At 41.2% G+C, this 286289-nt stretch overlaps 22 protein-coding genes and 1 long non-coding RNA gene across 31 annotated transcripts; 13 read left to right on the plus strand and 10 right to left on the minus strand.

The window, feature by feature from the left end:
- Nucleotides 1-8644: 8644 nt before the first annotated feature.
- LOC119719788 (tubulin gamma-1 chain) lies at nt 8645-18725 on the minus strand. The gene is made up of 12 exons (XM_038189278.1): nt 18515-18725; nt 16935-17047; nt 16130-16297; nt 15726-15794; nt 15244-15323; nt 13986-14112; nt 13432-13518; nt 12533-12688; nt 11900-12055; nt 11081-11242; nt 10759-10950; nt 8645-9908 (listed from the first exon to the last, which is right to left on the minus strand). The coding sequence occupies exons 1-12, from the start codon at nt 18561-18563 to the stop codon at nt 9885-9887; spliced, it is 1383 nt and encodes a 460-aa protein (XP_038045206.1). The 5' UTR covers nt 18564-18725; the 3' UTR covers nt 8645-9884.
- A 2571-nt stretch (nt 18726-21296) lies between these two features.
- Nucleotides 21297-23464, minus strand: LOC119719789. Its single transcript, XM_038189279.1, has 2 exons — nt 23382-23464; nt 21297-22928 (listed from the first exon to the last, which is right to left on the minus strand). The coding sequence occupies exon 2, from the start codon at nt 22904-22906 to the stop codon at nt 22253-22255; it is 654 nt and encodes a 217-aa protein (XP_038045207.1). The 5' UTR covers nt 22907-22928; nt 23382-23464; the 3' UTR covers nt 21297-22252.
- A 740-nt stretch (nt 23465-24204) lies between these two features.
- LOC119719670 (glycoprotein-N-acetylgalactosamine 3-beta-galactosyltransferase 1-like) lies at nt 24205-26918 on the minus strand. Its single transcript, XM_038189167.1, has 3 exons — nt 25537-26918; nt 24639-25315; nt 24205-24421 (listed from the first exon to the last, which is right to left on the minus strand). The coding sequence occupies exons 1-3, from the start codon at nt 25775-25777 to the stop codon at nt 24308-24310; spliced, it is 1032 nt and encodes a 343-aa protein (XP_038045095.1). The 5' UTR covers nt 25778-26918; the 3' UTR covers nt 24205-24307.
- Nucleotides 26919-28011: 1093 nt separating this feature from the next.
- Nucleotides 28012-32448, plus strand: LOC119719793 (monocarboxylate transporter 13-like). Of its 2 annotated transcripts, XM_038189282.1 has the most exons (4): nt 28013-28689; nt 29148-29291; nt 29588-30400; nt 30773-32448. In XM_038189282.1, exons 1-4 carry the CDS (start codon nt 28503-28505, stop codon nt 30991-30993), a joined length of 1365 nt encoding a protein of 454 aa, XP_038045210.1. In that variant the 5' UTR covers nt 28013-28502; the 3' UTR covers nt 30994-32448. The 2 variants fall into 2 exon arrangements, with proteins under 2 accessions (XP_038045211.1, XP_038045210.1); XM_038189283.1 differs by lacking the exon at nt 29148-29291 and having other exon boundaries at nt 28012-28689.
- On the minus strand, nt 31333-47256 carry LOC119719790 (integrin alpha-8-like). The gene is made up of 28 exons (XM_038189280.1): nt 46323-47256; nt 44777-44895; nt 44280-44377; nt 43701-43842; nt 43245-43312; nt 42466-42511; nt 41837-42006; nt 41292-41404; nt 40928-41030; nt 40427-40529; nt 40036-40133; nt 39641-39731; nt 39480-39525; nt 39192-39296; nt 38648-38703; nt 38190-38344; nt 37696-37848; nt 37305-37369; nt 36680-36827; nt 36262-36345; nt 35864-35943; nt 35234-35323; nt 34556-34664; nt 34013-34174; nt 33585-33854; nt 33227-33334; nt 32742-32885; nt 31333-32574 (listed from the first exon to the last, which is right to left on the minus strand). Exons 1-28 carry the CDS (start codon nt 46496-46498, stop codon nt 32473-32475), a joined length of 3204 nt encoding a protein of 1067 aa, XP_038045208.1. The 5' UTR covers nt 46499-47256; the 3' UTR covers nt 31333-32472.
- Nucleotides 47257-47373: 117 nt separating this feature from the next.
- LOC119719794 (2-amino-3-ketobutyrate coenzyme A ligase, mitochondrial-like) lies at nt 47374-54942 on the minus strand. Its single transcript, XM_038189284.1, has 11 exons — nt 54841-54942; nt 53656-53789; nt 53130-53242; nt 52845-52934; nt 52301-52520; nt 51904-52000; nt 51475-51644; nt 51104-51213; nt 50694-50795; nt 49998-50121; nt 47374-49653 (listed from the first exon to the last, which is right to left on the minus strand). Exons 2-11 carry the CDS (start codon nt 53786-53788, stop codon nt 49547-49549), a joined length of 1266 nt encoding a protein of 421 aa, XP_038045212.1. The 5' UTR covers nt 53789; nt 54841-54942; the 3' UTR covers nt 47374-49546.
- A 516-nt stretch (nt 54943-55458) lies between these two features.
- LOC119719792 lies at nt 55459-65736 on the minus strand. The gene is made up of 6 exons (XM_038189281.1): nt 65675-65736; nt 59481-60179; nt 58927-59098; nt 58442-58520; nt 57324-58136; nt 55459-57064 (listed from the first exon to the last, which is right to left on the minus strand). Exons 1-6 carry the CDS (start codon nt 65722-65724, stop codon nt 56940-56942), a joined length of 1938 nt encoding a protein of 645 aa, XP_038045209.1. The 5' UTR covers nt 65725-65736; the 3' UTR covers nt 55459-56939.
- Nucleotides 65737-71895: 6159 nt separating this feature from the next.
- LOC119719623 (probable hydrolase PNKD) lies at nt 71896-76690 on the plus strand. The gene is made up of 10 exons (XM_038189124.1): nt 71896-72055; nt 72865-72980; nt 73159-73271; nt 73728-73786; nt 74073-74165; nt 74379-74542; nt 75042-75128; nt 75299-75366; nt 75528-75575; nt 75751-76690. The coding sequence occupies exons 1-10, from the start codon at nt 71937-71939 to the stop codon at nt 75925-75927; spliced, it is 1044 nt and encodes a 347-aa protein (XP_038045052.1). The 5' UTR covers nt 71896-71936; the 3' UTR covers nt 75928-76690.
- Nucleotides 76691-77817: 1127 nt separating this feature from the next.
- On the plus strand, nt 77818-85585 carry LOC119719230 (serine/threonine-protein kinase OSR1-like). The gene is made up of 13 exons (XM_038188602.1): nt 77818-77981; nt 78794-78906; nt 79419-79527; nt 79718-79859; nt 80141-80306; nt 80557-80658; nt 80922-81055; nt 81232-81346; nt 81552-81731; nt 82146-82324; nt 82705-82826; nt 82957-83018; nt 83328-85585. Exons 1-13 carry the CDS (start codon nt 77864-77866, stop codon nt 83391-83393), a joined length of 1608 nt encoding a protein of 535 aa, XP_038044530.1. The 5' UTR covers nt 77818-77863; the 3' UTR covers nt 83394-85585.
- On the minus strand, nt 84423-87998 carry LOC119719231 (linear gramicidin dehydrogenase LgrE-like). Its single transcript, XM_038188603.1, has 5 exons — nt 87682-87998; nt 87175-87274; nt 86608-86789; nt 86328-86407; nt 84423-86211 (listed from the first exon to the last, which is right to left on the minus strand). The coding sequence occupies exons 1-5, from the start codon at nt 87831-87833 to the stop codon at nt 86090-86092; spliced, it is 636 nt and encodes a 211-aa protein (XP_038044531.1). The 5' UTR covers nt 87834-87998; the 3' UTR covers nt 84423-86089.
- A 151-nt stretch (nt 87999-88149) lies between these two features.
- On the minus strand, nt 88150-92656 carry LOC119719233 (cytochrome P450 4F1-like). Its single transcript, XM_038188605.1, has 4 exons — nt 91637-92656; nt 91011-91229; nt 90125-90381; nt 88150-89785 (listed from the first exon to the last, which is right to left on the minus strand). Exons 1-4 carry the CDS (start codon nt 92219-92221, stop codon nt 89323-89325), a joined length of 1524 nt encoding a protein of 507 aa, XP_038044533.1. The 5' UTR covers nt 92222-92656; the 3' UTR covers nt 88150-89322.
- An 863-nt stretch (nt 92657-93519) lies between these two features.
- On the plus strand, nt 93520-103133 carry LOC119719232 (polypeptide N-acetylgalactosaminyltransferase 1-like). Its single transcript, XM_038188604.1, has 12 exons — nt 93520-93912; nt 95969-97071; nt 98100-98308; nt 98751-98917; nt 99120-99375; nt 99545-99658; nt 99923-100040; nt 100228-100328; nt 100444-100666; nt 100994-101083; nt 101339-101467; nt 102124-103133. Exons 2-12 carry the CDS (start codon nt 96415-96417, stop codon nt 102250-102252), a joined length of 2193 nt encoding a protein of 730 aa, XP_038044532.1. The 5' UTR covers nt 93520-93912; nt 95969-96414; the 3' UTR covers nt 102253-103133.
- Nucleotides 103134-104357: 1224 nt separating this feature from the next.
- LOC119719267 (monocarboxylate transporter 13-like) lies at nt 104358-107307 on the plus strand. Its single transcript, XM_038188652.1, has 4 exons — nt 104358-105258; nt 105509-105652; nt 105857-106672; nt 106963-107307. Exons 1-4 carry the CDS (start codon nt 105003-105005, stop codon nt 107109-107111), a joined length of 1365 nt encoding a protein of 454 aa, XP_038044580.1. The 5' UTR covers nt 104358-105002; the 3' UTR covers nt 107112-107307.
- Nucleotides 107308-107591: 284 nt separating this feature from the next.
- On the minus strand, nt 107592-127823 carry LOC119719671. Its single transcript, XM_038189169.1, has 26 exons — nt 127509-127823; nt 121070-121267; nt 120770-120814; nt 120309-120434; nt 119847-119944; nt 119373-119505; nt 118435-118530; nt 118083-118297; nt 117546-117805; nt 117141-117232; nt 116548-116724; nt 115905-116068; nt 115357-115468; nt 113404-113826; nt 112870-113067; nt 112597-112641; nt 112362-112487; nt 112038-112135; nt 111589-111721; nt 111212-111307; nt 110861-111075; nt 110377-110636; nt 110000-110091; nt 109533-109709; nt 109101-109264; nt 107592-108454 (listed from the first exon to the last, which is right to left on the minus strand). Exons 1-26 carry the CDS (start codon nt 127806-127808, stop codon nt 108340-108342), a joined length of 4158 nt encoding a protein of 1385 aa, XP_038045097.1. The 5' UTR covers nt 127809-127823; the 3' UTR covers nt 107592-108339.
- A 2640-nt stretch (nt 127824-130463) lies between these two features.
- LOC119719268 (thyrotropin-releasing hormone receptor-like) lies at nt 130464-145216 on the plus strand. The gene is made up of 4 exons (XM_038188653.1): nt 130464-131520; nt 131907-133241; nt 141720-141912; nt 142263-145216. The coding sequence occupies exons 2-4, from the start codon at nt 132363-132365 to the stop codon at nt 142433-142435; spliced, it is 1245 nt and encodes a 414-aa protein (XP_038044581.1). The 5' UTR covers nt 130464-131520; nt 131907-132362; the 3' UTR covers nt 142436-145216.
- On the minus strand, nt 135230-156636 carry LOC119719270. Its single transcript, XR_005269892.1, has 3 exons — nt 156481-156636; nt 150207-150324; nt 135230-135302 (listed from the first exon to the last, which is right to left on the minus strand). It is a non-coding gene; the product is annotated as an uncharacterized LOC119719270 (long non-coding RNA).
- Nucleotides 148705-150226, plus strand: LOC119719269 (histamine H2 receptor-like). Its single transcript, XM_038188654.1, has one exon. It carries the CDS (start codon nt 148980-148982, stop codon nt 149988-149990), a length of 1011 nt encoding a protein of 336 aa, XP_038044582.1. The 5' UTR covers nt 148705-148979; the 3' UTR covers nt 149991-150226.
- Nucleotides 156637-156705: 69 nt separating the features above from the next.
- LOC119719782 (aldo-keto reductase IolS-like) lies at nt 156706-162104 on the plus strand. 2 transcript variants are annotated; one of them, XM_038189271.1, is made up of 9 exons: nt 156706-156790; nt 158982-159104; nt 159269-159331; nt 159576-159713; nt 159838-159891; nt 159986-160144; nt 160520-160750; nt 161115-161276; nt 161421-162104. In XM_038189271.1, exons 2-9 carry the CDS (start codon nt 158991-158993, stop codon nt 161514-161516), a joined length of 1017 nt encoding a protein of 338 aa, XP_038045199.1. In that variant the 5' UTR covers nt 156706-156790; nt 158982-158990; the 3' UTR covers nt 161517-162104. The 2 variants fall into 2 exon arrangements, with proteins under 2 accessions (XP_038045199.1, XP_038045200.1); XM_038189272.1 differs by having other exon boundaries at nt 156745-156827.
- A 607-nt stretch (nt 162105-162711) lies between these two features.
- Nucleotides 162712-173091, plus strand: LOC119719419 (cilia- and flagella-associated protein 69-like). Its single transcript, XM_038188859.1, has 23 exons — nt 162712-163075; nt 163324-163386; nt 163969-164034; nt 164251-164360; nt 164488-164564; nt 165195-165367; nt 165758-165918; nt 166060-166155; nt 166397-166462; nt 166625-166685; nt 166825-166917; nt 167137-167214; nt 167608-167827; nt 168138-168302; nt 168559-168674; nt 169064-169264; nt 169701-169893; nt 170236-170522; nt 170713-170838; nt 171074-171160; nt 171281-171345; nt 171580-171622; nt 171899-173091. The coding sequence occupies exons 1-23, from the start codon at nt 162995-162997 to the stop codon at nt 172037-172039; spliced, it is 2769 nt and encodes a 922-aa protein (XP_038044787.1). The 5' UTR covers nt 162712-162994; the 3' UTR covers nt 172040-173091.
- Nucleotides 173092-173432: 341 nt separating this feature from the next.
- LOC119719283 (mitotic-spindle organizing protein 1B-like) lies at nt 173433-175326 on the plus strand. Its single transcript, XM_038188681.1, has 3 exons — nt 173433-173581; nt 174155-174300; nt 174575-175326. Exons 1-3 carry the CDS (start codon nt 173524-173526, stop codon nt 174599-174601), a joined length of 231 nt encoding a protein of 76 aa, XP_038044609.1. The 5' UTR covers nt 173433-173523; the 3' UTR covers nt 174602-175326.
- Nucleotides 175327-180003: 4677 nt separating this feature from the next.
- On the plus strand, nt 180004-208165 carry LOC119719281 (mucin-2-like). 7 transcript variants are annotated; one of them, XM_038188676.1, is made up of 44 exons: nt 180004-180160; nt 180447-180678; nt 180951-181089; nt 181404-181700; nt 181844-182252; nt 182506-182743; nt 183074-183263; nt 183504-183601; nt 183826-183872; nt 184039-184380; nt 184471-184673; nt 185117-185244; nt 185537-185646; nt 185846-185989; nt 186355-186448; nt 186576-186622; nt 186786-186896; nt 187010-187123; nt 187263-187385; nt 187574-187639; nt 188017-188157; nt 188334-193028; nt 193207-193532; nt 193815-193962; nt 194313-194492; nt 194761-196406; nt 196695-199722; nt 199881-200009; nt 200350-200517; nt 200867-201034; nt 201262-201505; nt 201692-201817; nt 202103-202264; nt 202536-202747; nt 203108-203278; nt 203528-203695; nt 204025-204152; nt 204475-204653; nt 204810-204856; nt 205098-205271; nt 205467-205786; nt 206037-206094; nt 206416-206697; nt 206966-208165. In XM_038188676.1, the coding sequence occupies exons 1-44, from the start codon at nt 180070-180072 to the stop codon at nt 206989-206991; spliced, it is 16149 nt and encodes a 5382-aa protein (XP_038044604.1). In that variant the 5' UTR covers nt 180004-180069; the 3' UTR covers nt 206992-208165. The 7 variants fall into 7 exon arrangements, with proteins under 7 accessions (XP_038044604.1, XP_038044605.1, XP_038044603.1 ...); XM_038188677.1 differs by having other exon boundaries at nt 194761-195686; nt 196047-199722; XM_038188675.1 differs by having other exon boundaries at nt 194761-195590; nt 195711-199722.
- A 668-nt stretch (nt 208166-208833) lies between these two features.
- LOC119719672 (melatonin receptor type 1B-B-like) lies at nt 208834-209856 on the plus strand. The gene has a single exon (XM_038189170.1). The coding sequence runs from the start codon at nt 208834-208836 to the stop codon at nt 209854-209856; it is 1023 nt and encodes a 340-aa protein (XP_038045098.1).
- A 1824-nt stretch (nt 209857-211680) lies between these two features.
- Nucleotides 211681-213238, plus strand: LOC119719198 (melatonin receptor type 1B-B-like). The gene has a single exon (XM_038188558.1). The coding sequence runs from the start codon at nt 211827-211829 to the stop codon at nt 212856-212858; it is 1032 nt and encodes a 343-aa protein (XP_038044486.1). The 5' UTR covers nt 211681-211826; the 3' UTR covers nt 212859-213238.
- The last annotated feature ends 73051 nt before the right edge of the window (nt 213239-286289 follow it).

Here is a 286289-nt window from a genome sequence, read left to right on the forward strand (position 1 = left end):
TCGGTAATTTTTGCCCAAATCATCAATATTTTAAGTGTTTGAAGGTGGGTTGATTTTCGTCTTGCATCCAAAGACATTCCTGAGTTGTTTGGAGAAAAGTCATTTTTTGGCCAAATTTGATCAAAAAGTAAGGCTAACCCCTTACAATTTTTTCAATTTTGGCTGAAAAATGAAATTGCTTGAAACTTGCTGGGAAGATGCCTGAGGGTCCCTAGAGCACAATTAAGCTGGAATTTGGGACAGATTCGGATTAAAAAAAAAGATTGCGTCGATAATTTGGGTCAAAATGAGTGAAAATTATTAATTTTGGTGTCAATAAATCGGTAATTTTTGTCCAAATCATCAATATTTTAAGTGTTTGAAGGTGGATTGATGTTCCTCTTGCATCCAAAGACATTTCTGAGTTGTTTGGAGAAAAGTCATTTTTTGGCCAAATTTGATCAAAAAGTAAGGCTAACCCCTTACAATTTTTTTCAATTTTGGCCGAAAAATGAAATTGCTTAAAACTTGCTGGGAAGATACCTGAGGGTCCCTAGAGCACAATTGAACTGGAATTTGGGACAGATTTGGCATTTTAAAGAAAGATTGAGTCGATAATTTGGGTCAAAATGAGTGAAAATTATTAATTTTGGTGTCAATAAATCGGTAATTTTTGCCCAAATCATCAATATTTTAAGTGTTTGAAGGTGGATTGATCTTCCTCTTGCAGCCAAAGACAATTCTGAGTTGTTTGGAGAAAAGTCAATTTTTGGCCAAATTTGATCAAAAAGTAAGGCTTACCCCTTACAATTTTTTTCAATTTTGGCCGAAAAATGAAATTGATTGAAACTTGCTGGGAAGATGCCTGAGGGTCCCTAGAGCACAATTGAACTGGAATTTGGAACAGATTTGTATTAAAAAAAAAAGATTGCGTCGATAATTTGGGTCAAAATGAGTGAAAATTATTAATTTTGGTGTCAATATATCGGTAATTTTTGCCCAAATCATCAATATTTTAAGTATTTGAAGGCGGATTGATGTTCCTCTTGCATCCAAAGACATTTCTGAGTTGTTTGGAGAAAAGTCAATTTTTGGCCAAATTTGATCAAAAAGTAAGGCTAACCCCTTACATTTTTTTTCAATTTTGGCCGAAAAATGAAATTGCTTGAAACTTGCTGGGAAGATGCCTGAGGGTCCCTAGAGCACAATTGAACTGGAATTTGGGACAGATTTGGCATTTTAAAGAAAGATTGCGTCGATATTTTGGGTCAAAATGAGTGAAAATTATTAATTTTGGTGTCAATAAATCAGTAATTTTTGCTCAAATCATCAATATTTTAAGTGTTTGAAGGTGGATTGATGTTCCTCTTGCATCCAAAGACATTTCTGAGTTGTTTGGAGAAAAGTCATTTTTTGGCCAAATTTGATCAAAAAGTAAGGCTAACCCCTTACATTTTTTTTCAATTTTGGCCGAAAAATGAAATTGCTTGAAACTTGCTGGGAAGATGCCTGAGGGTCCCTAGAGCACAATTAAACTGGAATTTGGGACAGATTTGGCATTTTAAAGAAAGATTGCGTCGATATTTTGGGTCAAAATGAGTGAAAATTATTAATTTTGGTGTCAATAAATCAGTAATTTTTGCTCAAATCATCAATATTTTAAGTGTTTGAAGGTGGATTGATGTTCCTCTTGCATCCAAAGACATTTCTGAGTTGTTTGGAGAAAAGTCATTTTTTGGCCAAATTTGATCAAAAAGTAAGGCTAACCCCTTACAATTTTTTTCAATTTTGGCCGAAAAATGAAATTGCTTGAAACTTGCTGGGAAGATGCCTGAGGGTCCCTAGAGCACAATTTAACTGGAATTTGGGACAGATTCGGATTTTAAAAAAAGATTGCGTCGATAATTTGGGTCAAAATGAGTGAAAATTATTAATTTTGGTGTCAATAAATCGGTAATTTTTGCCCAAATCATCAATATTTTAAGTGTTTGAAGGTGGGTTGATTTTCGTCTTGCATCCAAAGACATTCCTGAGTTGTTTGGAGAAAAGTCATTTTTTGGCCAAATTTGATCAAAAAGTAAGGCTAACCCCTTACAATTTTTTTCAATTTTGGCCGAAAAATGAATTTGCTTGAAACTTGCAGGGAAGATGCCTGAGGGTCCCTAGAGCACAATTAAACTGGAATTGGGACAGATTCGGATTAAAAAAAAAGATTGCGTCGATAAGTTGGGTCAAAATGAGTGAAAATTATTAATTTTGGTGTCAATAAATCGGTAATTTTTGTCCAAATCATCAATATTTTAAGTGTTTGAAGGTGGATTGATGTTCCTCTTGCATCCAAAGACATTTCTGAGTTGTTTGGAGAAAAGTCAATTTTTGGCCAAATTTGATCAAAAAGTAAGGCTAACCCCTTACAATTTTTTTCAATTTTGGCCGAAAAATGAAATTGCTTAAAACTTGCTGGGAAGATACCTGAGGGTCCCTAGAGCAAAATTGAACTGGAATTTGGGACAGATTTGGCATTTTAAAGAAAGATTGCGTCGATAATTTGGGTCAAAATGAGTGAAAATTATTAATTTTGGTGTCAATAAATCGGTAATTTTTGCCCAAATCATCAATATTTTAAGTGTTTGAAGGTGGATTGATCTTCCTCTTGCAGCCAAAGACAATTCTGAGTTGTTTGGAGAAAAGTCAATTTTTGGCCAAATTTGATCAAAAAGTAAGGCTTACCCCTTACAATTTTTTTCAATTTTTGCCGAAAAATGAAATTGATTGAAACTTGCTGGGAAGATGCCTGAGGGTCCCTAGAGCACAATTGAACTGGAATTTGGAACAGATTTGTATTAAAAAAAAAAGATTGCGTCGATAATTTGGGTCAAAATGAGTGAAAATTATTAATTTTGGTGTCAATATATCGGTAATTTTTGCCCAAATCATCAATATTTTAGGTGTTTGAAGGTGGATTGATGTTCCTCTTGCATCCAAAGACATTTCTGAGTTGTTTGGAGAAAAGTCAATTTTTGGCCAAATTTGATCAAAAAGTAAGGCTAACCCCTTACATTTTTTTTCAATTTTGGCCGAAAAATGAAATTGCTTGAAACTTGCTGGGAAGATGCCTGAGGGTCCCTAGTGCACAATTGAACTGGAATTTGGGACAGATTTGGCATTTTAAAGAAAGATTGCGTCGATATTTTGGGTCAAAATGAGTGAAAATTATTAATTTTGGTGTCAATAAATCGGTAATTTTTGCCCAAATCATCAATATTTTAAGTGTTTGAAGGTGGGTTGATTTTCGTCTTGCATCCAAAGACATTCCTGAGTTGTTTGGAGAAAAGTCATTTTTTGGCCAAATTTGATCAAAAAGTAAGGCTAACCCCTTACAATTTTTTTCAATTTTGGCCGAAAAATGAAATTGCTTAAAACTTGCTGGGAAGATACCTGAGGGTCCCTAGAGCACAATTAAACTGGAATTGGGACAGATTCGGATTAAAAAAAAAGATTGCGTCGATAAGTTGGGTCAAAATGAGTGAAAATTATTAATTTTGGTGTCAATAAATCGGTAATTTTTGTCCAAATCATCAATATTTTAAGTGTTTGAAGGTGGATTGATGTTCCTCTTGCATCCAAAGACATTTCTGAGTTGTTTGGAGAAAAGTCAATTTTTGGCCAAATTTGATCAAAAAGTAAGGCTAACCCCTTACAATTTTTTTCAATTTTGGCCGAAAAATGAAATTGCTTAAAACTTGCTGGGAAGATACCTGAGGGTCCCTAGAGCAAAATTGAACTGGAATTTGGGACAGATTTGGCATTTTAAAGAAAGATTGCGTCGATAATTTGGGTCAAAATGAGTGAAAATTATTAATTTTGGTGTCAATAAATCGGTAATTTTTGCCCAAATCATCAATATTTTAAGTGTTTGAAGGTGGATTGATCTTCCTCTTGCAGCCAAAGACAATTCTGAGTTGTTTGGAGAAAAGTCAATTTTTGGCCAAATTTGATCAAAAAGTAAGGCTTACCCCTTACAATTTTTTTCAATTTTTGCCGAAAAATGAAATTGATTGAAACTTGCTGGGAAGATGCCTGAGGGTCCCTAGAGCACAATTGAACTGGAATTTGGAACAGATTTGTATTAAAAAAAAAAGATTGCGTCGATAATTTGGGTCAAAATGAGTGAAAATTATTAATTTTGGTGTCAATATATCGGTAATTTTTGCCCAAATCATCAATATTTTAGGTGTTTGAAGGTGGATTGATGTTCCTCTTGCATCCAAAGACATTTCTGAGTTGTTTGGAGAAAAGTCAATTTTTGGCCAAATTTGATCAAAAAGTAAGGCTAACCCCTTACATTTTTTTTCAATTTTGGCCGAAAAATGAAATTGCTTGAAACTTGCTGGGAAGATGCCTGAGGGTCCCTAGTGCACAATTGAACTGGAATTTGGGACAGATTTGGCATTTTAAAGAAAGATTGCGTCGATATTTTGGGTCAAAATGAGTGAAAATTATTAATTTTGGTGTCAATAAATCGGTAATTTTTGCCCAAATCATCAATATTTTAAGTGTTTGAAGGTGGGTTGATTTTCGTCTTGCATCCAAAGACATTCCTGAGTTGTTTGGAGAAAAGTCATTTTTTGGCCAAATTTGATCAAAAAGTAAGGCTAACCCCTTACAATTTTTTTCAATTTTGGCCGAAAAATGAATTTGCTTGAAACTTGCAGGGAAGATGCCTGAGGGTCCCTAGAGCACAATTAAACTGGAATTGGGACAGATTCGGATTAAAAAAAAAAATTGCGTCGATAAGTTGGGTCAAAATGAGTGAAAATTATTAATTTTGGTGTCAATAAATCGGTAATTTTTGTCCAAATCATCAATATTTTAAGTGTTTGAAGGTGGATTGATGTTCCTCTTGCATCCAAAGACATTTCTGAGTTGTTTGGAGAAAAGTCAATTTTTGGCCAAATTTGATCAAAAAGTAAGGCTAACCCCTTACAATTTTTTTCAATTTTGGCCGAAAAATGAAATTGCTTAAAACTTGCTGGGAAGATGCCTGAGGGTCCCTAGAGCACAATTGAACTGGAATTTGGGACAGATTTGTATTAAAAAAAAAAGATTGGGTCGATAATTTGGGTCAAAATGAGTGAAAATTATTAATTTTGGTGTCAATAAATCAGTAATTTTTGCTCAAATCATCAATATTTTAGGTGTTTGAAGGTGGATTGATCTTCCTCTTGCATCCAAAGACAATTCTGAGTTGTTTGGAGAAAAGTCAATTTTTGGCCAAATTTGATCAAAAAGTAAGGCTTACCCCTTACAATTTTTTTCAATTTTGGCCGAAAAATGACATTGCTTGAAACTTGCTGGGAAGATGCCTGAGGGTCCCTAAAGCACAATTGAACTGGAATTTGGGACAGATTTGGCATTTTAAAGAAAGATTGCGTCGATATTTTGGGTCAAAATGAGTGAAAATTATTAATTTTGGTGTCAATAAATCAGAAATTTTTGCCCAAATCATCAATATTTTAAGTGTTTGAAGGTGGATTGATGTTCCTCTTGCATCCAAAGACATTTCTGAGTTGTTTGGAGAAAAGTCATTTTTTGGCCAAATTTGATCAAAAAGTAAGGCTAACCCCTTACAATTTTTTCAAATTTGGCCGAAAAATGAAATTGCTTGAAACTTGCTGGGAAGATGCCTGAGGGTCCCTAGAGCACAATTAAACTGGAATTTGGGACAGATTTGGCATTTTAAAGAAAGATTGCGTCGATATTTTGGGTCAAAATGAGTGAAAATTATTAATTTTGGTGTCAATAAATCGGTAATTTTTGCCCAAATCATCAATATTTTAAGTGTTTGAAGGTGGATTGATCTTCCTCTTGCAGCCAAAAACAATTCTGAGTTGTTTGGAGAAGTCAATTTTTGGCCAAATTTGATCAAAAAGTAAGGCTTACCCCTTACAATTTTTTTCAATTTTGGCCGAAAAATGAAATTGCTTGAAACTTGCTGGGAAGATGCCTGAGGGTCCCTAGAGCACAATTAAACTGGAATTTGGGACAGATTCGGATTAAAAAAAAGATTGCGTCGATAATTTGGGTCAAAATGAGTGAAAATTATTAATTTTGGTGTCAATAAATCGGTAATTTTTGCCCAAATCATCAATATTTTAAGTGTTTGAAGGTGGATTGATGTTCCTCTTGCATCCAAAGACATTTCTGAGTTGTTTGGAGAAAAGTCAATTTTTGGCCAAATTTGATCAAAAAGTAAGGCTAACCCCTTACATTTTTTTTCAATTTTGGCCGAAAAATGAAATTGCTTGAAACTTGCTGGGAAGATGCCTGAGGGTCCCTAGAGCACAATCAAACTGGAATTTGGGACAGATTCGGATTAAAAAAAAAGATTGCGTCGATAATTTGGGTCAAAATATGTGAAAATTATTAATTTTGGTGTCAATAAATCGGTAATTTTTGCCCAAATCATCAATATTTTAAGTGTTTGAAGGTGGATTGATGTTCCTCTTGCATCCAAAGACATTTCTGAGTTGTTTGGAGAAAAGTCAATTTTTGGCCAAATTTGATCAAAAAGTAAGGCTAACCCCTTACAATTTTTTTTCAATTTTGGCCGAAAAATGAAATTGCTTGAAACTTGCTGGGAAGATGCCTGAGGGTCCCTAGAGCACAATTTAACTGGAATTTGGGACAGATTCGGATTTTAAAAAAAGATTGCGTCGATAATTTGGGTCAAAATGAGTGAAAATTATTAATTTTGGTGTCAATAAATCGGTAATTTTGCTCCAATCATCAATATTTTAGGTGTTTGAAGGTGGATTGATCTTCCTCTTGCAGCCAAAAACAATTCTGAGTTGTTTGGAGAAAAGTCAATTTTTGACCAAATTTGATCAAAAAGTAAGGCTTACCCCTTACAATTTTTTTCAATTTTGGCCGAAAAATGAAATTGCTTGAAACTTGCTGGGAAGATGCCTGAGGGTCCCTAAAGCACAATTGAACTGGAATTTGGGACAGATTTGGCATTTTAAAGAAAGATTGCGTCGATATTTTGGGTCAAAATGAGTGAAAATTATTAATTTTGGTGTCAATAAATCAGAAATTTTTGCCCAAATCATCAATATTTTAAGTGTTTGAAGGTGGATTGATGTTCCTCTTGCATCCAAAGACATTGCTGAGTTGTTTGGAGAAAAGTCAATTTTTGGCCAAATTTGATCAAAAAGTAAGGCTAACCCCTTACAATTTTTTCAAATTTGGCCGAAAAATGAAATTGCTTGAAACTTGCTGGGAAGATGCCTGAGGGTCCCTAGAGCACAATTAAACTGGAATTTGGGACAGATTTGGCATTTTAAAGAAAGATTGCGTCTATATTTTGGGTCAAAATGAGTGAAAATTATTAATTTTGGTGTCAATAAATCGGTAATTTTTGCCCAAATCATCAATATTTTAAGTGTTTGAAGGTGGATTGATCTTCCTCTTGCAGCCAAAAACAATTCTGAGTTGTTTGGAGAAAAGTCAATTTTTGGCCAAATTTGATCAAAAAGTAAGGCTTACCCCTTACAATTTTTTTCAATTTTGGCCGAAAAATGAAATTGCTTGAAACTTGCTGGGAAGATGCCTGAGGGTCCCTAAAGCACAATTGAACTGGAATTTGGGACAGATTTGGCATTTTAAAGAAAGATTGCGTCGATATTTTGGGTCAAAATGAGTGAAAATTATTAATTTTGGTGTCAATAAATCAGAAATTTTTGCCCAAATCATCAATATTTTAAGTGTTTGAAGGTGGATTGATGTTCCTCTTGCATCCAAAGACATTTCTGAGTTGTTTGGAGAAAAGTCATTTTTTGGCCAAATTTGATCAAAAAGTAAGGCTAACCCCTTACATTTTTTTTCAATTTTGGCCGAAAAATTAAATTGCTTGAAACTTGCTGGGAAGATGCCTGAGGGTCCCTAGAGCACAATTAAACTGGAATTTGGGACAGATTCGGATTTAAAAAAAAGATTGCGTCGATAATTTGGGTCAAAATGAGTGAAAATTATTAATTTTGGTGTCAATAAATCGGTAATTTTGCTCAAATCATCAATATTTTAAGTGTTTGAAGGTGGATTGATGTTCCTCTTGCAGCCAAAGACAATTCTGAGTTGTTTGGATAAAAGTCAATTTTTGGCCAAATTTGATCAAAAAGTAAGGCTAACCCCTTACAATTTTTTTCAATATTGGCCGAAAAATGAAATTGCTTGAAACTTGCTGGGAAGATGCCTGAGGGTCCCTAGAGCACAATTAAACTGGAATTTGGGACAGATTTGGCATTTTAAAGAAAGATTGCGCCGATAATTTGGGTCAAAATGAGTGAAAATTATTAATTTTGGTGTCAATAAATCAGTAATTTTTGCCCAAATCATCAATACTTATTTAAGTGTTTGAAGGTGGATTGATGTTCCTCTTTAAAGACATTTCTGAGTTGTTTGGAGAAAAGTCAATTTTTGGCCAAATTTGATCAGTCTGTATTTTGTCCCTTTTAACGCTTCCGCAGGTTCACTTTGCAATTGAAAATAAAATCGCCATGTTGGGTGCCGCACCACGTTAGGGTACATCAACAATCTATCACAAGGATGTGCGTTAATTATTTTTCAATTGCATACAGGAGAAAAGAGACTAAAAGTGGAAATGTGTAGGTATCAAAAACTACATTTTATTTCAACACATCCAACACCATTTATTTGAAAAAAATGCAATGGTGACGAAACATATTTACAAGTTCAGTCTCTGCAAAGCGTACATAATTTACAATTTGTTTCTACATTTTGTACATGGCTCTTGCAAATCATCTTTAAAGTGTGACATGGTTTGCCTTCTAAGGAATTCACATTATTCCATTTTTTTTCGGATTTTTTTCCCAATAAGCCATCAAACCAAACCATCTTTTGAAATTTTCCAAAAAAATCAACATAATTTTCCCAACCTCATCAAATTACATATGCTGCATAGCACATAAATTCGAAGAAGGTAGTACAGGCCTTTAAAACGTGGAACACTTTTTATGAAATTGAACGGAACTATAAAGCAAAACTATGGGACAAAGTGAAAAAAAATTGTCTACAGTTTTACAGATGACTTATGCATGCACATCAGCAATTTGGACCTCGTTATTTTTTCTAATACGAAGCTTTCCTTCCACTAGTCTATGGAATATCCCATTGCACAGCAAGGGTCTATGATATGTGCGTAGATTCGGCAATAAATTATGCAAAACAAGACTGTGTCTTGACCTCGAGATTCTGACCATTCAGCAGGCGCCTTCTGTCAGGTCTTCCGTTACCGGTCGATGTATTTCAAACTAAAACATGGCATCCAAATCGACCAACCCACAGCTTAGTCCATATTTCTGATGGAAATGACATCAGAGTTTCTAAAGATCACTCTGATTGGCTGGCAAGCGAGGTCATATCAAATTTGCATGCTAGCCAGGGGTGTGAGTGACCACTGATAAAAATAGCTGAAAACAGCTGAAAAAAGTGTAAAAAAGCTGAATGTTGGAGATCTCTTATACTTTTGTACCCAGCAAGTGAGGGAAAAAGCTGAAAAAAAGGGTGAAATCCAACACACTTAAAAGCTGAAATCAGCTTTAAAGCTGAGATTTCCTACCCCTGCTTATATCAGACGCTCAGCCGTGGCTCTGCCCACGTGAATCACTGATCCTCAGATTATCCTTCCACCAGGATTATTATACATTTTGTTCATGTAATTTTTTTCAAGCCACAAAAATACAAAAAGCAGGTCTCTCCTCATTGAAGGGACCGGGTTAAAACATGTTTAGGTTTGAACCTGTCCCAGTAACCTCTGATGCAAATTCTGTTTCCACAGCGTAGTATGTACAGATCTTTATTGAGCTTGGCGCAGCCATTCCACTTTATGACTTGCCTCCCTCTGCAGCCTGCAAAGAAGAGAAAAATAATATGAGCATTTGATAGAAACAGTGTCACTGTACTGATTTGTCACCACTTGTCACCAGCAGGCAAAGAAGTTTATTTAACAAAAGCAAACCAGAGCACTCCCATTCAAAATATCTTATGACCTGAGAAAGAAAAGCACCAAGGCAAACACAAAATAGGGTTCTCAAAAAATCTTAAAATGAAATTCCATGACTTTTCAATGACTTTTCCAAGATATAATTAGGGCTTTCCACGACCAATCCCTACACTGTTTTGGCATCTTAGGAGCCTATTTACAATGCAAAGGGCAGTCATCACACTGAGGCAAAGGATGCCATTCCCTTTCACATTCAAGGTTTGACACAACTCCACTGAGCACCACAAATGCATCACAATGATGCACTGACCATGCTACATGATACATGCGTCTAAGAGCAAGTACATGTGTATACTGGAAAGCAAGCTGCAAGACTGCCATAACCAAGTTTTACGCATTATATGGGTTGGACAGGATTCCATGATTTTTTTCTTGGAATATCAACTTTCCATGAATTCCATGAAATTAGGCTCATGTCACTGTGTCCCTACCCTGTTCCCCCTCCCCCTACCCTGCTGCCCCTCCCCCTACCCTGTTCCCCCTCCCCTACCCTGTTCCCCCTCCCCTCCTCCCCCACCCTGTTCGCCCTCCCCCTACCCTGTTCCCCCTCCCCTCCTCCCCCACCCTGTTCCCCCTCCACGTACCCTGCTCCCCCTACCCTGTTCCCCCTCCCCTACCCTGTTCCCCCTCCCCCTACCCTGCTCCCCTACCCTGCTCCCCCTCCCCCTACCCTGCTCCTTTCCCCCTATCCTTACCTGTTGTGTACCCCAGGAGATGTAGTCTGGCTTGGTAGCAGCATGATATTCATCTATCAGTTGTTGGACGACCTCTCTGGAGTTATCCAACTCATCCAAATTGTCTTTGAAGATGGCTTGCTTACGGAACTGTTCCAGGAAAGCCTCTCGCTTGCGTAGCTTGTCATACTGCTGGCACGTCCTCTCAAACAGCTGTGGGGAACCAGTGACGGTTCATGAACACCAGTGATTTTTACAATACATTAAGGTTGCGCATACACTAAGGTTTGCAAGTATCCAACTGTCAGGCAACAAGCCTAGACAGGGTTTCTAGCGAACTCACCGTAGTAATGCTGGTATGATTGGCCAGCATTAAGCCACTGACTCTATTAGCTGTCTGGACGTATGGTGACTTGCGTGACAAGGCAACCTGGATACTTGCTGGCCCCCAGGGGATGAACTGAGCTAGCTTACGCTCACGGATTCGCTGAAGACTCTTGTGCACCTAGGAAAAGTTACACGAGACAGAGCAGGTAGTGAAAGTTAAATGTAGAGAAATATAAATCTAAAGCAAAAAAAGTCAGATACAGTACTGCACACACATTGAATAATTGTGTTGGTTTTTAATTAAAAGTATGTGTTATGTCTCACCACAGATCAAATCTAGAAAGGCATATTGGTCAAAATCTAATTTGGATGGCAAAAGCTCTTTTGGTTTCGATTAAGGGCCCGTCTCACTTCATATCTGGGATGAGTTCTGGACCAGTTGCGGGTAGAATCATTCACTTTGTTCGGAACAAGCTCTGCATTTGTCCTGGACACGTTCCGGAGTATATTTTCATTAGCAACTGCTTGACCCACCAATACTGATAACTTCATTGTGGGAAGATTGCAGCGAAGTTGTTCAGAATCCTGCAACTTTTACCCGATACATAACTTTTTTCGCCTCCGATATGAAATAAGACAGGCCGTAACCAAAACTCATTTAGGTTTTCAGGTACCCTTGCTGATTGCTGAATCCAGCAACACCCCAAAATTAAAGACATTTGCAAAATGCAAGTAAATACAGATGCTATGCAATGTTTTACTCTTAGCATCTCCACAAAATATGGCCCTAGACTCCACACAAGACTCCATAAACAGAAGCTGCTGATGCTATTACCTGCGTTGGGTCCACTTCTCCTTGGATGATGTTCAAGATGGAGATGTAGCAATGGTTGCTCTGTCTGTCACGCAGTGTGGTAGACACCATGATGTTCTTGGGTTGTAGCAGACGTCGCATCACGTCTAATACTGTGGTCTTGCGGACACTCTTGGACTGGGAGGGAGAGAGATCGGGCAATTAGAATGTGGTAATAATGCCTCAGGAATGTTATTATTATTATTATTATTTATTTTTGGTAGTGAAACCAAGGAGTCCTGAAAAGTGCCCTAGGTACTATAGCTCACAAGCCTGAAGAAACCTGTAGGGAGAAGAAAATGAGAAGAAATTACAGTTTTAGAGGAAAACCCAAGAAGAATATTTTGGGGGAAACTCACGGAATCAGGTAGGGACTAAAAACCCAATCTACATGTTGGCCCACACGGGATTGAACCTGGGTCACAGCGGCGGAAGGCAAGGAAAGAACCGCTACGCCAACCTGACTCCCCTATTGAGTGTGTTCGATAACTTCCCCCAGCTTACTCGCGCCTGGCTCCTCGCGTGATGACAGACATGCGCAGTAGAGCTAAATAAATGAACGGTTTCGGGTAAAGTTTGGTGTAAGAGCTGGAAAGTTGAACTTTAACAGCTTACCTTGAGATCTGAGCTGACTGTGAGTGGCGTGTATCCAGTCATTAGGAAGTGTAGTCTAGGGGTAGGGATTAGAGATGCTATCAGTCCTATCAGGTCATTATTCATGTAGCCAGGATAACGAAGTGTGGTGGTACTTGTAGACATGATTGTTGATACCTGGAAAAAAGGTGAGAAAGTGACACAGCACCCAAATCATACTATTAATACTACTATTGTTATCGCTACGAAAATATGAAATGATTTGGTTTCAGTGTTCAGCACTGCCTTTTTCATGAGGTGTTAGAGTCCACCCTTTTTGGCTTGTCATGTTCAAGCCTAGTACTGTACAACACCAGCTTGGTAATCACATTGAAAAATGTTAACAAATAATGACCGTTTGTGAGTGCAATGGTAAGAATAATTTCATGAGTTGACATATGCCGAGTGGAATGGAACATTCCATTAAAAATTCCAGAATAAATCTTTATCATCTGATTGGTTGACTTTTAAGAGCCAATTTATTCAGGTTAAAAACTGTAAAAAAAAGAAGAAAGTTTGACAAGTTCATCAAATTTAATTTATGCAAACTGTTCAACAGGTTGAGAGCCATCACATTCAATTTATCTCGATTTAAAACAGCGCCACCACTGGCAGCAGTGACACCATGCAATGGAAGTTCTATTCACCGTGCAATAGAACTTCCATTGCACTGTGTGCTGCGCGCCATGCGTTGGGACGATTAATTGAATGACATGTGATCAACGATCCACCAATCAGATGACTGGGATTTATTCAGGTGTTGTACAATACCAAATACCTGATACACCAATTAATTAATCAAGTAAACAAAATATTGTGGCATTCCTGATTGGAAGACTGACGTGACCTTTCTGCTTCCACACAACTCCACATCTACGTACCATTTGGTTGATCTGTGTGAAGTCTGGGTTAGATAGATGCAAACGCTCGCTGGCTATACGATTCATAGCTGTGTTATCCAGCACAACCTGTAAACAGAACATACTAAGTTTAATATCACAACACAAAATAAAACAGAAAGCAGAGCCAGTGACATCCTGCAGCATTGGGGAGGATTTTAAGTACAATCTAGGGCTAAATGTATTCACGGCTGAGCATAAACAACACAAGGTCTGCCCTAAGACATTGACAAAGTGCATCCTCCAAAATCAGCCACACATTTTCGCCATGTAGCCTCATTCCTGCAAAATCCTCCATTTTGCAAAATCCTCCGTTTTGCAAGGAGTATTTTGGAGGATTTGGGAAGGTTAGGATTAAAGAATGACCCATATGCTAATAACCAAACAAGAACTGTACCAAATTTTGAGCATATCATAGGTTAGTGGATTCACCCAGCAGGCTATGCTGTGTATGATAGCTCTCCAGTAACTTTACAAAGCTCGATGCACTGCTCTAACAAGTTACCCGTGTACAGTATTAAGACTCTGTAACTCACCACACAGTCTGCATTCTGTGTCAGTCTCTTGAGTGTTAGCATGGAGTTATATGGCTGCACCACTACGTCACTGATCTCCTGCTGGTTGGGAAAGACTGAGTAGGTCTGGATTAACTTCTTGGGAAATCTAGGATGGAAAGCAAAGCATAATATAATGATGGTAATGTTAGGCGAAACATTTACCATAGTGCACGCACTACTTTGAGAGACAATTAGTCCAATGGATGCAAGCTCAGAAGTTGAACTGAATCTTTGGATTGGAAATGTATATGGATTGGAAATTATTCCACATGTCACATTAACCCTCTGTCTCTTTGGCTGGCAATTTCAAGAAGGCCAGCCCAGCATTAAAATTAAATCAAGTGACTGTTTTTAACAGTTTAGTGCTCCCTGCCTTCATAAAGCAGGATTGACTGGCTGTGACTGTTTATGTAATTTGATACAGCTTTGCTTTGGCTGTAGGAGATTGACAAGCCAGCTGTACCTTTCAGTTATTTGATTTTGTCTGTTGATGGCATTTGACTAGTCACAATGCCTACAAGAAACATGATCTGACTGTTGGTGACTAGCATGTGTATAGACATGGCAGGGGAACAGGATTGAATTTTTGACTGTCTGTGACTGATCAAACAAAAGGAGGGTCTCAAGACAAGTGCACCATTCAACCAAACAGCTCCACAAAAAAAGTGGCATTATCATCTTCTTTTTTCAACAACTGCCAGTGAAATCTATAATTTAGGCTCTCTTTGCCATCCTCAAGATAACCATCATGATTTTTAAAGCATTGCATTTTGTACAACTAAATCTGAAACCACCGAAAATTGTGCAACATATGGCTTTTACTAGTTTCAGTCATGGTAGTCGAACTCCACGTGCAAAAGCCCTGAAGCTCTTTACAAATTATGTGAGGGGTTAATGCTTAAACTTATTTCCAGCTGTTAAAAAAAAACTACTCCAATCCGGGCTTACTTACCGGTACATGTTTGTGCCTCTACGATACAATCTTTGCATTAACGACTGGAGGAACAGATTAAAATTGCACTCGCAATACAGATGTCACAGTGCCGTATTCATGAATTTCATTTAAATCTAATTTTAAAATTCAGACTTTGCAGGGAAAAGATTGTTAGAAAATCAGAATTTTGGAAATAAATTTGAAAAAGTCAGATTTTTGATAAAAAATTGGGAAAGTTTTATCTCTGATTACAACAGGTGATGGTGTATACTTCTTCATTTTTCCTAGCTGTCTTGTACTGACCTGTCGTTGAGTCTTTCCAGCAGGTACGATCCCATGCCCGACCCTGTACCCCCGGCGATAGAATGACACAGTACAAAACCCTGCAATCAACACAAATGAAGTAAGACGTAACATCACTCTAAAGTAGCCAAGAGTTGTAAGAAGTGTTCTGTGATGGACATTTCTTCCAAGATTCTATCAGGTCACAACTTGGTGCAATGGAACGTAATGTATAGACTAATTCAGCGACTGTCGCTTTCTGCGGTGGCGCAAGGCTCACATGAGTCGTGCTCAGGTAGTACGCACGCACTCCGCGCTCCTTCGACCAGTGAGGGTAGGAAACAGATTGTGCTTATTTCGAGCTGCTGCAGAGAACTGGTTTTACGGCGTGATGAACAGGGGTAATAATTGAGAAGTGCTTTGAAACTTCGGCATAAACTACTACAATAAATGTATATCAGCACCATATTATTGTAATTGTTATTATTATTATTTCAACCGACCTCTAGACTGTCACTACCATCAGCCTCCCTGTCAATGATGTCAAATACTTCCTCATACAAACGATCTCCCTGAACATGAAAACAAATAGTGAATGTCATAACAAGTTAGAACATGATCCCATATAGTTGTATATATCCATTACCACTGGGGCCAAAAAAGTCAGATTCACCCCGTTGTCCATAATGCAATGTAACCTTAACCTTTTAGCGACAGTTCTACATTGCATTACATGGTACATGCAATTCCTGTTGAATCCATCAAACTGTACAGTGCTGCTAGGTGGATTCAAGCAATACATGGAGTAACAGGCAGGACTGTTTGGCGCAGTACATGCACACGTCACATGTGACCTTTTAAAATGTTAAAAATGTAAAATTGGCAAGAAGTTGGGGGTTGATTGTACCTGTTCATATCCTGATGCCCAGTTATTACCGGCTCCCCCACCGTGTTTGGACAGGTAGATGTTCTCTGGGTTGAACAGATTGGCATAGGAAGAATTCAGAATGCTGTGGATGACACGGGGCTCCAAGTCTAGCAGCACAGCGCGGGGAATGTAATGCTCATCATCTGCCTGTATGCATGACAAAGGAAGGGATTGTTGTAAAGTGTCCTGCTTAGGGACATCAGCAGGATTCATAGCTACATTCTTAGGCATCTTTGAACTGCTACATGTATCATAAGTCAACCCTGATTATATGAAATGGATGTGGGTTGCCTTTCTGTCTTTATAGATCAAACTGTATTGGTGTTCTCATACTGAAATGTTGAAACTAGTCACAGACTGTACAATATAATCTTTCCGACTTCCATCCGAGATCCATCGAGCTTTTAACATTTCATGTACATGTAATCCCTGATCGATCCTTACCAAACCAGAGTAGGTTTTAATCCAGTAAGAATGCCTTTTTGCTAAGTTCATTTTAAGTGTTGCAAGTGCAACCAAGCTAAAAATCTTGGGCTTGACTCAGATCCAACCCTGAGAATGTACATGTTGTGAAAAAAAAAACATGAATAATGATATCGATGAAATAGATATGTTAACCCTGATCTGCACATAATCTTAAAAAATCCAAGCGGTTTTGCAGGATTGTGTATGACTAAAGATGGTAAAACGCAGCAATATTTACTGCATACAGGGTTGATGTCTTCACTTGAGTCTTGTGAGCTGCCAACACAAAAGTTCCCTTAAAATGTCCAACAGTGCCTACCTGGTAAAAGAAGACATCTTTGCGATCAGTGTCATTGGTAGCGAAGTCCTCCAGTATTCCTTCTGGGCTGATGCCATGCTCTGAGCACAGCTGCTTCCAAAACTCAAAGCCAACTGCACAGTGTAAATAGGAAATAGCAGACTTGTTATTGTGTTGAGATAATTAAGGGCAAGATAGTTGGCTGGCAATATGTTATGCAGGTTTTCTTTTTACAAATGTATCTTTTAAGTAGTTCATCACTCCAAAACGACGTCTGCAACCCAAATCAAACTTTTTATATGTATTACATTATAAATACACAAGTTTACACGATCACCGTTCTAGTAGGAGTACTATGGAGGTAGGAATTCCGGCGATCGTGTAATGTAGGGCCCGGTTCCTAGTATAAGGGAACAAAATCCACTTTAAAATTATTGGACCTACCAAACTAGTTGCAAGTTGGCAAGTAGTAGAGGGCAGGGTTTTGATTTTTTGAGGGAAATTTGGGGGTAAAATGACGATGACAGTGCGGTGACAACATGCGACCCGAAAATAAAGATGGCGATCACCACGCGATGTACCGTGCATGAGCACGCACGGCGCTCTGAATCACAAGGCACAAACCGCGCAGGAAAATCGTGATTTCTACCCCACGAATCTGTTCAAAATTGCAAAATGGGCATCATTAGAATTAGATTCAGAAAAGTCTGCTTTTGATTGTAAAGGTGATTTTTGAGCAATAAAAGACATTTTTGACCCTAATTTGATCAAAACAAAACAGGGGCCCTACACTTCACGATCGCCGGAATTCCTTCCTCCATGCTAGCCTAGGACTTAGGAGGAGGCTAACGGAGAAAGCCTTCTAATTCTAGAAGTAGATCATCATGATCACTGGACATGCTGGATATGTCAGCATACGTCTAGAATTAGAAGGCACCCGCCGTGTGCCTGGGTATGTCATTGTCAGCAGAACAAAGGTGTGGTGGCGCATTTGAACTTTAAAGGGAAAATACAACATTTGCAAACATCAAAAATAAAACTACCAAATCATTTTGAAATACCTTGCTGGACTGTTAGTGAATGACAGTGTAAAGCATCCTGTAAAATCATGGCACCTGGTATAGGCCTACTGTCATTTTCAAGAAAAGTGGTATTTTTGTATCAATTTCCAACGCTGATTGGCCGATCAGCGTTGGAAACAACTGGCTTTTTTTCAAATACTGGCCCCAATTGACCATCGCACATCAATTACAAACCAATGAACGGGAACAAGCCAGCTACACTGGTTCCCTGACCTTACAATTCCCCAATGTATGTAAACTGCTCTGTTCTTCTTATATGGAGTCAGGGAACCAGACTACAGGAAAATGATCGTTTTTCTTGGTTTTATAGCATTTTCGAACCCAAAACCTCAAAAAAGTCAGTGTAACTATATTTGCTATATATTTCCAACCCCCCAATTCCATCCATTTCTGAAAATTACAGCAAAAGCAAATGATGTATATTCCCTTTAATTGAGAAAATAGGCAAGTAACATAACACAAAATGAATTACACGTCAACGAGTAAACGACCCTACCCAAAATTTAACGTGAGACTTACTTTGGTTACCACACTGCCCAAGTTGAAGAGTAATTATTTCACGAGGCATGGTTGCTCTTGTGGTAGTTAACGCTGCAGAGAAAATCTTTCAACAACTGAATGTAGACCTGGTGATTGTGTCTGTGACACTGTAGAAAATGTCCAGAACAAAATCGTTTTGTGGCGCCATTAAAGTCCGTATCGGTTGGTCGTGATAGCGCCCTCTCGCGGCGGCGTGTTATCACGGCCGCGGGTTATTATCGCGTATTAAACATTGATATGGAGATCAATGGTATCAAATAACAACGTCTAGCCCCTAGACTAACGTATTGACATACATGTATGACGTCATCGTAGGTTATCACGTGATCTCCAAATTATGAATGAAAACTGGCTTAAGTATTCCCAGTCTGCATTCGGCTCGGCGCGGCGCACCTTTCTTTTTCATTTGTATATTTTTTGGGGTCAATACTGGGTCACAATATAATCGGTAAAACGAAACGATTGAATGGCTTCATGATGAGTGCCTTCTATACACATTGGTTTGTGTACTTTGAGAATATTTATATTGGTGGGTGTTTTTCGAAGGAGGTGGGCGAAGTACGATTGGGAAAGAATTATAATGTTGCAACTGACGCTACTTTAGCGCCGTTGTGTACCGAGTTAATGGAGTCAAGAAAATGTTCGTAGTACAGTATTTCCTAACAAAATTGGAAATGTTTCTCAGTCCCAGATTCGTATATTATCATTTTCGCAACGACTGCACTGACCTTCACTGAGATGATATATGAAGAAAAAAGCAGCGTCAGGTCGCAACATTCTCAGTTTCTACGATTGACCTCTCGCGGTAGCCTGAGAATCGCGTCAACGCAGCTTGTGAAATATTGTCCAATTCAATGATAGTTGATACTTGAATAAAGAGGAGTAAGAGCACATAATCCATGCTGAGAACTAACATGGGGACGGGTTTGTGTTGCCGCGTGCAGTATATAGCCTTTGGTAACTGACCAAAAAAATGGGCAAATTATTGATCTGTCACAGCTAGTACCTCGTCCTGGTTCGCATTGTCAGCGATTTATTTTCCTTTTGTATAGAATTGGGTCGCAGTCATCCAAATGGTAATGTTGGCATAGCAACCGTTATCATCAGATCGATGGTTTTGTGCTGCAATGTAGCGTCGGAGTTGCAAGGTAGCAGCGCGGGAAAATGGCAAGAAATGAAGGCCGATATTATGCCAATATCACTGCACAAGGCTGTGTAATAATTGGCCTACCATCAGCGTTTGAAGACAAGACACGGGCGTGACTATAATCTGCACACGATGAAGCAGCGTCACGGCACGCCGACGTTTTCGGACTGCTTAGGGTTGCCATGGTAACGAACGACTCGCGTCTGTGTTGGCTTGCCACGTGTACGGCGAGACATGATGCCTGAGATGAAGCGAGGACAGCAACAAGTGTCAGAGCTCCAGACCGAACACCGATTCATGAAAAACAAATATGCATGCATGCCGCCGTTTTGCTCGCCTGTATCACAGTTAGATAGGCATGGTTAAATTTTGTCATTTTAATCCTGGGCATGTTCCTATACTCAGACGAAAGCGAAGTCTTCTTTTGTTCCTTTTACAGTATCTGACATTGTTGTTAGGTCGGGACGAGATGTATGGGAGGCTGCAAGATACAAAGCATGTAACTATGAGAGTTATTTTTTTTTGCTCAGAATATCATTTCCCTTTCGATGTTCATCCATTCATTCATCTGCAATCATAAAAAAATATTAAGGTATCTTGATAACACAAACTAAAAACAATATTATTCTTGTACCATACATAATAATAAAGTGCGAACATTTATTGAAACATGAACAAGCGTGCTCTTTCGGCCGTTATACTAAATATGAAACTGGTAGCGAATTTTTGAAATGAATTTCACAGGCTTATAGTTGAGAATTACAGAAGTGGAATAAAATATCTGCCCGTCACTACTTAGAATTTCAAATCGGAACACACGATTTTACTACCTAATGGGGAATGACCTTTACACATCACTAGGCACAAATTTTTGAATAAAATATGATGCAGGTCAAATTGTACAACCAAATTTCATCATTTCTACAGTGTGTTAGCCACCGTTCGGTCACATTGTCACCATCGATAGAGACAAATTAGCGGGAGCCTTTGCACTTCATCAAGTAATTTATATCGGACTTGCGACCATAGCAATGTTGTTAGTGTTTAATTGACAATGCCTGCGACTGCAGTCGACGCCGAGGCTGTAAAATTATACTTGAACGATACACTATGAAATTATGATGGCAGTAGAATGGGCAATTATAATGCCTCCCTGGCTAACATCAATAATTTGTCTAAATTTAATAGTCTCTCATGTAAATTACAATCCAACGGGAGGCAATTTTTTTTTTATTTAGACAAGCACTCCAAGAGATGGCGCTGGCTGGCAGGGGTTAATCATTAATTAATGAACCAAGGTTGAGGTGCTGTAGGACTATATTAAAGGGGCTGTGAAATTTGTTTGAACGAATCCGAAAAACTTGTCTTTTAATGTTTGGTTTAAAATTAAAATTAAGGGTTAAAGTGGATCTGAGTTTAACCAGTGCTTTGTATACCTATGGAAAGAAACATATAAACTCGAGTTCAATACACGTTTCCTTCACAATCAAGCCGAATGGCAATCATTTGTGCGAGTAATCCATTGAATTGAACCGAGTTAACCGTTTTTTAATGGCATGGAGTGTAAAACAGGGTTAAGTGAAAGAATTAAATGAACTGGGGTCAGTTTAAAAAAAAAAGCGAAAACAAGCCGAGCCAAATCCACATGCAATCACAAACAACGGTATTATAATATTATCAATAGGCCAATAGAGTAGCTTCAACTCGAATGTGTATCATGTTCTCCATAGGCTACACGAAGCAGGTTCTTGAAAGTTCGATTCTGTTCACAATTAAAACACTGAATTAAATACAAATACATGTACAATTGTTACTATTCAAGCCCTTATGTGCTATCATTCAATGTGCATCCTCTCGACTGACACAAAACTCGAACATTGTGAAGCAGCCCGCAACAGCCATTCACACACACATACCCATGTGAAAAAAAAATCTTATGACCAATCCCAGCAGGTGTATGTAGCGTAAATATCCGACTCCATGCAATACGGATTCATTGGTAGTATTGCCCATGCGTAAGTACGATAATCATATGCTATTTTTAGGGTCACATATACGAGAAAGACCTGTCACGTGCAAGATATTAACCAATAATAGGGAAAATTTGTCCGATTTTTATAGGAGTCAGATTTTCATATGACACCGGCAATGCAAACCAAGCAGCCGGCCTCGCTCTAAAAGTCTAAGGAACGCGCGTATTGGCCGCCCTCGCGGCCAAACGTTCTTTAATTAAACTGGCCGTTATGTTTAAGGGCGACATTTTTGTGGAATCTTTCCACGATCAAGCACACAAAGGCCATCATTTTCTTCACACATCGAAAGTAAAACTATAAACCAATGATCACAAAAATGTCATAGGTGATATGTCCTTTCCAATGATGGTTGGACCAAATGTATGTTTTTTTTTTTGGAGATGATTGTGAAAGATGGCTATCCAAGTTTTGTTGTTGCAAACGATTCATCGATGTCCAAGTTATCTTTTATGGCAGTGATAATTGAGAAAGTTCAGTTGAGGGATAAGTGAACTGTAGCCAATCAGATTGCTGTGATCATTGGATGCCTTTCAAATTCTAAAAATAGCCAGCCAGAGCAATCACAGCCGGCAAAACCAACGCCCATACGGCCACGCCCTGTGCCACGCCCTTACTGCACACATTGCGGGTATCATTCCCCACGAAGCAAGGTATAGCCACGCCCTCTCTGCATTCAGCCTCCGGACGGCCCTGAATACTCGCGTAGATGCCACGATGTACAGCCTCAAATTGCCCATCACTCGGTTCCTCAATGGCGCCAGATTCTTCATTCACGTCGAACACCACGTACATGCCTCCTTCATATTTCTTCAAGAACAGGATGTACTCTTTGCCCATCTTCAGATCATTTTTGACGCAGTCCGCCGCCTCCTCCCTCACGGTGATGTTTTGCAGTCCCATGTCGTCTTGATTGGTGGAGTTGGTCTCCGCACCATCGCCGGTGATAGCTGACTCGTGGTCGCGTTTGAGCCAGCATAACGGCTCCAACTTCACCTCGTACTCCACGTCGATGGATTTATTGGTTATAGTCTTCATCTTGTCAGAGATAACGGTACCGTAGATGATATAATCCGGTACTTTGGCTCTCTCTTCCAGGGATTGGGAATCGCTAGCTTCGGGTGGTTGGCAGGCAAGAGTCAGGCCTACCATCACTAACATGAACGACAAGAACTGTAACACTGCCATCGCCATGGTGACTTAAGTGGGATGTGTTCTAAAGACAAAAAAGAAAAACCCCACTAAGAATCTATTTCCGGAGGATGGATTAAACATAAATTGCTCTCCATAAAATTCTCAAACTAAAAACAGCGCAAGATCTAGGATGCTTTTCCAATCCCTTTGATTTTCTACGTGAAGCCTTTAGTTCTGTCAGAACAAAATGATCGACATTTCTGGAAAACTGTGATGTAAAAGTCCCGCATGGAGCGAGTGTAAATTTTAGTCCCAGGCCATCACAATTGCATTCACGGAAAAAGTCTTATGTTTAACATCCCCAAAGAAGAAACAATAAAGTACACTGATAATCACTTAGAAAAGCGGTTATGCATGAAAAAGAAAAAAAATGATCACCGAAAAACTCACAAAACCGAAAAATTACTTCGATTTGACTTGAGAAATTTGAATTGATTTAGACCCATTCCCAAAAACCGGTACTCCATCGACTTACCTAGTTATCGAGTGAAGCGCTCTAGTCGTCAACAGGTCCAGTAATTCTCAGTACTCCGGTGTGCTATCTAACAGTCAACAAACGAGCCGTAGTATACGGATGCAGAAGCAGAAATGAACGATGCGAGCTAGACAGTTATAAGCGCCCCTCACTATACTATCACTCACCAACGCCACAGCTTGGTATGGGCGACGCCCAACTTATCATCAGCAACAAAATATGACAATAACCGTGAACGACAGCGCCCATTTGCGGGCGTCATGATGTCACCTTAATTGGAAAGTGAAATGATGCGGAAGATTTCGATTGCACAGGTATCGTAGTTTTCACGTACTCAAAACATTGCCTCATAGTACCTTGGAAAATCCCCTGTAACGTCACGCAAAATGATACGGCTATGACGCCAAGTGGTCAAACCAAAAAGCGCCCTCAGTATATCACTGATCAGGAACGACGACGATGAGAAAAATGGCGCCCTCATTTTGCATTTTTTTATAACACGAGAAATCCCTTATGAATTTCCCTGCAGCAAATCCAGTTTAATCATAAGGCAATATGCCTAGGATGTATTTTACATGTCCCCGTATATATTCCGCTTTCCGAAAATACCATATCACACTCAAATCCACCAAATCCATACTTAATTCACTTCTACATAAATGCGGTCCACTATTATTATACAGATTGCGAACTTTTGGGCCTATATTTATTATGGTTACATTCTCAATCGGTAAGTTTGGTTTACTGCCAAATTACAACCAACTATACGGAGTCATTTTAGCTACATGTATATCTATAAAACTAAACACAGCTGTCCCTTGTTCACCACTGTTGTTTACTTTTCCGTATTATACTCGTTATAAGTTGGATACTTGACAATTATTATAATTAATATATACGTGTCTCGATCAGTTTAAATAATCAGGTCATCCTGAGGTCTTGACTTGTATTCCGTGTATGTAGAAGTCCAACAGCATCATTGACATTCGATCCTTGACGTAATGAATAGTAATGAGACTATCAGAACAGCAGCCAAGCCCCTAAGATAGAGAGAAAACAACACTTAGACGTGGTATGATGTATAAGGATGCACTGGAAAGGCAATGGAAATTGATCTCTTTAATAATTATGACAAGTTAGTGTTATACTTATCATCATGGATATTTAAGCTGTCCAGATTTTAGACAAAACTATGATCACACTGACGTCACATTGGTAATAAATTTGGACCGTATGTCTACCGTCCCGTACACTCACCTTTGCCACTCGGTATTTAGCAAATTTAAAGTACCAATCGGGAAGGTTGTTCTTGAAGAACGTTTCCAGGTCGAATGGCAGGAATCGACTTCTGTTCAGCTCATCCCTAGAATCTCCTGCCAATACACCTGCTTTCATCATACACTGCCCTACAGTTAAATCCTCAGCCAGGGTCATTGGCTTAGGTGCTCCACAGTTGTCTTCCATCCGTAGCTGACCTACAAGTCTCACTAAAGCTTCTTTGCTCATCAAATAGCCAGCTCCACCACTCATGTACCCCTGTTCGATGTACCACTGGAAGTGATGTCCATAATAGACTGGCGCGCAGCTGTCCTTGTCCCGTAGAAAGTGCCTGAGGTTGTCCACGATGACGTAAGTGTCGTCATCAGCCTTCATGAACCAATCAGCGTCGTTGAAATGGTGTTGGTAGATGTACAAGAATGAAGCCTTGGTCTTGCTCCAGAGGGCGTCTCGACCCTCGGCTACATCAAGGCCAACCGCGGGGAAATCCGGATCCGATTGAGAGCTCATGTATAGCGTGACGTCACAACGTGGACCCCAGGTATCTCGCACGCTACTGGCTCTGGTGTGCAGAGTTTTGGGTGACGTCATGACCCAACAGAGAATTCTGACTGGATTGGATGCTTTGACAAGATAAGCCAAATTACGAATACTTGTAAAATCAATATTAATAATGAACATAATGCAATGTCGAACAATCATCAAACTGTATTTTCATGAAACTATAGGTAGAAAGTTGAATGGCTTGCAAAATTATTGGCAAATATTAGGCAGTATATGTAATTAATTCTGACTACAAGCTGTTGCTTCTTAGTGATCAGTTTATAGGTGTAAATATCTGCACGAGATTCAACTGAGTGATTTTAAGTATTCTCACCATTTGTTGAGTGTTTGGTCGCTTCATGTTCCCGCCTTGAAGATGGACCATGCTGTGTCGTTGTTTGGATTTTCTGAGATGCATCTGATGAGATGAGTGCTTGATGTTCCATGTCGAATATTTTTGCTAGCTTTTGGGACCGACTCTCCGGAATTGAGTACAACGTTAGCGTCCACGTGAAGAAACTCCCACTGGCAAAGGCTAGCAACGTGATAAAAACGCCCCTGATGTTACGCGCCATTATTTAACGGGTGATGAAAATCACTGTCAATATCACACCCTCCAGGTATAGATTTGATCAGAAACACGAGCACAATTAGGGTGCAAACAGCACTAGCTGTGCTCGAATGACAACTATATGCCAATGTACACGCCTATAAAATAGTCATCAATTAATATATCACACATGGGATTATTATTTTTAAGACACCAGCATGCACCAGGCAATAGTAAGCGGAATGAGATCAATATCAATGTATCCACCGCCGCAGCAATGGCACATGGTTACACTACCAACAGCAACAGCTGTTACCGTTACATTTTTGTTTCAATTTAATTACTCGAGTGCGTGATAACGAAACGTTTCTTCAAATCAAAAGTAAACAATATGAAATAGAAACCAATTTACAAAAAGCAATCAATTGGAGAGGACATATAATAAATATATAGGCGTAGGCCTATATGTAACTTTTAGACGAAAAACCACCTTAAAGTTACCCCCCAAACCAACATAATTTTGCAAATGTTTAAGCTTTCATTTTGCCCTTCAACGATGTCATCTTATTAATTTTTTTTTCAAAGTCATCTTTGCTCATTTCAAGCCCCGACCTCGCACTTGTGTGATTTCATTAGTTGATTTGCTATTCTGTAGTCTGACAGCCATGCTTAACATCATGAAGGGCAGTCGCGGCACACAACTTAGAGCGCATTACAATGTATTTTAAATCATCGATTAACAAGAAGTTGTAGGGCCCTTAGTGCTAAAAACTGCGCACTTTTTGTATTTTTCATTAGCGTACTTGAAGTGGGGCGAATTGGAATAGTTCGACAAGCATGAACGTTTTACCGTTTTAGCCCTTGCAGTTTTATATTGCTGTGTAGCCAAATCGCCACCATAAGGCAAGGTAATATGACACAAGGTTCGCTTCAGGAAGGTACTTTACAATGTGTGGGTAGTATTACACAAAAAAATTGGAAGAAAAAACCCATGGAGTATGCCATTGCAATGACACCAAATAAATTATGACTATTATACCGGTAATAATGACCGCCTGTGCACAACATTTAGATTAAGCCAGTTGGGGTATATAATACGTGTGTATTTTGTTCACTATTCTGTAATAATAGTATTCATGATCGTCGGACTTGAACAGCGCTCCCATTGAAAGTATGGTTCCAGCCCCCCCCCCCCCGCCCCCACTAACCTATTGATTTTACGGAGGCCAAGTGCCCGGAGGAAAAACAACCTGCCTACATTTTCAGCAATTATTTGCTGATACCCCCCCCCCCAGCGCACATTCCTGGATCCGCCCCTGCATTGAAGGCGGTTGCTGTCACGGTGACCGGGTACTATACCTGTCTGTTATGTACTTTCAAAGTTCAACGGCATATTAAATGAACCATATCGTGCACAATGAGAAGAGCAGATGCGCATCCCACGCAGGTACGGTATGCGAGGCTACACCTCTATGTTCCGACACCCCTATGTTTCGACTGCACATAGGCCTATTCCTATTCCTAACCCTAACCCTAACCCTAACCGGGAGTAACACAATCTATGTTGTCGGAACATAGGGGTGTCGGAACATAGAGCAGTCACCGTATGGGATATGATGATGGTTACAAATTAACAAACTAGTGGTTCGCGTTTGTTAAGTTACAAACGCAGAGTGGTCGGCCAGACAACTATTTCATTAAACGCTGCTCAGTCAAGGTAAGAATACTAATTATTTTGTTAAACAACTTCTTCTAGGGTATGATACATTTCAATATACATGTTATTATGAACACGTTCACGTTTTTTTCTGGCTTGATGAAGTTATCAGTAAAAAGGGGGAGTGACTACTGATTTAGTTCGGAGAAGATACACGTTCATTGTGAAGTTAAAATATCGCATGAAAATATGGAAAATATACGTGTAGTATTAATAACACGTAACTTCCGGTTTGATGACGTCACAGAATAAGGGATCCATCTAAAGGTCGAACATTTTTCGCTACGCAGCAACCCGTGGTCCGATTTTTATGTTTTTGGTAGCAAAAGATGCGCAAAGCTCGGGTCACGAAATTTTTTTTTAGAGGCTATCGCGGAAAATGTTGAGGGGGTGGGGGCGGATTCCGCCCCCCGGCTCCTTTAGGATTAAACCAACAATAATATGCAAATAAGGCCCCTGGTTTTCCCACAATAAGTGTAGATTCGTACAATCTATTCAACTAATCCTTGCCCCCCGTGCTCTGAACTTGATCCTATTGTTAACCATTCAGAAGGGTGCACGCCAGTCAGGTATGTCATGTTCCATTCATCACGTTCGACAGGCCACGCGGCGCGTATATCCCCCACACGTACGTACGTACACCCACACGCAGAACATAGTAGGCCTACATTTACTGCCTTATTACACCATGTGTACAGTCCGTACTCACGTGTTTGTGCTTGCTGGTTGTACGTGTTAGTACCAAACCGGTCGTACGGACAATGGTCGGTGGTACGGTACACGCACGGACAAGGGTCGGTGGTACACGCACGTAGCCGCGTTGATTGTGGGTGCAGGGCCCGATTATCTCCCTTCGACAAAAAGCCGAGAGACCGCATTGAACAAGGCTATTATGTTACAGCTACGGGATTATACTGGATTCTGAAATCTACAGTCCTCTCACGTTCTTTGATTTAAACAGTTTTAGGTCAAGCACGCAACAAGCAGTTGCCAGCACTTTGTTCATTCTCCTGCTTGGATTCCAGTTCATGACATGTCGACGCAGGAGCCTCTTTGGGGTTGGCTGGTTGTGGCCAGCGTGCATATCGCCTTCCTTTTATGGGGCGGAGTCATCAAATCTGTCGGTGTCCTGTTACCAGCGTTAAGTGACATGTACGCCTGCGATGTCTGGATACTAGGCTGGATCATAGCAGCAATGTGTTCTGCAAACAACATAGCAGGTAGGCTGGTGCCTTGTTAGATTTGTATATGGGGTCCATTGCACGACAGTGGGGCGTTTCGGCGTGAGCTACAGAACATCGACCCGAATAATAAACTTAGATTACGTTTATTAAGGCCGTCACTCCTCGGGGAGTAAATCCCGTGGGGTGGGGAGGATTATGACGTCACTCGATGGGGCAGGATTCCCCCGAATATGCCGCGCCTCTCAATACACAAGGCCTATACCCATATTAAAGTTTTATTTAAGCTAAAAAATAACCACTGAGTGAACTAAAGGCAATGCTCTCTACCCAAACGAGCCATCCGCCCGCCCCCGGTTGTTGACTGCATGCATGCTTTACACACTAAGAAATGAGGTTGTCGTCTCGTTTCCTCGTTGCGTTTTATTAATACATCCCACGTTAAAAGAGGAGTAAAAATACAACATTTTGTTAATTTTTTTTGGTCTATACTATAGCTGTGTTGGCCAATGTGCTTAATAATCTGATAGGCGGACGCCTGACTGCCGTTCTTAGCGGTGTGTTAGCAGTGAGTGGTCTGGTTTTGGCCTCCCTCTCTTCTGGTGTATTGCAGTTTGGCCTATCCATGATTTTACTGACAGGTGAGCATAAATTTGGCACTGCCGTTGCAACACCAATTTGTATGGTGTATTGTTATGACATCATTTTGACGCAAAGTGAACGCTAATGAATCTGACGCTAGGCGGTGCCTTTCAAGGTGTCTCTTTAGCCTTCAGTTACACTTTTTTTCTGCTAAGGATATTTTGACGACGACAACGATGACAAAACTTAAAACCTTTTCCTAGCGAGGCCCTTAAACACGATGCAAACACATGCTTTATCACTGTATGTTGGGGCTCACAAGTTGTACTTTCTCTTTATGGGTATCTCTCCCTAGGTCCTGGCTTTGGTGCTTTTGGTTGCATCTGCAAAATCACTCTGGGAATTTACTTCAATGAGAGACTCACTTTGGCAACAAGTATTGCCTTGATGGGTCAGCCAGAAAGTTTGATCGTTTTCTCCATGTTCGCACAGTTCCTACTAGAGACTTTTGGTCCCCGTGGGAACTTACTTATCTTAGGAGCTCTCACAATGCATCTGGTACCCTGCGCAATGTTACTCCGCCCACGGCAAGTTAGCGGCCATCGACAATATCCCCGCCGTTGCTACTCGGCGATTGACAGCACCACCTCTATGAAAGACTCGCCGGTAAGCCAGGAACCGGTGGCGCTCATCGGCCGACTACTGGACGTCAACCTGTTAACCAAACTAGACACGTGGGTGCTCATACTCTCCTTTACGCTGTTCAGCTTTGTCAATGACGCCTGGATGACTTTCATGGTCTCCAACGCCATCTCGAAAGGTTTTGATGGTTACGTTGCAACTTCATTCAGCTTGATCGCCGGATGCAGCGCCATAGTCACTAGTTTCCTTCAAGGCGTGATGCTCTCAAAGGGTGTGGTCAGTAACCGTCTTCTGTCGGCGGTAGCTGCAGGAATGGGTAGCATTGCCCTCCTCATCAACCCAGTACACAAAGCGTTTTGGTCCATGAGTATATCCGTTGTACTTTACGGTATAACACTGGCAGTGCTCATGACCACTATACTCTGTCTGGCCATCGAGATTCTTGGAAGAGACAGAATCGCTGGTGCCCTCGGATGGATGGGACTGGTGTCCGGCAGCTTCAGAATCCTCTTGGGATTTTGCACTGGTATGCATAGATGCAACAGAATTCATCCTTTAAATGTGTTCATTTGCTTAGAATTAAACAATTGCTTTCTTCCCAAAAAATGTTTAGGGTTATAATAACTGCAAACACACACCTTGCGCGGCGTGTTGCCATGGAGCTATTATACACTGTACTGATTAATATAGCTGTATGTGTGCATTGCATCGAGTGGTCAGGTGACGTCATCAGCACGTCCTCTTTAGTTATGGACGTACATAAGTGATCAATCACCAGGCGGTTTTTGGTTGGATTAAAAACAAACAATCAAACAAAACACGTCGTCCAGTAAGTAAACATGGCACCCCATACTTGATACATGTGATCTAACTCATTTACAATGTAATTATATTTCAGGACTTCTATATGACGTCACAGGTGACTACAACGCTACCTTTGTGCTACTAGGATCAATGATTGGCCTTATTATACCGATACTGTACTCTGATACGTTGGTGTCCATGTGTCGGGAGCGGATTCGACCTTACAAAGAAAAAACAGCTCTATATCTGAAGCCCAATTGGGCGCCAGTACCCGCACAGAAACAGGTAGTACGTGTGCAGCCCCGAAACAAGTGAGTGCAACCACATCAACTTAATGTGGTTATAAGGCTTCGGCTTTTGATATCAAAATGCTGCAGTAAATATCCGTTGCCCTAGCCGCAAGAGGACGCTATAACAATGATTTGGAAGCCAGCCACGTGACTGATCACTGAACACTCACGTGACACACTTCAGTTATGCATCGTCGACCACAACCAATGGTTGTCCACAATTTCTGCAACCACATAGGGTCGCAACATTGGGGTCAGTTTGTATATGATATCAGTTAATCCATGCAATTTAGGTAATAACAACTCTGAACTTATTACAAAACTGAGAAGTCACATGATAAAATCGGCCGATGTCACCCCAAGCTTTAGAATGCACTGCCTTTATTCTTAAAGTATTTTATCTTAAAACAATTGTTTGAAATTAATATTTAATATGACTTTGGTTATCTTTTACTAATTTAGACATTCTGTTTCCTCCTTTGGTATAGAAGTTTGTTTACGTAACAAGTCTTGGAAACTTAGCCACAGGAGACATAAGCGGTGCCTCCAGCTGATGTTTTTAGTCTGGATAATTAGTTAAAACAGACAGCAGAACAGGGTTTAGTTGCGACTTAAAATCAATTACTTTTACTAAATTGTTAAAATTAACAATGCATACTATGGATATTTAAATACTTATAACAAAATTGACGTTTTAATCTGTATGCAGTTGTAAATTAATTAAAGTCATTAATAATAATTATATATTTATTTTACTGCGCAAATACACTTTAAAAGCTTTTTGAAGAATTTAAAAGTCTTTTTCAAACTGCAAGCTAAAATACTAAAATATACAACACATACAGTAACCTCTTATTAAACAAATTGTTTCGCTATACAATTGCGAAATAAAAGTTGGAACTGCAAAGTTGTTAAATTAATAAAAGTCTTTGATATAACCATTATGCCTACACTTAACAGCGCCCATTTACATCGGTATTTCGCGTGTTTAAATCAAACACACACTAAAAGCATTATCAACCTTATTTGAAGAATGTAAAAGTCTTTTTCAAACTGCGAGCTAAAATACAAAAATATACATCATGTAGAATTGGAACTGCTAAGTTGATATTAATAAGAACACTTTATTAACATTGCATAGCCCCTTATAATTATGCAGTTCAAAGTACAAGCGGAGAACCATTCAAAAGCATCTGCACTCAAAGCTGTCTATTATTTTTTTTTTTTTTTTAAACGAATGTTTGTATCATGTCTCAGTGCATTTTTTTTGTAAATTTTCGATTACTTGTAATTATATCTCGGGGCAGGGATAATACAGCTTTCATGTTCATTGAAGCGAATGCTGAGAAAGGTTGGTATGCAAGCCATTTAGGTACAAAAGCATATTGATTGTAAAAACGACGCCAAATGTGTTTCACAGAAATTCAGTGTTTATACTATTGCAATCAAGGATAAAGAAATGTGGTGTAGGGCACCTAGGCGTCACTTGTGAGATACCAGTGGTTTATTTCAGATCTTTATGCAGTACATCTTCCTCCCAGTTTTCCTGTGCAGCCAGTGCAGCCTGCTCGTTTGGTGCGATCTTCTTTCTCTGGAAAAACCCGCACTGCGAACAAATATAACAATAACATGGAAACTGAGTATTATTAACATCTTAGGAAAAATCAATGGTCTGTGCGAGTAAACTCTGCTAAGGTCATTTGGAAATGGATTGGGGTTTGCAGACAAAAGAAACTAGAATTACGGGATGAAAAATGAGTAAAATGATCATACCTTCCACAATCCCAGTATGAGCAGGAGTAATATGAGAGCGCCACCTATCGCCGCTACGATGTAAACCCACAGAGGGATGATAGTGACTTGGGTGGGCGGAGGACCAGGCGTCTCTGGGGTCTGGCCAATCACTTGAGTCGTTGCCTTGACAACCAGAACATACCCAAATATGGAAGTAAGCTTTCACCAATTTCACATCTTGACATCGAGTTCGGTACGATAGAAATGTACATCGATTGATAAATGCTCTCGTTCAGATGCGAGCTTTAGGGAATGTGTGTTGAAGTGTGGCAATTTTAACAAATAATAATTTGAATAAAGCTCATAGGCATTGTCCAACTCGTACCAGGTTTACTTCGTTCATTAAAGTCCTAATTATTTTATTTGCTAGTAACATCATGGTGGCTTTACATGTTTTTAACTAGAAACTTGGCATTGTGAAGTTGAGTAGAGTATAGTCAGCATTTGAAGCGATTGTCATTTACCTGTGCAGTAGCTATTGGGAAGGTATCTGGTAGGAGCGACTCTCTGTATGGCATTGTCAACACGGTCGCGTTAGCGGTGGAGGATATGAAGACTGCAGCGTAATCTTCCTGTGAATGAGCCCGAAAAACAATAATAGGCTTGATATACCGCCAATGCAAATTCAGTTTTATTTCAATTTAAGTATATAAGACAGAATTGGCGAAACTGTTCAGCCGTGAGTATGCCGAGTTTTGCCGATCCGTCGAACCGAGCTGAAGACAGGCTGAAGGGGCTGAAACCAGACCGCAATCAAAAAAGCGATGTTAAGACAAAATCTTGAAGGAAAAAACACCAAATAAGTATATTTCTTCCTTTTACCTCTTTCAATGTTTTGTCGTACAGCCTGGATTTGATTCGTACGAGGGCGCTGTCTATATCCTCACCACGAACCCTGGGGGCACTCATGTTACACGTGATGAGCACGCAGTGAGGTGATTGGCTGCTGCATTCTATAGTAACTCCCGTTCCAACTTGAGGAATGGCTGACATGGAGCTGTCGTCAGCTTGACGCCGTTTGCGGAACTTCTTCTCTGAGATCAACAGACTAGAAGAGTTGGAACTTTCCTCATTAACATCCTCGCCCGCAAGCTTAAAATATGCAAAATAAGACCACAGAAATTATACACTTCTTGCATAAAGAAATCAGAATTTAGTATACAATTCCACCGATGATATGAATGTTTGATTGGCAACTCATTTCAATGTGAAGTCATACGTCTCCAGTAGTTGAGCCATATGCCACATACCTCTAGATTATCCGGGTTAACCCCGCCTTGCACGTGACAATCCTCCCCCGTTCCAAGCTTGGCGCTGATTGGATACAGCAAATAGTGTCCATCAGAATCAACCAATGGCCAGGCGATTTCAATCCTCGTCAGGCCAACCTCACTCGGACCCTGATTGCGGAGCTGCAGTAAGAAATAAACAAAGATTTCCTAATCTGCAGACATGTTTTACTTCGTGCCAAAAAAAATAATGAAAGTACGCTTTCGCACTGCATTCCTAAGGGCTTTTAACTTATTCAAGTTCTTAAAGCTTCGTAACATAACCAGTCAAAATCGTGCTCAATTTCCTGATAACTGTTTTTCTTATTGAAAACGTCAGTATTGGTGATTATGCTAAATCTTACTCGAATCCCAAGCAATAAAATGATCCTGTACTACCAGCTTCAACATGAAGGGGCCAATGTTCTTTTGATATTTTCTATTCAAACCTCTATCGCCTTGTATTAAGACTCTGTGGTCTCGACCTTCTATATATGACCTTCCTTTATGACCTTTGAACCTCACCATATATAAATGCGTGACCTCTGCCCCTGCTTCCTCCTCTGTTTTGGGGTCTGGTGGCGTGAAGCTGCGGTTGGAGCGCACATAAATAACCTGCTCTGGTGTGGAAACCCTGCAAAGTACAAGTCAGTCAGTTTATATAATATTCCCCTTTTGCAATATTTACTGAGGGCGCTTTATATTACAAACAAACAACCATGTGTTTTTAAAAGAAATCTTCGCCATATTCATCTTCTAGGAGTTTCAATGTGCATATATAAAATACACATCACGTGTAATGATGCCCATGGCAATCATACTGTATATAGAAAGGATATTCATTCATTCATTTATTCATAAAAAAAACATATAGGCCTATTTCCATATTGCTGAAATTTAGTTACTGTTCATACATAAGAGTTGATTCATGAAGTATATGGATAACATAATATAATTCAAAGTACGTCAAATGTGCAAAATTTGTCCGGGATAATTTATCAGTGTAAACACTTCTTTTCTTGAATATAATTCTGAAGTCGACAAGAGAAAGTTTGGAAATCACACAATTTCTTTTTGGACGTCACCTTAATGTTCATGAAAAATCCTAAATGTAAAGACGGATGGGATGGCTTTGTCTGCAGCACAGTTTCCTCAAGAAGATTAAAGATAAAAGAATCATGGACTTGGAGAAGATGAGCCTACCCGTATAGACCAATCAGTGCTGTAGCATACACATCCACCGTCACATTGGCATAGTTGTCACCCGTTATATTCATTGCTTCGAAGTTTAAACTGAAAACGAAGATTGTTTAGAGCAAAAATTAGTTAATCATGCAAAGTCTTTTGAATTATGGCTGATGCCCATTGCTGTACAGTTAATACCTCTAGGATAATAATCAGTATACATTATGATATTCTCAAAACATTTTTTTTTGGGGGGGGGGGGCAGGGGGAGGGGAGGGGGCATAACGGATTCGTATAAGCTCTGCAAATTAACGTATACCATAGTTCTTGAGTGTTTAAACACAAATCTTGAATCTTGTTCTTTTAAAATGCACTTGGTGCCTTATTAAGACTAGTTACTAGTAACATCCGTCGGTGGACTGATGCCATATAAGCAGTGCTTTCTTCACCTTAAACCTCTCAGCGGGTTTGCATCCCTCCGCAGTGCCTAGGAACTTTGGAATCCTTGGAATCCATCATAAGAATAGAATTTGTAAAAGTAACAAAGACAAAGTAGGGGCTTTGGGGCGTGAGTGTTGAGGGTTTTATATTGTTGTCATTATTATCACACTAGATAAAAAACAACAACAGTTGACCACTTTTTCATACCTGTCAACCTTCATGCTTATAGTCAGTTCATCTTTATCATCGGTCAGACGGTCGTTTGCGAAGGTAATACCAAAACTCACCTACAGCAAAGATGAAACATAAACGTTGCCTTAATTGAGAACTCGATTGGTGTTACAATTCTTGGATGCAGGTGGCGTTCTTTCAATCAAAGAAACATCAGAAATGAGAATTTGACGTTGATATTCTTTTTAGCTTTCCACTAATATCTCAAATGAAGTCAGACCAATGTTTAACTGGAGTAAACCAAAATTGACTGGTCAGTACACGAATAGTAGACCTACTATATTAACAGTACTGATTAAGATACATCGTCTCCCACTTTTTTGTTTAAACCATCCATAAACGACTGACGAATTCTATAATTGTTTGCTACTCACCGTGTGTTCTTCTGGTAGAGGATTTCCAATGTCGCAAGTCAAGATATCAGTGTCTTCGTCTGAGCTACACGTCACCGACAAATCCTATTAAAACATCAAAAATGGGTTTAATGTTCACTGTTTAAGCATGGTTTTCACAAAACAACCTGACAGGAGGATCCTAAAACTGGGCTCTAATACAAGCATGTGGCTAAATCAATGAAGACGGAAAATAATAGACGTAGTAAAACACAAACTTGTCTATAGGCATAGAAAAAAGTAAACATTGTGAGGGTAAACGTTTTCGACTGGGAATCAGCCAATTTGATTAGCTGTTCTTTATTTTCTCAGAAAATAATATGTTGGCCAAAACTTCTACTCTCAAGTAACACGTACTCCTTACAGCAATATTTTCTGCTATCAAGAAGTTCGACCTTACCGTCGAGGTTCTTTCTACCCGCACGAAGGTCATTCCCTCCGGGACGAATGCCTCAAATGTCGCTTCGTATGCATCCTCGCCATTGTTAGTCACTGTCACAAGCAGACCAAGCTCCCAGTCGTCTCCTAACGCAACTCGCTGGGTATCTCTGGGCCAGAAAAGCCAACAGAAGATACGTTTACAATTTAGGATTTGAGGCTTTGCATAGTGGAGTATCAGTATCGTTTCGGTTTGTTTGCGGCAACACCATGTGGTAATACCTACTTTAGTTCAGTATATAGTTTCAGTTCTTATAAGAACTTGTTCTGCTTAGTTCTAAAAGATCTTGTTTCACAATTATGAAGTCAACAACGTTACATGCAAACATCAGTGATGCCGGCAGCACAATCTTGAACCAATCACAAAATGGCGTAAAATTCATCAATAATATTGATGATATTATATTTATACCGCTCGAAATGGACAATTATTTCATAATCCGCTTACTTCTAAACTTCTGCAAAGGTTATCGGTGGACAAAAAAGAATTAGAAAAAGATTATTCAAAGTAAATGTAATACCTCTATATTAGAAATGTTTTTTCGCTAATTGTTAAAGAAATACTGAATCCTCGCGGCTTGACTTACGTCGTAGCGGTCAGCATCAGGTCTGGGGTACACAGATAATTCTTGCAAGTGTTTCTGATTAGAAGCTGTAACATAAGAAGCAAATGAATGCAGTGTAATGTCGTTTTATGCAATTCTCTTGAAGATGTCACATCAACCATTCAACAAGGCAGGAAAGTTGTGTTCCTTTCAAAAGTGATTTGGCTAATCAGTAAAAAAAAGATATTTGTTTTAATAAAAAAGGAATCGAGCAAGAGCCAAAAGGCAGAATTCTGTATCAATAAAGGTGGCCTAAATTTATCTGGTAAAGGTTGTTCATATTTACTGTTTAAAATAAGCTCAGATCATATGCTATGAAGACAAATATCACACTGTTGTATGGTAGCTAAATCTTCGAAGCAATACATCTTACCGATTGACGCAGGAAAGGTTCAGGGGTCGTGTTCAGAATGGGCGGTACAGGTGTGGAAGCCGAAGATGGTCCCTGGGCAGTAGTGGTTTCTTTAGGGGCGAGCTCGTAGCTAAGATGGACTGCGATGGGAAGGTTCTTCTCCAAAATCACGAGCTGAGGTTTTTTTTTTCAATAAAAAAACTGACTAAACGTTCGTAACATTTTACAGAAAATTTTAAGTAATCATTTCATAAATGATTGAAAAGTGGTATGATGTGGATTTTGAAGATGGATATTTCTTTTATGAACCTTAGCTGCCTGTCAATAAAACTTTGCGAATTGACCAATTAGATTACAGCTTTGGTCATGACCTCGATAGCTTGGCCGAACTCGCTAATAAACACCGTGTCACATGTACATGTACATGGCCCAAACAGAAACGATCCAGTTATTTTTTTAATTTCAAATGAAAACAAGGATTTGACTCCAAGCTTTCCACGAATCTAGAGACACACCTTCACATAGACCAGGTCTTTCTGACACATCTCTTCATCTTTAGTCAGCTGGATTCTTCTTGTCAACTCTGACTGATCCTGACTCGAGTCCAGCACAAATGCTGCACGGGACGTGGACGATAACGCTGCATCCAACTGCACACTATACTTCACATCTTGAAACAAAATATTCAAGATTAGAACCAACCAAAGAGAAAGTGGAATATTCTTTTAAATCAGTTATTACATAAATTGGCACTTATTTAGGGAAAAGTATATTTGAACAAAAATATTAGAATCAACCTGTAAGCGACGATGGAATAATATTTTAAAAATAAGTTTTTACCTAAATTTGCAATTATTGAAGGGATTTCGAAAGCAAACGCGATAGGAAAATTCTCACGATCAACCTTTAAACAATTTAACACTGCAAGTAAAATACAAGAATCAGGCTTTCAGAAATGGATTTTCTATTGTACCGATGGTAGTTGGGATGTCGGAGCCTTTTGCCGTGAGACACGTTGTGACGTTGAAGCTGGAATTGAAAAAAAAATTAACTGTATTTTCCCAAACATTTAGATTTTCAATCATTCCTAAAAAGAAAAAGAAAAAAAAAAAGAATGTTAACACAGGTGTAAATTTGAAGTCATGCTCCAATAAGTCATCGGGTTGGCGTAGCGGTACTTTCCTCGCCTATCCAGTTCGTTAGTGTGGGCCAATGTGGATTGGGTTTTCAGTCCCTATACCTAATTCCGTGGGTTTTCCTCCCACATCCAAATGTGATTTCTTCACAATGCCTTCTCTCTGGGCCCACTGGGAGACCAGTGGATTCCACTGAGTTAAAATAATAACTAAATATTAAGGACATTAAGTGTGCGCAATATTTCAACTTTTCACTTTATTGCTATGTAAAATGTAAAGTTATCAATATATAGTAAACAGTTTGCTATGCTCAGACCAATTCGAAAAAAAACCTATTGAGATCAAGTTTGCATGAAATATAACTGTGGCCAGTGACCTTACCTAGACACTTCCTGCCCAGATGGTAGCTGGTAGTCCCTCACATCAAGGTTGACAAACTCAGGTTCAAAGGTCAAGGACTTCTGTATCTTAACAACAGGTCTCGCCCTGCAAATTGATTAATAATGCATTAATGTTTCTCATCATAATTAGGTTAACATGTACCGGTATAAGCACGGGCGTCGCCAGGATTTTTTTCCGGGGGGGGGGGGGGGCAAAGCAAACTTTACCCCAAATTGTCTTAACTTTTTCAACATATTTTGGTTCACATCATGATGGTTCTCCACTCACCTTACAAGAACAGAAGTTGCCGACATGTACGCACCAACAAGCATATCTATGAAAAAAGAGACAAAAACTAAGAAAAACGCAGCAGACTCATTAAAATATTTGATATTTTAAAGAATTAAGTAATAAACAAAACAATTAGTTGTTTTTTTGTATCTTCTTACCGCTGTAATTGTTTCCGTCCATATCTAGTCCACCCGATAGAGCGGTTCCAAATGACACGATGTTCAAACCAAAATCTGCTGGTCGAAGCACCTGCAAACAAATGAAGATCAAATTTGATATAGGCCTAATTGCGGACCCCATAGAGTAGTATGGTGTAACTTTTATGGTGTGTAACTGGAAGAGTTTAATATTCTTATGTGGACCCACTGCCAGAGTATGGGGCTGTGACTATTATTACCCACCACCTGTATATGTTGACCATGGAAGTAGCAAAATTATACTTCTGAAAACTGAACTTTTAATCATATCTTTCCATGTATGGAAGTCACAAAGCTGTCCGATTATTCCAAAGGTATGCTATCGGTTAATGTTTGACATTGGTAATGTGGTCTACCTGAGATGCAGTCTGTTTAACGCCTCGCCTTCGCCCTAGATAAATGTACACAATACCGGAACCATCCTCGCCGGCAAATGGGGCGCCCACAGCAATATCTGGTCACCAAAAAACACACTTTAATATCAAACAAATTTTTCAAAACTATTTGGTAATTTTTGAAAAAAAATATAAGTTTTAGGAAACTCTGATAATGTTGATATTATGGGAACATGAAAAAAAAATTGGTGGAATCATAAGCTACAAAGGTATGCCCATTGTGCAGTTACATCTATCGATTTTGCCCCTCAAATAAACTCAAGGATATTCCAAATCGTACGATTAAAAGTTCAACATTCTTGTTTAAGTTTCTAAGTATTTTGCAAGTAAAGGTCTTTAATGGTAGACTTACCATTAAAGTCGTCTTTATTGACATCTCCAATGGCAGCCACAGCAAAGCCAAACTGTCCACCCGGGTATGTGCCCGTCAGCACGTCACTTTGCGTGAAACCTCCCTGAAAAAGTTTGAGAAGAAAAAACAATGAAGACTCAAATCATCGATCAAAAATAGCAGAAGAATAACCGGATCTGAAAGCCGAAGAGCGCACACGGACATCAAAACACGGGAAAAATTTAAGAAAATAACAACATTTCGATTTCTAAGGCCCAATACCCCATTAGCATCGCAGCTTTTTTTATCGATTTCAAAATAGGTATGAGCAATCCACCTAAAAAGTGCTTGCTTCTAATGACAGACACCAATTCAAACATTGCTTTTGAAAAGGTAAAACATCTCCATAAAAACGTAGTTGTAGTCTTTTACTCCTTATAGGTTTTGGGGCCTTCTGAGCTACAGTGCCTAGTTGTGCTTGTTTTCTTGCAGAAGATTCCAACATAATTGCCTGATACTCACATCAGAGAGCTGAAGATAGACGTACACTCGACCGACTTCCCACCTGTCGATCAAACTGTCTGGATCGACATACATTGGTGCCCCAACAATGATGTCGTCAAGACTGTCGAACCAAAATGAAATAGAATTCAAATGAGCAGAATTCAGTTCATTAAAAAAAATGAAATTTGAAAAAACATCGCATCACGTTACGTTAAGTCACTATACTGTAACGAAAACAAAAATAATTCATTTCATTATTACTTCATCATAAATATTTACTCGCATTGCAATTACGGGTAAAATGTGATTATACAAACAAGGATGCACAATAAAGGTGAACAGAAATAACTAAAAACAGCAAATAATCATGTTGTCGACGTACCCGTCAACATTCACATCTGTAATGGCCAAAGAATAACCAAAGAACGTTGCAGGTTGTTCTCGATCTCCATCAATGTTATATACTGAGTTAAAACTTTCATTCAAAATAGACACCTGCAAAAAGACACAAATTGGTAAAACAGGTTTGAGTCTAATTTTGGAAACTATATCTTCATATATAGTGCCTAAAACTAGGGGCTTCAGGTGAAAACGCTTTAAAATATAGAATTGAACTCCATTCACGAATAAAGGTAAGAGGCAGAGGCCGCTTAGTATTATTTCGAAAACCTTCACGAACTGTATTTAAACTCACATTTCACAATATTTTCCCTTTAATTGGAATTTGTGCAAACGGCCATAATACGTAATTTGTTTTTGTCTTTTTTGGTGTTTTTAATTTTCATATTTGTATATATATATTTTTTATTATTATTCTTATAATTTTTTGTTTGTTTGTTTGGTTTTTTTTTTGGGGGGGGGAGGGGAGTTCTCTGTCCAGCAATACGCATGCACGAGAAAGCAGCCAATTAAAAACCCTTGTCTCACCGTTCCGACAAAGGCGCTGGCGTGAGGTTCACTGACTGCATAGACGCCGCCATTGCCGAAGCGCCCTCTTTTGACCATAAAGCCCCGGTAGAAGTTATCAAAGCTGAGATGTCGTTCTTCGCTGTGCGTGGACGCCAAGGCATTGTTGAGGTCAACTGAGAAGAGTTGACCTTGAAAAAAAAAACGAAAAGAAATATTCAAAAAAAAGAAGAGAAAATATAAGTTTGTTCAGCAGATAAAACAACCGAAAAGAGCTCGGTAGGTCTCTCTTCGCCTTACGTGATGGCCGGGTTCGAATCCCGCCAAACCAACTTACGGTTCAGTCTACCTAATTCTGTGGGCTTCCCCCTCCCCACCTCAAACTCATATTGTTTTTCCTCCTCAAAGTATCTTAATCCAATATCCTAACCACATTGCATGTGTACTTTTAAAGAACTCTGGCACTAAAGAATAAATAAATACAATAAATAGAAAGGAAAAACATTTGAAAAACTATAGTGATGTGAGTAAACAAAATGTTTGAATCATGGTGCCTTCAAACATAATCATGAGAATCCCAAACAGCCATATCGTCTGGACTGTATTCCAAGATTTCAGCCGTTAATTATATGAGGAATGAATGTCCATACCTTGCCAGTAGAAACTTCCTGGTGCACCTAGCAGCAACCTTGCATCCTAGACAAAACGAACGGAAGGAAACAATTGAGACGAAACAAGAAAGTTAGTGTTTTTATGATCGCTTTGGGGGTATAAAGATAAAAGACAAAAAAAAAAACCCAAACCCAGCAGAAGAGGTTTTGTTTTTCCAAAAAAAAGGCTTTTGAAAACATTTCTAAATTTCATTTTCGCTTTATTGTCTTTCCGTTGTGTTTATTTGTCGAAACTGACATTGGGCAGCCAGGAGAGGGCGGGATTTTAAAAGGTAACAAAATGGCGTTTAGTCGTCTTCAAGAACAAACACTTATTTGAAGATAACAATATAAATGCTCACAGCCAAACATTATCAGCATCCAGACTCCATCTTGTCTTAAACAAAGTGTTTGATACCGGCCAAGCACATATTTATTCCCATTGATAAATACCTTTTCAGTAAAATAAAATTTAAAAAAATCCAAATTTTTCGGTCCAAAAGTCAATTTTTTTTAAATTTTCAACGATTTTGTTCAACAATTTTACTTTGTTTTTCGATACACCGCTCTGGCTATGGTCCTCTCGCGAGTAGTCGTAAACAACTCCTTACATGGAGATTGGCGCGCGCGTTGCGCGTACTGTGTGATGTGGCGCAGAACGAAGTCAGTAGGCCTATAGTGTGAATTTAGGACTATGAAATACTGACTCACCGGTATAGTATTGCGCATGCATGCCTACGTGAGGATTGTGAACGTTCAACTAATAAAACGGTACAAACCTGTGTAACGGATGCACTGAATCCAGCCTGGCAGTAAGATTCGAATTTTATGCCGAGCCGGTCTGGTTCTGATGACGTCATCGAAGGGAGAACAAATGGAAGAAATGGACAGATAAGATTATTTACACAAAAATCCACATTAATGTAACTTAGCACTATCTGTATTGCATGAAAGGTCCCCATTTTCTCACAGCTAATTCAGTCCAGTCACCCCAGTGGCGCATTTCACACATAACACACCGATCTATTAATATTACTGAGCCCCGCCTCTTTGATGTTGTTGCACGGTGCGCAGTTGTATAACTATTGTGTTAATTAAGCAGGTTAATTAAGACCGGTCGAAATGTCACGTGATACACGAACAACCACGTCCGGTTCTCTGTTTCTAAACGTCCCTAAAGTAAAGATGTTTCTCGGCCTAGTATCCGTGAAATAGACCCGGATCTGAGACAGTACCTGCGCCTGGTTTTTCGCATGGGGCGACCTCTTTGATGTCAGAGTAGTTACCGCTAGCAATGTAGCAGGTACCTGTGACATAGCGCTTGGTGTTAGTGGCGTTGTATTCCTCAATTGTCCATATTCTGCGTGGCGCACATGCCTGTAATACCAACAAAATAAAGAAAATTAATTATATATCAAAAAAAATATGTAAAAAACATGATACGCGTCCTGACCAGTTCTTAGAATTAACATTTTAATTTTTTTTCGGTATTGAAACCAAGGATTCCTCAAAATTTCCCATGGCGCTGTAGCTCGCAAGCCTGAAGAAACCCGTATAGAGGAAGACAATCAAGAATCGCTCTGTTTTTGATCAAACGGATGGGAGGGAAACCCTATGGATGAATAGGGAGACACTGATCCATGGCCTTAGAGGATTGGAACCCGGGTGGTACAGGTGGAAGGCGAGGGGGAAATATCACTGTGCCAGCTGGATTCCCCGCTACCAATCAAATAAACTCGATACTCCATTTCCTTATTTTTGGAAAAATTAATATCTGAAAAAAAAAAGAACAGAAAAGATGGGTGTTGCCTTACCACGATCGGGCCATCTGGTCCGGCGCTCTGCAATGTAGCACCAAAGAACTGGTTGGATTTACTGCCGATCTGATCACCATCGTCATTGTATCGTTGCCCTGTGGTACATACCAAAATTTTGACAGGAGGTCTAGAGGCAATTAATTGAGCACTTCAGTTGTCTAACGTTAATCTCCCGGACTGATTGGGCAGCACTCAGCACCAGAACCAACAAGAACAATGATTGACATTTAAATAAAATGTTATATTATAGTATTGATTAGGTTATTGGCTAACAATTCCCCATAATGCTGTACCGAATACTCTCGCATACTTTGTAATTTATTCTGCAAAGTTGCGAATCGACAATAAACTGATTGCATAGAGCGTTCCCACTGAGAACGTTTATTAAAATTCATTGGCAAAGGAAATACATACTATACGAAACGTCTGCGCAGAGGAATATAGGCCTATAGTTGTAGTTGAGGGCGCCCTGTACAAAGGGCATTATTACCAACCGGTTGAATCAAAGTCGATTTGTTGGCAGTCCTCTGCAGTGACGGGACAACGAAACACAGCGCCCCCTCTATCCACGCCAGGCTGAGCGGTCTGTGCACGAGGAGCTCCCACTAACAACCTTCAGACAAAGCAAAGGACTGGGTCAAGTTTAAGGTCACCCATGTTTTATCTCAGAATAAGCACAATTATTGTGTCAACCTCAGAATAAAATGCTGTGGCTGTTTTGACGCCACGTAGGCTAGGCTTACAACACTACTAATAATTGTTCCAATTAGTGATGTGTGTTTGGAAATAATACGATTAGGAAGTTATAAGCTTTCAGTAGGCCTACATGGCAAAGATATATTAAAATCTTAAGTATACATAAATCGACAGAATCCAAAAACATATACCATTTCAAGGATTAAAGGCTTTACCGGGGCAGTATTACGTAGAGCCACCCATTTTAAATCTATATGTAGATAATGATGCACTATTTATATTGGCTAAAAATGCAGCTGACAGATTCGGAACTTTTCCTGGTGAAAACATGTCAAGGAAGCTACAACGTAATAAAAGCAATTGCACAGAAAACTATTTTACCCGTGATAGTCGAGCAGGAAATGACTGTTTTTTTAAATTTAGTTTTGCTTTCTTTTTGCCAAATGCATATCAAGCCATAATCATGCACAACTGAAACGGTACATACTGTATGAAAAAAAAATGATAATAATTTGTTTCTCCTTTAAAATTATCTTATTTAATGAACGGGGAACATAGTATACAACCTGAAAATAAACAACAGACAAACAAATTATTATCTAAAGCAATATTCATTTTTTTAAACGGGCAAACAGTAACGGATGTATCCTGATGATAGGCATTTCCCGTTGAAATTATTTATAATAACAGGAAGTATGAAGATCTTATTGCAACCACTGCAGCAGTGGGCCAATCACTCCCACGGTCCAGATATGCCTATCTCATGAATAGTAAAACCAGTCCAACCCTAAATTTACTATAGAAAAGAATACAATATGCCACTTTTTAAAGTGAACATGATTTTATTCCAATGTAAATATTTTCATGTCCATTCTAAATACTGATAACCATTTTCTTTTGCTTAACAAACTTCAGCACTTTATTATAAATATTTATTTTTTAAATTCAAGTTCCCATGAAGAGCAGATCTCAACTCCATTTCCTTATAGAAAAAAAAACACTCTGCATAATACTCAAAGTAACAAAGACTTAACTAACATACTATTTTAAATACATGCAATGTACATAGCATTTGCTCTGTAGTTCAAAATAACACTCCAACAAGAGAAAAAATGAATCAGGTTCATGCCACCATTTGACGTATACATGTACTGTCAAAATTCAGACCATTGAAACAAACAGGCCTATATAATTCCTCACAAAAGCTTACGTCACATTTAGACCTAAAATATCATCATTGAAATTCAGAAAAGTCACTATAGACCTAACTTTTATTAGCATATGCAACAAGTGTAGGCCTTTGGTCAAGACTTAAAATTTAAGGAGAAATTTCTGTGAACTTACACGTTCGAGTCATCCTCTCGATGCAGAGCCACCGCATAACCGAACAGGCTATCCGCCGTGCCGTACCGTATGATAGGGCTTCTGGTATCCAAATTAAAGGCACTGGTCTCACGTCCAATAATAACTACCACCAAAGACAAAACAACCCAGAGGTCTGGGAGTTTTAGACGGCACATTGTGTGATGAATCGTGGAGGTAGAATTAGGCAGCAACTGGTAGAAATAAGCGCCGTGATGCCACTTCTCTGTCCAATTACTAGTTTGTATTGGTGCGTGTTTTTTTCTTCCACTTCGGTATCAATGACAGAGTTATGATGAAAACAACATAAGGCAAACATATTAAATACACACGGGAGAGCGCTTGTAGTGTCGCTTGTCAGTAAGCTTCATCTATCATGACCCGATGAGGAAACAACCTTTTGTCCTTGGCACGTTCTTCTCTGTGCTGCAATTGTATTCAAACGAATACGCATGCGTCTCTAAGCCCACAACCCATTTTTGGAACTCTTGACGATGACCGCGCATGACCACGCATGCGCATATAATGTATAGGTAAACTCAGCACTGGTTAATAACATCAGGAACTCGGGAGGATCTGAGAGGAAATCGAATTGTGGCACATGCCCCGAGCTTGAAATTTGAGTGACAACCATGAAAGGAAATACATGTAACTGCAAAGTACAGTGCAAGCCCCCGCTACGCAGCGGTGTTTATGCGGATGGGCCTTGGTAATCTAGGCCGGAAACGAGGTGGATTTCGGGACAGTTGGGTTTATGTCGTCACTTCCGGAAGGATGGTAACACTCACTAACAGTGCGGTGTTCGAACCGCCTACGGCTTATCCAATAACAGACAAACTAAACCGCCTTTTTGTCTGGATTGTTTTGTATGGAGTTTGTAAATATATTATCGACACCTAGAGAGTATTTCAACCCATAGGCCTATCTAGATGTATACGACTGAATTAGGTTTAATCGAAGTCAAATCAACCACATTCGATACTCAAACTAACAAATTTTTTTTCTTGAAAGCATATAGGTTCAAAACTCCATCCAAAATACAACAGTCGTTCTTTTAATGAAACGATAATCTCTATTTTCTTTATTAGATACAATCAGGTTCAAAACAGCAGTCATTCAATCAAGCTAACATCTTAGAAGACAAAAATCACAGGGGATCTTCATGATGTCAAACAGCACGAGAGCAAACAGATGAGGAAAGTTAAGATTGTGCCCTTTCGCAGTGTTGGACATAACTGTGATTGTGAAAGTCAACTCAACAGGAAAAAACAAAGGCTCACATAACAACATTTTTTTTGAACGCAAAATAAAAACCTTGAAATGCACACAAATAAAATTGCAATGAACAAACTCAGCTGTCAATGGTATGAGCTGACAAAATAAATGAACGCATGTCATAAAAGACACGATTCTGACTTTGAATACCTTGTGTGAACAGAAAGCTTAACAAAAACACCAAAAGTGCGGTAAAATAAATATTCAATCCAAGACAATGTAAAATATACCAATGTGCTTAACAGGTGTATAAAAATATCTCAAACAAATTAAACCATTTGTTAATAAAAAGAAAAATACTGACCCAAAACACAGGTGCATATATTTTTAACAAAAAAAGCAAAACAGGAATACTGATACATTATGTATAGGAAAATAGAAAACATAAATAAATTAATTACTGACAGATATATACGAATGTGGAGGACAGCACGACTAACAATCCAATAGAAAACTAACTTAATTCCACTTTGTTGTGCATCTTTCATTACTTCAACCTTTTTTCAGTGATCGATCTTCCTTTTGTCCAGTGTCAGAACGACACTATTTCAGTTTGGTTAATGTCATTCCAGTCTTTTGACCAAACTATTTCCCCATAGGTTTTCTTTTATTTCTATTTCCTTATATCACCCTGCCTTTTTGGTGAAACCCTTTTTGACCAATTCTTTACAACCGAGAACATATACTACAACTAAAATTTATAACCAAAGTAAGTGACCAATAATGGTCAATACCAAAAAATAAACTGGTACATGTAGTGGTATGCAGTTTTACAATATCTGTAAAACTCACCAATCTTGACCCTTGGTTAGGTCATCAGGACAGAAACGCGCGAACCGTTGTCCTACTCCATTCTTAACTGACCGTGAAGCGTTATATGTTAGCTAATTACGCACGTAGCTAGGTCAAACCATGTAGAATCTTGCGTTACTCGCGTTACATTATTAGTGAGCTTTAATAAATTGCTCAAGATTCCCATGTATGATATTACAAAAATAGATAGCAAACTAAACAAACATAGCAGATACACACATAGAAAAGCAAGCTTGGCAAGAGAAACAAACAATGCATTGTTAGTTAGACCCTGTCTACATAATATAAATGCTCTACAATGGTAAAATGCAACAAAAGTAAAACTATAACCAACAAAAATATATAAAGCACATAGTGTCAAACACCTACATATATATACTCATTTATAGCTAAGCTACTTATCTACTAGATAAATACCGATATACTTGTCAAAATACTTGTCAAAATACTTTCACTGTATTATTCCTGTGCTGAAAACAATTATCGCAGGGAATTTACAATTGGATACGGAAGCTAGGCCTGCTGAATTATCTTCTGTGTAATATCAATGATTTCAACTTTCCAGCTTGAATTTGCGGAAGACAGGCAGAGAAAAGGCATTTTTTATCTTTGAAGATTAATCAACAAATATTATTTCTTTTCCAGATCTCCTCCACATGATAGAAATGCACAGCCCTTCAATTCCCTTCCTGGAAAATTTAACCTCAAAAATACATACAATGTAGTTCCATTTTCCCCCCGTTTTTTTATGTGTACATTTTTCAAATATCAATTTCAATGATTTATTGTATTGTGAGCAGGGGATTCGAACCCAGGTCGTCAAGATAGAAGGCAAGGCAAGTATTAATGTTTGAACATGCATAGGAAGTTTTCAGTGATATTTTTCAGTTTTGTATTTTGTGTCAGGCATGCCCTAATATCAGACCATGCTTTTATCTCACACCATGAGTTACTGTGTCCCATGGATATTTGATATTTTGCTTTTGATGGATACAAATATTTCTGAAATGAAATGAGAAGAAAACATTGCTAAACAATAACAGGTGGTTGTTCGAAAGAGAGACCTACTTTATCAGTTGCCATGATTGAACCTGTTGTCATTGATCCTGGCATCCAGCTCAGATGACTTTCAAGTTTTTACGGACGTCGATGAAGGCTTGGATGCATCTCTCAATCTCCTCTTCAGAATGAGCGGCAGAGATCTGCACTCGGATTCTTGCTTTACCTGGAGTTGCAAAAATTATCAGACTTGATACAGATTCCGACGCTATTTCTGAATGGTCCCATCAGCAGATTCTGATCCAAATGCCCCCACACAATATATTTGGCTTTAAAAAATGTGGTTCTGAGAATAAAATGCAAAACTTGTTTTTGTTTTGGAGGGGTCGTTTGGACCTCATTCCATAATAGGGCCAAACTTTTTTCCAGTGGCTTTTCTTGCTTCTTTATTATTGAAGGTTCCGTGTGAACATGGTTCACAAATACTCATTCAACACAGACAAAGAAAGAGCATATACTGGACACAGTTAAATGGTCGTGTTTCAGAGCAAGCGATCATTTCCAACTCACCAATTGGGACAACAGGGAAGCTGAAACCAATGACGTAGATGCCTCGATTCAACATCTCCTCAGCAAAGCGACCAGCTAGACTAGCCTCACCAAGCATGATGGGACATATTGGATGATCTGTACCCTATAAATGCAATCACACAATCGGTGCTTTACAAATACATGTACACAATCACAAGTAAGGCATGACTTTGTTGGAAACACGGATTTGACTGTGCATGCACAGCAGTTGGCGCCATTTGACAACCAGTGCCCAGCGGACAAAACGCAACGTGAACTGGTTCATACATGTCGCCTTGGTCGCTTGAGGTGTTTGGTGGTGGTGTCTGATGATCATGGCCGCTAACACAGTCTGCAGCTGCATGCTATGAACTCACATGTACTTACTGTACATGTAGGCTAGGCTACAATATGCAAATCCGCTGATGCTGAATGAATGCCTTAGAACAACCAGAGCGATGGCTCTGCTAACTGGTTAATGTATGGCACTTAGTACATACGACAACTTATATTCTGAATATGCACAAATATATAGCGCAAGAATCAGGTGTAATCGGCAATGCATTTGAATGTCCCTCCCAGTGGTCTCCCCTAACTCTCCCTTTGTAACCGTTGAGGGGGTGCTTGTGCAAGGAGTCTGTAGCCAGTCATTTGACTTCAAGGTGGATTACCTATGATTAGATACTGTGTACTCACCCACAGTGAGAATCCAGCCTGTGTCATTTTCTCCCTGAATAATTTGGTGTTACTGGCAAGCTTTAATGTCAAAGATGGATCATCTGAGATCATGTCCAGGACCTGAGATGCAAACAGTTTCAGAATATTTGAATATGAGTATTACAATATTAAAATATTAACATGCTAGAATACTACTGGAAATCTGGATTACAGTATTACTGAAATGATGAGAATATTAGACATCCCTTACTATCATAATGGGTTTCAGAATTTAAAAAAAAAATGTCGGCAGGTACTAGCTCTAACTACTACATGGTCATACAAAAATTGAACAGAACAAATTAAGAAAATGTCCAGCTTGCCGATATCATCGCAAAGCACCAAGAAATGTGTTGCTTCCATCTGATGCAAGAATGTAATCTCTTTACCTTGGATGCGGTGGCAACAACAGGAGGAGGGAGAGTGTTGGAGAAAAGATATGGGCGAGACTTCTGTCTGAGCATGTCAATCAGAGACTTGGGTCCAGCGGTGTAGCCACCTGTCCAAATGGAACGGTTTCTTAGAGTTAGAGTTGTACATAAACAAGCATTCTCTTATGTGGTTGGGTTTACATGGGGATTGTACTTTACACATTCAACAATGTATTTCTTGATTGTGAGAATGGATGCTGCAAATCTAGAGTCTTCACGTCACCACATGTATATCAGCTTGGTATTGGTTGGTTGGGTGCTGGGCATGAAGTCACACATGAGGGAGGGGGGGGGGGAGAGGGGGGGGGGAGAGCTCTTGTCAGTCTTACCTGAGGCACCGCCTAATGCTTTGCCCAGGGTGGAATTAATGATGTCACATGACCCATCAATGCCCAGATGTTCCTCTGTACCCCTGCCGGTCTTTCCCAGAAACCCTGTGGCATGACACTCATCAATAAACAGGAGAGCTTCATACGCGTTGGCTAACTCCACAATCTCCCTGGAAGATGAGATCAAAATACTTGAACGGATCTTCATAATTGTGCAATATGTCGCACAAGTCTTGGATCTTTCAATAGTGCCGCAAGGCCATGTCCTGATTATTTGGGTATGGTCGGCAGTAGCACACATATTTATAGGAAGAGGATTGACTGCATCTATAGCTCATGTGCAATCACCAGGTGTAGCCTAAAAGTTCGGATGTGGCTTAACTGTCATTCACAACAAGAGAGGCAGACTAACAAAGTCTTCTTTATTACCCGAGTGGTGTGATATCTCCATCCATGCTAAAGACGCCATCCGTGACGATCATGCGCATGCGACAGTGCTGCGTTTTCTTTAGAATGGACTCCAGATCTGTGCCAGAAATGTAGACAATCATTTAAGTTGGTGTGCCTACTTGCTTATGGTTTTGGCAAAATGTAAGAAAATGTGATGAGTCAGAAGAATGCTTCTGTTTACATTTGTCACTTCTCTGCACTATTCTCCTGAAAAATAGATCCATTGCGTAGCAGCTATCTTTGGGGTGTGTGTTTTTGCTCCAGAAGGGTACACATTCTCGATTATTGAATGAAAATAGCAACAACAAAAAATCTTAAATATGACTTCTACATGCAAGAGGTCTTTTGGCCTCAATATCACAAACCCTAAACCTACCCTCCATATTCATGTGTTTGTATCGATAGCGTTCAGCTTTGCAGAGTCGGATGCCGTCGATGATAGATGCATGGTTGAGCTCATCTGAGATGACGGCATCGTCTGGCGTCAGGAGGGCCTCAAAGATGCCAGCGTTGGCATCGAAGCAACTGGCATACAGGATGGCATCTTCTCTTTGATGGAAGCTCGCAATCTTCTCCTCCAGATTCTTATGAATGTTCTGTGGATTTTGTAAAGAAATTGTCTCAGTCCAACACAACAACTGTGTTGCTTCAAAAAGTCAGACTACTGTAATAGAGTCTTTGTATTACTTCCTATTAATATATTATCAGGATTTTTTGTTCTATTCCATAGTCAGAATTTGTGGACCTTCAAATTACCACTTCAATTTACTTGCGGTAAATACCGAAAATGAAAAGTGTACGAGGATAATCAGATCCAACAGTTTGGGTGTTGAGCTACCATACTTGGAATTTGCAAGAGTGAGGAAGGTTCCTAGTAAATCACTAAGGAGTTAGGGTTAATGAGATCTTTGCCTCCTTACCTGGGTGCCGCAGATGAATCTTGTTGAGCTGAGACCAGCACCGTAATCATCCAGTGCTGCCTTAGCAGCCTCCACGACCTCAGGGTGACTCTGCAGATGAGAAAAAGATAGAAGACCTTCATTCTAACTGCACGGCAATTTATTGGGCCAAAAACCTCTCTAAATTGCTGCTTATTTTTGTTTGATTTTATTTCAATGGGCAACTCGAAAGAGCGACTGCAGATAGCAAGATGAGTAAGCACATAGGCAAACCCCATTATTTGAATGTCAGTTTGTTTATCTTACCGAGAGGCCAAGATAGTTGTTAGCGCAGAAATTCAGAATGTCTCGTGAGCTGCCCGCTACTCTGATGGATGCAGCTTGTCGCGTTGTGATGACTCGCTCGGGCTTATATGTTCCTTACATAAGCAAAAGGATTAGAACAGAGAACCAATGTTAGGGAATGAAATATGTAGTACTCGTAAAGGTTAAAATAACTTTGGAAATGTTGGCCAAGTGAAGTACTTGCGCTTTGATGCTGTTGCTTTATGCCCTCTATAAGTCAGGTTTGTTATTATTATTACTATTTCTGCCTAGAGTTTTTTAATACTACCATTGCAAGCGGATCATTTTAACATAATTTCCTCTCTGGCTTCAAAGCTACCAAAGAGTTGTCTGATGAGTCTTGACAGTTCCTGGCTAACCTCTTAATTTCTCCTAGTAAAGTGTTATGGTTAGCAAAGATGCTTTGGTTAGCAGAGGTACAACACTGCCCACGCTCAGCAGGGCATGCATTTCATTAAGCAAAGAGAACCGAATTTGCTCAACTGACCTGCTTCATGGATAGAGTTCATGACCTCATTCATGGCGTTGTTCATGACAGCTACAGCTGCTGTGCTGTAGCTAGAGCGCCCCCTGTTGGCCACATGATGACGGCATACTTGAAGCAGAAAAGCTCGAGCCATTCTACCATTAACATTGGATAAATGGAGAACATTCAATTTGTGAAATGAATGAAATAGGGTCTGGACTAACTATTTGATTGTGCATGTCGTTTTGATTGCAATAGTCGGAACAGGTTGGACCACGTGAAGGTTGCAATCTCCTGCCCAACCCTTTATGCAAGAACAGCCCATCAGCTGCATAAGTAAGTGGGGGGGATGACAGAGAGCCCTGCTTGTAACTGTGGATTGATGTTTTTCCCTGGCGGCATGGAAGCCATCCACACCATAACCGATGATGCCGTGGCCTGGATGTCTACCCTTGGCCTACAACACGAAAGAAGAAGGTCTAGACTAACAAGCACCTTGCTCAGACCACAGATCATTACTCTGATTGTTTTTCTCCCAACAAAATATGCAACTATTTAGTCATCTAATCAGAAAGATTCCCATATGTGGCCATCACTTGTCACCCTACTGCTGTACACAAACGCCATCAGACTGTTCTGGAATTTTTAAAGTGTTTTTCATGTTGAAATTTTGATACGCAAACCTGTGCAAATGAATCTGGAAATTTCATGAAAAATAGACATCTGAAAAAGGCAGCACTTTCTGATTAGACTAAAAGTAAAAGAGGGTGCGTTCTAAAGCAAAAAAAAAAAACCTACAAACTAAGACTAAATATGAAAATCGAAATTTGACAAAGTCATGAAAGTTCGACACGTTTTTGTACATGTTGTACATGTGGAAGTGTGGCCTATGTTTACAGAGGTAGTTCAGTAAATGGCCACATATATGGGGCTACAGTGAGGGTTGCCACAGTGAGCACTAGCACTGAGTCCAGTGAATGCCTTTCCCAGGTTCACTGCTTCATGAAGTTCATGCTTTCGCACGTTGCACATTTATTTAAGGCAGTAAGTCTAACTTTTCTATGCATGACAAAGGCCCAAATGAAATATCTAGAAAGCCCTGTTAGTGTTACCACTGTTCTTGAATCATTCATAAAAGTTGTGTTAAACATGGAAAAATACTTTAGAAGTGCAGGGTTTACAATAAAGGAAAATAAAGTGGTTTACCTGAATTCGTCTGCTGCGTTATTATTTAACAGAAAAACTTCGGAATTATATGTCTCGTCTCGTTTCTCCTTAAAAGCAGACTGTTGCCAACTTGCCACTTGAGGGCGCTATCAAAAGTTTTTTCCCTGTCCTGTATTAAAATTCCCATAATTGCTGTATGATGAATAGCCGTACTTCAATTTGTTTTTTAAAAACTCAAAACTCTTACAGGTATTTAGGCTACACAGAAGAATGATGATCCACATGTCATCTTTATGCCCCTGTACTGTGTAGTGTGAATGTAAATGGGCCTATATATTCGTAGGCCTAATACTTGTAGGACTGTGGATAAGTATAGCCATATTGATTACAAGGAATATGCAATACATTTTGAGATACATACAAGTATGCACGACTTGCACATTGGCGTATGTTTTCAACACCGGTACCCCACCCCACCCACATGACCATTTAAATATCTGAATAACGCTGCAGAATAATATCAATTATATGTTCTTAAGTCAACGGTAGACTTTGTGTATACCCGGAACTTTTGAGTCAGTTGGATTATCGGGGACCTTTGTTTCGTTATTTATTTATTTATTTATTTATTTATTTTATTTTGGATGTATTTAGATATTTATTTGGTCGGGGGATTTACTTTGTGTGATTTTGAGCCCTCTTTTTAGTTACCGAGTGAAATGAAGTTTTAATTATACATCTATCTTCAGAGAAGACTGACAATAAATCAGATCTCACTATAACTACTGCAATGTTTATTGAAAAGCATCTACAATTACTGACATTTTTTTTTACTTACTTTAGAAAATAGTACTTCTAGGGTTTCAGTACTGGTTGTGGTGAAAGGCTTTGTACATATGCTCATTCAGTACTGGACTCTGTTCCAAAGATACTTTTATCATAGTGGGAAACTTCAGCTTTTAATTGCTTCACAATTTTTAACTGCTTTCCGCACTCATAAAGTACAGTGTAGTTGGACACTGTCCGAAGGGTTTGCTTCTAATAATTAAATGGTGGTTAAAATATTTTTCATTTCATTATTCGTACACGAATAACAGCAATTATATGGATGGTGGGTATATAAAGTCATTCAGATCTGAATCATTTATAATGCTTAAAGTTAAACAAAAGTTGCTACCATAAAAAAACCAATAATCCGAATATTTCAATATACGATAATCTACACTCTAAACAATGTGTTTCGCAATTAAACACAATCTTGCTAACTATCACTTTGTAAACAAACTTAAAAGCTAAGTAATATGTGTCCGATTTCTTACGTGTTCACTCGCTAAACAATGCGTCAATATTCTAAGCATGTTAAATAATTAAACATGCTTACAAAGTGATAGCAAGAAAGTGTTTAGAAAAGTGTTTGATTGCTAAACACAGTTGTTGCAGTATATCTTTATGGTACAATCTAACTAAAGTTAAGCTATCCTACATATGGATATTACAAAGGTTATGCAGGTGTTAATAATGATTCAAACCTAAATGTACAATTTTGTTTTTAAAGAGAGAAAGAAAAAGGTAATTATACATCTCGGGATTAGTGAACACTCCTTGAATTGTTTTGAAAATCATATAGAATGTCATCAAACTCATGTAGGTTTCACCATGTTTTACGCACCTAGAAACAAATAATGTCCTGATCTCTCTCATCTTTTCATCACAGATACTTAGAGTCAGCAAGCACAAAATGTGAGAAACCGGCCAAGACTCAGAATCGTCATGAAACTCATTGCCTTCAAAATTGCCCCATCATTAACTTGTTTTCATTTTGTAATTGCGTTCAAATAATCCTTGCATTTAAAACGTGAGCAAGTATGGGATTTTAATTAAAATCAGGTAATCTATGATGTTTTAGAGGGAAAACGAATCAAACCTATAAACGTACAAACTGCATAGAGTAACTTTGAAAGGCAATTTTTGTCTTGGCAAATAATTACTTTAAAAAAAATGGAAAGCATGTTTTAATTAACCACACCAATCTCATCTGTTCATTTTTATTGAAAACATTTATCCATAAGGTACTTGTCATTTCCTTCAAATTGATCTGCCATTAAGAATAGGTTCATTTAACTGCCATATGTAATATTTTAATGATTTTGCAGTTGTTCATCATCTCCTTGGTCATGATCCTCAGGCAGAGAATTGGCCTCGTGCATTAGCTTTTCCATTTCCAATGGATCCTCTTGGCTGTGAGCTGCACGCAAGAAGTTTTCTGAAATGGAAAAAAAGTCAATAAATGCCTCCGATGAATTACCAGGGGACTTCAACCACTGTAGGTCAGACATTCCTCAGTCTGTTTCACAGTCTCTTGTTTTTTCTTGTGCATACATTTTACCAACTTGTGTTTTTTCCTAGTTTGCTGACATTTCCCCCTGTATTATGTTTTAAAGGCTAGAAAAAGATGTTTTTATTATTATAGTGTATTGTGTGTTTATACAATAGAAACGAACGTCCTCTTCAAAACTACTTACCTCTCATGTAGGCGTATAATACCCTCTCTGTCTGAGATAGGACACTCCCTTGACCTGAAGACTGTTGCCGAATCATTAGCCTGTAGTCTTCTGGTATCTCTTGGCTGGTTGGTACCTCTGGCTGGGTTTGGGAGCTGGTGTCACTGAGAGCTGAAGCATCCTCACCTCTAAGGGGCTCCGGTTGGGATGAGGATGCATCATCACGAGTGGGGAGATTTGGCTTGTCAGGAGGAACCTCTTTGTAGGTGTTGGGATGCTCTTCAGATTCCCCAAACACGGGCGTGCCAGACAGGTAGCGTGGAGGTGACCGGGACCCGGCCGTAGGGTAAGATTCTTGCGGCCGTTGGTACATTTCAGAATCTTTGTAGTCGCCAAATCTGGTATGGACCGTGGGTGAAGGGCTTCGGTGTCCATCTTGGTTGACAACCCCTAGAAGGGATGCTGTGAAGCGGCAGGCATTTTTGGCCACCGGGGGAGCGTGATTTGGCTGTTTTTTTGGCTTGCGGCCTCGAGGGCCAGAGAAGGATCCACCATCCCTACGACCATGGGACTTGACAGGTGATGCAGTGGTTGCTGGCTGGTCCCCTGCAACATGGTTGTCATCATCACCCCAAAGGTAGTATCCCGTAACACGTTGATCATCTCTCAGGTAATCCTTCACTTTGTTCTTGTTGTGAACATTCACTGGGATATTTAGAGCGCCTTCTTTCTTGGACTCATCTTCATCCTCCTGCTCTTTGTCTGCTGCTCCAGCTGCATCCGGGGGTGGCGACCTGTTCCCGCGTCGGTCGTCATCTGGTGGCTCTTCCCCACCTGAAAATGAAGACGATTGCACAATCAATTAAAGCTCCAAAACGTAAACAAAATACAACTGTATCTTGAACTTAATAGTGCGGCAGATGCATCAACAAGAAAATGTAGAAGCACAAATCATTGACCATGGGCCTGAAATGTTATACCTTGCTTTGAAATTAAAATTACTTAACAGTAACTATCTGCCCTTGCTCTTTCTTCGTTGAGTGGCAAAGTTTATCCGAGCGTTGTCTTTTGCTCTATACTCAAAAGAAAATATTTGTAAGTTGAATATTTTTGATATCTGCTGATTATTGTCCACAAACCTGTTCCACCAGATGCCCCAGTGCCTCCTGCATTCCGACTTCTAGGGCAGGAGCTAGTCACTCGAGCAGAGGTGGATGACTATTGATTGTAAGAAGACACATTGACACGTCACTTGTACATCGTTTTTCCGGTAACACTTTTCACCTTTTTCCTCTCCAAAATCCAAGTAATTATGGTATAGGGTATAAAATGGCAGCCACATTGGCATGTTATAACTGTCCATTTGTTTTGATCAATTTTGCTTCAGTACTTTTTTTAATTGTTGTTTGAGTCCATACGTGTAAGTTAACAAAGATGTCACTGTTATTGAGCAGCCATTAAAAATAATTGTTTACTCCTACACAATAAGCATGTACATGTACCGCTACACTCCAGCAAAAATAGCTGTATCGGTTGTTAAATGCGTTAAGATTAGTGTGATCCATCACGAGGCAAAGCATGGTAGTTTGAGTCATTCTTACTTGATTTTGAGACTACCACTCACCTGTTTTTTGGTGGACTCTTGACTGCTCTGTTGACCCTTGGAAGTCTGGTTAGTAGAAGACCCACCACCAGTTGCCGTGACAACCGCTGGTTTCTTCAGTTTCTCTTCTGGCCCTGCTCCAATCATCTTCCTCTTTTGCAGATTCCTGGTACTCTTCTTGGTGTTTCTCTTTCTTTTATTTGAAAAAAAAATTAAATAAGCAATAGTTTCATTCAAATCCATGTACATGCTTTTGCATCGTGCGGCCACTACTTCAAATATTATCGTATGTAGGTTTTCATACCAAGATCGCCCATCATAATCAAGGCTTATATCTAAGGGCCACACAAGGTGAGGGCTACACAAAGAAGGGATAGAAAATGAAGTCTGCGAAAAAAAGGAAAAAGTAGGCAGATAAGTATTTTAAATGTTTTTATAGGGCATATATACCGCATAAGACATTTTAGGGATACTCATCAGAAATAACACTTTTATTTTGTGTGATTTTTGATGAATTAAATTGCACTTCTTATAAATACGTATGCTTTAAAAATAGTGTTCTCTTCATATGTCACCTCTTTGTGCCTGTTTTTCCCTCAGAGGAAATTGGTGGAGTCAGGCCAGATCTACCAGATGAAGTTGGCTCACTTGAAATGATTTCCTCCTTGTGGAAAGACACACCCATGAACCCAGAGCTGAAATTCTGGAGCTGGGAAGACTGATCTTTTGAGGAATCCTCTTTCTTGACTGCCAGTGCCTGTTTCTGGAACGGTTCTTCAGTTGTGAACCAGGAACTTGAGCCAGGAACATAGATTTGGAAGGACAATGAAACAGCCATCAGCCAGGAAGTAAACGACCAGGACACCTCAACTACTGACAAGAGCGAAATCTCCAAGGAAGCCCCAACTTCCAGCACCTTAGCAACCAAGCGACATCCAACTTTGCTCTGGGATTCAGTCAAAGATAACTTGCAGCCAGGAAGAATGGGATCTGTCTTACTCTTGATGTTTTCTTTGAAGGAATCCACAGTTTCAGAGGTACAAATCTGCCGAGTACCAACAGCCTCTGTGCACGCATACTCTTTGGACTGCACAAGATCCATCCCCTCTAAAGCAGACACAGTGATGGGAGACAAATTTTCCTTCAGCCGTTGAACATGATCCTCCAAGTAGTCTTGAACGTCTTCTTCGTAAGTACTTGTAGCTTGAACTACAGGTTTTAAACTCTGCTTAAACCATGGAGTCTGGAACAGAAGCCAGATCTTCCTGATGCACCTGGAGGCAAAAATGAGAGAATAAAACTTAAAGTCACTTTTGAAACTACTGTTTTGAAACACTGTTTTCAATGGGGCTTAAATTGGTTCAGTGCACCCTCATCGGTAGTATATTATAAGCATGTTAATTTACACTGTCCTGTTCATTGGAGACCGTGGCCCAACATTATATGCAGGAAACTTGGCAAATTACCAAGACTTCTTTCGACCAATCAAAGCAGGCTTCCACATTCTGAAACTGGCTTGTCAACTTTCCCGTCACCCATTCAACAACAAAATGAGAGAATAAAACTCAAAGTCCCTTTTGAAACTACTGTTTTGAAACACTGTTTTCAATGGGGCTTAAATTGGTTCAGTGCACCCTCATCGGTAGTATATTATAAGCATGTTAATTTACACTGTCCTGTACATTGGAGACCGTGGCCCAACATTATATGCAGGAAACTTGGCAAATTACCAAGACTTCTTTCGACCATTCAAAGCAGGCTTCCACATTCCGAAACTGGCTTGTCAACTTTCCCGTCACCCATTCAACAACAAAAAAATAAGACACGCAACACAACTTTATCGTTACTTTTGTTAATGTGCCAAGAAAAAAATTCACATCAGCAAGCACTAACACACCCAGATGCCACAATTGTAACTATTAGTAACATGCCTGGATACAAGTGGCAGAGCTGGAGGAAATGTCCGAGTTAATATGACTCATAATTCAAATCAATTTTTTTTTTATTAATTTATATTCCAGCATGAGACTCTTTTTCTTGGTTTGCATATAATTAAAAATACAATAAATTCAATATTACAACAGATGGTATACAGGTTGTAACATTCAATGAAAATAAAAATAATGTAGTAATAAATGTGTTACTTGAAATACACTTAAACCTTCAAAACACACAAACTGGACTAAATTGAACGCGGGGATGCCAAGAGACGAGGGAAGGTGGGCTAAAGGACAGGGAGGGAAACATATCTGGGACATAATAACAAGGATAAAAGGAAAAGGACTCGCAAACAAAGACGTGGGGAAATAAATCAAAACGTAGGAACGTGGAAGAAAAAAAAGGAAAGTCGGACTCGTCAGGGAGAAACAATGAAGGGCAAGAATACAAAGGGTGCAGGTGAATGAAAAGGGACACAATAAGGGTACAGGGATCAGGGACAGGGGAAATAGGCATGGAAATAAAACACTGTGTATCGCCATACCGACACCTATATACAATACTTAAAACTGATTATCTGGCGAAACTGTTGTTAAAGCAAAAAACTGCATTTGGTACAAAGGACAAGCGATGGCGTTTTGTGTTTGATTTAAGTTGTCGTAATCAGCCGGAATTATTTAAAACTAAAAATGTATGCAGCGGATGGGAATTGTCAAGCAGTATTGCTTTTAGTTTTTCCGGCAGAACTGCCTCGTAGATTAATCTTGGACAGTTTCACCAATGATTTTATTGGCTGAGTTAGTGATCTTATTGATTTTATTATAAGCACTACCCCACCCAGATACCACTATTGTAGTTGCAAACTATATTTAGTAACATCTGCCTGGATACAAGTGGCAGAGTTGGTGAAACTGGTTGACTGCTTACTGAGCGGACGTCCGGGTAAATATGACTCATCCCACCGTGCACATCACAATAAACGTGCGTACAAAAGTGACCTGGATTTGTTTCTTAAAAGAATTAATCAAATATGATACACCAATGAAGTATTCTTAAAGGGCAAGCGTTTTCTGTCATCTTGAAAAAAAACCCCAAGTTACTGAAATTGATTATTGCTATCAGAAGTAATGCATGTTTTACTTTAAGAGGTTAAGACTTTTTTTTATAACTGTCACTTGAATGCCATTGGAAGCTACACCTATCTAATTGAGATTTTAATCATTCGAGTCAAAACGGAAACATTATGTTTAACGTCAGATTTTTTTGTTCTGAACATGAGAAATAAGTTAACTTTTTTTTCTGACATACTGATGGTGATTTTTGTCTTTTTTCCTTTTCAAGTTTTCGTTCATTTATGGAGGTGAGAAAATTTTTATGTTTCATTGCATTTGATGGGTATTCATGAGTTTTTAGAAAGGTACAGGTAGGGAAGGTGGGCTAAAGGACAGGGAGGGAAACATATCTGGGACATAATAACAAGGATAAAAGGAAAAGGACTCGCAAACAAAGACGTGGGGAAATAAATCAAAACGTAGGAACGTGGAAGAAAAAAAAGGAAAGTCGGACTCGTCAGGGAGAAACAATGAAGGGCAAGAATACAAAGGGTGCAGGTGAATGAAAAGGGACACAATAAGGGTACAGGGATCAGGGACAGGGGAAATAGGCATGGAAATAAAACACTGTGTATCGCCATACCGACACCTATATACAATACTTAAAACTGATTATCTGGCGAAACTGTTGTTAAAGCAAAAAACTGCATTTGGTACAAAGGACAAGCGATGGCGTTTTGTGTTTGATTTAAGTTGTCGTAATCTGCCGGAATTATTTAAAACTAAAAATGTATGCAGCGGATGGGAATTGTCAAGCAGTATTGCTTTTAGTTTTTCCGGCAGAACTGCCTCGTAGATTAATCTTGGACAGTTTCACCAATGATTTTATTGGCTGAGTTAGTGATCTTATTGATTTTATTATAAGCACTACCCCACCCAGATACCACTATTGTAGTTGCAAACTATATTTAGTAACATCTGCCTGGATACAAGTGGCAGAGTTGGTGAAACTGGTTGACTGCTTACTGAGCGGACGTCCGGGTAAATATGACTCATCCCACCGTGCACATCACAATGAACGTGCGTACAAAAGTGACCTGGATTTGTTTCTTAAAAGAATTAATCAAATATGATACACCAATGAAGTATTCTTAAAGGGCAAGCGTTTTCTGTCATCTTGAAAAAAAAACCCAAGTTACTGAAATTGATTATTGCTATCAGAAGTAATGCATGTTTTACTTTAAGAGGTTAAGACTTTTTTTTTATAACTGTCACTTGAATGCCATTGGAAGCTACACCTATCTAATTGAGATTTTAATCATTCGAGTCAAAACGGAAACATTATGTTTAACGTCAGATTTTTTTGTTCTGAACATGAGAAATAAGTTAACTTTTTTTTCTGACATACTGATGGTGATTTTTGTCTTTTTTCCTTTGCAAGTTTTCGTTCATTTATGGAGGTGAGAAAATTTTTATGTTTCATTGCATTTGATGGGTATTCATGAGTTTTTAGAAAGGTACAGGTAGGGAAGGTGGGCTAAAGGACAGGGAGGGAAACATATCTGGGACATAATAACAAGGATAAAAGGAAAAGGACTCGCAAACAAAGACGTGGGGAAATAAATCAAAACGTAGGAACGTGGAAGAAAAAAAAGGAAAGTCGGACTCGTCAGGGAGAAACAATGAAGGGCAAGAATACAAAGGGTGCAGGTGAATGAAAAGGGACACAATAAGGGTACAGGGATCAGGGACAGGGGAAATAGGCATGGAAATAAAACACTGTGTATCGCCATACCGACACCTATATACAATACTTAAAACTGATTATCTGGCGAAACTGTTGTTAAAGCAAAAAACTGCATTTGGTACAAAGGACAAGCGATGGCGTTTTGTGTTTGATTTAAGTTGTCGTAATCTGCCGGAATTATTTAAAACTAAAAATGTATGCAGCGGATGGGAATTGTCAAGCAGTATTGCTTTTAGTTTTTCCGGCAGAACTGCCTCGTAGATTAATCTTGGACAGTTTCACCAATGATTTTATTGGCTGAGTTAGTGATCTTATTGATTTTATTATAAGCACTACCCCACCCAGATACCACTATTGTAGTTGCAAACTATATTTAGTAACATCTGCCTGGATACAAGTGGCAGAGTTGGTGAAACTGGTTGACTGCTTACTGAGCGGACGTCCGGGTAAATATGACTCATCCCACCGTGCACATCACAATAAACGTGCGTACAAAAGTGACCTGGATTTGTTTCTTAAAAGAATTAATCAAATATGATACACCAATGAAGTATTCTTAAAGGGCAAGCGTTTTCTGTCATCTTGAAAAAAAAACCCAAGTTACTGAAATTGATTATTGCTATCAGAAGTAATGCATGTTTTACTTTAAGAGGTTAAGACTTTTTTTTATAACTGTCACTTGAATGCCATTGGAAGCTACACCTATCTAATTGAGATTTTAATCATTCGAGTCAAAACGGAAACATTATGTTTAACGTCAGATTTTTTGTTCTGAACATGAGAAATAAGTTAACTTTTTTTTCTGACATACTGATGGTGATTTTTGTCTTTTTTCCTTTGCAAGTTTTCGTTCATTTATGGAGGTGAGAAAATTTTTATGTTTCATTGCATTTGATGGGTATTCATGAGTTTTTAGAAAGGTACAGGTAGGCCTATACGATCAGTGGTGGACAACTGAATTTTGTGATTTTTAAAAATTAAATTAGACATAACTTGGGAATGAAATAACTTGGGAATGAAGTTACAAGTCAATAAATGTACAATTTTCCCCAATTTTCCCCAATTTTCCCCAATTTCCCCATTTAATGGGGCGCGAGCCACGTATATTATTATTAAACAAAATGTTTCTTTCACTTTCTGTTTGACTCACCTTGTATTAAAAAAGAAGAAGAAATTCTACAGTGTTCTCATAAAATCTATAAATCATTTTTTTAATAATTATAATAGCGAAGTCAATACATATTCGAATAAAATAATTATTGGATTGGGCTGATACAGGTTAGAATGCAATCTTTGAACAATCTATTTTGTGACAGTTACAAAATGCCTTTAGTTATACATGTAATTTATTTTTAACAATATATTGATTTTTAAATGCCTTCTAACAAATTTTGACTTACATCGCAGCATTTTTTGTAACCCCGTCATTTTTCTTAACTTGGCTTAATTACCAGTAAAAACAAATATCTAAACTGTAATATCCAAATCTCGCAACTTAATAGTAAAAATACTACCCTCTGCTCAAAAAATCATGAACGAAATAAAAAAGCCCACAATGGATACCAGTCACCACTTATTTACTTATTATTATTATTTAACAGCATTAATTTGTGGATCAAGGAAAAGGGGAGGGGGACACGGGGGTCACGCACCCACAGCTTGTGTTTGTAATCCGAGTGACGACACCTTTTTGATAGTTAAGACGTTGCGTATGTCCCTCGCAAGCCATCAGCTACACCTACCTTTTACTCGTTTTAATATAATACAAACAGAGCCAAAAACAAATCAGCCCTCTGGGCCCCAGACAATGTGCTTCTGGATCCCCCGTGCTTGCTTCGCAGGTTTCGTGGTAAAAATCTATTCACTTTGATCTTCAATTGGTAGTGCACCTATTTTTGTGTGCTAAAAAAAATAATAAAACTCAAAATACACAGGCCTAACACAGCTCTTAATTGAAGGACACAATGATGTTTCAAGTTCATTTTCGTACGAAAAGAATTGAATTCAATCAGAAAAAATGGTGATTTCTTACCCTAAAACAGTTGTCTTCAAGGTGGTTTGCCTCATCTTTGAAAACATCATCCTAAGACAGTTGGAAACTAGAAGGCAACAGGAAAGACATGTACATGTAGTAAAAAAAGCCACTACGCATGATTCTTAGTTGAACCGATAGACTTTTGTGTATTCAATTGTTCCGTTATTGTCCTGGTGGACGTGGGCCTGTATTCTTGCAGATATTGTTTTCTTGGAAACGTGCCAGGTATGTGTAAAACAGGAACACACACACATACTCTGAAAAAATCCCTTCCCGCTAAAATAAATGCCTCAAACAAATCAACAACCATAGACAAATGGTCCTACCAAAACCTCTGTGTTTTTTAATTTTTTTATATTTTTTTTTATAGAATTTTCATTATTTCACCCATTGGCGCAAAGCTGTAAGTTATTACAATTGATAGGCGCATTATGGTATTTGAATCGATAATTTTCAGAGATAATTTTGTCAATAAATTCCACGGTGACATTTCTGAAAGAAAAGCATACATGTATCGCAACTTCAGTCCCTTTATAAATAGAGATAATTCATAACATCCCTCGGGAGTAAAACACAGATCAGGTACAAGCCCAAATATTTTGCTTTTGCTTTTTTAAACATACCTATATACACACAACGTGGTGATAAATATTTTAATTCGTGAATTCAAAGGGCAACCGTACATACATGCACGACCAGCGCGCACACACACAGTCAGCCAATGAAACCCGGCGACTGGTATCTAAAAATAGTTTCTGGAAAACCCCATTCAACCAAACATGACGAACCACGTACACAAGTGCATAACAACTGCTATATAAATACGTGTACATGTAAATTGGTTGATACACATTTTAGATAGTTCACCTCATTATATGAAAATGAAATTTTATAGGAATAATCATAATGGAAATGGTTCCTTAAATACCATGAAACACTCTGCTTGATGGCAGTTCCCCTCACAAAATATGTAACAAAATCATGTTACTTTAACATGGACACTTTGTTCCTGAATTCCTGGCATTCCTATATATCTCTATATAGGTTGTCTAATGTGTTTTTAAAGCAACATACGCGGAAGAGTAACATGGTGCTACCGTAAAATGTATTGTTGCTGCTATCTTCACCATATGCAAACCTTCAAATGTGAAAGCTTAACATGTATGTGTTGATGATCTTGTGTATTAAAGTAATCTGGCAATGACCTTACTTTTTTTTTTTATCTAGGGGGCTCAGGTTATGTTGTGTTATTAATTAGGCTATTATATTGGTGCATGTGAGGACATAATTATACTCCAAGTTAACACAATCTGCATGAGCAGAACCAACTAATTATGTTTGCTCATGCAGTGACATTTGTGAACAGCAGACTGAATTGTCCATCCCGGGGGAGAAAACTCGCCCCTGTTGTTTCCTGAGATGTGTGTTTTAAATTAGCAAATTTTCTTCCACTAATTTCCCAATATTTATTCACAAATTCTTACCCACCCCCAAAAGATACATGAATGGCTGCAAAAGTAAATCCTACATTAAACTTGTTGAAAGGACTGTATGTTGCATCTTGATTATCTTAATAAAGATCAGTTATTGCAAAAAACACTGTGAAACTCATTTTCCATTTCGTTAGAAAATATCTTGAAATGCATGCACTCTACTCTCCATATATACTTTGCACACAACCAAAGAAGTGGTGTCTTGGTAGGCCTAGTTGGCATTCTTTCCAAACTATTAAAAAACACTTTATATATGTCAAATTTTTGTTTCAAAAGGCAGTTTTACATCCCGCTAATATAAGGCAATAATGACTTACAAATTGTAATCTGATTTTTTCCAAATTGTTTTTTGTGTGTGTAGAGTTAGTTAGCAGGCCTATGCTTTTCCCTTTAATAATCATTTTCCTTTTTTTTTTGTTGTTGTTAAGGAGGCCCCGCCCCCATCGTTCCCGCCCTCCCTGGCTCCCTGCCATACAACGGCTTACATACATGTACACTTAATTATTAAAACACAAGGTAACAATGATTATCATTATCAAAAGAAGGATTACATGTATAGCAACATAAGAACAACACATTTCAGACTGTAATCTAATTTTGATAAAGAAAAACGAAAACGAGGTACGTTATTGACCTCGCGGATATGCCAGCCACAATTAACACAAAGGAAAAGGAAATTCTCATGACGCAGTCAAAATGTCTCACGGTGAAAAAAAGAGTAACCTGGCTAAAATCTTCTAAAACTTACCGACACCAAAGTCGTATAACACTAGCAAACACTCCTCCAAAAACAGCAACAGATCAGTACGTATATGTCCGCTTCGGTCACAAGTGTCATTGATTTAACTGGGATTTATGAAATTTATGTTTATGTATCGAAATCTGACCGTGACCGAAAACGTAAAACCGCTAATAGCTTATCATCCACCAGTTAAGCACCGGCCGCTTTGCCAAGTACCAGCTAGTGTTTATAAACATGCATGGATGTATGTACATTGTACACCCCCATGGAGCTATGTATCGCACGCTCCAGCATATTTTGCGTGTCACTTGAACTTCCAAGTCACCTGCATAAAGGGCCGAGTGGTGGGCGGGCTCGAGATTTCGCGCCAATCGATTTTTATAATTGATTGGGTTGGGCCGCCGGCTACTGACTTGCGTTATTATGGCTCAATCCATTCATATGAAGATGTATTGGCTCAAACAGAAATATCGAAACCTATGTAAAAGTTGAGATGAGTTTCCTTATACTTGGAACACTGCATGATAAGGGGTTTAATCTACGAAAGCCCTGTAGTGCCATCAAGTATATATTTCGCCAAGTTCGTTTTTATGAGTTATATATTTGGCCAAGTTCGTTTTTATGAGTTATATATTTCGCCAAGTTCGTTTTTATGAGTTATATATTTGGCCAAGTTCGTTTTTATGAGTTATATATTTCGCCAAGTTCGTTTTTATGAGTTATAAATTTCGCAAGGTTCGTTTTTATGAGTTATATATTTCGCAAGGTTCGTTTTTATGAGTTATATATTTGGCCAAGTTCGTTTTTATGAGTTATATATTTGGCCAAGTTCGTTTTTATGAGTTATATATTTCGCCAAGTTCGTTTTTATGAGATACATTTTGTCGAAGTTCGTTTTTATGAGATACATTTTCTCGAAGTTCGTTTTTATGAGTTACATTTTCTCGAAGTTCGTTTTTATGAGATACATTTTGTCGAAGTTCGTTTTTATGAGATATATTTTACGGAGTTACGGAGTTTTATGAAGTTACGGAGCCCCTAAAGGGACATCCAAAATTATTTTCTTATCTCGTGCGCACGACATAATATCTCGTGCGCACGAGATAGTATGTCGTGCGCACGAGATAAAAACATAATTTTGGATGTTCCTTTAGGGGCTCCGTACCAGACACGCTGCTTTCGTTACAAACAAACTCGTCCGCTGCACGTGCAGCAAGCTCCGTTAATACTTATAATTATCTCGTGCGCACGAGATATATGTCGTGCGCACGAGATATTATGTCGTGCGCACGAGATATTATGTCGTGCGCACGTCATATATGTCGTGCGCCTGTGATAATTATCTCGTGCGCACGAGATATTATGTCGTGCGCACGAGATAAGAAAATAATTTTGGATGTCCCTTTAGGGGCTCCGTAACTTCATAAAACTCTGTAACTCCGTAAAATATATCTCATAAAAACGAACTTCGACAAAATGTATCTCATAAAAACGAACTTCGAGAAAATGTAACTCATAAAAACGAACTTCGAGAAAATGTATCTCATAAAAACGAACTTCGACAAAATGTATCTCATAAAAACGAACTTGGCGAAATATATAACTCGTGCGCACGAGATAATTATAAGCATTAACGGAGCTTGCGCATGTCGTGCGCACGAGATATATGTTGTGCGCACGAGATAGTATGTCGTGCGCACGAGATAAAAACATAATTTTGGATGTTCCTTTAGGGGCTCCGTACCAGACACGCTGCTTTCGTTACAAACAAACTCGTCCGCTGCACGTGCAGCAAGCTCCGTTAATACTTATAATTATCTCGTGCGCACGAGATATATGTCGTGCGCACGAGATATTATGTCGTGCGCACGAGATATTATGTCGTGCGCACGTCATATATGTCGTGCGCCTGTGATAATTATCTCGTGCGCACGAGATAATTATCACAGGCGCACGACATATATGACGTGCGCACGACATAATATCTCGTGCGCACGACATAATATCTCGTGCGCACGACATATATCTCGTGCGCACGAGATAATTATAAGTATTAACGGAGCTTGCTGCACGTGCAGCGGACGAGTTTGTTTGTAACGAAAGCAGCGTGTCTGGTACGGAGCCCCTAAAGGAACATCCAAAATTATGTTTTTATCTCGTGCGCACGACATACTATCTCGTGCGCACAACATATATCTCGTGCGCACGACATGCGCAAGCTCCGTTAATGCTTATAATTATCTCGTGCGCACGAGTTATATATTTCGCCAAGTTAGTTTTTATGAGATACATTTTGTCGAAGTTCGTTTTTATGAGATACATTTTCTCGAAGTTCGTTTTTATGAGTTACATTTTCTCGAAGTTCGTTTTTATGAGATACATTTTGTCGAAGTTCGTTTTTATGAGATATATTTTACGGAGTTACGGAGTTTTATGAAGTTACGGAGCCCCTAAAGGGACATCCAAAATTATTTTCTTATCTCGTGCGCACGACATAATATCTCGTGCGCACGAGATAATTATCACAGGCGCACGACATATATGACGTGCGCACGACATAATATCTCGTGCGCACGACATAATATCTCGTGCGCACGACATATATCTCGTGCGCACGAGATAATTATAAGTATTAACGGAGCTTGCTGCACGTGCAGCGGACGAGTTTGTTTGTAACGAAAGCAGCGTGTCTGGTACGGAGCCCCTAAAGGAACATCCAAAATTATGTTTTTATCTCGTGCGCACGACATACTATCTCGTGCGCACAACATATATCTCGTGCGCACGACATGCGCAAGCTCCGTTAATGCTTATAATTATCTCGTGCGCACGAGATATATGTCGTGCGCACGAGATAGTATGTCGTGCGCACGAGATAAAAACATAATATATGTTGTGCGCACGAGATATATGTCGTGCGCACGAGATATATGTCGTGCGCACGTGATAATTATCTCGTGCGCACGAGATATTATGTCGTGCGCACGTGATATATGTCGTGCGCCAGTGATAATTATCTCGTGTGCACGAGATATTATGTCGTGCGCACGAGATAAAAAAATAATTTTGGATGTCCCTTTAGGGGCTTCGTAACTTCATAAAACTCCGTAATTCCGTAAAATATATCTCATAAAAACGAACTTGGACAATATATAACTCATAAAAACGAACTTGGCCAAATATATAACTCATAAAAACGAACTTGGCGAAATATATAACTCATAAAAACGAACTTGGCCAAATATATAACTCATAAAAACGAACTTGGCCAAATATATAACTCATAAAAACGAACTTGGCCAAATATATAACTCATAAAAACGAACCTTGCGAAATATATAACTCATAAAAACGAACCTTGCGAAATATATAACTCATAAAAACGAACTTGGCGAAATATATTACTCATAAAAACGAACCTTGCGAAATATATAACTTATAAAAACGAACTTGGCGAAATATATTACTCATAAAAACGATCGAACTTGGCCAAATATATAACTCATAAAAACGAACCTTGCGAAATATATAACTCATAAAAACGAACCTTGCGAAATATATAACTCATAAAAACGAACTTGGCGAAATATATTACTCATAAAAACGAACCTTGCGAAATATATAACTTATAAAAACGAACTTGGCGAAATATATTACTCATAAAAACGATCGAACTTGGCCAAATATATAACTCATAAAAACGAAACTGGCGAAATATATAACTCATAAAAACGAACTTGGCGAAATATATAACTCATAAAAACGAACTTGGCCAAATATATAACTCATAAAAACGAACTTGGCCAAATATATACTTGATGACACTACAGGGCTTTCGTATTAATCAATAATCAAGCCTAAAACTAAAAGAGGATGCTAAATTGGACGCGGTCCAAATGACTATTTGTAGACTGTAGAGGGCGCTATATAATGTTGAATGTTTGTTACAGACAGACGTACGTGGACTAAAACAGTACCACTACCAGTGGGCCTAGATAAACTTGTTCTTGTTTTTGCCGATGTAATGATATTCCAGCTTGCTGTGTGTTTTACCGTGGGTCTGGTTATTTACTGGATAATCAGACGGAATCCTAAACTTCTCAGAAGAATGTTTAAACCAGGAAGCCCGCTGTTTGCTCTTGGGTAAGGTTTGGTGAAGCACGGGAAAATGTATTGACGCATTACGATCATGCCTAGCAGTAGCAGCCTAATTAATCATAATGAAAGAAATGCCATCAAAATTTAGGCGATCGTGAAGTTTGGGCCCGGTTTCTCTGTCTAAGAAAACAAAATCCGCTTTTAATTTGTTTCACGGAAAGATTGTTGCATCTCGACACCATTTTCTTTCATCATATGGGGTGCCTAGCCTAGCTAGGCCCCCCTACCATGCCTACCTACCCCTAGAACTATGGGTATTACTAGGTTATTACTATTAGTATTACTTGTAATACAAGTAATGGCAAGATTACCATATGCGAAGTTCACTAATTTTCCTCTGTATTGACTAACAAGCCCCCAGATAGCAATTTCATGTCATCAAAGTCATTTTGAGCAGTGAGAAAATACAAGCATTTTCTTAGAAAACACTTAGAATTTTTCAGTCCAATCTCATAAGGTTTGTTCACAGAGTGTTGAGTGAACTTCGTATATGGAAATCTTTCCAATTCTTCTTGTGCACAACCCACAAAGTGGCATCTGGATGCTACGTTCTTTCCCTAAGTAACCGGTAGTATGACCATTACCATGGTAAACTACATGCTCGTCAAAAATGGACTTACATGTATATCATGAATTAATTTTCTAAGTGTAACAAGTACTTATGTACATTTGTACTAGCAATTTTATTTAGGCTAGGCCTGCTTTGTCAAAGTGTTTTCTGCTGACCCATTTACAATGACACGGTTCTTGATAATTATACATGTATTAAATATAATATTCTTTCCCCTCATTAGATACCAGTTGTATTCCAAGACTAGCGTTGGTCACCATCTCCATCAGAAGGATTTGCGCAAAGCCAGGCAGCAGTATCCCGATGGCCATTCAGTGGTGGAAGTCACTGAATTAAACGGTGATTACATTCATAACATTTCACTCCTTGAAATGCATTGTTAGGAAATGTTAGATTGTGTACAGTGATTCAATTTTAATAAAGTGATTCCCATGACCCGCCTGTTTTTTTAAACATCTTTATCTTTAGTCCTTAGTAATACTTATCAAATTGTTGACATATTTCTCTATTGTTCCAGGTATTAGAATAAGACCCATTCCATTTCTGCAGGACAACTACGCATATCTTGTGATTGATACACCAACTAACACAGCTGTAGTTATCGACCCTGGAGACCCAGAAGTTGTACAGGTAAGAGTTTCGAATGGATTGCCTGTTCTTACTTTATCTATAATATGAGAGCAGATTTCTTCTGCAAAACAAGAATGCGTCTTGACCTCCAGATTCTTACCATTCAGTGGGCATCTTCTGTCGGGTTATAATAACTCGTATTACAAAAACGTGTCAGCCAAATTGACCAATCAACAGCTTAGTCCACATTTCTGATGGAAATATCACAATTTCTAAAGTCAAGTCCGATTAGCTGACGTACAGGGTAGCATAAAATTGGCATGCTGAGATACAATCAGATGTTGGACATGTTTGACAACAGGTGATGCCCAGACTAGTTCCACTAGCAATAAATACAAGGAAATTTGGGGTTTTTAAAAATTATTTTATCATTTACAGAAATGTGAACAAGAAATTGGCAGCATGCCTTTCTTAAAATAATTAAATGCCCATTAAAAGCATTTTGTTTTTGTGTAGTATTGGGTAGAGGAGGAAGGTGTTTCCTTGACAGCGATATTCACCACACACAAACACTGGTGAGTGGAATAAAATTGATTTAGTTCATTGTCACTTATTTGTCAAATTCTCAGATTATAGACAGACTATTTTACTGCACCCTCTAGATGCACTTATTTCACAGGGTCAAAATACTACTCTGTGATTTTCATAAATGAAGGTCATCATTGCTGGTTGTTCATTCATACTTGTTTACTTTCATCTGTTCTTCAACTAGAGCTGTTGTTTAGATCTTTGAAAAAAACAGTTTCAAAATGCCAGGATGAGCTTGAAGTATGTCAATTCTGTTTTCTGAATTTGTGTCAGGGATCACTCAGGAGGCAACAAGGCACTGAGGAAGCTGTACAAGAAGATAGCGGTGTATGGCAGCTCTACCGATTCCATACCAGGCCTTACTCAGTGAGTGATAATCATTAAGCTATGTCTTGGCCTTCCTAATTGCAGACACTGGCTCAGTTAATAGACATAGTATTAGTACTGTATCTTACTTCCGGAACGTGAGTGCATAGTGGCAGTGCCACTCGAATCAGTAGAACTTACCTTTGCATTTTCACCAGTGGGGGTGCACTATACACAAAGTCCAAAAATCTGTATTCTTTGGATTATCTGCAGCCATGTTGTTGATGGAGACAGCATAGAGATCGGTGGTCTGAGGTTCACGACCCTCTTCACTCCCGGACACACCGTGGGTCACACAGCGTTCTTGCTTCACAGTCCTGGGGGTGATATTCCTGATAGTGTCTTCACGGGAGACCTGCTGTTTCTTGGAGGATGCGGTGAGTATCTGCTCTCTGCTTAAAAAACACAGAGTGTGCTGTTTGGTGTGTTTAGAGCAACTTTGCTTCCCATCAAGGCTGGTTCATACATCACGCGAAAGCAAGTGCAAAGCAAAATTCATGTCGTCATCAATCGTGGACGCGCTTTGAATGCATTGTTGACGTCACTTCGCTTTGCTTTCACTTTCGCGCGAAGTATGAACCGGGCTTAAGTGTGAAAGTGCAAATGTTTCTAGTCAAACGATGGTCGTCAAAACTCAATTACAAAACATTTGGTCCAGGCTTCCTGCTATGCATCACAGTTAGTTGGGCTATTGGTAGCCAGTTATTTGAACAATCTCGGTAAAGTTACACCAATCACAGCGAAGTGAAAAGGTTGATATGGGATAGCATAATATATTTACTATAAATCAATATGTTTATCTGAGCAGTACTGGTAAATTGGGTCCAGATATCGATATAAGATTTTATTATTTATTTTGTATCTCCTTGTTCCCAGGGCGAATGTTTGAGGGTCCTGCATCAACCATGCTGGAAAGTCTGGACAAGATTTGTGGTCTGTCTGAGAGTACAATCATCTGGCCTGGTAGGCTTCCATATTTTATTCCAAAAGTCCACACTTTCATTAAAAAAAATGCAAAAACTTCATGGAGCAACTTCTCCATGTTTTCTTGTGTGTTGATTTTGTAGAAATTTGCCTCCTTGCTGTTTTGATTGACTTCTTCATTGTGTATTGTCTGATGTTTGGCATTTCAGGCCATGAATACGCAAAAGACAACTTGGAGTATGGAAGTTTCTTGGAACCAGAGAATCCCGACGTCTTGGTAAATATGACAACCGAAACTATAAGATTTAAACTTTAACTCTAAAGACTGCTAATAAAAAAAAAACACTTAAAAATACTTATATAGTTCCAGTACCTTTTCCCTTATTGTTGCAGTTCCTCTGGTTTTATTTTTGGTAATTGTTTTTATTATTTCAACAGACAAAGTATGACTGGGTGAAGGAAAGGAGAAAAGAAAGGCTGATAACGGTAAGGGATGAAGAATTGGGATTGTCTTGTAGCTGTAATTATATTAGAATCCTTTTATGTAGTATTATTACTTCCTGCAAATTTGGTCTTCATATTCATCTTAAATCTCGAATATTTACTGCTAGGTGTTGGTCTTTGTTGTAATAAATATCTCTTACTCTTTTACCCCTTTCAGAGTCCGTCCTCCGTATCTGAAGAGAGATCCTACAATCCATTCCTGAGGACATCCTCACCATCCTTGCTTCAAGCTCTAGGAATCGAGGACATGTCGGATGCAAACGTGGCAGCAAACAGGGCCAAAATTCTATCAGAACTACGGGCAAGAAAAGACAAATATTTCTATAAATTGTAATTATATTTCTTCTTCGTTCAGGGAATTACATGTATATAGCACAGCAGATAGGTGATGAGATTGTGCCTTTGATGATACAAGCATGGAATTCGGCACACCTATTTATGTCATGAGAAAGATATTTGGCTTTAGGGCCATCGCTTATTTGTCCGTTGAAAAATTTTGAATACCAAGCAATGGTAGCCATTTTTTTAATTTTGAAATTGCTTGTTATTCTATATATTTTGTTCAAAAGACAAATCTGCGATGGCCCTATAGCCAAATATCTTTCTCATGACATACTCTGACTGTGTGCCAAATGCCATGCTTGTATCATCAAAGGCACAATTCCCCCAAATATTTCCCCTATCTGCCCCATAGTGTTGCTGGTTTGACGTAGCAGACAGGGCAAAAGATAAGCTTGTAGTCGTAAAAGGTGCACACAATTTTCTTCATGAAATATAGAAATTTGAATACATGTTTGAGAACTTTATATCATTTCAATTATTTGACAATAGTTTTATTACAGCAAAGCTTAGACTGAACGTAGTTGTTAAAAATACAACAGAACCATTTTATTTTCTCTAGTTTGATGATAATGGTACTTTTTATGTGATTGTTGAATATGCTTTCATGTAAATTTGACTTTTTGTTATATGTTTGTGATTTTAATATTAAATTCACATTAAATGTGCTAGTGGAACATGTATGATGTATGTAATTGTAATATTACACTTGGTTTATTTTTTGTGAAACCCGTAGATGAATAAAGTATTCTGTAAAAATTATTTTGGTTTGAGTAATCAGTGTTTCTTTTGTACATGATTGTTTTTGTTTGGGTTTGAAGGGTTTGGGGGGGGGGGGGTTAGTACCTGTATAATGTTTTTATTTAGCGCACCTTTTTGGGTGATCACTGCAAGAAATAATGTAATCAAGGGCCTGTTGCAGCATTGCAGGGACTATGATGTATTCTCAATTCCCCGATATAATTTTTATTAACTACATACAGAGGAAGTAAACAATCTTATATGAGACCGCATTCCTTTAAATTAAGAAAAAAAGCTATGAGAGAAACTTGTAAACTTGTATTCACAAAAGCCAACTTCAACAAGTCGCACAAATCCAACTTAAAAATTGAAGTTCAAAAACAGTACTCGTGAAGCAAGTCTAATTCTAATTCTTCTCTTATGGGATGTATTCTAGAATCCACATGGGCAATTAAAATCCATGCTCTTAAGGGTGGCTTCGGCTGGCATGGTGCTGATACGCCCCAACTATCGTATCGGTCCCAACTATACTTGGGACTGTCCCAACTATAGTGCGGCAGTTGGGTCGGCCCAACTATAGTTGGGACTGGAGTTGCGTATCAGAGCGTGTATGGAATGTTTTATAGTCGTACAGCAGCGTAAACTATAATTGGCAAAATAAAATGATTGCCATATGGCCCAACTATAGATGGGTCCCACCAATACCTAATTTCAGTAATGGCCAAGTAAAGTCAGACGTGTATCAGAGCTGTATGGAATGTTTTATAGTTCTACATCAATGTAAACTATAGTTGGGGCCGAAAAATAAAAAGATTGGAGTGGCCAAACTATAGATTGGTCCATTCCTTCCTCAATGATTGGCCCCATCAATAGCTAATTTTAATGGTCCCAAGTCAAGTCTGACATGTATCAGAGCTGTAGGGAATGTTTTATAGTTGTACATCAATGTCAATGTAAACTATAGTTGGGACACCGCAAAATAAAAAGATTGGGGTGGCCCAACTGTGGAACTGCAGTTGGGACCGTCCTAACTATAGTTGGGACGATCCCAACTATAGTTGGGACGATCCCAACTATAGTTGGGACCGATACCATAGTTGGGGTGTACAGGGATTTTACTTACACCCGGGAAGCTTTACCAGCGCGTACGTACGTACGTACGTACGTACGTCCGCAGGTCACCATTCATCATGGCAGAAGGTGGGACCGTTTCAGAAAGTGCAGCTGCGGCGGCTTCTCCGCCTTTGCCTGCAGTTTCAGGGCCGTGGCCAAATGTAAAGGATGTCTACGTCTTGGGAGATGTATTGGGTAACTTTGTAATACAAGTATTTTATCATCGAATGATGTATTCGAGGCATTAATTTAAAAATCTTTTTTTTTTTTTGGAAAGTAATTAACGATTTCCTTCACTTGCAATGTATCATGTGGTCATCATTCATGGTCATTGACATTGGTCTGGCACCCGCTCATGTTGATTTTGATATCACTTCCACAAATATGGGTCTCAGACTAATTGATTACTAAAAATGGACTCAAAAATTTCAGTTCCCGATTTTATTTTTTAAACCTTATTTTTTTTTAAATATTTTTTTACAGGGTATAGGCCTACCACTTATTTTTAAATTTACTTTTGCCGGGGTATGATTTATGAATAATCATATTAAAACATTAGATTAGGCCCCTAGCTAGGGCCTAGGCCTACTATTTAAATTTGTTTTAAATAAATGATTAAGCTAGCCTAGTACTAAAAGTACTATAACTAAATATGACCGGCGTACTTCTGAAATCAGAAGGCTGCTCCGTAAGCTTTCTGATTTCAGAAGTAGGGCCGGCCGGCTGTTATCAATGACTAACGACACCATCGAAAACTGAACTATGTCGACGAATGTGTACTGAGCTGAGACGTCACAAGACACATTGATCGGCTATTCAGCATGAACACTTTATTTGACAGCCAAGGGGGCTAAAAACATGAAAAAGGGCAGACGTGTCACTGTTATTTTATTCCTTGTTATCATTCGGATCCCTGGCAGGGGCCGAAATCTGAGATTTCAGTAGATGGTTAAGGACTTGGCAAGTAACGTTAAATTGGGCATTTTAATATTATTTTGACTTTGCAGGGCATGGTGCCACTGCCTTTGTACAGAAAGCGTACTGCACGCCACGGAAGGAACAGTGTGCTGTCAAAAGAATCAACCTGGAAAAGTGTGACACAACCATGGAAGAACTCACAGTAGGTATATGGTCTGAGCATGGCATGTTGAGGGCGCCATTTATGTACAAAGCAATGGTTTTAATACAGATAATTGGTTTGATTAAGTTAATTGCTAGTGTTGCTCTGGCTATTTTGTTTAGTGGCCAAATATTGAAAAAAGAATTGTGGGAAGTAAAGGAGCGCCTATATTGCCCCTTTTGCCTTTCCACAGTGCTTTGCAGTTGTGCAAAAATCACCCAAGTGATACCATTATACCTTACACATGTATGTACAATGCAGTATTCTGATGACACTTGTTCATCATCAGATATCATCTCAGTTAAGGTCACTCATTGCAAAAATGTTTCAGAGACCTGATTCTGGGACTGACAAACATTTCTAATTTTGCGAGGAAAAACTTCGCACACAGCTGCTGAAGTGCAACTGGATACTACATTCTTTCCCATCAAATATTAAATATGACCACAGTGATTGTCGGACATAACAAATTTCCCCCCAACCTTAGTTAAATGTTCTTTTGACTTTTGCAGAAAGAAATCCAATCCATGGGCCAGTGCAAGCATGAGAACATCGTGAGTTACTACACGTCGTTTGTTGTCAAGGACGAGTTGTGGCTCGTCATGAAACTTCTTGCAGCAGGTAATCTTTGCTCCTTGTTATTTGATAAGAAATTTCCTTCACGGTTGCAGAGTATGGAGATTCATTTGGTAATATTTCTAATCTTGTCACCTCAAAATAAAATGGTTCCTTTTTTTGAGTTCAAAGAAAAGTAGAGAAGGAATGTTGAGCATTATACACACTGTTTTATCTGCTTTGCTTTAATGTCTAGGTTCCGTTTTGGACATCATGAAACACATCAAGAAGAGCTCCCCCGACAAGGTTTGTCGCTTGGACGAGGTCACGATTGCAACGATTCTGAGAGAAACGTTGAAAGGTCTTGAATATCTTCATGAAAACGGGCAAATTCACAGGTGAAGATGGCTTATATTTTCATGTTTTTTTTTTTTTTTTGCTGCTGTGGAGTTATTTTTAATAAAGTTATTGATTTTTATTAAAGCTTAAAGGCACATTATGCCTTTCAGGGATTCCTTTACCTAATCCTTCAAATTTCGATAGACAATTTCTCAATTCCAAAAGAATCCTAAAAAAAGTGCTGAATTCAACAGTAAGAACAAAAGGTGATTTGTCCAATGATTGGATTAATTAGATGCAGGAGAATTTGTTTTATTTTTTTTTATTTTTTTTGAGACAGGGATGTGAAAGCAGGTAACATTCTTCTCAGTGACACGGGTGTCGTCCAACTTGCTGATTTTGGCGTCAGTTCCTGGATAGCTACCGGAGGTGATATGTCCAGAGATAAAGTCCGTAACACATTTGTTGGCACGCCTTGCTGGATGGCACCTGAAGTCATGGAGCAGGTAGGCAGATTCCTAATAAAAGAAAAGAAAAAGAAAGAATACACATGTAGTTGCACATCATAGCATAATGCTGTACAAAATTATAAGGGTGCTAAGTCCTCATTTTTTTTGTATAGGACAGTTAGGATGCTCTTGTACACATCCTGGGCGCAGACTGTCAATAGTAGAACATATTGAAACTGAAAGATGAAATGGAATGCCACCTGTGTGTTGTTATCATAGAATCCATACTCATTGATTGGGATTTCAGGTGCGTGGCTACAAGTTCAATGCTGACATCTGGAGTTTTGGCATCACGGCTATTGAGCTGGCGACTGGTACCCCACCATATGCTAAGTACCCACCAATGAAGGTGAGACCAGTGAAAGGAAATTTGGCCCTGAAAGTAAAGATTCTTTGGAGATGGTGTTGGGGGGGGGGGGGGGGCCAAGTGGTCTGGAGGATTTTACAGATGTTCACTATCCTAGAAGATGAATTTGTTATCCTGCTTGAAATGGCTTATATTGCACATGACTTTGGAAAAAGTGATTTGCAGTTTGTGGTTGCAATGGTTCATTCTCTTGGTCTGATTTGATTGGTCGATCATTCTTATGGTCTGATTTGATTGGTCGATAGGTTTTGATGATGACCCTTCAGAATGACCCACCTTCCTTGGAAACGGCGATGACCAACAAAGACGATGTCAAAAAATACAGCAAAGAGTTCCGCAGAATGATCTCCAAATGTCTGCAGAAAGATCCCGATAAAAGGTTGGTTGTTTTGCCTTACTGATGGAAGTTTAGAACCAACATGTAAAATGTTGAAATAAACTGCACTTTGCATTTGAAGTTTCATTGTTACAATATAATGCTGCCACAATGTACATTACTTCTTGAAAGCGCACAAGCGAAATGGTTGAATTATTTCTTTTTCTTTCATTTCTTAGGCCATCTGCAACAGAGCTTCTGAAGAGTCAATTCTTCAAGAAGGCAAGAGAAAGTGCGTATCTCTGTGAGAAGTTGCTAGGAGGCGCTCCTACGTTGGATGATCGTGGCGAAAAGGTTTGTTAGCTGACAGTTGTTTTAGGTTGAAGTTGATTGAATTTTGTAATTGTGTTTTCACAGGAAAACTGCTGTGATCAACTGCTGATCAAGAAATGAATACACTGAGACATGCATGGATTTTACCCTGTCTCTATGATGCCAATAGCGAGCGCTACGTATTATAGCTTTAGTATATGGCTTTTCATATTTTTTTTTTTGTCAGGTGACACGAGTGCCAGGATCCAGCGGTCGCCTGCATCGCACCACAGACGGATGGGAATGGTCAGATGATGAAATGGATGAGAACAGTGAAGAAGGACGCCGAGCGAGTGTTGGACGATCGCCTCGTATCGCCTTGGATGTGAAGGCGCAGCTTGATAAACAAAGGGCAGAGCTCTCCAAGGTAACATTCAGATCAAACTTGAAATATCATGAAGGCAAACGCTGGCAGATTTCAAAAAGTTTCAAGGGTTGCTACTGTTACTGCTATCTTGACTAAGGCCATTGGTTGCAAATGTCCTGTCAAGTACTCCTAAAACGGAGACAATGGAGTTAGAAATGTCAACAGAGGGCTGGGAAGCTCAGTTGATAGAGCATTTAGTAAGTCATTCCAGGATGTAGGTTCGAATCCATGTTGAGTCAACTTTCTTTGTATAACAGATAGTTGAGATCAAGGGAATCCATTCAATTTCCCAATGTGATTTGAGTGACTGCGTATGAAGAGGAACAATGAAATTGCATCAGACATGCTTGGGATTTTTTTGTTAGTTCATCCTGGTAGTTGTCTTGAGATTTCATCTGTAATTCCTGCTTTTAGCATGGGAAAGAGAAGTCCACCGCAGAGCCAGCGGTTGTTAAAGCCAAGGATGTATCGCACCCAGTACCAGCAGTAGCAGCAGCAGCAGCAGCAGCAGCAGCAGCAGCAGCAGCAGCAGCAACAACAGCAGAAGGTGGTGCTGAACCAGGGCCAACACTGCACATGGTCCTCAGGTTAAGGTACTGATAGACTGAAACATTTCCTCATAATTAGTCCGTTATTTGGAAGGCATCTAATGATTGCTGTAGATGCTTTTCATTGCCGCCATCTTGGAGGGGCATACTTTTGTTCCTCATGGAAAAGGCACGAGTACATCTTGTCTGCATTCATTGTTACTGAATTAAAATTGAAGAAAGCCCTTAGATGACAGGATTCAAAGGGCCTACTCATTTAGGAGGTTTTCTTTTACTATCATTGTATATTTTTTTTATTCTCCAGTTTTCATCAGTTGCTCTGTATGTTAAACAAAAATGCATTTTTACTAATTGTTGTCATTTGTATGATGTAGAGTTCTTGTTAAACAATTTCTCAAAGCTCCTTGTTTGTGTTTTTTTTTCAGGAATGCAGAGCAAGAGTTGAATGATATCCGCTTTGATTACACCATCAACAAAGATAACGCTGATAATCTAGCACATGAGCTGGTCACTGCTGGTCTAGTAGATCTCAAAGATCTAGTCGTAGGTAATGTGAACTGAGTATCAACCATATACCATTTAGTTTTATGATGGCTTCATATTTCAATTAGCATTTTAAAAATTACGAAGTAACTCATTGGTAACCAGATCTTGTGCTTTGTTCTTTTCTCTTACAGTTGCAGCCAATCTTCAGAAGACAGTAGATAACCCTGAAAATAAAAATGTCCTGTTCAAATTGGTAAGTTCATCCTCCATTTTGTTTCCTTATTAATGCCAGTTGGCCTTTGCTGTCTTTATCAGTTCGTTATACTGAGCAGTGCCCTCTTTTGGATGAATTTTGTGTTTTTTTAAAGTTATTCTTATATGGTGCACTCGGTTGCAGAGTGGTCGCTCACAAATGGAAACTTTTATTTAATTTGTTAATGTTTACAACATTGCTGCCTGCAGAACTACCAGACTATAGTGTATTAAGGACAAAACAGCATAATTGCAATCTAGTGCAAAACTCTCATGGTGATATCAAAAACTGACTTTCTTTGTTATGCAGAATTCTGGGGCGAGTCCTGGAGATGAGGAGCATCTGATAGGTTTTGCCAAGTTGACCATCAGCTAGGAGCAACGAGTAGTCTCCTCTGTGTGTGATGGCATCGTGTTTCAATTCTTACTTGGGCAGCCAAACCACTGACAATACAGTTTGTAGTTGAGCATTTTTTTTATGTTACGATGATCATAAGGGGATTTATTGACAATCCAGGGTTGGTCGTTTTTTGTTTCTTATTGTTTGCCTTTTTTTGGTTCAAACTTGGGCATTGGACAATTTGAAGGGGAACTATAATCAATCCTCAGCCTTTTTTATTAAGATATCGTCACTATCAAATAATGATGGTTATTGTTGTAAAGATGGAATCGTGCCAACCCAAGCATTGAACTCTATACATGTACATCAACTTGCCGACAGTCATGTGATATTAAGACACCACCTGTAATCTTGTACATAGAACTTAATGAAAGTAATTGATTGTAAAGCATATATCATTGTATTCATTACGAAAACAAGGCAATCATGATCCCAGAGTGCACAGTTCTGTTTGAATGATTTAGAACGGCTACGCACTGAAAGTCTTTATGCATCTTGTCTACACAATGGCTGGATTTAGCCCATTCATTGGTGTTACGTGGTAATCCTTTATGTCAGTCAAACGTTGTTGCTCTGTATAGGAGGTCATTTTGGGTGGTGAGCAGTGTTCCAAGTTCCTTAGGCTACTAGCCTACTTGTATCGCTCTAAATTGGCAGGAAAATATTGGAAACAATAGAGCCTTTTGGGAACATAGATAAAAGTAACAGTTGTTCTTATTGGGAAAATATGCTTGTATTTGATGCGCTTCCTATATAGCAAAATGATATGCAGCTCACCATGTTTAATCAGTTGGTATTGAAGGATTGCTGTAAACTCACCAGTCGTTTGTGGATGAAGGAAAGTATTGAACTGTGTGATATGATTGTACATGTTGCTGAAAGTCACTGTTGAAAGCTTACTGGATGTTTCTTGCAAGGGCAAAATGTCTGGTAGAAATAATTCAATTTAACCAGATTCTAATGAATAAGTCCGATTTGGCTAATATTGCACTCGGTTTGATTTCGTTTTCCTTCTTTCAGAAACATTCTCCAGCAAAATAGTACACTCGTGTCGAGATCGTTAAAACTCAAGACAAGTATGCAAAGTTCGAACTAAAAAATGTCAGAAATGATTTGTTGAGCTTAGGAAGGTTGTCATTTTAATGTGAATAATAACTGTTCTCTGTCTGATGGGTATTGGTCATTATGGTGCTTTGCAGAAAATTGTACTTTTCAACATGTTTTTGTTTTGGTTCCAAGTTTACTATTCTTGTAGCCATTTGTTATGGGACTACTTGAAAACGGTTGGGATTCTCAAACTAAACAATTTTGAATTTTCCTTTCTTTCTGGTGTTTTTTTTATTAGGTCGGTATGCTTAGGTCAGTATTTAGTTGACAATAGAACGATCAAATCTTTGCATTTGATAATGTGGCAAAAGCAGTATTCCCTTCTTTCTCAATATCACAAATAATGTGCTAAACGTTGCCACTTTAAGCTGATCTTATGAATATTCAGTGTTTGCACTGCGTAGTAATCTCTAACGAATTGGAAACTATTAGAATTGGTGTATTGTAACTACTGTTGTTTATAGCTGAAAAAATGAAATATTGATTTATAGACATGTTTATGCATTTTTACTTTTAATATCAACGAGGATCGAATCTGTTTTGTTTCTAGGCAATGCGTTTTTGAAAGTATGTTTAGAAAAATAAATATTTGTCAAATTTATTTTAGAGTAATACTTATTTTGAAATGCCGTTTATTTAATAATATCTTATGAAGGAGATTTAATTGAAGGAGCATACTTTGTATTTTGCAACCTATTGTCGAGAAGAAATGTCGAAACGCATCTGATATGACACCCTTTTTTTTAATTGTGCGATATACCGCTGGGGTCTTTTTCAATGGAAGTATTAAATTTTGATTATGAAGCCATTTTGTTGGAATTTTGCTCTGGAAACTGTTGAAAAGTTAATATGTTCTCAGGGATGACCACTCATTCAAAGTTACTGTCAAAAAGTCGGGCTTCTTTTCTCGAGTAAGAATCGGACATTTTATTTGCAACAAGATGCATGAAAAACTTTTTAAAAAGGTTAAACGAGTGCCAGATTTGGAGCAAGAAATCAAGTTTTGTTGCCAGGTACAAGATGAGAAATTAAAAGTCATCTGAAGATTTAAAATGATAAAACAATGTAGCACCCATGTGTTGATTAAAGCGGTGTTTCTGTTATGTGAAAATGATTGTATTTGAACACAAAAAACTATCTGTCATTTAGCGTTTGTTGCGGGTTAGTTTGCTGCGTTTTCCAAATGTCGGCTCATTTTTGCGGCATCCGCTTCGTCTTATAGACTAAAGAATAATTTGGGAGGCCATAATACTCGAATAAAAAAATCCGTTAAACTGAATTGAAGTTAGAGACACCACCGGTTTTGTTTTACCCCACACTGCAAAAACTGCAGTGTTAAATTTACACTGTTGGTATCTATATAGGACCATATGGAGTTATATTTTACTGGCGTTGTCCTATATAGATACCGAATGGTGTTAAATTAACACTACACTGTTTGCAGTGCGTGTTTTCAAACCAATCCGTGTGGCTGTCCTTAATTCGATATCACTGGCTTTTTCACTGCAGTACAATACCTTGTGATTCTGATTCGGACCTCCATTGACCTTAGTTGACCTTTGACCTTAACGAAGTTTAGACTTCACGTGGTCAATAATTTTGATCTCGTTGCTTTTGTCGAGAAGAAAGAAATGACCACCGGGAAGAAACTGGGTGTTGAATTCTGCTGACGTCATCTCTCGCCAAACTATGTACAGGCAAAATAAATATCAAAAAAAAAAATGTTATACGCAGCATTTTGTGGGTTACATGTTAACACGATTTAAATGCGGGGTTAAGTACAAGAATCGGGTACATTCCAACCTTCAATGTCGTGCTTTTTATCTTGTAATCCATCGAAGAATGTGACTGGACAATCCAGCATAGGGCCATGCCCCTCAAATCTGATTGGTGGAAACAAGCAAGAACAACATCGATTTTAACAATTTATGAAGTGGTGTATGTAATTAAACATAATTATACACGTGTATAACATCCGTGGAGGAAAAATAAAATCTCAACGAATCAGAAGTCGTATCTCATCGGAAATCATTTTTTATTGGACAAATCAGAACTTTTGTTTCAGATAGTGCTGTGCACTCACCTATATTGTCCAACCAATCGGAAGTCCTGTTTCAAACTTGGTAGGAAGATATTCAGAAGAGCCTCGTTTTCGAGAAGCTCCTTGGGTGTGCCGCCATTTTGTTTCAGACTGGCTACAAATTCTTCATCAGTGGCATCCGCCAGCTTGACAAATTGGGCACGGTCGCGTTTTCTTTGGTCACCCTGATTATAACGGTCAACATTAATGTTGGTAACATTTCATTGTCATAAAAAAAGAGTTCTTGCATTAAGTGCAGTCAATGTGGTCAGGTTTTTAGAATGCGCATTAGTAGAATTTTTTTTACTGTCGTCACTTGATTTAAATAACTGGCCACAATGGGGGCGATCTGTGCAAGGGGTCTATATGAAATGATAGTCTACTGATTTTGTGCCTACGTGTATGAAAGCCCTCCAGCTAGCTTTATGGTAGATGAGTCGTAGTGTACCATACATGTACATGCATTTCACATCATTCTTCTACTACTTTTGAAACAAGTTGATCTGATTTTAACGCAAGTCTAACATCGAATTCTTTTGTGTCTACCAATTTAATGATGTAACAACTTACGTGTGGTGCAAATGTCCCGGAGAGAAACATGTGTTTTGGTCGCAATGCATGATTTTCTCTGAGATTACGAGCGATCTCAAATGCGAGCAGAGCTCCAAAACTGCAAGGAATAAAAAGGAAATTCAATGTTTTTTGGATCACTTAGCTTACTAATATAGTAACTAAAAAACCTGATTAATGAATCAGTGAAATCTATGATGTGCCAAAGGTGGAGCCTATAGACTTAATCACTACTTGTATTTTCTTTCCTTCCACATTCCATTCAAAATGAAACTTAACATCTGCTGTTTGATTTTTTTTATTTCTGGAATTTTTGAAGTATTTTTCAATTCCGAATAATTGTCGATTCTTTGTTTTAAGATATATTTGTTTTTGTTTGTTTTTCCTTTTTTTCAACTCATTTTCTCTCCCATTATAAAATTTATTTTGTAACTGCCCACATGATATAGGCAGTCGAAAGCAGACATTTGTATTTACAATTATTAATTTAAATTGACATTTGCGCACCTGTGCCCGAACAATCCAAACGGCATCTCTTTCATCTTCGGAAGTAAAGTATCAACGACGTCATTGATCATGGTTGACCAATCAGGATAAGGTCTGTCACTCATGCGCAGTTCGCGGCAGGGCATGCGTACGACACAAACTGGAATGTACATTAGAATTTGCGTTAAACTTTCTCTGTATTAAAATGTTGCCCCCAAAACAAACTTTTCTGGAAATCGATCCCAAATACATGAAGTTTCCAAACCAAGATTCGATATTGTTAATTTGATTATTTGGAAGAATAAAGGGAAACTATAACGATTGGTCAAAGTTAAAACAATATTAATTACGCCCTCAAAATGGAAAGAGTACATATTGAGAGCCGGTAGCCTTCTATGTATTCATCTATATACTAGATCAAAATCTATTTTCAACATGTTTTTTTTAACACATATCTTATAACATCAAATTGCATTATTTTAATAAAAGAAATAACTCACTAAATGTTGCCCAAAATGATTACGCTTAGGTTTACTGAAAAGTGAAAGTATTTAGTCTTTAATTCCTGATTAAGTGAGAAGAATTCTTGCTCGATATCGTACCTTCCAATGTGGGCGGTAACTGAGTACCCCATTTAGCGAAATACCCAGTGCCACCTCCTGCCCAGGGGAAGCAAAACAACCGGTAGCGAGCCGCAGGGCGGATCGGCCTCGTAACCAACATCTTGTCGATGGGTCTAAGAAGCGACATCTTGTATTGTCGGGAATTAAGGAAAAATCTGGTAAAACTGGTGGAAGTATCCAGTGACGACGATGAACAGCCGCCAAAATGTAGCTGACTTGGGTGGGTTGCGATCCAAAATGGCAAAACAAAATGAAGACTTTACTAAAGACCAATATATATCTGAATGTTATCTAGTAGCGGTCAAGATGCGGGTATGTGGTTCAATGCTGCCCATTCCCGAGATATTTGATCAAGTTGATTTGAGAGCGACTATTATCACCAAGGGTCAAAGGTCAAGCGATAAGTATATAATATACACCTAGCAAATAATTTACTCTAATGTTAGTGCAAGCATAGGCCTATTCTATAAAGGTGCACTACACAAATATAAAATTTACAATCGTATGTAAATAAATAAACACCAAATATAACACCATTCCTAAAATTATTCTTTTTACTTTTGTACCTTCCCTTTTCATTAATCTGAAAACTAACGTTGAAATATTATTATAATACAAATGGGCATTTATTAAACTGATTTGTTAAAGTGCGAAGTGGTACATTTGCTAACATGTTTTTATCTTAATTGAGTGTCGTGGCCTCGTTGTTTGCATGGAGCTTTGAATTTCTGGTCTGCAGGTAATTCTACGTGTTAATGTTATGGGTTCGGGTCCAGCCTGGGGCTATGGTGAGTGTGCCCTTGGGCAAGGCACTTTGTCACTCATTACTTCTCCCCACCCAGGAGTAGATGGGTGCCTGTGAGGGCAGAGATGGTAAGTGTGGTTGATTTTAGCTGCTTTGCTCTGAAATAATAGCATCAAATTGGACTGGCATCCTTATTTAAACAACTTTCCCGGGTGAGATTTGAGCAAGGTAAAAATAGGTAGAAATGGGTGGAAGAATAGATGCGCCAGACCGTGTGCTTTAAAATGTTCTGAGTTAGTCGTTGAAATTTCTTGGCTCAATATTCAGTCGAAGGTCGTGTAGCGGTTTGACAACAACATTCACACAGGGAACCGGCTCTGGTTCTCCCTCCACCAAACTCAGACAAAATCGTCTGAGGACCCTAGCCACAACCACCTTGACTTGATTCTGAGCAAACTGCTGTCCAATGCAATTCCTGGGCCCGGCAGAGAAGGGTAGGAACGAGAAAGGATCCATCTTGGAAAACTTGTCTGACTGGAATCGAGAGGGCTTGAAGTCCATGTGATCACGCCCCCACACGGTCGGGTTGTGATGGAGTTGGTACAAGTTAATAACTACCGTGGTTCCAATTGGTAAAGTGACGCCGTCTACATCGTATGGAGCAGTGAGTGTGCGAGACGGTAACAAGACCGGAGTGTACATCCTGATGACTTCCTTGATGACAAGGGACGTGTACTCCAGACTGTTCAGATCCTTGCTGTGAATGTGATTGGAGAACAAAATGGATGCATGCATGGATCATTTTGCTACCTTAAACTCATGAACACAAGGCTGCACGTAATGTTTGTATGATCGTGGTCAGTTAAATTCCCAACAATAATTGTACATCAAAATACATATCCACAGAAGTGTCTTGGATTGTATAACTAGGAAATCCTCTAAGGCCACGCATGCTCAGTTGTACGAAATTAACAGTCATAAACATAGGGGTACCAGAACAGTGCTTTCGCAAAATGTCAAGTTTGAAAGGTACTGGGACTCCGTGTAATGATTGTTTACGCACCATGGACACATAAAAAATAATAATCAGTCTCACCTGGTGATCCGCTCCGAGTCTCTGTTGCCTAGCACCGCATCCACCTCCTCCCTGACTTTGCTCTGGTGCTCGGGGTACTTGGCTAACGCGTACAGCACCCAAGTCAGGGTGCTAGACGTGGTGTCGTGTCCTCCAAAGAGGAAGGTGTTGACTTCGTCAATGATCTCTTGATCTGTCAAGCCGCTCCCGTCGGCATCGCGAGCCAAGAGGATGGTGTCCAGGAAATCACGAGAAGTCAGAGGATGACCACTCTCAACCTAAACAAATAATAAAGGAATCGGTGGATGATTGAGGATTTCTCAATAAGTGGCTGAGACGATTTGCAACAATATTTGGTTTAAAGATATTCCAGCCACTCCAAAAACCTGTTTTGAGGAAGAGACGGCAATGTCTCTTGATCAGCTGAAAGCAGTGTACAACTACGTGATAATTCACGTCGACATTACAAGAAAATATACTTGCGATTTGAGACTATGCTCGGATGGTGCAACTCGATATCGGGGGGTGCTTGCGGCCAGTCGTTCATGACCAACTTTAAAAGAAAAGTGTGTTTTCAAAAACGAAGGGGGGTGTGGCCTAGTACGTGGTTAGGGTTCGTGTCTTATGATCAGAGGGTCAAGGGTTCGAATCTAGCTGCTAGTCATATGTTGTGTCCTTGGGCAAGCCACTTCACCCCACTTGCGTCTTTCCACCCAGGAGTATAAATACGTACTGGCATTAGCTGGGGAGTAACCTGCGATGGACTGGCATCCCATCCAGTGGGAGTAGAAATATTCTCAGTTGTTTCATGCCAAGGAAACTGGAGATAAACGCTGGCCAAATTGGCTCGTGACAGACTAAAAACTTGTTTCTTTGAAAACGAAAGGTTTGGAAGTAGTCTGCGTACCATTTTGTTGAGGTCCTTTCTCCTCTGCTTAATCAAACCGTTAGTCACGGCCTGTATGTATCTGTTAGCTCTCTGCCATTCAGGATACAAGGAGCTGAAGCGGAAGACCAACGGGATTAAGAGGAGAGGGTTCCCAGTGGTACGTGATTGGACAATCCTCGCTAGAGTTGAATTAGCGGTAAGTAGGTTCATCTCCCCTTCTGCCGACTGATCTTTGAGCTGAATAAGAAGAAAAACAGAAAACTCACGCGTAGGTTTCGAGGTGGTGCGGTGGATTATGGCCAAAATGTTATGACAAGAATCGGCTTTTTAATTTTCAAAAATGCTTGGTCTTCAATTTCCCAAGATATTCCGCTCATTTTATTTAACACAAAAGAGTAAAGACCTATCATTCGACTTTCTTTCATAAAATGTTATTTACAAACAAACCAAAAATCCGAAATCGAGTTTACTAAAAACAAAAGATTGATAGATTTAACCACTATTTTTTTCACGCTCCAAATCATTACAGTTAGGCCTAATTATCAACACATAAGAGATTCAGATAATTAAAGAAAGAATTAGGCTTTAGACAAAGGATGTAATTCCCAAGAGAACAAAATATATAAATAGATGCATTTGTTTACCTGACAATTTGATTGATGGGAGCAAGCTGTGCGGAGAATGATATCAAAGGTGCACAAGCCGAGCTGGTGCTCAACGTTCATGGGTTTCCTTTCTGCTGCTAGACGATCCATCTTCTGAAGAAGCACCTCAACACAGTCGTTGTAGACTGGGAAGTAGGTCCGGAGGACATCAAAGTAGAATGAACCGTTCAGGAGCCGCCGATGTCTCTTCCATTTGATGCCATTGGAGATGGCAAGCCCTTCTCCTAACCAGTCCGCAAACAGACTGTATATCTTAGACTTGACTGAACCTGTTGAACTTGTCAGTAAGGGCCTGATGGTTTCTGGATGCACGAGGGTCGGTACGAACATGGGTCCAAGCCTTGTGGTGTAGATTCGTGGGAAGACTTCCACCGTGTCTAATAGCCATTTGAAGCCGGGACCTAGCGGGTCTTGTTTCTGGTGTCCCAGAAACCAATGAGCCCCAGGTGGACTCGGTAAAGTTTGGAGAACTCTGATTGATCGAACGGTTTCAAATACAAACATTGACACCTTAAAGAAACAGAGAGTCGCAATGACGAGACACAGGAATGTGGTCCACAACATATTTGGTGTACAAGCTTGGAATTTGAGCTTAACGACAAATTTGTGTCAGAGAAACTAATAAGCACGATGAACACTCGCGACACAGCTATATGCAGCTATGTAGTTACATAACTTTCGAGCTGTAGTACATATTAACGATAACAATATGTACATGTATTGTACATATTGTTATCGCATAGAGATCTTCTCTGCCCCACACAGCTAGCTGGATAAATACAATTTGAATGACAATGCTGTTATACGGCACGTGATTTGCTCTCATTATAAGTACACTGTGCATAAAAGTGTCACAACCTCGGCCCAGCTTATAGGCTTCACAATAATGTTGATAAGTAGCGGAACCTACGCGTATACATAATTAAAAGGACCACAGATCGAGCCGGATAGCTCGATATAGGGATTGCAACCGTGCAACAGTAGCCCGGTGGATCGAGTCTGAAAGGAATCCGAGCTTTGGCACAATATCCTGTTGTAATTCCATGTAATAATTTGTTAATGGTATGAATGTGCAATAAGTGTTTTTTATGCTCTCTGTTAGTTTTTATTCATACTGTATGTTTTGTGTAAAGGTTTTTTTGGTAAAGTCTTGTCTATTTTTGTAATTTTATTTTCTTTGTTTCATTCTGTTTCCATATAATTTTAATGTGAGGGCTCCTTTGGAAAGCAGGGTTTTTTTAAAACTGAAATGGACTACCCTCGTTAAAGATTACAATAAATAAAAATATTTTTTTCTTTTTTTAAAGCTCCAGTTCATAGTTATTATGTATTCAAATCAAAATGATTTGCCAATTGTGCAGCCATTTTCTTTGCCGTTTACATAATTAATTTAACTTAGTTTATGAAGTTTTCATATCGAACAAATGCATAAAAAGAAGCAACAGGACTAATTAAACTTATATTCAATAATTAATTAAGAACGTGTTGATCAATCTGGATGGGAAAATGAACATTATTCCAACACTATAGGCGGGCCGTGGCATGCACCGAATGGACGGGCATGAATCTTTCTTGTCAACAGAGGGCGGGCCTCTTGAACCATTTCTATTCGTCAGTTTAAAGGATATTTTGAACCCCTGCTCCCCCTACTTTAAAGTACTCCTTGCCCTAGGTTGACCCTATAGCTTGCCAATTTCAGTTGAGGTCCCAACTTCTATGTTCGGATTTCCATCAAATTATTTCCCGCCAGTTCAAGCAAACAGGATCAGAGTTAAGTGAAACAGGATGTATGTACTTACTATCCACTGCGCGTATTGCGCCCGAGACGAACGCTGATTGGTTAAACAATTGTCCTTATTAACATAATATGAATGACAGTCGAGCCAGCTGGCGCGACCATGAGCTGAACGCAGTTGATACAGAATTTTTTAACAATGTTCTTGAGAAAGTGTACTTACGAACATGTGAGAGACGGCCTGTGGTGCAGTACGTGGCTCCAACGTCCGTCAAAATGGAGTCTAGATGTAAAGAATCGTTTCGGATACTAACTGTGATTTTTCAGCATGTACTTGAAGTTTCAAGTTTGAAGGACTCTCAATGAACTATGCAGCGATGGTGACCGTGAGAATGGTATGCCCTCAGCTTTGATGGACCTGCCAGGGACGAAGTGGAGGAAGAGACAGATGTGGGATTTCTTTTCCTCCTTTTTCCCAACTTCGAATTCGCAAAGTCTTCGACGCGTTCTGCAAAATCAGGTACAGTAAGAACAATATTAATTTGGAGTCAGTTTATTTAATTATGAATCGTTCACCGATTCAGACATCTCGGTCGGTTAGACAGTACAGTATCGCAGCAATATTGCTTCAGACAATAATACGTTTGAATTTTTTTTTATCATATAAAGTATACGTTACTAATACATAAATGAATAGTGATTTATTTGATGTTTGCGTTCTTTTTGTTAAATCTTGTGATAAAAATCCCAATTCATTTATGATGCAGTACACTTAAGGTTAGAAATATTTTTGTCTTCTTCCAGATGAAGAAGTTAGTGTTCTCATTTCTGTAGATAAATGACTCCAAACAATCACCATTCCAGCATTCCATTCCTATAACGCAACAGGACCAGACATATGAAATGTATATTTTGATATCAATAACCATGTAGACGTTGGAGTCATTCTGTGGTCGGGAGTGGTATCAAGGCATATAGTGGGATCGATGTTGCTTGTTTGACCGTATGCGACCTCATCCCACGCGGATCGTTCGGCCAGCTGTGCATGTCTCAGGGGACCCGCATGCTAGATGCAGTCAGCTAGAAATGATGTCCTCTTGATGGAAAATAGGGGCTTAAAGCTAGATATGTAGGCTACACAGGCAACTAAATAAATATAATAATAATAAAATTATAAATCGAAAAAGTAAAACGCTGACTTACATATTGTGTACTATGCGAGTGCTCTAACCCAATTAGTAGGTGGAGTGAATTATTAGTTTCACTACTACTGAATTCATTAAGAGCCATCTCCGTTGATCGATTTGATATTATTAAGTTTTTTTCTGGGGATTTCGGGTTTAATACGTTTTCCAGATTATTTTTTATATTTGGTGTAAACATAATACAGCTATTGTCGAATCACATTCTTATTCGTCAGTGGTCTACGAATTTCCATCTTGAAATGTTATCAGACAAATTTGATAACCAGTGACCCGACACTTCCCAAACTATGCTTTCCTATTATTCCTAAGGTTATGAAACATGTCCATGTTTTCCCCTGCGTATGCTGGTTTCTTGATCACGGTAGCATATGCCGATATGGATATCATATGGCCTTGAAATGAACTCTCGATCCCCGGACGATCTCTGAATTCGACTTCATTCATATCGTCTGATTGACTGTCTGGTTTCTTTTGTGCAACAATACCCAAGAAAAGCATGAGATAAGAGAACAAGACAACTATATTAATATGAAAAAGGCATGCATACTGAGAACCCGCTTTAAGAAGTCTCATCCAAGTGATGTATCATTCAGAATGAAATTAAATTATCTTTCACTCACGTTTCCATGGATAAATATCAATTTCTATAATCCTTACGATGTCGTACGCATCTACTATTCAAACCAAATATCTTAATTGTTTTAAATAATACACAATCGGTCTTCCAGTAAAACACAGGAACGTGTGTGCACATTCGGCTGAAATTATGCCACGTCTTGATCTGGAGTTTACAACTCACAAATACAATGGCAGAAATATTATTTCTTTACAAACATTCTAGTTAGATAATATATTAGTTTTTCAAATCCTTCGTCAAATTTACTCGTTTTCATGTCGTGTGTATTTGCTCCAGCAATCGCAGCTGTTGCTCATGTATATTGATTACAAACTGCGAATCCCCAACAAACAATTATTCACTTTCATATTTCGGTAAATATGAGTTTATTTCTAATTCAAACACATGGGAACTTTCAAATTAACTTTTGTTTTGGCAAACATTAAAATATCTTGTTTGCGCATGCAACTGCCAAATTGTTACATTATTTTAGAGTAATTTAATTTTGCTTCTATACAATCATTGATTCTTGTATGCGACGGTGTTGTTGCATAGAAAATTAACCCAGCATTACAGAATAAAAATCGATAATTTTTGTTCAGCTCGCGTGGGCACGTTGCAACCTTTACTTCATTAAAATATCGACACAAACAAAGCAGCTGTCGCAGTGAACGCGAATGTTTAAGTTAAGTTCATATGGCCACGTCACCAGAAAGGTATCTGATGCATCAAAATATATGTGATTTCATTTGCAGGAATGAGGACCAGGCGTGACATGGTTCCTGCAGACCTTTGGATGGGGACAACGAGTTCCTGTAGCTTGCGGAAGCGTCTAAGGAGGACGTGACACCAGTTTAATGTGTTCCTGATCTTGAGATATCCATTAACAATCCCTTTGTGGTTTCACTCAGGATGCAAGAGCAGATAGGTTCATCTGAGGTTGGTCGGTTGGTCGTCATTCCGCTCCGGTGTTTTACAGACTTTTTGTAAGGATGTAGTTTCCGAGCGACAGGTAAATAAAGTTTTTGCCTTTGGACGTGCTATTTCCTCACTCGATAAACAAAACTGATCAATTTCAGAAGGTGAAAGCAGGAAAAGAAATTGTCAGATCACTTCCAGTCCTACAAGTTTAAAATCGAAAGTTATTTTGATACATCAATAGACTGAGATCCTGTGTGCATTTTGACTACGTTGTTCCAAGATGGCGCCTTCTAAGAAGATTATTCAGGTTATCTTCTTGACATCAATGATGTGGTTTTCCGTAGACATCATGCTTCTTATAACCTACACCACTTCACCTGACAGCAATTTTAGTCTCAAGCTCCCGTTTGGCAGCGACCAGAAGAGAGACATTGAGAGAGAAAAGGACAATGGAAGGTTTGAAATTGAAAAATTGAAACATGACCAAGTCGAGATAGGACCGCAACTACCCAGAGAAAACCCACGTGTCGGACTCGTAGATCGACAACGGTCGGGCCTGGTCAAGAAAGGAAAAGATGGCGTTGTGAATTTTCAACAGCAACACAACGTCGTTGCCATGGCAAATGACAATCCAACACATGCAGAGGAGGAATTCGACGTAAGGAGTAGACAAAAAGACCTGGAGAGTGTCAATCAAAATGACAGACAGAATGTCGCACCAAACGGACACAATTTAGATCACAACGAAAGACAGCCGATCGACGACCACCGCAAGGAAGGTGTCGATCAAATTCGAAGACACAATGTCGATCAAGGTGTCGATCATCATGAGAAGGACGGAGAAACAGACAACCAGGCTTCGGAATCGATCTCTGAGTATCTTGAAAGTACGTCCGGATCGATTGAGAAGAAGACACCACCACACTCTGCAACAAAGGTAGTTAAGTTTCAGATTGCTTCAAATGTTTCACTTTTAACCCTTTAAGCTTCTCGTTCAGAAAATTTTTTGTTCTAAATTTATCTCAGGCTGTAACCATTTTACAGGATGTTCTTGCGCATGTTATTCACAAAAGAGGCACATGTTGGGTTATTTTTTTTTCTCAACGGAAACTAGACTTAGACTCCCACGAGAACGCGAGGGAAATCAGGATATTTGTTTCATGTGGGAAAAAAGCTGTTGATGTTTGTGGGAAAAGATGCATGCTTGATTTCACCTCAACACTTTAATAATTTGTAAATTAGAAAGTTATAATAATGAAAGGAAGCACAGATGTATTTTGTGATTGTGGCTAAAAAAAATCTTTACTTAAGAGGAGACGGAAAATAAAAAACAAATAAACTAGGGTTTATTTCATATGTTTTTGTAAACGTTTAATATGAATGTACATGTACCTTGAAGCATTTGAGTGACATCTTATTGTGACATGATAAGCCTTCCCTTATTATGCCTTCTAATAAGGAACGGAAATTAAGAACTCTGCTGTCTGGGTTATCAGGCTGAGATGCTTGATATCTATAGCGAGCCGTGTAGAAATTACATAGGCAGTGGTAACTGTGAATTAATGAGGTAGGCTGCACATGATTGATGATCCGAGTGTGTGGCTTCACGCTGAGTGTAACATACTATCGCCTACATGCTTCAGACTGACAAGGAAAAAAATTACATGTATCATGCATATAGCTAAATGTTAATAAACATGGCTTTGGAGCAATTTATTTGAGCAAATATCACCTAAATATTGTAGAAAAGAAATAAAATTCGTGCTCCTGTCGATGCATGTCCAAATGATAAAAACCGAACAGCTTAAAATAAATTAACATGGCCTTGGGAAGAATACACCAAAGTATTTGAGCCAAAGAAAAGGGCAATTTGTTTTCACTGTCGACCACAAAAATCGGCATGTGCCTCCCAGGCAGGTATAGAAACCAAAAATAAACTCATAATCTCGATCTTTGTTGAACCAGAAGCCGCCCACGTATCATTATGTTCGTGACCTTGATGTTACCTCCAAACCACGTGACCCCAACGGCCCAGGAGAGATGGGTAAAGGGGTGAGGACAGAAGGGAAAGATGCCGGCAGGGTCGCCGAGGGGTTCAGACATGCTTCCTTTAATGAGTTCGTGAGTGATATGATCTCACTCGAAAGAGCTGTGCCGGAAAAAAGGCCGCAAATGTAAGTCCCGCTCTAGTCTCTTCATATGACTTCTGGTGATCATCCCGACATCCGCTTCATGTAACTTGAAAAAAAAAGTACTCAGTTTCTTTTCGGTAATGAATCGAGGGGGGTACATCCAAAGTGTACATGTTTTCCAGTTCGGAAGGATAAGGAAACCTTAAGTGAGAAGACGGTGAAGAAATTTTAGTTGAAGAGGTGGGAGGAAACCCCCTGGATGATACTCAAGGGCAAACCCACTGAATCAGGTAGGGACTGAACATCCGATCCGGAGGTCGGTCTGTGTCGAGTGGGATTGGAACCCAGGTCAGAGAAGTGAAAGGCGTGGAGAGTACCGCGACGCCAAAATGACTCCCCTAGCTTGTCGCGCAATTCCTCCAATTCGAGAGTAACTGATAAACTTTAATTCAGCACCGCCTTGTTCTTTTTATCCCCCTTGTAGGTGTAAGAGGAAGAAATACGTGGATGATCTTCCAGACACAACAATCATTATCTGCTTCACTGAGGAATCTTGGTCGACATTACTACGCACGGTACACAGTGTTCTGAACAGATCACCGCCTGAACTGGTCAAGGAGATTATACTCGTCGATGACTTCAGTCAGAGAGGTTGGTCGATACGAAATAATCAATTCCAGATGTATCGAGACCAGACGTTATCCAAAATTTGTTTCGTTTTCATCGGTCCTACACGAGTAATTAAATAATTGAGAGACTAATATGAAAACAAATCATACATGAGTCGACAGGTGTCATTCCAGTACCTGGTCGTTTAATAACCTGATAAGACTTTCTTGTCTCTCTTATTCAGAGTATTTAAAGCAGCCCCTTGATGAGTACATGTCCAAGTTTCCCAAGGTCAAGATCCTCCGTCTAGCCCAGCGCCAAGGCTTGATTCGAGCCAGACTACGTGGGGCCGAGATCGCTCAAGGAACCGTACTAACATTCCTGGATTCACACGTGGAATGTCATGTGGGTTGGTTGGAGCCGTTACTGCAGAGGATATGGGAGGAAAGGACCAGGGTGGTGTGTCCTGCACTTGATAGCATTGATGCTACCACCTTTAGGTAGGTTGGTGAATGGTAGGATATTGCAGCGCCCTCTATTGCTGATATGTGATTATTACTGTCCTTGTGAATTCTTGCCTGCAATTTTCTACTTCACGTGATTACCATTGACTATTATACTTGTTTTATAAAGTATTATTATGGTACATTATACTAATTTTATAAACAGGTATGAAGGATCTGGTGAGATCATGGGAGCGTTTGAGTGGGATCTACAGTTCCATTGGGTGGGTCTACCACGCCGGGAACTCAAGAGAAGACAAGATGAATCGTATCCTATACGGTACTTTCAAAATCTGTCTTTTCTTAATTGATATCATTTACTTTATTGTATTTACGTTTTGGCACAAAGTGAGTAGAAACAACTTTGCATCTCAACCGTCAATGTTATTTTCAAACCACACAGGGAGATGAGAATAAACGTTTCAAGTGATAACACACTTTTTTTCCTCCAAAATAATACCTCTCCTTCAACTAACAGAGAGTTGATTGGAGATGTGTTAAATATGTACTCTTATTGGAGCTGCTTTGTTGCTCATTACTGCAGGACGCCAGCTATAGCAGGTGGATTGTTTTCAATTGATCGTGACTGGTTTTACAAGCTGGGATCTTACGATAAAGGCATGGACATATGGGGAGGAGAGAACATTGAGTTGTCTCTCAGGGTAAATATCCAAACCTTTTCTCCTGTATTTTTCCGTGTTTTGTCTCTGTGTTCTTATGCTTTTGTCGATCCCTTTACAGGTTGGCTCGTTTAGTGCAGTTTTATTACAGTTTCAAGATTCGCAACAAGTTCAATTTTTTTTTTTTTGGTAAAATTAATTTTTTTGACATTATCTCCCTCTTTCGTAGACATGGATGTGCGGCGGTTCGATGGAAATTCTACCGTGTTCAAGAGTCGGTCACATATTTAGAAAAACACAACCCTATAAATTTCCAGATGGTAATGTAAAGTAAGTTTACACAAAACTCAAACAAAACAATCGTTTGTTGTCGATCTTTTCAATATATTTTCAATTTACAATTTCAGAATTCAACACCTTTCTGTTATCGTTCGTATTTGAACAGAACTTTCCTACGGAATACTCAACGTGTAGTTGAGGTCTGGCTGGATGACTTTAAACCTCTTTTCTACTCCATGAGACCCGAGTTGAAATCCAGATCGTACGGAGACGTTTCAGACAGACTGGCGCTAAAGGAACGTCTCCAGTGTAAGGATTTCAAGTGGTACTTGGATAACGTTTATCCTGAACTCGATGTACCAGACATGGATGTGCAGACGAGAGGAGAGGTAAGTTGAAGCGCCCAAATGAACAAGTCTTAAGGATTGACAGTCCCACTCGAGTGATTTCTGTTCCTAACTTTCACTCGGGAGGTAACACACTGAGTATGCAGTGTTTATATGTCGGTGAAGGGCAAAACCTAATATTGATTTACATCACCCCGACGCAAATTCCATCTCATGAATAAGATTGACACTGTTTATAAAGAAAATTCGTTTCACTGGACTTGAACTTCAACATGATGCATCGTTATATAAGAACGCAAGAGGGCGGTATTTATTAGCACTGTTGACAATTGAGTATTGCTGGAATACAATTGTTGTTATATTCTACAGATGAGAAATATCGGTGTGAACAAATGCTTAGACAGAGCATCCAACGGACCGTTGGGTTTATATCCCTGCCATGGACAAGGCGGCCATCAGGTAACATGTTTATTGAAATTATACATTTATGATTGAAATTTATAATTTCTTTTTACTTGATATTGCACAGAAAATCTTTACTTGCATACAATTGGCCCAATACAATTTTGGCAATGACAAAGTTCGCATCGCATGCCTATAAGTCCAAAACAGTCACGGTCTTGCTCTTTCTAACTCAATAAGAATAATAATATTATTGGATTGTATGATGGAAGACAACTCGGATCATTGATTTCTTGGCGATTTGATCGACAGGCCTTTTCTCTGAGCAAGAAAGGTCGCCTCCAGCACGAGAGTAAATGCGCGTTGCCGTGGAAATCGACAGAAAGAGTTGGACTGTCAAACTGCAGAGCCGTTCGCATCTTTCAGTTTCAACACGCAAAGGTATTAGTATTGTGATGATCTTGATTGGGGTGATTTGGACATGGTGTGGTTTTCACTGTGTGTCGTGCTTTAAGAAAGGTGGTGTGAGTGATAGCTGCTAGAGAAGCGTTTGGGGTTGTAATTGTTGAGAACAAAGTTGGCTATTTAACGAACTCCGTCTTTAAAATTGACAATTTAGACAAGTTAAACACTTTGGAAAACAGCGGTGTGAGTGACCACTGATAAAAGAGCTGAAAACACCTGAAAAAGGTGTAAAAAAGCTGAACTATGAAATCTCCTTTACTTTTGTACATAGCAAGTGAGGGAAAAAAGCTGAAATCCAAAACAAAAAAAGCTTAAATCAGTTTTAAAGCTGAGATTTCACACCTCTGAAAAATACGGCATCTGCAAGATAGACAATGTATGGTGATGACGGAGTTAACGATGACTATGACATCAACGACGTAACAATGTCAGCGACAATAACACGTAAGGAAAATATTACATCTTCGCGAGTGACGGTGTCTACGCTGCTGGTGACCTGATGACCTTACAGTTGACGATGACAGCGTTTGCATCAGTGACATTATAACATTCATGGTGTCAGTTCTAACATGATTCAGATGAACCATAAGCAGTGGAAGGCAGGTGCAATTTCCTTTGTTTCTTCCTTCTAGAACGGCGCAATGATTGAGGTCCAGACGAAGAAATGTCTAGGCGTGTCACGTGACAAAAACTTCGTCATTCTTCAACAATGCGACGGCAGTCAAAAACAGAAGTGGAAATGGGGCACGTATATACAGTAGGAAAACGAGATAGTTTGTAACATTATATACGGTAACATCTTTCGTATTATTTTTCAAGTTACATGAATCTCGTTCACAAAATCGCCCATTCATGGATGGATGTCTTTCATTTAGAAAATTGAGCATTGTTTTGTTTGGTTAAAGGGATTTAGGGGAAACCCAATTTCATGAAGATTAATATCTTTTAGAATATACTGCGGGTAGATTTATAATTGGCTTCACAATTGTTTTTTTTCACCATTTAGTTATGAAGGCACAGATTCTGAAATTATGTTTAATGTTTAAATTATTTCCGAACAAGGCAACGTGTCCTAACTAATTTAATGATTATTAAGTTATTAAAAGGTGGTTTAAAATGTTTTTGTTTTCTCTCTTGAAAGTACACACAAACTGTAACAATGTTTTACGTCAATTTTAGATTAAATCTGTGAATGGGGAATTAATTATAATTTATTTTGTAATGCATATACAGAGCGATTCAAAAGTATGAAGCCAAATAAAATCAACACAATGAATCTTGGTCAATGTTGCATCAAACAGGACGGCCTCCAGAAACAACTTAAGTGTCCATATCCCTTCTTAGTGTTATGTCATGCAGTGACCACTTTTAGAGTAACTTTTGCCCAACCTCGATCCATTACAAATACCTGAATCTATTCAATTGATTCAACCTTTACCAATGATACACTCCTCTCTATCCTCTATTTTATAAATGTTCTCCACGTTTAAAAGAATTCGTGCCCTCGTGTATGCTCCCAATTGGGGTTAGTTTAAATCTGATTTACGTTTTAAATAATTTATTGAAATAGATAAATACTTCAGTTCAAGCAAAATGAGATAAATAAATCATTTTTTCGCCATTTGCATTGTTTTATATTCAATTTGCATCCTGTGTGATTTATACGGTATATACGGTAGTTATACGGTGGTGTTTAACACCACCGTATAACTACCGTATATACTGTATCGTGGTTGTTGTTTCATTGGAAGTTACCTTGACCCTCTGGAGCAGCGTTTTTGACCGAGTACAATGGGCATCCAGTTTGCAAAACAATTGATCCTTAATATTCTGTGCATTCTATGCGAAAATAAGCCAACTGTCGAATATGATTTGGGCAAATTCGGTGTGCACAAAACTTTCCGAATTTGTATAAAACAACTTTTCACTAGGTTTTTTTTGTATGCGTTATGCCACATTGGAGGCCCCGAACCCCTCGCCGTAAGTTTTTGGACCCACTTTTTGGGGAACCATTTTTAACCCCCCCCCCCCGCCCTTGGAGAATGGTTACTGTACGAACTGTTTAAGGATATGGACAGGAACCAAATCGAGGAAGACCTCGATTAGAAAACGTGAGCGCAAATTTGTATCCTTGTGGAGACATTTCCACAATAGGGAACACAAGATTGTATAGGTCTCCACAGGGCAATTTCTATAGATGAATAGGTCTCCACAAGGTTTTTACGAAATAGATAGGCCCTATATGGATTTTACTCAAAAACTAGGAATTTCCAAGGTGGGTTGATTTGTCGCAAATGGAAGAGTTTTAGAAAAGGGATATTAAGTCCGAATTTCAGCCAAGGAAATTAATTCTGGTTAAAATAAGAGCATTCTGAAACTTCACTTTCAAACTCGAAAACTTTACTACACGAGAACAAAGAAATGTCTCCACAAGGATACAAATTTGAGAATGTGTGTACAAAACCAATGAGAGCTGTTGCGAAAAAGTTAGAGTTCAGAGTACAAACAAAGGAAAAGGGCAGAGGAACAAAAGAAAATCCTCGTTTTACACCATACACAAGCGTGTGGGTGTGTGGAGGGAGGGGGGGGGGCGTACGTGTGCAGGCCACTGATCTCTATTATACTTGACAGTATGCTCCATGGTATAATAGAGATCAGTGGTGCAGGCAAGCAACTTGATCGTCGAGTCTCATGTGTGCGGCGCTGTACGTGCTGTGGCAAGTACAGACCGGACGCGGTGTTTTTATCTGCAGCGCACATCGTCAATGGAGTCATGATCAGCTCATGTTCGACTAACAATGACGTCACACCATTGATATCACTCAGTCATGCATGCACATTGAAGCATTTTAAAGAAAGGCTTTCGTCGAGCTGCCACATAGTGGAGTGAACTATCGGATCGCAAGATCTGTGGTTCGAGCCAACATGCCCGTTTTTTTTCATCAAATATTTGTAATGGTTGGGATAGGTTTAATTGAAGGGAAAACACCACGAGAACCTACTTGCCTTCCATCCACACAGAGTGATAAATAATCACGTATAGGGTGATGTGATTGGTTAAAATACGATGTACACATGTATGCTGCAAAAAAAAATACGCAGACCGGACAAATCAGCCTAAGCTGTACGGTAGCGGCTGCTCGCTCGTAAGACAGCCTTGGTCACCAAAGCTATCAAGTGGAACGAAATTGTAATAGAGTATCATATTGCATTATATGTTCTACGATGCACGGAATAATGTGGATACTCAGTCATTCTACAAGTGTTAGTTACTATTATCAATTTGAATGAAAACTATCCATGTGTATAGTTACACGTCTGCACGTAATATAAGGCTAGTATTGTGTGCTGACCCGGTATATGGAGCGTTGGATTAGTCATCATAATATTATTGTTCACATCGGGCAACATTGAAACAAAATTGAAATTGCTGGCTTTTATAGCAGACACATGACCTTGTATCCATTTTCGATACGGAAACTCTCGCAACTTTCTGGATAAACCTCGCAAAATGCGCAGAAATTATGAGTCTGAGGAGAATATGGGAAGCGGCGCTACCGAGGCAGTGATGGGGGAGAAACCACGGGTGCCTGACGGCGGTTGGGGATGGCTGGTGGTGGTCGGAGGACTGATCACGTTCCTTCTATGGAGTGGATTCTTGAAAGCCATGGGAGTTTTGCTTCCGAGTTTGACGGTTGGTTTGACGCATAATACGGCACTGACTGGTGAAGTGGCCGCTATGGTTGCTGGCGTTAGGAGCTTGACAGGTACAAAACATCGATCGAATTAATTATTTTTTCTTTATTTCACCAATAATTATCATTATGTTTATCATCCACCTACATGCGGATATACTGTTTCTTTGGGCTTATTATAGGTAATAGGCGCGTTTTAAGTTAATGAATACTGCTTCGATGAAAACAAGTCCAAACATATCAGATAGGGATGAAAACTCTGCTAGTTTAAGGGCCAAAAAGTTTATGTGAAGTGTATTTGTGTGACTTTTGCTTATTTAAGGCCCTCTCGCTGGACCAATCGGTGAAAGATTTGGCTACAGACCTGTTGTCATGGTGATGAGTTTGATAGCTGCTTGTGGTATCATCTCTGCATCTTTTGCTCAGACAACGATCCAGTTCCTCTTATGTTTGTCAGTCATATCAGGTAGGCCTATTCAAACATTCTTCAACCAATTCTGTTATTAGGGCTTGTAGATTTGACTGATGTTTTGTTCACACTGACTTCGTTTCCATTTTTTTTATAAGCACTTTGATTTCTAGCCATCAGCCTCCGTTGCGGATAAATATTTCAAATTTTCATTTTAATGGATTCATGTTTTAAACTTTTATTCATGTGTTTTCAAAACAGGTGTAGGTTTCTCGGCTCCTATCATCCTGACTAAAGCCATGATTGGCCGTTACTTCGACCATCGCTTTGCTCTGGCTATGAGCCTCGCTAGTGCAGGTGACTCTCTGTCTATGATCATCATAGCGCCTACGGCGCAGGTCCTACTAGACACCTATGGATGGAGAGGCGCTCTACTCTTGTATGGTGGACTGTGTCTGCATATAATCGCTGCGGGGGCGCTGCTCAGAAACCCTCCTAGTTCAGATGAAGATAAGTCTGGTTATACCTCCATCCCAAGTGCAGATGAGATTACAGACCCCACTAAAGCCACTGATCAAGCTCCTGCAAGATCCAAATCGCTCCTTGAAACCTTCAACTTGTCAATTTTCACCAAGTTTGTCTTCTGGATGATCGGTCTAGTCATGTTAGGAACCTATTTGATTGGGATCTCCTGGTACTTGTACTTTATACCACACGCAAAGGCTAAGGGATTTGACTCCAGTCAGGCAGTGACTTTCGTCGCGGCAGCAGGCGTTGGACAAATTATCACCAAGATTGTCTGGGGTAAACTCATTGACCAGCGGGTAGTCAGCGTCAGATTCGGTCTTGTACTCTGTATAACTCTGTGTTCATTGGCACTAGCCATAGATCCGTTTCTTAATACGTTCTGGCCCATGATGATTGTGACCATAATCTTTGGTAGTTTCTTCGGGTTGGTGTACTGCTTGGTGGATGTCTTGGCGAAGGAGATAGCGGGAGAGGACGGCCTGGCGAGTGCCTTTGGATACATCGATCTGGTCGGTGGAATCGCTAGAATATTCCTGGGATCAGTGCCCGGTAAGACTCTACAACATTGGTTGGTTCTTTTGATGAATTGTATTATCCTTTCTGTTAAAAAAAATGATTAGCAAACTCCAAAATCAAACTCAAATGGAAAGCTGCATCCACATGCCGTTGCGGCGGAAAAGTGACGCAGTGTGTCATTTTTCGGCATACCTTTCCAAATGTCTATATGCCTAATATATAATTAAAACACTTCTCAATCATCCACGTCAATTTAATCGAACAGACCTTTAATTGCAAACACCTGTTGTTCAAGTTCTGCACCTTTTGTATCTTGTTGACAGGTTGGATCTATGAGCGGACAGGTAGTTATGATATTGCTTTTGTTGTGTTGGGTGGATTATATCTCATTGTTCTGATGCCTGTCATAGCTGAATGGATCATCCATAGACGTCAGGTACTGTCCAACGAAAAGCACAGTGACAAGAGCTAAGCTACATAGCTACATACAACCCTATATTCGAAGGTTCAGTGATGCTTGCTGGCCGGAAAAGAGTTCAGCCCACTGAGACAGAACAACCCTCCATTGTTATGTAAAGTGCATCTAGTCAGGCAGATTGGCGCACAATATGATGGAATTGTTCATGTGATGAAAAAAGCATGACATGTGGCACACAGTCAGAGTATAAACTGGGAATGACTTTGGCTATAGGGCCATCGCAGATTTGTCCTTTGAAAAAAAAATCATAGGATAACATGCAATTGCCGCCATTTTGAAAATTGCTTGTTAATATTATTCTATGTTAGTTTTGTTCAAAGGACAAATCTGCAATGGCCCTATAGCCAGATATCTTTCCCATGACATACTCCGACTGTGTGCCAAATTTCATGCCTTTATCATCAAATGAACAATCTTATCACCGATCTGCTGCACTACTCTGTCATCTTTTACAAATCAAGCCCTTTATACTTATTTATTTATCTCTATATTTATTTATCACCTTGTTTCATTCCTTTCTAGCATAATATTAATTGTTTACATTATTGTATTATTCTCGTATGTCTTTTATCGTTGACGGTACAGAAATAAAATGTTCTGTTGAATTGAATTGAAATTTGGGAAACTTGACTTCCGGTAAAACTTCTATCGCTAACGGAGATTTGCTAGATGAATTTTGCTTTTGATTACCAGCAAGGGTTGAACAAAATTTGTGGAATTTCAATTGTTTATTTACATGTTACGAAGGTTTCAGCTATTTTTTCTACGTGAATGTATATTTCATATTCACATTATGTTATTCTAGGAAACTTCCATTTCCAGTATTTACTTGTTAAAAACTGTTAAGTGGGTGCTAATTTACGTACAGATCCGACTACTTCACCTACGTAAAAAAGTAATACTCACGAACTTAATGACATTGTTTTATAAAATCTTGTTCAAGTATTGTAAAACATTATGTACATCAATTTATATTCATTATATGATAAACCTTCGTTTTGCATTTTTTTTTTTTTTTAAATTTTTTTTACGGTGTCTCAATTTAAAATACTCTGGTTTTAGCTAGCAGTAACTTACACGAAATGTACTGACGCCCAAATTGCCAAACTTGGCGGTTAGCGGATTCCTTCTACTTGTTTGTTGGTTTCAATTAAACATGTCAGAAATTAATTTATAGGTGTTGGGAAATGTTGAATAAACTTCAGATTGATGGATCGCGGTTTCAAATGCTGATTGCATTGGGTACTTCCTTAGGATGAAGATACAAATATGGCGATGATCGGGTTGCATTTCTCTCGTCGATGAGGGCGCCAACACGGAGTAGATCCTTCCTGAACCTGTAACAATGAACGATGTTTGTCTGTCAATGGTGAATGCTGGAGACATGGAAGATGTTTAGTAGACACAGATAGCAGACGATGTCTGAGATGTTGAAAGTAATAGGAAGTCTTGGAAAATTATCAGAGACTGCTGCATTTGAAGGAAGTGTGATGCCTGTAGTTCTTATTACCTTTTCCTTTTTGAAAGATCAAGCATTCTCGTCAACCACCAGGATATTTCGTCGAAGGTTTTTGTAAACGATGCCATTTGTCAATACAGATACATTTGAATTATTACGGCTCCGGCGCGTCGATCGCGATAGTGAAACGTTTGAACGACTACGATAGAGTCTACACTTGACAAGCCGGTATCATATTCTTACATACAGAACATAATGAGCTGCAAGTAAACAGCCGTACAGATCTGAAAACCTCACCAACATAGAACAAAATAATACTCACGAACTTAAAGATAAGTGTTTTATGAAATTTTGTTCAATTATTGTAAAACATATGTACATTTTTTTTTACGGTGTCTCAATACTAGCGTTCAAGTTCAACTTGAATACAACACTGTGTATCACTTAAGGAACCCTTTAAGTACTATCGATTCCCAAATCTTTTCGAAGGAAATTGGAAACTAATACATAAAAGTAGTACTCACGATTCTACGGCCTTCTTGCCGACAGGGTCAAACTGGTACTCGACCTCAAAGTCTCCCAGGCTGTTAGTTCCTCTATCACTCAGTATCTTGGTTACCAGCATAATACTGAGTGTCTTGTCTTTGTCTGGTAAGCAGTCAATCACGTCTTGCTCGCACCGAGGATTCTGAGCAGGATTATCACATGATGTTCAATTACAGCAGGATTTTTGACAGAGGGAATTTTTATCTATTTCCCAACTTACAAATTAAGGAACTAAATATTAAACGATTCTTAAACATTTCAAAGTATTTTTCGTGAGGGGAATAAGCACAGAAAAGTAAGGAAAACAAATGTTGAATTCTCATCAAGGATAACACTTACTACCGAATTTACTATTCCCTCTATTATACTCAGCTTAAAACAAGTTTCCTCTCAACCTTTCCCCCACATACCTTGTCCTTTGGTGGTTCAGCAACCCGCATGATTGATGGGTAGTTGGGTGGGAACGCATACTCGTCATATTGGGCGAAGTTAGCTGCCGCATGAGCCACACTACTCGTGTAGATGATGGCAGTCAGGGCTCCTATCAAGTCCTCGTTGGTTGAGAATTTACCATTACCATGAACTCCCTGTTCAAAATTGTAAAATGCAAAATACAAAAATGAGGGTATATGTGAGGGAAAAAGTCTTCACTGCATTTGATGGTAGACCTAATTGTTAATTGGAAAACTCAGTTATAGCAGGGGAGCAAAAGCTGCAAGGGGTCTATCTTCTTGTATGTTATTTTTAAGAAAATAAGGTCTGTAGATATAGATAGAACAAAATTGAATTCTAAAATACACTAGGCCCTATATCTCTTAGATGATATTAATGCAAAACTATGCCCCTCCCATCAACCACTTCTAGCCCGCCTACATACCTGCACTCCTGCACCGCCCTCACCCGGTGACTTCGTCAGAGTGTCAGCAAAGTCTTGAATCTCGTCATCTTCAGCCAACTTGGATGGATCGTCTGTGATTCCAAAAACATATAACAAGAACAGTTAGACCATCATTACCTCACGAGGTCGTCATTTCAATGACTCTGAAATTAAAGCCACTTTAACCAATCAGTGAATTTTTACTGTTGAATACCAATAATCTCAGTAATATCGTCCTCCCATGTTAGAAACCTTTGGAATAAAATTGCATCTTATACTTTTGATAATGGTCGGGTTGTTTCACTTCTGATGTAGAGTGAACTTTGACCACTTTATATCAATTTAAAAGTGAAATGCAGAACAGGCTCATGGATTACCGTAGGTTCCGTTGACAACTTCAGTCACATATTTCTGTATAGCTCCAAAGCTCAAGATAGCATCATCCCGGAAGTAATACTTAGGAAGTGCTTCCGGGTCATCAACTCCACGGTTTTCCAGATCAGCCGGTAGCGTGCCCTCAACGTCCAGTCTCCAGGAAGGTTGGGTCCTTACGATGATCTCAAACATTCCGATCCGGCCGATTCCCATGCACTGATCCACCCAGCCATCTTCAGAGACTAGTTTCCCCAATGCACGACTGTCAAAAAAAATCAAAACAATTCCGTTTAAAATTTACTTTGTTACTTCCTACTTAAAAGGTGATTGTACAGGCGGGACTCGACCCCACAACCTGCTGTTTATATACAAGTGCAATCACCACTCGATTGGCAATATTAAAGGTCAGCTCTGGTCGATTGCAGTCCCTCATTGATCATACTCTGCTTACGTATTAGGAAAGGCATCATAATTAATTATACTCACTAGTTGATTGCAATGAGGTACAGAAAGTGTGGAGCCAGGAGTCTGTAGATTGGATGTGAAGGAGATAGTGTACGGTGTGTAGCCACGGCGATAGATTCAACGATGAGATGAGTGAATCCGAGATGGGTGGCTGCTTGGTGGTAGGACGCGTCGGCGTTATTGAACCACATCTTGGCAAGAAGCCAAGTGTACTCGGGATCCGTGGGTAGAAACACCTGTAAGATAATGGCAGGTGGCTTCATCAACTTATTGACTTCTTGTCTGCCATTTCTGCATTGAAATCAACACAGAGCGCTTTGTAACTAATCCAAAGTAATGTTTTTCACCACGACTATTTTATCTACTTCTTACCGGGTTATCATCAGCAGAATCCTGGAAGAGTTGGATGGCAACAGGCATGAGATTCTTCTCCTTGTTTACGAAGAAAAGGCCAATCGGAGCACAGATCTACCAATCGGAATTAATTACACAAATTATCATATACATGTATAAAAAAACCTAAATGAATCTTCCACTTTATGTTTAAGGTGCTATTTAAAAGACTGTTCTGGATTTGGCCATAAGCTCCGACAATCTTTGATTGATGTATATTTCTGAAAGTGACTGTAACTAAAGTTTGACTGTGCAACCGTGGTACTGGTCACCTGAGAAAAGTTATGAACAAACTGGTCAATATGCTAACATTTGACTGACGGTAAAGAAGGGGCCATAATACAAACATTGCCTACCTTCCTGTCGTAACTACAGGGCAGATCCTTCAAGATCTTGTAATCCATAATGTACAATCTTTTTGCATCTATGGCTTCTTGTACAGTCAAGTCCTCCAGTAGCGGTTTCAGCATTTCATCATTGACTGCGAAGCTGTGATGACAAAATTTCAAAAGTAAATAAATACACAAAATATGGCTATGCAGATAGTTGTGCTTGTTCTTTTTTGACCGACTTGTGTACTGACTTGGCAGACTGACTGACTACCTGATTGACTTCGAATAGTCGCCGAGTATAGATAATGTCCTCAACTAAGATGTTCGGGCCCAACTCGATATTGACAAACCTAGCCTTGTTACTTCTGTACCAAGACTAGTATTTCGGGGAAAAATAGATTTGTTGACTTATTTTTCTCAACAGAAGCTGAAAGCAGGAGTACTACTTTAATAGCAAATCAAAAAACACTTACTTGTCAGGTATTTGTGTGCATCGTCTGATCTGGTTAGGATTACAGCTGACCAGTCGCTGGGAACCAAACTCAAGATCAGATCGCCAGTTATTCATTCCCTGCAAAAAGGGAAAACTGGAATTCAATCCACATTCCTCACATTCCTATGTTTTTGTCTTCATCATGATGGATAAGGCTATTCGGTGATACTCAAATAATTCGATCAAGTTTGTATTTACACATTTTATTTCTGTTTGTTTTGGACTAACACAATACAGAAACTTAAAAAAAAAGTCAAACTTAATCAAAACCCATGAAAAATATAAATAAATTTAAAAGACTCACATAAGGGACGGGAAGATGCTCGTTATAAATCTTCTCGATATCTTCCAGCGATTTCCAATCCCCAGTCTTCACGCCCATGAGTTTCGTTTGCATGAAGAGACTTGCCTTGTTCTTGACGATGTCCCACTAAAAAGAGACGACGTTAAACAAATTGGCAAAAGACAGGTCAAGAAAGTTGTTATGGAGTTATGTCTGGTATTTTTATGTCCGTTGGGGGATACCATGATGTACTCACCTTGTAGTCGTCTGAAAAGGACTCGTCAGATGGGAAGTTTTTGATCTGCAAAGACACAAAAAATGAATAAATCATGTCAGTGTGTAATGTTATGAATACATGTATCGATAGGAACATTACTTACAATCGACTAAAACCCACAGGACAGTACCACCAACTGTAACTGCGTCATCATAATACAAATTCAAAAACAGCACCAAGTGCCCCATTACAACGACAAGAACAAGACAACAAAAATAAAGACGACTACAACGACGACAAACTAATATATACCTGAGGAATAAGCCCTTCCACTTTACACTCCAACTCATACATCACTTTCTTTTCTCCGAGTTCCTCCTTCCTATCCGTCTTATTGTCATCGCATTGAGGCAAGAGACAATCGTTACAATGGAAGATGCGTTTCTTGAGTGCCTTGAGCCATCGATGGATAGGAAATATCTCATGCTCTCCGCTACTCTGATTGATTACCTACGAATTATAAGGAATAAAAGAAAACATAGTTAGTCAGCCAACTTGACGGTGAATTTGGAGCAGTTTTCAGAACATTTTTCAAAGCTTTTTTGTTCACTGTGAAAATGCATCAAAGTCGGGTCTTAAAAATATTCAAGAAAATTACACGATTGGGTCTCATAAACCACTGGATGTCATAAATCATCAGGTGAGGCTTCTTCTTCTTCACTTCACTTTATTTTCCATGTCAATGTCAATACATAGGTAAGGATGGTATACATAATATAAGGTGATGGAAGGGAGGCTTAAATAAGTTAACCGAACAGGTTTATCAATTATGACTAGTTTACCTACCTCAACCCGTTCAACGAACCAGTTATCCATAGCTCCATCTGTATCCCTCCACAGCTCAATCTTACACACCCGACCAAAGTTGGCCAAGTTAGTAACTGGGAACCGATCAATGCTCCCACGCTCCATGTCATTCTTCCATTTTGAATTTAAAGGAATGTCCCTTGATCTTGTGCCTTCCTCGTTGATCAAAGCGATGAAAACATCAGCATCTGTGCCTGCTCCTTTAAGGTCTCCTGTCTTGACAAGAATCACGAAGTCTGTAGGCGCGCTGCTGCCAGAAACGCACGCGTTACCCATGATGAAATACCAACTGTCTGGTCTTGTTGGTTTGCGTAAAATGTTCACGCGAAACCAGGATTTTGTTTGGGTTAAAATCACGGATACAACAACACAGTTCGTGTTAAATGAATACCTTAAGCAAGACTACCGTGAGCGCGTTGAGATTGTACAGTTGCAATTGTGAAGAACCAAGCACCAAGTTATCATTCCGTCATACCTTGACGTGGTTACCGTTTTGTCAATGTTGATGTACTACTGCAGACTTTCGAGGACCCAAGACGAAATGTCAACACTCGGTTTTCTTAGATTTAACCCAAATTCCCGTATAAATCACACCACTCACTGTAAAAATGATGACCTCAGTATGTACGTGTACACCACGTACTGTATAGTATTTCTGGTTGCACGGGTTATGTTTACAACGGTATCCACGTGCTATTGTGCTGACTTCACGCCCCAATGAGCAAAGGCACACTGACGACTACTATTGATAGATCCTGGATCGATTGGAATTATGTACTAATGCAGTGGCGTAGCCAGGAACCGCCCCCCCCCCCCCCCGTGGCTATGCCACTATACTAATGGGTCTATTCTGAAGAGATTAAATTTGGGACATGTTGACAAGGCCGTGTATTTGCGTAAACTATTATTGTGACCAAATATAAGTGTATCAGGAAGGTGAAGGCTGTGAAAACAGCACATCACGTATTTATTTTATAACAATTTTATTTCTTGAGCTTTTTTACGGATTAGGCGCAGCTAATAACAAAAATCACAGCAACAAGTTGTTCATCCTCTAAAAAGCAATACAAAGCAATTTCTTATAGATTAAAAAATATGGGATCAAATTTTATGATAAGTAAACCTGCTTTATGTTGATGCAAAAAAAAATATATATATAGTCATGTTCATTTGACATAGGCTAATAAGAACGCGTTTTCTGTTATACACCGCTTATTCGTGCAGGATAGAAAAACTCAAGTCCAGAATGCAACGAAAAAATATTCAAAAATATAAGTCCACGCGCTTTGCCTGCCTTATGCAGATTGTGTTCGAAATCGCAGATCATTTACCATGAATGTACATTAATTCGTGGTGACGCTGTAACGATAAAGTTAACGTAAAGATACCATAACGTAAAGAGATTATTTATGTCATTGATATTTGCCTGAATACATGTAAAATCCCATCCAAACATAATCCTAATTATTGTCACTGTTCACATTTTTGACCATTATCAATCATTTTATATACTGGACAAAATGAACAAAACAAAAGGAAACAAAATAAAATTCTACATGTTCAATATCCGTTAAGAGTACAAAACATTATAAAATATGGTATATAAGCAAAGTGATTTCAGTTAATCCTTATTGTTATTTTACATCACTAAGGGCGTTTTAACTGTAGGCCTTTTATGACGTCATATTGTAAAACTTACATAAGCTGCAAAATTAAAAACACTCGAACTTATTACCTTTATTTTTCAAACTTTAATCTCAATTTCTAAGTTATGAAGAACAGAATCAGGAAATTAAACAGCTAAATTTCATTTCACGGTTTCCAAAACTTACGACTTTCCAACTTCTTTCGGAAATTCACTGAGCTGATTGATGAGACAATGGAAGACTAGTGGCTGGAAGTGATGTCTAACCATCTGTGAGGTTTCTCCTAGATACTGATGGCATTAGGAACCTCGCTGGGATGCAGGTAGGGATACGGAGGGGCTCGCTGGGCGTTTCTCTTGTCGATGATCTTACCGATACCAACCAAGTCCTCTTTGAAACTGCAAAGAACCAACACCAGTGAGCACGTTGGTGTCATCCTCACGGTTAAACTGATATTTAACTTCCCTCCCACACCCATCGATCACAGTGGTTTTAGTAGTAAACCTCAATGACAGCTTTATTATAGTTTTCACATTGATGTTGTGCACCACGTTATTAAAACCTCATTGACAACACTTTAATGTATTACTGTCAACGCCAATGGGAACCTCATTGTGGACCTCAATTTGTCTAAGAGAGGGCCAGGCCTAACCTCATCATGTCATGAACACAACCTCAAGGACAGTTACACTTTGACAGCTTTAGTACCAATTGGAGCAAACTGGTACTTGATCTCAAGTCCGCCAGACTGTTAGTTCCTCTATCACTCAGTATCGTGGTTACCAGCGAGTCGCCCCACAAACTATAACCTCCCATAACCTCATGTGTACTTACGCTTTGACAGCTTTGGCACCGATAGGATCAAACTGGTACTCGATCTCAAAGTCCCCCAGGCATTGAGTTCCTCTATCACTCAGTATCTTGGTTACCAGCATGATACTCAACGTCATCTCCTTGTTTGGCAGACAGTTCAGCACATCCTGCTCTGTACGCGGACTCTGAAATGTGGAGATAATGTAGCACGCTAGACAGAATTTCTTCTTTTAAGCTTTGATATTGCAAAATTCCTCATGTTAAAATAGACAGACTTTAACACATTGTATAATATGGGCATCCTTGTATGTGGTCCACCTATAGGAATTGCAAGTTTGTGCCTGGAAAGGATGAGGCTCAATGAATAAATAGTTCCTTATAGTTTCACTCTCCTACTTATACACGAGGTCCGCAGTCATGATGGATATAGTAAACAGTGCATAAAAGTTACACTTTGTACTGCTGTAGCTATGGTCTGCATAGAGACCACAAAATGTACTCTATGGTTTACCTCCACACTGTTTAAAAATTAAAAAAAATAACAGCATATACTCTTTGTCGTAAAAAGGTCAGCTAATAGTTATTCAATAATTGTATCTTAATAGTCTTTTCTTTATGGAAGATGGTTACCGTTGAGAGCATTATTTCGGGTATCCTTTAATACCTTATCTTTAGGCGGTACTTCGTCGCGCATGTATGAAGGATAATTTGGCGGGAAGGCATACTCGTCATACTGGGAGAAATTGGCGGCTGCGTGAGCCACACTGCTCGTGTAGATGAAGGCAGTCAAGGCATCTATCAAATCAACGGTGTTCAAGAACACCCCTCCGCCATGAACTCCCTGTTAAAAAAATTAGGCTTATTGAATTGTGCTTCTTCGAATCAATACTCCTTAATTGATTTTGCATCTTTAAGAGTACAGTAGAAACCTATTGCTGCATGTTTTGTCGAAACCTCCAGGTGTATTATCTGAGGGTTCGGTAGGAATGCAAAATTGCTAATACCAGCTCTACATCGACATTATAGTCATCCTTAAGCCTAGCTCTCACTGTCTAAAGGCGCGGCCAAATTAAAAAATTGAGTCAAACATTCATGCATCAACAACTAATCAATTTACTAATAATACTCTGGACTATGCACATTTACAACCTTTGCTTATTTTTGAGAGGAAAAGTACTGACTACAAAAGTGCATTCATTAAAACCCTTTTCAAAATGGCGTCTTAAAGCGCCCTCTAGAGATGGGTAGACAGCATACCTTGATCCCACATCCTCCTTCGCTCTGGGGCTTTTTCAGAATCTCTGCAAATTCTTGCAGCTCGTGGTCGTCAGCTAACTTGTCGGGAGAATCTTCATTCAGAGAAAACAAATAGGAAAAGCCACAGACTGAGCAACATGCCCAATGCAATACAAAAGGGGAGGGGCTCAAATCCATTACGTACAAAACAACTTTAAATTAGATAATTTAAGAAATGTTTGACGTTTTGTGCAATGGCACAGGCCTGTATACTTTTCCACCTGGATTGTACAATATATAAAATAATTCAGCTATGATAAATAAAACTTGTCATTTAATTGATTTTCGGATGAAGTTCATCTCGGGAATCATAATACAATGTCGTGGTTGTGTTTTTGGTGCTTTTCAATATTGAATGCTTCCTACCATAATGGCCTTCCACAACTTCCGTCACGTATTTCCTAATCGCCTCATACAGCAGAAGGGCGTCATCACGGAAGTAGTACTTGGGAAGTGCTTCCGGGTCATCGACCCCGCGGTTATTGAGGTCAGCTGGAAGACTGCCCTCAACGTCAAAACGCCACTCAGGTGCCGTCCTTGCGTTGATGGCAAACATGCCAACTCGACCGATACTCATGCACTGATCTACCCAACCATCCTCACACACCAGCTTTGCCACTGCACGACTGTTTCATGTGTGAAAAACAAATATAAAACATGTATAGAAAAATCATAATATATTTAAAACACTCGTGGAATGAGTGTGTATAAAGGGGTCAGATACCCTAATAACATCATGCTCAGACTATTTGAAGCATGAGAAACCCGATTCAAACGTCTCAAACGATAAAATGAATCGTTAGTCTCAGAGGTACATATTCTGGAAGTAACTCGATTCTTACAAGATCTTGAGCACTATGGGTCACTAACATTCTAGCTCGGAACTCGTTTCACATTACCCACCTATTGATGGCTATCAGGTACAGAAAATGTGGCGCCAGGAGTCTGAACATGGGATGAGAGGGTGAGAGAGAACGATGGATTGCCAGGGCAACCGCCTCCATGATGAGATGAGTGAATCCAAGATGGGTGGCTGATTGGTGGTAGGAGGCGTCGGCATTGTTGAACCACATCTTGGCAAGGAGCCAGGTGTACTCGGGATCCGTGGGCAGAAACACCTGTGAGATAATGGCAGGTGTTTATGTTATTAACTTACTAACTTCATAATCGCCATTTGTTTATTAAAATCAACATAGGCCGCCCTGTTAATAGTTCGCAGAGAAAATCTGTCCTCCGAGATTTGTCTACTTCTTACCGGGTTATCTTGAGCAGGATCCTGGTAGAGTTGGATGGCAACAGGCATCAGATTCTTCTCCTTATTGACAAAGAAAAGCGCGATCGGTGCGCAGATCTGTAGTGTATGAAGAAAATAACAAATAATACAGCTATTTGGTAAAAATGTGATTACAAACAAAAATATGTTTTATTAGAAGAGGTCATTCAGATGCTTTAAATACATCTTACAATTTCTTGCGATAGACAATTTTCTGATGTAATTCTGGAGCACATTTGCCATATTTAGCCTTTACTTTGATTTAAAGGCTATTAAGTAAATCAAAGAAATAGTTATCTCTAACATTCAGTTCCAGGTGTCTGTTTCAATTTAGGTTCGGGGCTGGCCTCGTTCAAGTTCAAACTCCTATTATCACGATGCATCGTTCACGGATGAAACTGTTGCTAGGCAGCGGAGGACAATCTCCGTAGTGCACTGTATCAATCCATTTGCATGGCTACGGTGTGTAGACGACACAAACATACCATTGAGCGAAGTGCGAGAGATGACACGGGGGCTTTTATTATTACACCGATGTCAATTAACGGAGAGTGAGAAGTATAGGTGTTTGTATCCATCTTTACATCATAAATCGATGTACTGCCTGAAGCCGTTCGATAGCCCATTATCTGATTATGATGACCATTTTCCCCCTCTTTTTTGAGCAAAGGAACAAGTTCTAAATTGGGAATTTATAATTCACGCAACTGTCATTAACAATAATGACGCGAAAAATATGCTCCTTTTTTGTATCATAAAGGACTTGTGAGGTTACGAATTTTATTGAAAGGTTAATGGACTATCACGGTTAGAATTTCATAGAGGGGTTTTAGTACCATATTCACATCTTTCCTTTCCTTAAATTTCTGTAAATTTGTACGCAATGAAATCGATACTAAAGCTGTTAAGAGGACGTTTACCTTTCTGTCGTAGCTGCAGGGCAGATCTTTTAGGACCTTGTAGTTCATGATATAGAGCCTCTTGGAGTCTATGGCTTCTTGTGTGGTCAAATCTTCCATCAAGGGCTTCAGCATCTCATCATCAACTGCAAGACTGATAATGTACAATGAGCAAGGAAAACTTGCTTACTAGTGTACTAAGATTTACAGCTGGGAGACAATTTGTTATCTGCTGTTCTAATTACTTGGATGGAAAAGAAATTGTTTTCAACTCGTCATTTTCAAATCCTTGAACCACCATTAACTTCGATTGGAATTTGCCTTGCCTTGCTGTGGGCGACCGAGTGAGTGAATGAGTGAATTGGAATCGGTGGATAAAAATAATGTTAAGACCAGCATACTGCTTATTATATATGCGACATGTTTTATTGTTGGCCAGTATTATGGATGATAACATTTGTCTGTAACTTGGACAAAGGAAAACCAGGGACTTACTTGTCAGGTATTTGTGTGCATCGTCTGATCTGGTTAGGATTACAGCTGACCAGTCGCTGGGAACCAAACTCAACATCAGATCGCCAGTTATTCATCCCCTGCAAAATCAGTGCCAAGATTGATGAGTTCAGTATGACATGCAAAGCGACAATGACTATAAAGCCATCCATTAGATTTCATTTTATCAAAATATCTTACACGTAAAATATTTAATGCCAGTATATATTGTTTTACATGGACTATTTTTTTTAAAAAGAAATCGTGTAAAGTTAAAAAGATTGCATAAAATAATCAACTTTTCAAAAATTATTAACTTTTTAAACTTTATTTTGATCTTCAATTTAACCTCCACCTTTATGCATTGGAAAGACATTGCTGGGGTGTTTTAATGAGGACTCGACGTTTCGAAGACTGTAACGTAGTATTCTTCAATGCGATTGACAAACGGCCGGGGATACTTACGTACGGCACTGGAAGGCTTTTATTGTACAGTTTTCCAATGTCATCCAGGCACTTCCACGAGTCGGCGGTCAGACCAATTATCTTGCTCTGGATGGCCAGGTTGGCTTTGTTCTTTATGATATCCCACTGAAAAAAGATAGATTCGACTTAGGTCTATCTATCGTGGTTCTCAAAGATCATTTGTTCAGAGATCGGCATTTTGTTTCAAACAATAGTGATTGGACGGTGTTTACATCAGGTACATGCTCTCTTTCAAGTTTATCTAAACGATAATATTGACCATAAGTGCGTGGCAGAACATAAACTTTAGCCTAGAGATGAAAAAACACACGGGGTGCTGCTATAGGATATAGGATTGTAACATCTTTCAACCATGCAACAATCGAGATATTATTTTCAATCTTTCATGGACACCTGTCAAGGTATAGGTAATTGAGTTGTAATAATATTGCTTCCGTTACCTTGTAATCATCAGAGAACGATTCATCAGCAGGGACAGTCTTAATCTGATAAAAAAGGTGAACAAAATGAGAATGATAAAAGTATTAAGAACCAGGAATTCTTGTTCTGTATTGATTGGGAATAAAAACACACGTGCAGTTACTGAAGAACTGTTACATTATTTTAACATCTTTAAAATAATAAACAGACGTATGACAATTATGTTATTTATTTTAATACAAGTTGTATTCATCTTCCGATTGTACCTAAAAATGGTAACATTACAACGCCCTCTATGGTCAATTTGGCCCAATTCTTACCTGTGGTAACAAACCTGTCGCCTTACACTCCATCTCATATAGCTTCTTCTTCTCAGTCAATTCCTGTTTGCGTTGGTCCTTGTTCACATCGTGTTGCGGAAGCAGGCAGTCATACTTGGCGAATACGTGGCGAGTGTTTGCTTTGATCCAGCGGTGTATGGGGAAAACTATGGTGTCGCTGTTTGCTGAATGCACCACCTTTGGAAAAGAGCAAATATGGAAATATATGACAAATTTACTCTGATGGAAATGGCCTCTCTGGGCCTCCTTAACTTTTGAATATACTTTGGAACTGGTCAAGGCCTATGATAGAAGAGCTACGGCCTTCAAGCAGTGAACTCCGAAGAAAATTGCTTTTCTGAACCTCATTGTTATCTGATATTAGAATTAAATTATGCATACTGGAAGAGTATGAATAAGTATACTGCCTGTGTTAGTTGTGAACTCTGAAGAAACAAAATGGCATCTCTGAGCTTTCTTAACTTGTGACTTGGAAGAAACCCATAAATCACAACCATTATATCGAGCCTATTAGTGAGGTACATTAGTAACAAAAATGCTAAGGATCGTTACACAGTGGACAAAAGCACCATTTTTTTCACCAAAGCATCTCCATGGTATACCTTTTCGAAAAAAAGACGGACGCAAAAAATTGGATGATGGAAAGGGCATGTATGACGTCATTATGACGTCATCAGCTAATTATTACATGAAAAAATATAAATTAATAATAATCTTCAGACCTGCAAGCATCTCAACAACAAATTTGGTATCAAATTAAAGGGGATAACAAGATCTTTCATTTGAGTGGTATGTCATTGGGATGGAATATAGTTGAGGGTGATTTTGTGGGTCAAAGAAACCTTTTTGGTCAAAAGACCTGTTTTTCCGAAGAAAATTTATTTTACTTTTTTGTTTAGAATATACTGTTGCTCTTATGACGTTTCTACTGTACTGAAAAGTCGAAAACCCTGTATTTTTTATCTCCATTCTTTGTTCCATTTAATTCTGGACAAAAAATTGTATCATTATGCATGACATCGCACGTAAATATTATTGTTGCTAGGCTGCTTTCTTACATTTAGTAAATTCCGTCGTGTATGTTTTTTTTTTCCCGAGCCCTTACGGTGTGAGGCCACAGGGCCAGGGGCCTGCTTTAAGGCCCCTGAAAATGTTGGATTCTGGATGCACTGTGATGAAATATACTGAAGTATATACTTAAACTTATAAAACCCGAAAGGGTGTTTTTTGGTTCAAGTTAAAACAAAATGGTTCCACTGGAAGCGGGTGAATTTCTGTTCATAAAAATATTCACATAGGCCTAAACGATGTAGCTCTTGATATATTTGCAGTGTTATTTGTTTGTTACAGGGAATGGCAAATATAAAAGACTAACAGACCAAATGCATCTTTATGTTTATGATCGGTAGGTGGCAAGTTTGCGGCTAGGCAAGGATTTATCGGTCTACTGAGTTTTTATGAGGAAAAACTTGCAAAGGGTAACACATGAATAGCTTTTTTATTAAAACGAAACTACACTGGAACTAGTTTCAATGGAAGCCCGTCCCACTCCTTTTAGGTTGGGATGTGTGTGAACCTTGATATTTGTTAATGTTGAGTACAGAATGCTAGCAACGTCAATGAAACTTTTAAATGAAAAGAAAAACCTTCAGGGGAAAGGTATGAACTTTGCCCCTATTGAAAGAAAAACATCGTGGCAAGCATAATCAACTTTGCCACCATTGTCATGGAAAAGGTTATTTTTTCGGGTCAAAGCTTCCATAATGGCGGAAATATCATAGACATGTCATGATTTTAGATACATTGAGAGAAATATCGATTCTGCACTGCCTGAAAATTTAGAAAATACCTCCTCCTGATATTTTACAGTGTTACTTTGTGCTAGACGTTCGAAGCGCTAGCTAGCTAGCAACGTCAATGAAATTTTTAAATGAAAAGAAAAACCTTCAGGGGAAAGGTATGAACTTTGCCCCTATTGAAAGATCGAATGAAAAAAATCGTGACAAGCATAATCAACTTTGCCACCATTGTCATGGAAAAGGTTATTTTTTTCGGGTCAAAGCTTCCATAATGGCGGAAATATCATAGACATGTCATGATTTTAGATACATTGAGAGAAATATCGATTCTGCACTGCCTGAAAATTTAGAAAATACCTCCTCCTGATATTTTACAGTGTTACTTTGTGCTAGACGTTCGAAGCACCGCGCTAAGCCGCGGCAAAACTAGAAACGAACAAAACGAGGGAGATATTTTTAGATCAAGCACAATGTATAGCGCAGCGGCGCAATTTCAACGTCGTAGAACACTGCTGGCTGGAATACATTTTTGCCCGGGAGTAGGGGGTGCTGAAGCATATTTCAGCACCCCAATCCAAAAAGTTGGGGGTGCTGCAGCACCCACAGCACCCCCCGTTCCCGTGGGCTTGTTATTTTCGTTTCGGACTATTGAACCTTCGGACTGATTAACCTTATTCTAAATTCGGACTATCGAACCTTCGGATAAATAAACCTTCAGACTGATGAACCTTCGGATTAATGAACCTTCGGACTATTGCATCAAATGTTCGGATTAACGAACCTTATTTCATTTTCGGACTAACGAACCCCCCTCATGGAAATTTTGTGCATTTGAATTATCGAACCTTCGGACTAAAGAACCTTCGGACTATTGGACCTTCGGACTATCGAGCCCCCGTTTGTAATACATTGTTAAAAGACGTATCATCACCATTTCCGGCCACTCTGTTAATCTATTTCAGGTTACCACGTTCCTTTCTGTCTGGCTCCTAACCCATACCTCATTACCCGTAAAATACAACACATATAAGAATGTTACGTCTTCCAGCTATAGTATATGGTCAAAACAAATGGATGTGGTAAAGACCAAATTCAAGGAGCCGCACAATGTCACACAATTTATTTTCTGCGTGACAAATACCGTCATTGTAGCACTTTTGTCCATTATCAAAAATGCTTAGATTTTTCAAGAAAATTTGAAAATAGTGACGTCACTGCAACAGCAAATCAGCTCATTGTTACTTTTAAGTAACAATCAGCTGATTTGCTGTTGCAGTGACGTCACTATTTTCAAATGTCACTGATTATATCACTCTTCAATTCCCTGACCCTCAAAATGTCAAATTAATTACTTAGAATCTCATCACAACGCTTCACGACCTTATTTTCTACAATTAATTACTGTACGAACTTGGTAGTATATTGTGACGTCATTATTACGTCATAAAGTACCCTTCCTGTCATCTGATTTTTTACATCCTACCCTATTTTTGATCGTAACACATTGCCAAAGCTTTGGTGAAAAAAATGGTGCTTTTAAATACCATGTAACGATCCTTAGCATTTTTGTTACTAATGTAGTTCGCTATAAGATGCCTCACTTTTCCGCTTATCTTTGGAACAAGTTTAAACATATTTATGATACTAATAATCAATTACAAAAACTCTGGCATTGAATTTGAACTTTTCTCTCAAACTTAAAAACAACATCTCACAATACCACATACTGTTTGCATGTTTAAACAAAGTGTCAATGTGACTACCCAAAATCCATGATTTTAGCCTAAAAACATGTCTTTTGACCAAAAAAGGTTTTTTTGACCCACAAAATCACCCTTAACTATATTCCACCCCCATGATATACCACTCAAATGAAAGAACTTGCTGTCCCCTTTAATTTGATACCACATTTGTTGTTGTAATGCTTGTAGTTCTGAAGATTATTATTAATTTATATTTTTTTCATGTAATAATTAGCTGATGACGTCATAATGACGTCATACATGCTCTTCCCATCATCCAATTTTTTGCGTCCGTCTTTTTTTCGAAAAGGTATACCATGGAGATGCTTTGGTGAAAAAATGGTGCTTTTGTCCACCGTGTCACGATTTTTTCACTAAGGTACCTCACTACATAGGTCATAATCGTCATGTCGTCCGTGACATCATGCCGTCGGTCGCCCATGACCTATACGTGCAAAAGAGTAAAACTAAGTTCCTTATGTTCCACATGTTGTAATGTGAGATCCACGAGATTTCAAGTGGCATGCATGCATCTCGTGTAAAATCGAGCTGTTTCTTTTTTTCACGTGTGTACGTATACAAATTTTGCTTTCGGTCCCGTGACCCCGGCTGGGTAATTTACTCGGCGTCACGTGACCAAAGTAATCACAACTTGCAAGAAGTGTGATTTTATATTACGACTTACTTAGATTTTTGTGTGTGCATTGAGCCAGGCTTATAATATGTGGCGTCTGAGTGCCAGGTCTGTAGTTACTGTTTCCACAGCAAACCTATTTTTAACAATTTAGCTAGACCGAAGCTTAATTATCATACTGACTGATGCAACCACCGTGACGAGGGAAGGTCTGGATGCATTGAGTTTACTGGTCCCTATTATATCACACGCAATTCCCCATGCAAACGTATGACAGGTCGTTGGTCATGTGGGATTCAGAAAGACGGACATTGTTTGTATAAATAGGAATTATAAATTGCCGTGGAAATGTCATAACAATAGATTGGTACAGAAATATGGCAGGTGTCATTGTTGTGACCTTTGTACGAGAATGCTTCCGTGGTAAAAGAACAAAGTAAATAACATCATTTGTGTTACGTTTGAGTTTCGAATAACTTCATCACATATCAGTCAGTAAAGAAATACAACAGTTGCCTCTATCATATTGATCTATTCGCTGGAATACTTCTGATCGTAAACGAAAACCAAAGTTTCATTGTCTCCAAAATCTCCACAACCTTTACAGAATAGTTCAACAGGATATGAACTATTAAAATTCAGGAGTGTAACGTGAACTCTGACTTTCTGCCGTGTATACAAATAGAAACATACCAAACAAAGAGAGCTATACATGGAGCCAAACGGACTATCTGAAATCCGTACAATGAAAATGTTGTCGTTGCGAAGGACTCTCATCCCTGTAAATTTTACAGGATTTTCCACTCACGTTTCAAATTGTTACATTTTGTTGTGTCAGCATGGGTGTCAGTTTGTATTAAATTTTAATATGGAAGGTTCAATTTTCAACCTTTATTGCTTGCATTTAAGGGTCCAACTTTTATCTTACATCACACGATGGCGTGACGACGTGGTGAAAAAGACATTTCAAGAAAAGCGCACTTCGTTTTTACCATTTATGTTTTTTTCAAACGTGAGCTGTTGAAGGCTTTTTTTTGTCGCAGCGACAGATAAGCATAACAAGCAAACAGTTGTAAAGGAACAAGTTCCCCCACCGTCCCCAGCACCCCACTCTCTCCCATGCATGAAATGTGGTTTTTATTTGCCGAGGTAAACGGCCTCTCCTAAGCCTACCTCTATTTTCTCGACAAACCACTCGTCGCCACGCCCCGCGGAGTCCCTCCACAACTCAATCATTACGATCCGTCCAAAGTGGGAAAGGTTCTTAACCGGGAAACGATCGACATGTCCTCTCTCGAAGTCATCCTTCCACCAGTGGTTTAAAGTGATATCATGGGATCTGTTCCCGACATCACTGTACAAGGCAATGCGGACATTAGCGTCCGTGCCTGCTCTTTTAACGTCGCCCGTTTTGACGACGATTACGTAATCGTCGCGTGTGTTTTTCATTATTTCAATGTTTCACAGTTCCGATGCCCGCTCCAGTTATAGTGCGCGCTATACTAATAGGGAAGTTGAAAATCTACGCGAGAGACGAATGGTTGCGATAGCGCCTCCCTCCAATTATACCAGAACAGGAGAATGCCAAGCGCATTGTAAGGCCACAATCCACACAGACGTGTGCCTACCGCAAATATACAAGGAAATACATTGGATACGTATCATCACCTATGACCCAGACACCATGAAATACGGTCACGTGATTTTCTGACACAGTTCAACAACATCACGTCAACAATGGTAAGCTTTGGATATAGACTGGTAGCCTGTTCTTATTGGAATATAAACGGATAGGATATGGGTAAAACCGTTCATAGGTTAAGCAACCATTATGAAGTCAAGATAGTCTAGTGGTTTTTATTAGGTTAACTCTGTAAAAGTCGTGTCGTAGCGTCCTCCATTATAAGGCCTTAATTTGAGAGAAGTGAGGGTGTAATTTAAACTTCAGTGATTAACGTACTTCAGTAATAACTTCAGTATTTAGGGGATTTCTTGTCAGGCCATGCTCATGAGATGAGTGGACAGATGAAGATATACACACGTTCCCAGTTGAGTTGCGTTCTACTTGTTGTGCAATCAAAATGTGCAAAAACTTACTTTTTTGTCCTAGAATCCCTTTAATTAGATTCTTCGCATCAAAAAGTATGAAATTACAGGCTCAAATAGCAACGTGACGGTTTTCTCGGTCAAATGTAAAGTTCATTTGCGTACTCTGTCCGGTAATCTGAAGTATGTTGGCTTACCTCTATCTTCTCGACGAACCAATCATCCTTTAATCCCGAAGAGTCTCTCCATAACTCAATCTGGTCTATCCTTCCGAAGTTGGGCAAATTCGTAACTGGGTAGCTATCAACACTACCCCTCTCCAAATCATCCTTCCAGCGGCAATTTAAAGGAATGTCTTTGGATCTGCACTGAGAGTCGTTAATAAAGGCGATAAAGACATTTGCATCTGTGCCTGCACCTTTAACGTCACCTGTCTTGACAACGATTACGTAATCGGGAGGACACTTATTGGCACTTGCTGCACATGAGTTTCCCATGGTGTACAGTTTGAACACACTCTTCAGGTTCAAGTTAAAGCTGCGCCTAATTGAAGCAGAATATTCGATTCCGTCAGTCCGTTTACAACACTGAGGAGACCACAACAATATCGGAGCACGTCAACGTCACACCAAATAAAACTTTAAACTGGCTGACTGCGTTTTCAAGACCAAAGTGAATGACTTACTATGACACCATGCACATCAATATTATGCCACTCAACAACTACTGTCCCGTATGGTATACATTTTATGCACCTGATGTACTTGACCTCGAACGAGCAAGAGTGTTGCTATGCCGAATTGTTTGCCCACTCAACCATTGAGGATCAGTCATTTGAGGTCGCCTTGTTTACCAGTGTTTCCATAGGACCAAGGTTGACATGGTGTAGGTCAATATGTTCTTATTCTTATGGCAATACTCAATACAACGTTCTTTGATTGTCAAAAGGTGTTATATTTGTTCCGTGTGGAATAATAATTGCTTCTATGACACGCTGCACGTGGAGGGTTATCCTATAGCTGACTATGGTCCTCTGTGCTTGATGACTGATGTGTTCTATTAAACTCTGACCATGCTCTGCATAGTAATAATATGACTACTGGTCCATGGTACAACAAATTAGTGTAGTAACTTGTGTCCAACAGTAGGCATATATTAAGTCTGCAGTCGATACGCTGCGGCATTGCATAATTATAGCACTTCGTGGGTGATTTGGCAATATATTAACATGTGCTTCGCGCGATTTGTTTGAGGAAATAAAACATTCATCATAATAATTCATTTTGTGATAATTTGGTTTCGCAAAGACCGCAGAAAAACGCTTGACTCATCAACGAGGGGAAAAAACAGACCTGTTTCTTTCGGTCTTTCGAGGAGCATGAAGTAGGTCAAAATATACAATCAGGCACAATGGCCCATAGCTTAAAGTAAAGATACCAGATGAGAATATGCGGAGTTTTACAGTAAAAGAATCTAAGAAGTTTAATTTCAAGTTGGTAAAGAAATCAATTTCACTCGAAGCGTTACAACTGCGCTATGATATTCTTTGTAAAGCCTGAAGACAAAATCTCAGAGACGCACAAGAAAGAAATTAGATTATGTAATCAGAAAAAAGCAAATTAGTGGGTATTTGTATTCATACGCGCTGTGTAGACGGATGAAGCCCTAGGGTCTCCAGGTTCCTGAGTCAGCAGTGACCTGATTGAGATGTTTGTCCCCGTTAAATTGTACTTTTCCTAAGGTCGGACGTACTATGTCTCGGGGACTAATTTCTGAACGCAAGTGGGGCAAGATTGAGGCAATCTATATGCAGAGTGGCCATGCAGTTTCATCTGCTTTGGAAGAGCCTGGTGGTATAAGAAGTGGTGAAGGAGAACAACGTTTGATGGCATGGCAATGAAGAACGCGTTAAAAGTAACATCATTTGTTAAAGAGAAACCTGTTCGCACAATTATTTATAAACAATCTAAATTTAAATATGTGGGCGTGATTCCACGGATCAAAAAATGAAGTGCAGGCTACTTTTTAGAAATAAACCAAATTAGTAAACTATATTACAGTAATCTAAACGGGAAGTAACGAATGCATGTATTAGTTTTTCTGTATGTGATTGATCGAAACGATTCCCTTTTTAAATTTTACTTCCTTTAATACCACTAAAACTTTGTTTGCCGTGTTTACCTTTAATTTCAAAGTGGGGAAGTTTTGATAGTCCGCCAGCTGTAGACGATATTAATAGCATCGAGGACCTAGCTCTATGCTTATAGCTATTACCGTGTAAGAATGCTTCCATCGGTACTTGTCCCAGATCGCGTACAATTACAGACTTGATATCCTGTTCAGTCACCAACATAATACGTCAGGGGCTGCTTGCCTGCCAAATATCCAGCAGTAATAAAACCATAGGCTTTTACTTGAGAGTTAACGTTTTAATTACATCACCTCACGGCGGTAGCGAGTGTGTACATGTACACATATTGGCACAGTGTAGCGCTGGGCAGGTCAGCATGTGTTTTATTGGTCGCACAAGGCACGTTCTTCCTTCATCTCTTAAAGGCATCTTTTTATCTTGACCCGCCGTACATGCTCTACTGCCTCTCCGCTTACTTCAGTTTTCTCAGTCCATCCTTAAGACTTTCCAGTTGAGACTGAAGTGGCTGTAGGGTTAAAAAGGTCTTATTCTGGATTTCGAGTGAAATGAGGCCACTCGTTACAACTGACTCACATCTTGGTTTGGATGAGATACATAGGTTTTGAGAGACGAGTAACGTGACAAGGGTGCGTCTAAAGCATTGGCCTGTTTTGAAAAGACTTAGGCTTGTACACAAGCTCATGGAGTAAAAGATAAAATTCTGCGCATGAAACCAATTAAGTGCCAAAATATGTGTTGCCACACATTTTGCTCGATAATTGCACTTAACAGCAATGAATGTATTTAGTATTCGCCTCACTGTTGAACCCACACAACCCCTTTCCCAAGTTATGAAGTATTTATTTCCAATGTCGAAATGAAATAAACATGAACTATGTTTGGTAAATACGCCACTGATAAAACGTCTGAAAGGGGTTACTACTTTCACAAGTTTCAAAAATAGTTGAACTTTGACCTTTGACCTGGCTTACTTCGACGGGTTGCGTCATACTTCCGAGTATCATACCACGGGCACAATATCAGTTTGGCTAAGGATAATCCACTGGATACAAACAGGTTGTTCAAAGAGAGCCGCATGGCAGCTTATAGTACTCAAATCCCTGGTATGGACATTAATTATAGATAGAATACTCGAAGGCATTCTTTTCACATGTATAGTTGATGCTTCATGCGATCTTGCAAGCAAAAACGCAGTTTAGAAGATCTGAAATGCTTCCAGCGGGAATAAACCAACTCTGGATATTCGCTTTAAAGTCGTTAGTTAGAGCCAGTGCTAGTTAATAGCACAGTGAGTGACGAGTCGAAGCGTCGCTGATCATTATTTCCCTCAACGCTACCCGATCATTCATTGCAACTTACCGCTCACGTTGAGTTGAACCAGTTGTCATATATTTATATTCATATGCGCAGAAGGGCCCCTCGGTTATGCCCGTGAGCATACGGCGCCGTTCCTTGCGGATTTTGAGTGCTGTTTGTATTTGGCTCGGACTTTGAAACTGGACACCAGACACGAGTGAAGGGGGTTGGCTGCCTGCAGACTCTACATGTACATCAGCGCCTTGAATACTCAAGGGATGAGGCGAAGGAACAAGAGGATACGGGGAATGCATCAGAGATGTAAATAACTCCTTGGTTTCATCTTGAAGAGTGGAAGATGACGAGCAACGTCTCACTGGTGAAACAGCCAAGATCACGTATCAGTTTTTGATCAATGAAAGGCGACCACGTGCGCTTCAAATTGGCGTTACTGTACTCGCTGTTTGTGATTTTGCTGGTCTTCAGTTCGATGTTTGGGACAGTTGGGACGTTGCTTTGGTAAGCAAATACACCCATGGCTAGACTACAGGAAGAAGATGTGTTGAAGTACCTATCCGCCATGGAACGGTGGAAAATCGAAAATGTTTGTATTAATTCTTGCATAAAACAGTAGGTGGGTTTTACTCTGGACGGTACCGATTAATTTCGAAGATGACGGTGTCGAGAATATATCAACAACAAAGTAACTCTCGGGTTGATGAACTTAATGATGATCTTGACGAGATCAGCAACGATATCAGGTAAGACAAACAATTGTGACAGTGATTTTTGATGCCGACATACTGATATCCACTGAGATGCACAATAATGTTCCATAATTTAGTTGAATGTGATGCTGTCCTGGCAATAACCGTCTGATCCTCCTAATCAACTTGATATCAGGATCTTGAAATTCTTATTGTCTCAACTCCATATCTGTGTTCTTCTAGAAGAAGAAAGAGTGTAATGAAACTTAGCATTGATAACAACGACCACATTGGCAAAGAATCAAGCGTATCATGTACAAGAGTTATATGACTCTTGAATGTGGGGTCTCTCGAGGTAGAATCTTTGATGTTCTTGTATTTAGTAGTCACAATCCTCGGATAGCTATTAAAAGACTAACATATGTTTCCTTCATTTGCAGGTGAAGCACGACGGCCTGGCAAAAAGTTTGCATGACAGATGGACTGAATATTATTATTGGGATTAAACTCTAAAGCATTGAGCCAGCAACAACGCAAGCAAATATTAACCTACCAGCAAGAGATAAGATATTTGTTCTGATACATGGATCATGGTCGAGTCTGCGCGTTGTGGAATTTAAAGTAGCTTTATTCGATAAAGCGATTATGTCAAGAATTTATTTTCGATGTAATATCCTTGGCGGTGGCGAGGGGATATACACGCTGAAGTGGCACTTGGTGTGAACGCTAATGTGTTTGTTGGCTGCAATCACACAAGACCGATGGAGAGCCTAATGGTGTGTGATTGGTGTGACGGTATGGCTTGTAAGCTTGTGTAGTTGAAGCTGTGATGAGACAGGACAGGAGATGCAGAGGCTAGGTTTCAAGTCTTGTGTTCCTGGAAGGTCATACCAAGAATGGCATACCGTGAGGGTCAGGGTTTGGAGCAGCAGTACAGCCCAAAGAGACCCGAAACTGATCTCTCAGGTGCGTTAAGCTTGACCGTGGAAGCTGTTACTCTCATTGGGAATATCTTCCCCACTCTGGTGGCGTTTAAGCTCAAGAAGCGATCTGAACGAACTGCTACTGATCTCTTGATCGGTTCTTTAGCGGTGACTGACATATTAGCTGTTGTGATGCCGCTACCAGTGTCTTTACCGAGCTTTATAGCTCAAGATTCGTGGACTGGTGGTAAGAGTGCCTGCTTGTATTATCAATTCATGGTCTTCTGGTTGCAGAATAGCGCCATGTTGTTGGTAACGGCTATGGCTCTTGAAAGGTTCCTAGCAATCTGCCTTCCAATGCGGTATAAGAGATGGACAACAAGGACTAGAGTTAGGATAACCATAGCCTTTGTCTACACCTTCGCCTTTACAACTTCATGCCTTCCTTTCTTCGGACTAGCCCCTCCTGTTGTGCTTGTGAAGGACGACGAGAACCCTGAATCCTCCAAAGCCCTTTGTCGGTCTTGGATATCCTCGGGGCCAGACCACTGGCATCAGAGTATATTCCCAATGGTATTAATACTGGAAGGTTGGATCACAATGGTCTTGGTGTTAATCTTAAACACTTGTATCATTCGACGTCTGACACGATTCAGAAGACGATTAGAGTCCACCGAAGTGACCTATCCAATGCGGCCTAAGGATAGTCGAGCAGAGACTCCAAGTGTCGCTACAGAGCCAGCGGTACCAGGGCCATCTTCTTCTACCGTCGACCGACGCTCTTTACGGGAGTTCTCCAAGCTAGTCATCGTGGTAACTGTTCTCTTCTATTGTACCTGGCTTCCTGTCATGGTAAGTATCTGATATTTACACCGCATAGAATCACAGGTGTTAAAATGGCACCGTGTGGTATTATGATAACCAGACTTCTTCATGCGAGAATGAAGTACATGTACTTGTGTAACGAGCTAGACCTCATACCAACATAATTATGAGCATTGTTGTACAATTAGCGTGTCTCCTTTATCGTACTACCTTTAAGTGTCATCTTTTTTTGGCGCCAATTTCACCCAACTGAAAAAGTTTATAAAGGGCATTCGCAGAGTCTTATGAACATAACTTGCACAACTATCACAAAGGCTAACGATTTCATGTAAATTCGTTTAAGCAGAAACTCCTCAAACTCATTGTAGTTGTTATTACGTTAATAAACTAAATGGTAACGGTTCTAAGCACGCTCTTTAATAAAAGTTAATAATAATTATTGTTGACATGACTGCGTGAATTGCCATGTCAGCACTGGGCTTTTAATAATTGCTTGATGGCTTGGACATTTCGTATGTCATTAGTCGCATAGTAATGTAGATGCGTGGGAGAAACTGTCATCGTTTTCAGTTTGAACCTTCCTTCAGCGTTGACTCACTGAACAGGTAGACTACAAGTACCATCTGGATAGCAAACTAATGATTGATGAAGTACGTTATAGTAATAGGCGCCGTGAAGTCATGGGGATGTATCTAAAATTGCAATTTGGTATGCTATAAGGTGCCTTGCTCATGGTCTATTAGATTTGAGTATTCTTCGTTCCTAGATGATGTGATTTACCAGATAGGCGTGGAATAAGACGAACGTGTTGTTGGCTTGAGTTTCTTTATTACTGTATTTTTTTCCCGATAACATGCCTGATTGTGAATTTTACTTCAATTTTTGGAGTAACTTGATCTAGTTCAACACCAATACTGATTGGTACTGCAAAACTTGTGATAATCAAAAATGCATGCTACTTATTTTTCTTATCCATAACTTATTTACTTATAATCATAATTTCGTTTAAATATACAAAGTTTTGTTCTGCTCTTCCTTTTTTGTTTTCCTTACATCCCCTCCCTGTCATATTTATCGTCTTGTCCTATTCCCATTCATATTTATCGTCTGTAGTTCTTACTACTCTTCAGTTGTTGTTTTCTGGTGATAGTGCCGCTCATCGTTTATGCATTCACGGAACGTAACCTGGTCTTGCTACAGGTTGCAAACCTCATGTACTTATTCCCACGAGACATTGTCTAGTCCCTTAATCCATAGTAATTCTTCAGAGGAAATGAGTATCGGTACCAGGGATTCTGCTCGATATTCGTATGAATATTAAGATGCAAAACAAGCGCTTGTTTGTGGTCTTATCTTCCGCTTCTCTTAATCTGGCTATATACTATACGTGAATACTAATGTATAACATCGTACGATTGCACGGACTTGTACGATAACAATCTAGATGAAATGAGTTGGACATCAGAGATTTTACTAACAGGATTATTATTAGTACTTGATTAATGCATGAACAAATTATATAGTGTTTCCGCTGCTTGCTAAATTTGATGTAGAGAGAATGATGTTTGTTTTAAATTACTGAACATAACGGGCAACGACTAGGGAAAATGAAATACAATGTTTATTATACCACGATTATGCGCGTGTCGAACGCGTTCTTATTTTGAGGTGCGCGTGCAATTTAAAACCTAATTGGTCAAAGGGGCACAGGGTTAGCGCTCACCACCTCCGCGCGAGCGTGGTTTTACCTCAATGCTGAATAGACACCTCTCATTGACATCCATCTTCGATGGCAAAATGTTCTATAAACGCGCATATATTGCTCGAAATTTTTTCGAAAACGCCGGCGCAGCCGATGCGCGTCACGAAAACTTGACTCCAAAAATGCGGATGCACGTGACAATCTGTAGGCAATGACGTCATTAATTGAGAGAGAGAGATTTTAATTTTGCTCGTCGGATAAGTGTAATACTGAGAGATTGACAGGCGTTGACGATATTGAAAATGAGCTACCTACCTGCTTCCTTTGATATATACACGAACACAGGAAATCAATTCTTGACTCTGTACACCTTTCTGTCAACCGTTCTGTTTGCAAATCAAAACAAGAGAATGCCGTTATTAAGAAACTGGGACTATGATTATGTCAGTCTATAAATCATGTCCTCAGCTAAGAGGGGCTAGGCGGGTTTTTTTTGTAAAAGGAACCAAGATTGGCAAATTCCAAAAAAAAAAAAATATTGGGGGGGGGGCGGAGGGGTGGCCGTGTATGTCAATACGGGTATCGCCGTTGAATAATTGAGATGGATTCTTTTTCAAAACATCCCTTTTAATTTCCGATTGCTGTTATCAATCCTTGTGAATTAAGGAGCTAAATCTTCATCCCCTCGACTTTGCAAACCACTGACAGTAAAACTAAGCCTGGTTTAAGCAAAACATCTAGATGGAGAACATAAATCACCCGGATAGTGTCCCCGTTTGTCCCAATCTCCGATGCCACAACTATTCTTCATGTATAGGACCAACCGGAAATTAACAGGCGATTCATCAAATCCATAGACTGTTTATCAACATTTTCTGCAAAATTCGAGCGAAATGCTCCAGAAATGTTGATGATTATTTGTTGATAATCATTGTAAACAACTTAAGAATAACAAATGTCGAGTTTTCTCATCACAAATTGCCTTTGTATCATGCGTCTTGTGACGCCACTATTCGCATGAACGGTGGCTTAAGTGTAATTTAAGATTCAGGATATTGAGCATAGAGGACATGCATTATTATACCCAAGAGATTTATATCAATACAAAAAGCTTTGGAAGCTTGATGCCAAGTTTTTAAAACTATATTGAAACGCAGCATAGCAGGGAAAATCAAAAGAAGAACGGAAAACAAAAGACTGGGTTTTTCTTTTGGAATGAACTCTCTCGTTTATCTCTAATATAATAACACTTTGAGTTTGGTGAGAATAACGGCTAACGCTTGAAATTGTGGGCATCGTACAATTTCCAGACAATTCTAGGGTTGAAGAGGGCTAAGGTGTGGTAAGCTAAAGGGACGACTGTTTCATGGTTCCTTAATGCCACCAAAGTGCGCATGTCTGAGCGGAAAGGACACCACTTGGCTGCTCAAAACTAATCAATCATCTACGGAGAACATTTGATTTCTCCAGAGAGTAACAGGACAACGATATGACGCGCGTCGATGTCTCATTTTGTTAAGAGTGGGTCTGTAACATTACCTCAGACCCTAGTCATATCTCTACTCTGTTCCATTTGTATGATTGCAAGCTAACGTTACATCAGATATCCTAAGCTAGTTTTCACAGTTGGAACCAACGGTCAACACGTCTCACACATAAACCGGTCAAATCTCTTGATCTATTTACTCTTAGACCCTGCACTGTCTTGACAAGTCCTCCTCACAACGGACTTTGGGCTTGTCTCTCTCCCCACAGAAGCTGCTCGTCACGTCTTGTGAATAGCATCTTCTATCTTGGGAACAGTTATAGATGAGACGCGTAGGAGTGCTGTACTGTGTGGCAGCTTATCAGGCGCCAGAATGCAATAAAAACGCGAGGAAATTACAAACATTTTGAAGACTCTAATAAACGCTCAGGCACTTTCGTAATCGAAAGTGTGTTGCACGCTACTACTTAACTACACATCGGGTTATGGGTAGCAATTTGAAGATTCCATGAATGAGTATTGGAGGAGTTTCTTGTTAGTGCTGTTTTTGCTTCATAAGGTTGGGAGGAATACAAATTCATGGAGGAGCTGCGTCATACTTTTTTTAACAGAATGAAAGAAGGAACAATATAAAAACAAATAAGCTTCCCCCACCCTTTTTATGATAAACTGAACTGTCATGTTCCGATTTCTTGGAAGACTGTTTCATATACAACGAGGCTCTCGCCTTATTGACATTATAAGAAATCTATTCTGTTAACCAATACGGCATTTTTGAGTAAACTGAAGACGAACGTGTGGATTCAATTTTGCTTTTGTGATATTTATTTGTTTGAGCTGAACATTAACATGAAACGTCTGCTAGTGATTGATGACATAACGTGGGAGTTCTTTAAAACTCCAAACACGTACCTGAAAGCGATAGAAATCTAATTGTTCTCGCCGTCCACATCGGAGTGTGACCAGGCTTTAATTTAGTTTGTTTGGTCAAATCAGTATACGTTTCCGTGCATTATTATCAAACCGAAGATATCAAACGATATCCATTTCTTTAGAAACCGTGAAAAGTACTTTTTTTACGGCTCCTCTGTATTTTTTTCGTCTTGTTATGTTATCTGTTACTTCATAGGTCAAAAACGTAATTGTTAAGGAAAGACATAATAGGGCTAAATATTTGATAATTTCTTTATAATCACTAGACACACTTCAGACAACTGCTGGCTCCTATTCAGTGACTCATGAATGTATACATGAAGCAAATCGCATCCTGTCCGCAAATGTCACAGACATGCATACTTTGCCGATGTTTATTTCTATTAATATGTTACACCTGACATTTCGGTACCTGTAGGCCATAAAGAAAAAAAAATAACGTTCACCATTAGGGTGCACGATCATAACACTAACAGCTGGAAACTATTAAGACAAATTGCACAATGTTCGCTGATTGTTAGTTCTGTTGTCATAAAACACTTCAAGCTGATTCAAATCAAACCAGATTCAAACCAAATGATCCGAAGCTCACTGAAGGTGGTACTAAAGTTCAATCGAAACGACCCAAAACTACCGCCGACGGGACCGACGTAATAACTAATCAAAATCTTAGTGGATCTGAATTGCTTTGTCATTTTTCACACCTCAATCTCAATCACACCCAAAATATATATTATTCATAAAAGTGTGCAGCCTTCTTTCTAATAATGAATAATCGATGTCAGCCTTTTAAAGGCCAAAGCCTACATTCACAAGAATAAAGAACCAAAATGAACAAAAAAGGACTGCATTTTTCTGATGCAATGACGTCTCAAACCACTTGGGCCCGTTTTGTTCTATTCATAATAAACACGCATCTTTCTAGACTGCATGTGGGTATGTGTACAAGTGATTTAATAGCATGGAAACACGCGTTTATGGCAGATTCGAGTGATATTCCCAGCGTTGCTTAGAGCTATGAGTGTGTCTGGTTAGTGTTAACTGCATCATATCAACGCTATAAATTTAATTTAAAAACCTGAGCGAAGACTGTAGACATAACGCTTTAATGCTATAGGCTACTCTGTAACGCTGGTGTTGTTTTTTTTCTCCCTCGGGCTTTTTGTCTAAAAAATAATGAACGGCAAAAGCGTCACCGGCACAATTATCACGCTGCTGCTATATAGACAATATGGAAAGGTTCAGGGCTTATTCAATCGCAACAGTCATACTAAATAAACCCAAATTCCGATGAATTTTGCATGTAATTTTTTTTTGATGGAGTAGGCCTAGGCCTTCCGTGTCAATTATGGAACAGGTATGGACAATTAAATAACACATTTACAGTCACACAATACCGCAGGTGTTAATTCAATGTCCCAAATTAAAATCAATTTCCGCTACTAACTTATCAAGGCTTTCTTCATTCTGTTGAGGTGATACTATAACGTTTAATGGTGAGGTTCACCTGTCTTTGGTACATTCTCAGGTGTAAGCATGATCATCACGTTGACTGCCTTACACCTCAGATCCTGTACAATTAGTGAAATCGTACGCAGATGCTCTGGATTCAAATGACGCACGCAATTCACAACCACACTGGACAGTGCAAGCAATTATCGATAGGCAGACTACCATTACAGATTGTGATCATACACAGACGTGTTCATAACATGGAACGACCTGGTTTAACCCACATTATGGCTTGGTATGGTTTACCATCGGAGGAATGCCATAAGGCAGACATTCGGAATCTAACCCAGATTTTAATGCCGTGAACTGAGAGAGCGAGGTCTTGTTAAAATGTTGAAGAATCCATCGCTTTGTAATCCAGGCTATAGACTTACTAGACTTATTTCTTCGTCATCAAATATATAAATACACTTAAGTTTAGAAGGCGTGGGAATTGCTTTGTATATCGTAAAATGTTTTGCAAGCCTTCCTAATCTGTTGGACAGCTGTATTTTGTGTACTTGCAAGGTGTTTATTATTAAAAAAAATATTTTTAGCTTAACAGTTTGTTTTTCCTGCAGCGGACCCCACTTGTGCGAGGCTTCGCGCATGATACTTATATTGTGGCCACTACCGTGACAGTTTCGGCTCGTTTGATTTTTGCATTCCTGGCTACAAGTCACATTGATGCCTTTCACAATATGGTGTTAAAGGGTTCATTTGTGCAGTGTTTGATAAATGCATGTAATAAGTATGAGATAAAGAGCAACATTTGTTCCAAATGTGATTCCAATTTAACGAGGTTTAACCAAAATACAATTCCTTCTGTTGAGACGGAATAACACAGTATAAAATAAGCATATGAGTGTACAAACTTGATAGTTTGCATCTAGGCTATTATTCGTAATAAATAGTAACACCTTTTTGGAAGAACCAAAAAGGTAAATCAGATAATACGGAAAAACTTAAAGATACAGACAGAAATCGTGTAGAGAGTTTTCTCTAGTTACACAACATCGATTCCAATGCAAACTGAGGATTGAACATGATACTCGTCTGATAAGGTAAAACAATACACGCCCGTTTTCCCCTGCGAATTAAAATCAGAGCAATTTAGATATATTGATCAAATACCATTATATTTTTTATCTATAGTACCTGTCTATCAGATATATACCTCCGAGTTATATTCTCATAATTTAATGAACTGCCGATGGTGTTCAGCGGCATTTTAAATTAAATCGCTCAAGTGCAACAAAGGGAAACGTACGGTGTCTCCACTAAGACACGGAAGGAGGTCACCTTATAATTGCCCTCCCAACGGTTCATTTTGCTTCAATTAAGTTCCCGTATCATGTTTCTATTTTATTAGTATTGAGCGAAGCTGTCAGGTAATTAACTTTCAAACTTCTTTTTTTTTCTGACGGGTTTCATCGAGTAAGCGAAAGAGCCGATTGTGCCTGTCTAGATTGTCGAGTGATGAATGTTGAGTAATAACTAAGTTAAAGGTGTAATGTTCACTGCACATGTATAGCCTTGTATTGGGTCGGTCTTTTGAAAGTATACACACCTGAAAACTCCGGTATGAGAAACACCAAGCGCCCTCTATCTATTCCCAAAGACTAGTCGTGTCCCATTTTTTCTACGGTAAAGAATTTAGCGGTGATGACCCGGAAACCGACACAATTGGGTCAAAGTAATCGATGAAATCGTCTTCCCACATTGCAAGGTGACCCGCGTAACCGACACTTGATGTCTTTCTCGTCTTGGATTTTTTTCCAGCATGGTGGATTAATCAGTTAGATTTCAGGAATGAGACGGAAACCGCAAATGACATTTTTGCAATTAGTATAGAAAAAATGAGGCAGTCGTCTCGCCTGCCACGCGACGCTTGTTTAAAGAAAAAGAGCAACGTACGCGACTATGGAACGGCTTTACTTGAACCTTTATTAAAAAAAAAGTTCAAAATATTGGACCATATAACTGAGTAACATGTGGACGAGCTGCTAGTGAAGGTCGATGAACGCAAAAGTCGCAAGACCGAACTATGATTTCAATTTAATTTAATTATAAACACAAAGTGAGCGCTTGGCATAATATTGCAGACGATGACGGCAGGTCCATTTCATTATCATAATTCTACCTGGGCATTCTTTTAGCGGACTTTAAATGTAACCTATTAGATTAGTCAAATCACTTAAAGGCTTCAGGAAATAATTTCACGTTGAGTAACCTGCCAGCAATTCACAAATGAAATGCAGTTTTTTGCTTGGTGTCAGCGTAATCACGATAACACCTTGAAGCAATCAACAGCATACAGTGTTTGAGTTAGAGGCCTGGTAAAAGATCCTGACTTTTTTTTATTTAATCAAGTTTCAAGCTAGAGTCAGCATCCCGAGAATAAACACTGATGCCTCCAAGCTGTCTGAGCACGGGACCTAATAAATTTGGTGCCATCTTTATTCTTTTTCATAAGGATGTGAGGCAAAAATAAACAATTAACTTTACATCGCCATTCAACCGCACCAAAAGATCCAACAAAGACATTGCTCCGATCCATTTCAAAAGCAGCCGCTTCGGTATTACTTTTCAAAATGGGCATATATAGCTCTATTTCTGGTGGTCACAGTCCACAGTATTCCTAACACTATGAAAAAAATATCTTCACCCAACTTCTTCTCTTCTTGAATTCTTCCTATTCCAGTGTCAATCTTTCGGCACTGCAAATACGCCGGTGAAGGGCAAAACCCAGTATTGAATTTACATCACCCCTGATGAATATTTTGTCATCATGAGCAATCCGCGGAGAGGAAATCACTGATTATAATAACATATATTTTTTTATCCAAACTTTTTCCTTTAACCATTTGCAATATTTTGTCTCGTACATCAGGTAGTCATGACGTTGACTCAATGTGGAATGGTTGTCAGTCAACTGGTGGCGGTCTATGCAGTTATGAGCACAACACTCAACGGACTGCTCAATCCATTCGTGTATGGCGCCCTCAGTCGGCAGTATAGACAGGGATACTTCAGATTGCTCAACAGCCTCGGGACACGATGTGGTTTACATAGGATATGCAAGGGTAATGTGCCTGTATCGTCTGATGTGAACTGCGCCCTCTGTTTACATGCAGATAGTCGCAACGTGTGTTGTTTTACCGATTCAGCAAATTGTGCTAAATTGTTAACACTCTTACAATTTTGGGTCCGCACAAATAATACTAAATTTTGCCTCATCACATTACGGGTTCCATTGAGTTAAATTGTTACTGCAGTCCACAGACACACAGTAAACTGTGGCCTAATAGTTACACCCATACTGATATATAGGGAGTCGACAAATATGACTATCAATGCACTTATATATGAAAAACAAATACATCAGGATGATCTAATTAATATATTTGAAATCATTGCTTTGTATGTTTTGAAGGTTGTGTATCCTCCAACACTGCATCCGAAACTCCACAACAAAGCAACACATCAACCAAGAAACAAACCGAGCAGACCTCTTTAAAATGTATCAACATTACCGTCAACAACACGGCCGAGACTGAACAACTGAATACAACACAGGATGAACAACGAAAAGAAACATCTATATGAAAAGGTGTCTGCAGTTACAGCTAGGAACAGTTTTGGGCTGGATTGATGCATCGTAAGAGCTCAAGCTTCATTTTTGCATCCTATGAGAATGGGATCTGAAGATCAACCATAGTCACTTGAAAGGCATTGGGAGGTGCCTGTATTTGTTTTTATAAATTATAAATTTAATTATGACTTGTATTTTCATATTTTATTCGTCTTGTATGTGCGATTATGCCTTGCCTTGTTTTTTAATGTCGTGAGAAATATACATTAGTCTAACCGCGAATGGTGTCGCTTTATTACATTAAAGGATGTTTCCAATTGATTTACTGTACAAGGCACAAGGGAAATCAGAAATTTTACGATTTTCATTTTCAACGAAAACGTTATGAAGATCATCAGCGGCCGTGTGATGTGGATTGTATAAAAGCTGCTTTCCATAAATTAAGAGCCTCTTAGTGTCAGACCTTAAACATGTTTTCCAAGAAAATGTGTGCCTGGCAATGTTCTTTGTTAAAACCACCAATCTGTGTAAGGCGTTGAAGACGCGAATGTCTGCATGTATGTCATCAATGATAAAGCTTTAAATTTTGATTAGGTATAAGTGCGCCAGCTAAAAATATTATGATGAATGTGGCTGTGGCTTGGTGATGATTCTGGTTTGGACATGATTGATGGCAATGGTGTTCGATGTGAAAGCGTGGGATGTTATAGTGATGTATATGGTCTAAATTGTATTTGATTGGAATTGTGTAGTGGTGATGATATTAGAATGTGGTGGCGAGATATAGTGTTGCAAGGCGGTGGTGTTAATGTTCCCTTATGATGGTAATGGTAAATGTATTTAATAAGGTGATTATGATTCGTTTCGGTTTGGAGTGACATGGAGTGTTTGCTTGTAAGTCCTATAAGTAGGATTGTGATGTGAGGACGATGATGATGGGATGACTGTCAAGTTATGGGAGATGGGAATACTTCTCGGGTCATAGGTGACTTGGGAAGCAAGGGAATGTAAAGAGAGAACAGAGAGACAGAGACGAAGAAATGTCAGCTGAGCAAATGGTACAACTGCACTGCTTAAGATGAAGCAGATGATAGCAAGGATGAGTGGTTAGTTCTTAAGAAGGTCCTGTACACGTGTTTACTTCTACACACTCGTTTCGTGAGATGAGAACCTAAGTTTTCATATCACGCATGTGAGTGTTACTCGGATGTAGATTCATGACTAATACCATGTACTTAGTTTGAACAGTCTCCTATCTGCAGAAGAATTTTTCTCATGTCGATCATTGTTGAAGACTTACCCGAGAAGATTGAATTTTAAGTGTGCAGCTGTTGAGGTGAGTGATCAATGATGGAATATGATTGCAAAATAAATAGATGGAGGGGGTCTTGAGAAGAATGGCAAATATGTAGTGTTGGGATGGCAAAAGGATGACCAAACAGAAGGGAGTCTTAGATAAAATGTAAAGGGAGAGTTAGATATTTATCAGGGTGCAGGGTTAAGGCACTGGAGAGGTAACCTTTCAATGCATCGAGCTTCGGGAATTGGTCGACAAAATGTTTAATGATCAAATGCGGCACTCAGCTAAGTTAAAGTGTCCGAGACATACTGTTGCGACTTATTCTAATCCAATTCTTCTTGTTCTGTGTCTTTAACGTATACAGCTTATTTGAAAGTTCATTACCAAATGTTTAATTGCGCATGTAATGATATGAACAAGAGATAGCAATGATAGAGGGTTTATACTTGTGATGCCAGTTTGCTTGGGGTTCAAAATTATCTGGTGCACAATAAGCTGCAGAACGCTTATAGAAAAACTTGCGTGAAAAAGGGAAACTGTACAGAGACTGATTGATTGGTTTCCTTTTGCAGGAAATGAGAGGTAAAATGACTAAAGGAGGATAGACAATAAGCGGGATGGTCGAAATTACAGATGAAAAGAATTGATAAATGCAAGAAAGTCAATAGTGCAGAGGCTGGAAGACCTGGAGAGAACAGACAGAGAAAGGCAATGGTGACATGACGGTGAATGATGGCAGCAGCGAGAGGTGCATGGGGATAATAAGATATTAATTAAAACAAAAACAAACGAGATGAGAATTGGGAAGATAAGGATGATTAATAGTGTTTGCGTGCACTGCTGACGGTGTGTCTGGAAAACTGATCAGGAAACGTGACAAAAATAAGAAATTTAGAATTATTACCGTTCCCTAAAAGGTTTCGCGTGGTGTAATGTTGAGTAGACGACGATGTGATTCACTAATGACAGAAAACAAGAATTTCAGCTGGCTCATCGTGTGACTCGAACTTCTTACCCTTGCTGATGGGACTCGTACTCCCAGAGGTTAAGACATAGTAAGGAGGAAATAACGTGATGACGCACGAATTTGTGAGCAGAAGAAGAGTTGATTGCTGTGGTAATTATTGCGGTGACTATAGTGACGACGGTGAGGTGGTGATATCAAGTATGATTGGGCGGTGGTGATAAGGATGGTGATGTGGTGATGGTGTTGTGGTGTGAAAGTGAAAGTTTAACGATGAATGGTGGTGACGGCGGTGGGGATGATGGAATTGGTGATTGTTATGGGGATGACAGTAAAGATGTGAATATTTGATGAGCACTGTTGGTTTTAATAATGACTGCTTGTTTGGCTCATTGCATGCTCTTTATGTGCGCTTCATTGCAGCTTGTTGCATTTGGGTAAACATTTCATTGATTCCGTTCATGTATAAAGAAAACACTGCTGTTACATTATACAGAATGCAACGACAATAAACAATAACCGAAGAAGTCTGTGTTGCGTGAATTCAGTCTAAAGCTGTGGAATTCAATTGATGTTATTTCTAGATTAGAACATTGCAAACATGGGCCACTTTTCAATGATAATCTGGAAAAAAAAAATTGCGGATGTTTTCCTTCAAAAATGTTAACTATGCACGTATATCCAAAAGAAAATTGTTTTTGAAAAAAAGTCAAACCTGAACCAAACATATCTGTGAACAATATCGACGCTATAGTGTTAACATTAGAAAGAACAACAGAGTGAGAAACAATATATTTGGCGCCAACGCGGTCGCGAAATATGTCCTTCAGCTACACTGTGGCAATTAATGCACATTAAGGCCTGTTCAATTCATACTCGCCTTGTCCCCCAAAAAGAATCCATTCACAATGGGTCTTAAAAAGTGTTTTTAATAATTAAATAATAATTAAAACATGAAGGGCGGAAGGTAATGAAGCATGTTTGGACAATGGTGCAATGGAAAGGTCGGTTAAGGATAATTTCCGCCATTTATCTTAACAATGGTGCTGTAGTGCTTGTCATTGTTGCTCAGATAATGCATGAATGATTCTGGCATTGGGGGAACTTAATTATCTCCGTTTGTTTATTGGAAGGAATTACTGTCCTTTGTAGAAACACTTCATCATGCCGATGGTTAGTATTTATACGGATAAACAAGCGGAAGTTGAGGCGTATCCCAACGAATTACTGAGAACTATAGTTTTATTTCCAACGCGTTTTGATGACGTTACACTTCCGTGCAATACTAATGATCCAGTCATCATAATTATCTGTCGTCATAAATTTTTTACCCTTCGACATTTCCAAATTCCTCAGAATGCAACCGCATGAGATTTAAATTATTTAGTCATGCACGGAGGTCGTAAAGTGAATGATTTGCCTGCCAGAATTAAAGGAAGCCGGCTACTCTCATTCGCACGCATTCAATCATACCATCAAAACCAGAAGGAATTGAACAAACTTTGGTGGGGGGAAACAGATAAAACAAATGGGAGTACATGAAGCCATAATAATTTCACAGCATCTGCGGCTTCGCCCTTGCTCTTATACTTTCCCGTACTTCCTTTCCTCCCTCGTAGCTTAAATGTGCATCCAGAAAAACGAAAGTAGGCCGAGAATGGTATCTTAGAATATAATAAAAGAAGATGATAAAACTAAACTAAAGGTATTGTAGTGAGTAAAGGCAAGACAGGAAACAATCATGTCTTGCCTTACATTAACATTGCGAATTGAAACAACGTGCTAACCAACTAGTCATAGCCCTGCAGTCTAGTAATAACGAAAAACGATGTAAATTTACGATACAGAGACCACACGGTTTGAGTGTTATTTCCCTGCTAGGCTCCCCGACCTGTCATCACTTTTTAGACTTCATACCTGAACAAATACTTAGATCAAATATTCCCCAAACGCCCTTCATCCCCTTCGCAAATGAACAACAGGTGAATTGACAGAGGTTGCAATTAATGAGTCCAGGCCGAGATGTTTGCAACTTATCGCCATGGCAACAGTTATCCTCTTTGCTTCACAAGCACAAGAGAAAACTGTGTTTCTGGCTTAATACATGTACTGATGTATAGCAAGAAAAAAAGTAAAGCGAATGTCGGTGCAAAGTGTATTCGTTAAAGTAACAGTGATCGATACAAGGAAATTTCAATTATTGTTGACGTGATGAAATTCGATTCGCTTTCGCGTGTATATGAACCGGCCCTAATACGAACACTAATAAGCAATCAATGGATGGGTTATCGTTCTGTTTCGTCTCGCATTGTCAGCAGTTTAATGTTTATGTTAATAACCGGAAGTAGAAAAACGCTGTGCCCAAATTATGGAAGGAAAGAACAGTTGGTGTCAATATCATTTCCTTAGTAAAGACGGGGAAAATATTCTTGAAACCTGAAACACAATACACGTTCGTAGGATCGAATGCTGCCATTATGGGAAGTTCTCATTCAAATAGGTTGCACGTTGAAATGATTCATGATGGGAACAAATTTAAATGCCCCCAAAATTCTTAAATCAAAAATAAACTGTTGTATCGGAAGCCCCATCTAATCGCAGAGGAAAATAATACATATCCACAATGAATTTGATACTGACATCCGCAGAATGATAAATCGATCAAATAACCATCTCCTAAATTGAGAACCAAATTAAGCTGAGTTACTGAATAGGTAACACACTGGCGTGGTTCAATTGCCTGGTCAACGAACGCTTGTAACTTGAGCTGTTTTAGTAAATGTTTACGAGAGGTAGTTATTAATTTAAAGGTTAACATGGCTTTTAGTATACTAAAAGCCAGGTTAACCATTAATTAATAACTTGACTTTCTGAACTATCTCTTGTCATGTTTGCTATAAACGCGGCTCGAATTAAACGTGCACAATATTGACCCCGGTACTTCAATTAGACGGGATCATGCCATTGCTCAACAGTGTGGATTTTACTCATTTTAATAATACATTAAGGTAACCCTTGATTGACAATGAATAACATGCATTAACGTTACATTAGATGGGGAATTGTAATAGTTTCTTCTGGAGAGAAAGTCGTGAGTGCATCCTTCCCTCGACGAATTAGATCTTTTCTTTTCTATTTACAAGTACAATTGTTCCGTGCCTAGCCATAATTCGTGGATGTATAGAACGATCATACTTCATAACATGCAATCTAAATCAAATTACTCTATACGCTAAAAGAATTCGGTTGATAAATATATACAGATACATAGTTGCATTATAGCAAACAACTATGTATCCAGCATACCCCATCAGAATGCTGCAAATGACTCGCAATGCAAATATTCAACGATTCAGCTCACGTACATTGCGTAGGCAAAGTTAATGTCCTTACTCGAGCTATACTTCATCACTGTGTCAAGAACGACTAGTTACCTAAGAATGTCGCCAAAATAAAAATATTTGGCAAAGCTACGGTTTACTATTGTGCTGCGTCGCTTTGCATGTGACGGGTGACCAATATTCAATGGGCTATTAATGTAATGAGCACGGATAGTTTCAGACGCATTTGGGAAGAGACAGTTTCCACATCCATTCTTAAAAAATTACATGTAAATTAAATCTTGCATTAGGCAAATTTACACGATGGAGACCTTCCTATACATTGCGAATACAATTTATTTCATGTCATTGGCAATGTCATTGGCATCAAGTTTGCCGGCGACGGTATTTTTGAACACTGCAAAATACTGACCTGTACTATAAATATTCATGAGGCGAACCAGCAATTAGCCAATAGCTTCCATGGAGTAAAAACGCCATACACTGTTATGGATTCACTTTTTATTTTATATGCAAATGTTTAAACCAATGAGAAGTCGCGCGATTGACAATAAGCGCAAATCAAATTTAAGAAAGAATTTCAGTATGCAAATTACGTCACTGAGCGGCGTGGACAGGCGATGTCTAGTTAATTCGTGCAACCGCCCAGTCAGATACTACAACTCGGTCAAACCAGCACGATAGTCACTGTGCGTCTCTGATCTAAAGCAAACAGATTGATTCGCACTGCACGTCCGTAGCTTCCCTGAAACATTCTGACCACGGAGCAACATCAAGCCAGCACAAAATTGTGGGAGGACTTTCAAGTTTAAGATAACACCGGGTACAATCTGGTTACCCAAGCAAAGCTGACAGTCTCTGCAGCGTACAGGGACGTTAACATCTGATAAAGTGAACTGTAGTCGAACGTCTTTTCCTTTCAGACTTATCTGTGGCAGTGGAGAAGTCTCGACATGGATAACCTGACGACTGTAAGTCCATCAGATGTGGATGGGGAGGTAGTGGTGTATCCTAGTTTTGCGTATCGAGTAGTCTACGCTACCATTATTGCGATCATCTCTGTAGTCGGTGTGATCGGAAACACTTTCGTTATCCTCGGTGTTATCGTCTACAAGAAACTACGTACCAAGACTAACGTCTTCGTGGTCAATCTAAGCGGTGCTGATCTCTTCAACTGTTTGAACCTTCCTTGGATGAGTGTTGCTGTCCTCAGTGTTGATGGCTGGCCGTTACCAGGTTGGATCTGCAGCTTTGCGTCTGTGTCTTTGCTGGTCTCCATTGGATCAAGTCTGTACAGCTTAGGAGGGATAGCCCTCTGCAGATGCGCCTTGGTAACTATGAATCCTACGGAGTATGCTAACTTCTTGACCCGTCGTCGATTAGCCTGTTTGATGGCGATTGTCTGGACTGTACCGATTACTGTCTCCCTCATGCCTCTGACTTTTGCGCCAAACTTCCTCGGTTTCAATGACAAGTACGACATGTGTATCTGGGACACCAACCACTGGTTTTCCATGACTTACAATGTAATCTTGTCTATCTGCTGTTTCCCGCTACCACTATCCGTCATCGTGGTGTCGTATGCACGTATTTGGCGTCACGTGCGTCGTCACGCGCAACGTATGGCGCGCGTCTCGGCCCGCAGTGTATCAGGCGTCGTGGACGGGAACGGAGCGCGTAAAGCACCGGTCAATCGCCGCCAAATGGCCGTCACTATCAACATGTTAATTATCATCTGTATCTTCTTGGTCTGCATCACGCCATACAGCATGATTCTTGTCTTGCCTGGTGGAGAGATCGTTGTGCCCGCTTTCGGAGTGGTTCTGCTCAGTAACAGCTGTATCAATCCACTTATCTACGCTACTAGGCATCCTGATTTCAAACTGGCATTCGCCAAGATTCTCAGATGCAAGGGAAAGGAACTCATGTCAGAAAGGAGTCGTGTACAAAATACGCAATCTTGAACAGAAACAGTTACCCTCAAAAGCTTTCATGTTTGATGTTTTAACATCAACACCACTGCAGTGCATTTGATCTATGAGTGATATGTTTTACAGGATCTAAAAACTATAAACTTAAGTTATTACTACTGTTTGACTTTTATTATACTTCTTATAAAAACGGAGACAGAGATAGCATAGGTTAAACGATATTCAAGGGATTTACACTTTTTGACTTACCACATGTTTTGGATGCCTATATGAAGCGGGTGTTTGTATCTCGGAAGTCTCATAATGTTGGACTCGTCATCTTAAAGCATGTGGACAAATCATCTTTCGGCACACAGAGACATGATTCCTGCAATATAATAGTGTTTGAGGCATACATTATAAATTTGTGAATATTGACCTTAACATTTCCTTTTTAAGTGAATCAGTTACAATGTTCATGTAAACATGGTAAATTATTAGTGAAGTGGTTAATTTCACTGCATGACCAATGGTTTAATGTTATTAAGTGTTGACATTAACTGGCACTGTGGCAATCCTTTGATGACGCGTCACCCACATACTATACCAACAATTCAATCAACTATTTCCGGCCGCTCGTGGTGGCAAGATACCTTGAAAACATCCCATGCTGAAATTATTCAATCGCTGAGTATATATTTAATGCAGGTCATGCAGGTGAAATCATGTTAAATCAGTCATTGAATTAATGTGCTGTAAGTGAGTGAAACCAAGATAAAGAATTATGTTTCTTTTTAGAAGATATAATCAAGATGAATTCATACGAATTTTAACCTTCAAAGATACTTCAATCCCGGTCAAAATTGAACTATACAAACATTGGAAACGTTTATTCTTTTACTTAAAAACCGTACAGCTTGCGAGATATTTTTACCATTAAAATTAATCCCATCCCTTCCACGTGAAAATAAATAACTCTCAAACTGTGGATGCGGCCCCTCATTATTTTATAAACCAAAAATTGAATTTACACCAATGCAAAATTATAATGCCTTATAAACAATTGTATTAAATTATTTGAAAAATGTACCAACCAAATGTACACCATTTTCGGCAAGGGAATTTAATATACCACATGTTTATATTGCTGCAACAGTGTCTATAATCATCATATTATTATTATAACCGCCAGAAACTGACCATGCACCTGAGACATTTAAAATTCAATTGACCTGCTTGCAGCGTCTGGCGTCGCTCTGGATACATGCCCATCGTCTGTATTGTACATAGTTTGGTTGTGTGGGGTTGAACATTCTTAATTATTGAGGCAGGAAGTGGCATGATTCTGATCTAATCAAATAAAGTTGTTAATGTTTGCTGGAACAAAGTAATGATGATCCTTAGAAAATCAAAGGTCTTGTATCATAGTTGTCTGAGCATGAATGTTATGTTGTTATCATTACAAAAACAAAAAAATACTGTATGAAATATTTAAAGACCAACAATAGTATAGACTGCCAATGTATAGGCCTGGACCTACGTTATAACTAATTTACCCACACCGGAGGTCATGCCATGGTGCATGGCTTCAGAATTTTTTGTGTATTTTCCATGGTATGAAAAATTCAAAAACATATTTTCCTAATTCGTCATGCTCTGCAGTAATAGTAAAAAATAAAAGGCGTCTAGGGTTGCTCTCTTAATTGCCCAAGTTTGATCCGCGCTGATGAGCTTCACCAACAAGAGGTGAGCTTGATCATGCAGGCCAGAGGTGTTATCGCGTTTCAGCTCACAACCGCATAGAAATGGGTTAACTCCTTGATATTAATAATAGGACTACCTTTGAAAGCGATCGTGCATTATAGTAAAACGTCATAGAGCATTTTAACAGGGTGAAAGCATCTCGCTCGAGATCTATGCACGGCGCCAAGTTACTAATGGCTCCAGCATTGCATGAACTGATGGGCAGACGTTTGAGCGTATTGTGTCCTTGTAGGGTCATTACCAACATTTACTCTCACCATCTCACGAGGTTTTATTTACAGAAAACAAAAACAGGGTTGTGTGTTCGAACTCCATTACCTTATTGAATTATAGATTGCATGACATTTCCAAGAAGATTTTTTTTCCAATGCGAGATTCATCTCTTCAGGAACGCAATAAGAGGATGTGTCATGTTTTGTGTGTTTAATGTGTAGCCTCGCAATATTTCATTTATTTCATGCGATCAGATTTGGACTCTTTATAGTTTTCTGTAGACATCTTTAAAAGTACAGATTTTATAACTTTCTCGTTTGTTTATAAACTATATCCAATGTATAGATCAACGTGGTGTGTTTGGGTCATGATGACATAAATTGAAGGGAAACAATGGATAGGCCTACAGATAAAAAAATCACAAACGCGATATTGTAAACGACGTTTTGAAAAAAAGAAATACGTAAGAGGTACAAGTAGTCTATAGCTTTAACAATTAGTCAATTTTAAATTCATTGTGATTTCTGAATTCCTATGAATTGGCAGACAGTTTCGTATAAGCATGCATTAAAACAGCATAATTATCTCCAAGCATGAGATCGCAGACCATTATTTTATTTTATGAAATAATAACTAAACTTTAATAAATGTTACGAGTTAATTCTATTTCTTTGTTAAAGATGATAGCTGAGTGGCTTGTTTGAAAAAAATGCGTGTACTTGCCGCATGGGTGTTGTTAATAATAACCAACAAACTACAGTTGTTATCAGTGTTGTAGGTCTCGAGACCAGTCTCGGTCTCGGTCTCGGTCTCGAGACCACTTTTTGCCGGTCTCGGTCTCGGTCTTGGTCTCGGGAACTGTGGTCTCGGTCTTGGTCTCGGTCTCGGTCCCCTTTGGTATCGATATTTTGGCTGGTCTCGAGTCGAGACCAGCCAAAAAGTGAGGGGGCGGATTCCGCCCCCGGCCCATAGGGTTAAGTAAAGAATCAGTTTAGGGCAAATGTGACTGCAGTGTGATGCTAATGGACATGTCTCTCTTCACTTTCTAGTGAGTGAGGCATAGTCCAATAACCATTGCTCCTCTTCTTATTTCTCGATTTTATTGTATGACGATCTGTTGAAACAAGCACTTTATAGCCATCCTCATTGATTCCAAATACAACTGAGATTTAAATCTTATGAATCAAGACTGAAACATTATTTTTACCGTCAGATTTTGAATTTTGAATATGGGGAACAATTCAACACTTTTTCCCTAGAAATATTGGTGATTTTTTTCTATTTTCCTTTTCAATTTTTCCTTTATTCGTGGAGGCGGGAAAAGGTTTTTTTTCATTATATTTATTAATGGATATTCATCAATTCGTAGACCGTTAAATTGGTATTAGTGGTGGACAGCTGAATTTTGTGATCTCTTTATTAAAATAGACACGACTTGGGAATAGTGTATGCAAATTACGTGAAATGTTCACAGTTACTACTCAATAACATGTTCTTTATCCCAATTGTATTTTTTTACAAAATGGAGCGTGCCATTTTATTTTTTTTCATACTGTCACTTTCTTTTTGACTCGCCATGTATTCATCTTTTCATCTGTGATAAACACAAATTGAGCTACTGCCATGGTCACACAAAAATAGAGTCTAATTGCCTGCCTCGTCTCCTTCCTAAATGTCGATTGCATTTGCATGAGTCGGGAAGAATTGTGTTCCATTAATCACTATATGCTGTTTACGGCCATCACAATAAACTATTAATATATTGGCAATATGTCGTACTTGTTAATCACTAAAATATTCAAGTAAATTGCCCGGCAAAGTAGCCGATGCAGGCGATACGCTGGCACGGTACAAAACACAGAGAGGCGTGCGCACTGAGCCATGAATCCCAAAAGGTACATCTCGCCCACCACATTCAGTTTGTGACAGCGCCATTCTACTGTGTCGGCCATATTCTCAAATAGGCTAATGACGATGATGACGGCGGGCTGAATAACAGAAGATAGATCAGGCAAATATGGTTCATCAATCTTCTATAGTATATGTAACGTTATTGACATTAAACAAATATAAAGTGGAATTACATTTCAGCCTTAGCCAGGCCTTCTTAAGAGGTAAATGACAGATGAACAAGAAACAAACATGTAGGGGACACACAAACATGCAGGGTTGGAAGGAGAATCACAAAGAGGGATGTGGGGGGGGGGGCAGATCAATCCATATCCGGCCACCATCTCTCAATTTTTTTGTACAAATCTATATTCCATGACTGAAATAAATCAATATTTTCTTGCCCCAAATTTTTTTCGAATCAGGTTTACAAGGAGGTCCAATGTAAAATTAAAGTTGCATTTAAATATCCGTTAGTGGTCATTGCTGAAACCAAGGGGTGGCTGTGGAGTTTAGGGTCCGAGTTCCTATAACAGATGAAACATCCACCTTTAATTTGTTTACTTTTGTCAAGTTTCAACATGTTCAAGTTTTGCAAAAACTAGTACAAATTGTCGTACTCCTAAGTTAGAGTTTCTTCATCAGATTTACACTTTATAGTAGTTAAACAATATTTGTAAAAAAAATATTTTTTTTTTAAAGTGGCAAAAATATATGGAGTTCATCAAGTATTAGTTTTCCCCTTCTTTAAATTAGGTTGTTAATTGATTGTGACAATAACAAATTCTGTTGCCATGTTGTAATTTATGGCATGAAGCAAACACGAAGAGCACTCGCATGACACAATTAAGCAGGTACAAGTGATTCCTAACTTTCAATCACTTCCTTCACATCCCCATGAACATCAACATCTCAAGGACAGACTGTTCAGCTGTAATTAGTGTCTTGATGTTTATTTAGATTATTGTTATTTATTATCCGCGGTCTCGGTCTCGGACCATTTCGGTCTTGGTCTCGGTCCGCCTTGGAGGGGCTGGTCTCGGTCTCGGTCTCGGTCTCGCAACTTCAGGTCTCGGTCTTGGTCTCGGTCTCGGACTATCCGGTCTCGACTACAACACTGGTTGTTAATAACAACTTGTTATTAATGGATTTACTGTTTGTTTAGTTTTGTGCTCTTTTGTGTCTTTTTTCCCCTTCTTTTTTTGGTGACCATCCTCTCTGATGTTTGCTGGATCATTTAGGGATTTCCACAGAATAATCATCCGCCCGATGAGCTGTCAATTTAGTCCCATCATTAAAAAGGCACATTTACACAAGTTGATTGCATGAGCTTATCATTAACTATTGGGGCTACAATAATTATATTGTGGACTAGTTTCAAATGAACCGCTGCATTTATTAATCTGGCTTAGTCTAAAATGAAGTTGACATAAAATACAAACAAATTGCTGGCGTAATAGGCAGCTAGACCAGGCAAGACATTCATTACATGATAGGCAAGGTCGATCGGTGGTCCAGATTCCAAGATTCCACAAGAAGACAAGTGAAGATAAAACGTGCCTCGACCCGCTGGCTCGACTTCTTCCTAAAGTTACATTGATATACAGGGACACTCCGACACCACAGTTGATGCTCCACTTTCGGCGCACCGTTTGACTTTTCGCGTAGTGCAAAAGGATATACCCCATATTTCACAGTTTGTTATGACATTTAGGTTTTTGCATTTAGTTCTAAACACTTCCCTTCCTAAACTTTGAATTTATCAACCCGTCAGAGTTAAGAGATAAATTGCAATTTTCTGTTTGACGTGCACAGTGAAATTAATCATATAAATAGTTAGAGTTATGGTTAGGGTTTGGGAACATATATCTATAGGTACTGGGGAACATAGTTAATATTAAAGAACATAGGCATGCACCTCTATATAGTCTTTTAAAAAAAAGTTAAACGCAATTAATATGGTGGTGTTTCGTAACGTGGCGCACTTCGACCTTCCCGATTTTCCTCATAGTGTTGCCAAACTTCTTTGTTGACAAACTTCAAAGTCATTCATTGAAACACTGGTACTTTTCCCTTATTGATGCTTGCTATTTAACCTCTGTGAACAATTTCGGTGTCATGAAATTTAAACCGAAATTCAAAGCGGTGGCGTCCGGAAATTGGGCACAAACTCGGCTGCGTGTTCCCTGACGCACTTAATGAATACATTTCGGAAAATTCCAAATTAACATTTACAAATTCCTGTTAAATTGAAAAATTCTGATAAACCATTATTATCTCTACTTACATACCCAACTAGAAGTTTGTAAGAAAGTTATTTGCTAGTTTGAGGGACATTTTCAAACTCAAAGGGTTCACTGAGTATGTGTGCACTTCGAAATAAAATCGGAAAATCACGCCGAAATAAATGTTTCTTTACTTTGTAATTGTAAACGGGTAGATAAACTCGTGGTTTATGAACGGGAGAGTTTAGAACTTGGTGCAATTTCCCTGTCTGTGAAATTTCAGTGAAAATTTTACTCTAACTAGGCGCTACAGGCGAAATATCAAAGTGCGCCACGTTATAGGGGCCGCGTCACACAATGCAGGGTAGGCCTACATCGACAATATGGGCCCCCTGGTTGACCATGACCATGCTGACCGTCACGTTAGTCATGAGATAATTAATATGGCCTACCTTGAGTTTGTTGTGGCTACCTTATCCTGGAATTCATCTGGATGACTAACAAGACATTCTACTAAATCCTGCCTCCTGTGAAGCTGGAAATATTAGCGAGTCCGTCGAAACATGTCAAAAAAGTTCTCACACTGCAAACTTTACTTTTTGCGCCAATTTTCATCTTGTAAAAACGAGCGCCCTCATTCGTTCGACCAATTCCTGTAGTGTTCCCAAAATCCCTGTACGACTACTGAGCAAGAAATGGTAAGGAAACCTGACTAATGTGCATTCAGGCCAACACTGGAGCAGACGAACACGTCAACACAGGGTTTGTGACAGAAAACATCTTTTTCTTCCGACTCTGAGTAATTATTTTTACGTAATCATTTTTTTTAAAAGAATTTTATATAGTTTTAACCTAGTTTGATGATCCTCCTGGATAAGATTAAGTAAAAACACAGCCCCCTTACCATCATGACCATGCTTACTGAATTATAGCCCCACTAGTGTGGCCGTCGGTATGCTGCGCTGAACCCAAGGCCACACACCGTGGTCTGCGCACTACTGAGGACGTTTTCATAATTTCAACAGCGAATTTCTTACATATGGTTGTATTCTACGATGTCCCAACTTTCACTTCTGGGATGCTTGGGTGTAATGATGTTCAATTTTCCAAGATATTCTTGAATCTTTCTGGAGCCCATATGCACTCGTGAAACGTCTGGTGATGGCAGCCATTTTGAATGTGACAAGAGATGACCTCAAGCTGTGACGTCGCGTTTATGCAAATTGCTTGTCGAGCGAGGGCGCGAGTTGCAAATGCGACGGCTGTTTCCTGTGCCGTAGATCCTGAATAGAGATCGGTGCACGTGGCCCCTGACGATAAATGCATGGTACAGGAAACAGCCGTCGCATTTGCAACTCGCGCCCTCGCGCGCTCGACAAGCAATTTGCATACACGCGACGTCACAGCTTGAGGTCATCTCTTGTCCCATTCAAAATGGCTGCCATCACCAGACGTTTCACCAGTGCATATAGACTCCAGAAAGATTGAAGAATATCTCGGAAAATGGAACATCATTAGACCTAAGCACATGCTAAACATCCCAGAAGTGATAGGAGACATCATAGAATACAACCATAAGAAAGTAAGAAACTGAAAATGTAAGAAACTGCCCTGAATTTTATGAAAAACTTCGTCCTCAGTAGCGCGCGGTACCACGGTGTGTGGCCAAAGGTTCAGCGCAGCATACCGACGGCCACACTAGTGGGGCTAACTGAATTAGTGAATACTGGGCCGGGATTACTCCTAGAACTATGAGGCTCCACGTAGTGGAGCCTCATAGGTTCAGAACCCCGCAAAATTGTTGTCAGCACAAAACACTAATTCAGTACAAAAACGTCCATCCCAACCAAGCCGTTTCCCACAGAACCGCTACACAGTTTGCCCCTAAACTCCGTACAATACCTCATGACATACTCACGCTATGTGCACCCAACAAACATCGGTGGATTCTGTCGGTTTTTTGCAAAAATGATGGAAAATATGCCCTTTCCGCACTGAGCCAACCTAACACTTGAAATTTGCACGCGCGCAGAATGATCGCAGTCATTTTCGGTCCGATCGCTCGGAGCGCGCCGCGGGGGGTATGGTGTAGGAGCGGAACGATAGTATGCGCATGCGTACAAGTGCGAGTACGTACCCCCCACGGCGCGCTCCGAGCTATCGAACCCGAAAATGACTGCGATCATTCTGCGCGCATGCAAATTTCAAGTGTCAGGTTGGCTCAGTGCGGAAAAGGCATATTTTTCATCATTTTGCCGAAAAACCGACAGAATCCACCGATGTTTGTTGGGTGCACATAACGTGAGTATGTCATGAGGTATTGTACGGAGTTTAGGGGCAAACTGTGGAGGGGTTCTGTGGGAAACGGCTTGGTTGGGATGGACGTTTTTGTACTTAATTAGTGTTTTGTGCCGACAACAATTTTGCGGGGTTCTGAACCTATGAGGCTCCACTACGTGGAGCCTCATAGTTCTAGGAGTAGGCCGGGATTTGTTTACTTCCACCTAAAAATCAATTCAATTTTATTCACAATCACAATCACACATTTCATTTTCAATGACAAGTTCATCATTCAACAATAATAACGGACATTAAGTTATATTGTTTAGGATAAATCATCATCATTAAATGTTTTTTTGTTTGATTCAGGCACGTCCGGCATTTATGATATGTATTGAAATATTTTTGCATTGGATATTTGTCTGGCGCTTGTTTTCTATTGCTACATGTGCTAGGCCTTTATTAAAATTGAAATGTAATTTTAGAGGTCTTTTTTTTTTAAACAGGCTCAGCTCAGACTACGTCAACAGTCATGTTGGCCATGCTTGATTTCTTTAATTATAACAATTTAGGTGGGCCTACATGATGAGTCAATCAGAGAAAGCCTCTGTGAAAACAACGCATACCAAAAACAAAACCGGCATGGCCAAATATTCACAGTTTTTCTCTGTAGGTTTTCATTATGGAGAGGGTAGCACTAGCCGGCAGTGATTTGATGGTATCACCGATATGCATCGGCACCTGGCAGTTCAATGGCGGCAAAGCAGATGAAACTTGGCCAGCACAGGATGAAACAGTAAATTGAGTTTATTATCAAATTGGTATCAAAGCAGAATCATTGTGTATATGTGTGTGCAGGATGTGTGTGTGTTCTTACACTGTGGAGAACTTAATAAAATGCAGGTTTTATAGTTGCATTGTTTAAATCATAAAATTGCTTCAAATTTGTTAAATTTATAGGTTTCCAAGGCAATAGTGGATAAAGCCATCGAGCTTGGCGTCAACTTCTTTGACACAGCTGAGGTAAGAATTGTTAAAATCAAGGTGACCGGTCCAACTGCAGGTTACTAAGATGACTGAATTCTGAAATATAATCCACCTAAGGATTCCTACATATCTAATTGAAGCCAATTATATTCTTCCTCAAAATAATTTAATGGAAGGTCAACTTAACAGATGCAATTCCAGGATTGTTATATGACATGGACTTAATTGAGTAATCAAATAAAATGTCCCCTTTATTTCTTTTGATTCCTTTCTTACTCAGGCTTATGGTCTTCATGAGTCGGAGAGGGTTCTCTCTCGATGTCTTGCTGGATGCAGACAGGATGTCATCATTGCATCCAAGTTTGGACGGCATGAAGGGGGAAAGGTTAAGGAGTACGCTGCAACTGATATTGAACAGGTATGGACAAAGATACTTGCCATGGCATGCAGCCAAACTTTCCCATCTACCCAAACTAACTATTCAAACTCTGGGCACGTCTTACTCAGTAACACTTCTGTATTTTTCTGTTATTCATTTCCAGGCCCTCACAGCTAGTCTTCAAGCATTGCAGACGGATTACATAGACATTTATCAGGTGACTTTTAAAATTAATTTTAAAAAGTAGAGAACAGTGGCAACTGCCTGTGTAATCCCACCCAACATGAATGACTGATGCTTTGCACTTGCAGATCCACTGGTCCGTGAATATGAGGGATGTTCATGAAACGGTGGCAGAGTTGAACCGACAGAAATCTCTTGGTCGTATCAGACAGTATGGAATCTGCAACTTTGGCTCATCGAGTATTGAAGAGTTCTTTGCTACCGGTGGCAAGCCTTGTTCATTACAGGTATACGATCAAGCAGCCTGGAACATTTTGGATGGGAAGATGTGCTTTGTTCCCAACTAAGACAATCCAACCTGTTTTATTTTTGCTGAACCCGAAGGGCCAGCCTATGACCTCTATGCCAGCCTAAGTCCTTCACTGAGACTTTTAGTAAACCTTATCATTCAAGAACGTAGAGAATAAAAGTTCAAGTTTCCATGACTCTGATACATTGGCGTGCAGTTCTCCATTGAAATTGTGAGCATACATCATTGATTTTACTCCCGGAAATTGCATAACAGCATAAAAGGAAAAAAATCAGTAAATGTTCAACTACTGATTATTTTTTGCTTTCAATAATATTTACCATTTCAGATTCATTATTCTATACCCATCTAGGTTCCCTACAGCCTTTTGTGGCGAGCTATTGAATACAATATTCTGCCAACCATCCGACAGCACGGCCTATCGGTCCTTGCCTACTCACCACTACAACAAGGTCTACTGACAGGGAGGTTCCATAATGCATCAGAGGTGCCGGAGGGACGTAGGAGGACTCGTCATTTCAGCTCGGATAGTACCAACCTGTCGAGACATGAACAGAAAGGAGCAGAGGAAGAAACATTCAAGGTGGGTTTCCCATAATGGTCAAGAAATAAACAAATTTCTTGGGACCACAATTTGCTTCGTGGAGTGGAAGCCTAGAATTAAGAAAGGAAGCAAAAATAAGTAATTGAAAGGACAGTAAAAATTTGTCATTATTAATGCAGGAGAAGAAGTCTGCCATTCCAGGAAAGGCAAAATGACTGGTTTGATTTGTCTATTTGGCTATAAGAGGCACCTGATTAATTATAAATTTCTTAGCTCAAACTGTAGCTCAGGTAGAGTCTAACTGCATTGCCTTTACTGTTTATTTTGTCAAGAAACGTCAAAGCTTGATATCTTATTGATATTTCTTGTAATGTATGTCTTTAAAATTCTTTCTATTTTGCAGGCAATAAATGACATTCGTGATTTGTGTAACAAGGAGAACATCCCGATGTCATCGGCTGCCCTCTCCTGGATCTTGTCACAAGAGGGCGCTGCTTCAGTCGTCGTTGGCTGTAGGACACCTCAACAGCTGGAGGACAACTGTAAACTCATAAAACTGTCGCAGGTTAGTTGCTGAGTTTTGCCAATTAAATATTAAAAATATTTAAAAATGTCTGACATGCCTGAATTAAAACAAACAACATTATACATTATGTTTTAATGTTCTGTATTTGATCTCATTCCATCTCCTATGTTTTTGTTTTTTTAGAGTGTTGTGAAGAGACTTTCGGATTGCACAGCTGAACTGAAGGAAAAACTCGGTGACAACCCGGACATGTGGGCCAAAACGTCTAGATATAAATAAAAAATAAAGACATGCCACGCCAATTCCAGTAAAGAAAAGGAATTTGCCTTCTTCCTTGCTCGGATTATTAAATCTGATTATCGCTTGCCAATTATATTTGCCCCATGTACTAGCTATCCCTGTGCCTTCTCAAGAAGAGTAAGTGTTCCTGTTTTTTTTAAAGAACAATATCGAGCATAGATAATCAGAAATATAAACATTCAGCTTAAAAAAGTGAGTAACAAAACAGTCATTTTCGTGTATTTTGTTGGTCTGTAAGAGAGAGAGGGAGTTATGTTAATTTCCATTTGTTACTTCTGTATGACATGGTAGAATTGTCATCAATTGTAATCTGCAGAAGTTGAAAAAAGGGAAATATAAGTGAAGTACAACTAAAAGCGGCTGCTTAATTTTGTTTATGTCTTTTAAAAACCTAGCTAGCAGTACATAGATTTAAAACTTTATACTTAAATTCTAATATATTTTTCAAACATCATATTAAATTCTAAATAGTGAAGTGAATGATTCTATCATATTTTTAAGAAAAAAAAACTATTCCAAAATGTGATGCATGTCATTAAACTTATGTTTGTTACCTTTACAACTTGACAGTTAAATTTGTTGTTATTACACTGACTGTGACCAAAAAATACAGAGTACATGATGAAAATAAAGTAAAAACATCAAGAAAGAAGAAGGACCCGTCTTTTCATAGTATTCACCCTCATCATGCTTTTGATGTTCATAAAAAAAAAGTGTTGTTGGTAAAGATTTTGAACAAATTTTTGGAAAACGCCGGGTCTTTTTTCAGCCACCCCCCACCCCGAAAGTACACCCCCCCCCCCCGCATTTCCCCATATCTCTTGATGGGTTAACATGACATTATTATTAATGTTTTTCTAGCTAGTTAAAAAAATCAAGAGAAAAAGATACTCTTTTTTCATTAGAAAAAAAGGCGCAACGGGCTTTTTTGATGAACTTGAGGATGCCGGTACGTACTCGCCATGGAACCCTCCCCCCCCCCCCCTTTTTATTCTCTCAACGTTTGACCCGCCCCAAATGTGCAAATGTGTGTGGCAAATTTTAGTCGGCCTCCTGGCCAAACAAACTATATATACCTCGAAATGTGTTGATGCGTCAGGCTTCCGTTCTCAATTCCTGCCGTGCTGTAGTTAGCTGGTTCCAACACATTCGTGTTACTTTACGTGATCAGGGTACCAGTGATTATTTGCCTTAGCAACATCAAAATGGCGACTGTTTTCACGGGAAACCCTTCAGTTTCATTCAGCGACGTTAAAATTCAAGAGCTGCTTTCGTAAATTAATACAGTGTAAATTGTGTGTGTAGATAAGTCAGTTGAACTGCATTAAAATGTAGAATGTTACAGTATGTTGTCAGTTTTTAAATGTAAATAATAAGTGGGAATAACCCTAACAGTACTACAGTAAGTTGAAACTGAAAGAAAAGTTTAGCAAAAAGTCACACGACACAGTACTGCAATGGCCTCGGGTGCCGTGCAAAAACCGCCACTGCCGGTGGTGAAACATGTCATTCGAGATGACGACATCGGGATTAAAAAGGTGAGTAAAAACAATAATAAGACTCAAGATTTGTAGGTTTTCACCACATTAAATGTATTTGCAAAAACATGATATATATTTTGATAAATGATAGTTTAGTGGTTAAAATAACCAAGAAAAATCCCAGAAAAACAGTTTGCCAGCCAAGTTGGATTGCAATTGCAAATGGAATTTTTACAGAAATAAACGTTTATTTGTGATTTATAAATAAACAAAAAGTCATAATCATTTCTTTGAACTTTTGACAGGGTGTTAAGATTCAAGCTGTCAACTACAGCAAAGTCATCAAGCTCCTTACAGACCCTCATTCAGTAAGTTGTTCACAGGCTTTAAAGTAAACAGGGTAGGCCAGGCTAGCCCTAGGCCTAAAGTTTACACCGCGACCCCACGACACGTTCACTTTCACTTGGATGTTTTCACCGCAAGTTTAATGGTGGCTGCCGGCCATGGGAATTTGGAACTTACGTAAAAAGTAACAACAGAACAAAGTGACATGAAAGTGGCGTCATTGAACTGAATTGTGACCAGACGATTGGTCAGTTGCAGTGTCTTGTCATGCTAAATCATTTCTGATTTTATGTTTTCTCAGTTACCGGTTATGATGGTCAGTCATTGCAAAAAATATGGAAAAGACATGAATCTCGGACTGAGAAACATATGTAATTTTCATTATTTTGTTGGAAAATGCTTTAAAATGCAATAGACTTTCCATAGATTTTGTACACAACCAAAGAAGTAGCATCAGAGCACATACATTCTTTCCTTTATGGTTCAGTTGCAGTGTCTTATACTTACACATTAACAGATAAGCTAAAGGGACTAATATTTTTTACTTGCAGACACCTTAACATGTTTAATTTTAATTTCATTTTTGTTTGTTTTTCAATCATTAGGCAACGTTACATGAGAGACATCTGAATGCACTTCACAAACTGATTCGTCATTATGAAGCTGGATTTGTATCCTTTTCTTAAACATGTCATCAGTGTTTAAATAATTGTATTCTTTGAAAGAATAAATGATATTTAACTTAAATTCTAACAAGTGCTCTAGACTGCCCTGCTTCATATTAAAATGTATTGCACTTTAATTATTAAAAACATAGTGATTTAATTTACGTGTAATACAGCCTACAATCATTTTTATAGTACCATCCTTAACAATTACAACTAAAGCTCATGAAAGATCTCGTTCAAGTTTTTAAGATTCTGAACGTCTGTGCAGACCGAGTGCATGATCATCCCCTGTACATCCAACCTATGATGGACCTACTAAAAATCAGCAGGTAAGTTTTTCATACATAAATAATGGCTTTTTTTTCAGACAATGTAGATTTTCAAACTGAATGCGCCACTGAAGAGTTTTTAATACTATTGGTATTTATTTACAATTTGATGAAATTCTTTTTCCAGCTTACCGTTTCTGAAGGAAAAGACATCTGATGGCACCGCCTACTCTCAGATTGTTGTGGAATCCATTTCACAGCTGGGTAAGAAGTTTCCCTGGACCTGTTCTTTAAAGCTACAGTCCATCATTTGTAATTTGTGCATTTTGTTCGTTTGAAGCAACAAAAGAGTTCAAAATCTAATGAAGGATACTGAGCAACTAACCTGATGAAGTTTCAGCTAAGCTTCAGCTGTACATTCCGAGAAAAACAGCATTCTAAGATCTCAATTTCAAATCAAAAGTTACTGAATCATGTTTTGAATTGCAGCTATACGCGACGTTGCGCACTGATCCGACGAATTATAACAACCGCACGCGCGTGTGCGTCGTTCCAATACTTGTGCGCGCTGCGCTGAATAACAAAACGAACTACTAATTTAAATTTTCCTACGGTGCTTCTTAAGAATCACCGTTGGAAATGCCTTCTTTCGTTGATTACTTCAAAATGAAAGCTTCCCAGAAAGAATAATTTCACAGGGAGTTTGATTCCCTTACTATCTTTCAACCAAGTTTGTTTTTCAACAATAATTACGCCAGTTACTTTTCGGATGGCTGCAAATGATGGACTATAGCTTTAAGGATTAAGAAACCTACATGCAGTTCAATAGAAAAGATCAGCTTGTGCTGTACACAAGGATGACAACCCATACTTGATTGTTGTTCTGTTACCTAGGTTACCTGATGAGAGTGCCGAGTAAGGAGGTTCGTCTTCAGTTGTCATCAACCCTGCTCAGTATTTTCAGCAATGAGTTGCCTAAACAACAAGTCCAAGACCATCAAGCAGCTTCTAGAGCTTACAACATGGCCATGGTTGAGAAGAGTGATGTTGCTGAGACGTTAGTTAAGGTAAAGTATCTCAATATATACCCAGTACGGTTCCTTGGCTTAAGAGTCACACTGAACCAAAATTATTCAACAAATTTGAATTCAGTTCCACATTTGACAGTTGGAGTGACGTCGAAAGAGCAACTGCTGCAGTCATCAGAACAACTCTGGGGTTTAGTCAATGGAAACTAAGTACATTTCGTTCACCTGCTATCAGAAACTAAAAATCTATTCAGGTCCGACCTTTTGGTTGGGTTCGACGGTGGAATGGCAGCCTGAAATAGGTGCTACTTATTTGTTCCAAGTAGATTCCAGAGCCATTAGTTTAGAGCCCAGTTTCGGTGAAAAATAAGTAGGATATTTGATTTCATAACACACTACCTATTATTTTTCATTCTTTGGTGCTTTTAGTCCTTGGCTCTGCTCGAGCAAGATATTGACGTAAAGCTTCAGATACTGGACCTGCTGCAGAACCTGTCAGCATTCTCAGCACCCAATTGTGATAAGATGCTGGCTGCGGAAGCCGCAAGCCGCATATGTAGCCGCATGAATGATCCAGAACCTACTGGAAGGTAAGTTCACAGCATAACAGTGGAGGTTGCCTTGTTTACAAGTTTTTACCACTGACAGTTCATAAGCAGACAATTAAATGTCACAGTTTCTGAGTAATGCTTTGGTACAGTTTAAGGTATTGATTTGTGTTTGTATATTAGGTTACTGTTCCGGTCCATTGAGATCCTGTGGAATCTCCTGGAGAATGGGAACAAGGAGGACGTTGCAGAGCAGCTCAGCTCCTTCATCTGCATTAAGTAAGATTTCCTAGTCACTAAAACAACTTCAAGCTATGATCTATTACTTTGATTAAGCTTGCGTATCGGCTGAACCCACTTCCCATAGATGCTACCGGAAGTATCCAGGTGATTCAGACAAAAAAGATTTATTCTTTCCTTGCCTGCCACCCATGCAGGCCATGGTTTGATATCCTGCTAGGAACACTGTTTCATTAGGTGATAACGCATGTCTCATGATTATGTTATTTTTTTTGTACAGAGCTCTCCAGGAGGCATTTTCTCAACAAATGACATCAGGTTTCAGCCACTATGATCGACAGTTAAGGTAAGAAGCTTCCCAAGTAAGACCAGTGATCTCCATTGCTTCTCTAAGCTTTGAAGTCACTCTATCTTATATACTCATTTTGAGACAGGAACATTTGTACATGTAATACTGATCTGTCTGTGATTTTTAAAATAAATTTCAAACTTTTTTTGTTTCTTGCAGGAATGACCTGTTAGTGATCGCCACTCTGATTGCAACAGTCTGTCCCCAGGCTCCATTCATTGTAAGTTATCGTTCAAAATCTAGGAGCCAGACTCTTAACAGATTCTAAACAGTGTAAGTTTTCATGTGTAAGCAATTCAAGTTTCTTGAAAACGTTTTTCACTGTTCCCATTCTGCATTTTGTTATTTTCATTTTTTAGGAGACAGGTTTCGCTAAGCAGCTAATCCTCTTTGCAACATTTCAAGAAGTGCGAAGTCACAATGCTCTTGTCAGACATCTGAAACTTGGCACAGTAAGTTTTGGTTTTTTTCTCCTCAGAAGTTAGGCTTGAAGGTCATCATTCATGCATGCTCAGTTTGAGCAATACAGTTGCCGGAGCAAGACTTATGGAACAGTTTACACATACCTTTTATAGCCACCTCGTTTGTAAACTTTGAACAATCCAATCCTTTCTAATTGCGCACATTTGTTTTTCAAGGAAACATTGTTTTGCAATTTTGTACCCATACAGAGTATTGAGGATTTTGAGCTGAAGAAACTACTGATCAACATCATCATTGTTCTGTCCAAAGATGTCTCTATGGTCCCGGTAAGTAATGCATTTTGTTTTTTGTTTGACTTGCATGCAATGGAAATAAGGAATCAGTTGAATTTATAAACTGTTTGTTCATTTTGTTGCAGCAGTCTGTTTCTTATCCCTACCACATTTCCCAATGGATGGTCACCTTTCCTTGCATTTTTAAGAAACGTCCATGACAATTGGACAGACAAATCCTGGATCTATGTATCATAGTTTGAGATACATCTATGTATCTATGTTTGAGATACACGTATCTCAAATGTTTATCGCATTTTCTCTCCACTGTCCACAGCTTCATGTACTTGCTGTTTGGATATGTCCAAACTACAAGACAACAGATTGCATGAATTGGATAGCAATTGTCCGAACTGTGGATGTAATTTTTCAATCTTTCCTCTACAGTTACTTTCCGAAGGCCATGTCCTACTGGCTCTCTTCTCCTACGTCCGAGGCAACGAGACGGTCTCCCAGCCCCAGGAGTGGACTCCAGCTCAATTTGAAGAGATCCAGCTGCATGCTATGAGTGCCCTGTGTACCATCGCACCGCTGTGTGTTCAAGATTACATGACTTGCCAAGGAAATACTAGACTGCTTCTGGTTTTGGAGTGGTGTGTTGGCAAAGGTAAGTGTGTTTATTATCATACATTAGTTGACTAAAGTAGGGTTTGAACCTTTGACCGCCAGATTGCCATGCTGGTGCTTTACCAACAGAGCTATCCAGTGCTATGATGAGGTTCCTCCAATTTGTCAGAATTTTTGCTTGGGAGGTAGTGGGAGGCAGGTTATCAGAAACCAAATCCTTGTCACAAATGACAATCCTATGTGTCATTCATCATAGGGACTTCCAGTTAACTACAAATTTAAGACTGCCTTATTTTAAATCAACAAAAGCTACAGATTTTCATCTTTCTGTCTTATATCCTCCCCCACAGAGGATTTTGCAGGTCACGGTAATGCCTTCCATGGTTGCGGTGGCCGTGGCAACAAGCGAGCTCAGATGCGATTCTGTCTCCATCTCATGAGGAGCATCGTCAGTATCGGAGAGTCTGCAGTCACTCAGGACTTTGTGGATCAAGGAGCTATCAATCAAATGCTTGGTAATTGTCAAATATCTCTGCAAATCACAGATTGGATGGACCATCGATGAAATGTCCAACTTGTGTCATTTTTCTTTTTTCCTTCTAATTTTAAATATAAAGACTAAGAAAATTTTAAAGTATTTTTATATTCAAAGTGGTGTATTCATTTGAGGTCAAAAGTTGTGAACCCACAAGGAATTGGTTTCTTTCCTAATTTTCTTTCGTTTCTGCATTATCAAATCTTTGAAATCTTTTGTGTTTGTTTTGACTGTAGATATTTTGCTGAGTGCCAGTCATTCTGAGAGTGACGACGATGTCGTTGATGTTGAGATGCAGTCTGATATGTTGTCTATCCTGTCCGTCCTGTGTGAAGGAGATATTCATCGGAAGGTAAAAGCTCTCTTCCGATCCCATATCCCCTTTTCTACCCCACCCCCCAGCCGAGACTTTGCCAAATACCTCATCAATCTTCCTAAGTTTCTAAATGCATGTGTCATTGATTTCAAGATTCCGTCTTAAGTATGGTGATTTTTTATCGACTGAATGTTGAAATCATCCCTCGATGATCCTTTCAACAAATCCTTAAACAGTCGGAAATGTACAAGATGCCTCCTCATCCGTCTGTATTTTCCAAATGTTTTTCCCCTCATGTCCATCTGTCGGTTATCAGTCTCAATTTCTCCTTTCCCAGGTATTGTGTCGAGAGAAAGATTATACCCGAGTCAACCCACAGATGATTATTCTTATCCTCTCAAGTCTCTAATTTTTATTTTATCCAGGAGTTATACGGAGAGAAAGGAGTGAAGGTTGTCCTTCAGTACCTCAAGACCAACCCGAAGAAGTTGTGTAACGGTCTGGGTTACCATCGTATGATGCTAGCTACAGTCGATACTATCTGGTGTTGTGTGGTAGGAGCTTATCTCAATGAGGATATGTTTCTGGAAGGGCAGGGTGTCTTCTGCTTGTTGGATTTACTGCAGGTTGGTTGCATCTCTTGGGCTTGACACAGCTTGAATTTCAGGGATTGCCCTGCTTAACCACAGGGCTTAGAGAAGGGCTGTCCTGAATATACCAAATATTTGACTATTCGATCATCAACCAAATATTCAAATAACTTTATGCCTGTTTGAATATTCGAAGAAAAAAAATTACGCATGTGCACTCATGACAGAAATGTTCTTCTAATCGTAAAGTTGCGGCACTTTATTGTCAGATGCTACTTGTTCTGGTCGATGGTGGTTTGCTGTTTCCGTCCTTTTAGCTGGTTGAAGAGCTTCTTTAATTGGAAACTTGCATTTATTTGGTAGTTGTCTTTTTTGGTCCCTGTCCATCATCTAGACATGTTTAGCAAGCATGCACCGTCTAGTCCTAGGGCACTGTTTATCCTAATTTTTTGTATCTTCTTACTTTCCTTAGACTTGTTCAGCCAATATGCACAACCTGATCCTAGGCTGCTTGCTGGATCTATGTGAGAACGCCAAGACAGTAGCTCACATGCTGGCATGGAGGAGTGATAAGAACACAACGGTGGCATCCCTGCTCATTAAGATCTGGAAACAGGAGGAGCAAGCACTGGGTGTAGGGAGGAAAGAAAATGGAACCATCGCAGGTAAAACAAACTAGGTTGAGGTGGATCCGAACAGGGCATTAATATTAAGTCTCAGTGATACAATCAGTCAGGGGACAACAGGCTAGCCCTTCCAGTCCGGCATTAATGACTTTTGATGGAGTTTTGTATTGAGAAGATGTTAAGTTTATGTTACTTGCCTCCAATGTAATTTTATATTAAACCACAGTTAGAGAATTTTAAAAAGTTTTCTCACAAGTGACTAGAACACACTAATTATAAAGCAGTTGTCTAATCACACAATCAACGAGCATGCCTAGGTCAAGTGGCAAAGGTCGTTTTGGGTTGTACTTCACTTTTTCTTGTCTATTTTTCCACCGCCAGACACTAAGAAGCCTCTGATGGGTGTAGTCCAAGAGAGCGCAGGCATTGTACCTCTACCAGCCAACTCCCGCAGCCAAGCCATCGTTGACGTTTTTGAGAACATGCGAGCCAAAATCTACGCCCTCTTCTGCAAGATTGGATTCGATAGCCATCCTAGCTTGTCTACCGACGACCAGGTCACGTTGTGTATCATCGAGAAGTATCTAGATTTCAAGCAAGGGGAGGTTTGGAAGGAGGTGACTTCGGAGCTGGAGCAAGAAGGCGTTAGACCGGTTACTCCTGATGAGGTAGGTTGATGTCGACTTCTATCTGAATTCCAATGTCAAGTCTAACATCAACGTCATACTAGCCAGTTTATGTCGTTTTGTTGTAATGTTCCCCAAAAGTCCTGCAAATGTGGCTGTTGTAAGTACGCCACACAGTGCCGTGTAGAGTTCCTCTAAACCTGATCCATTCAATCATTTCCTCTCCTTGTAGGAAGCCCTGTCAGTAATCAACAGAACCACTGAGGAGTTGGCCATTAACGTAGCTGACACTCAAGTAGACATGTTAGAGTCACAACTACAGCAGGATCTGTTGGAAGAACAGGAGATGTATGCCGAGGTGAGTAAACCTATGGAGAAAATAAGCAACTTGTGAATCCTGCATAGAAATCCTGGCAAGTGCATTGGTGTATTGGTTAAAAAGACTGCACCTGAGCACGTCGTCTTGATTTGGACTTTGTACGTCTTGCAGGAACCACCAAAAAAAATCACAATTCTTTGCATCACACTTGGTAGTTTTTGTTTTCTTGTATTGATAGAAAAAGGTAACTAATTGATTTGTCTTTACTATTCAGATCCGTGAGAATCATCGCCAGAAAGAGAAAGCCATCAAGAGGTGGGATAACTACGTGGCACGCACATCCAACTATGCCTTACTCAAGGTAAGCTAAACCTGTCTAAGATGGCTTTCCAGTATTTTTTTCTTCATCCAGGAATAATTTCGTTACTGATTTACCAAGATGTGGCATGTCACTTTTCTTTTCATGTGTTTCATTTCATAGACTGCCAAGACCGATCAAGACTTGAGCATCAAAGCCTCCAGAATACAGACGGAGTTCCTAGACTCGTAAGTAGTTCTAATATCATCACTGGCAGAATTGTTAACAGGGAAATCATTGTGAGATGGCTCTATATTGAGATGTTTCACACTTTTAATTGCTGGAATGTTTGTCCAAAAGTCATGTCAGACAAAACAGATCGATGTTCTGTTTACACTTGTAAACCATCCTAAACAACTTCCCTTATCCCAATAGAGATATGACACTATATCCTCATGATTCGTTTCAATTTCTTATTGCAGAGACACCTACCACAGCACAGATCTCTCCAACCTTCAAACAACAGTAAGTATAGCAATAAAAAAGTCCTGTGCTCTGAAATCATAGCACTCTTTCCTGTGATATTTTGTCGTGAACTTAGGATTTTTGCATGGTGATTCGTAGGATTAAGCTGACAGCAACATAAACTTCTGGTACTATGCCAACTCTTCCTGACATCAGTTTATAAAATTGAATATTGCAATTTCAATAACTCTTGATAATTTCCTTTTCTGACAGACTTTAAAAATCGAATTTTAACAATTAATGATAATTTCCTCTTCTTTTTTCAAATTTTGCCAGACCTTCCAGAGTCGTCATATCAACATTGACAGCACGCCTCTAGAGCTGACAGGTGGTCCAACGCTCCTAGGTCAACCTAATGAGAGAGACATCACCAACAGGGTCACGATGAAGGAAAATACTCCGATATTTGTCTCTTAGTTCAACAAATAGTATTGATTTATGTATGAAGATGTCTGTGAATTGCTTTCCTGCAACTGCCCCCTTATTTAATGACTGGCAAAGACTCAAAGTATCGAGAGCTGTTCAGTTTGGCAAAAAAAAGAGGAATATTTAAGCACAAAGCTGCTGAGGTGGTGGAGTAATACCTTTATGGGAAACGTTTGCACTTTGCGGATCTTGGAAACTTGTTGGATACATACATGTATCAGGCATGAGAGTTTTCAGACTTGTCTAAAATCAGACTTTTTGAATCAGAGAGAAAGACATTATCAGTATAAAAAGAAATGCATCTTTCAGACCTTTCATCCAGTTTTCAGACTTTTTTAAATTGAAAATCTCATCCTTGGCGTATATTATTTTGGATAAACTTGCCCTGGTAGGTTTGTACCGTTAATTCAAGGTATATGACCCTGACATTTGTCCATGTCTACCCAACCCACCACAAAGCCTACTCCCACCATCCAACTTCCTCTACCACCCCCCTTCCCCCCCCCCCCCCACTCACCATGTTCTGCCTCGCAATACATTTATGAGTTGAGCTTAAAGTGGCTTCGTTTATATTTTGTAAATAATGCTTAAATTTTGAGAGTGTGTAAATACAGAAGTTAAATTTAAAACAATAGTCGAGCATGCAGGAACTTTTCTATGGATTGAAACCAAAAAGGGTGTAAAAGATGCAAGGAGGTGATTGTTCATAATTGGGTATTCATTGAGAGTGTGACATGCCGATTTTGAGTTAATTTGAAAAGATTGTAACTATTGTGTGTATATACATCCTGCTGAAAATGTGTTTTTTTTTCCTGTATATAAATACAAAGAAGCTCCTAACATCACAATCCGTCCAGGTAAAAATGTCCAGAGAGTCATTGATAAGTACATTTGTATTTAGAAGCTATACAGTGCATGTACATGATGTATGATTTTGATTCAAACAATATGGAATCCACAACCGTCAAACTTTTTTGGGCATTTATAATGTTTGCATTGCGTCCAAAACTGATTAAAACATTTGAATATAAAGGACACTGATATTGGGTGTACTGCTGGATTTAATTTTACTTCCTTGATTTCAGATACTTCTTAGTGCATTTTTTTGTTTGTAAATTTATGCGAAAACAATTAATGCGTGGAAAGAATTCCATTAATGGCCATCGTTTATTTTTCCCTGCAAATGACCCATCATCAGAAAGCGATAACATGTCCTGAAAAATATTGAACCATTTACATGTACTGAGAAAACACTAAGAATTTTTTAGACAAGTCTTATAGGGTTTGTGCACAGGGTGTCAAATGATGTCCAGGTATGGAATTCTTTCCCAGTGCGTAACACCCCCCCCCCCCCCCACTTTCGTTTACCCCGCCTACCGGGTCGCGATTATCGCGCAACGGGCTCATGAGGGCGCTGTGCAGAAAACACGGAAGCGGTCAAATCAAGTGGACGGTTTCGAGATTTTGTTGCGAAAATGACCCAAGGAAAAGCTGATGACGACTCTGCGTATTCTGCAAGAGAAGTCATGGACAGTAAGTAAAGATTTATAAAGAGGTTGGCATTAACTCACAGGCTAGTGTCCAGTATATTGCAGTGAATTCTGTCCGGCGCAAGATTGTGGCAAGTGAAGTTGTCAACTCGGTCCCAACTCGATGCGCAGTATTTTGAAAGAACGTTTGAAACTGAAGTGGAAGAAATCCTTAAATAAGTAGCAATACCCAATTGCCACAATGGCGTATAGGTTCAGTATAAATAAATATCGCTCAGTCTCATTGCCATTTGAGCGTTGTTATATTATTATTGGCATGATTGGTCTTCTGGGTACCGGGTCACAATCGAATCGGTCTGGGTCCGAGTTGGTCTGGCTCTGAGTTGGTCTTGGTTGGTGTTGGTCTGGGTCCGAGTAGGTCTGGGTCCGAGTTGATTTGGGTCGAGTTGCCGGTTGGTGACTTGAAACCCTGTAATTATGTTCTTTGTGCTGTATAGCATGTGACTTTGCAAACATGGCCTAGGATTGACTGCTTGAACTGTTGAGCTTGTGATACATTGATCTTTAATTATTATTCATTTTACTGATCTTTGTATTTTTCATTTCATTGACTCAGCTGTTAGTGAGATGTCCAAGCTACTTGAGACTGGTCTAGACTCAGGGACCCTAGCCATAGCTGTCAAGCTGTGTGAGCTGGGTGTCAATCCTGAAGCACTAGCGTCAGTCATACAGGAACTACGCAGAGAAATGGCCGCTTACAATGTAAGTGAATAATGAAACTGACTAAATTATGTTTCTGTACAAAAACTCTGCACTTCTCTTGGTTATTGGATGGAAAAACAACAGAATATGCAACTTAATGTTATTGTGAGATATTCTTGAAATTTCTGTTCGTAGCTTTGCAAAATAGCAGAATATATCAAAAGTAAAATAGACCACCCCCACGTATTTTACTTTGATGCTCTTTCATTTGTGCTACAAATCCAGAGTAAGGTTGCTAATTTTCGTTTGCATTCTCACTCCTCTTTTTACATAGGCTGGTGGTGGAGATAGCACAACATGAGACAGCGCTGTTGAACCTGTGGGAGACATTTACTGAATGTACATGTACTTGGAAACTTCAAGGATCATAAGAGAGATGTTTGGAATAAATGCCAATCGCTGGAGCGTCTATCTTAGGCCATTTTTTAACTTGTGCTGCATTACATGTTCATGTACAGTGAAAAAAAAGCTCCTTCAAAACAGACTGACTTCCCAAGTTTGTTCTACTGTGTATATTTGGTCATATACATGTACTGTGAATAGTGCTTTGTCATTTGTAGCTAATGATAAGCTACAAAACATTAGTTCTGCAAGAAACGTTTCATCCTTATTAAAGATTATTACATGCACTTTGTACAGGTTCATTGATTTCCCCATTATAAAGAACAAAAATATTAGACAAATATTATCCATGGTCCCATAGGCGCGCTAAAGAATGTTTAACTCGAAATAAAGTGGTGGAACTGGACTTGGGTGCAGAAGATCAGAAGAGAATCCGATTTTCAATCGGGCATTGAATGGACTTGATTTTTAAATTTTTAATTGACAACCGAATCTTGTGGTTTCATAAGGCCATGCGCCAGCCGGTAGTCTGTGATAAATCAATTAAACTAGACCAAACAGACTGTTAACAGGTTGTCTGAAATTAAATGACTTTTGAAAGTTAATTAATTAAATTAAATGAAGTGTGTAATTTACCATGTTTACCTGTGTCAATAAACGGAACAGCTGGTGTTTGTATAAAACGATACTGATGACGTCATATTCATTATGAAATGGTTTGTCACAGATGGGTCCAATCATAAACATTCACTGTTTCTAAAGAAAGTAAATCTAAGTTAAGACAATGCTTCGAAAAACTGCTGCACTTGCAGAATCCAGATCAAATAAAAGGCCTGTATTGGCCGACATCTTTCCAAACGCGGCAAGGAGGTTCGTAGCAAAGACAAGTAGAGAAGCTGGGTGTTCATTCTATTAATTCAAATACGGACTTGGAAGCTGCTGAAACTTGTTAGAAGCGCAATTCTTCCTCGGTTCGCCGACGGGCGATTGGTTCTGTTTCCTCCGTTCATCTTTTGGGAAGTTGGGATGGCCAACTATGTCCTACGAGATGTTACGTCCATCCTAACCTGCTTGATTTTCGTAGCTTCCGTGGCAATTCAAGAAACGTGTGCCTTGGAGTAAGTACACTGCTCTATTCAAAGTAGTGAATGTTCTCTTTCTTGAATGTGAATAGTTTAGTGCTCATATAGTCTGTTTTACGTTCTATGTATTATATTAAAGCAATCTATTTGAGAATTATGAGTTGTATGCGACTATTTCATCAGCGTTTTCATGAAGGGTCGAATTATGCCGTAAAAATCCCATATTTTTTTCAAATTCTTTTTCCGGCCGAAATCGTTTTAATAATTGAACAAATGTTTTGGCGAAGTTATTTTGGTTGATCAAAATCAGTTGAAATCAACGAAATCAATGTATTATTTACGGAAAATTTCAACTGAATCGTATTTAAAGTTTTCACGAAGAGACGTAGGATTCGCACAAAGGGTATGGACAATTGGCAATTTGCTAATGGGGGGGGGGGGGGGGGGGCCTCGTTGGGCAGGAGCCTCCCCCCCCCCTCCCCCTCCAAGAGTTGCCAATTGTACTTTTCAAACTTTTTTGTAGTCCCACGATTTGACCGTGATGATATGTATGTGGCCAATTTTGAGTAGTATAATAGGGGGGTACGTCAATGGCGCCACCAACGTCATAATAGTCCGTTCCCCCATACTCAACAAACAATAAAAATATTTTCTGCGGCCAAAAGTTTTGAGAATTTTTTTTTTTTTTAAATTCAACATAAAAAAAAAACCAAGTTGTGAAAGACAGAGCAGTTTGAAGTCGCAAACTGCAGCACGACTGATTGTTTGATAGGAATGCTTCCGTTTCGGTGGAAGGGGTTTGAGGGTGCAATGTTAAGCTACTAGACCGAGAATGAATTCATGCAGACAACGCCCCGTCTAAGGCGGAATTCAGGAATGTGTTATGTAATGTGACGCGCTCTAAAGAGCGGCGTTCCCTGTCGTACGATAACGAAAAGAAAAATAACCTTCTTTGTATTATTTTAATTAATTAATAGGTCACATTACTGCCCGGGTACGGAGTCACACCTTGTAGGCGTGGAGCAGCGGCGGCAGGTACCGTGTACGGACGTCTATGACCCGGTCAATATCCTACAAGGATGGACGTGGGATCAGGGCAAACAGGCTACCGTGATGGATGGGGAAAAGATGTGTGAATTGGTCAGGTAAATAACGGATTTTAATAAAAAAATTATTTCATCTAAATGAATGACAATGTACTACCTAAGCGACAAACAATTAGGACAAAATTTATATTTTGTTGAAATTGGGGTGTTTTTGGCAGAGTTGTACAGCAAGAGCAGACCAAGACAATACTTGTTTGCTGCGATGGCTACGGAGGTCTCCTCTGTGAAACACGTAAGTCTAGTGTCAAATTTAAGAAGAAGAAATTGCTCATTTTTTGTCATTTCTACTGTTTATCGGTACGGTTTATCTGATTTATTTAGAATTGGAAGCCTTTACTCTGTAATTCCACTCGCCATGCATATAATTAATTAACACGGGTAGTATGTGCAGTGGCGTAGCCACGGGGGGGGGGGGGCGACAGCCCCCCATGAAACCTTGTCGCCCCCCAGTCGCCCCCCCCCCCCCCACTGAGATTTTGAGTTTGTAAAATAATTTTCATTGATCTACATGACGCCCCCCATGAAATGTTCCAGCCCCCCCCCCCCAGCGCCCCCCCCCCCCCCAGCGCCCCCCCCCCCCCCCACCCACTGAAAAATTCCTGGCTACGCCACTTAGTATGTGTATACAAATAATGGTTATTATTTTTCTGGATCCAATCAATTAGCAATATGCCGTAACAGGTGTCTGAATGGTGGCAGGTGTGTAGCACCTGATACGTGTAGATGTCCAGCCGGTTACCAAGGAAACAGATGCCAATCCCGCATTGGTACGTTTTCTTATTTCTTATATAGGCATATCATAATTATCATCTCACATTCGAATCCATGACTGTTTCAATTTTATGTTTAAAATTCAATATTCACTTGTGTCACATATACCTGAACTGAAAACTCGTAATTATAATCATTTTTTATATACATTATTTTATATATTTCATTTCCGATTTTCAGAACCCCGACTGGAAATGTTCCCAGGTGAGCGCCAGTCTTATTTTAGCTGTCAGATTATATTTTTTTCTCGTGCTTTTTGATAGGCACACTAGTGACTCAGGGCACAGTGTCGACTTCTAGCAGGCAAAACAAATTTACTTGAGATATATGGGGAAAAAGGCTGTACAAGAAAAAAAAAGGAATTATCTTTTACTTCATTTCAGGTTTCAAGGATGCATTCGGAGGTCTGAAACCTTTAATAGCAAAAAGATCAACGGACTGTAAGTAATTAATACAATTGTAGAATTACTTTATGCATTTTTTAAAAACATTTCTTTAAAGTGCTTCTGGACATACTGATAATTCATTTTGTCATTTGGAACAAAAGCTCAGATTTAGGCTTGATAAATCTGTTGGTTAATCACGAAAAGCCAATTCCGATTTTCCGTATATTTCTCTTTCCAGACTCGAGTTACTATGGCAACCATACTGGCCCAGCATCCACCTCGGTGGACCTTGCATCTCGTTCCTATGCCACCTGCTTGTCATGGAGCAGAGATCACTTCCGGACGTTTGACGGAGTTGATTTTAGCTTTGCTGGGGATTGTACCTACACTCTGGCTGCTGGTACTGATGGAACATGGGATGCTACGTTGAAAAACAACAAATGTGATTCGCTGGATACCTGCTATAAAGTATGAACAATATGTTGTGACGTTATTATATCATTTGAAAGAGGGGATTGATAGTAAAAGACATTGGAAATAGTTGGTATCATAAACACCTTTATTAGTAACATGATGACAAAACCTTTTTATGTTTTGATGTGGATAATGGATCCTTTATATAAACATTTTTATTGAAGGTTGTGAATCATCGTTGTGACCATATTATGCGCTTGATATGGAAGTATATGGAAGTAAAATCTGCCCTGATGTGTGGGTTTACCATTTTGACAAAAATTACTATCTAGTTTAACATTTTGATCCTTCCTTTGTTTTTCTTCCAGACCCTCGAGCTGATTATTGGAATGGATGTTGTCACAGCAAATGGGAGGAATGTTTTCGTCAACGACAAGAAAATTACAAATTTCCCATACTTGAAAAATGGTGAGTACTTTGAATCTGTTTTCACATTATGCTTAAGATTTTAAATATTAACTTCAAATTGCCATAGTTTTACTATTGAATTCCTCGTGGTGTATCGTGTGCAATTTTGTTTCATTGCAGGTATATCCCTAAAGAGAGTTGGTGATTTCACATTTCTTGAGAGTGGTCTTGGAGTCTTAGCCAAGTGGGACGGGTCGATGATGATTGAGTTGACAGTTCTGGATGAGCTACGGCAATCGACTCTGGGACTGTGTGGGACGTTTGATGATGACCCTTTAAGTAAGTCTTTGGGAGGAAGAAGAATCCATGGGAAATCAGCCATTGTTGGATCTATTAGGGTTACGGTATAGGCCTGTCCTTCATTTGTGGGTACAAAGCAATTTTAAGATTTAAAAAAGAGGATTCTTTAGCCAAAGGTAAAGTGTGGGATGGAAGAGTGGATAAACTAGACTTGCAGGAGTAAAATCAGTATAGAGATCGTTCTCGGTCAATGGTTAGTTCCCAAGCATCTTTTCTTTAAAATCACCAGTACTTTTACAGAATCCCCCACTGTTATAAAGAAATGAAAACAATTAATTGTTGTCAATGTGTGACAGATGATATGACAACACGGAGTGGTGAGGTAGCCAGGAATCAGATCCAGTTTGTTGCATCGTGGGAAACACCGGGACCTGGGGAGGTATGTATCATGACAGTTTGAGTGAAATTTTGTTGCCGAGTGATTCTTTGCATAACTAGCATTTACTGACACCAAATTCTGTATTTCTTTTTTTTTCTCCAGGAAAGAGTATTGAAATATTCGTACAAATATGCATGTTTATTTTGTAGGTATGTCCACCTATGTCAGAGGTCCATCCATGCAGTGTGAATAGCGATCGAGAGGTCACTGCACACTCACTCTGTAATGTCATAGAACTTGCTGACGAATTTCAACAGTGCCATTCAGTTGTAAGTAGTTGCTTTGCTGTGATTTATTATTCAGTTTGAATTTCAGCGCAAACAAGCTGAAGGTTCCTTGTTAGCTTTTTCCAAATTACATGTATTCAAGTTCTGTCATGAATAAGAAGCAAACTGTTGATGAAAATGGGAATTAATGAATCAACCTTTTTTCTCTTTTCTCAGTTGATCTTGAGCACATCTGATTTCATCAGTCAGTGTCAGTATGACATCTGTGAATTTGGTGACTCTTATGAATCCACCATGATCGCTCTCTGCGTGTCTCTTGAAGCTTATGCACGAGTGTGTGCAAGTCAAAATGTGGTCCTGAACTGGCGGAGTGAAGACCTGTGTCGTAAGTTCATTTGAAAGCCATCTAGACAAGTACATTGCAAGGGATTACCAGTAAAATACCAGAACGAAGATAGATTACCATAAGTTTGTATGTATGCATTTACTTTTGACCAGTTCTTTAGCTTAGGTAAAACGCTGGTTTAAGTTTATTGCAAGTTAGCAATTGAAGATATTAGATAATTATGTAAACCTGGAAAAAAGATCCATTTTTTGTTGTTGAAGGCTACATTTTAAAACCTGGACAAAATGGAAGCTGACCTCATCTGTATTTCTTTTATTTTGTACAGCCAAACAGTGTCCAGACACGCAGGTCTACACTGAATGCGGAACCCTTTGCCCACCAACCTGTACATCAGCTAACACAGACCACTGCCCTGCCGACTGTGTGAGCGGTTGCCAGTGTCCGCAGGGAACTGTTCTCGAGGATGGTAGATGTGTTGATGTCGAGGAGTGTCCATGTGTGCATAATAGAGAGAAGTACCCGCCAGGGGCTACTGTGTCAGTCAAGTGTAACACTTGGTGAGTTTGGTGATAATTTCTGGCCAAGTTCCCATCAAATTTATAAATTCTCCACAAGCCAAAGTATACAATTGAACTCTTTGCATGACGTCTATGAAGCAACAGTACCTAGGACCCAGTTAATATCTCTTTACAGTTTGATGTCCAAATTATATTAAATGAAAAGTTTGCACTACGTTTATATTCCGTTTTTGGATTTTTCTTCTAAGTCTATGCTTCCTCACCAAAAAGTTAATCGATTTCCACCTGTATATCATTTGCCTTATCCCCAGCACCTGTCATTCAGGTAAGTGGTCCTGCAGCAATGACGTGTGTCAATCCACCTGTCATGTGGTCGGTGATCCTCATTATCTGACATTTGACAAGAAGAAATACACCTTTATGGGTCACTGTCGCTACATGCTAGTTGAGGTAAGGTCTTGTTTAGGATCTATTTAGGGTTTATATAAGCTTTACGTGCGGATTCTCCGATTATCTTCATGTGTGATCCTCAAATAGACAAATTCTCTGGTACATGTAATTGTTTATTCACCTGTGACACTTCCTTAAAACAATTGACTGGTTCTATTTGATTCCTTCAACTTGCCTTGCATCACCTTGTCTGATAAGGTTCAGTCATATCATAGAGGGTTGTGCTTGAGCAAGGGAGTTAGTTTTACAGTATTTCCATGAACTTCTTAATTACCAACATTACATTGATCTCCCTTGTGCTTGTTCTATTTTAGGATTATGTGGATGGAACACTGTCCATCATTGGCGAGAATCAAAACTGTGGTTCAGGACACTCAGTCACCTGCACCAAAGCTGTCGTTGTCAAAGTCAACAATACAGAGGTCTACCTCAAGCAAGGCAAAGAGGTTGATGTAAACGGTGTACATATCAAACCGCCATTTGTCAATCAACATGTCTCTATTCGCCGTGGATCGTCCAAGTTTCTGATTCTGGAAACGTTTGGAATGAGCTTGAAGTGGGACGGAATTGACAGATTGTACATCACCTTGGCACCTAGTTACATGAATAAGGTGAGTTTCAGAAGTCGTAGAAAATTTGCTTGGCAAGGCTTTCTACACAAGGCTGCAAAACCAGATGATAGATTGAATAAATTCGCGTTAATCATGGATTAGAAAGGTCAGCTGATGAACAATTTTTGATTGCATTCATATAGGTTCGTGGACTGTGTGGCACATTTGATTCCAATCAGAATAATGACTTCATGACACCAGCAGGTGACGTAGAAACCAACAAAATCGCCTTCACTAACAAGTTTGTTGTCGATCCAGGCTGCTTTGAGCCAGAGACCACAGTCTCTCTACCTCCATGCAGTCTGAACTCTCACATGGCAACTTTTGCTGAAGCGAAATGTGGCATTATGAATTCAGATGTCTTCCGTGCATGTCATGGAAGTGTGAGTCCTGATCTGTTCTATGACATCTGTATGTATGATGTGTGTGGGTGCGATACGGCATTTACCACCAGCTGTCTCTGTGAGTCTATCGCTGGGTATGCTATGGAATGTGCTAACGAGGGAATATTTATCGATTGGAGAGAACATGAACTGGTCGCCAAATATTGTGGTAAGTTGTCAATTAAGCTCCAAATATCCCCCCCCCCCCAAAAAAAATAAAAAAAATAAAAAAAATTAACTAGCAAGATGCTTACTGGTGCACCAAGCAAAACCCAATTAAAATAATATATATTATATAAACACAGTTGTCGAACCATAAATTTAGTAATGATGTGTTGTTATATTTGATCAAATTCAACTTCAAAAACCTCTTCGAAAATCCTCCTTTGTTCCTTATTTCAACCTTTTTTTTCAATACATAGATGTGTCATGCCCCGGAAGTCAGGTTTACAGTACCTGTGGACCGACTTGTGGTCAATCATGTCGCGATCTCAGCCTTGCTTGTATTGAGACAGACTATTGTGTGGAGGGATGCAACTGTCCTGAGGGATCGGTACTGGACGATGATGGCAATTGTATATCACCATCACAGTGCCCCTGCTATTGGGATGACCAGGTGTTCTCCCCCGGCACGGAAATGGAACGATCCTGCTTGACTTGGTGAGAACTTGAAGACTAACACCAGCAAAAAACGGTTTAAAGTTTTTTTTCTGATTGTGTTTAATCGCCAACTACTATTTCGTCAAAGTTTGTGTTGAGTTATGGACCACCGTTTCTTGTCTAATATAACGTGTACAATTTATTGTTGAGGTTGAGGCTCAAGAGTTTTTTAGCCTTCACTGTCTACCTCTGCTGAGACTCGAACCTTTACCGCTTATATTACATATGGATGAACTATCTGGATGATGTTGAAAAGTTCCCTCCACTCTCATCTTATTCATTATTCAATTCATTTCATTGTGACTGTTGTTTACTTTTGTGAATTTGCAGCACGTGTGTGAATGGTACATTTGACTGTATTGGAGAGGAATGCAATGAGACAATCATATGTCCCAATAATCAGATATTTGACAATCACGCTACACCGTGCCCAGTGACGTGTGATAACCTAGACCACTATCGACCATGTGTTGCATCCACGAGGCCTGGCTGTATGTGTCCGGAGGGATATGTGCTCGAGGTAAGGCTAGGTAGTCTCCTTTCGATGCTTGATAGTAAATGTCAGTGCCTGTATATACTTTACCCGTGTCTTTAATTCTTTGAGTAAGATTTACTAATATTAAAATGTCAGCCGTCCATAAACACTTATACATTTCATGATATTTTGGAGTTGTTTTTTTTTCAATTGTATTCAATTTTGTAGAGTTTTATTTATTGTCAAACGTGCCCAAATGAACTAGTTTCTTATCTTTCTATTTAGGATGATATTTGCATTCTGCCATCTGAATGTCCATGTTATCACAGTGGTCATAGCTACCAGCATGGTGAGATGTTACAGATAGACGCCTGCAATCAATGGTAAGGCACATAACAGCAAGACTTCATACGTATTCATGAACTATCTACCTGATGCCATTGGTTTAACCTTTTTTATGCCTCAAATAAGTAATTTTACTTACAGGCAGTATTTCTGAAGATCTTTTTTAAGGGAATTAGATCACTGAAACTCAGTATAATAAAGTATTAATTCTTTTAAGGTGTTTTAAATGTTAGTTGTGTTTTTTTAACTGATGTTCATGCAGTGTGTGCAAAGGAACTATGTGGGAGTGCACACACAAGGTTTGCCCAGGTAAGCTCTTGTTTTGTCGTTTTTAAAATAACTTTAACCCTTTCTCTCAGTCGTGAAAGATACCTTCTTCCATGATCGCATGTTGTCAAGCGTATTTTGCGAAATATTTTGCAGATTGCATTAACTGCCAAATTATATACCTTGGCATTTCTCATCTTTGTTTCAGCTGTATGTTCAGCAGTTGGAGAGGGTCACTACACAACCTTTGATGGTCGCATGTATTCCTTTGTCGGTGACTGCCGCTACACCTTAGCCCAATCCATCAACAACACATTCTCCATTGAGGTTGAAAATGTAGTATGTGGCTCCAGTGGTATCACGTGTACTCGAGCAATTGAGGTCAACATTGGTGACTATGTTAGCATCTTCTTGGTAAGAGGAGGAGAGGTCATGATCAATGAGGTCAAAGTTCAACTCCCTAAGCATTACTACTCGCTGCAGATTGAGAAGTCTGGGTTCTTTTACACCATCACGTCTGATATCGGACTCAGGGTGCTGTGGGATGGAGGTGAGTGAATTAAAAGTCTACTTCCCTTTTAATAATTCTCTTATAATCTATTCCAAGCAGCACCAACTAATGTTTGATATTTCAACCTAGGTACGCGAGTCTACGTTGAAGTCCAGCCTCACTTTGGTGGCCAGCTGTCTGGCCTGTGTGGTAACTTTGATGGGAACCAGGAGAATGACTTTACAGCGTGGAATGGTGGTCTGGAACAGAGCGCTGATAACTTTGCTAACAGTTGGAAGGTCAGCGCGGGATGCCCTGAGTTGTATCAAGAAGATGTCTTGCATCCTTGCACGGTGAGTCGTCAGAAAGAGGTACCAAAATGTAGTTGGCATGAGTACTTGATTTCTCATCAGAAAACACTGTGCCAACTTTTATACTTGTGCAGATATCATGCAAATGTTTGCGCTAGGTACCAGATATATAGTTAAGGAGCTAAGTTCAGTGCTGTCAAGAGTTCAGTCTAGTGCTGCAGCTTGCAATCAGATTGTTAAGGGTTGGAATACAACTGCTGCATGGGGGAGTGGTGTGTCTTCGGCTGAGCCACTTCAGCCCATCTGCCTTTCTCTCCCAAGAACTGAATACTGGCATTAGCTTGGGATTAGTTAGTTTAGTTATGGGTGTCCATCGAAAGAGCTTAAATTGCGATGGACTGGCATCACATCCAGGGGGAAAACTAAGAAATTCGACTAACATAATGACTGTGATTGCAAATAAACGTATTAATTTTTTACTTTAGGTGAATGGTCACAGAGAGGCCTGGGCCAATCGACGATGCAACATTCTCATGCAGTCGACCTTTGAACCTTGTCATGCTCACGTTGACCCTTCACCTTATCTGGAGAATTGTATCTTTGACTCATGCGGGTAAGTCATCAACTATTTTAAATGAACTCTTCCATTGTGTTTCCTGAAAGAAACTTTTACAGTCTGACTACTTTGATGTCCCTTATTCAATTCAGCCTTATGGCTCAGAGTATGCAACTAATTTTCGTTTGGCTGCTTCTTTTATCTTTTTGTTATAACAATGGAGAATGCTGTTTGACTTTAAGAGCAAATTTGAGCGTCCATTTTTAGAAAAACATTTCATAGGGCACAAGGAAACCCTTTTTAATTTCTCCTCTACCTTTTTGCATAATATTATTATTTGTGTCCCTAGATGTGATATGGGAGGTGATTGCGAGTGTATGTGTACAGCTATAGCAGCCTATGCGATGGAGTGTTCACAGAGTGGTGTGCACATCAAATGGAGATCACAAGATCTTTGCGGTAGGTCATGAATACATTTTCAAAGTGTTGGAATGAGACTTGCATTCCACTGACAGTTTCAGGAAAAATACAATTGTATTTGAAGTCTGTGAGTTCAGCAATCTATATTAGAACACATTCCATGTTGGTAAAGTGACTTACAGGTACAAAATCTCCATAATGAATTCACCCATGATGTGTTATAACTATTGAATTTCAGCCATCCAGTGCGAGTACGGCTTCGAATACTCAGCCTGCGGACCATCTTGCCAAGAGACGTGTCAAACCATTGGTGATGAGAAGCCGGAATATTGCAATGGTTGTGTGGAGGGATGCCACTGTCCTGAAGGAATGGTGGTGCAAGGTCAGTGAACGTTGGATTTGAGGATATACCATTTATCTCTCAGAACCACTTTTTCTATGGAAGGATTTGTGGTAGGGTATTTGGTGATTAAAGATGGAATAAATTCAACCGACTCAAACTTGTATCTTGCCGTACATTATTCACGTTCTTTATGTCTTGTATCTAGGCACTCTCATCCGCTCCAATTATAGAATCTGACCTCCAACAAGCCAAATAATCTTTAATAAAAACGTTTACACTAGAACACCTAGCAAACTTTTTCAGGCATCCATAAAGTCCTACAAGAAGACACAGACAAAGTTTTTGAGCGACTTCCACGTGTAGACTGTGAGAGTCAAATAAATGTTGACTAATTGCTTTGACAGATGGTGGATGCGTGCCTGCTGATGAGTGCCCATGTTACCATGGCAACACAGAATATCCTCCGGGCACAATAATATCCAAGGAGTGCCAGAATTGGTGAGACAACATCTGATGTTGTGTTTCAATTAGAAATCTGAAATTTATATCAGATATCATATCGACATGCTTAAAAATTTAAATCTCGAATATAAACTGTTTCTTTTATTTTCATTTTCCATTACAGCACCTGTGTACGAGGGAAGTTTAATTGCTTAGGAGAACCCTGCAATAGTAAGTTATAAGATAACAATTTTGTGGAGTTTTGACGTTTTATTGTTTTTGAGTGTTTATGTCAAGTAAATATTTAATTCAACAGCATTTTTAATATCAGATTAATAGATTTGTCGTTTGCATATGATTCGCCTATGGTTTCCAATGTTATTTCTTTGTACAGTCACATGTTCTGATCATCAGTACCAGTGCGACAATGATGAATGTATACCTGCTGGATGGACGTGTGACGGTGAAAATGATTGTAGTGATGGTTCGGATGAGATAGATTGTGGTAAGTACTCCGGTTTAACGCTTTGCTCACATGTTTGTCCAATGCTGCAGTTGTTTAAACGAACTTGGAGAATGAATTGTTATTTAAACTTGGGTTTTGTCTCAATCAATTAGTATACACCTGCTCATCTGACCAATACACCTGCGGCAATGGCCATTGTATTGATGCAAGTTTCTATTGTGATGGCGCACAAGACTGCGATGACAACTCAGATGAAGTTGACTGCCGTGAGTAGCCATTAACAATCTTACATATTTTGAGACAGATTTCGAAATTTGAATCTCTGAAATCTGAAACATGCAAGATTTATTTAGTAATATGTGTCTGGATTGAACAGGTTCTTTGGATTGTTTCTCTTTATTTCAGCTCTGCCGAGTTGTTACGGTGGTGAATTCCAATGCAATAATGGCAAGTGTATTTCTAGAGCCTTTGTGTGTGATGGTGATTTGGATTGCGGCTTTAATGATCCAGCTGATGAGGAAAATTGTCGTAAGTAGTTTAAATCTTCTCTATGCATTTTTATTTTTGCTTGGTTTCTATCAAATGTTTTTTGACCACTGACTTACTGACTTCTTGTTTGATTGACTGCTCGTCGTGTTTTCTGTTACTTTTTCTATTTTTACATTAATGCCCTGCTATTTTTTTTGTGTATCTTTGTTTATATTTGTTGCATACAGAGACCACAACTGCATATTCCAATGCAACAGTGACTGCCCACACAACAACTTTACAGGAGACTACTGGTAAGACTCTTTTTCATAAAAACAAATTTTGGTTATAACGTACTTTATAAAACGCATTTTGGGGGTCAAGTTCATCGCAATTCCATTGCTTGCATGTCTCCACCACGAATTTTATAAGATGTCAAGTTTGTAGGTTACAAAGTTTATTTTATGTTACACAATTACCCAATCCTGATGTGACCTATCTCCTCTATATTAACAGAATACGGTTGTTATGGTTACCTGTATAATGATGGGACTTGCCTCCCTGATTTCTATCGTTGCGATGGCAAGGAAGATTAAACACTCTCTTAAAATATTGTTTTGTTTTGATTTCATCGGTGATGTTCAAATGTGAATGCTTATTGTAAGTTAATCAAATAATTTTGCCCTTACAGATGCTTATACTACACCTTCATACGCATGCAGTCCAGATGAGTTCACTTGTAAGAATGGCCTCTGTGTTTCCGGAGGGAGCAACGGCAGCGTCTGTAATGGCATCAATGACTGTGGAGACTCATCTGACGAAGAATACTGTGGTAAGACGATTATAAGTGTCTGTGTCAATAGTGACATTTTTGTTCATTGGTGACAGTACCTCGAACAAATGTCAAATTATCAACAACAAATACTACCACAAAGACTGTTCCATAAATTATATAACTTTGATCGTCAGAAGATTTATTATCTATTCTTTTTTCTATCTTTTCCAAAGGAACCACACCACACCCACTTCAAACGACCACAGTGATTGGTTGTCTTATCAGCCAATGGCGATGCACCAATACAAGTCAGTGCATTCACTCTTCCTATCGCTGCGATGGTGTACCAGACTGTGAGGATGCATCAGATGAACTGAACTGTGTCTATTCAACAAGCAAACCAATGACAACCCAACCCAACTTACCATACATTACTACCAGTCCATCTTACATTCAAGAAACATCATCTCAACCAGGGACGACTGTCCTAAGTACCAAGCCATACACTCCGAATATAAGCCCATTACCCGGGACTTCAACACCCATACCTTATGAAACATCAACCCTTGAAAGATACACCACAAAGGCAGTTGTAACACCTGTATCACAAAACTACATAGGAACAACCCAATCACCAACCACACCTTATGTAACCCAAGCAACGACAAAATTAGTCACAGCAATCCCTCCAAGTGTTGCTTCACCTCCACAAGTGGAAATTACTACACCATACCTAAAAGTACTGACCACTCCATATATGACCACACCCCATCTCCCTCCTGCCACAACACCATATGTACCAGTGGTGACCTCACCGTATATGCCTGAAGAGACAACTCCATATTTACCAAAAGAGACCACAACTTATATACCTGAAGTGTCAACACCTTACATACCAGTAGCGACCACTCAATATGTGCCACCACTTACAACACCTTATGTACCAGAGGTGACCACTCCATATGTACCACCAGTGACTACACCTTATGTGCCTGAGGTGACCACTCAATATCTGCCGAAAGTCACCACACCTTATATACCAGAAGTGACAACACCTTACCTACCAGAGGTGACCACTCCATATGCCCCAGTGGTGACCACTCCATATATGCAACTGGTGACAACTCCATATATGCCAGTCATAACCACACCAAATGTACCGGCGGTAACTACTCCGTATGTGCCAGAGGTGACCACTCCCGATCTGCCAGAGGTGACCACTCCCTATCTACCAGAGGTGACCACTCCCTTCCTACCGGAAGTAACCACTACCTATGTACCAGCGGTGACCACACCTTATATACCAGAGGTGACCACTCCATATGTACCACCAGTGACTACACCTTATGTGCCTGAGTTGACCACTCAATATCTGCCGAAAGTCACCACACCTTATGTCCCAGAAGTGACCACACCTTACCTACCAGAGGTGACCACTCCATATGCCCCAGTGGTGACCACTCCATATATGCAACTGGTGACAACTCCATATGTGCCAGTCATAACCACACCAAATGTACCGGCGGTAACTACTCCGTATGTGCCAGAGGTGACCACTCCCTATCTGCCAGAGGTGACCACTCCCTATCTACCACAGGTGACAACTCCCTATGTGCCAGCGGTGACCACTCCCTATAGGCCAGAAATGACCACTCGATATATTTCAAGGGTCACCACAACTCATATGCCCATGGTTACCACCCCTTATGTGCAAGTAATGACCACTCCTCAGACCACTGCATATGTTGTTCCAGGAACATCAACACCTTTACCCTTGGAACAATCAACAGTAGGTAGTTCCACCACCCAATCAGTTTTATCCCCCACCTCCCCTGCCTCTTATATTCAGACCTCACCAACATTTCCTCCAACAAAGTCTGTCACTGACTTGAAAGAATTACATCCACCAACTGTAGTAGCAACCTATGTGCCTCCATATGTTACAACACCCCAAGCTTTGAAGCCAACAACTCGAAACGTTCCATATATAACAACACAGTATGTACCAGAGGTGACAACCCCATATGTCCCAGCGGTGACCACTCCCAATGTCCCAGCGGTGACCACTCCATATGTGCCAAAGGTGACCACTCCATATGTGCCAGAGGTGACCACTCCATATTTACCAGCGATGACCACTCCCTATCTGCCAGAAGTGACCACTCCCTATATGCCAGAAGTGACCACTGCCTATGTGCCAGAGGTGACCACTCCCAATGTCCCAGCGGTGACCACTCCATATGTGCCAAAGGTGACCACTCCATATGTGCCAGTGGTGACCACTCCATATGTGCCAGTGGTGACCACTACCTATTTACCAGAGGTGACCACTCCCTATCTGCCAGAGGTGACCTCTCCCTATCTGCAAGAGGTGACCACTCCCTATGTGCCAGAGGTGACCACTCCATATGTGCCAGAGGTGACCACTCCATATGTGCCAGAGGTGACCACTCAATATCTACCACAGGTGACAACCCCACATGTCCCAGCGGTGACCACTCCCAATGTCCCAGCGCTGACCACTCCATATGTGCCAAAGGTGACCACTCCATATGTGCCAGAGGTGACCAATCCCTATTTACGAGAGGTGACCACTCCCTATCTGCCAGAAGTGACCACTCCCTATGTGCCAGAGGTGACCACTCCATATGTGCCATTGGTGACCACTCCCTATCTACCACAGGTGACAACCCCATATGTCCCAGCGGTGACCACTTCCAATGTCCCAGCGGTGACCACTCCATATGTGCCAAAGGTGACCACTCCATATGTGCCAGAGGTGACCACTACCTATTTACCAGTGGTGACCACTCCCTATCTGCCAGAAGTGACCACTCCCTATGTGCCAGAGGTGACCACACCTTACCTACCAGAGGTGACCACTCCATATGCCCCAGTGGTGACCACTCCATATATGCAACTGGTGACAACTCCATATATGCCAGTCATAACCACACCAAATGTACCGGCGGTAACTACTCCGTATGTGCCAGAGGTGACCACTCCCTATCTGCCAGAGGTGACCACTCCCTATCTACCACAGGTGACAACTCCCTATGTGCCAGCGGTGACCACTCCCTATAGGCCAGAAATGACCACTCGATATATTTCAAGGGTCACCACAACTCATATGCCCATGGTTACCACCCCTTATGTGCAAGTAATGACCACTCCTCAGACCACTGTATATGTTGTTCCAGGAACATCAACACCTTTACCCTTGGAACAGTCAACAGTAGGTAGTTCCACCACCCAATCAGTTTTGTCCCCCACCTCCCCTGACTCTTATATTCAGACCTCACCAACATTTCCTCCAACAAAGTCTGTCACTGACTTGAAAGAATTACATCCACCAACTGTAGTAGCAACCTATGTGCCTCCATATGTTACAACACCCCAAGCTTTGAAGCCAACAACTCAAAACGTTCCATATATAACAACACCGTATGTACCAGAGGTGACTACTCCCTATGTGCCAGAGGTGACCACTCCCTATCTACCACAGGTGACAACCCCATATTTCCCGGCGGTGACCACTCCATTTTTGCCAGCGATGACCACTCCCTATATGCCAGAGGCGACCACTCCATATGTACCAAAGGTGACCACTCCCAATGTCCCAGCAGTGACCACTCCATATGTGCCAAAGGTGACCACTCCATATGTGCCAGAGGTGACCACTACCTATTTACCAGAGGTGACCACTCCCTATCTGCCAGAGGTGACCACTCCCTATCTGCAAGAAGTGACCACTCCCTATGTGCCAGAGGTGACCACTCCATTTGTGCCAGAGGTGACCACTCCCTATCTACCACAGGTGACAACCCCATATGTCCCAGCGGTGACCACTCCATATGTGCCAAAGGTGACCACTCCATATGTGCCAGAGGTGACCACTCCATATTTACCAGAGGTGACCACTCCCTATCTGCCAGAAGTGACCACTCCCTATGTGCCAGAAGTGACCACTCCCTATGTGCCGGAGGTGACCACTCCCTATGTCCCAGCGGTGACCACTCCATATGTGCCAAAGGTGACCACTCCATATGTGCCAGTGGTGACCACTACCTATTTACCAGAGGTGACCACTCCCTATCTGCCAGAGGTGACCACTCCCTATGTGCAAGAGGTGACCACTCCCTATGTGCCAGAGGTGACCACTCCATATGTGCCAGAGGTGACCACTCCATATGTGCCAGAGGTGACCACTCCTTATCTACCACAGGTGACAACCCCATATGTCCCAGCGGTGACCACTCCCAATGTCCCAGCGGTGACCACTCCATATGTGCCAAAGGTGACCACTCCATATGTGCCAGAGGTGACCACTACCTATTTACCAGAGGTGACCACTCCCTATCTGCAAGAAGTGACCACTCCCTATGTGCCAGAGGTGACCACTCCATATGTGCCATTGGTGACCACTCCCTATCTACCACAGGTGACAACCCCAAATGTCCCAGCGGTGACCACTTCCAATGTCCCAGCGGTGACCACTCCATATGTGCCAAAGGTGACCACTCCATATGTGCCAGAGGTGACCACTCCCTATCTGCCAGAGGCTACCACTCCATATGTACCAAAGGTAACCACTCCCTATGTCCCAGCGGTGACCACTCCATATTTGCCAGCGATGACCACTCCCTATCTGCCAGCGGTGACTACTCCATATGTACCAAAGGTGACCACTCCATATGTGCCAGTGGTGACCACTCCATATCAACCAGAGGTAACCACTCCATATATACCAGAAGTGACCACTCCATATGTTCCAGCGGTGACCACTCCATATTTACCAGAGTTGACCACTCCATATTTGCCAGCAGTGACCACTCCCTATCTACCTGAGGTAACCACTCCATATATACCACCAGTGACATCAGAGGTCGTATACACTTCTACCCCATATTACAGGACGAGAGAACCTGGTTAGTCCCTTTAATTATCTGGAATTAAAGATAGTATTGACTGACACAAAATATTGCATGCATGTATAAATGATACTGAAGTCTCTGCGATTAGGTCTCTTGCTAAATAATAATTTTCACAAGGCTTTTCAAGATATTAAAGCTATTATGTTCTCTGTTTACTTCTCGATTTGTCTAGAATCCTGTCCATTCTCCTACACACTGATTGATGAGCTCATCCTCCAGCCTACGTCCTTTAACGCCTCCTCAACCGAGCCAGGCAATTCTCCTGCCAATGTCCGACTGGACCAACTCAAGCGTAGCACCTACATTGCTTGGGCACCAGCTACTGATGACCAGGGTCCTAGTGTGACCGTCGATTTAGGATCAGAGAAGATCATTAATGGGTTATCTGTACAAGGTGGTGGGTTCGGCACGGATGAGTTTGTGACGCTCTTTAGTGTGTCGTATAGCGTGGGTGGTCAGGACTACACACCAGTTGAGACATCCGATTGGGATGATGCGGTAAGCTTGGACAAAAGTGATGGCAACATCCTATTCTGTGCTAAATTGTTTTGATACTGATTTTTTGCTTTAATCGTTTATCTGTTGGTTATTAAAATTTATTTTATATCAATGGCATTTTCTTACTTCTTACAAGTTTTTATGTAAGCAATGAAAAGATATGAATTAAAGATTATTCGTTAATCATTATCGTCGTCACCTTTTCCGGTCTTTCCTTTGTTACAAATTTTGAGTTAGAATGACATTGTTGAAGATGACAGTTGTTTGCCTTAATTGTTCCAGGTGTTTGAAGGGAACAGTGATGACCATACAATACAGACAGACCCATTGCCTGTTCCCATAGTCGCTCGATACATCAAGATCTCTGTGGTAGAATATCATGGAGGAGTCAGACTACGGTGTGCTATATTAGGATGTGACTTGTATCTAGGTATGGTTATTCAGAAAGTATCTATGGGCTTTATCATAATTTCTGACGTTTTGTACATGATTGTTATTCCTTTGAGTTGTTTAAGAATGTCAATTGGTTTGTAGGACAAGTTGTATGGTATGGTGAGATAATTGAAAGTTTCCATGAAAATGAATTCATTCCATTGTGAATGGAATTTTCGGATGTTAAAATTCTACACACAACAATCTGAACAAGGCTTAATAGGATTTTTATAATATGAAGTAGATATACAAATAGTTGGGAAAAACATCAAAATTTGTTCAAATACTCCATAATAGCAAAGGAGATACAATTGATCATATAAATGAAGCATTTTCATTTAAAAACAGACTACACATCCCCAGCTGCATCTACTACCGTTGTGACAACACCGAGTGGAACCACACCTTCTACCTGTCAACCTGGTCAGTTCCAATGTAGCAGTGGTATCTGCATCAACGCTGGGCCTGGTGGTCAACTGTGTGATGGCATCAACGACTGTGGAGATTATTCTGATGAAAAGGGATGTGGTCAGTTAAATATCATTTAATCTACATTTCAGTGAAAACATTAGAAGAGACACTTACAATTATTCCTAGTAATCAAATTTAGAGAAACAAAAGGATGTTAAATTATCCACTGGCATTCATGCTATGTTTTGTTTTTTATCAAGATTCTAATCTTTGGTATGGAATACTTGAACGCCAAACACAACTGTGACGATAATACTTCATTCCAAACATTCCGCTGTAAAATTAAAACTGTTTTCAAACTTGTTATATTCGTTTTACCTTTTAGGTACCACAGTACCACCAACCGCAACCGACAAAATGACATCTCCTTATAAAGCAGTGACCACACCTTATTTGCAAGAGGTGACCACTCAATATTTGCCAGCAGTGACCACACCTTACGTGCCAGACGTGACCACTACATATGTGCCAGCAGTAACCACACCTTATGTGCCAGAGGTGACCACTCCATATGTGCCAGCAGTAACCACACCTTATGTACCAGTGGTGTCCACTCCATATGTGCCAGCAGTGACAACACCTTATGTACCAGAGGTGACCACTCCATATGGGCCAGCAGTGACCACACCTTATGTGCCAGAGGTGACCACTCCATATGTGCAAGCAGTGACCACGACTGATGTATCAGAGGTGACAACTCATTATATTCCTGGGGTCACCACACCAAGGGTACAAGTGACAACACCAAACGTGCCCGTCACCACTTCTAAAACACGTGAAACAACTGAATATTCTATTCCAGGAACATCAACACCTATTCCCCTTGAACAGACAACAGTTAAGAGGTCCACCACCCAATCACCTTTATCCCCCACCTCCCCTTCCTCCTATTTTCAGACCTTACCAACATTTCCTCCAACGAAGTCTGTCACTGACTTGAAAGAATTACATCCACCAACTGTAGTGGCAACCTATGTGCCTCCATATGTTACAACACCCAACATTTTGAAGCCAACAACTCCAAGCATTCCATATATAACAACACCTTATGTACCAGAGGTGACCACTCCATATGTGCCAGCCGTGACAACACCTTATGTCCCAGAGGTGACCACTCAATATGTGCCAGTAGTGACCACACCTTATGTACCAGAGGTGACCACTCAATATGTGCCAGTAGTGACCACACCTTATGTAGCAGAGGCGACCACTCCATACGTGCCAGCAGTGACAACACCTTATGTATCAGGGGTGACCACTCCATATGTACCAGAGGTGACCACTCAATATGTGCCAGTAGTGACCACACCTTATGTAGCAGAGGCGACCACTCCATACGTGCCAGCAGTGACAACACCTTATGTACCAGGGGTGACCACCCCATATGTCCCAGCGGTGACCACTCCATATCTACCACAGGTGACCACTCCATATGTGCCAGAGGTGACCACTCCATATGTGCCAGAGGTGACCACTACCTATTTACCAGAGGTGACCACTCCCTATCTACCAGAAGTGACCACTCCCTATGTGCCAGAGGTGACGACTCCCAATGTCCCAGCGGTGACCACTCCATATGTGCCAGAGGTGACCACTCCATATGTGCCAGAGGTGACCACTCCATATGTGCCAGAGGTGACCACTCCCTATCTACCACAGGTGACAACCCCATATGTCCCAGCGGTGACCACTCCCAATGTCCCAGCGGTGACCACTCCATATGTGCCAAAGGTGACCACTCCATATGTGCCAGAGGTGACCACTACCTATTTACCAGAGGTGACCACTCCCTATCTGCCAGAGGTGACCACTCCCTATCTGCAAGAAGTGACCACTCCCTATGTGCCAGAGGTGACCACTCCATATGTGCCAGAGGTGACCACTCCATATGTGCCAGAGGTGACCACTCCCTATCTACGACAGGTGACAACCCCATATGTCCCAGCGGTGACCACTCCCAATGTCCCAGCGGTGACCACCCCATATGTACCAAAGGTGACCACTCCATATGTGCCAGAGGCGACCACTCCATATGTGCCAGAGGTGACCACTCCCTTTCTACCACAGGTGACAACCCCATATGTCCCAGCGGTGACCACTCCCAATGTCCCAGCGGTGACCACTCCATATGTGCCAAAGGTGACCACTCCATATGTGCCAGAGGTGACCACTACCTATTTACCAGAGGTGACCACTCCCTATCTGCCAGAGGTGACCACTCCCTATCTGCAAGAAGTGACCACTCCCTATGTGCCAGAGGTGACCACTCCATATGTGCCAGAGGTGACCACTCCATATGTGCCAGAGGTGACCACTCCCTATCTACCACAGGTGACAACCCCATATGTCCCAGCGGTGACCACTACCTATTTACCAGAGGTGACCACTCCATATGTGCCAGAGGTGACCACTCCATATGTGCCAGAGGTGACCACTCCATATGGGCCAGCAGGGACCACACCTTATGTGCCAGAGGTGACCACTCTATATGTGCAAGCAGTGACCACGACTGATGTATCAGAGGTGACAACTCATTATATTCCTGGGGTCACCACACCAAGGGTACAAGTGACAACACCAAACGTGCCCGTCACCACTTCTGAAACACGTCAAACAACTGCATATTCTATTCCAGGAACATCAACACCTATTCCCCTTGAACAGACAACAGTTAAGAGGTCCACCACCCAATCACCTTTATCCCCCACCTCCCCTTCCTCCTATTTTCAGACCTCACCAACATTTCCTCCAACGAAGTCTGTCACTGACTTGAAAGAATTACATCCACCAACTGTAGTGGCAACCTATGTGCCTCCATATGTTACAACACCCAACATTTTGAAGCCAACAACTCCAAGCATTCCATATATAACAACACCTTATGTACCAGAGGTGACCACTCCATATCTGCCAGCCGTGACAACACCTTATGTACCAAAGGTGACCACTCCATACGTGCCAGTAGTGACCACACCTTATGTACCAGAGGTGACCACTCAATATGTGCCAGTAGTGACCACACCTTATGTAGTAGAGGCGACCACTCCATACGTACCAGGGGTGACCACTCCATATGGGCCAGCCTTGACAACACCTTATGTACCAGGGGTGACCACTCCATATGTGCCAGCAGTGACCACACCTTATGCTCCAGCAGTGACCACACCTTATGTACCAGGGGTGACCACTCCATATGTGCCAGCAGTGACCACTCCATATGTGCCAGCAGTGACCACTCCATATGTGCCAGCAGTGACCACTCCATATGTACCAGCAGTGACCACACCTTATGTACCAGCAGTGACCACACCTTATGTACCAGGGGTGACTACTCCATATGTGACGGCAGTGACCACACCTTATGTACCAGAGGTGACCACTCCATATGCTCCAGCAGTGACAACACCTTATGTACCAGGGGTGACCACACCGTATGTGCCAGCAGTGACCACACCCTATGTACCAGAGGTGACCACTCCATATGTGCCAGCAGTGACAACACCTAATGTACCAGAGGTGACCACTCCATATGTGCCAGCAGTGACCACACCCTATGTACTAGAGGTGACCACTCCTTATGTCCCGGCAGTGACGACACCTTATATACCAGAGTTGACCACTCCCAATGTGCCAGAAGTGACAACACCTGATGTACCAGAGGCGACCACTCAATATATGCCAGAAGTGACCACACCTTATGTCCCAGAGGTGACCACTCCGTATGCTCCAGCAGTGACAACACCTTATGTACCAGGGGTGACCACTCCATATGTGCCAGCATTGACAACACCTTATGTACCAGGGGTGACCACTCCATATGTGCCAGCATTGACCACACCCCATGTACCAGAGGTGACCACTCTTTATGTGCCAGCAGTGACCACACCTTATGTGCCAGAGGTGACCACTCCTTATGTACCAGAGGTGACATCTCAATATTTTCCTTGGATCACCACACCAAGGGTACAAGTTACCACATCAAACATGCCCGTTACCACTTCTGAAACACGTGAAACAACTGAATATACTATTCCAGGAACATCAACACCTATTCCCTTTGAACAGACAACAGTTAAGAGGTCCACCACCCAATCACAATTATCCCCAACCTCCCCTTCCTCCTATCTTCAGACCTCATCAACATTTCCTCCAACGAAGTCCGTCACTGACTTGAAAGAATTACATCCACCAACTGTAGTGGCAACCTATGTGCCTCCATATGTTACAACACCCAACAATTTGAAGCCAACAACTCCAAACATTCCATATATAACAACACCTTATGTACCAGAGGTGACCACTCCATATGTACCAGCAGTGACCACACCTTACGTCCCAGAGGTGATCACTCCCTATGTGCCAGCAGATACAACACCTTATGTACCAGAGGTGACCACTCCATATGTGTCAGCCGTGACAACACCTTATGTACCAGAGGCGACCACTCCATATGCTCCAGCAGTGACAACACCTTATGTACCGGAGGTGTCCACTCCATATGTGCCAGCAGTGACAACACCTTATGTACCGGAGGTGACCACTCCATATGTGCCAGCAGTGACAACACCTTATAAAAAAGAGGTGACCACTCCATATGTGCCAGTCGTGACAACACCTAATGTACCAGAGGTGACCACTCAATATGTGCCAGCAGTGACAACACCTTATGTACCAGTGGTGACTACTCCGTATGTGCCAGCAATGTCAACACCTTATGTACCGGAGGTGACCACTCCCTATGTGCCAGCAATGACCACACCTAATGTACCAGAGGCGACCACTCCATACGTGCCATCAGTGACCACACCTTATGTACCAGAGGTGACCACTCCGTATGCTCCGGCAGTGACAACACCTTATGTTCCAGAGGTGACCACTCCCTATGTGCAAGCGGTGACCACACCATATGTACCAGAGGTGACCACTCCGTATGCTCCAGCAGTGACAACACCTTATGTACCAAAAGTGACTACTCCATACGTTCCAGCAGTGACCACACCTCATGTACCAGAGGTGACCACTCCATATGTGCCAGCAGTGACAACACCTTATTTAGCAGAGGTGACCACACACTATGTACCGGAGGTGACCACTCCACATATACCAGCCGTGACAACACCCTATGTACCAGAGGTGACCACCCCATATACGCCACAATTGACCACACCTGTCCTTAGTACATGCTACAGTGGTCAGTTTACTTGTAAGGAAGGATCCTGTGTTTCTGGCCAGTCGGTATGTGATCAAGAGTGTGACTGCTCAGACTGCTCGGATGAACATGTTTGTGGTGAGTCAAATACATCAATACGTTAATTCCTTTAGAAAAAAAATCAGTAGATCTAAACTTTTGATAAGCATCACGTTGTTAAAGAAAATAACAGTTACTTGACCATTCCAATTGTTCGAGGTGTTCATGGGTTTATTATTTCCTCTCGCACATTACAGGCAGTACAGTTACACCAAATACTTCATCATTTTCCCTCACTGAGACTACGACATCATATATGACTACTACAGAGCAACAACCAGCTAGTACCACACCAGAAGAAAAAATAACATCATCAACACCATCAGGTATTGTGAGCCGTTAATTATTTGATGATGCAGTACAGAGAACTCCACTACCATAAACATTGCTATACTGAATATTCGCCTTAAAAAACATTGGCTCCCAGATTGATGCTCAAGTCTACAAGTGTTTGTCCTAAAAAGTGTTTGTCCGAATTTTTTTTTACCGTACCATATAACTGATAACAAAGTGATTAATCAACCGTGACAAGGATTTATGATGTAGAAAATCAAACATATTGCATTGCTTTTTCTAAGTTTTCATGCGCTCTCAATATTTTTCTCAACACAGCTTTAATGACATTTCTTGTCTTGCTATTGTGTAATTCTTGTCCTACATTTCCAGTAGGTTGCACGTTAAACCCATGGACCGAGTGGACGCCTTGCTCATTAACATGCGGCATAGGTCAGCGGTCACGTGACCGTAGTTACATCCAATCAGTGCACGGCGGGGTTGAGTGTAACAACACAGAGACTCATCAGGACGAATATTGCAACACAGATCCTTGCCCAAGTAATTTGCTGCATTTTCCTCTTTTATTATGTCACATATTCAATGCCAATCCCATCCCAAAATAAAATATCAATAAGGGCCTATCTGTTTTAAAAGTAACTTACTTAACTGTGTAAAGTATTTAGTTGGACTGTCAGGTTTCACTGAAACCATACTTCATAACTTTAAATAACCCTCGTATCATAAACCTTAAATAAAACATAAAGAAAACTAGAATACCATCCAGATTTGTTGATACTGCTTAAGTTTAATAAAAAGTACTTTAAATTTTGGTAAATGTTGTCATTTTAAAAAACTTTCAGTAAACCTAATGCAAGGATTGTATTTCTTTTTCCATATGTATTACCAGCTGATGGTAACTGGACCCCATGGAGTTCATGGTCTGACTGTGACGTCACCTGTAATGGTGGTACCTCGTACAGATATCGTAACTGTAGCAACCCACCACCTAAGAATGGTGGGAAGGAGTGTGAAGGAGTTGCACTGGAGACAAAAGTGTGTAACCCTCAGACGTGCAGTAAGTGTACTTGTTTACTATTTTTATTCCATTTCAAAAAGTGAGTGATGTAATTCACTAGCCGGGATTATCTACTCACAAGCGAAATTATGTGGTGGAACAACGCAATTTAAAGACTCTAAATAATATATTTTTTAAATCGCAGTGAATGAAAATTAGTTTCATGTGCTAAAGATGGGTTTATTTGGAAAGTGATCATCATCCATTTTCTGGGTATTGGTTTTTAGATACCTCTTGTGAAGCTGGCCGCGTCTATGATCCCGTCTGTGCAACTCGTTGCCCTTTGACCTGTGCTGACCTTCAAGTCGGATCACTCTGTATCGAGGAATCCTGCGAGTCTGGTTGTCGGTGTCCTGATGATATGCTGGAGCAGGACGGGCAGTGTATCGCACAGAGTGACTGTGATTGTTGGGATGAGTCCGGGAACAGACATGCCCCTGGATCCGTCACAACTGAGGACTGTCGTAACTGGTATGCTTGATGTAGGCCTGTTACATTCAGCCGCAATTAACAAGCATTTTTGATTATTATTTAATTCAATAACAAAGAATGCACAGGTGTACTCATGCGTATGTTGAATTGTTTTAAATTACTTTTAGCCTGCAGGGATAACAAGTTCATGTTCAGTTTGGATATTTATTTTTATCTGTGTTTTAGCACCTGTGTTAATGGCCGTTACACCTGTGATGAAATACTATGTGCTATCGATTGTGGTTGGTCCTCGTGGTCTACATGGACAACTTGCTCGAAGACGTGTGGCACAGGCTCCCAGCTCAGATTTAGGTAAAACATAAAAAAGGTTATTGATTTGAATTATTTTTGTTGTTATGATCCAAAATATACACTCAAATTTCTTGTTTACATTTAATAAAATCGGTATACATTGAGCCAGTGTTCATGCTAAAAGAAATGCACATGAGCTCGGGAAAACATTGGCAAAGTATCACTGAAATAACCACTCTTGGAGTCAAATTTGAAGATATTACTATCTCACGGTGAAGCTGTGCGGAGAGTGATAACATTTTTGGTTCTAACATACTTGAATGACATGATTTATTTAATGTTTAGATCTCCCAACAACCCACCAGCATCCAACGGAGGTCTTGAATGCTATGGGTCTGGCGAGGAGGAACAGACATGCAACACGGATGAATGCCCCACTGGCTGTGTGTATGGCAACAATACATATGCTGATGGAGAGAAAGTCATGCAAGACTTGTGTAATACTTGGTAAGAAATTAGGTTGAAGTACTTATTAAGTCTCATTTTTAAGATCAAACTTTCAGCATAATAAATGTTGAATAGGTTTAATCAGACTGATGTTGCTTTCCTTTTTGAAAATAAAAGAACATGATTTGAAAATTTTCAAAATTGACTAAGTTGAACTTGTGATGATTGTTGAGAACAATATCTTATAATGAAACTGTCATCATCAAAATTAGGTAAGGCATTTACTGGTAAAGTTAACTTTTCTTTTTGTTTTGTATTTGTGTTGCATCAGCACATGTATGAACAACTCAATTCACTGCACAGACAATGTCTGTGATGGTGGCTGGTCGTCATGGTCACCATGGTCGGCCTGCAATGCAACATGCGATGGCGGAATCACTGTCAGATCACGATCATGCTCAATGCCACCGCCTAGTAATGGAGGGGTTGGGTGCGTAGGTGACGGAATGGAGGTTGAAGAATGTAACACAGACTCGTGTCCAGGTAAGTTCAGTTAGAAGTATTACCTCTTCGAAATGGACTCTGTTATGATAGTTATGTAAAACAATTTCAATGCCACACTATGAATTATTTTGAGCATTCTTAATTTTTTTTGTTAATTGTTGAATAACATTGAGAGAAAGACAGTATTTTGCACAATCAATCTTTTGATTCATATCATCAATACATTTTGAAGTAGATAATTATATTAGTTTTAAAAATGCATATCCCTGATTAAAAGTCAATCGTCTCAAAGTTCAAACACTGCCTTTCCATGCACCTATATTCCGTTCGTTAATCACAAACTAATAACGGTCCAGCAGCTGGTATTTAGAAATGATGTTTTTCTTTTTCGGTATGTAGTTGACGGTGGTTGGTGCAGTTGGACATCATGGAGTCAATGCACTAAGGATTGTGATATGGGGTACAAGGAACGATCTCGTATCTGCGACTGCCCATCTTCCGCATATGGTGGCCAGAAATGCCCAGGAATAGGCTCTGAACAGAGTGAATGTGACGGAGAGCCTTGTCCAGGTAATATCAATTGTCTACTGGCTTTGTGCATGAACGAAGAGGGCGCTATTTCACTTAACAGTGAGAGAGTGTAGGACACTTCGATAATGTGCACTATTAGTTTATATTACCCTGAATGTCCTTTCATTAAAGCCTCGAATTGAGCCTCAGTTCTCCAAAAACTCGTTTGTCACGGCTATACATCTCTCTGAGTGTCAGGTACTTCTCTTCTTTAGGTAATTCCTATAATTTGTGGTCACTATTTTATAGTTGATTGCCATACCAACGAGTGGTCAGACTGGAGTTCATGCTCAGCTACATGCGACGGTGGTACATCACACAGATACCGTAATGTTACAATCCCCGCTCAGTATGGAGGCAAAAAGTGCCAGGGACCTTTTGTAGAGACGATGCAGTGTGGAGTGAAACCTTGCACTGGTGAGTATATAAGATGAAAATCTTCTTAGCAGAGACATTAAATTTGTTAAGCACAAAAAAATAATACTCCCGCAAGAATTTAACTAGTTTATTTAACTACATTTTTACTTGACACATTATGTTCTCTGCTTTGCAATTTCTGTATTTGCAGCCTAGTGAAATCATATCAGGACAATTGATGTGGTCTTTGTAACTACTTGAATTCACACTAATTGCTAGACTAATGAGCGTAACTGCCTCAATAATATAAGGTAATTACTTTGTTACTTTTTAATTGAGTTAATTTTTTTTAGACCTGATGTGAAGCTTATTTGTACTTTTTTTTTCAGTCTGTGACGAAGGTTTAGTTGAGGACGAATGCGCTAACCGATGTCCAAGTACTTGTGCTGATCTACAAAATGGTGCTGAGTGTGTGGCAGTGAACTGTACTACAGGCTGTCATTGCCCTGAAAATATGGTAAAGCTGTCATTAAAATCAATTGTTATGTGTAGAATTGTACTTTCCTTTTCATTTGTGATCTTTGTATTTGGCCTGACAACATTGTGTACACGAGTTCTCACTAGCAACCCTTAAACATTATGTTAACATTTGGAATGGCTACTTGATATGTAAATATGTAGCTCGTTGGTATAGAGCACTCGAAGATGAATTATTCCTCTGACCGGTTTTTTTGTTCACTCTATTGTTCTGTTGGCAAAAGCTGTCAGCTTACTGGTCAAAAAATGCTCTTCTGATGATTTGTCTTAATTTTGAAATGTTCTTAATTAAATCTTTGTAGGTTTTACAAGACGGCCAGTGTGTGTATCAGCCTGAATGCCGATGTGTCTTAGATCCGATCATCCTAGGACTTGCAATTGATATGATTGTCATTCCTGATGATACCGGTGCCATTCAGATGAATGATGGGTCTATTCAGTACATGCCTGGTGCAACAATCTATCAACAGTGCAACAATTGGTAAGGCTTGGTGTTTGGTAACTTACGTTTGAGTGAATCAAAATTCGAACCTGACTCTTGTGAATTGTAGTTTGACTACCAACTGAAGCCTTATTGAATCTTTGCAGTAAATGTATTATCTAATGTTAACATATGTTGTCTTTTTGTAATATACAGCACATGTAGCAGTGGCTCATTTGTATGCACAGAATTGGACTGTAAAGGTGAGCTTCTTGTTAAATTTGGATACATTTTCATTTCATTTGAAGGCTGTTATGGTCACATAAGTTGTTTTTGCCTCTTCATCAATGATTTGAGAAACTCTACTAATCGGATACTATTGGGTTGATATCCATTGTTACTATCTGAGTAAAACACTCGTTTGTACGAGTCATAGCAACCAGATAAAAAGTATCTTATTCATCATGAAAACATAAATCCTTGACTAATTCCCTTTTTTGTCAGTTGACTGTGGATGGAGTGCATGGTCTGATTGGTCTGAATGCTCAGGCACCTGTGGTCGAGGCGAAAGCGGTAAATACCGACAGCGATTCACCAATAATCCTGAGGCGGCCTACGGTGGATTGCAGTGTGAAGGGGAAGACACTGAATACGCATCTTGTGATCTACAAGACTGCCGTGAGTTACATTTGAAAAAATAATCTTTATTATGTAACGAATTTTTTTTTTCATTTTAGTGACATTTCACAATGTGGTTGATATTTATTGTAAGCAAGCTCATGTCTTTAATCTAAATTGTTTGTGTGATTGTGATGAACAAGTTGTAAGAAAGACAGAATTGTTCTCACTTGTTCGCCTCGAATTTCCTGACAGCTTGTGGCGACAATGAAGTCTGGAGCTACCAAGCCACAAACTGTTCATCGACCTGCTACGACCTTTACAGCACCCACATTGGGACCTCTGAGCCAGTCACCTGCACGAACGACCCACAGGAATCCTGTACCTGCTTGCCTGGCTACTATCGCGATGGCTCCGGGCAGTGCGTGCTGCCTGCAGAATGTGAGTGTTTGGATGAGAACGGTGTGATGCGTAACCATGACGACGTCTGGATGAAGGATGGATGTACAGTGTGCGCTTGCCTCAATGGGGAGGCAGTTTGTAAGAGCAACTGCCAACCAATCAACTGTCCTGCTGTAAGTTTTAAAAAAAAATTGAAAGAACTCTGTCTGGAATTTGTCTCGCAGGACCACGTTAATTACAGTCAACAGGGCAAAGATGTTTATTCGTGTTTCTATTTCTGTTAGCTAATAGGTCCTTAATTCAAATCCTGCTTCAGTCAAATATCCAATGTTTACCATATGGATGAATATCTTTTGAAACACTTGAGAGATTATCATTGAATTATTAGAGGAGAATTACTCCTGATTTCTCTTAATCTTGCAGGGCTTTGCACCGATCTTTGAAGATGGCCAGTGTTGTCCAATTTGCCGCAAGGTTTCTGGTAAGATTGTGGTTTTCTGGATGAATATTTCTGTTATCGTATGGTTATCCTCCTTTCTCGGTTTTACTTATGCATGTTAATTTCAAGGTTAATGAATAACAAACTTGTGTATTAAATAGTTGAATGATCGTTAAAATTTAAAAGATAAACATCTGCGTAAAGAGTGCGAATGATTTTGGGACATGGATACAAATCATAAACAGTGCATCCTCGTCAGAATTTGAGAAAATAAAAGTAATAATGGTTCTGATAATCTTTCTAAAAATGTTCTATAAGAAAGTACCTCAACTTCTTTGTGATTATTTAATTCGATTACCTCAGAGCCAGACACTTGCAGCTTGATCTATGAAATCAAGACGGTTACAAACACACTTGGCTGTGTCGCACACAACGTCAACGTTACATCCTGCGATGGCCACTGCCGCTCACGCTCACACATCATCTTACTAGAGCCGTACATGCAGCAGGATTGTAGCTGTTGTCATGGTGATGTAGAGTCTGTGGAGTTGGTAACATTGACTTGTCCTGATGGAAGCAAGACCCAGGCCCCGATTGCTAAGATATCTCACTGTCGATGTAGAGAGGCTCTCTGCTCCATACAAGGTGAGAAAACTTTCTTCACAATTTTTTTTTCATTTAAAAAATGATTTATTTATACCTTTAAGCTGATTTGATTTATGTTCTTTTATTTGAAGGTTAAATATATTCTGTTTACAAGTCTTTGCACTTTGAAACTGAATTACTTCATGGTGGATCAAATTCACTTTTCAAATTTTTTTTTTAGGTATCTCTTAAGCTCGAGATCATAAGTTATTTTAATTTTTTGTGTTTTGTTTTCTTTTCTTTTCTTTTATATCATTTTGCTTTGCAGCCGAGTCTACTGTTGCAAGTCTGTGAGGAAAAGAAATTAATAAAACTGTGGGAATGACTGCATGCATTGCCCAGACCATGGATTGATAAAACTCTTTAACAATGCTGTTTAATTAAAGTTTCCTAGACTAGTACCCAGTTTGATGATATTAAGGCATCAAAAGTGTTATTGTCTTCACAAACAGCTTTCTAGGTACAAATTGAGATTTTCTTCCTTATTTAAGTAAACATCAATTTAGAAAATCAAAATTTTGAATTTCAGCGTAAGGGAATGTTCTAAGAGAGTACATATTTTCTGGTTGAATGAGGTTGCCATATTACAGTCAGTGATATTCAAAATTGTGTAATATGCATAACATGACAAAAGATATAGAGAAACATTAATTTTATGGAGCCTAAATGTGACCTACTGTGGCAAAATGAGGAATGTCCTCCAAAACCATGTTTTGAGTAATCAACACCTGAAGTGGAAAAAATCATGTCAAAATCAATATTGGGTTTTTTTCCGTATTTTTGAGAAGCCAAGCAAGGTATCCAAGATTCACACTATTCCTTTTTGTAGGGTAAAAATGTCCCCAAAACTGTAATCTCAAGAACGTTTTCCACTGCTCATGGCGGCGCAATGTGAATTTCTTTCTTCAAAGCCGTTTTTCTCGAAATGAGGTCGGCGAAGTTCGGTGGGACACTGTTGAAGTTCCTGCGGCATATTTTTGAAATAAATTTGGTATCATTGGAAAGCTAATGATTCGCCCTTTAACATGATTACGAAGCTTGAAAAGTCAAAGTTGGGGGTTATTCCTCATTATGATATGGCAGGTCACAAATACCACAGTAAAACACTGCTTAGAAACCATTATGGTATTATTATATTATTCTTAATCCATCTGTGCAGCAAATGTAGATAGCGATGTGTTGTATTTACCCACAAGCCAGTGAGAGGCACCTCGTTCTCGCTAGTTTGCGCGTGTATGGCGCGGAGTACATGCATGCTACCAAGTTTCTCCTGAATCTGTGCACAAACCTATAGCGTCTGCAGGAGGGAATGCGAAGTCAACTTACCCTGAGATACAGCTTGATGTTCCCTCGCCACTTTCATTCAATTAGCGCGGCGCTTTGTATTAAATGCACATTTTTCATGTCTCTTTTAATTCGTTTTGTAGAAATACTTCTGTTTCCCGAATAAAATACCCGCAATCACGATCGAATGTTTGCGTTTCTGATTTACTTTTTAAGGAATAGTGGAGTATCCAGGGGCAGGTAGCAACATACGAATCTCAGACGAACCATTACAACCCCCCCCCCTCCCTTTCATTTACTTCCTGTTTTTGGGAGCCGTGTCGTTCCAATTGTATATATTGTTGATCGAAAACCTTTAGCCTGTGTGTCATCGTAAGCAACCTGTGTCAAAGTTAGATGCCAGTGCGAAGACCAGACCTACACGTATGATCAACACCACTGTCAGTACGAAAGTTACCATTTTGACTGCTGCCATGGCAACAAACCATCGAATTTAATCGATCGTCTGCTGTGTTGTCAGGAATGAATGACAACGTGTACCATGGTGTTGACATAATCGATATACGCCCACATTGAATGGCTAAATTGGACGCAACGTGCGACTTCACAACACTCTTGTGTTCAGAAAATGGACAGTTTTGTTCTCCATTTATTATGCAGGTGAACTATTGAGCTGATTATACAGCTGTTCTTCACCCTACTTTCTCTACGGCTGAAGAACGCTGACGTCATGTAGAACCGCCTGTATATAAATATCAGACTTGGGAGCTTTCACGAAACAGATCCAGATCTCCATTCGAAAAGTATCGGGTTCTTGTTTTTCTGAGGGGTCCTTTTTACCTGACGTTCAAAATGGAAAACTCGTCGAAAGATATTGGGGATGCTCCGTTTGCCACAGAGGAACCTTTTAAAGTGTACAGATGTTATTACGAGAGACAGATTTTTGCAAGTGTACTCATTCTGACATCGATCTTTGGATTTGTTGGTAATGTGATGGTCCTTATTACCGTCTCGCTGTCTAGGAAACTCCGTACTGTCACTAATGTCTTTGTAGTCACCCTCAGCATCAGCGATTTGATATCGTGCGTCTTTCTGCCGTGGCAGGTGGTTGCCGTCTTGAGCGAAGATGGTTGGCCGCTCCCACAAGCATACTGGATCTGCCAGTTGACGTCAGTCATGCTAACTATTGGCAACAATTGTACTATCAACATGTTAGCGCTCATAGCAGTCAACAGGTGGATTGGTGTCACTAAATCCCGTGCCACGACTTGCCGCGTCTACACTTGTAGAAACATCGCTTGTATGGTCGCTTTCTCGGTGATTATACCTATTTTTGTGTCGGTGATTTTACCCTTGATCGGCATTGGAGAGATGGGATACGAACCACTCTACAGCTCCTGCTCCTGGGTGAAGGACAACCCGTACTCTTTCGTTCAAAACATTGTGATTGGCGTTTTGCACTTTCCAATCCAGTTTACCGTCATTTGTGCATGCTACGTTTCAATATTTCGGTACGTTCTCAAGTCGTCCCGTCGCGTAGCTGGACATGACATTCCAAGTGTCTCGGGCGTGATAAGTGGAGCTGAGCGTGCAATGCGAAAGAGGTTTTGGAAGAGGCAGATTGCAGTCACTAAGAATCTCGTCTACATCGTCTTAGCCTACATTATCTGCCTTCTGCCATTCAGTGTGTCTGTTATACCTCTAGGATACGATTGGAGCATCCGTATGACTCCTTATGCAGCAGCCATCATGAACTTTAACACGTTTCTCAATCCTATTATTTACGCCACATCCCACCCTGATTTTAAAGAAACTTTTGGATGCATGGTGCGGTGTAAATGTAAGGATATTCCACGTCAGGCTTGCCCAAAATGAATATCTAGAATTGAGTGATGAAACAATGGATTCACTGACCGAAATAAATATTTGCATTTGTTTTATGGAAACAAAGCAATGGCAAACAAAGCAATGGCAATGTGATTATTGCGTCTACGAGTGACAGTGGCGCACCCAGGATGGCGTCATTTACATCCTATTAATACTACTCGAAAATAGACCACATACCTATTACCACGGTCAAATCGTGGGACTAAAGATAATTTGACCAATAAAAAAAAAGAAATCAAGCCCCCGTGCCCTCCCCCGTTGGGTGCGCCACTGGCGAGTGAGAATTTCCACAATTTGGTTCCGATCTTTTATGGGGAGTTAATATGTAATCGCCAGCTGAAAAAAACCCACTATTTCGTATGAAGATAGTTAACGCCACGTAGTTAATGCATGACCATCAAGAGCATTGGTTGCATCTTGGACAAAAGTGGACCATTATCAAGACCGTTCTCAAGACGTCCCGCTGCATGGCTAGTCATGACATCCCAAGCATTTCCGGTTCAGTGAGTGGAGCTAATCATCTGATCCGTAAAAAGCTTTGAAAGAGGTAGCTTGCAGTCACTAACAATCTCGTCCACATCGATTTATTTCATTTATTTTACATCTTCTGACATTAAAAATGTGATAAAATGAACAGGAGATGTCAAGGAGAAACGAAAGTAAGAAAAAACCTGTCATTAAAATGATGTGTTCAACCAGACCCCAGTTCAAAAGAAAAAAAAAGCATGTCTTAGCCTACGTCGTCTGCACTGCACCCTTTGCCTTTTCTGTTATCCCTCTAGGCTACATTGGAGCATCCGTATGACTCCTTACGCAGCCGCCATCATCATGTGCTTTAACATCTGTCACAATCTCATCATCTACGCCGCATCACAGCCTGATTTTAAGGAAACCTTTGGATACACTTTCCGTTGTAAATGCAAGAAAAATAAAGTGCTTACTGCTGTGATCAGGCTTGCTGGGAACAAGTTAAATTTATTAATATGAAGCCTTCAACATGCATGAACCAAACTAACTTTGACTGTTTATTGACTGTTATACAATAAATCAGGGACAATTAACAGACTCTATCTTTTTCTATTCAATACTCCGCGTCGTTGGAATTTCGATAATTATCTCTCTTTACGAACAAGATTTACCTTCCATTGTGAAGTAAATACGGTTGGGACTGTTTTGTAAACAAACGGAAACACAAGGAGAGTGTGCGCTGATATCAATGTCTCGTATTTTCACCGCTGAAGGAGAACTGATGTTAGAGCACTCACTTTATTACTCTCAATTCATTCTGAATTGTAGCCAATTAAGTCGACGCCAGTAGGCGGAATTGATAAGAAGTCGTTGAGCATAGGTAGCTTTCTCCCAACATTAAACAACCTATTAAATAAGAGAAGTGACATAGCCAACACATTTATATCTCGTGTCCCTCTTTTGTCATTGTTTCTGCTAGTGATCAATAAAATTCGACCTATTAAGTGATAAGGAGGTGATTGATAATGCACGCTGGCTCTTCAAAGTGACCTTTTTCAAACGTTTGATATACAGGGAGTTGTTAATCATTGATACAATTTCTTTTCCTCTGTCATGCGAGCACTGCAAACTATTCGCGTACGTCTTCAGAATATGATCCAGGATACACGGCGCGAGCATTTCACTTCGTTACTAATCGCTTGGTGGTTCGGTGTGGGTATACGTGTCATATTCAGTCCGAATCACTTCGTTGGCATCCATATAGGCAAACCCCTATATCATTCACACTCCACGCTGAATGCAATTAGTTATTGTTAAGCTTGTGTCGAGGAAAACGAACGCAGTTTAGTTTCCAGGTTTCTGTTGGTGGGCTCTGGAATTTGTATCCCTGAATGACGAACTGGTATCGCAAGATCGTACTCTCAGTGCGAACATCACGGGCAAAACATCTTTCCTGACTAGCTCATGCAGCCATCTTCTGACTGTTAGAAATGGAAAACTCAACTTTCAATGACAGTTTCTTTGAGACGACTGAAGCACCTTTTCTTGTATATTCGTCCTACTCTATGAGGCAAATCATTGCCGCTATGTGCACCACTACAGCTATCGTAGGACTTATTGGTAATGCACTGGTCATTATAGCTGTTCGATTGTCCAAGAAACTCCGTACAGTCACCAACGTATTCGTTATCAACCTCAGCATCAGTGATTTGATATCATGCGTCTGTCTACCTTGGGAGGTGGTGGCTGTGTTGGGCGAAGATGGCTGGCCGCTCCCACAAGCCGAGTGGCTGTGTGCGGTGACAAGTATCTTCATCATTATCAGCACGGGATGTAGCGTGACGAACTTGGCCCTCATAGCTTTGAATCGATGGGTACGTATCACTAAGTCGCCAGTCCTTGCTCGTCGCATCTACGCTCGTCGTAACATCATCTTCATGGTGATATTTTCCTGGCTAATGCCGCTGTGTGTTACGTTGATTCCCCCACTGACTGGTTTTGGCGAACTTGGCTACGAACCTCGCTATAGTAGCTGCTCCTGGGTCAAAGCAAACCCTTATTCCTCTCATCACAGCGTTATTGTGGGAGTTTTCTACTTTCCCATCCCACTCATCACGATCGGGTTCTGTTACGGCTCTATCTTCCGTTACGTGGTCAAGACTTCTCGCCGTATGGCTCAACATGAAGTCAACTCAGTCTCAGGCCTGGTAAGCGCCTCGGACTCGTCCATGCGTAAGAATCTATGGAAGAGACAGGTTAAAGTTACCAAAAACCTTGTGTATGTGGTTGCTGCGTTTGTGATTTGTTCGACTCTCTTCATCTTTTCTTTTCTGCCGCTTGGATATGACTGGAGCATTCGAATGACTCCTTACGCAATCGCCATCGTGTACTTTAACTGTATCACTGATCCTATTATCTACGCGACGTCACATCCAGATTTCAAGGAAGCATTCGGCTATATGATTCGATGTCGATGGAAAGATATTCCTCAATCTAGCGCCAGTTCAAGGTTATCGAAATAGTAACCGAACAATGAAAGCACTGGTCTTTTTGGCATAGATACAAAGACATGGGTTGCAGATTTGCAGGCTTTAAATGTGGCTGATCCTTTTTAATGTTTTAGTGGAATGATATTTAAATAAAACTTTGTTAGAATGTTTAAGAGTTAGTGATACGGATGAAAGTCAAGAAACTAGCAGGTGTAGGCAAGTGTAATCGTTGTTCCTGTTTGATTGAATGAATTGTATGTTCTCCTGTTTGAAGTTTCATTTCATCTGCCTCTTACCACAATTGAAAATACTTCGAAACTTTATTTTTTCAAATGTAATGCCTTAAGGTGGCCGTTGTCAATAGAAATAAAGTGACTTATTTCTTGTAGTTGAATAATATATTCGGAAATAGAGTGTGGACTGAAAAACGAACTAATGGCGTTCGTTTCTAGCGAAGTTAATACTACAGATCGTGTGCCAAATTAGAAACACTCGACAAAAAATTTCGACTTTAATTATTAACTCCACATAAGAAGCATCAATGCACGTAAAATGCTGAGTTTGTGGCTCACTAACGGTTATCTTACCTAAACTTGCAAACATATAACTAAATAAAATCGATCCTGTTATGAACGCAATAAATGGTGTCAACTGATGTATATGCTAGTCTACGGATTCGATTGTTTATAAATGTTTTCACGAACATTATCTCCATATCAGGAAAAGGCTGGCAGACGTGTCAAGTGCTTAATAAGAGTTGGTCCACCCTGGGATTTATGACGCGCATGCGCCCACACCTTAATTCCGTTAGTGGTTAAATAACCAGAATACATCATCGAACCATTTCCCCTCTTTTATTCCCCTGCATTCATAAACATTGGCTGAAGTTGCAATTAAGCTGACGTCAATAGAAGACATAGCAAAGCGGGCCAATAATGATTCCTGCGACATTTCCCTTGTTGGTCAGTTTGGATAAGCAAGACATATCGAAATCTTGTCAGGGGAAGCTGCTAATTTAATTGATCACTTTCCTCTTTCCCAGCCTTTGCCAATTAAGTGACCCCGAATAAATATGCCTTGAAAGGATTGATCAATACTGCCGATATATTTTCCTAATCTTTTTCCACTGCCACAATTCATCTATATAATTTGTGTCCAAAGTTCAACAACGATAGGTATAAATTGCTTGTGACAAAATTCGGTTGCTAAGTGATGGCTCGAAACCTTCAAGTGCTGTGATGCATCGTGTTCATCGAATACATCAGAGGCGTAGCAAGGTCCTTTTTTTGGGGGTGTTAAAAGGTTCTTGTAAAGGGCTCTCGTACACATTCGTGCTCAAAATTAATGTAGACAGGGTTTTCACTCCAGAAACTGGGGGGGGGGGGGGGGCAGGTACCATCTTCCAATTAGAGTGCTATTCAAGCACACTATCGGACAATAGATGACGCTTTTTAGGGCGGCATCATTGTCGACGGCTGCGCGAAATGGACTTGATGTACTCGATGACGCTTTTCAGGACGGCATCATTGCCGACGGTCGCGCTAAGTTACATATTGGTCATTCGTAAAAGGCTGCTGGTAAAAAAAGGTGCTCGTTAAATAGAAATAGCACTCTTCAAAAAAGTGGGGGTAAGCGCTGGTGAAAAAGGACACTTTAATTGAAAAGGGTAGGGGTAGTCTTTACAGAATATTATGGGGGAGGAATACCCCCTTAACCCCCCCCCCCCCCACCGCCCTGTGATGGCTACGCCTCTGTACACGACTACGATTAACGTATTGATAATCATGTATGTGATCTCATGTGTTTTCTTTGCAATAAAAAAGGAGGAAGTACTGTTTAAGATCAACTCATTTTCCACTCAATAACATCTGAGTCTGCACTTTTTTTAAATTTTTATAAATAAAAACACCTTTAATAAAAAAACCACCTTTTTATTAAATAAGTAAAGCCCTCTCTCATCACCACGCCAAATTTAAAAAAGCGCCATCACACGTTTCTCTGTGAATCAATGTAACTTTTTAGATTACGGGACTTTTTTTTTCTGATGTGTTTTTTGGCCTAGTCAGCACAATTTCCGTAGACCTACATTTGCATGCCATTCACATTTTCAATTCACATAAACGTAAACCACGGCACTTATTTCAAGCTGTTGTCCACTTCAGTTTAAGATTTATCAATGCAATGGCGCGGTCTATTGTCTGTTAATTCCTTGCGTGCGACAGTCGTGCGTGTGACATCCGTTGTTAACTCACTGTGTGACCTTCACTATTGTTACAAAAATCATATGTCAAACATATCCCGGTGCAGCAACTCATAATTTCAAGCTGTTACTGTTGTTTCGTTCAATAAAATATTACTTTTGTCTAACATTGCCGTTGTATAATGACATGATATCTGCATTATAAAAATGTGTGCTATTTAATTAAGGACATAAACTTACGTAAATCTGAAATGATGTCGTTAAGTAATCAATGGCCATAAGTTAGCCACAGAGTGGGCGCCTGCTGCTTCAGTAGTATCTTGGACTTCGTGGTGAAGGGATGGAAATTCTACAATTTCTTCTTTTGGTGTTTAACATTCTCTGTTACCATGCGATAGCGGCCCAACAAGTGTGAGTTTTTATTTCTTATTTTAGAAATACAAAGCAAAATATAGATTCTTTTTAACAGTTTTAACATTAGAAGGAAATTATAAACAAATACCTTTTTAAAAGAAATTTATTTGTGAAAAGGACCGTCAATTAAATAAAGTATCGCATTATATATTTGAAATAGCTGTGCTGATTTTTGGTTCTGAAAGTCTGTCTGTTCTTTTGTCTTTTGGTTTGAGATTGTGTATTTTCAGCTGGATTTTGGTGCATTTTGTGCTGGATTTGGGACTTAATTCTTTCCTCCCCAGAACCCATTTTTGTGATGATACGGTAACCAAAGACGAGTCAGTCCTGGTTCCTCGCCAGGATTTGACTATTCCTTGCCGAGAGCTGAGTCGATACCTAGGCCAAGGCTACCTGCTAGATGACAGTAAGGAAAAAGGGGTGGATAAGGAAGATCCTGATGCAGAATGCCCGGTTTTTAAGTAAGTCCGAGCGAGATAAAATGAAGCAAGGTTTTTAATTCGAGATTTCCTCGTTGGTCATGCTGTGCGTGTTTACAGTGGGCTGAACTGCATGTGAGTTTCGGCAAACATTACAGGTGTATTGATAGTAATTTGGTCTGATTACTAATTATTTGTCCACTTTGCTTCTTTCAATAAATCAAGAAGTTAAAAGTTTGAACAACCTGTACTTATCTTCAGTTTTGATGATTGAATTCTGACCCACAGGCCCGCTGCTCGGAAAATCATCAAACGTGAGGAGACAGCGCGGAGAAAATGCTGCGATGGATGGGAAGGAATGCTCTGCGAACAGCGTAAGAATCACTGACACGGATTTTTATTTTTTTTGCTTTGAAGACCACACAACGTACTCAGTCGTAGGAGTTGAAAGGAAAAGTGAAAGAACTCATCCGTTTGGCTCTGTGGTCAAATAAAAATTATAAATTGACATTCGAAAAACCTTTGCCACTGTCAAACTTTGGTTAACTACAATAAGAAAAAAATATATACAGATATCTGAACTTTAATCTTTCCGTTTTTATTTGCACAGCAATTTGTACCATCGCTTGTAAGAACTCGGGATCCTGCGTGGCGCCAAACAAATGCGCATGCCCAGACGGGTTTAAAGGTGACCAATGCGAAGAACGTTCTGGTAAGACAATGGCCTGTAACTAATGACTATTATCAAAATCTGCGCTTATGTTGCCAGTGAATGCGTTAGGATCGCTTAATACATAAATATACAATGGTTATTTTCTTCGAGAATTATGTACGTATCTTTTTTCGACTAATTTTCAGTGATATTCAGACTCATTTTCTTAGACTTGGTTCTTTTTGTTATTAAATATCCGTCATCATATATTAAAATACTAAACTTTTCTTTATATTTCTAGATGAAGAGGGCCTATCCACAGACGATATGGGACGAGGTATGGCGTGGTTTAAGATTTCCACCAGGCAAAACAATCTTAAACAAAACCATGTTCAAAATTAATAACATTGAAGTCCATTAGAGTAAGACAAAGGATAGAGTTCATCTTAATGCAAGTCGTATTGGTAACTCAAATAAAAAGGGCAATTGGAGAAACATTTCTTCTTAAATCATTCATACTCAGCTTCAATATTTGATGTTTTAACAAAGGCTAAATGATTTCTTTGATCAGCAGCGGATTTTCGCCCTCGGTTCGCAACGTGCATGGTATGGAGCGCAGGTCATTACCGGACTTTTGACGGTCGACGATTCGATTTCGACGGCGCCTGCAAATACGTGCTGTCCGCTGATATAGGACAATCATGGAGTGTGCATGTCAGTAATTTGCATTGTCATACACCTGAAACCTGCAAAAAGGTGAGCTGGAGGAATAACTTGCTTAATCATAAGGTATTAAAAGATTATAAATAAAGAATCGAAATTGAATTCCGACAAATTTAGTTAAATAGTCAAGTATACAATGCTCCGAATTGTGATTTTGTCAGTAGTCTTGCTCATAAATATTGGTTAAAAAATTGAGTACTTTACTTGTTTCTATTTTCATTTTCAGCGTTTGACGTTCCAGCTTGATCAAGATACCTTGGAAGCTGAAGGGGGAATGATTGCATTCAATCGAAAAATCATCGAATCAGTTCCCTTTCAGACAAAAGGTAAATTGACGTATCGGTATAGTTCTAATTTCTTTAATTACTTTTTGCGAATCAATTGATATTGTTTCTATATCCTGTATGAGACTGGCAAACTCGTTTCCATTTACTACTGCAGGCAACGCTCCCAACGCCTTGGGCAAGGCAATCACTCTAATAAATGCCGATGTGCTTTTCATGTCCAGGTATCTCGATTGAGAAGGAGGGTGATTTCTTCTACCTTGATTCTGGTTCTGGTTGGAGGAGTAAATTTGATAATGGATCAACCGTTTACGTCACACTAAATGAAGAGCTGATGGCGTCAACTGTTGGCTTGTGTGGAGACTACGATGGCAAACCAGATAGTGAGTCATTCAGGTTCCATTTCAAATGACAAAATGTCTTACTCAGTATTTAAACGTCGTAAAATAAAAGTTTGTCTTAAAAACATGGGCAGAAAACGTATGTTGTGACGATAGACTTTTATTATATAAAATATAATTCAGCAAACAAAATCGGACCAATGACAGACTTTCAATGAATGATATCAGTTGTTAATTTTCTGTAAAATTCAAAATGAAAGTAGTAACTTAAGTTTGTTAATGCTGTTTTTTTAATTTTTTTTTCACAGATGATTTGATGACCAAGAATAAAAGCATTGCAACCAACCCGATCGCCTTCGGACATAGCTGGACTTTGGAGGACGATCAGGTAAAAAACCTTAAAGATTTACAAAAAAACACAAACACAAGCTTTTGTTGATATAGTAAGCCTATTTATTCATGTTACTTCCTTTAATTATATATTTAATGAAATTCCAATTCTGACAAGTAAATAACTCTATACTATTTCTTGGGAAATCGTTGTTTATGTCCGAACATTTTTATAATGTTCATTATGGTAAAAAAAAAAACCTTATTTTTCTTTACACTTGATCTCTATTAGGAATGTACGGAGAAAGCTACAATATGGAGTCATCCTTGTCAACGATACGAAAATCGTCTTGATGATGCTTTAAAGCATTGTGATCGAATGAGAGAGGAACCTTTCTCAGTCTGTAACCTACAGGTTGGTTCATGCTTGATTCTTGATCGAAACATGGATTATGTAGTTACTTGTTCTCTTGTTGTGTCTGCTGAATCAGGTTTGTTTATTTCCTTGAATGTGTGTCATGTCTGTGCGGGCTGTTTCATGTTTTCTTCGTCCTTTTCTGCGTTTGACGGTCAGTTGATTGGTAACTGGAATGGCGAAAATTTACCTTTTGCCCTGCATCGACAGATGCTACAAGCACGGAACACTCTCAGTGCTTTCTGGGTACTCGACAGAAAATTTCACGAGCTTGCTTGAGTGGGACTCGAACTAATGACTTCTGCTGGTTGGGAACTTGCTTGCTAAGATTGCTCCGCTGCTGAGTGGATCAATGCGTCAGTCAATAAGTCGATAAATGTGATTTGGTCGTTCGTCTCCTTGAGTTACGTTTGATTTACGCTGGATTTACGCTTAGCTGCTTGATACTTGTTTATATTATTGAATCATTTTACCCAATTCTCCATTTTTAATCATTTAAAAAAAAATAATTTCAGGTCGATCCCAGCCTGTACCACGATGCATGCCTGTATGATCTTTGCCTGCACGATCCAGACAACCAGGCCGTTCTGTGTTCATCTTTAGAAGCGTACGTTCGTGAATGTGCCAGTCTTGGAATTGCGGTCGATTGGAGACAAGATGGTTTTTGTGGTGAGTAGAAATCGCTGAGCACTGGTTGGACACAGAGTAACTAGATTGTGCTTTTCATAATTCATACTCGCATGATCTGAGATCGTTCCACCAAAATCCCGTTCTTTTCGAGAATTTTTTCACGACAAGCAACTACCACTTTTCAATCTTGTTTCAGCAAAATCGTGTCCCGGTGGTCAGATCTACAAAGACTGTGGGTCAGCATGTCCGAAGACCTGCGCGTCTCTCAACTACGGACATGACATGGACTGTCCGGACACTTGCGTCTGTGGCTGTCAATGCCCGGATGACTTATACATGGATATCGGGGGAGATAGGTGCGTCACGGCTGAGGAGTGCTCGTGTGTAGTCAATAGGAGAATATATCACCCGGGAGATATCATCAAGAAAGACTGCAATACATGGTAAGATGTATAACTGTTTCTATTATACCTTCGCCTGCATCAGATGCTGGAGAAATGTGAGATGGCTACATGTTTTCTTTTATCTCTAACTCTTTCAGCACCTGGAAAGGAGGTCGCTGGGATTGCACTCACGAGGTCTGTGATGCTACCTGTTACGTCATCGGAGCATCCCACGTCATCACCTTCGATAAACATGAATATTCATTCCACGGCATGTGCGGATACACCTTGGTTGAGGTAAGACTGAAACCTTAACCATCCCTGATGGCCGATCAATTAAGGCCAATTCACTGTCACACTACATATTCAAGGCGCGCGCGTCATACGCAAATGCGCACAATTCCTTCTCTTGCAGGACACTAACCACGACTGTGATTGGTCATAAATTATGGAGTGTTCAATTGATTGGTAAATTCTCAATCTTTGGACATCTCAATTATAATGAATGAGCTGCACTCTTATTTTCTCGGTATTCTTTCTACAGGAAGCCAAAGGCAAGTTCACCATCGTAGCTGAGTTTGCCGACTGCGGTAGTGATGGATCTGTTTCCTGCGTTAGTTACCTCAAGATAACTGTCGGTAGAACCACGGCACAACTCCACCGGAATCACGAGGTTCAGATAGATGGAGACATAGTGATTTTGCCTTACCATTCAGCAGAGTTTAACATCATTCGAGCGTCTTCGGTCTTCGTAGTGTTTGAGAGCGCAGGGTTCCGTGTGATGTGGGATGGCTCGATGAGTGTGGAGGTGACATTGGAAGCGGATTACAAATATGAGGTGATGTATAAACTATAAAAAATGTCGCAAGATTTTGACTTGAAGCTAGAACTAGATTATTAAGCGCCACTGCTGAAGATATTGCCAGGTGTAGTTTAATACATTTACTTGCCTTCATTGCTAGTCCCTTCCAACTTAAGGCGCGATCTTAAGTACATTTTTAGACAAGGTTCTTTAATATAAGGAGTTCGTAAAGAGTTAATAAGTTTAGGAGAACTTTTTCAATTTGTCGGAACTTTTGGAAATTTGGATCATATTTTATGAGCAGGTTTGAAATATTTTCTCACCTACTGCAGGTTGTTGGCTTGTGTGGCTCATTTGACTATAATCAGGAGAATGACTTCGCCACACGCAGCGGAGACATCGAATCAGACCCATACGTCTTTATCAGCAGCTACAAAGTGACCCCAAGCTGTGAGGACTTAGACGAGTCTAACGCCTTTGACTCTTGTGGAATCAACTCCCAGAATGCACCGCGGGCTGAGCGCCTCTGCGCGTCGCTTCGTGATTACGTATTTGCAGAGTGTGCTTACGTCATGGAGGATGAGTTCTATCGTGAGAGCTGCTTGGCCGATGTTTGTGGGTGTGACAACAAGGAGGCGTGTCTGTGCAGCGTGGTCCAATCATATGCTAGACAGTGCGCCCTCAACGGTCAAGTTGTTGACAACTGGAGGAACATTTCCTCACTCTCTGGTAGTTGCGGTAAGATAATCATGATTGTACATGAAAGGTGTCTAAATTTACTCACCCATCATTTTTTTTTCTCATTAACTCACATGATCAATCTGTCTACACAAATTTCATTTTATTTATATATCTTTTTAGATATCATCTGTCCCACTGGTCAAGTTTTCAGTGAGTGCAGCTCAGCTTGTGGTCAAACCTGTGGTGACCACGCCTACGGTGACCATTGCTCGGACCATGAATGCTTACCGGGATGCAGTTGCCCTGACAACCAAGTCTCGAATAAGCACCATGTCTGCGTGGATGTGTCTAGCTGTGAGTGTGTTCATCTTGGCAAGATGTATCAAGCAGGCGAGGTGATTCAGATGCCGTGTCAGACATGGTGAGAACGGACATAATTTATTAATCACTCAGGACTTTAAGCCAAGGAGATCCCTGTGAAATTTCCATTTTTAGTTTCTTGTTTCTTCTGAATTTGGGGAAGCAGCATCCCAAGCAGACACGTTTATGCAAATAATTTATGTTGAAGTCAACCATAGAAAATGTTTTGGCTAGTTTATAAGACTACGCAAGTTGTTTTCAATATGGCGTGGTTAATATCGTAAGGCACAGTCACTTGTATTACTATATATGCCCTCGTCCTTAAATTCTATCTTGACAACTCCCTTCCCGGTGGCAGCGTTTGTACCAATGCTTCGGTCGACTGTGAGATGCTACCTAATTGTACCACTACCTTAGAGTGTCCGAACAACATGGTGTTTTCTGAGCGCGCGTCGCAATGTGAACTCACCTGTAGTAACTTCAACAGCATGATGTTGTGTCCCCCTCAGACAACGCCAGGGTGTACGTGTCCGGAAGGACTTTTGCTAAATGTAAGTCACATTTTACAACAGACCTGTTTTGTCCTTTGCAGCAGTAACATTTTGCCAAAAGATACCGATTTGGGGAAGTAGCTACTGAGTTACCATACAGATTTGTAAGCCTGCCAATATCTTGCCTGTGTGTGAACTTCCAATCTAATCTTTCTGCCAAACTCTCATCTCTCTCATCATTTTCTTTGAACTACATTTCTCATTTTTCAAGGGTAATGTCTGTGTCGAACGTAGTGACTGTCCCTGCACACACAATGGAGTATCATATGAGACTGGAGCCAGCATAATCAATGATTGTAATCACTGGTAAGTCGATGGGGGACAAGTCTTGGGATTTAAAAAAATCGTGTCCACACTGACAGGATTCTTATTTTTCTAACTTCGAGTTTTCCTTATCTGATTGCAGCATCTGTCGCAACAGAACTTGGCACTGCACATCACATTCATGCCCAGGTAGGAGATTGCCAAACTCTCTTCTTTAGCGGTTTCATGTCAATCCGTCTCTCTGTCTGCTTGCCTGGTTGTTTCTCGTTAATTATTATTTATTATCTATTTCTTGTCAACTAGCAACCTGCATGGCAGTCGGGGATGCTCACTACTCCACCTATGACAGCAAGTCATACTCCTTCCCAGGGCAATGTCGCTACATCCTCACCAAGGAGATTTACGGAACGTTCCTCGTCACCACGCAGAATGTTCCGTGCGGCACTGAGGGCGTAACGTGCACCAAATGCGTCCACGTTCAGATCAAGAGCGTGCTGATCAAGCTCCTGCGTGGACGCGCTGTGATCGTGAATGAGAACCCAGTGAATCTTCCCAAAGTTTACAACGAGATTACGATCTTAAAGAGCGGGATCTTCACCATAATACGATGGGATGACAAGCTTGAGGTTCGCTGGGATGGAGGTTAGTTGTCACATTTACTTCTCATGCATGTTCTATAGGTATACAGTGTTTTTGCAGTGGTCGGTATATCACTAGTTCGCAGATGTTGCAAATACCCGTTGTATTTTCCAATATATTTCTAAATATTTTTCCACGTGATAATCTCAGCTGAAAATAGTTATTTTAAAAATAAGTGAACGGAAATTGCATAAACGTAACGAAGAAGGTTTATCACTAGTTATTAAATTAAGGTAAGAAGACATACACAGACTCAGATCAAGAACCTCGCAAAGTTTCGTCGAAGCGATTTGTCATTCTGTTTTACTTGTGAATTTCATCTTAATAAAATGACCTTCTTCAATTTTGTCTTCATTTTAAAGCCACTCGTGTGTACATCAAGGTCTCTCCGCATTTCGCCGGTAGTTTGGTCGGTCTATGTGGTAACTTCGATAATAATGCTGAGAATGATTTCACCAGTCGGTATGGTATGAAGGAAGCACGGGCAGATACGTTCGGTAATAGCTGGAAGGATATTCCTACGTGCGCTGATGTAGACAGTAAGAAACATCAAGATCAATGTGAGGTAAGATTGATTGAGAGCTAAAGTATTGGACCTTAACCGTGTGGATTACATTCATGATTGATGTCTTCAAATAATCTAAATAATGTATTATTGTTGCACTGTACCAATAGCTACAGATTGTGTCAAACATTTGGTACAGTTTCCTGAAATGCTCAATATTATCACAGGTGCACTGCAGACAGCAGCATTTCCATCATTTATCATTTGTTTCAGTTGAATCCCAACCGTCTCACCTGGTCTAAGAAGCGATGCAACATCTTGAGAAAGGAGAAGTTCCATCCGTGTCATGAAGTTGTTAACCCAGAGATGTATATGAAATGGTGTGAATATGATACATGCGGGTAAGCATCCATACATAATAGTCCAAATATTCTAGCAGGTTTCTATCAAAATGGTTCATATTTTGTTGAGATTTAGGGTTGCCAATGGAAGAGTGTTTATCAAGACGTAAAATAATTTTTAATGCTGCTGTGAGGTGTTTCAATAAAAACATTTCCTTGTTTCAACTTCAGATGTAATTCCGAGTACGACTGCGAGTGCCTGTGCACCGCACTGGCAGCCTACGGGGAAGAGTGCAACAGACACGGCGTTCATATCCACTGGCGATCTGAGGATTTGTGCCGTAAGTCTAATCTGCAATTTTGAAATAATGAGAATTTTCGCGTCACGGTTAAACGACACAAATTATCACCTTAAAAAAGTTCCTGGCCACGCAATTTATGTAACAAATATTACTACAAAGTACGATACTCATTTAGTAGCCTACTACTGTTTTTTTTCCAAACCTTATAAAAATAATAACTTTCAAAATACAATCTAACCTTACGTTTCAAATTTTCCGCCGCAGCCATGCAGTGTGACTATGGCTACGTTTACAAAGCTTGTGGACCTATTTGCCCTGTAACCTGTGACTCTCTGAGTGAAGAGATCCATTGCGACTTCTGTAAGGGCTGCGTGGAAGGTTGTCACTGTCCAAACGGTACCGTAGAGCACGGTAAGTTACAGACTAACAAAGGGTCAACAACCTAGCTTTCGATACCCGAATCAGCAGAACACTGGAAGTTCAGGTTAAATGTGTTGGGAATTCATAGCTTTAGGGACCTATTGAAGAAAATATCCAAGTTGAGTTTGTCAAATTACTGCAGAACCGATCATTAGAGCAAATTATTGATGCTCGTTAGGCGTGCATTTTCAGCATCCGGCTAAAACGCTGGTCTCATAATCCCATAACCCTTTTACCTTGAAAGCTCAGAAGATTATTATTGAGCTGCATTATTGTCCGTGAATTTCGGTGCTGCAACTCGGTTATTATTTTTGTTTCCTTATTTTTCTCTTCAGATGGTAGGTGTATTTCTGCTCGTGACTGCACCTGTAAACATAACGGTGTGCGATATCAACCGGGTAACAGGATCACCATTGACTGCAAAAACTGGTAAAGCTAAAAAACAAATATTTTCTTTATAATATATAAAGTCGAGTGAGGGCGGTATTAAATCAAGACAAGAACATGTTTTTGAAGGAGCCTAGGCCTTATTTCAGTTTATCACTAGGTCTTAATGTCCGTTTATGTTCATCAAATGGTGAACTTAGATCTGAATTGTATTTGTGCCAATCTTTGTTGTTATCTGAATTTGATTTTCACAGTGTCTGTGAGAACGGCAAGTTTACGTGTATTGGTCAACAATGCTCTGGTAAGCAACATTATTATTATTATTATTAAATAGAAGAAAGGCGATGATGAGATAAAAATTAACTAACGAGGGAGTTGAAAAGAGTTCTGCTTTGGTTTCAAATTCAGACATGTTTTCGGTGATATATCAAACGGTTGAGACAACTCTGTGACATAAGATTCATTTTTCCGCTACCGAAACAAAAGATAATGCACTGCTGTAGTTTCAATGTTTAATCTTATGACTTATTGGTATGTCTAATTCCAATTTGGGGGTAATTTTTACTATTTTGTCAAGGTGTGAGAAAGGCTTGTAAGTTGGATGAGTTTGAGTGCACCAATGGACGCTGTATTCCCGACGAATGGACGTGTGACACAGCGGACGATTGCGGGGATGGTTCAGATGAAATCAACTGTAGTAAGTTGCAGTGTTGGAACTGTGTAGCACTGAGGGCACTTTTCAAGAGCTGTTGAATTGCCAGCACTCTTTATTTCAATGGTGTAAAGTTGACCTATGTGTTTGTAAAATAAACTATTTTAAATTATAAAAGACTTTCAATAGAACAATAGAAGTTGCAGAACATGTGTCTAGTTCTTTCAAAATTTACGGCTGAGTGTTGAAGATTTACAAAGATGCTAAATAAACGATGTGTTATTTGTTTTTAGCAATCAAATGTTGCCCTGACCAATTCACCTGTGCCAATGGACAGTGCATTGAAAGAGTTTTCCTGTGTGACCGGGTACCAGACTGTGTTGATCATTCTGATGAATATAGCTGTCGTAAGTTTTCCTTTTTCGTCTTATTTACTTTATAACAAAACAAAAACATAGAAGGGGTTGAGTTCTTATCTTGTTATTGAAAGATTTTTTTTCGGTCAAGTGTGGATTTGGAAGCAGGGTTTACATAGTTAAGAAATGAAGAAGCTGTTCTCACTAAACTCGGAACTGGTAGCAAAAAAGCAACTGTTGTGAAACCCTTACCTTGTCACCAATTCATGATATTTCTAGAACAAAAATTAGAAAACTGTCTTGAAAATGACCTGCGTGTTTGCGTCTTTTTGTGTAGCGTCACCTCAGTGCAAGATGGATGAGTTTCAATGTAGGCAAGGTCATTGCATTCCGATCCATTATCGATGTGATGGGGTGTTTGATTGCGGTTTCAACGACACTACGGATGAAGATGGTTGCAGTAAGTATAATGGGATGTGGCCTACTTCCTCCATTTGAGGAGTGTTAATGAATGTTGACATTGTAGACTAAAAGCTTTCCAATAATATATAACGTTTGGATATTTGAGTTGGTTTAGTGTCCTTGCCTTACCTCACGATTCACGAACGAAGTACAATCAATGAAGTAATAAGGAAGACACCTGTATGACTTCTTATGACAGTTGTTATACTTTTGTTCATTCCGGATAGCCCCTGCTTACATTTTTCCTTTAACTTCATGTCTAAAGATTTAAAACAAAATATATAAATAAATAAATAAATAAATATTTTTGAAGTTCGGAACAGCTATATAAAACAAAGTATTGAACAAAGTCTCCTCCAAATAGTTGTGAAGTATTCTGAATCAAACTGCATATCCTTTTCATTAATAGCGCCGGGACCAAAATGTGGTGTACGTGAATTCCAGTGTCGCATCAGTGGCATGTGTCTATCATTGATCCATCAATGTGACGGACATGATGATTGTGGAGATGGCAGCGATGAATCCAGTTGTGACGGTAAGATGATACAGAGAGAACATGTCATCGTTCCCAAGAAATATAAGATAATATGTCAGGTGTGATTTTGTTTTAAGGAAAAGGGTAAGAGAAATGGGCGTTCTTAGACATTCCTTGATCGTGTCTTAGGATGTCATCAGTAACAGCTAAATGTACTTCACAAACCTTTGGCTATTGAACATCAACAATTGACTTCCGGCTAACTCAGTCCAAAATTGTGCAAGATGTAAACATGTTCATAGAAAATCTGGTGGATGTTCTCAAGAAGTGGGTGGTGGAGAGTTCCGTTGGCGTGCTCGATAAGAAAGCACTCCACACATTCCAATTTCTGCCAACTGCTCAGCTTTTACCAAACATGTGACAGGCGTTGTCTTTTGTAATAGACACATGCCTCACATACACAGTGAGGTATCCATGTATTACAAGAACTTGGTTCATAGTTATACATTCACTCCCCCCCCCCCCCCACAGGTTGTAGCTGTCAGAGTAACTTCACCTGCACCGACATATGTCAGTGTATTCCTGTCAGCCAAGTTTGTGATGGTTTTCCACAGTGTGATGATGGTTCAGATGAGTCTGGTGTCTTGTGTGAATGTAAGTAAGATGAATTTATATTCATTCGGTTTTTTTTTGTAGAACATGAAGAGCCAACATTAAATCAAATGTTTGAGTTACTCTTTCTGTTGGGAAACTGTCGAGGGCGCACACCAATCAAATTTGTCTATCAGCAAGATCGAGAGAGAACTATCGCTAACCGTGGTACGACTGTCTTTGCAAAACCTACTTTCGCTAGTCTATTCAATCAATTTCAATCAACCTACAGCCAATCCAAGAAGTGTCATATATTAGCTTTGACCATGATATGACAAGAAGCATGTTATCAATGCACAGTCATAATTATATCGCAGTACTATTAACTACTAGTCGACCATGATCGGTCTAGCAAACTTGCTCTTTAATGCGCCCGTGTGATGTTTATTGGCTGTAAAGTATACTGTCTTTATAAATATATAAGATGAAGGCAACGACAGTGACTTTTCCAGATTTCTTCTTACTTGCGACTTGTCTATGTTTTTTTTGGCAGCTTGCAAGTATCACCTGTGTGATTCTGGAGAATGCATCACATTTGACAAGTTGTGTAATGATGTGCATGATTGCAAGAACGGGGAAGATGAAAGAAATTGCCAACTCTCAAGTGAGAAATTCAAAATGTTCAAAACCGTTACAGTATACAAATATTGACTGCTTCGAGTGGTGTAGTAAAACTAGCCACCCGAGGTGATCCATGAAGCATTGGAAAAAAAAAACCTCCATGGATCACCGAGGGAAGAAAGTTTAAAACACCACGAGGTGAATCAGTCAATATTTGTTTTATAACACCTGTCCCACATATTCTGCTTGAGTAAGCGATAAATGATTAATTTAATCTAAATACAATGAAAGTGTAATTCATTTGAAAACGACATTAGTTGAAATCTTTTTGCAATTTTCCAAACTACCCTCTTCACGAAATTGTTGAACCCCGTTCTGTAGCGCTAGCGCTCGGGAAAACTACGCGCAACACGCACCCCCTTATGATTTTCACACAATACCGGTTCTTATGCATAGTACTCTGTTGCTACGGGTATAGTACTTTGGTTACTACGGGTGTAGTCTTTTTGCCGTGCACAGCAAGATAGCAAAATTAGTGAATGCCGTCTGACTCGCTCTCGGCCAATCAAGGCACAGAATCTGTGAGTGAGGTGTTATAATAAAACTTAGACTAATTTCTTAATTTCTTTAGGAGTACTGCATAATCCTACGCCCATTGTAATACTAGAAGCAACAAAACGTGCACGTGTATGCCCTATACATGTATTCTTCTTGTAACAATTAACTCTTAAGTTACCTCAGCAGAAGTCGTCAGAAAAGGTTGATTTCATTTGATTCCTTTTAGCTCCAGAGCCTGGATGTTCAGAGTTCACATGTAACAACGGCAGGTGTATCCCTGAGCTCTATGTTTGTGATCGTAGTGATGACTGTGGTGATGGCTCAGATGAAGACCAATGTAAGTAGATCTATACGCCTCTAGATTCCATTTAAGGTCCAAGTCTATCAAAAGACCCTTCAAAGCAGATTTTCAAAATGAAAATGTCCAACTAATTCCAAAATCTATCTTTTATAACTCATTCTTCGTTACTTTTGCAGCCTAACCCTAGTTACGCCGCTGATTAAAATTATAGCAGGCTTGACCTGAACCAATTTGCCTCCAAGGGACTCCATGCACCCGTAACACTTTCAAGCCCCCCCCCCCCCATACCCTCCCGCCATTCAGACTCTGCGCCTACAATGGTTTTAGAAAGGGGACATAAAAACGAAAAGTGGAATGTATATTTGTCTTGTTTTTTTTACAGGTGAAATGGAGGTACTTCCAACAACTTCAGGTACACACTACTTCTTTGTTGTGTCAGAAAAATCGATTTGATAAGAACTAATTGTTGGGGAAATAAAACAAAAACATTGTGTCTGTAATAACTCAAAGTGGCGAAATTTGATTTTTACAAAACATGAAAACATGAAGCTGACAGTCATTATACCAAGGAGGCAACGATAGCAGGGAACCTTTGTGACTTTCAAGACCGAATAGGAATTTGACGAACAAATTCATGTTGTGTCTGATTGAAAACCCTTCGATATCGTAAACAATGTCATGTGCCTATCAAATAAACACAAGGAACATCCAGTGTGTTACTGGCTATTCTTCCATATAAATTTGTGGCTGCATTTTCAATCCAGGGTTTACTTCAGCCACGCCTGCTAGAGGTGAATTACACTCAACAGTACCAACCGAGGAAGCATCGACACAGACTTACAAAATTCCTTCTTCTGCGTTGTCAACAAACGGTAGAATCAACATTCTGTATTCTAAACAGCCCCCAGAGCGAAACAAATTTCGTTCAAGAATTTCGAAGCTAAAATTGAAAACAAAAATTAATTTTAAATGCAAAACTTACGCGACAGACATTTACATTACGACTATCAATCTCCTTAATTTTTTTATGATCTCTCTTGGTTTTCTATACGACCTAAGCCATTATCATCATTTAATTAAAGATGTATTTCTGTACCTACCTACTAAAATTGCTGTGTTAAAATCTAATTGATTTCGAAATATGTGTTAACACGGCAGCTCCTGCGAGCGATCAGCCGCTGACCGTTCCCATTAAACTGTCAGAAACCCAGACAACAAAGGTGATTTCCAAAGTAACAGAGAGCACCACTGGTGCTGTCACAACATCCAAAAATAAAATCTAGTCATGATTGTGTGAATCCTGATATGCTGGGTCAGCTGATCGACGAAGCTTGGTTAATGATAAATTAACCTTCTTTTATTTCCTCAGGAACTCAGACAACCAGGGTTGTTTCCACCGTGAGAGAACGCACCACTGGTGCAGTCACAACAACCGAAGAAGTCAAAACTACCACCGTTACAACTGCTGCCGGGCAAGAGCTGACCACTGTAAGCACATCGGTGCCACTTGAGTCCACAACTCCAGGCTACTGCCTAGAACCGATGGACGAACAGGTCGGGCTGGAAGTAGAACAAACAACAGAGGGAAAGGACACTATTGATGAGACCACGGGAACCTGGAATGTACCAGCGCCCGTAACGGAGGACAGAAAAAAGACACCAAAGCTTCTGACCAAGTTTTCTCAGCGATCAGTGGTCAACGGAATTAGGCTGACCAACGTGGCAAATGCCGATGGTGTTGCTCCTGTTGAGCCTGTGGTGTTGAGTATTATAGTCTCCTACAAGAATCCTGAAGACGAGGATTTCATTGAAGTAGCTGAGGAGAAGACAAGTCAACCGGTAAGTTGTATTATTTTCAGGCAAGTCTGAGATTTTGTCCTGGATTCATGATTTGACATACAAAAATTGGCAGTTGCTGCGATGAGTCACCGTGATCACTTTTCTCTGTCACTTTACAGATTGTGACTGTGACTCTAGAGCCTGAAGTAGCCCAGACTTATCTCTTGCCTGAAGATGCATCCCTAGATGATGTGACCAGCATTCGTCTGGAAGTAGTGGGAATAAGCGGGGCCAAGTCAACCAGCCTGCATGTTGACATTTTAGGCTGCGTTAAAGGTAGGTGGCATTTTGACTTGTCAGGACAAAGAGAGATTTGACAGAGAATTTGCCACAGCTAAAATATTGAGGTTTTTTGGATTGACTGAATCTTCTTGTGTGTTTATCCCAGTACTTTCCACGGGAGTGCCGGCGAGAGACCAGCCGCAGACCGTGCCAACTAAAGTAAAAGTGACCACGACCACTCTTGTGACTTCTCCCCTTGGAACAACCACTAAGGAGACAACTACGGTCAAAGCATCATCACCTGCCGCATCGACAACAGCAGGTTAGACTTTTTTCTTGATTGTGTGAATCCTGATTTGCTGGGTCAGCTGACGAAGCTTGGTTAATGATAAATTAACCTTCTTTATTTCCTCAGAAACTCAGACAACCAGGGTTGTTTCCACCGTGACAGAGAGCACTACTGGTGCCGTCACAACAACGGAAGAAGTCAAAACTACCACCGTCACAACTGCTGCCGGGCAAGAGCTGACCACTGTAAGCACATCGGTGCCACTTGTGTCCACAACTCCAGGCTACTGCCTAGAACCGATGGACGAACAGGTCGGGCTGGAAGTAAAACAAACAACAGAGGGAAAGGCCACTATTGATGAGACCGCGGGAACCTGGAATGTACCAGCGCCCGTAACAGAGGACAGAGAAAAGACACCAAAGCTTCTGACCACGTTTTCTCAGCGATCAGTGGTCAACGGAATTAGGCTGACCAACGTGGCAAACGCCGATGGTGTTGCTCCTGTTGAACCTGTGGTGTTGAGTATTATAGTCTCCTACAAGAATCCTGAAGACGAGGATTTCATTGAAGTAGCTGAGGAGAAGACAAGTCAACCGGTGAGTTGTATTATTTTCACATAAGTCTGGGATTTTGTCCTGGATTCATGATTTGACCAAAAAAAAAAATGGCAGTTGCTGCGATGAGTCACCGTGATCACATTTCTCTGTCACTTTACAGATTGTGACTGTGATTCTAGAGCCTAAAGTAGCCCAGACTTATCTCTTGCCTGAAGATGCATCCCTAGATGATGTGACCAGCATTCGTCTGGAAGTAGTGGGAATAAGCGGGGCCAAGTCAACCAGCCTGGATGTTGACATTTTAGGCTGCGTTAAAGGTAGGTGGCATTTTGGCTTGTCAGGACAAAGAGAGATTTGACAGAGAATTTGCCACAGCTAAAATATTGAGTTTTTTTGGATTGACTGAATCTTCTTGTGTGTTTATCCCAGTACTTTCCACGGGAGTGCCGGCGAGAGACCAGCCGCAGACCGTGCCAACTAAAGTAAAAGTGACCACGACCACTCTTGTGACTTCTCCCCTTGGAACAACCACTGAGGAGACAACTACGGTCAAAGCATCATCACCTGCCGCATCGACAACAGCAGGTAAGACTTTTTTCTTGATTGTGTGAATCCTGATATGCTGGGTCAGCTGACGAAGCTTGGTTAATGATAATTAACCTTCTTTTATTTCCTCAGAAACTCAGACCACCAGGGTTGTTTCCACTGTGACAGAGAGCACTACTGGTGCCGTCACAACAACGGAAGAAGTCAAAACTACCACCGTCACAACTGCTGCCGGGCAAGAGCTGACCACTGTAAGCACATCGGTGCCACTTGTGTCCACAACTCCAGGCTACTGCCTAGAACCGATGGACGAACAGGTCGGGCTGGAAGTAGAACAAACAACAGAGGGAAAGGCCACTATTGATGAGACCGCGGGAACCTGGAATGTACCAGCGCCCGTAACGGAGGACAGAGAAAAGACACCAAAGCTTCTGACCACGTTTTCTCAGCGATCAGTGGTCAACGGAATTAGGCTGACCAACGTGGCAAACGCCGATGGTGTTGCTCCTGTTGAGCCTGTGGTGTTGAGTATTATAGTCTCCTACAAGAATCCTGAAGACGAGGATTTCATTGAAGTAGCTGAGGAGAAGACAAGTCAACCGGTAAGTTGTATTATTTTCGGGTAAGTCTGGGATTTTGTCCTGGATTCATGATTTGACCCAAAAAAAATGGCAGTTGCTGCGATGAGTCACCGTGATCACATTTCTCTGTCACTTTACAGATTGTGACTGTGATTCTAGAGCCTGAAGTAGCCCAGACTTATCTCTTGCCTGAAGATGCATCCCTAGATGATGTGACCAGCATTCGTCTGGAAGTAGTGGGAATAAGCGGGGCCAAGTCAACCAGCCTGGATGTTGACATTTTAGGCTGCGTTAAAGGTTGGTGGCATTTTGACTTGTCAGGACAAAGAGAGATTTGACAGAGAATTTGCCACAGCTAAAATATTGAGGTTTTTTGGATTGACTGAATCTTCTTGTGTGTTTATCCCAGTACTTTCCACGGGAGTGCCGGCGAGAGACCAGCCGCAGACCGTGCCAACTAAAGTAAAAGTGACCACGACCACTCTTGTGACTTCTCCCCTTGGAACAACCACTGAGGAGACAACTACGGTCAAAGCATCATCACCTGCCGCATCGACAACAGCAGGTAAGACTTTTTTCTTGATTGTGTGAATCCTGATATACTGGGTCAGCTGACGAAGCTTGGTTAATGATCAATTAACCTACTTTTATTTCCTCAGAAACTCAGACCACCAGGGTTGTTTCCACTGTGACAGAGAGCACTACTGGTGCCGTCACAACAACTGAAGAAGTCAAAACTACCACCGTCACAACTGCTGCCGGGCAAGAGCTGACCACTGTAAGCACATCGGTGCCACTTGTGTCCACAACTCCAGGCTACTGCCTAGAACCGATGGACGAACAGGTCGGGCTGGAAGTAGAACAAACAACAGAGGGAAAGGCCACTATTGATGAGACCGCGGGAACCTGGAATGTACCAGCGCACGTAACGGAGGACAGAGAAAAGACACCAAAGCTTCTGACCACGTTTTCTCAGCGATCAGTGGTCAACGGAATTAGGCTGACCAACGTGGCAAACGCCGATGGTGTTGCTCCTGTTGAACCTGTGGTGTTGAGTATAATAGTCTCCTACAAGAATCCTGAAGACGAGGATTTCATTGAAGTAGCTGAGGAGAAGACAAGTCAACCGGTGAGTTGTATTATTTTCACATAAGTCTGGGATTTTGTCGTGGATTCATGATTTGACCAAAAAAAAAATGGCAGTTGCTGCGATGAGTCACCGTGATCACATTTCTCTGTCACTTTACAGATTGTGACTGTGATTCTAGAGCCTAAAGTAGCCCAAACTTATCTCTTGCCTGAAGATGCATCCCTAGATGATGTGACCAGCATTCGTCTGGAAGTAGTGGGAATAAGCGGGGCCAAGTCAACCAGCCTGGATGTTGACATTTTAGGCTGCGTTAAAGGTAGGTGGCATTTTGCTTGTCAGGACAAAGAGAGATTTGACAGAGAATTTGCCACAGCTAAAATATTGAGGTTTTTTGGATTGACTGAATCTTCTTGTGTGTTTATCCCAGTACTTTCCACGGGAGTGCCGGCGAGAGACCAGCCGCAGACCGTGCCAACTAAAGTAAAAGTGACCACGACCACTCTTGTGACTTCTCCCCTTGGAACAACCACTGAGGAGACAACTACGGTCAAAGCATCATCACCTGCCGCATCGACAACAGCAGGTAAGACTTTTTTCTTGATTGTGTGAATCCTGATATGCTGGGTCAGCTGACGAAGCTTGGTTAATGATAAATTAACCTTCTTTTATTTCCTCAGAAACTCAGACCACCAGGGTTGTTTCCACTGTGACAGAGAGCACTACTGGTGCCGTCACAACAACGGAAGAAGTCAAAACTACCACCGTCACAACTGCTGCCGGGCAAGAGCTGACCACTGTAAGCACATCGGTGCCACTTGTGTCCACAACTCCAGGCTACTGCCTAGAACCGATGGACGAACAGGTCGGGCTGGAAGTAGAACAAACAACAGAGGGAAAGGCCACTATTGATGAGACCGCGGGAACCTGGAATGTACCAGCGCCCGTAACGGAGGACAGAGAAAAGACACCAAAGCTTCTGACCACGTTTTCTCAGCGATCAGTGGTCAACGGAATTAGGCTGACCAACGTGGCAAACGCCGATGGTGTTGCTCCTGTTGAGCCTGTGGTGTTGAGTATTATAGTCTCCTACAAGAATCCTGAAGACGAGGATTTCATTGAAGTAGCTGAGGAGAAGACAAGTCAACCGGTAAGTTGTATTATTTTCGGGTAAGTCTGGGATTTTGTCCTGGATTCATGATTTGACCCAAAAAAAATGGCAGTTGCTGCGATGAGTCACCGTGATCACATTTCTCTGTCACTTTACAGATTGTGACTGTGATTCTAGAGCCTGAAGTAGCCCAGACTTATCTCTTGCCTGAAGATGCATCCCTAGATGATGTGACCAGCATTCGTCTGGAAGTAGTGGGAATAAGCGGGGCCAAGTCAACCAGCCTGGATGTTGACATTTTAGGCTGCGTTAAAGGTAGGTGGCATTTTGACTTGTCAGGACAAAGAGAGATTTGACAGAGAATTTGCCACAGCTAAAATATTGAGGTTTTTTGGATTGACTGAATCTTCTTGTGTGTTTATCCCAGTACTTTCCACGGGAGTGCCGGCGAGAGACCAGCCGCAGACCGTGCCAACTAAAGTCAAAGTGACCACGACCACTCTTGTGACTTCTCCCCTTGGAACAACCACTGAGGAGACAACTACGGTCAAAGCATCATCACCTGCCGCATCGACAACAGCAGGTAAGACTTTTTTCTTGATTGTGTGAATCCTGATATGCTGGGTCAGCTGACGAAGCTTGGTTAATGATCAATTAACCTTCTTTTATTTCCTCAGAAACTCAGACCACCAGGGTTGTTTCCACTGTGACAGAGAGCACTACTGGTGCCGTCACAACAACTGAAGAAGTCAAAACTACCACCGTCACAACTGCTGCCGGGCAAGAGCTGACCACTGTAAGCACATCGGTGCCACTTGTGTCCACAACTCCAGGCTACTGCCTAGAACCGATGGACGAACAGGTCGGGCTGGAAGTAGAACAAACAACAGAGGGAAAGGCCACTATTGATGAGACCGCGGGAACCTGGAATGTACCAGCGCCCGTAACGGAGGACAGAGAAAAGACACCAAAGCTTCTGACCACGTTTTCTCAGCGATCAGTGGTCAACGGAATTAGGCTGACCAACGTGGCAAACGCCGATGGTGTTGCTCCTGTTGAACCTGTGGTGTTGAGTATTATAGTCTCCTACAAGAATCCTGAAGACGAGGATTTCATTGAAGTAGCTGAGGAGAAGACAAGTCAACCGGTGAGTTGTATTATTTTCACATAAGTCTGGGATTTTGTCCTGGATTCATGATTTGACCAAAAAAAAAAATGGCAGTTGCTGCGATGAGTCACCGTGATCACATTTCTCTGTCACTTTACAGATTGTGACTGTGATTCTAGAGCCTGAAGTAGCCCAGACTTATCTCTTGCCTGAAGATGCATCCCTAGATGATGTGACCAGCATTCGTCTGGAAGTAGTGGGAATAAGCGGGGCCAAGTCAACCAGCCTGGATGTTGACATTTTAGGCTGCGTTAAAGGTAAGTGGCATTTTGACTTGTCAGGACAAAGAGAGATTTGACAGAGAATTTGCCACAGCTAAAATATTGAGGGTTTTTTGGATTGACTGAATCTTCTTGTGTGTTTATCCCAGTACTTTCCACTGGAGTGCCGGCGAGAGACCAGCCGCAGACCGTGCCAACTAAAGTCAAAGTGACCACGACCACTCTTGTGACTTCTCCCCTTGGAACAACCACTGAGGAGACAACTACGGTCAAAGCATCATCACCTGCCGCATCGACAACAGCAGGTCAGACTTTTTTCTTGATTGTGTGAATCCTGATATGCTGGGTCAGCTGACGAAGCTTGGTTAATGATAAATTAACCTTCTTTTATTTCCTCAGAAATTCAGACAACCAGGGTTGTTTCCACCGTGACAGAGAGCACTACTGGTGCCGTCACAACAACGGAAGAAGTCAAAACTACCACCGTCACAACTGCTGCCGGGCAAGAGCTGACCACTGTAAGCACATCGGTGCCACTTGTGTCCACAACTCCAGGCTACTGCCTAGAACCGATGGACGAACAGGTCGGGCTGGAAGTAGAACAAACAACAGAGGGAGAGGCCACTATTGATGAGACCGCGGGAACCTGGAATGTACCAGCGCCCGTAACGGAGGACAGAGAAAAGACACCAAAGCTTCTGACCACGTTTTCTCAGCGATCAGTGGTCAACGGAATTAGGCTGACCAACGTGGCAAACGCCGATGGTGTTGCTCCTGTTGAGCCTGTGGTGTTGAGTATTATAGTCTCCTACAAGAATCCTGAAGACGAGGATTTCATTGAAGTAGCTGAGGAGAAGACAAGTCAACCGGTAAGTTGTATTATTTTCAGGTAAGTCTGGGATTTTGTCCTGGATTCATGATTTGACAAAAAAAAATTGGCAGTTGCTGCGATGAGTCACCGTGATCACTTTTCTCTGTCACTTAACAGATTGTGACTGTGACTCTAGAGCCTGAAGTAGCCCAGACTTATCTCTTGCCTGAAGATGCATCCCTAGATGATGTGACCAGCATTCGTCTGGAAGTAGTGGGAATAAGCGGGGCCAAGTCAACCAGCCTGGATGTTGACATTTTAGGCTGCGTTAAAGGTAGGTGGCATTTCGACTTGTCAGGACAAAGAGAGATTTGACAGAGAATTTGCCACAGCTAAAATATTGAGTTTTTTTGGATTGACTGAATCTTCTTGTGTGTTTATCCCAGTACTTTCCACGGGAGTGCCGGCGAGAGACCAGCCGCAGACCGTGCCAACTAAAGTCAAAGTGACCACGACCACTCTTGTGACTTCTCCCCTTGGAACAACCACTGAGGAGACAACTACGGTCAAAGCATCATCACCTGCCGCATCGACAACAGCAGGTAAGACTTTTTTCTTGATTGTGTGAATCCTGATATGCTGGGTCAGCTGACGAAGCTTGGTTAATGATAAATTAACCTTCTTTTATTTCCTCAGAAACTCAGACAACCAGGGTTGTTTCCACCGTGACAGAGAGCACTACTGGTGCCGTCACAACAACGGAAGAAGTCAAAACTACCACCGTCACAACTGCTGCCGGGCAAGAGCTGACCACTGTAAGCACATCGGTGCCACTTGTGTCCACAACTCCAGGCTACTGCCTAGAACCGATGGACGAACAGGTCGGGTTGGAAGTAGAACAAACAACAGAGGGAAAGGCCACTATTGATGAGACCGCGGGAACCTGGAATGTACCAGCGCCCGTAACGGAGGACAGAGAAAAGACACCAAAGCTTCTGACCACGTTTTCTCAGCGATCAGTGGTCAACGGAATTAGGCTGACCAACGTGGCAAACGCCGATGGTGTTGCTCCTGTTGAGCCTGTGGTGTTGAGTATTATAGTCTCCTACAAGAATCCTGAAGACGAGGATTTCATTGAAGTAGCTGAGGAGAAGACAAGTCAACCGGTAAGTTGTATTATTTTCACGTAAGTCTGGGATTTTGTCCTGGATTCATGATTTGACCAAAAAAAAATGGCAGTTGCTGCGATGAGTCACCGTGATCACTTTTCTCTGTCACTTTACAGATTGTGACTGTGATTCTAGAGCCTGAAGTAGCCCAGACTTATCTCTTGCCTGAAGATGCATCCCTAGATGATGTGACCAGCATTCGTCTGGAAGTAGTGGGAATAAGCGGGGCCAAGTCAACCAGCCTGGATGTTGACATTTTAGGCTGCGTTAAAGGTAAGTGGCATTTTGACTTGTCAGGACAAAGAGAGATTTGACAGAGAATTTGCCACAGCTAAAATATTGAGGTTTTTTGGATTGACTGAATCTTCTTGTGTGTTTATCCCAGTACTTTCCACTGGAGTGCCGGCGAGAGACCAGCCGCAGACCGTGCCAACTAAAGTCAAAGTGACCACGACCACTGTTGTGACTTCTCCCCTTGGAACAACCACTGAGGAGACAACTACGGTCAAAGCATCATCACCTGCCGCATCGACAACAGCAGGTAAGACTTTTTTCTTGATTGTGTGAATCCTGATATGCTGGGTCAGCTGACGAAGCTTGGTTAATGATAAATTAACCTTCTTTTATTTCCTCAGAAACTCAGACAACCAGGGTTGTTTCCACCGTGACAGAGAGCACTACTGGTGCCGTCACAACAACGGAAGAAGTCAAAACTACCACCGTCACAACTGCTGCCGGGCAAGAGCTGACCACTGTAAGCACATCGGTGCCACTTGTGTCCACAACTCCAGGCTACTGCCTAGAACCGATGGACGAACAGGTCGGGCTGGAAGTAGAACAAACAACAGAGGGAGAGGCCACTATTGATGAGACCGCGGGAACCTGGAATGTACCAGCGCCCGTAACGGAGGACAGAGAAAAGACACCAAAGCTTCTGACCACGTTTTCTCAGCGATCAGTGGTCAACGGAATTAGGCTGACCAACGTGGCAAACGCCGATGGTGTTGCTCCTGTTGAGCCTGTGGTGTTGAGTATTATAGTCTCCTACAAGAATCCTGAAGACGAGGATTTCATTGAAGTAGCTGAGGAGAAGACAAGTCAACCGGTAAGTTGTATTATTTTCAGGTAAGTCTGGGATTTTGTCCTGGATTCATGATTTGACAAAAAAAAAATTGGCAGTTGCTGCGATGAGTCACCGTGATCACTTTTCTCTGTCACTTTACAGATTGTGACTGTGACTCTAGAGCCTGAAGTAGCCCAGACTTATCTCTTGCCTGAAGATGCATCCCTAGATGATGTGACCAGCATTCGTCTGGAAGTAGTGGGAATAAGCGGGGCCAAGTCAACCAGCCTGGATGTTGACATTTTAGGCTGCGTTAAAGGTAGGTGGCATTTTGACTTGTCAGGACAAAGAGAGATTTGACAGAGAATTTGCCACAGCTAAAACATTGAGGTTTTTTGGATTGACTGAATCTTCTTGTGTGTTTATCCCAGTACTTTCCACGGGAGTGCCGGCGAGAGACCAGCCGCAGACCGTGCCAACTAAAGTCAAAGTGACCACGACCACTCTTGTGACTTCTCCCCTTGGAACAACCACTGAGGAGACAACTACGGTCAAAGCATCATCACCTGCCGCATCGACAACAGCAGGTAAGACTTTTTTCTTGATTGTGTGAGTCCTGATATGCTGGGTCAGCTGACGAAGCTTGGTTAATGATCAATTAACCTTCTTTTATTTCCTCAGAAACTCAGACAACCAGGGTTGTTTCCACCGTGACAGAGAGCACTACTGGTGCCGTCACAACAACGGAAGAAGTCAAAACTACCACCGTCACAACTGCTGCCGGGCAAGAGCTGACCACTGTAAGCACATCGGTGCCACTTGTGTCCACAACTCCAGGCTACTGCCTAGAACCGATGGACGAACAGGTCGGGCTGGAAGTAGAACAAACAACAGAGGGAAAGGCCACTATTGATGAGACCGCGGGAACCTGGAATGTACCAGCGCCCGTAACGGAGGACAGAGAAAAGACACCAAAGCTTCTGACCACGTTTTCTCAGCGATCAGTGGTCAACGGAATTAGGCTGACCAACGTGGCAAACGCCGATGGTGTTGCTCCTGTTGAGCCTGTGGTGTTGAGTATTATAGTCTCCTACAAGAATCCTGAAGACGAGGATTTCATTGAAGTAGCTGAGGAGAAGACAAGTCAACCGGTAAGTTGTAATATTTTCACGTAAGTTTCGGATTTTGTCCTGGATTCATGATTTGACAAAAAAAAAATTGGCAGTTGCTGCGATGAGTCACCGTGATCACTTTTCTCTGTCACTTTACAGATTGTGACTGTGACTCTAGAGCCTGAAGTAGCCCAGACTTATCTCTTGCCTGAAGATGCATCCCTAGATGATGTGACCAGCATTCGTCTGGAAGTAGTGGGAATAAGCGGGGCCAAGTCAACCAGCCTGGATGTTGACATTTTAGGCTGCGTTAAAGGTAGGTGGCATTTTGACTTGTCAGGACAAAGAGAGATTTGACAGAGAATTTGCCACAGCTAAAATATTGAGGTTTTTTGGATTGACTGAATCTTCTTGTGTGTTTATCCCAGTACTTTCCACGGGAGTGCCGGCGAGAGACCAGCCGCAGACCGTGCCAACTAAAGTCAAAGTGACCACGACCACTCTTGTGACTTCTCCCTTTGGAACAACCACTGATGAGACAACTACGGTCAAAGCATCATCACCTGCCGCATCGACAACAGCAGGTAAGACTTTTTTCATGATTGTGTGAGTCCTGATATGCTGGGTCAGCTGACGAAGCTTGGTTAATGATAAATTAACCTTCTTTTATTTCCTCAGAAACTCAGACAACCAGGGTTGTTTCCACCGTGACAGAGAGCACTACTGGTGCCGTCACAACAACGGAAGAAGTCAAAACTACCACCGTCACAACTGCTGCCGGGCAAGAGCTGACCACTGTAAGCACATCGGTGCCACTTGTGTCCACAACTCCAGGCTACTGCCTAGAACCGATGGACGAACAGGTCGGGCTGGAAGTAGAACAAACAACAGAGGGAAAGGCCACTATTGATGAGACCGCGGGAACCTGGAATGTACCAGCGCCCGTAACGGAGGACAGAGAAAAGACACCAAAGCTTCTGACCACGTTTTCTCAGCGATCAGTGGTCAACGGAATTAGGCTGACCAACGTGGCAAACGCCGATGGTGTTGCTCCTGTTGAGCCTGTGGTGTTGAGTATTATAGTCTCCTACAAGAATCCTGAAGACGAGGATTTCATTGAAGTAGCTGAGGAGAAGACAAGTCAACCGGTAAGTTGTAATATTTTCACGTAAGTTTCGGATTTTGTCCTGGATTCATGATTTGACAAAAAAAAATTGGCAGTTGCTGCGATGAGTCACCGTGATCACTTTTCTCTGTCACTTTACAGATTGTGACTGTGACTCTAGAGCCTGAAGTAGCCCAGACTTATCTCTTGCCTGAAGATGCATCCCTAGATGATGTGACCAGCATTCGTCTGGAAGTAGTGGGAATAAGCGGGGCCAAGTCAACCAGCCTGGATGTTGACATTTTAGGCTGCGTTAAAGGTAGGTGGCATTTTGACTTGTCAGGACAAAGAGAGATTTGACAGAGAATTTGCCACAGCTAAAATATTGAGGTTTTTTGGATTGACTGAATCTTCTTGTGTGTTTATCCCAGTACTTTCCACGGGAGTGCCGGCGAGAGACCAGCCGCAGACCGTGCCAACTAAAGTCAAAGTGACCACGACCACTCTTGTGACTTCTCCCCTTGGAACAACCACTGAGGAGACAACTACGGTCAAAGCATCATCACCTGCCGCATCGACAACAGCAGGTAAGACTTTTTTCATGATTGTGTGAGTCCTGATATGCTGGGTCAGCTGACGAAGCTTGGTTAATGATAAATTAACCTTCTTTTATTTCCTCAGAAACTCAGACAACCAGGGTTGTTTCCACCGTGACAGAGAGCACTACTGGTGCCGTCACAACAACGGAAGAAGTCAAAACTACCACCGTCACAACTGCTGCCGGGCAAGAGCTGACCACTGTAAGCACATCGGTGCCACTTGTGTCCACAACTCCAGGCTACTGCCTAGAACCGATGGACGAACAGGTCGGGCTGGAAGTAGAACAAACAACAGAGGGAAAGGCCACTATTGATGAGACCGCGGGAACCTGGAATGTACCAGCGCCCGTAACGGAGGACAGAGAAAAGACACCAAAGCTTCTGACCACGTTTTCTCAGCGATCAGTGGTCAACGGAATTAGGCTGACCAACGTGGCAAACGCCGATGGTGTTGCTCCTGTTGAGCCTGTGGTGTTGAGTATTATAGTCTCCTACAAGAATCCTGAAGACGAGGATTTCATTGAAGTAGCTGAGGAGAAGACAAGTCAACCGGTAAGTTGTATTATTTTCACGTAAGTTTCGGATTTTGTCCTGGATTCATGATTTGACAAAAAAAAATTGGCAGTTGCTGCGATGAGTCACCGTGATCACTTTTCTCTGTCACTTTACAGATTGTGACTGTGACTCTAGAGCCTGAAGTAGCCCAGACTTATCTCTTGCCTGAAGATGCATCCCTAGATGATGTGACCAGCATTCGTCTGGAAGTAGTGGGAATAAGCGGGGCCAAGTCAACCAGCCTGGATGTTGACATTTTAGGCTGCGTTAAAGGTAGGTGGCATTTTGACTTGTCAGGACAAAGAGAGATTTGACAGAGAATTTGCCACAGCTAAAATATTGAGGTTTTTTGGATTGACTGAATCTTCTTGTGTGTTTATCCCAGTACTTTCCACGGGAGTGCCGGCGAGAGACCAGCCGCAGACCGTGCCAACTAAAGTCAAAGTGACCACGACCACTCTTGTGACTTCTCCCCTTGGAACAACCACTGAGGAGACAACTACGGTCAAAGCATCATCACCTGCCGCATCGACAACAGCAGGTAAGACTTTTTTCTTGATTGTGTGAGTCCTGATATGCTGGGTCAGCTGACGAAGCTTGGTTAATGATAAATTAACCTTCTTTTATTTCCTCAGAAACTCAGACAACCAGGGTTGTTTCCACCGTGACAGAGAGCACTACTGGTGCCGTCACAACAACGGAAGAAGTCAAAACTACCACCGTCACAACTGCTGCCGGGCAAGAGCTGACCACTGTAAGCACATCGGTGCCACTTGTGTCCACAACTCCAGGCTACTGCCTAGAACCGATGGACGAACAGGTCGGGCTGGAAGTAGAACAAACAACAGAGGGAAAGGCCACTATTGATGAGACCGCGGGAACCTGGAATGTACCAGCGCCCGTAACGGAGGACAGAGAAAAGACACCAAAGCTTCTGACCACGTTTTCTCAGCGATCAGTGGTCAACGGAATTAGGCTGACCAACGTGGCAAACGCCGATGGTGTTGCTCCTGTTGAGCCTGTGGTGTTGAGTATTATAGTCTCCTACAAGAATCCTGAAGACGAGGATTTCATTGAAGTAGCTGAGGAGAAGACAAGTCAACCGGTAAGTTGTATTATTTTCACGTAAGTTTCGGATTTTGTCCTGGATTCATGATTTGACAAAAAAAAAATTGGCAGTTGCTGCGATGAGTCACCGTGATCACTTTTCTCTGTCACTTTACAGATTGTGACTGTGATTCTAGAGCCTGAAGTAGCCCAGACTTATCTCTTGCCTGAAGATGCATCCCTAGATGATGTGACCAGCATTCGTCTGGAAGTAGTGGGAATAAGCGGGGCCAAGTCAACCAGCCTGGATGTTGACATTTTAGGCTGCGTTAAAGGTAGGTGGCATTTTGACTTGTCAGGACAAAGAGAGATTTGACAGAGAATTTGCCACAGCTAAAATATTGAGGTTTTTTGGATTGACTGAATCTTCTTGTGTGTTTATCCCAGTACTTTCCACGGGAGTGCCGGCGAGAGACCAGCCGCAGACCGTGCCAACTAAAGTCAAAGTGACCACGACCACTCTTGTGACTTCTCCCCTTGGAACAACCACTGAGGAGACAACTACGGTCAAAGCATCATCACCTGCCGCATCGACAACAGCAGGTAAGACTTTTTTCTTGATTGTGTGAGTCCTGATATGCTGGGTCAGCTGACGAAGCTTGGTTAATGATAAATTAACCTTCTTTTATTTCCTCAGAAACTCAGACAACCAGGGTTGTTTCCACCGTGACAGAGAGCACTACTGGTGCCGTCACAACAACGGAAGAAGTCAAAACTACCACCGTCACAACTGCTGCCGGGCAAGAGCTGACCACTGTAAGCACATCGGTGCCACTTGTGTCCACAACTCCAGGCTACTGCCTAGAACCGATGGACGAACAGGTCGGGCTGGAAGTAGAACAAACAACAGAGGGAAAGGCCACTATTGATGAGACCGCGGGAACCTGGAATGTACCAGCGCCCGTAACGGAGGACAGAGAAAAGACACCAAAGCTTCTGACCACGTTTTCTCAGCGATCAGTGGTCAACGGAATTAGGCTGACCAACGTGGCAAACGCCGATGGTGTTGCTCCTGTTGAGCCTGTGGTGTTGAGTATTATAGTCTCCTACAAGAATCCTGAAGACGAGGATTTCATTGAAGTAGCTGAGGAGAAGACAAGTCAACCGGTAAGTTGTATTATTTTCACGTAAGTTTCGGATTTTGTCCTGGATTCATGATTTGACAAAAAAAAATTGGCAGTTGCTGCGATGAGTCACCGTGATCACTTTTCTCTGTCACTTTACAGATTGTGACTGTGACTCTAGAGCCTGAAGTAGCCCAGACTTATCTCTTGCCTGAAGATGCATCCCTAGATGATGTGACCAGCATTCGTCTGGAAGTAGTGGGAATAAGCGGGGCCAAGTCAACCAGCCTGGATGTTGACATTTTAGGCTGCGTTAAAGGTAGGTGGCATTTTGACTTGTCAGGACAAAGAGAGATTTGACAGAGAATTTGCCACAGCTAAAATATTGAGGTTTTTTGGATTGACTGAATCTTCTTGTGTGTTTATCCCAGTACTTTCCACGGGAGTGCCGGCGAGAGACCAGCCGCAGACCGTGCCAACTAAAGTCAAAGTGACCACGACCACTCTTGTGACTTCTCCCCTTGGAACAACCACTGAGGAGACAACTACGGTCAAAGCATCATCACCTGCCGCATCGACAACAGCAGGTAAGACTTTTTTCTTGATTGTGTGAGTCCTGATATGCTGGGTCAGCTGACGAAGCTTGGTTAATGATAAATTAACCTTCTTTTATTTCCTCAGAAACTCAGACAACCAGGGTTGTTTCCACCGTGACAGAGAGCACTACTGGTGCCGTCACAACAACGGAAGAAGTCAAAACTACCACCGTCACAACTGCTGCCGGGCAAGAGCTGACCACTGTAAGCACATCGGTGCCACTTGTGTCCACAACTCCAGGCTACTGCCTAGAACCGATGGACGAACAGGTCGGGCTGGAAGTAGAACAAACAACAGAGGGAAAGGCCACTATTGATGAGACCGCGGGAACCTGGAATGTACCAGCGCCCGTAACGGAGGACAGAGAAAAGACACCAAAGCTTCTGACCACGTTTTCTCAGCGATCAGTGGTCAACGGAATTAGGCTGACCAACGTGGCAAACGCCGATGGTGTTGCTCCTGTTGAGCCTGTGGTGTTGAGTATTATAGTCTCCTACAAGAATCCTGAAGACGAGGATTTCATTGAAGTAGCTGAGGAGAAGACAAGTCAACCGGTAAGTTGTAATATTTTCACGTAAGTTTCGGATTTTGTCCTGGATTCATGATTTGACAAAAAAAAATTGGCAGTTGCTGCGATGAGTCACCGTGATCACTTTTCTCTGTCACTTTACAGATTGTGACTGTGATTCTAGAGCCTGAAGTAGCCCAGACTTATCTCTTGCCTGAAGATGCATCCCTAGATGATGTGACCAGCATTCGTCTGGAAGTAGTGGGAATAAGCGGGGCCAAGTCAACCAGCCTGGATGTTGACATTTTAGGCTGCGTTAAAGGTAGGTGGCATTTTGACTTGTCAGGACAAAGAGAGATTTGACAGAGAATTTGCCACAGCTAAAATATTGAGGTTTTTTGGATTGACTGAATCTTCTTGTGTGTTTATCCCAGTACTTTCCACGGGAGTGCCGGCGAGAGACCAGCCGCAGACCGTGCCAACTAAAGTCAAAGTGACCACGACCACTCTTGTGACTTCTCCCCTTGGAACAACCACTGAGGAGACAACTACGGTCAAAGCATCATCACCTGCCGCATCGACAACAGCAGGTAAGACTTTTTCTTGATTGTGTGAGTCCTGATATGCTGGGTCAGCTGACGAAGCTTGGTTAATGATAAATTAACCTTCTTTTATTTCCTCAGAAACTCAGACAACCAGGGTTGTTTCCACCGTGACAGAGAGCACTACTGGTGCCGTCACAACAACGGAAGAAGTCAAAACTACCACCGTCACAACTGCTGCCGGGCAAGAGCTGACCACTGTAAGCACATCGGTGCCACTTGTGTCCACAACTCCAGGCTACTGCCTAGAACCGATGGACGAACAGGTCGGGCTGGAAGTAGAACAAACAACAGAGGGAAAGGCCACTATTGATGAGACCGCGGGAACCTGGAATGTACCAGCGCCCGTAACGGAGGACAGAGAAAAGACACCAAAGCTTCTGACCACGTTTTCTCAGCGATCAGTGGTCAACGGAATTAGGCTGACCAACGTGGCAAACGCCGATGGTGTTGCTCCTGTTGAGCCTGTGGTGTTGAGTATTATAGTCTCCTACAAGAATCCTGAAGACGAGGATTTCATTGAAGTAGCTGAGGAGAAGACAAGTCAACCGGTAAGTTGTATTATTTTCACGTAAGTTTCGGATTTTGTCCTGGATTCATGATTTGACAAAAAAAAATTGGCAGTTGCTGCGATGAGTCACCGTGATCACTTTTCTCTGTCACTTTACAGATTGTGACTGTGATTCTAGAGCCTGAAGTAGCCCAGACTTATCTCTTGCCTGAAGATGCATCCCTAGATGATGTGACCAGCATTCGTCTGGAAGTAGTGGGAATAAGCGGGGCCAAGTCAACCAGCCTGGATGTTGACATTTTAGGCTGCGTTAAAGGTAGGTGGCATTTTGACTTGTCAGGACAAAGAGAGATTTGACAGAGAATTTGCCACAGCTAAAATATTGAGGTTTTTTGGATTGACTGAATCTTCTTGTGTGTTTATCCCAGTACTTTCCACGGGAGTGCCGGCGAGAGACCAGCCGCAGACCGTGCCAACTAAAGTCAAAGTGACCACGACCACTCTTGTGACTTCTCCCCTTGGAACAACCACTGAGGAGACAACTACGGTCAAAGCATCATCACCTGCCGCATCGACAACAGCAGGTAAGACTTTTTTCTTGATTGTGTGAGTCCTGATATGCTGGGTCAGCTGACGAAGCTTGGTTAATGATAAATTAACCTTCTTTTATTTCCTCAGAAACTCAGACAACCAGGGTTGTTTCCACCGTGACAGAGAGCACTACTGGTGCCGTCACAACAACGGAAGAAGTCAAAACTACCACCGTCACAACTGCTGCCGGGCAAGAGCTGACCACTGTAAGCACATCGGTGCCACTTGTGTCCACAACTCCAGGCTACTGCCTAGAACCGATGGACGAACAGGTCGGGCTGGAAGTAGAACAAACAACAGAGGGAAAGGCCACTATTGATGAGACCGCGGGAACCTGGAATGTACCAGCGCCCGTAACGGAGGACAGAGAAAAGACACCAAAGCTTCTGACCACGTTTTCTCAGCGATCAGTGGTCAACGGAATTAGGCTGACCAACGTGGCAAACGCCGATGGTGTTGCTCCTGTTGAGCCTGTGGTGTTGAGTATTATAGTCTCCTACAAGAATCCTGAAGACGAGGATTTCATTGAAGTAGCTGAGGAGAAGACAAGTCAACCGGTAAGTTGTAATATTTTCACGTAAGTTTCGGATTTTGTCCTGGATTCATGATTTGACAAAAAAAAATTGGCAGTTGCTGCGATGAGTCACCGTGATCACTTTTCTCTGTCACTTTACAGATTGTGACTGTGATTCTAGAGCCTGAAGTAGCCCAGACTTATCTCTTGCCTGAAGATGCATCCCTAGATGATGTGACCAGCATTCGTCTGGAAGTAGTGGGAATAAGCGGGGCCAAGTCAACCAGCCTGGATGTTGACATTTTAGGCTGCGTTAAAGGTAGGTGGCATTTTGACTTGTCAGGACAAAGAGAGATTTGACAGAGAATTTGCCACAGCTAAAATATTGAGGTTTTTTGGATTGACTGAATCTTCTTGTGTGTTTATCCCAGTACTTTCCACGGGAGTGCCGGCGAGAGACCAGCCGCAGACCGTGCCAACTAAAGTCAAAGTGACCACGACCACTCTTGTGACTTCTCCCCTTGGAACAACCACTGAGGAGACAACTACGGTCAAAGCATCATCACCTGCCGCATCGACAACAGCAGGTAAGACTTTTTTCTTGATTGTGTGAGTCCTGATATGCTGGGTCAGCTGACGAAGCTTGGTTAATGATAAATTAACCTTCTTTTATTTCCTCAGAAACTCAGACAACCAGGGTTGTTTCCACCGTGACAGAGAGCACTACTGGTGCCGTCACAACAACGGAAGAAGTCAAAACTACCACCGTCACAACTGCTGCCGGGCAAGAGCTGACCACTGTAAGCACATCGGTGCCACTTGTGTCCACAACTCCAGGCTACTGCCTAGAACCGATGGACGAACAGGTCGGGCTGGAAGTAGAACAAACAACAGAGGGAAAGGCCACTATTGATGAGACCGCGGGAACCTGGAATGTACCAGCGCCCGTAACGGAGGACAGAGAAAAGACACCAAAGCTTCTGACCACGTTTTCTCAGCGATCAGTGGTCAACGGAATTAGGCTGACCAACGTGGCAAACGCCGATGGTGTTGCTCCTGTTGAGCCTGTGGTGTTGAGTATTATAGTCTCCTACAAGAATCCTGAAGACGAGGATTTCATTGAAGTAGCTGAGGAGAAGACAAGTCAACCGGTAAGTTGTATTATTTTCACGTAAGTTTCGGATTTTGTCCTGGATTCATGATTTGACAAAAAAAAAATTGGCAGTTGCTGCGATGAGTCACCGTGATCACTTTTCTCTGTCACTTTACAGATTGTGACTGTGATTCTAGAGCCTGAAGTAGCCCAGACTTATCTCTTGCCTGAAGATGCATCCCTAGATGATGTGACCAGCATTCGTCTGGAAGTAGTGGGAATAAGCGGGGCCAAGTCAACCAGCCTGGATGTTGACATTTTAGGCTGCGTTAAAGGTAGGTGGCATTTTGACTTGTCAGGACAAAGAGAGATTTGACAGAGAATTTGCCACAGCTAAAATATTGAGGTTTTTTGGATTGACTGAATCTTCTTGTGTGTTTATCCCAGTACTTTCCACGGGAGTGCCGGCGAGAGACCAGCCGCAGACCGTGCCAACTAAAGTCAAAGTGACCACGACCACTCTTGTGACTTCTCCCCTTGGAACAACCACTGAGGAGACAACTACGGTCAAAGCATCATCACCTGCCGCATCGACAACAGCAGGTAAGACTTTTTTCTTGATTGTGTGAGTCCTGATATGCTGGGTCAGCTGACGAAGCTTGGTTAATGATAAATTAACCTTCTTTTATTTCCTCAGAAACTCAGACAACCAGGGTTGTTTCCACCGTGACAGAGAGCACTACTGGTGCCGTCACAACAACGGAAGAAGTCAAAACTACCACCGTCACAACTGCTGCCGGGCAAGAGCTGACCACTGTAAGCACATCGGTGCCACTTGTGTCCACAACTCCAGGCTACTGCCTAGAACCGATGGACGAACAGGTCGGGCTGGAAGTAGAACAAACAACAGAGGGAAAGGCCACTATTGATGAGACCGCGGGAACCTGGAATGTACCAGCGCCCGTAACGGAGGACAGAGAAAAGACACCAAAGCTTCTGACCACGTTTTCTCAGCGATCAGTGGTCAACGGAATTAGGCTGACCAACGTGGCAAACGCCGATGGTGTTGCTCCTGTTGAGCCTGTGGTGTTGAGTATTATAGTCTCCTACAAGAATCCTGAAGACGAGGATTTCATTGAAGTAGCTGAGGAGAAGACAAGTCAACCGGTAAGTTGTAATATTTTCACGTAAGTTTCGGATTTTGTCCTGGATTCATGATTTGACAAAAAAAAAATTGGCAGTTGCTGCGATGAGTCACCGTGATCACTTTTCTCTGTCACTTTACAGATTGTGACTGTGATTCTAGAGCCTGAAGTAGCCCAGACTTATCTCTTGCCTGAAGATGCATCCCTAGATGATGTGACCAGCATTCGTCTGGAAGTAGTGGGAATAAGCGGGGCCAAGTCAACCAGCCTGGATGTTGACATTTTAGGCTGCGTTAAAGGTAGGTGGCATTTTGACTTGTCAGGACAAAGAGAGATTTGACAGAGAATTTGCCACAGCTAAAATATTGAGGTTTTTTGGATTGACTGAATCTTCTTGTGTGTTTATCCCAGTACTTTCCACGGGAGTGCCGGCGAGAGACCAGCCGCAGACCGTGCCAACTAAAGTCAAAGTGACCACGACCACTCTTGTGACTTCTCCCCTTGGAACAACCACTGAGGAGACAACTACGGTCAAAGCATCATCACCTGCCGCATCGACAACAGCAGGTAAGACTTTTTTCATGATTGTGTGAGTCCTGATATGCTGGGTCAGCTGACGAAGCTTGGTTAATGATAAATTAACCTTCTTTTATTTCCTCAGAAACTCAGACAACCAGGGTTGTTTCCACCGTGACAGAGAGCACTACTGGTGCCGTCACAACAACGGAAGAAGTCAAAACTACCACCGTCACAACTGCTGCCGGGCAAGAGCTGACCACTGTAAGCACATCGGTGCCACTTGTGTCCACAACTCCAGGCTACTGCCTAGAACCGATGGACGAACAGGTCGGGCTGGAAGTAGAACAAACAACAGAGGGAAAGGCCACTATTGATGAGACCGCGGGAACCTGGAATGTACCAGCGCCCGTAACGGAGGACAGAGAAAAGACACCAAAGCTTCTGACCACGTTTTCTCAGCGATCAGTGGTCAACGGAATTAGGCTGACCAACGTGGCAAACGCCGATGGTGTTGCTCCTGTTGAGCCTGTGGTGTTGAGTATTATAGTCTCCTACAAGAATCCTGAAGACGAGGATTTCATTGAAGTAGCTGAGGAGAAGACAAGTCAACCGGTAAGTTGTAATATTTTCACGTAAGTTTCGGATTTTGTCCTGGATTCATGATTTGACAAAAAAAAATTGGCAGTTGCTGCGATGAGTCACCGTGATCACTTTTCTCTGTCACTTTACAGATTGTGACTGTGATTCTAGAGCCTGAAGTAGCCCAGACTTATCTCTTGCCTGAAGATGCATCCCTAGATGATGTGACCAGCATTCGTCTGGAAGTAGTGGGAATAAGCGGGGCCAAGTCAACCAGCCTGGATGTTGACATTTTAGGCTGCGTTAAAGGTAGGTGGCATTTTGACTTGTCAGGACAAAGAGAGATTTGACAGAGAATTTGCCACAGCTAAAATATTGAGGTTTTTTGGATTGACTGAATCTTCTTGTGTGTTTATCCCAGTACTTTCCACGGGAGTGCCGGCGAGAGACCAGCCGCAGACCGTGCCAACTAAAGTCAAAGTGACCACGACCACTCTTGTGACTTCTCCCCTTGGAACAACCACTGAGGAGACAACTACGGTCAAAGCATCATCACCTGCCGCATCGACAACAGCAGGTAAGACTTTTTTCTTGATTGTGTGAGTCCTGATATGCTGGGTCAGCTGACGAAGCTTGGTTAATGATAAATTAACCTTCTTTTATTTCCTCAGAAACTCAGACAACCAGGGTTGTTTCCACCGTGACAGAGAGCACTACTGGTGCCGTCACAACAACGGAAGAAGTCAAAACTACCACCGTCACAACTGCTGCCGGGCAAGAGCTGACCACTGTAAGCACATCGGTGCCACTTGTGTCCACAACTCCAGGCTACTGCCTAGAACCGATGGACGAACAGGTCGGGCTGGAAGTAGAACAAACAACAGAGGGAAAGGCCACTATTGATGAGACCGCGGGAACCTGGAATGTACCAGCGCCCGTAACGGAGGACAGAGAAAAGACACCAAAGCTTCTGACCACGTTTTCTCAGCGATCAGTGGTCAACGGAATTAGGCTGACCAACGTGGCAAACGCCGATGGTGTTGCTCCTGTTGAGCCTGTGGTGTTGAGTATTATAGTCTCCTACAAGAATCCTGAAGACGAGGATTTCATTGAAGTAGCTGAGGAGAAGACAAGTCAACCGGTAAGTTGTATTATTTTCACGTAAGTTTCGGATTTTGTCCTGGATTCATGATTTGACAAAAAAAAATTGGCAGTTGCTGCGATGAGTCACCGTGATCACTTTTCTCTGTCACTTTACAGATTGTGACTGTGACTCTAGAGCCTGAAGTAGCCCAGACTTATCTCTTGCCTGAAGATGCATCCCTAGATGATGTGACCAGCATTCGTCTGGAAGTAGTGGGAATAAGCGGGGCCAAGTCAACCAGCCTGGATGTTGACATTTTAGGCTGCGTTAAAGGTAGGTGGCATTTCGACTTGTCAGGACAAAGAGAGATTTGACAGAGAATTTGCCACAGCTAAAATATTGAGGTTTTTTGGATTGACTGAATCTTCTTGTGTGTTTATCCCAGTACTTTCCACGGGAGTGCCGGCGAGAGACCAGCCGCAGACCGTGCCAACTAAAGTCAAAGTGACCACGACCACTCTTGTGACTTCTCCCCTTGGAACAACCACTGAGGAGACAACTACGGTCAAAGCATCATCACCTGCCGCATCGACAACAGCAGGTAAGACTTTTTTCATGATTGTGTGAGTCCTGATATGCTGGGTCAGCTGACGAAGCTTGGTTAATGATAAATTAACCTTCTTTTATTTCCTCAGAAACTCAGACAACCAGGGTTGTTTCCACCGTGACAGAGAGCACTACTGGTGCCGTCACAACAACGGAAGAAGTCAAAACTACCACCGTCACAACTGCTGCCGGGCAAGAGCTGACCACTGTAAGCACATCGGTGCCACTTGTGTCCACAACTCCAGGCTACTGCCTAGAACCGATGGACGAACAGGTCGGGCTGGAAGTAGAACAAACAACAGAGGGAAAGGCCACTATTGATGAGACCGCGGGAACCTGGAATGTACCAGCGCCCGTAACGGAGGACAGAGAAAAGACACCAAAGCTTCTGACCACGTTTTCTCAGCGATCAGTGGTCAACGGAATTAGGCTGACCAACGTGGCAAACGCCGATGGTGTTGCTCCTGTTGAGCCTGTGGTGTTGAGTATTATAGTCTCCTACAAGAATCCTGAAGACGAGGATTTCATTGAAGTAGCTGAGGAGAAGACAAGTCAACCGGTAAGTTGTATTATTTTCACGTAAGTTTCGGATTTTGTCCTGGATTCATGATTTGACAAAAAAAAATTGGCAGTTGCTGCGATGAGTCACCGTGATCACTTTTCTCTGTCACTTTACAGATTGTGACTGTGATTCTAGAGCCTGAAGTAGCCCAGACTTATCTCTTGCCTGAAGATGCATCCCTAGATGATGTGACCAGCATTCGTCTGGAAGTAGTGGGAATAAGCGGGGCCAAGTCAACCAGCCTGGATGTTGACATTTTAGGCTGCGTTAAAGGTAGGTGGCATTTTGACTTGTCAGGACAAAGAGAGATTTGACAGAGAATTTGCCACAGCTAAAATATTGAGGTTTTTTGGATTGACTGAATCTTCTTGTGTGTTTATCCCAGTACTTTCCACGGGAGTGCCGGCGAGAGACCAGCCGCAGACCGTGCCAACTAAAGTCAAAGTGACCACGACCACTCTTGTGACTTCTCCCCTTGGAACAACCACTGAGGAGACAACTACGGTCAAAGCATCATCACCTGCCGCATCGACAACAGCAGGTAAGACTTTTTTCTTGATTGTGTGAATCCTGATATGCTGGGTCAGCTGACGAAGCTTGGTTAATGATAAATTAACCTTCTTTTATTTCCTCAGAAACTCAGACAACCAGGGTTGTTTCCACCGTGACAGAGAGCACTACTGGTGCCGTCACAACAACGGAAGAAGTCAAAACTACCACCGTCACAACTGCTGCCGGGCAAGAGCTGACCACTGTAAGCACATCGGTGCCACTTGTGTCCACAACTCCAGGCTACTGCCTAGAACCGATGGACGAACAGGTCGGGCTGGAAGTAGAACAAACAACCGAGGGAAAGGCCACTATTGATGAGACCGCGGGAACCTGGAATGTACCAGCGCCCGTAACGGAGGACAGAGAAAAGACACCAAAGCTTCTGACCACGTTTTCTCAGCGATCAGTGGTCAAGGGAATTAGGCTGACCAACGTGGCAAACGCCGATGGTGTTGCTCCTGTTGAGCCTGTGGTGTTGAGTATTATAGTCTCCTACAAGAATCCTGAAGACGAGGATTTCATTGAAGTAGCTGAGGAGAAGACAAGTCAACCGGTAAGTTGTATTATTTTCACGTAAGTTTGGGATTTTGTCCTGGATTCATGATTTGACAAAAAAAAAATTGGCAGTTGCTGCGATGAGTCACCGTGATCACTTTTCTCTGTCACTTTACAGATTGTGACTGTGACTCTAGAGCCTGAAGTAGCCCAGACTTATCTCTTGCCTGAAGATGCATCCCTAGATGATGTGACCAGCATTCGTCTGGAAGTAGTGGGAATAAGCGGGGCCAAGTCAACCAGCCTGGATGTTGACATTTTAGGCTGCGTTAAAGGTAGGTGGCATTTTGACTTGTCAGGACAAAGAGAGATTTGACAGAGAATTTGCCACAGCTAAAATATTGAGGTTTTTTGGATTGACTGAATCTTCTTGTGTGTTTATCCCAGTACTTTCCACGGGAGTGCCGGCGAGAGACCAGCCGCAGACCGTGCCAACTAAAGTCAAAGTGACCACGACCACTCTTGTGACTTCTCCCCTTGGAACAACCACTGAGGAGACAACTACGGTCAAAGCATCATCACCTGCCGCATCGACAACAGCAGGTAAGACTTTGTTCTTGATTGTGTGAATCCTGATATGCTGGGTCAGCTGACGAAGCTTGGTTAATGATAAATTAACCTTCTTTTATTTCCTCAGAAACTCAGACAACCAGGGTTGTTTCCACCGTGACAGAGAGCACTACTGGTGCCGTCACAACAACGGAAGAAGTCAAAACTACCACCGTCACAACTGCTGCCGGGCAAGAGCTGACCACTGTAAGCACATCGGTGCCACTTGTGTCCACAACTCCAGGCTACTGCCTAGAACCGATGGACGAACAGGTCGGGCTGGAAGTAGAACAAACAACAGAGGGAAAGGCCACTATTGATGAGACCGCGGGAACCTGGAATGTACCAGCGCCCGTAACGGAGGACAGAGAAAAGACACCAAAGCTTCTGACCAAGTTTTCTCAGCGATCAGTGGTCAAGGAATTAGGCTGACCAACGTGGCAAACGCCGATGGTGTTGCTCCTGTTGAGCCTGTGGTGTTGAGTATTATAGTCTCCTACAAGAATCCTGAAGACGAGGATTTCATTGAAGTAGCTGAGGAGAAGACAAGTCAACCGGTAAGTTGTATTATTTTCACGTAAGTTTCGGATTTTGTCCTGGATTCATGATTTGACAAAAAAAAAATTGGCAGTTGCTGCGATGAGTCACCGTGATCACTTTTCTATGTCACTTTACAGATTGTGACTGTGACTCTAGAGCCTGAAGTAGCCCAGACTTATCTCTTGCCTGAAGATGCATCCCTAGATGATGTGACCAGCATTCGTCTGGAAGTAGTGGGAATAAGCGGGGCCAAGTCAACCAGCCTGGATGTTGACATTTTAGGCTGCGTTAAAGGTAGGTGGCATTTTGACTTGTCAGGACAAAGAGAGATTTGACAGAGAATTTGCCACAGCTAAAATATTGAGGTTTTTTGGATTGACTGAATCTTCTTGTGTGTTTATCCCAGTACTTTCCACGGGAGTGCCGGCGAGAGACCAGCCGCAGACCGTGCCAACTAAAGTCAAAGTGACCACGACCACTCTTGTGACTTCTCCCCTTGGAACAACCACTGAGGAGACAACTACGGTCAAAGCATCATCACCTGCCGCATCGACAACAGCAGGTAAGACTTTTTTCTTGATTGTGTGAATCCTGATATGCTGGGTCAGCTGACGAAGCTTGGTTAATGATAAATTAACCTTCTTTTATTTCCTCAGAAACTCAGACAACCAGGGTTGTTTCCACCGTGACAGAGAGCACTACTGGTGCCGTCACAACAACGGAAGAAGTCAAAACTACCACCGTCACAACTGCTGCCGGGCAAGAGCTGACCACTGTAAGCACATCGGTGCCACTTGTGTCCACAACTCCAGGCTACTGCCTAGAACCGATGGACGAACAGGTCGGGCTGGAAGTAGAACAAACAACCGAGGGAAAGGCCACTATTGATGAGACCGCGGGAACCTGGAATGTACCAGCGCCCGTAACGGAGGACAGAGAAAAGACACCAAAGCTTCTGACCAAGTTTTCTCAGCGATCAGTGGTCAAGGGAATTAGGCTGACCAACGTGGCAAACGCCGATGGTGTTGCTCCTGTTGAGCCTGTGGTGTTGAGTATTATAGTCTCCTACAAGAATCCTGAAGACGAGGATTTCATTGAAGTAGCTGAGGAGAAGACAAGTCAACCGGTAAGTTGTATTATTTTCACGTAAGTCTGGGATTTTGTCCTGGATTCATGATTTGACAAAAAAAAAATTGGCAGTTGCTGCGATGAGTCACCGTGATCACTTTTCTCTGTCACTTTACAGATTGTGACTGTGACTCTAGAGCCTGAAGTAGCCCAGACTTATCTCTTGCCTGAAGATGCATCCCTAGATGATGTGACCAGCATTCGTCTGGAAGTAGTGGGAATTAGCGGGGCCAAGTCAACCAACCTGGATGTTGACATTTTAGGCTGCGTTAAAGGTATGTGGCATTTGACTTGAGGACAAAAGGAGATTAGCTGATGCGGTATATGACCGTGAAATTGCCACAGGTAAAATATTGAGGTATTTTGGATTGACTGAATCTTCTTGTGTGATTATCCCAGAACTTTCCACGGGAGCGCCGGCGAGAGACCAGCCGCAGACCGTGCCAACTAAAGTCAAAGTGACCACGACAACTCTTGTGACTTCTCCCCTTGGAACAACCACTGAGGAGACAACTACGGTCAAAGCATCATCACCTGCCGCATCGACAACAGCAGGTAAGACTTGTGTCCTGATTGTGTGAATCCTAATATGCTGGGTCAACTGACGAAGCTTTGTTAATGATAAATTACTCTTCTTTTATTTCCTCAGAAACTCAGACAACCAGGGTTGTTTCCACCGTGACAGAGAGCACCACTGGTGCCGTCACAACAACGGAAGAAGTCAAAACTACCACCGTTACAACTGCTGCCGGGGAAGAGCTGACCACTGTAAGCACATCGGTGCCACTTGTGTCCACAACTCCAGGCTACTGCCTAGAACCGATGGACGAACAGGTCGGGCTGGAAGTAGAACAAACAACCGAGGGAAAGGCCACTATTGATGAGACCATGGGAACCTGGAAAGTACCAGCGCCCGTAACGGAGGACAGAGAAAAGACACCAAAGCTTCTGACCAAGTTTTCTAAGCGATCAGTGGTCAAAGGAATTAGGCTGACCAACGTGCCCAACGCCGATGGTGTTGCTCCTGTTGAGCCAGTGGTGTTGAGTATAATAGTCTCCTACAAGAATCCTGGAGACCAGGATTTCATTGAAGTAGCTGAGGAGAAGACAAGTCAACCGGTAAGTTGTATTGCTTTCACGTCAGACTGGGATTTTTTTCCTGGATTCATTATTTAACATAAAAAAAGTTGGCGTTGGTGCAATGAGTGACCAAGTTCACTTTTCTATGTCGCTTTACAGATTGTGACTATGACTCTAGAGCCTGAAGTAGCCCAGACCTATCTCTTGCCCGAAGATGCATCCCTAGATGATGTGACCAGCATTCGTCTGGAAGTAGTGGGAATTAGCGGGGCCAAGTCAACCAACCTGGATGTTGACATTTTAGGCTGCGTTAAAGGTATGTGGCACTTGAAATGTGAGGACAAAAGGAGATTAGCTGATGCGGTATATGACCGTGAAATTGCCACAGGTAAAATATTGAGGTATTTTGGATTGACTGAATCTTCTTGTGTGATTATCCCAGAACTTTCCACGGGAGCGCCGGCGAGAGACCAGCCGCAGACCGTGCCAACTAAAGTCAAAGTGACCACGACAACTCTTGTGACTTCTCCTCTTGGAACAACCACTGAGGAGACAACTACGGTCAAAGCATCATCACCTGCCGCATCGACAACAGCAGGTAAGACTTGTGTCCTGATTGTGTGAATCCTAATATGCTGGGTCAACTGACGAAGCTTTGTTAATGATAAATTACTCTTCTTTTATTTCCTCAGAAACTCAGACAACCAGGGTTGTTTCCACCGTGACAGAGAGCACCACTGGTGCCGTCACAACAACGGAAGAAGTCAAAACTACCACCGTTACAACTGCTGCCGGGGAAGAGCTGACCACTGTAAGCACATCGGTGCCACTTGTGTCCACAACTCCAGGCTACTGCCTAGAACCGATGGACGAACAGGTCGGGCTGGAAGTAGAACAAACAACCGAGGGAAAGGCCACTATTGATGAGACCATGGGAACCTGGAAAGTACCAGCGCCCGTAACGGAGGACAGAGAAAAGACACCAAAGCTTCTGACCAAGTTTTCTAAGCGATCAGTGGTCAAAGGAATTAGGCTGACCAACGTGCCCAACGCCGATGGTGTTGCTCCTGTTGAGCCAGTGGTGTTGAGTATAATAGTCTCCTACAAGAATCCTGGAGACCAGGATTTCATTGAAGTAGCTGAGGAGAAGACAAGTCAACCGGTAAGTTGTATTGCTTTCACGTCAGACTGGGATTTTTTTCCTGGATTCATTATTTAACATAAAAAAAGTTGGCGGTTGGTGCAATGAGTGACCAAGTTCACTTTTCTATGTCGCTTTACAGATTGTGACTATGACTCTAGAGCCTGAAGTAGCCCAGACCTATCTCTTGCCCGAAGATGCATCCCTAGATGATGTGACCAGCATTCGTCTGGAAGTAGTGGGAATTAGCGGGGCCAAGTCAACCAACCTGGATGTTGACATTTTAGGCTGCGTTAAAGGTATGTGGCACTTGAAATGTGAGGACAAAAGGAGATTAGCTGATGCGGTATATGACCGTGAAATTGCCACAGGTAAAATATTGAGGTATTTTGGATTGACTGAATCTTCTTGTGTGATTATCCCAGAACTTTCCACGGGAGCGCCGGCGAGAGACCAGCCGCAGACCGTGCCAACTAAAGTCAAAGTGACCACGACAACTCTTGTGACTTCTCCTCTTGGAACAACCACTGAGGAGACAACTACGGTCAAAGCATCATCACCTGCCGCATCGACAACAGCAGGTAAGACTTGTGTCCTGATTGTGTGAATCCTAATATGCTGGGTCAACTGACGAAGCTTTGTTAATGATAAATTACTCTTCTTTTATTTCCTCAGAAACTCAGACAACCAGGGTTGTTTCCACCGTGACAGAGAGCACCACTGGTGCCGTCACAACAACCGAAGAAGTCAAAACTACCACCGTTACAACTGCTGCCGGGGAAGAGCTGACCACTGTAAGCACATCGGTGCCACTTGTGTCCACAACTCCAGGCTACTGCCTAGAACCGATGGACGAACAGGTCGGGCTGGAAGTAGAACAAACAACCGAGGGAAAGGCCACTATTGATGAGACCATGGGAACCTGGAAAGTACCAGCGCCCGTAACGGAGGACAGAGAAAAGACACCAAAGCTTCTGACCAAGTTTTCTAAGCGATCAGTGGTCAAAGGAATTAGGCTGACCAACGTGCCCAACGCCGATGGTGTTGCTCCTGTTGAGCCAGTGGTGTTGAGTATAATAGTCTCCTACAAGAATCCTGGAGACCAGGATTTCATTGAAGTAGCTGAGGAGAAGACAAGTCAACCGGTAAGTTGTATTGCTTTCACGTCAGACTGGGATTTTTTTCCTGGATTCATTATTTAACATAAAAAAGTTGGCGCTTGGTGCAATGAGTGACCAAGTTCACTTTTCTATGTCGCTTTACAGATTGTGACTATGACTCTAGAGCCTGAAGTAGCCCAGACCTATCTCTTGCCCGAAGATGCATCCCTAGATGATGTGACCAGCATTCGTCTGGAAGTAGTGGGAATTAGCGGGGCCAAGTCAACCAACCTGGATGTTGACATTTTAGGCTGCGTTAAAGGTATGTGGCACTTGAAATGTGAGGACAAAAGGAGATTAGCTGATGCGGTATATGACCGTGAAATTGCCACAGGTAAAATATTGAGGTATTTTGGATTGACTGAATCTTCTTGTGTGATTATCCCAGAACTTTCCACGGGAGCGCCGGCGAGAGACCAGCCGCAGACCGTGCCAACTAAAGTCAAAGTGACCACGACAACTCTTGTGACTTCTCCCCTTGGAACAACCACTGAGGAGACAACTACGGTCAAAGCATCATCACCTGCCGCATCGACAACAGCAGGTAAGACTTGTGTCCTGATTGTGTGAATCCTAATATGCTGGGTCAACTGACGAAGCTTTGTTAATGATAAATTACTCTTCTTTTATTTCCTCAGAAACTCAGACAACCAGGGTTGTTTCCACCGTGACAGAGAGCACCACTGGTGCCGTCACAACAACGGAAGAAGTCAAAACTACCACCGTTACAACTGCTGCCGGGGAAGAGCTGACCACTGTAAGCACATCGGTGCCACTTGTGTCCACAACTCCAGGCTACTGCCTAGAACCGATGGACGAACAGGTCGGGCTGGAAGTAGAACAAACAACCGAGGGAAAGGCCACTATTGATGAGACCATGGGAACCTGGAAAGTACCAGCGCCCGTAACGGAGGACAGAGAAAAGACACCAAAGCTTCTGACCAAGTTTTCTAAGCGATCAGTGGTCAAAGGAATTAGGCTGACCAACGTGCCCAACGCCGATGGTGTTGCTCCTGTTGAGCCAGTGGTGTTGAGTATAATAGTCTCCTACAAGAATCCTGGAGACCAGGATTTCATTGAAGTAGCTGAGGAGAAGACAAGTCAACCGGTAAGTTGTATTGCTTTCACGTCAGACTGGGATTTTTTTCCTGGATTCATTATTTAACATAAAAAAAGTTGGCGCTTGGTGCAATGAGTGACCAAGTTCACTTTTCTATGTCGCTTTACAGATTGTGACTATGACTCTAGAGCCTGAAGTAGCCCAGACCTATCTCTTGCCCGAAGATGCATCCCTAGATGATGTGACCAGCATTCGTCTGGAAGTAGTGGGAATTAGCGGGGCCAAGTCAACCAACCTGGATGTTGACATTTTAGGCTGCGTTAAAGGTATGTGGCACTTGAAATGTGAGGACAAAAGGAGATTAGCTGATGCGGTATATGACCGTGAAATTGCCACAGGTAAAATATTGAGGTATTTTGGATTGACTGAATCTTCTTGTGTGATTATCCCAGAACTTTCCACGGGAGCGCCGGCGAGAGACCAGCCGCAGACCGTGCCAACTAAAGTCAAAGTGACCACGACAACTCTTGTGACTTCTCCTCTTGGAACAACCACTGAGGAGACAACTACGGTCAAAGCATCATCACCTGCCGCATCGACAACAGCAGGTAAGACTTGTGTCCTGATTGTGTGAATCCTAATATGCTGGGTCAACTGACGAAGCTTTGTTAATGATAAATTACTCTTCTTTTATTTCCTCAGAAACTCAGACAACCAGGGTTGTTTCCACCGTGACAGAGAGCACCACTGGTGCCGTCACAACAACGGAAGAAGTCAAAACTACCACCGTTACAACTGCTGCCGGGGAAGAGCTGACCACTGTAAGCACATCGGTGCCACTTGTGTCCACAACTCCAGGCTACTGCCTAGAACCGATGGACGAACAGGTCGGGCTAGAAGTAGAACAAACAACCGAGGGAAAGGCCACTATTGATGAGACCATGGGAACCTGGAAAGTACCAGCGCCCGTAACGGAGGACAGAGAAAAGACACCAAAGCTTCTGACCAAGTTTTCTAAGCGATCAGTGGTCAAAGGAATTAGGCTGACCAACGTGCCCAACGCCGATGGTGTTGCTCCTGTTGAGCCAGTGGTGTTGAGTATAATAGTCTCCTACAAGAATCCTGGAGACCAGGATTTCATTGAAGTAGCTGAGGAGAAGACAAGTCAACCGGTAAGTTGTATTGCTTTCACGTCAGACTGGGATTTTTTTCCTGGATTCATATTTAACATAAAAAAAGTTGGCGCTTGGTGCAATGAGTGACCAAGTTCACTTTTCTATGTCGCTTTACAGATTGTGACTATGACTCTAGAGCCTGAAGTAGCCCAGACCTATCTCTTGCCCGAAGATGCATCCCTAGATGATGTGACCAGCATTCGTCTGGAAGTAGTGGGAATTAGCGGGGCCAAGTCAACCAACCTGGATGTTGACATTTTAGGCTGCGTTAAAGGTATGTGGCACTTGAAATGTGAGGACAAAAGGAGATTAGCTGATGCGGTATATGACCGTGAAATTGCCACAGGTAAAATATTGAGGTATTTTGGATTGACTGAATCTTCTTGTGTGATTATCCCAGAACTTTCCACGGGAGCGCCGGCGAGAGACCAGCCGCAGACCGTGCCAACTAAAGTCAAAGTGACCACGACAACTCTTGTGACTTCTCCTCTTGGAACAACCACTGAGGAGACAACTACGGTCAAAGCATCATCACCTGCCGCATCGACAACAGCAGGTAAGACTTGTGTCCTGATTGTGTGAATCCTAATATGCTGGGTCAACTGACGAAGCTTTGTTAATGATAAATTACTCTTCTTTTATTTCCTCAGAAACTCAGACAACCAGGGTTGTTTCCACCGTGACAGAGAGCACCACTGGTGCCGTCACAACAACGGAAGAAGTCAAAACTACCACCGTTACAACTGCTGCCGGGGAAGAGCTGACCACTGTAAGCACATCGGTGCCACTTGTGTCCACAACTCCAGGCTACTGCCTAGAACCGATGGACGAACAGGTCGGGCTGGAAGTAGAACAAACAACCGAGGGAAAGGCCACTATTGATGAGACCATGGGAACCTGGAAAGTACCAGCGCCCGTAACGGAGGACAGAGAAAAGACACCAAAGCTTCTGACCAAGTTTTCTAAGCGATCAGTGGTCAAAGGAATTAGGCTGACCAACGTGCCCAACGCCGATGGTGTTGCTCCTGTTGAGCCAGTGGTGTTGAGTATAATAGTCTCCTACAAGAATCCTGGAGACCAGGATTTCATTGAAGTAGCTGAGGAGAAGACAAGTCAACCGGTAAGTTGTATTGCTTTCACGTCAGACTGGGATTTTTTTCCTGGATTCATTATTTAACATAAAAAAAGTTGGCGGTTGGTGCAATGAGTGACCAAGTTCACTTTTCTATGTCGCTTTACAGATTGTGACTATGACTCTAGAGCCTGAAGTAGCCCAGACCTATCTCTTGCCCGAAGATGCATCCCTAGATGATGTGACCAGCATTCGTCTGGAAGTAGTGGGAATTAGCGGGGCCAGTCAACCAACCTGGATGTTGACATTTTAGGCTGCGTTAAAGGTATGTGGCACTTGAAATGTGAGGACAAAAGGAGATTAGCTGATGCGGTATATGACCGTGAAATTGCCACAGGTAAAATATTGAGGTATTTTGGATTGACTGAATCTTCTTGTGTGATTATCCCAGAACTTTCCACGGGAGCGCCGGCGAGAGACCAGCCGCAGACCGTGCCAACTAAAGTCAAAGTGACCACGACAACTCTTGTGACTTCTCCCTTGGAACAACCACTGAGGAGACAACTACGGTCAAAGCATCATCACCTGCCGCATCGACAACAGCAGGTAAGACTTGTGTCCTGATTGTGTGAATCCTAATATGCTGGGTCAACTGACGAAGCTTTGTTAATGATAAATTACTCTTCTTTTATTTCCTCAGAAACTCAGACAACCAGGGTTGTTTCCACCGTGACAGAGAGCACCACTGGTGCCGTCACAACAACGGAAGAAGTCAAAACTACCACCGTTACAACTGCTGCCGGGGAAGAGCTGACCACTGTAAGCACATCGGTGCCACTTGTGTCCACAACTCCAGGCTACTGCCTAGAACCGATGGACGAACAGGTCGGGCTGAAGTAGAACAAACAACCGAGGGAAAGGCCACTATTGATGAGACCATGGGAACCTGGAAAGTACCAGCGCCCGTAACGGAGGACAGAGAAAAGACACCAAAGCTTCTGACCAAGTTTTCTAAGCGATCAGTGGTCAAAGGAATTAGGCTGACCAACGTGCCCAACGCCGATGGTGTTGCTCCTGTTGAGCCAGTGGTGTTGAGTATAATAGTCTCCTACAAGAATCCTGGAGACCAGGATTTCATTGAAGTAGCTGAGGAGAAGACAAGTCAACCGGTAAGTTGTATTGCTTTCACGTCAGACTGGGATTTTTTTCCTGGATTCATTATTTAACATAAAAAAAGTTGGCGCTTGGTGCAATGAGTGACCAAGTTCACTTTTCTATGTCGCTTTACAGATTGTGACTATGACTCTAGAGCCTGAAGTAGCCCAGACCTATCTCTTGCCCGAAGATGCATCCCTAGATGATGTGACCAGCATTCGTCTGGAAGTAGTGGGAATTAGCGGGGCCCAGTCAACCAACCTGGATGTTGACATTTTAGGCTGCGTTAAAGGTATGTGGCACTTGAAATGTGAGGACAAAAGGAGATTAGCTGATGCGGTATATGACCGTGAAATTGCCACAGGTAAAATATTGAGGTATTTTGGATTGACTGAATCTTCTTGTGTGATTATCCCAGAACTTTCCACGGGAGCGCCGGCGAGAGACCAGCCGCAGACCGTGCCAACTAAAGTCAAAGTGACCACGACAACTCTTGTGACTTCTCCTCTTGGAACAACCACTGAGGAGACAACTACGGTCAAAGCATCATCACCTGCCGCATCGACAACAGCAGGTAAGACTTGTGTCCTGATTGTGTGAATCCTAATATGCTGGGTCAACTGACGAAGCTTTGTTAATGATAAATTACTCTTCTTTTATTTCCTCAGAAACTCAGACAACCAGGGTTGTTTCCACCGTGACAGAGAGCACCACTGGTGCCGTCACAACAACGGAAGAAGTCAAAACTACCACCGTTACAACTGCTGCCGGGGAAGAGCTGACCACTGTAAGCACATCGGTGCCACTTGTGTCCACAACTCCAGGCTACTGCCTAGAACCGATGGACGAACAGGTCGGGCTGAAAGTAGAACAAACAACCGAGGGAAAGGCCACTATTGATGAGACCATGGGAACCTGGAAAGTACCAGCGCCCGTAACGGAGGACAGAGAAAAGACACCAAAGCTTCTGACCAAGTTTTCTAAGCGATCAGTGGTCAAAGGAATTAGGCTGACCAACGTGCCCAACGCCGATGGTGTTGCTCCTGTTGAGCCAGTGGTGTTGAGTATAATAGTCTCCTACAAGAATCCTGGAGACCAGGATTTCATTGAAGTAGCTGAGGAGAAGACAAGTCAACCGGTAAGTTGTATTGCTTTCACGTCAGACTGGGATTTTTTTCCTGGATTCATTATTTAACATAAAAAAAGTTGGCGCTTGGTGCAATGAGTGACCAAGTTCACTTTTCTATGTCGCTTTACAGATTGTGACTATGACTCTAGAGCCTGAAGTAGCCCAGACCTATCTCTTGCCCGAAGATGCATCCCTAGATGATGTGACCAGCATTCGTCTGGAAGTAGTGGGAATTAGCGGGGCCAAGTCAACCAACCTGGATGTTGACATTTTAGGCTGCGTTAAAGGTATGTGGCACTTGAAATGTGAGGACAAAAGGAGATTAGCTGATGCGGTATATGACCGTGAAATTGCCACAGGTAAAATATTGAGGTATTTTGGATTGACTGAATCTTCTTGTGTGATTATCCCAGAACTTTCCACGGGAGCGCCGGCGAGAGACCAGCCGCAGACCGTGCCAACTAAAGTCAAAGTGACCACGACAACTCTTGTGACTTCTCCCCTTGGAACAACCACTGAGGAGACAACTACGGTCAAAGCATCATCACCTGCCGCATCGACAACAGCAGGTAAGACTTGTGTCCTGATTGTGTGAATCCTAATATGCTGGGTCAACTGACGAAGCTTTGTTAATGATAAATTACTCTTCTTTTATTTCCTCAGAAACTCAGACAACCAGGGTTGTTTCCACCGTGACAGAGAGCACCACTGGTGCCGTCACAACAACCGAAGAAGTCAAAACTACCACCGTTACAACTGCTGCCGGGGAAGAGCTGACCACTGTAAGCACATCGGTGCCACTTGTGTCCACAACTCCAGGCTACTGCCTAGAACCGATGGACGAACAGGTCGGGCTGGAAGTAGAACAAACAACCGAGGGAAAGGCCACTATTGATGAGACCATGGGAACCTGGAAAGTACCAGCGCCCGTAACGGAGGACAGAGAAAAGACACCAAAGCTTCTGACCAAGTTTTCTAAGCGATCAGTGGTCAAAGGAATTAGGCTGACCAACGTGCCCAACGCCGATGGTGTTGCTCCTGTTGAGCCAGTGGTGTTGAGTATAATAGTCTCCTACAAGAATCCTGGAGACCAGGATTTCATTGAAGTAGCTGAGGAGAAGACAAGTCAACCGGTAAGTTGTATTGCTTTCACGTCAGACTGGGATTTTTTTCCTGGATTCATTATTTAACATAAAAAAGTTGGCGCTTGGTGCAATGAGTGACCAAGTTCACTTTTCTATGTCGCTTTACAGATTGTGACTATGACTCTAGAGCCTGAAGTAGCCCAGACCTATCTCTTGCCCGAAGATGCATCCCTAGATGATGTGACCAGCATTCGTCTGGAAGTAGTGGGAATTAGCGGGGCCAAGTCAACCAACCTGGATGTTGACATTTTAGGCTGCGTTAAAGGTATGTGGCACTTGAAATGTGAGGACAAAAGGAGATTAGCTGATGCGGTATATGACCGTGAAATTGCCACAGGTAAAATATTGAGGTATTTTGGATTGACTGAATCTTCTTGTGTGATTATCCCAGAACTTTCCACGGGAGCGCCGGCGAGAGACCAGCCGCAGACCGTGCCAACTAAAGTCAAAGTGACCACGACAACTCTTGTGACTTCTCCTCTTGGAACAACCACTGAGGAGACAACTACGGTCAAAGCATCATCACCTGCCGCATCGACAACAGCAGGTAAGACTTGTGTCCTGATTGTGTGAATCCTAATATGCTGGGTCAACTGACGAAGCTTTGTTAATGATAAATTACTCTTCTTTTATTTCCTCAGAAACTCAGACAACCAGGGTTGTTTCCACCGTGACAGAGAGCACCACTGGTGCCGTCACAACAACCGAAGAAGTCAAAACTACCACCGTTACAACTGCTGCCGGGGAAGAGCTGACCACTGTAAGCACATCGGTGCCACTTGTGTCCACAACTCCAGGCTACTGCCTAGAACCGATGGACGAACAGGTCGGGCTGAAAGTAGAACAAACAACCGAGGGAAAGGCCACTATTGATGAGACCATGGGAACCTGGAAAGTACCAGCGCCCGTAACGGAGGACAGAGAAAAGACACCAAAGCTTCTGACCAAGTTTTCTAAGCGATCAGTGGTCAAAGGAATTAGGCTGACCAACGTGCCCAACGCCGATGGTGTTGCTCCTGTTGAGCCAGTGGTGTTGAGTATAATAGTCTCCTACAAGAATCCTGGAGACCAGGATTTCATTGAAGTAGCTGAGGAGAAGACAAGTCAACCGGTAAGTTGTATTGCTTTCACGTCAGACTGGGATTTTTTTCCTGGATTCATGATTTAACATAAAAAAGTTGGCGGTTGGTGCAATGAGTGACCAAGTTCACTTTTCTATGTCGCTTTACAGATTGTGACTATGACTCTAGAGCCTGAAGTAGCCCAGACCTATCTCTTGCCCGAAGATGCATCCCTAGATGATGTGACCAGCATTCGTCTGGAAGTAGTGGGAATTAGCGGGGCCAAGTCAACCAACCTGGATGTTGACATTTTAGGCTGCGTTAAAGGTATGTGGCACTTGAAATGTGAGGACAAAAGGAGATTAGCTGATGCGGTATATGACCGAGAAATTGCCACAGGTAAAATATTGAGGTATTTTGGATTGACTGAATCTTCTTGTGTGATTATCCCAGAACTTTCCACGGGAGCGCCGGCGAGAGACCAGCCGCAGACCGTGCCAACTAAAGTCAAAGTGACCACGACAACTCTTGTGACTTCTCCCCTTGGAACAACCACTGAGGAGACAACTACGGTCAAAGCATCATCACCTGCCGCATCGACAACAGCAGGTAAGACTTGTGTCCTGATTGTGTGAATCCTAATATGCTGGGTCAACTGACGAAGCTTTGTTAATGATAAATTACTCTTCTTTTATTTCCTCAGAAACTCAGACAACCAGGGTTGTTTCCACCGTGACAGAGAGCACCACTGGTGCCGTCACAACAACCGAAGAAGTCAAAACTACCACCGTTACAACTGCTGCCGGGGAAGAGCTGACCACTGTAAGCACATCGGTGCCACTTGTGTCCACAACTCCAGGCTACTGCCTAGAACCGATGGACGAACAGGTCGGCCTAGAAGTAGAACAAACAACCGAGGGAAAGGCCACTATTGATGAGACCATGGGAACCTGGAAAGTACCAGCGCCCGTAACGGAGGACAGAGAAAAGACACCAAAGCTTCTGACCAAGTTTTCTAAGCGATCAGTGGTCAAAGGAATTAGGCTGACCAACGTGCCCAACGCCGATGGTGTTGCTCCTGTTGAGCCAGTGGTGTTGAGTATAATAGTCTCCTACAAGAATCCTGGAGACCAGGATTTCATTGAAGTAGCTGAGGAGAAGACAAGTCAACCGGTAAGTTGTATTGCTTTCACGTCAGACTGGGATTTTTTTCCTGGATTCATTATTTAACATAAAAAAGTTGGCGCTTGGTGCAATGAGTGACCAAGTTCACTTTTCTATGTCGCTTTACAGATTGTGACTATGACTCTAGAGCCTGAAGTAGCCCAGACCTATCTCTTGCCCGAAGATGCATCCCTAGATGATGTGACCAGCATTCGTCTGGAAGTAGTGGGAATTAGCGGGGCCAAGTCAACCAACCTGGATGTTGACATTTTAGGCTGCGTTAAAGGTATGTGGCACTTGAAATGTGAGGACAAAAGGAGATTAGCTGATGCGGTATATGACCGTGAAATTGCCACAGGTAAAATATTGAGGTATTTTGGATTGACTGAATCTTCTTGTGTGATTATCCCAGAACTTTCCACGGGAGCGCCGGCGAGAGACCAGCCGCAGACCGTGCCAACTAAAGTCAAAGTGACCACGACAACTCTTGTGACTTCTCCCCTTGGAACAACCACTGAGGAGACAACTACGGTCAAAGCATCATCACCTGCCGCATCGACAACAGCAGGTAAGACTTGTGTCCTGATTGTGTGAATCCTAATATGCTGGGTCAACTGACGAAGCTTTGTTAATGATAAATTACTCTTCTTTTATTTCCTCAGAAACTCAGACAACCAGGGTTGTTTCCACCGTGACAGAGAGCACCACTGGTGCCGTCACAACAACCGAAGAAGTCAAAACTACCACCGTTACAACTGCTGCCGGGGAAGAGCTGACCACTGTAAGCACATCGGTGCCACTTGTGTCCACAACTCCAGGCTACTGCCTAGAACCGATGGACGAACAGGTCGGCCTAGAAGTAGAACAAACAACCGAGGGAAAGGCCACTATTGATGAGACCATGGGAACCTGGAAAGTACCAGCGCCCGTAACGGAGGACAGAGAAAAGACACCAAAGCTTCTGACCAAGTTTTCTAAGCGATCAGTGGTCAAAGGAATTAGGCTGACCAACGTGCCCAACGCCGATGGTGTTGCTCCTGTTGAGCCAGTGGTGTTGAGTATAATAGTCTCCTACAAGAATCCTGGAGACCAGGATTTCATTGAAGTAGCTGAGGAGAAGACAAGTCAACCGGTAAGTTGTATTGCTTTCACGTCAGACTGGGATTTTTTTCCTGGATTCATTATTTAACATAAAAAAGTTGGCGCTTGGTGCAATGAGTGACCAAGTTCACTTTTCTATGTCGCTTTACAGATTGTGACTATGACTCTAGAGCCTGAAGTAGCCCAGACCTATCTCTTGCCCGAAGATGCATCCCTAGATGATGTGACCAGCATTCGTCTGGAAGTAGTGGGAATTAGCGGGGCCAAGTCAACCAACCTGGATGTTGACATTTTAGGCTGCGTTAAAGGTATGTGGCACTTGAAATGTGAGGACAAAAGGAGATTAGCTGATGCGGTATATGACCGTGAAATTGCCACAGGTAAAATATTGAGGTATTTTGGATTGACTGAATCTTCTTGTGTGATTATCCCAGAACTTTCCACGGGAGCGCCGGCGAGAGACCAGCCGCAGACCGTGCCAACTAAAGTCAAAGTGACCACGACAACTCTTGTGACTTCTCCTCTTGGAACAACCACTGAGGAGACAACTACGGTCAAAGCATCATCACCTGCCGCATCGACAACAGCAGGTAAGACTTGTGTCCTGATTGTGTGAATCCTAATATGCTGGGTCAACTGACGAAGCTTTGTTAATGATAAATTACTCTTCTTTTATTTCCTCAGAAACTCAGACAACCAGGGTTGTTTCCACCGTGACAGAGAGCACCACTGGTGCCGTCACAACAACCGAAGAAGTCAAAACTACCACCGTTACAACTGCTGCCGGGGAAGAGCTGACCACTGTAAGCACATCGGTGCCACTTGTGTCCACAACTCCAGGCTACTGCCTAGAACCGATGGACGAACAGGTCGGGCTAGAAGTAGAACAAACAACCGAGGGAAAGGCCACTATTGATGAGACCATGGGAACCTGGAAAGTACCAGCGCCCGTAACGGAGGACAGAGAAAAGACACCAAAGCTTCTGACCAAGTTTTCTAAGCGATCAGTGGTCAAAGGAATTAGGCTGACCAACGTGCCCAACGCCGATGGTGTTGCTCCTGTTGAGCCAGTGGTGTTGAGTATAATAGTCTCCTACAAGAATCCTGGAGACCAGGATTTCATTGAAGTAGCTGAGGAGAAGACAAGTCAACCGGTAAGTTGTATTGCTTTCACGTCAGACTGGGATTTTTTTCCTGGATTCATTATTTAACATAAAAAAGTTGGCGCTTGGTGCAATGAGTGACCAAGTTCACTTTTCTATGTCGCTTTACAGATTGTGACTATGACTCTAGAGCCTGAAGTAGCCCAGACCTATCTCTTGCCCGAAGATGCATCCCTAGATGATGTGACCAGCATTCGTCTGGAAGTAGTGGGAATTAGCGGGGCCAAGTCAACCAACCTGGATGTTGACATTTTAGGCTGCGTTAAAGGTATGTGGCACTTGAAATGTGAGGACAAAAGGAGATTAGCTGATGCGGTATATGACCGTGAAATTGCCACAGGTAAAATATTGAGGTATTTTGGATTGACTGAATCTTCTTGTGTGATTATCCCAGAACTTTCCACGGGAGCGCCGGCGAGAGACCAGCCGCAGACCGTGCCAACTAAAGTCAAAGTGACCACGACAACTCTTGTGACTTCTCCCCTTGGAACAACCACTGAGGAGACAACTACGGTCAAAGCATCATCACCTGCCGCATCGACAACAGCAGGTAAGACTTGTGTCCTGATTGTGTGAATCCTAATATGCTGGGTCAACTGACGAAGCTTTGTTAATGATAAATTACTCTTCTTTTATTTCCTCAGAAACTCAGACAACCAGGGTTGTTTCCACCGTGACAGAGAGCACCACTGGTGCCGTCACAACAACCGAAGAAGTCAAAACTACCACCGTTACAACTGCTGCCGGGGAAGAGCTGACCACTGTAAGCACATCGGTGCCACTTGTGTCCACAACTCCAGGCTACTGCCTAGAACCGATGGACGAAGAGGTCGGCCTAGAAGTAGAACAAACAACCGAGGGAAAGGCCACTATTGATGAGACCATGGGAACCTGGAAAGTACCAGCGCCCGTAACGGAGGACAGAGAAAAGACACCAAAGCTTCTGACCAAGTTTTCTAAGCGATCAGTGGTCAAAGGAATTAGGCTGACCAACGTGCCCAACGCCGATGGTGTTGCTCCTGTTGAGCCAGTGGTGTTGAGTATAATAGTCTCCTACAAGAATCCTGGAGACCAGGATTTCATTGAAGTAGCTGAGGAGAAGACAAGTCAACCGGTAAGTTGTATTGCTTTCACGTCAGACTGGGATTTTTTTCCTGGATTCATTATTTAACATAAAAAAAGTTGGCGCTTGGTGCAATGAGTGACCAAGTTCACTTTTCTATGTCGCTTTACAGATTGTGACTATGACTCTAGAGCCTGAAGTAGCCCAGACCTATCTCTTGCCCGAAGATGCATCCCTAGATGATGTGACCAGCATTCGTCTGGAAGTAGTGGGAATTAGCGGGGCCAAGTCAACCAACCTGGATGTTGACATTTTAGGCTGCGTTAAAGGTATGTGGCACTTGAAATGTGAGGACAAAAGGAGATTAGCTGATGCGGTATATGACCGTGAAATTGCCACAGGTAAAATATTGAGGTATTTTGGATTGACTGAATCTTCTTGTGTGATTATCCCAGAACTTTCCACGGGAGCGCCGGCGAGAGACCAGCCGCAGACCGTGCCAACTAAAGTCAAAGTGACCACGACAACTCTTGTGACTTCTCCCCTTGGAACAACCACTGAGGAGACAACTACGGTCAAAGCATCATCACCTGCCGCATCGACAACAGCAGGTAAGACTTGTGTCCTGATTGTGTGAATCCTAATATGCTGGGTCAACTGACGAAGCTTTGTTAATGATAAATTACTCTTCTTTTATTTCCTCAGAAACTCAGACAACCAGGGTTGTTTCCACCGTGACAGAGAGCACCACTGGTGCCGTCACAACAACCGAAGAAGTCAAAACTACCACCGTTACAACTGCTGCCGGGGAAGAGCTGACCACTGTAAGCACATCGGTGCCACTTGTGTCCACAACTCCAGGCTACTGCCTAGAACCGATGGACGAAGAGGTCGGCCTAGAAGTAGAACAAACAACCGAGGGAAAGGCCACTATTGATGAGACCATGGGAACCTGGAAAGTACCAGCGCCCGTAACGGAGGACAGAGAAAAGACACCAAAGCTTCTGACCAAGTTTTCTAAGCGATCAGTGGTCAAAGGAATTAGGCTGACCAACGTGCCCAACGCCGATGGTGTTGCTCCTGTTGAGCCAGTGGTGTTGAGTATAATAGTCTCCTACAAGAATCCTGGAGACCAGGATTTCATTGAAGTAGCTGAGGAGAAGACAAGTCAACCGGTAAGTTGTATTGCTTTCACGTCAGACTGGGATTTTTTTCCTGGATTCATTATTTAACATAAAAAAGTTGGCGGTTGGTGCAATGAGTGACCAAGTTCACTTTTCTATGTCGCTTTACAGATTGTGACTATGACTCTAGAGCCTGAAGTAGCCCAGACCTATCTCTTGCCCGAAGATGCATCCCTAGATGATGTGACCAGCATTCGTCTGGAAGTAGTGGGAATTAGCGGGGCCAAGTCAACCAACCTGGATGTTGACATTTTAGGCTGCGTTAAAGGTATGTGGCACTTGAAATGTGAGGACAAAAGGAGATTAGCTGATGCGGTATATGACCGTGAAATTGCCACAGGTAAAATATTGAGGTATTTTGGATTGACTGAATCTTCTTGTGTGATTATCCCAGAACTTTCCACGGGAGCGCCGGCGAGAGACCAGCCGCAGACCGTGCCAACTAAAGTCAAAGTGACCACGACAACTCTTGTGACTTCTCCTCTTGGAACAACCACTGAGGAGACAACTACGGTCAAAGCATCATCACCTGCCGCATCGACAACAGCAGGTAAGACTTGTGTCCTGATTGTGTGAATCCTAATATGCTGGGTCAACTGACGAAGCTTTGTTAATGATAAATTACTCTTCTTTTATTTCCTCAGAAACTCAGACAACCAGGGTTGTTTCCACCGTGACAGAGAGCACCACTGGTGCCGTCACAACAACGAAGAAGTCAAAACTACCACCGTTACAACTGCTGCCGGGGAAGAGCTGACCACTGTAAGCACATCGGTGCCACTTGTGTCCACAACTCCAGGCTACTGCCTAGAACCGATGGACGAACAGGTCGGGCTGAAAGTAGAACAAACAACCGAGGGAAAGGCCACTATTGATGAGACCATGGGAACCTGGAAAGTACCAGCGCCCGTAACGGAGGACAGAGAAAAGACACCAAAGCTTCTGACCAAGTTTTCTAAGCGATCAGTGGTCAAAGGAATTAGGCTGACCAACGTGCCCAACGCCGATGGTGTTGCTCCTGTTGAGCCAGTGGTGTTGAGTATAATAGTCTCCTACAAGAATCCTGGAGACCAGGATTTCATTGAAGTAGCTGAGGAGAAGACAAGTCAACCGGTAAGTTGTATTGCTTTCACGTCAGACTGGGATTTTTTTCCTGGATTCATTATTTAACATAAAAAAAGTTGGCGCTTGGTGCAATGAGTGACCAAGTTCACTTTTCTATGTCGCTTTACAGATTGTGACTATGACTCTAGAGCCTGAAGTAGCCCAGACCTATCTCTTGCCCGAAGATGCATCCCTAGATGATGTGACCAGCATTCGTCTGGAAGTAGTGGGAATTAGCGGGGCCAAGTCAACCAACCTGGATGTTGACATTTTAGGCTGCGTTAAAGGTATGTGGCACTTGAAATGTGAGGACAAAAGGAGATTAGCTGATGCGGTATATGACCGTGAAATTGCCACAGGTAAAATATTGAGGTATTTTGGATTGACTGAATCTTCTTGTGTGATTATCCCAGAACTTTCCACGGGAGCGCCGGCGAGAGACCAGCCGCAGACCGTGCCAACTAAAGTCAAAGTGACCACGACAACTCTTGTGACTTCTCCTCTTGGAACAACCACTGAGGAGACAACTACGGTCAAAGCATCATCACCTGCCGCATCGACAACAGCAGGTAAGACTTGTGTCCTGATTGTGTGAATCCTAATATGCTGGGTCAACTGACGAAGCTTTGTTAATGATAAATTACTCTTCTTTTATTTCCTCAGAAACTCAGACAACCAGGGTTGTTTCCACCGTGACAGAGAGCACCACTGGTGCCGTCACAACAACTGAAGAAGTCAAAACTACCACCGTTACAACTGCTGCCGGGGAAGAGCTGACCACTGTAAGCACATCGGTGCCACTTGTGTCCACAACTCCAGGCTACTGCCTAGAACCGATGGACGAACAGGTCGGGCTGAAGTAGAACAAACAACCGAGGGAAAGGCCACTATTGATGAGACCATGGGAACCTGGAAAGTACCAGCGCCCGTAACGGAGGACAGAGAAAAGACACCAAAGCTTCTGACCAAGTTTTCTAAGCGATCAGTGGTCAAAGGAATTAGGCTGACCAACGTGCCCAACGCCGATGGTGTTGCTCCTGTTGAGCCAGTGGTGTTGAGTATAATAGTCTCCTACAAGAATCCTGGAGACCAGGATTTCATTGAAGTAGCTGAGGAGAAGACAAGTCAACCGGTAAGTTGTATTGCTTTCACGTCAGACTGGGATTTTTTTCCTGGATTCATTATTTAACATAAAAAAGTTGGCGCTTGGTGCAATGAGTGACCAAGTTCACTTTTCTATGTCGCTTTACAGATTGTGACTATGACTCTAGAGCCTGAAGTAGCCCAGACCTATCTCTTGCCCGAAGATGCATCCCTAGATGATGTGACCAGCATTCGTCTGGAAGTAGTGGGAATTAGCGGGGCCCAGTCAACCAACCTGGATGTTGACATTTTAGGCTGCGTTAAAGGTATGTGGCACTTGAAATGTGAGGACAAAAGGAGATTAGCTGATGCGGTATATGACCGAGAAATTGCCACAGGTAAAATATTGAGGTATTTTGGATTGACTGAATCTTCTTGTGTGATTATCCCAGAACTTTCCACGGGAGCGCCGGCGAGAGACCAGCCGCAGACCGTGCCAACTAAAGTCAAAGTGACCACGACAACTCTTGTGACTTCTCCCCTTGGAACAACCACTGAGGAGACAACTACGGTCAAAGCATCATCACCTGCCGCATCGACAACAGCAGGTAAGACTTGTGTCCTGATTGTGTGAATCCTAATATGCTGGGTCAACTGACGAAGCTTTGTTAATGATAAATTACTCTTCTTTTATTTCCTCAGAAACTCAGACAACCAGGGTTGTTTCCACCGTGACAGAGAGCACCACTGGTGCCGTCACAACAACCGAAGAAGTCAAAACTACCACCGTTACAACTGCTGCCGGGGAAGAGCTGACCACTGTAAGCACATCGGTGCCACTTGTGTCCACAACTCCAGGCTACTGCCTAGAACCGATGGACGAAGAGGTCGGCCTAGAAGTAGAACAAACAACCGAGGGAAAGGCCACTATTGATGAGACCATGGGCACCTGGAAAGTACCAGCGCCCGTAACGGAGGACAGAGAAAAGACACCAAAGCTTCTGACCAAGTTTTCTAAGCGATCAGTGGTCAAAGGAATTAGGCTGACCAACGTGCCCAACGCCGATGGTGTTGCTCCTGTTGAGCCAGTGGTGTTGAGTATAATAGTCTCCTACAAGAATCCTGGAGACCAGGATTTCATTGAAGTAGCTGAGGAGAAGACAAGTCAACCGGTAAGTTGTATTGCTTTCACGTCAGACTGGGATTTTTTTCCTGGATTCATTATTTAACATAAAAAAAGTTGGCGCTTGGTGCAATGAGTGACCAAGTTCACTTTTCTATGTCGCTTTACAGATTGTGACTATGACTCTAGAGCCTGAAGTAGCCCAGACCTATCTCTTGCCCGAAGATGCATCCCTAGATGATGTGACCAGCATTCGTCTGGAAGTAGTGGGAATTAGCGGGGCCAAGTCAACCAACCTGGATGTTGACATTTTAGGCTGCGTTAAAGGTATGTGGCACTTGAAATGTGAGGACAAAAGGAGATTAGCTGATGCGGTATATGACCGTGAAATTGCCACAGGTAAAATATTGAGGTATTTTGGATTGACTGAATCTTCTTGTGTGATTATCCCAGAACTTTCCACGGGAGCGCCGGCGAGAGACCAGCCGCAGACCGTGCCAACTAAAGTCAAAGTGACCACGACAACTCTTGTGACTTCTCCTCTTGGAACAACCACTGAGGAGACAACTACGGTCAAAGCATCATCACCTGCCGCATCGACAACAGCAGGTAAGACTTGTGTCCTGATTGTGTGAATCCTAATATGCTGGGTCAACTGACGAAGCTTTGTTAATGATAAATTACTCTTCTTTTATTTCCTCAGAAACTCAGACAACCAGGGTTGTTTCCACCGTGACAGAGAGCACCACTGGTGCCGTCACAACAACTGAAGAAGTCAAAACTACCACCGTTACAACTGCTGCCGGGGAAGAGCTGACCACTGTAAGCACATCGGTGCCACTTGTGTCCACAACTCCAGGCTACTGCCTAGAACCGATGGACGAAGAGGTCGGCCTAGAAGTAGAACAAACAACCGAGGGAAAGGCCACTATTGATGAGACCATGGGCACCTGGAAAGTACCAGCGCCCGTAACGGAGGACAGAGAAAAGACACCAAAGCTTCTGACCAAGTTTTCTAAGCGATCAGTGGTCAAAGGAATTAGGCTGACCAACGTGCCCAACGCCGATGGTGTTGCTCCTGTTGAGCCAGTGGTGTTGAGTATAATAGTCTCCTACAAGAATCCTGGAGACCAGGATTTCATTGAAGTAGCTGAGGAGAAGACAAGTCAACCGGTAAGTTGTATTGCTTTCACGTCAGACTGGGATTTTTTTCCTGGATTCATTATTTAACATAAAAAAAGTTGGCGCTTGGTGCAATGAGTGACCAAGTTCACTTTTCTATGTCGCTTTACAGATTGTGACTATGACTCTAGAGCCTGAAGTAGCCCAGACCTATCTCTTGCCCGAAGATGCATCCCTAGATGATGTGACCAGCATTCGTCTGGAAGTAGTGGGAATTAGCGGGGCCAAGTCAACCAACCTGGATGTTGACATTTTAGGCTGCGTTAAAGGTATGTGGCACTTGAAATGTGAGGACAAAAGGAGATTAGCTGATGCGGTATATGACCGTGAAATTGCCACAGGTAAAATATTGAGGTATTTTGGATTGACTGAATCTTCTTGTGTGATTATCCCAGAACTTTCCACGGGAGCGCCGGCGAGAGACCAGCCGCAGACCGTGCCAACTAAAGTCAAAGTGACCACGACAACTCTTGTGACTTCTCCTCTTGGAACAACCACTGAGGAGACAACTACGGTCAAAGCATCATCACCTGCCGCATCGACAACAGCAGGTAAGACTTGTGTCCTGATTGTGTGAATCCTAATATGCTGGGTCAACTGACGAAGCTTTGTTAATGATAAATTACTCTTCTTTTATTTCCTCAGAAACTCAGACAACCAGGGTTGTTTCCACCGTGACAGAGAGCACCACTGGTGCCGTCACAACAACTGAAGAAGTCAAAACTACCACCGTTACAACTGCTGCCGGGGAAGAGCTGACCACTGTAAGCACATCGGTGCCACTTGTGTCCACAACTCCAGGCTACTGCCTAGAACCGATGGACGAACAGGTCGGGCTGAAAGTAGAACAAACAACCGAGGGAAAGGCCACTATTGATGAGACCATGGGAACCTGGAAAGTACCAGCGCCCGTAACGGAGGACAGAGAAAAGACACCAAAGCTTCTGACCAAGTTTTCTAAGCGATCAGTGGTCAAAGGAATTAGGCTGACCAACGTGCCCAACGCCGATGGTGTTGCTCCTGTTGAGCCAGTGGTGTTGAGTATAATAGTCTCCTACAAGAATCCTGGAGACCAGGATTTCATTGAAGTAGCTGAGGAGAAGACAAGTCAACCGGTAAGTTGTATTGCTTTCACGTCAGACTGGGATTTTTTTCCTGGATTCATTATTTAACATAAAAAAGTTGGCGCTTGGTGCAATGAGTGACCAAGTTCACTTTTCTATGTCGCTTTACAGATTGTGACTATGACTCTAGAGCCTGAAGTAGCCCAGACCTATCTCTTGCCCGAAGATGCATCCCTAGATGATGTGACCAGCATTCGTCTGGAAGTAGTGGGAATTAGCGGGGCCAAGTCAACCAACCTGGATGTTGACATTTTAGGCTGCGTTAAAGGTATGTGGCACTTGAAATGTGAGGACAAAAGGAGATTAGCTGATGCGGTATATGACCGAGAAATTGCCACAGGTAAAATATTGAGGTATTTTGGATTGACTGAATCTTCTTGTGTGATTATCCCAGAACTTTCCACGGGAGCGCCGGCGAGAGACCAGCCGCAGACCGTGCCAACTAAAGTCAAAGTGACCACGACAACTCTTGTGACTTCTCCCCTTGGAACAACCACTGAGGAGACAACTACGGTCAAAGCATCATCACCTGCCGCATCGACAACAGCAGGTAAGACTTGTGTCCTGATTGTGTGAATCCTAATATGCTGGGTCAACTGACGAAGCTTTGTTAATGATAAATTACTCTTCTTTTATTTCCTCAGAAACTCAGACAACCAGGGTTGTTTCCACCGTGACAGAGAGCACCACTGGTGCCGTCACAACAACCGAAGAAGTCAAAACTACCACCGTTACAACTGCTGCCGGGGAAGAGCTGACCACTGTAAGCACATCGGTGCCACTTGTGTCCACAACTCCAGGCTACTGCCTAGAACCGATGGACGAACAGGTCGGGCTGAAAGTAGAACAAACAACCGAGGGAAAGGCCACTATTGATGAGACCATGGGAACCTGGAAAGTACCAGCGCCCGTAACGGAGGACAGAGAAAAGACACCAAAGCTTCTGACCAAGTTTTCTAAGCGATCAGTGGTCAAAGGAATTAGGCTGACCAACGTGCCCAACGCCGATGGTGTTGCTCCTGTTGAGCCAGTGGTGTTGAGTATAATAGTCTCCTACAAGAATCCTGGAGACCAGGATTTCATTGAAGTAGCTGAGGAGAAGACAAGTCAACCGGTAAGTTGTATTGCTTTCACGTCAGACTGGGATTTTTTTCCTGGATTCATTATTTAACATAAAAAAAGTTGGCGCTTGGTGCAATGAGTGACCAAGTTCACTTTTCTATGTCGCTTTACAGATTGTGACTATGACTCTAGAGCCTGAAGTAGCCCAGACCTATCTCTTGCCCGAAGATGCATCCCTAGATGATGTGACCAGCATTCGTCTGGAAGTAGTGGGAATTAGCGGGGCCCAGTCAACCAACCTGGATGTTGACATTTTAGGCTGCGTTAAAGGTATGTGGCACTTGAAATGTGAGGACAAAAGGAGATTAGCTGATGCGGTATATGACCGAGAAATTGCCACAGGTAAAATATTGAGGTATTTTGGATTGACTGAATCTTCTTGTGTGATTATCCCAGAACTTTCCACGGGAGCGCCGGCGAGAGACCAGCCGCAGACCGTGCCAACTAAAGTCAAAGTGACCACGACAACTCTTGTGACTTCTCCCCTTGGAACAACCACTGAGGAGACAACTACGGTCAAAGCATCATCACCTGCCGCATCGACAACAGCAGGTAAGACTTGTGTCCTGATTGTGTGAATCCTAATATGCTGGGTCAACTGACGAAGCTTTGTTAATGATAAATTACTCTTCTTTTATTTCCTCAGAAACTCAGACAACCAGGGTTGTTTCCACCGTGACAGAGAGCACCACTGGTGCCGTCACAACAACCGAAGAAGTCAAAACTACCACCGTTACAACTGCTGCCGGGGAAGAGCTGACCACTGTAAGCACATCGGTGCCACTTGTGTCCACAACTCCAGGCTACTGCCTAGAACCGATGGACGAAGAGGTCGGCCTAGAAGTAGAACAAACAACCGAGGGAAAGGCCACTATTGATGAGACCATGGGCACCTGGAAAGTACCAGCGCCCGTAACGGAGGACAGAGAAAAGACACCAAAGCTTCTGACCAAGTTTTCTAAGCGATCAGTGGTCAAAGGAATTAGGCTGACCAACGTGCCCAACGCCGATGGTGTTGCTCCTGTTGAGCCAGTGGTGTTGAGTATAATAGTCTCCTACAAGAATCCTGGAGACCAGGATTTCATTGAAGTAGCTGAGGAGAAGACAAGTCAACCGGTAAGTTGTATTGCTTTCACGTCAGACTGGGATTTTTTTCCTGGATTCATTATTTAACATAAAAAAAGTTGGCGCTTGGTGCAATGAGTGACCAAGTTCACTTTTCTATGTCGCTTTACAGATTGTGACTATGACTCTAGAGCCTGAAGTAGCCCAGACCTATCTCTTGCCCGAAGATGCATCCCTAGATGATGTGACCAGCATTCGTCTGGAAGTAGTGGGAATTAGCGGGGCCAAGTCAACCAACCTGGATGTTGACATTTTAGGCTGCGTTAAAGGTATGTGGCACTTGAAATGTGAGGACAAAAGGAGATTAGCTGATGCGGTATATGACCGAGAAATTGCCACAGGTAAAATATTGAGGTATTTTGGATTGACTGAATCTTCTTGTGTGATTATCCCAGAACTTTCCACGGGAGCGCCGGCGAGAGACCAGCCGCAGACCGTGCCAACTAAAGTCAAAGTGACCACGACAACTCTTGTGACTTCTCCCCTTGGAACAACCACTGAGGAGACAACTACGGTCAAAGCATCATCACCTGCCGCATCGACAACAGCAGGTAAGACTTGTGTCCTGATTGTGTGAATCCTAATATGCTGGGTCAACTGACGAAGCTTTGTTAATGATAAATTACTCTTCTTTTATTTCCTCAGAAACTCAGACAACCAGGGTTGTTTCCACCGTGACAGAGAGCACCACTGGTGCCGTCACAACAACTGAAGAAGTCAAAACTACCACCGTTACAACTGCTGCCGGGGAAGAGCTGACCACTGTAAGCACATCGGTGCCACTTGTGTCCACAACTCCAGGCTACTGCCTAGAACCGATGGACGAACAGGTTGGGCTGAAAGTAGAACAAACAACCGAGGGAAAGGCCACTATTGATGAGACCATGGGAACCTGGAAAGTACCAGCGCCCGTAACGGAGGACAGAGAAAAGACACCAAAGCTTCTGACCAAGTTTTCTAAGCGATCAGTGGTCAAAGGAATTAGGCTGACCAACGTGCCCAACGCCGATGGTGTTGCTCCTGTTGAGCCAGTGGTGTTGAGTATAATAGTCTCCTACAAGAATCCTGGAGACCAGGATTTCATTGAAGTAGCTGAGGAGAAGACAAGTCAACCGGTAAGTTGTATTGCTTTCACGTCAGACTGGGATTTTTTTCCTGGATTCATTATTTAACATAAAAAAGTTGGCGCTTGGTGCAATGAGTGACCAAGTTCACTTTTCTATGTCGCTTTACAGATTGTGACTATGACTCTAGAGCCTGAAGTAGCCCAGACCTATCTCTTGCCCGAAGATGCATCCCTAGATGATGTGACCAGCATTCGTCTGGAAGTAGTGGGAATTAGCGGGGCCAAGTCAACCAACCTGGATGTTGACATTTTAGGCTGCGTTAAAGGTATGTGGCACTTGAAATGTGAGGACAAAAGGAGATTAGCTGATGCGGTATATGACCGAGAAATTGCCACAGGTAAAATATTGAGGTATTTTGGATTGACTGAATCTTCTTGTGTGATTATCCCAGAACTTTCCACGGGAGCGCCGGCGAGAGACCAGCCGCAGACCGTGCCAACTAAAGTCAAAGTGACCACGACAACTCTTGTGACTTCTCCCCTTGGAACAACCACTGAGGAGACAACTACGGTCAAAGCATCATCACCTGCCGCATCGACAACAGCAGGTAAGACTTGTGTCCTGATTGTGTGAATCCTAATATGCTGGGTCAACTGACGAAGCTTTGTTAATGATAAATTACTCTTCTTTTATTTCCTCAGAAACTCAGACAACCAGGGTTGTTTCCACCGTGACAGAGAGCACCACTGGTGCCGTCACAACAACCGAAGAAGTCAAAACTACCACCGTTACAACTGCTGCCGGGGAAGAGCTGACCACTGTAAGCACATCGGTGCCACTTGTGTCCACAACTCCAGGCTACTGCCTAGAACCGATGGACGAAGAGGTCGGCCTAGAAGTAGAACAAACAACCGAGGGAAAGGCCACTATTGATGAGACCATGGGCACCTGGAAAGTACCAGCGCCCGTAACGGAGGACAGAGAAAAGACACCAAAGCTTCTGACCAAGTTTTCTAAGCGATCAGTGGTCAAAGGAATTAGGCTGACCAACGTGCCCAACGCCGATGGTGTTGCTCCTGTTGAGCCAGTGGTGTTGAGTATAATAGTCTCCTACAAGAATCCTGGAGACCAGGATTTCATTGAAGTAGCTGAGGAGAAGACAAGTCAACCGGTAAGTTGTATTGCTTTCACGTCAGACTGGGATTTTTTTCCTGGATTCATTATTTAACATAAAAAAAGTTGGCGCTTGGTGCAATGAGTGACCAAGTTCACTTTTCTATGTCGCTTTACAGATTGTGACTATGACTCTAGAGCCTGAAGTAGCCCAGACCTATCTCTTGCCCGAAGATGCATCCCTAGATGATGTGACCAGCATTCGTCTGGAAGTAGTGGGAATTAGCGGGGCCAAGTCAACCAACCTGGATGTTGACATTTTAGGCTGCGTTAAAGGTATGTGGCACTTGAAATGTGAGGACAAAAGGAGATTAGCTGATGCGGTATATGACCGAGAAATTGCCACAGGTAAAATATTGAGGTATTTTGGATTGACTGAATCTTCTTGTGTGATTATCCCAGAACTTTCCACGGGAGCGCCGGCGAGAGACCAGCCGCAGACCGTGCCAACTAAAGTCAAAGTGACCACGACAACTCTTGTGACTTCTCCCCTTGGAACAACCACTGAGGAGACAACTACGGTCAAAGCATCATCACCTGCCGCATCGACAACAGCAGGTAAGACTTGTGTCCTGATTGTGTGAATCCTAATATGCTGGGTCAACTGACGAAGCTTTGTTAATGATAAATTACTCTTCTTTTATTTCCTCAGAAACTCAGACAACCAGGGTTGTTTCCACCGTGACAGAGAGCACCACTGGTGCCGTCACAACAACCGAAGAAGTCAAAACTACCACCGTTACAACTGCTGCCGGGGAAGAGCTGACCACTGTAAGCACATCGGTGCCACTTGTGTCCACAACTCCAGGCTACTGCCTAGAACCGATGGACGAAGAGGTCGGCCTAGAAGTAGAACAAACAACCGAGGGAAAGGCCACTATTGATGAGACCATGGGCACCTGGAAAGTACCAGCGCCCGTAACGGAGGACAGAGAAAAGACACCAAAGCTTCTGACCAAGTTTTCTAAGCGATCAGTGGTCAAAGGAATTAGGCTGACCAACGTGCCCAACGCCGATGGTGTTGCTCCTGTTGAGCCAGTGGTGTTGAGTATAATAGTCTCCTACAAGAATCCTGGAGACCAGGATTTCATTGAAGTAGCTGAGGAGAAGACAAGTCAACCGGTAAGTTGTATTGCTTTCACGTCAGACTGGGATTTTTTTCCTGGATTCATTATTTAACATAAAAAAGTTGGCGCTTGGTGCAATGAGTGACCAAGTTCACTTTTCTATGTCGCTTTACAGATTGTGACTATGACTCTAGAGCCTGAAGTAGCCCAGACCTATCTCTTGCCCGAAGATGCATCCCTAGATGATGTGACCAGCATTCGTCTGGAAGTAGTGGGAATTAGCGGGGCCAAGTCAACCAACCTGGATGTTGACATTTTAGGCTGCGTTAAAGGTATGTGGCACTTGAAATGTGAGGACAAAAGGAGATTAGCTGATGCGGTATATGACCGTGAAATTGCCACAGGTAAAATATTGAGGTATTTTGGATTGACTGAATCTTCTTGTGTGATTATCCCAGAACTTTCCACGGGAGCGCCGGCGAGAGACCAGCCGCAGACCGTGCCAACTAAAGTCAAAGTGACCACGACAACTCTTGTGACTTCTCCCCTTGGAACAACCACTGAGGAGACAACTACGGTCAAAGCATCATCACCTGCCGCATCGACAACAGCAGGTAAGACTTGTGTCCTGATTGTGTGAATCCTAATATGCTGGGTCAACTGACGAAGCTTTGTTAATGATAAATTACTCTTCTTTTATTTCCTCAGAAACTCAGACAACCAGGGTTGTTTCCACCGTGACAGAGAGCACCACTGGTGCCGTCACAACAACTGAAGAAGTCAAAACTACCACCGTTACAACTGCTGCCGGGGAAGAGCTGACCACTGTAAGCACATCGGTGCCACTTGTGTCCACAACTCCAGGCTACTGCCTAGAACCGATGGACGAACAGGTTGGGCTGAAAGTAGAACAAACAACCGAGGGAAAGGCCACTATTGAT

The sequence above is a fragment of the Patiria miniata genome, unplaced genomic scaffold, assembly GCF_015706575.1.
Source record: "Patiria miniata isolate m_02_andy unplaced genomic scaffold, ASM1570657v1 HiC_scaffold_8, whole genome shotgun sequence".
In the NCBI taxonomy this organism is placed as follows: domain Eukaryota; kingdom Metazoa; phylum Echinodermata; class Asteroidea; order Valvatida; family Asterinidae; genus Patiria; species Patiria miniata.

Coding starts and splice junctions, on each gene's coding strand:
- LOC119719788 (XM_038189278.1), bottom strand. CDS start 18,563: ATGCCTCGTGAAATAATTACTCTTCAACTTGGGCAGTGTGGTAACCAA. Junction 12,056..12,532: donor CAGTCAGCTCAGATCTCAAG/GTAAGCTGTTAA, acceptor TCTCCCTCCCAG/TCCAAGAGTGTCCGCAAGAC. Junction 9,909..10,758: donor TCTCCTGGGGTACACAACAG/GTAAGGATAGGG, acceptor TCTTCTTTGCAG/GCTGCAGAGGGAGGCAAGTC.
- LOC119719789 (XM_038189279.1), bottom strand. CDS start 22,906: ATGGCGATGGCAGTGTTACAGTTCTTGTCGTTCATGTTAGTGATGGTA.
- LOC119719670 (XM_038189167.1), bottom strand. CDS start 25,777: ATGGCGCGTAACATCAGGGGCGTTTTTATCACGTTGCTAGCCTTTGCC. Junction 25,316..25,536: donor GACCAAACACTCAACAAATG/GTGAGAATACTT, acceptor ATATTGATTTTA/CAAGTATTCGTAATTTGGCT. Junction 24,422..24,638: donor CTAAATACCGAGTGGCAAAG/GTGAGTGTACGG, acceptor TCTCTATCTTAG/GGGCTTGGCTGCTGTTCTGA.
- LOC119719793 (XM_038189282.1), top strand. CDS start 28,503: ATGTCGACGCAGGAGCCTCTTTGGGGTTGGCTGGTTGTGGCCAGCGTG. Junction 28,690..29,147: donor TTCTGCAAACAACATAGCAG/GTAGGCTGGTGC, acceptor TCTATACTATAG/CTGTGTTGGCCAATGTGCTT. Junction 30,401..30,772: donor CCTCTTGGGATTTTGCACTG/GTATGCATAGAT, acceptor ATTATATTTCAG/GACTTCTATATGACGTCACA.
- LOC119719790 (XM_038189280.1), bottom strand. CDS start 46,498: ATGTGCCGTCTAAAACTCCCAGACCTCTGGGTTGTTTTGTCTTTGGTG. Junction 39,732..40,035: donor TTAAACAGACTGCATCTCAG/GTAGACCACATT, acceptor ATTTGTTTGCAG/GTGCTTCGACCAGCAGATTT. Junction 33,335..33,584: donor ACGACAAAACATTGAAAGAG/GTAAAAGGAAGA, acceptor GCTCATTCACAG/GAAGATTACGCTGCAGTCTT.
- LOC119719794 (XM_038189284.1), bottom strand. CDS start 53,788: ATGGCTCGAGCTTTTCTGCTTCAAGTATGCCGTCATCATGTGGCCAAC. Junction 50,122..50,693: donor AGGCTGGATTCTCACTGTGG/GTGAGTACACAG, acceptor TTGCATTTATAG/GGTACAGATCATCCAATATG. Junction 49,654..49,997: donor CTTCCCTGTTGTCCCAATTG/GTGAGTTGGAAA, acceptor TTGCAACTCCAG/GTAAAGCAAGAATCCGAGTG.
- LOC119719792 (XM_038189281.1), bottom strand. CDS start 65,724: ATGATGTTTTCAAAGATGAGGCAAACCACCTTGAAGACAACTGTTTTA. Junction 58,521..58,926: donor AAGAGTCCACCAAAAAACAG/GTGAGTGGTAGT, acceptor TACAATCAATAG/TCATCCACCTCTGCTCGAGT. Junction 57,065..57,323: donor ATTATACGCCTACATGAGAG/GTAAGTAGTTTT, acceptor TTTCCATTTCAG/AAAACTTCTTGCGTGCAGCT.
- LOC119719623 (XM_038189124.1), top strand. CDS start 71,937: ATGATATTCCAGCTTGCTGTGTGTTTTACCGTGGGTCTGGTTATTTAC. Junction 73,787..74,072: donor TTCACCACACACAAACACTG/GTGAGTGGAATA, acceptor AATTTGTGTCAG/GGATCACTCAGGAGGCAACA. Junction 75,129..75,298: donor GAGTACAATCATCTGGCCTG/GTAGGCTTCCAT, acceptor TTGGCATTTCAG/GCCATGAATACGCAAAAGAC.
- LOC119719230 (XM_038188602.1), top strand. CDS start 77,864: ATGGCAGAAGGTGGGACCGTTTCAGAAAGTGCAGCTGCGGCGGCTTCT. Junction 79,860..80,140: donor GAAAACGGGCAAATTCACAG/GTGAAGATGGCT, acceptor TTTTTGAGACAG/GGATGTGAAAGCAGGTAACA. Junction 82,827..82,956: donor TCTCAAAGATCTAGTCGTAG/GTAATGTGAACT, acceptor TTTCTCTTACAG/TTGCAGCCAATCTTCAGAAG.
- LOC119719231 (XM_038188603.1), bottom strand. CDS start 87,833: ATGTACATTCCAGTTTGTGTCGTACGCATGCCCTGCCGCGAACTGCGC. Junction 87,275..87,681: donor TTTGGATTGTTCGGGCACAG/GTGCGCAAATGT, acceptor TATTCCTTGCAG/TTTTGGAGCTCTGCTCGCAT. Junction 86,212..86,327: donor TAAAAAGCACGACATTGAAG/GTTGGAATGTAC, acceptor GCCTGTACATAG/TTTGGCGAGAGATGACGTCA.
- LOC119719233 (XM_038188605.1), bottom strand. CDS start 92,221: ATGTTGTGGACCACATTCCTGTGTCTCGTCATTGCGACTCTCTGTTTC. Junction 90,382..91,010: donor GAAAGGACCTCAACAAAATG/GTACGCAGACTA, acceptor TTATTTGTTTAG/GTTGAGAGTGGTCATCCTCT. Junction 89,786..90,124: donor GACTCGGAGCGGATCACCAG/GTGAGACTGATT, acceptor TCACATTCACAG/CAAGGATCTGAACAGTCTGG.
- LOC119719232 (XM_038188604.1), top strand. CDS start 96,415: ATGGCGCCTTCTAAGAAGATTATTCAGGTTATCTTCTTGACATCAATG. Junction 98,309..98,750: donor CCGGAAAAAAGGCCGCAAAT/GTAAGTCCCGCT, acceptor TCCCCCTTGTAG/GTGTAAGAGGAAGAAATACG. Junction 99,376..99,544: donor ATTGATGCTACCACCTTTAG/GTAGGTTGGTGA, acceptor TTTTATAAACAG/GTATGAAGGATCTGGTGAGA.
- LOC119719267 (XM_038188652.1), top strand. CDS start 105,003: ATGCGCAGAAATTATGAGTCTGAGGAGAATATGGGAAGCGGCGCTACC. Junction 105,259..105,508: donor TGGCGTTAGGAGCTTGACAG/GTACAAAACATC, acceptor TGCTTATTTAAG/GCCCTCTCGCTGGACCAATC. Junction 106,673..106,962: donor ATTCCTGGGATCAGTGCCCG/GTAAGACTCTAC, acceptor TCTTGTTGACAG/GTTGGATCTATGAGCGGACA.
- LOC119719671 (XM_038189169.1), bottom strand. CDS start 127,808: ATGGGAAACTCATGTGCAGCAAGTGCCAATAAGTGTCCTCCCGATTAC. Junction 116,725..117,140: donor AAGGAGGATGTGGGATCAAG/GTATGCTGTCTA, acceptor TTTTTTTAACAG/GGAGTTCATGGCGGAGGGGT. Junction 113,827..115,356: donor TTCCTAATGCCATCAGTATC/TAGGAGAAACCT, acceptor CGCTCACGGTAG/TCTTGCTTAAGGTATTCATT.
- LOC119719268 (XM_038188653.1), top strand. CDS start 132,363: ATGGCATACCGTGAGGGTCAGGGTTTGGAGCAGCAGTACAGCCCAAAG. Junction 133,242..141,719: donor GTACCTGGCTTCCTGTCATG/GTAAGTATCTGA, acceptor CTCGTACATCAG/GTAGTCATGACGTTGACTCA. Junction 141,913..142,262: donor TTTACATAGGATATGCAAGG/GTAATGTGCCTG, acceptor TATGTTTTGAAG/GTTGTGTATCCTCCAACACT.
- LOC119719269 (XM_038188654.1), top strand. CDS start 148,980: ATGGATAACCTGACGACTGTAAGTCCATCAGATGTGGATGGGGAGGTA.
- LOC119719782 (XM_038189271.1), top strand. CDS start 158,991: ATGGAGAGGGTAGCACTAGCCGGCAGTGATTTGATGGTATCACCGATA. Junction 159,714..159,837: donor CTGCAACTGATATTGAACAG/GTATGGACAAAG, acceptor ATTCATTTCCAG/GCCCTCACAGCTAGTCTTCA. Junction 160,751..161,114: donor CAGAGGAAGAAACATTCAAG/GTGGGTTTCCCA, acceptor TCTATTTTGCAG/GCAATAAATGACATTCGTGA.
- LOC119719419 (XM_038188859.1), top strand. CDS start 162,995: ATGGCCTCGGGTGCCGTGCAAAAACCGCCACTGCCGGTGGTGAAACAT. Junction 167,215..167,607: donor AAGATGTCTCTATGGTCCCG/GTAAGTAATGCA, acceptor TTTCCTCTACAG/TTACTTTCCGAAGGCCATGT. Junction 171,346..171,579: donor CAGACGGAGTTCCTAGACTC/GTAAGTAGTTCT, acceptor TTCTTATTGCAG/AGACACCTACCACAGCACAG.
- LOC119719283 (XM_038188681.1), top strand. CDS start 173,524: ATGACCCAAGGAAAAGCTGATGACGACTCTGCGTATTCTGCAAGAGAA. Junction 173,582..174,154: donor TGCAAGAGAAGTCATGGACA/GTAAGTAAAGAT, acceptor TCATTGACTCAG/CTGTTAGTGAGATGTCCAAG. Junction 174,301..174,574: donor GAGAAATGGCCGCTTACAAT/GTAAGTGAATAA, acceptor CTTTTTACATAG/GCTGGTGGTGGAGATAGCAC.
- LOC119719281 (XM_038188674.1), top strand. CDS start 180,070: ATGATCGCTCTCTGCGTGTCTCTTGAAGCTTATGCACGAGTGTGTGCA. Junction 183,264..183,503: donor CGGAGGGATATGTGCTCGAG/GTAAGGCTAGGT, acceptor CTTTCTATTTAG/GATGATATTTGCATTCTGCC. Junction 203,279..203,527: donor TGACGGAGAGCCTTGTCCAG/GTAATATCAATT, acceptor ACTATTTTATAG/TTGATTGCCATACCAACGAG.
- LOC119719672 (XM_038189170.1), top strand. CDS start 208,834: ATGGAAAACTCGTCGAAAGATATTGGGGATGCTCCGTTTGCCACAGAG.
- LOC119719198 (XM_038188558.1), top strand. CDS start 211,827: ATGGAAAACTCAACTTTCAATGACAGTTTCTTTGAGACGACTGAAGCA.